At 41.0% G+C, this 283,763-nt stretch overlaps 7 protein-coding genes and 3 long non-coding RNA genes across 12 annotated transcripts in view; 6 read left to right on the top strand and 4 right to left on the bottom strand.

Moving 5' to 3' along the window:
- Positions 1–21,150: 21,150 nt before the first annotated feature.
- Positions 21,151–21,860, bottom strand: LOC118493823. Its single transcript, XR_004895846.1, has 2 exons — positions 21,737–21,860; positions 21,151–21,533 (listed from the first exon to the last, which is right to left on the bottom strand). It is a non-coding gene; the product is annotated as an uncharacterized LOC118493823 (long non-coding RNA).
- A 16,669-nt stretch (positions 21,861–38,529) lies between these two features.
- frk (fyn-related Src family tyrosine kinase) lies at positions 38,530–59,174 on the bottom strand. The gene is made up of 8 exons (XM_031285668.2): positions 58,575–59,174; positions 54,225–54,346; positions 49,634–49,797; positions 48,982–49,150; positions 47,440–47,598; positions 40,544–40,725; positions 39,093–39,258; positions 38,530–38,879 (listed from the first exon to the last, which is right to left on the bottom strand). The coding sequence occupies exons 1-8, from the start codon at positions 58,979–58,981 to the stop codon at positions 38,671–38,673; spliced, it is 1,578 nt and encodes a 525-aa protein (XP_031141528.1). The 5' UTR covers positions 58,982–59,174; the 3' UTR covers positions 38,530–38,670.
- On the top strand, positions 56,362–59,624 carry LOC116040367. Its single transcript, XR_004102649.2, has 3 exons — positions 56,362–56,373; positions 56,676–56,678; positions 59,336–59,624. It is a non-coding gene; the product is annotated as an uncharacterized LOC116040367 (long non-coding RNA).
- Positions 59,625–73,215: 13,591 nt separating this feature from the next.
- Positions 73,216–172,876, top strand: nt5dc1 (5'-nucleotidase domain containing 1). Of its 2 annotated transcripts, XM_035995120.1 has the most exons (13): positions 73,216–73,449; positions 73,500–73,603; positions 77,782–77,873; positions 81,175–81,246; positions 81,334–81,443; positions 81,577–81,656; positions 81,753–81,834; positions 126,548–126,722; positions 132,299–132,396; positions 137,456–137,577; positions 156,545–156,718; positions 167,709–167,874; positions 172,732–172,876. In XM_035995120.1, the coding sequence occupies exons 2-13, from the start codon at positions 73,511–73,513 to the stop codon at positions 172,842–172,844; spliced, it is 1,377 nt and encodes a 458-aa protein (XP_035851013.1). In that variant the 5' UTR covers positions 73,216–73,449; positions 73,500–73,510; the 3' UTR covers positions 172,845–172,876. The 2 variants fall into 2 exon arrangements, with proteins under 2 accessions (XP_035851013.1, XP_031141530.1); XM_031285670.2 differs by lacking the exons at positions 73,216–73,449; positions 73,500–73,603 and adding an exon at positions 76,339–76,374.
- Positions 81,970–88,584, bottom strand: col10a1b (collagen, type X, alpha 1b). Its single transcript, XM_031285667.2, has 3 exons — positions 88,407–88,584; positions 87,709–87,829; positions 81,970–84,450 (listed from the first exon to the last, which is right to left on the bottom strand). Exons 2-3 carry the CDS (start codon positions 87,812–87,814, stop codon positions 82,595–82,597), a joined length of 1,962 nt encoding a protein of 653 aa, XP_031141527.1. The 5' UTR covers positions 87,815–87,829; positions 88,407–88,584; the 3' UTR covers positions 81,970–82,594.
- Positions 172,877–181,577: 8,701 nt separating the features above from the next.
- Positions 181,578–211,264, top strand: dse (dermatan sulfate epimerase). Of its 2 annotated transcripts, XM_031285664.2 has the most exons (6): positions 181,578–181,830; positions 185,151–185,610; positions 193,889–194,142; positions 202,406–202,645; positions 206,587–206,794; positions 207,943–211,264. In XM_031285664.2, exons 2-6 carry the CDS (start codon positions 185,195–185,197, stop codon positions 209,690–209,692), a joined length of 2,868 nt encoding a protein of 955 aa, XP_031141524.1. In that variant the 5' UTR covers positions 181,578–181,830; positions 185,151–185,194; the 3' UTR covers positions 209,693–211,264. The 2 variants fall into 2 exon arrangements, with proteins under 2 accessions (XP_031141524.1, XP_031141525.1); XM_031285665.2 differs by lacking the exon at positions 181,578–181,830 and having other exon boundaries at positions 185,370–185,606.
- Positions 211,265–213,892: 2,628 nt separating this feature from the next.
- Positions 213,893–221,733, top strand: ndufaf4 (NADH:ubiquinone oxidoreductase complex assembly factor 4). Its single transcript, XM_031285676.2, has 3 exons — positions 213,893–214,115; positions 214,270–214,367; positions 220,992–221,733. The coding sequence occupies exons 1-3, from the start codon at positions 213,971–213,973 to the stop codon at positions 221,295–221,297; spliced, it is 549 nt and encodes a 182-aa protein (XP_031141536.2). The 5' UTR covers positions 213,893–213,970; the 3' UTR covers positions 221,298–221,733.
- Positions 221,734–233,855: 12,122 nt separating this feature from the next.
- Positions 233,856–241,742, top strand: gpr63 (G protein-coupled receptor 63). The gene is made up of 2 exons (XM_031285672.2): positions 233,856–234,361; positions 240,303–241,742. Exon 2 carries the CDS (start codon positions 240,418–240,420, stop codon positions 241,618–241,620), a length of 1,203 nt encoding a protein of 400 aa, XP_031141532.1. The 5' UTR covers positions 233,856–234,361; positions 240,303–240,417; the 3' UTR covers positions 241,621–241,742.
- A 2,912-nt stretch (positions 241,743–244,654) lies between these two features.
- On the top strand, positions 244,655–259,892 carry LOC118493822. Its single transcript, XR_004895845.1, has 3 exons — positions 244,655–245,011; positions 252,289–252,298; positions 259,882–259,892. It is a non-coding gene; the product is annotated as an uncharacterized LOC118493822 (long non-coding RNA).
- Positions 259,893–266,615: 6,723 nt separating this feature from the next.
- ufl1 (UFM1-specific ligase 1) overlaps positions 266,616–283,763 on the bottom strand; it is a 17,423-nt gene continuing 275 nt past the window's right edge. The window contains exons 3-20 of the mRNA XM_031285666.2: positions 282,459–282,604; positions 281,749–281,777; positions 281,528–281,625; positions 279,607–279,721; positions 278,693–278,823; positions 277,295–277,353; positions 277,062–277,208; positions 273,987–274,162; positions 273,706–273,885; positions 272,808–272,934; positions 272,404–272,526; positions 272,056–272,176; positions 271,808–271,974; positions 271,376–271,506; positions 270,411–270,491; positions 270,235–270,320; positions 268,719–268,899; positions 266,616–267,441 (exon numbers count right to left, since the gene is read on the bottom strand). Coding sequence (XP_031141526.2) covers positions 267,217–267,441; positions 268,719–268,899; positions 270,235–270,320; positions 270,411–270,491; positions 271,376–271,506; positions 271,808–271,974; positions 272,056–272,176; positions 272,404–272,526; positions 272,808–272,934; positions 273,706–273,885; positions 273,987–274,162; positions 277,062–277,208; positions 277,295–277,353; positions 278,693–278,823; positions 279,607–279,721; positions 281,528–281,625; positions 281,749–281,777; positions 282,459–282,604 — 2,323 coding nt within the window. The 3' untranslated portion in view covers positions 266,616–267,216. The remainder of the gene's footprint in view (positions 267,442–268,718; positions 268,900–270,234; positions 270,321–270,410; positions 270,492–271,375; positions 271,507–271,807; positions 271,975–272,055; positions 272,177–272,403; positions 272,527–272,807; positions 272,935–273,705; positions 273,886–273,986; positions 274,163–277,061; positions 277,209–277,294; positions 277,354–278,692; positions 278,824–279,606; positions 279,722–281,527; positions 281,626–281,748; positions 281,778–282,458; positions 282,605–283,763) is intronic.

Genomic DNA, 283,763 nt, shown 5'->3' on the forward strand with positions numbered 1-283,763 from the left:
GCATTTTTTTTTTTCTCTTTCGTATTAAGTTCCCATGTAGAAAGTAGAGAGCACCAGCCATCATGAGATGTGAAGCAGTTACCGTAGCTTAGCACAAAGACTGGAAACTACTAGCCAGGAGACTCCAAGAACTTACTGAGAAATAGTAGAATACTATAAGAAATAGTCCGACAAAAGTGTTGCTTTTACAGATTGAACTAGAGACCATCTTGTAATGGGATCACACCAGCCGCAACGTCCAATTGGGCCAGCGACGTAAGGCCCGGGGGGGGGGGAGAAGGCCCCTTCCCTACTTCTGGCACCAAACAACACCCATCTTTGAACTTGCCTTCATTTTGATCTCAATTACACACCTGTAAAGTTTGGTGAATGCATCTGGCAGGGTTGTGACTAGGGCTGGGTACCGATTTCAATACTTTTTAGGCACCGACCAAATTGCCTCCTTAAGTAACGAACATCGAAAAATGCCTCGTCATTCAATACCAAATTTCAATCACTTAGGAGTAAATCTAATCAGTGTCAGTGAGCCAATCAGCATGCAGCATGCTTCTACCAAGATCTAATAATGTTTGTGATTGGCTGTCTAACGTTACACGTCGTAGAGACACGCAGGAAAAACTCTACGTTACACAGAGACTGCTCACGTAGTAGGAGCTGGAAAATAAATGAAAACATTTGTGCCGTAATGTGTAATGTTGTAATTTCTTTTAACCAGCCCTAGTTGTGACACTATCGTAGTGACAAAATCAATCCGGAGACAGATAGAAACCTACTAAAAACTGCCTCTGTGGTTGTTCCTGCTACAGTAGGTGTCTCCAGGACCACATATTGCCATGATGGCACACACACAGACTCACAAGGTGATGTCAAGCTGGACAGTTTTAGGTCCTGCTGCAGTGTATTCAAGGTTGAGGGAGCGGGAAAAGAGAGAGCCTTTTTGCCAAGCTCGGTATAAACCAACGGGACGTTGAAGGTAATAAAGGCCTGGGAGCGTATGGCTGTGACTTGTAAATGGATAAGTGTGTGGGCAGCAATCCAAGGATAGATTTTTAGACAAAGTTATAACAGTGCGAAAGTCTACGTATGGATAATGATGATTTTGTTACCTCTGAAGTTGAAGGCTGTTTCCAGTTTGTGTGCTGTTTCCTAACCATCTGCTGGCTCCAGCTACGTATTTAGCATACAGACATCTCTTCTCAAATTCCTCTCAGCAAGAAAGTAAAAACTATTCTTTTAAAAACGACAACCAATACCTTCCTGTAAAATAAGAAAATGTGGCCAAACAATCCTAAAAACAAGCACAGGCTGCATCACATAGAGGCACATACTGTAAGCATTGAGTCAAACCATTTAACTTCAGTTATCTAATAAGTACTTTAAAGGAAACTTGTATGCATTTAACTACAGGCATTTAGTCATTCAGAGAGTGCCAGTCAGGTCTCTAAGTGCGGGAGTAACAAATGAATCAAGATGCAAAGGTTAGCCAATTGTTGCTTCCAAATCCATTAGCATTACTTTAGGTAATCAGGTTTCTCCCACTCTACTTGATGCATATTTCTAAAACGTAGCATTAATGAAGTGACCCACAGACCCACCACCTGCAACACTTGACACGTACCTCCATTTTATATATACAATAGGGGGGGATTTGAGAGTTCTTTGCCTGACATTTGTTTTACTTACAGTTCAGTCAATTCAGAGTTTGAGAAGCAGGTTGTATCTCACATTCTACACTTCCTGTTCTTGTCTGATCAAATTATTGTGTAACTTTAAGTTGAATTTAAGTTGAATGTCAGTTATTATGGCCAGCAAGGTCAGAAGACATTGAAATGACAGGTGTAAGTATGGCCATAGAGACACACACATTGCTATGTGTGCAGCTGGGTGATGTCTTCATTACAGTGCTGTCTGCCTCTGAATCCCCTCTCTGTCTCATTTCTTGATGGGGTCAGAAATGATTTCATGCTCATTTTGGCTAAGCCCCTGTTCCATCAATTATTTGAAATACATCAAGTTAAGCCTCTTCCAATAGGCAATAATGAAAAAAAACCTGTTACAAATTTTAAGCGGTTGTAACAAAAATAAATGAAGTTCATTAAAAATGGAAATCTTGCAGAGGATTAGTGAGGGAGAGCCGCTGGTGGGACTTCTCTGCTGCTCAGGATCAACACACAAAATGGTGTCAATGCTGTTAATTGCCCCCAAGTCCCTGTCCCACAGTGTGGCTCTCAGCTGCCTCGCAGCTCTGTCTGTCTAATCTGCACATGGTGTTAATCAATGCCACCGCGATTTCCATAACAAGGCAAACTCTGTAACTGTGTTTGCAAAGGATTTTATGTTTCCTCTATTCCTCCATACACTGGCTGACGCTGAAAATGTGCTGTAGCTTTAGAGGACCAGTTGTTCAGTTGCGTCAGTAAGAAACCTAAAGGGAGTAAATCCAGTGTTGATTTGGGACCACAGTTAAAGAAAATATAATATACTTTTACTGCGGAGTAAGAAACAGGTCTGTAATCCATTTTAGGTTCTCGATAATGTTTTACAGGAGCAGTTCTATATCTGTATGTACTTGTTGCTGGGTTTTCATCAGTCATTTCCATCTCTGTGCATCCAGTACACATATTTAGGATTTGTTAAGCCAAGATTAGAACACAGAGAAATGAATATGCCTTCCAAAAATATGACTCCAGAAGTATTGTCTGAGAATACATTAGTCACCAATACATCCAACCTGGATTCTGTACAGTTACAATGTTGCAGTATGCAAACCTCTATTGGCCAGGCTAACTACCTCTAAATCCACAATATCTCATTCTCATATTTCTACATGTATGAAACAAAAAACAAGATTATCATAGACGGCTTTGGCGTTCTTGGAGGACATATTGTTCAGCCTGTTCTCATGAACCATTCGTTCAAAAAGCTACGAAAAGTTAAGCACTGTAATTCGTAAGCATTCCAGTTTTTTGCTGTATTCAATACATTGACGGCCGATGTATAAGAACGCGGCTGGGGTGGATGGGTTGTTAACATACAGGACTTTCAAGCCAGAGAACGGAGATCGCTTCCCAGGGGAAACCAAAGCCTTTCACCCAGGAAAAGGTGTTCCTTAGGAGTATTTTAATCCAAACCACAATCTTTTTCCTAATCTTAACTAGTCGTTTTGGTGCCTAATCTTAATTTACGTCTCGGCAAAACGCTCATATTTTGTGGACTAAATTTAAGCGTAATATCAGCCAAAACAACGGTCAACTCGCGGTGCTCTGTACCCGGCTCACAATCAACAAAGCGTCCCAATGCTCTGTCGCGGCTTAAACATCTAGCAACTGCTGCTCGGTGTCATGGAGATCGTAGCCAGCCGGCATCACGTGATCACCTGGCGTCACATGAAAAGCCGGCGGTCTCCTAATTTCGTAGGATATCATATGTTTTGGTGTGCATACATTTCCATACAATATCATACGGACCTGTTCATGAGAATGCGTTGTATTGTTAGTGCTATGCTGGCAGTTCACTTGCTCAGTCTGCTAAGCTAGGCTTAAACAACATGGACCCAGAAAATTAGCCAATGCTAATTGCTCATTGTTACATTGTTATGTCAACATGTATTACACAAGATAGAAATTAAACTGAGGGCCTTTCACATCTGAGTCTGAACCAAGGTCCGAACTAAGAGTTGCATTTTTGTTACGGTGTATACATTTGATCTAATTAGTTTTGCTTTCACATTGCAATGATGTGAGCCATACTAATACACGACTTACTTCCATCATTCACAAGTTTACATTATTATTTATTTTATTGCACTCAGCATTCAGCATCCCACTTGACCCCCCCCCCCCAAGCATTTGGTTGGGACACAGAGACAATGATTCAGATATACAGATATGGAGAACTATGACTCTGGACATTCCTCAGGCTGACCTAGTACAACACTAAGGAGAATTGTTCAAAACTATTTGTTCGTTCATTTTCACCCATCACCTTTAACCATTCCTGCTTCAGCTTCCAGACCGTGGTGGGGAAGACTTTGTTTTGCCTCCAAGGGCCGTTGTTGATGCTAACTTCGGGGCTAACCACCTTCAACAGCTGAACAGCTGTCTGCTCTGAGCACATCCACCGTCACTTTCTTACTCTCTCCCTCTCTCTCTCTCTCTCTCTCTCTCTCTCTCTCTCTCTCTCTCTCTCTCTCGCACTCGAGACCACTCTCGCCATGCACAAACTGCATACTGAGCAATTGCTTAAAGGAGCTAACCTGCTCTTATTACACTGGGTTGCCAGAATTATCTGTAAATGATCCGAAAGTCTGAACCATCCAAAAAATGCTTTTGCGCTAGAAACAAAAACGGACCATGGTTTAATTTGATATGGACCGAGACCGCCTCTTTCCGTCGGAGCACCTTTAATTTTGGTTCACTTCAAACTGAAAAGTCGAGGAAGGTGTAAAAGAGCCCTGATGCCAGGAACACACAACGCAAAGCGTTCGTGCCCAATGAGGCACCTGGCTGTTCACACCAGACGTGCATTTCTACACACCGGTCACAAAGCTATCCTGCTCCTTTTGGAATTTGTTTTATTTTGTAGAAGTATCCGGCTGCACTGTGGCCTTCCTGTGTTTGATCACCTACCTAGCTTGACACATTCGCTTGCAGCTCGCAAAAGAAATGAGGAGACGCCAAAACGATTGCTGCAGCGTGCGGGGCGGCCTTCTGATCGCAGCTGGGTGTGAACTGACTGATTGGGTAAAATGTGTGCTGAAATGAAAATAGCTTCGCTGCACGGCACTTCGCGGTGCTTCGGCGGCCAGTGTGTTTTTGGCATAATGCTGGTTTTCCACAGGCCGCAACTGCATCTCTGCTGTATCGGTCACTCGCAGCGATTTCCATGCAGAATTGGGTATACGTTTTGCAGACAACTCGTTGTTGGTGTTGATTCGTTCTGAATCGTTCATATCATTCTATATATATATATATATATATATATATATATATATTCATATATATCATTCTATATATATATAGTTTAAATTGTGTGTATACACAGGAGAATATATAGGAGGCACGTTCCCAAGTCTGCCCTCTCATTGGCTACCGCTCTGCAAAAGTTTAGTCAGAGTCAACTTAGGGAGAGCGGTGAACTTCCGGGAACTTTCGCAGCAGTCAGCGTGACTGCTGTTCTCATAGGGAATGAATTGAATATGAGCTGCTGTTATTTCAGCTGCCAGTGGAAACCCAGTGTTAGACAGCTTGAGTTACGCAAGCAGTTTCTACCTGCTTTCAGTCCTTTTGCTAAGTTTGGAAATCAACAACACGGACAACTGCACTGGTCAACGTTATGTAACTGATACTGATCTTCTTATATGATTGTGAGTGAGAAACATTAGACTGGTTAAATTCAAGCTTTTTATTTCTTTCAACCATGAAAAATTGTTCTTTTCTCCTGCTCATTTTAAAATCAGCCTGTGGGTTTACCCATCATGTGCTGCAGCTAAGTGGTACAGGCCAGAGGAAAACAGATGTGCTTGTCACCATATTATCAAGCAGGAGAAAACGCATGACGAGGCCACTCGTCTGAAAGGAAGCCTCGGCTAAATTCCAAAAGTCAAATAATTCATCCGATCCGGCCCGGGCCATTTGTCTGTGTCAGAGTTTATACGATGCTCCCAAACACTTTGCCTAGCCCCCCCCCAACTCCCCTGTCTCCCATCCTTGAAAGCCAAATCAATCAAGCTTCCCCATGCAGGAAAGTGCCGAAATAAAGAGACAATGAAGTGGAATGAGTGAAAGCAGGATTGATAGCATTTGGAGGATTTGGGACAGCTTGTGAAGAATTTTCTGGGCTGCAGTTTTTTTGGGGTGAAGTAGCACACTCCAGTCCACACTGCTGAATAGGAGGTATGCAGATAAATGGAGTCAAAGCAATGGAATCATACATTCAAGCCCTGGGAAGCAGTCGCTGGCTCTGGTCTGATGGATGATTGCCTAACTTCATTTCTAGGAGCTAGAAAGACAAAGGTCCGCCGCATAACGTAATCGATCATTTTCCTCACTGCTTTCAGTCGAGGTGGAGGCCCTGACAAACTCCGAATACAGATTGTTGAATGTTTCTTTTTTTAATCATGCTCGTGGCGGAGATTACTTGAACTGACTTGTTCAATCTTTTCATATGCAGACAGAGACATACAAGATGGGATGTTGTCATAAATACGCTTTCATCTCGCCAATACTGTGTTATATCTCACTCAAAACACCAAACAAGTAACAAAGCTACAATATTTGATTTGATTTGATCTTTGATCAGGTCAGCCTTGAGTACTTACAGTGCGTGCATGATGTGGAAAATCTCCACTGTTTAATGACAAACAGATATTTTACATCAAAGCACAAACAGATGATTTGAAACAGTAGCAGGTCTGTTAAAAGCAGAAAGCAGTTATCCACCCCTGCTTCTGACAATGTCACGCTCTGCTCGTTCAAGCAGAAGGAAAGAGGACAGCTTAGTCGAAGGGCAAGTTCTTTTATATATTTACAAAGTCACAAAGACCCAGGGCAGATTAGAAAATCCGAGTGCTTTCTTGGCGCGCTTTGCCAATGGCCATGGCAGTTGGTGAACACTATTTTTGATAGACTTGGACATCTGGACCAATGTCAAAGAGTACTTGGCAAGACAGATACTTTATTATCCAGAGGTGAAAAGGGACATTTCTGGCTGTTGTTCAGGCATTTAATTTCTAGGAGAAACACAAGCATCTGTTGTCAAGTTCATTTTTCAAATTGGTAGGAGCTGATTAGCACTTTATAGAGAGCTGCAGTCAGAGCTCTATGGGGGATGCAGGGATGCAGGCTTTGAGTTTTCAGCCGAGATTTGTTTCAGTAATGTTAATAATTACTTTGATGGGAATCAGAAAGGGAGAGAGAAAGGATGTGACTTTGAAGTTGAAAGGTGGATAAGAAATAGAATTACTTTACACCATTTTCTCCACGTTACGCTCAATCTGAGCCTCTGACAAAACAAAGCTCCATCGCCCGTCTCTTTCTCAGCACTAATCGACTTTTATCTGCAGGACGTTTGCCTTTGATCTCAGACAGTTAGCAACAGACTGCTCCTCAACGTGAGCCTGATAAAATGGGCGAAGCATATGGTAACACAGTGGGATTCTGGGTAATTTAGCCCCCTTCACACAACGATCGCTCTGCAGGAGAATGGAGCCTTGACAGAAGAGTTGAGGAAACACTCAAACAGACCATCATTGAACACACAGCGAGCATGCATCTCATTGGCCTATAAGATCAATATTTTCCCATGTGGGTACCACTTTCATACTAATAAACACTCTTTGTCAAGGATTTATAAATTCTATCTAACGATAACATAATTATTTACAACATACAAACCATTTATTAACACTAATAAAGTGGTGGTAGGAATTGGGGTGTTGTACCAGAGGGTCGCCATTTCAAGTCCCCATACGGAGCAAAGTACGGAATGTGGAGGTGCCTGTTGTTCACCTCCTGAGCACTGCCAAGGTGCTCTTGAGCAAGGCACCGAACCCCCAACTGCTCGGTGCGCTCATCCATGTGCAGCCCCCTCAACCTGACATCTCTCCATCACTGCATGTAGAGGTCCTGTTTGTGCATGTGTGTAACTGCAACTGTACCAACAGAGTAAAAAATCGATGCCGTGAGTACGTACGTAGGTACGTGTAGACACAGACCCTACGCCGCAGCTTGACGTGCATGGCATAGGGCATAACAACTAAACAACAACACTGAGTAACTTGGGGATTGTGTGGAGGCTTAGTGGGCCGTGGATGGAGCAGGTGGCCACTGTCACACACGGAGCGAACAGCTTAACTCAGTTCTAAGGACCTGGGCAAGTGTCACCAGGTCTGGACAAATTCACCCTGTCCTATAGAACCATTTGTTAAAGCACAGGACTTTCAAGCCAGGGGCAGAGTTCGCTTCCCGGGAAAGAACAAAAGAATTTCACCCAGGAAATGTGTGTTCCTTGAGCGTGTTTTAATCCAAACCATGACCTTTTTACTAAACTTAACCAGTCGTTTTGGTGCCTACACTTAACTTTCGTCGCCGCTGTAGAGGAATTTTGTTCAAAATGAGGTCCTAAGGCCTGTCAAATCTGACTCCTATTAATACATTCCCTGCGCCTTCTTTAATGGGACTTAAGTTTACCAGAACACAAGAATCAATCTGAGACGAATAGTTCAGTTAAGCAAATTTACTGAGTCCAGCATAAGGGTTACAAACACAGCTGTGGGTTCACAAACAGCATCTTAATTTCCCTGGCAACAGATATTAAATCAGAGCTGTTCCATCAAGAGCTCGTCTGAAGTGAACCCTGATTTGAGTTTTTCCTGTGACTTTATTTTCTCCTCACAGGGGGGGTGTCTCCTAGTTTCTAGACAGAAACTGTTATCTTCACTAACACACATGCACATACACACACACATGCACACACACATAAGGTCGCGACCCTGTGGTGCAACTTCCTCGTCTGTTCTGCAACTTTATCTACCTTTGCTGTGTTTCTGCTTATCTGTCTGCATTCTTATGCCATAAAAGGCCTAAACTATTTTTATGACTTCAGCTTAACTTTCTGTGCATCAGGGACATTTCCTTGAACCACTTCCTCAATGACTAACAAAGCTCTTTTGCAACGAGCACATACGCCCATTTTGTGAATAAAATATAAAATATTCTACACCGCATAACGCTCTAACTTAACCGCAATGTCCACCGACTTTCATATGATATCTTACGTTTTGGTGTGCATTAATTTTCATACAATATAATACGGACCCGTTCATGAGAATGCGTTGCTGCCTTGACAAATTGCACTTCACTGTTCAGCCCCAATGTCATCGGCCCCCATTTCACCCGAGTGTCATCCAGACACATTTTCATCAAGATAAATCCTATTTTTAAATTATGGATGAAACTGTGATGACACAATGCATTAAATGGGCTAATATAATTCCAATTAAAATGCAAAGATTTTGATCTTTAACGGAAAAGGTGAGTGAAAGGAACAGATGCTCTAAATGTTTAAACAGAGAGGGATTGTGTAAAGGGGATTGTGGAATTGTGGAAAAAAATGAAATTATACTTTAGGCTTATTACGCCTTTATCTACATTGATCAATCAGAGCATGGATCTTTAAAGCTATGGATACATTATAAAGTATGGTTGTGCAACAGGAATACTGCAGAGGGAGTGTGTGTTTAGTGTTCAAAAGTGGGAAGTAATTAAATTGACTATGTAGGTAAAATTTTTAGGTAGCCTACTTTGACCTTTAATTGTCAATACTTTGACTCACTACATTTTTTGTATTTATCAGAATACAGCATAGAAAATCTGCTTACAAGTATAGGAAATGTTGGATAGGATAGAACATTACAATGTAACTCTGCTAAATAAAACATCACATGCATTATTAGTTTCACTTATTTCATTTGAAACAACTTGTATATCCGAATTTATACCATGGTCTGGGTGAATACTCAATTCTGATTGGCTGCAGGGTGTCCATAAAAAAGTGTTATAGGACACCTACTAAAGGAGTTCCGGTGAAACTGTTTACTGTTCTAAATTAATGCGCTACATTAAATCAAAAAGGAAATGTGGATCTGTTATTTCCAACTCGTCCTCTGAACACCACAGGAGGGCGCTAACACACAAGCTGCAAGAAGTAAATTATACTTCCCCTCTGGACTGACTTTGTTTCACAGAGAATAACGTTATGGTTATCTCCAAGGGGGTAAGCTTCACTTCAGAGCTCGAATCTCCTATGGCGCCATTTTAATGCTACAAAGCGATCACCCAACGTTAGCATTCCATAGACTGCCATTCATTCTGACGTCACTTTGACAGCGAATAACTTTACATCTGAAGCGTTTAAAGACTCTATTTGTCCATTGTTTATTTCTAAAGAAACACGACAATGTATAAAAGGCTCCATTACCTTGTACCTCACGTTATGGCTCCGTAGCAGACGTTTTTATAAAAATAGGCTAACGATTGGGTCATAACCACGCAACTTACTGTCTCATAGTAGAGGAATTACCGTATAGTACAGGAGAAGCTCTCAGGCAGTTTGGACTTCCATTAGCTGTTTAAGTTTAATTACTAATGTTAACGATCATTTTAGTGATCAATAATTAGCCTGTGTCTATGTTATCTCCTTACATATACCTACGCTCTCCGTCTCTGCTAGATTGGGAATGATTGAGATTTCTCTTGGCACAGCTACCAGAAGACTTCCAACTTTCAGACAGGTTGCTCACGTCACATTTACGTCGTCTCTCTCAGTTGCAGTAACGCTCAGCGCTCACCGGAAAAGTGCTTCTAACGGCTTTCACTGGTCTCCGTCCAGAGACACGGGATCTGTTGGTCCATTCTTATATACAGTCTATGGTTATCTCCCATCCCGTTCACTGTTCAGGTCACTACTTCAGGCTGCACCGCTGCGGCCGACAGTAACGTTACACATCGCGGATCAAATTGTTCATAAAAGTCGTTATAATGTTTTGGGGACCATGACATAGCTGATAGCTATCTTGTCTTGTTGTTCAACATACTGTCAAATTATTTTTACTGATTGCCAACTGTACACAATGTTATTGATTTTGGATCTTGCTTGCATAGCTTTCTGGCTCGTAGCTAAACTGAAGGGTTCTATCAGCTGAACGGACTAAAAATATCTCCCGTTGCTAAGGGAGTCAAGTCGTATCTAAGGTCCTTCCTATTTCCTGGGGGAGTGAACAACGTTTGCATTGCAGAAGAACCTGATGGATGGGAATGATTGTTCCAGGTATTAGTCAAACCGTCAGGCGTAACCAGGGAAACAGAGTTATTGTTTGGATAAACTTTAGATTTCGATTGTAAAACAAATTAATATATAAACTAATGTTTTAAAAATATGTTATTAAAATATATATGTTATGCTCGTCGGGCATTAACCCTTACACAATACACATTCTACAGGCTCAGTCTGCCACTTTTATAAAAAAAAAAAACAATTCCATTGATGGTTCCATGGTATCAGAATTGGAAACATGTCATGTGACAAGGGTTGGGAAGACATGGCAGCCAAGTGTCGGTACTCTGATCCAATGGAAATCAGTGCCACCCCATGCCCCCCCTATTTTAAAATAAATGGCACCATAATTTACAAAGCTTTAAGTTAAATTTGAAATTTAGGACTTTAACTTGGGTACTACTTTGACTTTAGTGGAGTTCTTCTTCCACCACTGACTGAACCCTTACATGAAATATGTATTTCTGTATGGTTCCAGACAAACCCCAGACAACACAGATGCTTAGCTTTTTTTGTACCTTTTGATTGTACCAGGCCCTGTACTGTCCTGTCCTGTCTTCCTGGTTTTACCTTAACAAAATGCAGCACATGCTTTAGCCAATTCTGCACCCCTACCGAGTGGAGATAATTAAATATAGAGGTATGAATGTCAGGTCAGAGCAATTGTGGCTTTGCTAATGAATTCCAGGTTTCTGCTAGAAAGGAGCCTGCACAGTTTTCCACGCTTATCTACCAGCAACCACAGTGAGGCATTTATCGCCGCTGCCAATCGATGCGTGATGAAGATGTTATGGTCCAGGCCTGGTAAGAAGGTGCTCAGGACTCCAGGTCTGGGTCATTCATCTCTGAGAAGATGCTCCCATACTGGCCCCTCTCCCTGGGCCATTAGAGTTTGAGGGATCAGTGGAAGCAGCCGTGGAGGAGTCCATCCATCATGTCACCCCACACAGCAGCATGCTCCAACCCCAATGGAGCTGGCTTCCTGAACCTCACCTAACCCCACACCACAAATCTAATTACACTCTGCTTCAGCCTCCATGCGCTAAACCGACCCTAAAGACATCCTCATCTCCCAGCCAGCAGGGATCCGAGCATGCTCACAGGTTGCCTCCGCAAGGACAAAGAAGGCGAGCTAAAGACTTGAAATGTTCTGCATACAATCGTCTCTACTGTATGTAATGGATTGTATTTATATAGCGCTTTTCTAGTTTTAACGACTACTCAAAGCGCTTTTACATAGTACAGGAACCATTTACACACGCTCACACACTGTGGCCGAGGCTGCCATACAAGGTGCCACCTGCTCTTCAGATAAACATTCACACACATTCAGGGTTCAGTGTCTTGCCTAAGGACACTTCGACATGGGACTGCATTACCAGGGATCACACTACTGACCTTCCAATTGGCAGGTGACCGCTCTACCAGCTGAGCCATAGCCGCCCCTGTATGCTAAAGCTCTTTCAGATTAGTGGTTCATAAGTGATTTTGTGTTTTCTGTGAATCCCCACAGCCCTGTCAGGTAAACTCAAGTACCCCTTCATCGACCAAAGGCTATTAAACACTACCAATTATATAAACGTGGATATTGTAAAAAATGTTGCCACACAATGGAACTGTTAATGTGTAGGTCAGTTTGGTCAAGTACATTCATACTACAACTGCAGAGCACAAACTGGACAATGTAACCTTTTATTTATTACTTGTAGCTATTTTTACCATTTATCTGTCCATTTAGTTCAGAGGCGCTCCATCTTTTTCCAGGCAAGGACTCATTACAAAATAGAGAATATACCGGGGACCTCCTCATTTATGCCCCTTGGAAAAATTGGACACCTATTTTTTTTGTCTATACTTCTATAGTCATAATTATGTGACACAACCACACAAGAGAAATGAATTAGGGAAGTATTAGACATGTTTGCATATTCTAAGAGTTATAGATTTATAATATTATAAAGTAATCTATCAACTTTTTGGGATTTAAAAATGGAAACATTTGTGGAACTATGAAGCCTTTGGTAAAAAAAAAAAAAAAAATATTGGATGAGCATTTTTCACGGACCCCACTTTGAGAATCACTGCCTTTACTGACTATTTCAACCGTTTGTTCACTACTTTTACTGTAGCTTTCTAATTCAATCATTAATCCATTACTTGAAGCTAACTGCTTAGACTTCTCTGCCTGCTGCTAGTGTTCAGGCATTACAGTTGACTAATTATGTAGAAAGTTTTTATTTATATCATACTGTAATTTCTATGTATTTTAATTAATGGAGCAACTCTACAATCTTTTCAAGTAGGCTACTTCCTGGCAGCTGCAGGACCCCTCGGAGTTCAAGTCATTGGGAATCTCTGCTTCAAACTGATATATACAAAATAATTCTCACGATCCAGGAGCTTTGATTGATTGTTCCCAGACTGTTCAGAGCCATCTCCAACTCAATCAAATACTGGATGTGCACATGTAGAGCAGAATATGTATTGGCCTGCACATTTGTTGAGTACACTCTCAGTAGGACAGCTCAGGACTGTGAAGCATGATGATGATGATGATGATGATGATGATGATGATGATGATGATGATGATAGATTTCCACTGCATGTCAACACCACCTGTGATTTCTACCAGAATGCAATGTAAGACATTACCAGATACACATACACACAGCATTCCTGTCTGTAAGGAGGCTGTCACATCACTCAAAATGCATTAAAGCTATATATCACAGCATATTCATTTTAAGATGCTACACTTAACACTTAGCATGAAAAATTAGCCTGTCTCTGCCTTTTTCCTTGCTAAGAAGGAAAGGCCAGGATTTGATTTCTTCTCTTCCTCAGATGCTTTCCCCTGCTTACAGTCTGTACAGCAACAACTGTGATTTTTTTATGTGCACACTCTGCTTTAGAATTGAGTGGACTAGAGTTTTGCTACTCAAATTTGGTATGTTGTGACAAAGTATTGGTTTTGGGATAAGTTACGGCTGGTTTGGGTTTGGTTATGTTTGAATTGAATTTATTCAGAAATGTCTCTGACTGAGCCAATTGACTGTTTTGATAAAAACTGGTTTATCAGTTCATCAAAAGATGAGCAACTGAGTTAAAAAATATATGGTTCTTTGATAAAAGGTCAAAAGCACAAATCTGCGTACATAGAAGTATAAGTAGTGAAGTTAATTATGACTACCATGGTGCATTTCAGTAAGAAGCATCCAATCATTCAGAGAATCATGTTACAGGCACCACACATGATGAGCGGTAGTTAAAGATTATGATATCTACATATATGCATAATACATTGTGGTATTTAGAGCCAAACTGAAAGAACATCATCTCAACTGATGGCAATAACATACAGTAAACCTAAAGTTTTGTTACATTATCCGGGAGCCTCCTGTGATTTAGACATATTGACTTCATTCACCAAAACCAGAGTTTTCTGCAGTGTTTTTATTGCCTTAGCCTGACCACAAATGTCCCCTAATTTTTGACCAGATGTCCGTCCCCTTCCTCTGTCTCTGTGTTGGCGTTCTAACCTCTGGTGGATTTCTGAGGACTATGGTTAACTGCTCCTCAGATCTCTGCAGGGTAAATCCAGACAGCTAGCTAGACTATGTGTCCAATCTGAGTTTTCTGTTGCACGACTAAAACTACTTTAAAAAGGGGACATGTTCCATCAAAACAAGTTCCTTCCCTAGGCTATTTTGCAGAGACACCTTGGCTCCATACGGCGCATAGAGCCGCCCATGACGATTGTGATTGGTTTAAACAAATGCGAAATGGAAATAATAATAATATATAATAATAATAATAATAATAATAATAATAATAATAATAATAATAATAAACTATATATATAATAAATACTATATAAAAAACTATATATATAAAAAACTATAATAAAAACTGCGCACAGTGGATATGACACATGCCTTTGGTGTGGGAGATCCAGGTTCGATTCCCACTGCGATACATCAACTAGTGTGTCCCTGAGCAAGACACTTAACCCCTAGTTGCTCCAGAGGTGTGCGACCTCTGATATACATAGCAACTGTAAGTCGCTTTGGATAAAAGCGTCAGCTAAATGACATGTAACGTAATGTAATGTAATATAATAATAACAGAAATGGCAATAAACCAGAGCACGTTTTTCTCCCTTCCAGGAATGCTGGGTGGACTAGCCAGACCCTCCTCCGCAGCGCTGTGGAGGAAGGTCTGGCAATGCAAGACTGGTGCTGAGATATTTGGGCACCCGCAATATCTTTTTTTTCAGTGAAGGTTCAGCTAAACTTAATGCATCCAGGACAAGTTTAAATACACCTTCACGAAGACAGGAACTTAGAAGAGTTGAGAAGGCATGACGCAATAACATGCGGTGGTTAAACTGCCTGCCTAAATTCTTTCCTCAATTGAGTGTTCATTAAATGCTTCTGTGTAATTCATCAAGGTCTCTCGAATCTTTTTTTCCTTAACACTAACAGAGAGCAGCTCTTTACAAATGGCAAACAAAAAAACAAGCAATCTGTCATGTTAATAACCCCAAAGCCCCATGGAAGAGATCTTATCTTCAATACAGTTTTATTGTCTTTCACATCGCATTTATGATATAAAGGCATTATAACGCTGACGCACAACATGCAAATCACACAGTTTGAATTAAACAGTGCTCCCAACACACCCAACATCCTCCATATATTCTGGGATTTAGTCACAGTCAATCAAACATTGATGCCTGTAGACATGAGGAAGAGGAGGAGAAGCACATCTGGAGTCTTGACATGTCTCTTTGAATAAGGGAATTAACTCTGTGCTCATAAATATGTTGGCTGCAAAAGGAATTAACCATCCCATTCTATGCAGCCCATCTTTTCAAAAATCCCCTTTTCTCTAGGTAAACAAGAGCAATTCATTTGAATAATTCTCTCTAAACCTGTCTCATCCACTTGTTTTCCCTTTGAGAGGCAATCACCCATTGTCTGCTTGTAATTTATGACCACGAGCAAATCTGCTGTGGTTTTACAGGGTTGCATTAGAACACTCTTGTTTTTGTGAAGCATTATGGTAAATGGGGAAAAATACACTTTTTAATGGAAACAGACAGGTGCTTTCCAAGGTGGAGCCTCAGCCTTATGCATTTCTGAGACACTTAAAGGAAGATGGATTAGTTTACATTGCTACATATTCATTATCCAAATTATGCAAATAGTTTATCACTGTGAGATGTTTAAAAAAAAGCTGTTGAGCATTCCAGCACAGCCTCTCCACTGAATTAAGATGCCGTCGGACTCATGTTTGTTGTACTGCGGCTCTCTAAATAACTTGATTATCAAGTTAGGAAGCTTAAAGTGCTGCATGTGGTTAAGTAAGGGTTAATGCCAGACGAGGAGTCCATTACCAGGAATTAATGGACAACGCGGAGGCCTCCGCCTGAGTTCAAGGCTGAAACTGTCACAATAACAACCTAATTAGACAGATTAACTGTGAAAACAAAAGCATGTTCCTCCTGCTCCTAATGGCATCTGCAAGTTTCCACCGCACCCGACGGTAAACAACCAATCAGAGCCAAGAAGTAGAAAATATGTATCTGAAAAGATTTGAGGAGAGAAATAGGCAATGCAGTAGAGGGTTAGGGTGGCACCCTGTCCTAATAATAAACAATAATAATGACTTTAATTATGACACCAGTGTTGTACTCCAGATCGGTCTTGGTCTCAAGACCACTTTTTGGAGGTCTCGTCTCGTCTCAGTCTTGTCTCGGAATGGACCACATTTTTACTCTGTCTCGTCTCGGTCTCGGATAAAGAGGACTGGGGATTTTATTTCAAGACCGGTCAAGACTACAACTGCAGGGATATCACTAAATTGCCTCTGCATTGTCTAATTGTATGCGTTAACATCATTACTGTGATTGGACGTCAAACTTTGCTGCTTCAAATGCAACGAATAACTTGACTCATTTCTAATTTGGAATTTCTTACTGTAAACCCCCCTCTCCCCGCCCCCCCTTAACACAAACTCTCAAGAAAGTGAATGCGTGAGACAGGAGAAGAAGCTCTGGCTGTCTGGCACTGGTCTGGTCTTGGTTCTTGGTCTTGGTCTTGTCTCGGTCTCAATACACTCTGGTCTTGGTGATGACTTGGTCTCGGTTTATGTTACCTCGACTACAACACTGCATGACACAATGCCAAAGTCCATAGTACTGTACAAAAAAAGACAATATATACAGAAATTTAGCAATAAATATACTGTATAGTACAATTCATATAAATTCACAACAAGGTAAGCCATCTTCACAGTCTTGATGTGAACCTGACAGAGCTAAGATCAGCCTGTATAATTCTGTTTTCTGAGACCATCATCTAAATTCAAAATGTCTGCCAGAAATGGCAGCAGCACTGTTGTTAGGTATGTATGGCAAAGACAATGAAGATATGGAACAACATGAACATCGTCGAAATATAATGATTGAAAAGCTACTGAAACCTAAATGACGATGCTTTAAAATTCCCGGACCATGCATTAATGGCTATACAGTATATCCACTGCCAGGACGATTCATTTTAAATTTGGTCAACGTGCTTCGTCCGACTCTGGAGAGGCCTGTAACAACCGCGGTATGTAATAATCTGCTGCATTTTTTTAGTCTGGCTATCACTAGAACAAGCTCAATCTTTTAAGATTGAACATTAGTCTGGGGAGTCTGCTCTGGATTTTCTACTGCACAAGAGGCGTGATCAACGGGCATAGTTCAAATGACTCTGTATGCAATTGGATAGTCCTTCTACCAATCACACCAACAATCTGGGTGACGTAGCAGCAACAGCAGCATCAACGGGTTGCTGCGCTTCGGTAGCCGCCATGTTGAATGTAAACAAGAAGCTGCTTGGTTGCTTCTCTATCGTCATCGTGTTAAACCCGCCAATTGCGCGCCAGGTGGATAAGCCAGTTTGTGATTGGTCCCCGCAAAATTGTAACGAAAGCAGGATAGATAAACGTACAGGTTTCCAGCCTGAGCATTTTGTAGTAAAAACCCTGAACGCAATATGTAATACATACTATCATCAAGAAAGAAAACGACAAAGAGGGGCTTTACACAAGCTTCTCTCAGGCCCTTCAAATAAGCCTAAATCAGATCCATTAAAATACCTGAATAAATACATTAGCATAATAATCATGTGGCAGTTAAAAGTAATCTTTATTCACCAAATAAAAAAGTATCCATTTTGAGAACACCCGATAAAATGTCTAATCTTTCCATTTAATCTGGCTCTGGACAGGGGGAGCAGCTAAATGCTTTTAGACAACTAAGAAAATCTATGTCAGTTTAAGTGTATATTTTCAATATTTTCACCGCTTTACCTTTTTTCTAGGTGGCTAAAATAGGTTTAGCTGCTGCCCCCGTCCACAGCAGGATATTGCTTAGCTTCCATGCCTCAAACAAGAAAAACAAAAACATTACAAAGACAGTGGTGCATTTCTGTAGTGCTTTTAAAAAAATTGTGTTGGATTAAATTTAAATGACACAACTACGGTATGTCTCAACTATCCGTATAATCTGAAATCCAGCTGTAAATTCAAGACTTGTTGATTTTGACCAAAACGATCAAATGTACAACACATGCCTATCTGTTTACAGCTGAAAGTTATCGACCAAGATATTCATGGGAAATATCCCTGCGTTCACAGCTTCCTGATTTCATGCTGCTCACGCTCACACACTGCTCTGTGATGGACAGACAGAGAGAGGGAGAGACAGGCTGGCAGGAATACAGATCAGAGGGACACACTGAAAATTGAACAGTTACGTTGGCAAAAAGGCTTGCAGGTTAAAGTGTCACAGATGACAGCTTTCAGTTGAGAGTGTAGATCAGATCAGGAGGAGTGTCAGCACCACTGTGTGGCCAAAGTCACAAATGACATGAAGGCATATTTTTATGTAACATCCGAGGCCCATCTTCAATACCTTGCTGGAATACGGGAACATTGTAGTATTTTATTTATACTTTGGGCATGTTTGCATTCATTTGACAGTCAGCGGTGTAGAGAGACAGGAAACATGCATGTGGAGAGAGAGAGATGGGCATGACATGCAACAAAGCTCCCCGGACACAACCCAACTGTGGACACTGCAACTATGGTATGCACCGTATCCATTAGACCAGAGACCTTCAAAAGGGGGTCCGTGACCCTTAGAGGGTCCTCAGAGTTAGTGCAGGGGGGCCGCCAAATTATGTTAAAAAATATTTTTTGAAAGTACATTTTTTCAACATTTTTTAAAAAAAAATATACATTAATTTGAATCCAACATATTAATAGCAAAGATAAATATGCCTATTTGTGAGAAAAAAAAATTTATTTATAAGCTTCCTATAGGTTACTATGGTAGCCATACAGTTAAGCTTAAGGAGTCACTGTGTCTTCCACATGTATGTTTAACATTAAAACATGATGTATAAATAATATCCATTTATTTTCATCCATTCGGCCCAGTTTAATATACAACTCAGTTGTATCCAATATATCTAATCTACTCTTAGCTGCGTGTTTTATCGCTTTACTTGTTTAATATGCTTGTTTTTATGTTTTGTGTTTTATTGCTTCACCTTCTTTGATTGTACTTACCATGGTTTTACTGTAAAGCACGTGTCAAACTCGAGGCCCGCGGGCCAAACCCGGCCCCTCACTGATTTTGATCCAGCCTGCATATCAATTTAGGTTCAAAATATATTTTGGCCCACCTGGTTTTTGTCGCTTTTTCCGAAGACTATACGAGACATGCAATAACACAGTCAAAGATATTTTACTTTTTCTATTAAATAAAAGCATGTTAATGAACTACACATCTGGCCCTGGATGTGATTCTTATTTTCCAGTGTGGCACTTAGTGAAACTGAGTTTGACACAGCTGCTGTAACGTGTCTTTGAGTACTTTGAAAAGCGCTATATATATATATATATATATATATATATATATATATATATATATATATATATATATGTAGGGGGTCCCTACTCAGTCTCTCTTTCAGCTAAGGGGTCCCTGGCCTAAAAAACGTTAAAGACCCCTGCACTAGACTACCACTGCACCCTGCAGCAGTATGTTCTATAGCCCACAACCATTCATTTATATAACATATACATATATAATGTGTTATATAACAGTCATTCCCAAACTGTGGTCCGCGGACCTCTAGTGGTCTGTGAGGGTACTGCAGGTGGTCCATGGAAAAGCAAAATAAAACATAAAATAATAGTTTTTAAACCTTCATTTTACCAGTAAATTCCCATAAAAATTAAGAATATGTTTTGAAATTTTGACTACATCCAAGTGTTCTAATTACAGTATAGATTTAATACTCCATTGCTATGGAAATAAGTTGTTGTTCAAATGAACCTGATTATGCCCTCGGGTGCTTGAGTAAATAAATAAATGAAATATGTGTCAGCCGTTGTGTGCAGTAAACTGTCTTTCAACAAGCCTGTTGTACTGATGCGATGACCAGTTAGAGTTTTAGTGCTAGTAGGCCTATTAAGAGGTGCAGATTAATTCAGGTAGGACTGTGGACATATTTTATTATGTGTATTATGAGATGGTCCACGAAAATTCTTGATTACAAATAGTGGTCCACACACACAAAAAGTTTGAAAACCCCTGTTATATAACATATTGTGGAGGTGGGCGTGGTCTGCAATCAGCTGCAGTGGAGAGAGGTGTGGGGATAGATCATGAGAGCAGTGCCAGGTGAGTTAATTGTCTCAGCTGACCGTTGTACTAATTAAACTTTATATATTATAATATATATTTATATTATGCAGTAGCGTGCTGGAGCTTCAGATGACTGCCTCACACCACAGAGACAAGACACTGAGCTGTTAGAGATAAGAGATTTTTGTTGGTTCTTTGTTTAAACCTTGTGAGCAACGGGCTGCGTGCCGGTGTTGTGTGCCTTCTGGTTGTTCCACCTACTGGTTTCCGAGCTGTTTCTGAGCCTGTCCAGATGCCGTGTATACCTATCAACAGCAACTGACAGCTACCCACGTCGACAGATTCGCTACATTTTCATAAACATTTTACTGGCCTTTACATGTCGCACCTCAATATAAACTGTACTGAACTGAACTGAACTGAATATCTGAGCTCTACATTACTACAACATTCTACAGCGGGAAAAATGTGTTTTAAAAGTAATTAGGATGATCCGTGTCACGCTGGATTCGAACCCTCCTCAGCAAAAATAACAACATGCACAACTGCTTCTCTCTCCACTACACTATGAATGGTCTCATGTCATGTCATTTCAGGACATGACATTGTTTTCTCTCAGTAGGCTATGAATCACTGTTTATCTGAGTACTCCGAAACAACTGGTTACCTTGATTTGGGCTTAAAAACATAACTATATCGTGCACTCTAACCTTCTGCTACACCTCTGCGCTATCCGTGTGCAAGGATTTGTCATAAATTCTACCAGACAGCACACGGATTCTGAAAGAATGTGTCTAAAACAACTGGTTACCCTGGCCTGGAAACACATGATCTCGAGGCTCTCAAACAGCTACAATAACAAGTTCCTTGGATTTATGAAAAGAAGCAATATTTCTATTGACAAGGCTCAAATGCCTACATCTACATTTCCAATAGCCTACAACGTTATGTTTACGCAGAAGACAACTAAGTATTTGAAACCCCTACAATGCTTTTCATTTTAAGACTTAGGCCAACCTCATTTCTCTCATCCCGTAAGCCTAGCTTAAGCACACTGAGCTTGTTCTAAATTGGGCTGAAACAACTGGTTACCATGGCCTCAATTACAGACATGATCCCTTAATACAAACAGCTGCTTGCACATAGATGCCAACAACATTGACAGGTTATAGCCTAGTTCATTCTTACACACACGTTTCCAAAGTTCTGTTTAAGAAATTTGAATAATCGTTTGCGCCCAACCTTTTGAATTGTTTTCATTGTAGCCTAGGCTATATTAGGTCACCTATGCACCTGGATATCAGAAAATCAGTTTTGAAATTGGTGTAAGATGAAAGGTGAACATTGTTTTCAACAAATTCATCTTAAGAGTGCACCTGATACTTCACACAGACAGAACCTTTTCCTTCAAGTAACCTTTGGACAAAAATGCAAACACAATGAAGTGAGATTACATTTTTTTTATTGTCAACGAGGTAGGCAAAACTGCACAAAAATAGGTTATGAAATACAAATACAACCGCGAAAATGCCCACAGATAACAATAATGAGCAAAGATAAGCCCCATGACACATATAAGGCAATGAAAAGCCTGGTAACTGGACAATGACTTTTAAAAATCAGTCACATTCAATAACAAATATAGTGTCTGTGTATTTTAACAGAGACTGTCTAATGAGTAGACACAGCACTCAAAGAATCCATAGAAATGCATGAGGTTAGTTTGTAACACCAGTAGCCACATATCCCGCCCTCTCCTGTATGCCTCCCCATTCACTTGAATAGGAAAATAGCTTCCCTAGTTGGAGAACTTGCATATAAGGACTAAAAAAAGAAACATAGAAAGTCCTATAAGACATATATGGGCAGAGAAAAGCTCCCCTTACACAAAAGGGCAAAGAAAAAATCATTTTGGCCTACATAAAAGGGCTAACGTAGGAAAGTCCCATACATGGGCAGATAAAAGCCTTACAAAAAGCCCTACATATGCAAAGGAAAGAATCACAAACTGCATGCAGCACAATAAAAATGTAGGTGTACTGGGGGTCGCCCAGCACAACCCCAGTGGAACCATAACATGCATGCTGAACACTCAATCTAAAGAGAAGCATGACCATTGATTAGTAATGGGCCTATACATTTGAATGCATAAAGGAACAGTTAATTCTTACCCAGTCATCCTCCTCCACATCCTCTCTCCCAGGCATTTATTCCCGCACAGTCTGCAGAGGTGTTCTAAATTTTCTAACAGATTATATTCAACATTATTCTCACATAGGCTACATCTCAAAGAGGAGGACACATACACACCTTAAAGAGGTGGACACACATACCTGATTCCTGATGCAATCTCCCAACTCAAATGTCTGATTGCCACCTGATCTGTGGCAAAATTCAGCACTTCACCTCTCAGGAGAAGCTGTGCAAACTACATACGGCAGAGTACAATCAGTAGAATCCATTCATTAGCTGTATCAGATAAAGTCAGATTCACTCATACCTTGCAGACAAATGCCCCACATGATGTAGCATCTGGCTGCCAGGGATGGTCAACTGTGCTACATACCCATCTCGAAAAGTGCAAGTTTCTATGCCTCATGAAATATCTGTAGAATAGAAAAGCATTGTTGCTATTTGGAACCAAAAATGGTCTATGCCATTATTATTAACCTCCCAACAGATAAAAGCATTCATCACCTGAAAGAACACGTGTGGAATTATGTTTTGGCATCAGCAATATGTAAGCATTCAAGGGGATTTGACACATGCATTTACCTCACTTTCAACCTCTTTTCCTGGGGGCAGATTGTTCAGATCCCTGGAAAATATTTTATAAGGCCCCACCTTGCTCCACAGCACGCCTTGCCGTTTCCCGGACCAGATCTCATCTATCACTGACATTTAATTCAATTAGAATACAACTAATACTTGCATTCCTCTGGGGAGACACTGAGGGCTGAGAGGAACTGAGGAACGGCAGATGGGGGGGGGTCATGGGGATGGGGTCAGGCTGAGGACTGGCAGACGGGAGGGACTGAGGACTAGTGGATGGAGGGATGGGGTCAGGCTGTGGACTGGCAGATGGGAGGGACTGAGGAATGGCAGATGGGGGGATGGGGTCAGGCTGAGGACTGGAGACCCACTTGCGGGGGATCTGTGGCTGGGGCTCAACAAACTTTTTCAGCTGGTCCAGATTGATTCTTTTTATTTCCTTCCCATTGGCGGCCAGCAGGGCAACACTTTTGCCCTCAATTCTTGTTACTGTGTACAGCCCCAGGAGCTCACTCTCCATCTTCCCTCCCTTCAGCTGCTCTTCTCTAATGTTCTTGCGGAGGACTTTGTCTCCAACCTCAAAATGGTCATCCATGCACAGAGACCATTTCCTCTTCCTCACTCTTTCTTGGGCAGCCTTCATGTTTTCCCTCACCTTGGGATACACCTCCCTTTGAACGGCTGAAATGTGAGGACAATGTTTCTCTGTAGCTGCTAATTCCTCCACTTTGTCGTGGCTTATCTGCAAAAGTATGAGAATAAGAGTGTGAAAAACAAACTGGTTACTGGTTGCCAAAGCTATTCCAAGTGCAAGAAAAAAAATGCTCCTACATGCTACTTGTCCGGTATCTCAGGAGGATAGCGGGCCTCCCTCCTGTAAAGCAAATAAAATGGAGAGTATTTTGTTGTGCACTGCTTTTTTGTGCGAAGACCAAAAACCGTCTGCTTGATGTACAGGTCCCAATTCTTTGGATGGTCCTTGACCATTTTCCTCAAGGCCCTGAAATAGAAAACAATCATTATAAAATGCACACACATTATATGACATGATATCAAATTAAGTAAGTCCATATTCACCCTTGAATGGTTCCATTCACCTTCTCCACCAAGGCATTGGTTTGTGGATGGTACGGTGAACACAGACTCCTTTTTAATCTCAAGCTGCTCACACAAGCTAAAGTTGATCTAGGAGCATGCATTGAATGAGGAAAAAGTAGTGTTTCTTCTGGAAAATGTGTGCTGGCCAAAATACAGTAATGCACAATGTTCACAGCTTCCTTTATTCACAAACTATTTCCCCCTGTCTGTGAGGATCCGTTTGGGTGCACCATGGCGGTAAAATAAATCCATAATGCACTCCGCCACCAGCTCAGCCTTTTTGGCCTGAATGGGGTACTTCTAATGCAAGAAGAAGAAAGTCCAGATCCACTCCTGCTGCTTTTTCGCACATCTCTCTAGATCATCTGGCAGGGTCAACAGCTCCGGGTCTTTGGCCTCTGCTCCAGGATGTAGGAAAGCAGCGTAATGCAGCCGTCGTTGGACTTGGTGTCTTTAAGCCTGAGCAGAGCTTGAACCCCTCTGCGTTTCCAAGTAGCTGCTGGGTAGACAACAAATGAACTGTTTCTACACAGACGTGTGGGTAGACTGTAGCCTCATGTTCCGAGGCAGCTAACGAGCTATCCTCCCCTACCTCCCCTACATGTGGTTGAGCCTCCAGTGTTACGGTTTAACTGGTTTTTGAATTAACTGGTGATAGAGGCAGATGTGTAGGCGTGGCCTTTCAGGACCCATTCCCGATTAACTAGGAAATAAACATGTTGATCGCTTTGCCTCCATTTCAAATTCATTTGTCGGTGTCTTGTGACACTTGACGATAGAAACGAGTTGCTGAGCATTAACTCTGGCCCCGACAGACATGCATGCAAACATTAGCCATTGTCGTTACGAAATATCATCCGTTGTCTGGTGAGCATGTCACTCAATGCAATCCACGGAGACACCCGATCGACTTGTGACATTACATTAGTAAACACTTCACCATTAAAACAACACTGTATCTAAAATTTAAGCAAACTGGGGTATATTATTATTATATTGTAGCAAAAATATACGTCTTAATGTAAGTAATTAGCTGGCGAAGTTTCATGTTGATATCTGTTATTTATTTTTACCCTATCACCTGTAATGTCTTGCAAAATGTGTAGGATTTTGTAATCTATATCTTTAAAGGCCGTTTTCTCGAAATGGGTTTTTCTCATACTGAGTCAGAAAACTCAACTTCAGTAGCACTTACATACACCAAACTTTCCAGTTTCACTCCTATCTACTTCTGAAGGCATTTACAGAGGGGTTTGTTCAGATACCATTCATAGCCTAATTTATGTAACATTTATTTATTTATTTTTTTTAGATCAATTTTTTGTGTTTTTGTTTTTTAATATTTAGAACATACAGAACATACAAATACAATTGAACAAGAACAAAAACCCTCTCCCACCCCCCACCCTCTGCGGTCTCAAGGAAAACAAAAACAAACAAATAAACAAAAACAGAAATCACACCTTGCCTAGTCGCCTTCTTTTAATTCTTGTGGCGCTGAGGTCATTAGGTCTACTTGTGCTGCTGCGTTTCTCCATAGGTCTGTAGTCGATGATTTAGCTTTGTTAATCCTTGCTGTAGAGAGCTCCAGCATAACTATGATAATAGGGTCATAGGCTAGCAAACACCTTTTTGGACACACACCTGCAAAGGCAAGGTCTTGCAGTCTTAGACTTCCATTGAGGTTTTGCTCTATTTCTCTCCATGGGACTGTAGATGAGGGGTCCATCCACACTCTGAGGGCCCGTAGCTGAAAGGCTCTGTGATACACTTCAAGGTTGGGGAGGGCCAAGCCTCCCGTGTTTGTGGTATGTTGCAGGGTAGAGTATTTTAGCCTAGGTTGTTTATTATTCCAAATATATTGCCGAATTAAGGTATCAAGTTTCTTCCAGAAATGTATTGGTGGGGGTAAGGGGATCATTGTACTTAAGAAATTCACACGAGGAACTATGTTCATTTTAACAACAGCAATCCGGGACCGTAGTGATGCCGGCCGCACAGACCAATTGGCCATATCCCTTTGAACACTACTTAATATAGTTTCATAGTTCTCCTGGACAACTCGCTGTAGGGATGCGTGTATGGTGATGCCCAAATATGTAATTTTGCTTTGGGTTGGTATTGCAAAACTAATGGTTGATGCCACATGCCTGTTGTTCAATAAAAGATTAGATTTATTACAGTTAATTTTATAGCCGGAGATTGAGCCAAATTAGTTGAAAATCTTAAGACTCTTTGGAATAGAGTCCTCAAGATCAGCAATGTATAACAAAATATTGTCTGCAAATAATGATATTGAGCTGCTACTGGATTTAATCTGGATATTGTAGATTTTATTTTATCTGTCGCGAGCCCCGCTCAATGGGAAACGGCTGAGAGTGCAATCCATTGGTTGAGACTATGGCCATGGGATTCGCATATAAAATATGCACCATGTCAATGAATTTGGCCCCCAAACCAAGCCTCTCCATTACTTGCCACAAGTAGTTCCACTCTAGGCGGTAGAAAGATAGATTTATAGATAGATAGATAGATTTGAGCCAAATGACATGCAGCTGGGTCATTCTGTGTCAAATCAGACAAAATCCAGGAAAACAGTTGCTGCACCCTCTGATATTTTGCTCAAAGTTTATGCTACCCTTAATGTCAGTCTTTTCACACTTTTTCCAAATCTAGGGCATGCCGTACATACTTGTAATGGCTCAGTCATATTGACATGTTTGTCTTCCACCCTACAAAGTTTGGGCTGCCTATGAATAATAATTTTCATTATATTAATGTCCAAATATTGCTTCCCAGATAATGTGATTTTCAGGCTGTAAAACTGAAGTAATTTCAAGGGCTGAAAATATGAAGACATAGGATTTGAACAGAAATATTTTACAGGCCTTGGTTTTGGGACACATTCTTGATATAGACATGGTTTGAACAAAATCTGAGACAGTGCAACAACAACCTGTAATTCCATTTTAACCCAGAAGACTGACTGACTTCAATATGTAATTGAAAAAAATGTATTTAATTGCCAAGACATATACATTTATCTACTGGAAAAGTGCAGTGTCAACGTTTCAGTAGGCTACTTGTATAACACTCCATCTGACACGATTTCTGTTCAGCAATCAACGATTGTTGCTATGCACTGTGCTAACGTTTGCAGGTTTTAATTTGCAGGTAGTTAACGTTACAGTTATTGTGATGTAACTTTGGCTATGTTCACTACATATTCCACAAATGAACGTGCCATAACGGACATGCAATACTAATGTAAGGTATTTTATTGTGTAACCTCTCAGTTGAGGCTTAAGAGGAAGTTACAGTAAACATAGAGCTTTTATTGTGACGGGAAAAACGGAAGTGGATAAAGTGTTGTATTTTCTGACGTTTGACTGTGTCGGGGTTGAATAAAGTGAGATGTGCAGTGCCGTCTTTGTTCCAGCATTGGAAGTCCGGGTCTATATTTTACAGCCAAACCTGAGACTAGACAGTATTACTTTTTCTTAAAATTTTTTTAAATTAAATAAAGCAAAAACTGAGGTGGTTGTTTTTGGAGCAAAAGAGGAACGATTGAAAGTTAGTGCTCAGCTTCAAACGGCAATGTTAAAAACAACAGACAAAGCCAGAAATCTTGGTGTAGTCATGGACTCAGACCTGAATTTCAACAGCCATATTAAGACAATAACAAAGTCAGCTTATTATTGCCTTAAGAATATATCAAGGGTCAAAGGACTCATGTCTCAGCAGGATTTGGAAAAACTTATCCATGCTTTTATCTTCAGTAGACTTTAAAGGTCTCCCTAAAAAAATCAGACAGCTGCAGCTGATTCAGCAATTCTCAACCCATTTCGTCATGTAATCAATCATTACACACATGTAGGTGTGTGTCCCCGGTTTGTGGCTACAAGCTTTCACAAGGTCCATACCCACAAGTTCAAATGGTTCAGAAACCTGAAATGTAAAAAAAAGCAGATCATTAATAACGTTTTATTTAATGGAAAATTGCTTAGGCCTATTGAAGTGGATGCAAGCATTCACCTCTATGGGATTATAATGGGTTTTGTCCTTAATGGTATAGGCCCTTTTCATCTGACAATCCTCACACTGGGCAATCTAACAAAGAAATTAAGTCAGCAGTCACGTATGATATGTTACATAATCAATAACATTCACAGACATCTGGACCAATAACACCCATTTGGAAATGTCCTCTTTAATGCCAGGCCACCAAAATCTCTGCAGGATTGCATGTAAAGTGCTGTCCACCCCACAGTGAGCCCCATGAGGACTGGCATGAAAATGAATAAATAGCCTGTTTGCCTCTTCTGGGCTGGAAACAACTTTGGCATAATGATGCTGCTGCTCATCTTGTTTCCTCCTACAAAAGTAATAGAGTTCCCCATCTAGGGGGTGCATTGCATTAACATTGGAAATAACTGACATAATGAAATAAAGTGCTGTTTGCCTTACCTCTTACTTCGTAGCTCTCCGCTCTCCGTTCTCTTCAGAACATATCGTTGTTCCTCGGTAAAACCAGGGGGGTATATATTCTTCAGCTTTAAGTTCAAAATTTCTTCAGCTTTTCGGGGGTCCATTTCTCAAACAATGTACAACTTCTCTGAATTTCTCTGAATAACCTTTGTCTCCCACTATCGCTACACATCTTTATGGTTTCTGGCCCCTTTTATACTTGCTGTCCTGTGCTATCCATAATGTATTAATTGACTGACGGATTGATAGATTGATATCCTGATAGACTGAACATCACGTTTCAAGACATTTGAATATACCTATAATGTTTTGTTCTTATAAGTTGTTTTAGATCAAGTCCAAAGTTGTTTCATACCAGCTCAATGCAAAATGTTATCAAGGCAGGGCAGAAAGTAAATCACAATAACACGTTTGGAGCGGTGTGTGTTTTTGCAAAACGTGCACTTTTACACATTTGTGTTAAGTGTAAAGGTAACTGGGTGTAGACATCTGAACCATTTAGCAATGTTCAGGTAATTTCATAAGATTTGATCATGGTTAGGCAATTGAGGCAAAGGTAACCAGTTGTTTCAGTCCAATTATATTTTTGCTTAGATAATAGTTTCAGAAGCGTGTCCAATCACCAGATGCAGGTTAGCACAAGTGGGCATATATGGAGCATCTGGACCACCTCGCATAATATAGGCTTAGCCATATTGCAGGGTGTTCATTTCTTATTCTCAAATATATCCATTTTTTTTTTTCTTTCAACTTGTCTTAGGCTATATTGTTAATATAACTTTAGAAACATGTGTAAGGTGTATGGTAAGGCGTAATGTCATAAAATGAAAAGCAGGGGTTTCAAATCCTTTATTGGTTAAATATTTTCCTCCACTTGTCTTCTGTCGTAAACATGGCGTTGTATAACTTTGGAAATGTAGATGTAGGCATTTTAATCAGGAGAGACTTCATTGCAGATATGCAAAGATTTATTGTACATAAGCATAATATGAAATGTACAGAGTCTTTGGGGATTAGACTCCATCGTTAAAAATATTTTAAAGGGGTAGAGAAGCCATGATATATTCCCCCCGATGGAGCCTAGACACTGGTGATGAAGGAACCCGGAGACCGAACGAAGGAGATGTCTGCCGGAAAGGGACTCAGGTTGCCGTGGTTGACGATGACCGGAGGTGAAACGGGAGGAGGAGGGTTGCACATTTGCCTGAAAAGACAGCTGAGAGCAAGGAGAGAAGACATTTAAAGCAGGATGTCATGCTGTGATTGGATCATAAATTTCGTGGCCAATTTTGGTTGGTATACTGAAAAGTGAATGCCTCTTAACAGCTGAATAGTTTCAGGAAGAGATAGTGGTGATTGAAGTTATTTAGAAGTCTTCCTGAAAGAATTTGCGCTGAGCTCCATTTGAGCCATGTCAACAGAAATATTGCTTCTTTTCATGAATCCAAGGAACTTGTTATTGTAGCTGTTTGAGAGCCTCGAGATCATGCTGTCAGGAGCTGCGTCGAAAGTAGGCAAGGTTGGAACCCAAATGCAGTTAAAGAGTTTTATTTTTGACAGGCAACACTTACTGGGAGCAATAATCCAGAAAACAAGGAAATCCACGACAGGGAACTCAAACAGAACAGAACGCACAGCAAAAATAACGAGACGATCCGACAAAAGACAAGGGGAAGACAAAGACTAAATACACAGGGTAACAAGGAAACAAGAGGCAGGTGACACAAGGGCTGGGAAACAGGTGGAAAACATCAGGTAATCACAAGAGCGGGAAAACAGATAGTAAAACAAGACAAGACAGAACAGATTATCAAAATAAAACAGGAAACAAGCAAAATACAGAACAGAAACAAACAGACTACCAAAATAAGACACACCAAAAACCCTGACGTTACCCCCCCCCAAGGGACAGATCCCAGATGTCCAAAAAACAAAAAACAGGCAGAAACAACCCAGGGAGGGCGGAGGGGGCCCGGAGGAGGGACGACCCCAGAAACAAAATAAGTCAACCCCGGAGGGACGAAAGAGAGCCCGGGGGAGGCAGAAAGCCACTGGGGACCAGGGAACAGAAAATCACTGAGGTACAGGGAACAGAGAGTCACTGGGGCAAAGGGAACAGAGAGACCTCGGCTACCGGGAACCATGGGCACTTGGGGCAGCAGGGAAGGCAGAACCCTTCAGGCGGCGAAGGCTGAATCCTTCAGACGGCCGAACAGGTCGGTGACGGTAGAGCCCCTCTGAAGGACGTCCGTGAAGGCGAAACCCCTCTGGAGGCTGTCTGCGAGGGCGAATCCCTTCTGAAGACCAGCGGCGAAGGCGAATCCCTTCTGAAGGCCGGCGGCGAAGGCGAATCCCCTCATAAGGCCGGAGGCAAAGGCGAAACCCCGCTGGAGGCCGTCCGCGAAGGCGAAACCCCTCTGGAGGCCGGCTGCGAAGGTGTAACCCATCAGCAGGCCATCCATGAAGGCGAGTCCCCTCAGGAGGCCGTCCGCGAAGGCGATACCCCTCCGGAGGCCGGTGGCGAAGGCAGCATCCCTCAGGCGGGCAAGCAGGACGGCTAAGGCTGAATCCCTCGGGAGACCTGGCAGGACGGCTAAGGCTGAATCTCTCGGGAGACCTGGCAGGCCAGCGAAGGCTAAACCCCTCTGTGGGCCGGGCAGGCGAAGGGTCAGCTGGGCTGGAGACAGGCGACGGGTCAGCTGGGCTGGAGTCAGATGGCCAGGCAACTGGGGCAGAGGTTGACTGGGGTGCCCACAGGACACGAGGGGCAGGAGTGGGCCTGACCACCGACAGAGCACGAGGGGCAGGAGTGGGTCTGACCGCTGACAGGACACGAGGGGCAGGAGTCGGCCTAACCGCTGACAGGACACGAGGGGCCGGAGTCGGCCTGACCGCCACAGGCAAAGTCTCATGGGGGCAGAACAAAGGCAAAGTCACTAGGGAGGTCTCTGGGACGCCGGAGACCGACAAGGCCTCAGGCGCAGTCACTGGGGAGGTCTCTGGGACGCCGGAGACCGGCAAGGCCTCAGGGACAGTCTCTGGGGCGCCGGTGACTGGCGAAGTCACTGGCTTACCCGTAGACGAACCCTCTGGGAGAGTGGTCGACGTAGACTCTGGGAGGTCTGTCGACGTAGACTCTGGGAGGTCTGTCGACGTAGACTCTGGGAGGGTGGTCCTCGAAGACTCTGGACGACTGGAAGACTCTAGCAGAGCGGTCATCGGAGACTCTGGACGACTGGAAGACTAGCAGAGCGGTCATCGGAGACTCTGGACGGCTGCACGTCAGCGGAGGTTCTGGACGGCTGCACGTCAGCGGAGGTTCTGGACGGCTGCACGTCAGCGGAGGTTCTGGGAGGCTGCACGTCAGCGGAGGTTCTGGGAGGCTGCTAGCCGGCTGAGGTTCTGGAGGGCTGCTAACCAGCCGGGGATCAAGGGAGCTGCTAGCCAGCCAGGGATCTGTGAGGCTGCTAGCCAGCCGGGAATCAGGGATGCTGCGAACCAGCTGGGGATCTAAGAGGCTGCTAGCCAGCCAGGGTTCAGAGAAGCTGCTAGCCAGCCGAAGCTCAGGGTGGCTGCTAACCAGCCGGGATTCTGGGAAGCTGCTAGCCAGCCGGGAATCTGGGATCAAGGACAATCTGGGGACACGAGGAAGCTCAGGAACACTAAGAAGCTTGGGGAAGCTAGGAAGCTCGGGGAAGCTGGGCAGTGCTGGGACACTGGGCAGCTTTGGGACACTAGGAGGGCTGCTAGCAAGCTTGGAATCTGGGAGAGTACTAACTAGCCTGGACTCAGGGAGGTTGCTAGCTAGCTGGGGCTCTGAGAGGCTGCCAGCTAGCCTTGTTTCAAGGGGGTTACTAGCTAGCCTGAATTTAGGGAGGTTGCTAGCTAGCCCAGGGTCAGGAGAGCTGCACGCCAGCCCGGAGTCTGGAGAGCTGCACGCCAACCCCGAGTCTGGGGAGCTGCACGCCAGCCCCGAGTCTGGAGAGCTGCACGCCAGCCCCGAGTCTGGAGAGCTGCACGCCAGCCCCGAGTCTGGAGAGCTGCACGCCAGCTCAGGAGAGCTGCACGTCAGCCCGGGGTCAGGAACAATGGTGAACTCGGACTTGGGAACACTGGTAGCCTCAGGAACAGTAACTCTGGTCCGCACGGACTCAGGACTGCTGGACAGCATGAGTTCAGGTCCGCTGGACAGCACGGGCTCTGGGCCAATGGACCGCACGGGCTCTGGGCCAATGGACCACACAGGCTCTGAACCGCTGCACAGCACGGGCTCAGGTCCGCTGCACAGCACTGGCTCAGGTCCGCTGCACGGCACACGCTCAGATCCGCTGCACAGCACGGGCTCGAGGCCGCTGGTCAGCACGGGCTCGAGGCCGCTGGTCAGCACGGGCTCAGGTCCGCTGAACAGCACAGGCTCGGGTCCCCTGCACAGTACCGGCTCGGGTCCGCTGCACAGCACGGGCTCGGGGCCGCTGGACAGCACGGGCTCAGGGCCACAAGACAGCACAGGAACACTGGAAAGCTCGGCAGCACAGGAAAGCTCAGGAACACTGGTTAGCTCAGGCTCAGAAACACAGGTCAGCTCAGGCTCAGGAACACAGGTCAGCTCAGGCTCAGGAACACAGGTCAGCTCAGGCTCAGAAACACAGGTCAGCTCAGGCTCAGAAACACAGGTCAGCTCAGGCTCAGAAACACAGGTCAGCTCAGGCTCAGGAACACGGGAAAGCTCAGGCTCAGGAACACAGGTCATCTGAGGCCCTGGAGGAAAAACAGGCCTGGTGACAGGGAGGCCGAATTCCCTCGCCGTAGCCTGCCAGCGCATATCCATGAGGTGCCTAGCGAAGACAGGATCCTCCTCATGCAGCCCATGAAAAAACTTCAACAAAAATTCTCCCACTGAGTCCATGGGGTGAAAAAGAGGCACAAACTCCATAACTGCTGGGTCCATATATACTGTACTGTACGTACTGTCAGGAGCTGCGTCGAAAGTAGGCAAGGTTGGAACCCAAATGCAGTTAAAGAGTTTTATTTTTGACAGGCAACACTTACTGGGAGCAATAATCCAGAAAACAAGGAAATCCACGACAGGGAACTCAAACAGAACAGAACGCACAGCAAAAATAACGAGACAATCCGACAAAAGACAAGGGGAAGACAAAGACTAAATACACAGGGTAACGAGGAAACAAGAGGCAGGTGACACAAGGGCTGGGAAACAGGTGGAAAACATCCGGTAATCACAAGAGCGGGAAAACAGATAGTAAAACAAGACAAGACAAGACAGAGAACAGATTATCAAAATAAAACAGGAAACAAGCAAAATACAGAACAGAAACAGACTACCAAAATAAGACACACCAAAAACCCTGACACATGCATTTCCAGGCCAGGTTAACCTGTTGTTTTAGACCCATTGTTTCAGAATCCGTGTGCTGTCTGGTAGAATTTGACAAATCCTTGCACACGGATAGCGCAGAGGTGTAGCAGAAGGTTAGAGTGCATGATATAGTTATGTTTTTAACCCTTGTGTTGTCTTCCTGTCAACCTTGAAAAAAACACCAAAACATTTTTGACGCCTTTTTTTCACAGTTTATGTTTGCTTTTTCCAACGTTTTAAATAGTTAAATTTTTCTTCTACACATTTTCAGCGCTTATTTCTACATCCCATATTTTGTGATATAAAACAAAAATTGAAAACGGGTCAATTTGACCTGAAGTCAACACAAGGGTTAAGCCTAAATCAAGGTAACCAAGGGTCTGTTTCAGGAAAGAGGTTTAACAAACTCTGAGTCTAACCCTGAATCTCTGAATTGATTTACCCTGAGATGGAAACTCTGAGTTTTCGGTTCCAGAACAGCTGATTTCAGTTGGTTCAATCAACTCAGAGTAGGTTGACTCAGAGCTAAGCGCGTGCACCACCACTATAAAAAAGGCAGCATGAATGGAGCCTTGATACTACGATTCACCATGGTAACAATCACAAACAAACTGGTCGGTGGAAATACTCATGCGCACATACAGCGAGTTTGAACGGTTTGAACCTGGTTTGAACATGTATTTCGTTAAAAATGCTGCAAAAGAGAGAGAATTTGCGTGGGACAAAAATTGCTGCTAAAGTAAATGCGTAATATCATATTTAATCATAAGTATAATATTACTGGTGAAATGGTATTGAACCTATAATCTATTTCTTTTAGGTGCAATCCTGTGGGCGAAAAAGTCCTAGTCCTATTCTGAGGCTGAAGCACCATCATTAACAGAATTATAATTCATAGTCTTTTATTTCAAGGGGTAAGGGTTACCCATGGATGTATTAAGGGTTTACATCATTCACCTGCATTACTGTGGAACTCCTTTTTAATGGCTCTTACTGGTTTGTCTCCAGGGAAGGCTACAAAAACATTTAAAAAACGTTTCAGAGCGAGTCACATTCTTCTGACGGCGCTTTGCTATACAGTGGCTTTAATATGCTCCGCATCACCAATGTTGTAAAGAAAACTGCCGTTTGCAAAAAAACGTAATGCAACACAAATAATCTGCGGGGATGTAGAGCATGAATGTATATGAATATGTAGACTACATAACTGATAGACTGGGAAGAAAAACGATACCTCTCAAATACAGTTGTGTTTAGAATAATAGCAGTGTGTTTAAAAATAAGTGAATAATGCTCAAAATCCTAGAATAGCTTTTAATTCCATAATATCTATGCATTGGGAACACTGCATATTCAATTCCAAATCAAAACATGACCAAAATTGATCAAGTTTGTGTTTTTTCTTTACAAACTCAACATTTACTGTATAAACTGAAAAATGTCTCAAGGGTTAGCTTTACTTTGAATCCCTGCACTAATATTTAGTTGCATAACCATTATTTCTGAGAACTGCTCCACATTTGTGTTGCATGGAGTCGACCAACTTCTGGCACCTGTGAACAGGTATTCCAGCCCAGGACCATTGAACTACATTCCACAATTCCTCTGCATTACTGGGTTTTTCCTCAGAAACAGCATTTTTGATGTCACGCCAAGTTTTCTATGGGATTGAGGTCTGGGGATTGGGCTGGCCACTCCATAACATCAATCTTGTTCATCTGGAACCAAGACTTTGCTCGCTTACTGGTGTGTTTTGGGTCGTTGTCCCATTTCAAAGGCATTTCCTCTTCAGCATAAGGCAACATGACCTCTTCAAGTATTTTGATGTATTGAAACTGATCCATGATCCCTGGTATGCGATAAATAGGCCCAACACCACAGTATGAGAAACATCCCCATAACATGATTTTTGCACCACCATGCTCTACTGTCTTCACAGTGTACTGTGGCTTGAATTCAGTGCGCCTTATACAGATTGAATGAATGAATGAATGAAGAAATGAAAGCGCTGTGTCAGGAGGAGACAGAGAAGAAAACCTGCTCCCGACCAGGTTAGGTTCACAGACTCCGTTACCATAGTAACTGACTGAGGTTAAGTTACCTCTCTTTCTGAAATGGGCTGGAGTTACCCCTCTCTCTCAGGTTTGATTAACCTTCCTTTCTGAAAGAGAAAACCCAGAGTTCCCCTCATGTCAGGGTTAACAAACTCAGTTTTCACTAAACCTGCTTTCTGAAACGGAGCCCAGTTTTTTCAGAGTACTCAGATAAACAGTGATTCATGGCCTACTGCCAGAAAACAAAGTCATGTCCTGAAAATCAACATGATCATTGAGTGTAGTGGAGAGAGAAGCAGTCTTGCATGTTGTTATCTTAGGTCACTTGAGCCTGCCCTGTCAAAGACAAATTAATGTCACTCGTGACAGATAATGTTCTTATCTTATGTCTCTGGGGGCTTTACAGTCTGTATCTATTTGGTGTACTTCGTTCAAAAAACAAGTTTTACAATTGCAGTTAAGCTCCAAATTAGAAAAAACAACCAAACCAAGATCATAGTAAATGTCATTTAATTATGCTATGTATAAAGGATTGTTAAAATACAGTAGGATTATATGAAACATTGCCATATTTATAATGTACAGTTAACAAGAGTTGGTTCATGACACTAAAGACAAAATCATCAGAGCATTATATAATCCACCAGGTGTCACTGATGGTCAGGAAGAATGTGGCCACAGATCTGAGAGCAGCTCTACAGCTTTCAACAACAAAACATTCAAAAGGAAGGATTACAGCATCGCATTGTTCAGTCATTGAGCAATCACACTGCAAGTCCAACAAAAAATACATTTGCCTACTGTAAGTGTGCCCCATTATGAAAGCAAATAGGGTTGAGTGTGCTGCAGATCTGTGGGTGTAGTGGCAGTGGAGCTACCAGGGGCGGACTACAGGATTTTGGAGGTCCTAGAAAAAGTACTGTGCCGCAGGTATGGAGTAGGGCTTCACAATTAATCGCAATTTTATCGAAATCGCAATATAAACTAGTGCAATAATCTAAATCGCAGAGGGGGGCGCAATGTTTGTTAAAGGCAACATGTGTCAAACCATCCTGAATGGTATGAAAGTATTGTGTTGCTGCATGGACATCTCTACAAATTGTATCCTAGACAAAAAAAATAAAAAAATCTTTCTTTGGTACAGAGTCTCGTAAAAATAACACAATCGTTTGAATTTTTTTAATTTAATGAAAATGAGAATAATGACACATAAATGATCATTCGCTCTAATATCGTGAATCATATCGCAATCACAATATCAGTCAAAATAACGGCAATTAGATATTTTCCCTTATCTTGCAGCCCTAGTATGAAGGAGAAATAACTAATTCCTGTGGCACCAAAAATAATCATTTGTGCTCTTGAATTACTTTATCTGTGCACACAAATGAACAGAACATAACATTAAATAATATTTAACACATGGTTAATGGATGTGAAAGATAACATCACTTTTAATGGGCAAACATCCAAACTGCATTAGCGATTCACTCATGGGGGGGAGGGGGGTTATTGATATTGTTCTTCAGTCCCTCTGGCTGCTGGAGCCAAAAACAGTCTCCTGTCGGTAACATTTTACTTGAAGGTATCTACATAAGAGTGACATGACACTGTCATGGCACATGAACCCTAACCATAACTTGTCATGACAAAAACCGAATGATACTTACTAAAAGAAGCGTTATGTCATAAACGTTTATGACTTGTTTATAATGTCTGACACGTTCATGACAGTGTCATGTCACTCTTATGTTGATACCTTCAAGTAAAGTGTAACCCTCCTATCTTTTGAATAATGGTTAAATCACTTTTGGTAGCAATTCGTATGACTCACTCAAGACACAAAGCCAAACAGGAACATGACTCATAATGACTCATCAATCCTGCCAGGTACCTTCCGGTTAAAGCTCTGCAGGTAGACAGTGGAGAGAATGCATCGCACACATTCCCGAAAGACAAGTTTGTCAAGATGGACAGATAGCAGCTTTCTGAAAGAGGACTCTTCGAGTCAAAGTGTGCTTTAAGAGTTAGTCAATCCACAAACAGCCGGTCTGAAAGTACAATCAGCTGTCAAACACAGGAGTGTCGCAACCACCTGGAGCTGTGGTAAAAGCCTCCTCACTGCATGTCAGATAAAGTCCAATCTTCCATCCCATGCATCATACATTTTAGATCCTTTTTGAATGCGTGGAATTTTGAATTACATTTGAATCCGTTTGATCATTCATCTATGTAGGTTTAGGTTTGGATTCAGGTGATTTGGATTTCACATCTGTGCAGAAAGAATAGCTTTGTTTTTTGCGTCTTTTCTTTGCACGTGTAGCAGCCTGATCGCTGTGCTAGTAGCGGCCAGCGTCGTCGTAGGAGGTGACGTCCAGGTCGAAGTAGTCCTCCAGCTTCCACTGCAGGGTCTCGAACGTGGGCCGGTCCTGCTCGTTCTCCTTCCAGCAGTCCATCATGATGTCGTGCATGACTTTGGGGCAGTTGGCGGGGCACGGCATCCTGTAGCCATGGGGAAGCTTCTGCACCACCTGGTAGTTCGTCATGGCTGTAGAAACCACAGAAAGGACATTAGAACTTACAGGAGACGATTACTTTTGCATTGAATGTTTACCTGGAACATCCAGATATGTTTTGAGAGCTACTTGAAATCATAGAATAATTTTTGACTTTTCAGAAAATTCTAAATACATCAGTCCTATTTTTTTTTTCCATAAATCTCTGTTCAGAGAATCATTTGTGTGTGTGATGAAAGTGTCACCTGGGTAAGGCATCTGTCCAAACGTCATGATCTCATACAGCAAAATTCCAAAAGACCAAACGTCCGATTTGATGCTGAACTTGTTTTCGTGGATGGCCTCTAGAGCGGTCCACTTCACAGGGAATTTTGTTCCCTCTCGGGCTTCATACACATTTTCATTCTCTTTCTGGAAACAAAACAAGGCACACATTATAGATTTTAACTGTCAGTCAGGAGTCAGCTGGATTTGGATTGATTCAACAAGTGTTTGACACATCACAAATCGCCTGATGGGACATTAACTGATGTGGGTTGTAGAGTATTATTAGCTTTCATAATGCGTGCCAGTCTGTACAAGTGGAGAATGTGGGCTGGCTTTAGTTTCATATCAGTAAAGTACACCGCAATTACAGTACTGGGCCAACAGCTACCAAGCTCCATTGTACAATAAGTTGATCAACAAGATCCTAAAATGTTCACTTTCTTTAGTTTACACATCACTTTTCTTTAGTGTACTTTTTATTTGTCATAAGTGAGAAGAACTTTGTTCCCCTTGTCCATCAAAGCCCTGAATGGCAAGCCAGCTGGACCCTAATCGCTGAAACGCTGCTTTTATCTCAAACACACGTGTGCAATTATACTTTTCTTTTTGTCACGTATAGTATTATGACCACTATTATGTGTTGTACAACAGGCAGTGTGCAATTTTGTTGGCTAGTGGCAGTCTATGCATGCCGAGTGATAACAGTCTGTGTGTGTGTGTGTGTGTGTGTGTGTGTGTGTGTGTGTGTGTGTGTGTGTGTGTGGTGGAAGAAGTATTCAGATCCTTTACTGCAGTAAAGGTACTAATACTACACTAAAAATACTGTTACAAGTAAAAGTCCTGCATTTAAAATGGTACTTAAGTAAAAGGTATGTACGTATTATCAGGAAAATGTAGTTAAAGTATTAAAAAGTACTCAATTCAGAACAATCCTCCCATAGTAGTGTGTGTAAAGGATCCAACCAGTTGTGTGTTTAATGGTCTAATCATCTCAGCTGGACTTGTAGCCGTTATATTGTTGGCTAGTTTACTTTAGAATAAAACATCAGATTTTATAAACTACATGTGTTTTGGTGCAGAAATCTTAATGTGTAAAGTAACTAGTAACTAAAGCTGTAACAGATGAATGTAGTGGAGTAAAAAGTACAATATTTCTCTCTGAAATGTAGCGGATTAGAAGTAGAAAGTGGCATGAAAAGAAAAGACTCAAGGAAAGTAGTACACATTTGTACTCAAGTACAGCACAGGAGTAAATGTACTTGGTTACATTCCCCCACTGTATGCATGTATGTACTATGTTGTGTTGAATTCTCCAAACAGCAGATAGTTTGTGTGTCCAAGACAAATTACCTTCAGGACAGAAAATCTAAATCTTATCTTAACTGACACTTTCTACATCCAGCACCACTTTAAAATCAGTCAGACCCACCATGAAGACCCTGGCGAGGCCGAAGTCCGCCACCTTGCAGATGTTGTTCTCTCCCACCAGGACGTTCCTGGCGGCCAGGTCTCTGTGGATGTAGTTCTGCAGCTCCAGGAAAGCCATGCCCGACGCCACCTGGGCCGCCATCTCGATCTGGTCAGAGATCCGCAGCGTGGCGCCCTTATCCTCTGCAATAAGGAGAGACACACCGAACCAATCCCACCATGTTAAAGGAACCATACAAAGAAATATGATAAAGAAGAAAATCATTCTGCCTATTGCTTTTAATCGGGAGAAATGTTATTTAACTGTAAAATAGTTGCATTATATGGCAGAGGTGTGGACTCGAGTCACATGACTTCAGAGTTGTAATACTTTGTTACTGTACTTAAGTAGAATTTTCACGTATCTATACTTTACTTTGTTATTTATATTTCTGGGAACTTGTACTTTTACTCCACTACATTTCCCCTAAGCGTCTTCGTTACTCCAAAATAAAATCAGAATAAATTTGTTACACTGCAATAAAGCAGGTTTGGCGAATCATTGCTCCTAGATTGTAAGATAATGCGCGCTCCATTCCAGTTGGTGACGTAATGCCTGTTTGTTGCCAAGCAGCAAAACTAAAGAAGAAGAGGAGGAAGCATAATAATGGATAGCGTCATGGAAGCATCTGCTGCACGCTCTGCCGCCATGGTAACAGACGACAAAGGTTTTGCTTTACTTTTACTTCTCATAAATTAAGATCAATTAATATCAGAAGATTTCCTTTGATGCTTAAGTACAGTACATATCAGATACTTTTACTGAAGTAATATTCCAAAACGTGACTTTAACTTCTCCAACAGTCATTTCTGGTAAGATACTTGTACTTTTACTCAAGTATTGCTTTCAAGTCCTTTATACAAGGCCCATGACATGGACTCAAGTCAGACACGAGTCACACATTTGATGACTTTAGACTCTACTCGAGAATTTCAGAAAAGACTTGCAACTTGATTTGGATACCGATGACAAGTGACTTCACTTGGACTTGATACCTTTCCCCAAACTCAAAGATTAAAAAGTGTTATTTAAAATGTGTTTTATAAATACATTAATTTCTGTTCATTTCCTGAATCAACTAACGCTGGTAATTCCCAGGCAAGTTGATACTTCATGAACGCATCAATTTTTTGTTTTATGCAAGCGGTCAGGATCTCTCTCACACACATGCAGATTATTCATCCATGAAATGAGATTTTTTTTTACTTTTACATTTGTCTTGTTCTTTATTTAGACATGAAACATTATGAAAGTGCAGTCCATGTTAAGTTCAGTAGCACTTGATACGTGTTTGACAAAATAAATACATTTAAAAAGGCATTCATGATTTGTGAAAATGTTGTCTACATTTGGTGAATATTGCATTATGACTTGTTTAGGACTTGAAACAAAGTTTAGGACTTTGGACTCCGGAGTTGTTAGTCTTCACTCGGGACTCAGTCTTGACTTTGGACTTGACTCGGGACTTCAGTGCAAAGACTTGAGACTTACCTGCGACTTGCAATGCTGGAGGCCAGCAGCATGTGACTCCTCTGCCCTTCGCCCCAAACATGTAACTTTGACAAATCCAATCAAGGCTAAACTATTCATCATTTTTTGAATTGGAAATCTAATTAAAAATAAATAGACAATTTTACTTTTAAAACAGCATGATAGGCAAGGTGAAAAACATTTCTACGACCATCAACTTTGTCAAATAAAATGACTACGCTACTGGCTCCGCTGTGGCACATTCACCATCATTGGGTTCTCTGGTGCTATAAAATGTGACTCTTGGCTCTCTTGGAAGTTTATCTCCTACGTACGAGATGTTATTTTAATGTTTAATTCCTACGTAGGAGTTATTATCGCGTACGTACACGGTACACTTTTAGGCTTATTTAGGCTGATAAAATGTAACTCCTGGCTGCTGCATGCTTACGGAAGCCCTGAAAGGGAAAAACAACGAAGTTTATCTCTTACGTAGGAGATCATATCTAAAAAGTTTATCTGCTACGTAAGAGATATTAACTCGTATAGAGATAAAACTCTGGGCTTAATGCACTTGAAAAGATATAATGGAATAAGGATATAATGCTCAGTTTTTGTTGAAAGAGGTTTTAGAGAGCTGCTGATTAAACTGTGTTCATTGTATTGTGTACATTGTATTGTGTGTCACACTGGCAGGTGTTTCAATTATTTTGCCCACCCCCATTTATAATGAGGGTAGACTAAATAACAGAAACACCTCTGTATAATGCAAAACAATTCAGGTTAAATCAACACCTCTGAAACCTTCATGAGGGCAGTTTGTGTTGCTAATAAACTATGTATCGAGTACTCTTTGGTATATCATACCTTATTGCAATTCAAATTGCAACATCGGCAAGAAAAATTGCAAAACAATGTTTATCTCAAATCACTCAGCCTCAAGTAAAAATGAACAGGGTAAAATGCTTCTTTTATCCATTGTTCATTTAAGTTTCAACTCCAAGCATTTTGGTAAATTAAGTATTATTGTTATGTAACTATGTGACATAGTTACGTGCGTAACTTAACACACAAGTTAATATGTATACGCAAGTATACGTTGAATTTGGGTTTTACATCGGTCTCCTGGGGAGGGGGGGGAAGTCCTGTGTTTGTTCAGTGTTTCCTCTATGTTGACTTGAAAATGGTGGCCCGCCATGGCAAAATTTCTGCCACCACGGTATCAGAAATAGGGCAGACGCACAATGTACAGTAGTCGCGTTGCTTTTTAAATGATCCTGCCTGTTGGAAAGCCTGTCCACCCCCCCCCGCCGCACAGGTGGACGGCGATACTGCAGTCTGATGTCGGTTTAGTGAGCGGCACTGCGCTCTGATGTCTGTTTAGAGAGGCAGCAGACTTTTTATTTATTCTTTTTTTTTCATTCTGTCTGGTTTGTGCGTTCGTGAGGAAAACGTGATATTATTGTGTAATATTGTACATGTGGAGTTTGTTGTGCGACACCATGCAGGACAAATATATAAATCTGTATAGTTTAACTATTTAGATCGAAGTTATGGCAGTAGTTGTCATGAAAGACTTATTTTCGGCACACTCGTTAGTCTATTTAGTTAATCATCGGCGTTAATATGTGATAACGCTGAGGGGGTGGGTTGTTGTTCGGACAGACCTGCCCCCACTGCTAAAAAAAAAAAAATCCTAAAAGGAAACACTGTTGTTTGACACATCAGACCTCTTCCATCTGTGGACTTTGGCGCTCTACACACTCGGTCCACCTGCATGTGTTTTTACTCTTCAAGATTGTCCGAGTGCGCACTCACTCAACATTGGCAGAAGTCTACTCATTCAGAATACCCGACACCTGTCAGGGGGGTTTGCAGGGCATCTGAACTTTAGGAAAGTCAAATCTGGACAGGGACCAACTCAAACTCACCTTTTACAGTCACGTTTTAAAGTAGTAGTAGGGTAGTAGGGTAGCAGTAGTAGGGTGTATAGTGAATTAAAGTTCATGTGGGTCAGCACACAGACTGTCTCTGGGCTGCAGACGTCAACTCCAAATGAGCGCTCCTCAGAGTGACACTACATCTCTCACACTACAGCACTACACATGTCCCAGCAAGTACAAGGTCCAAAGTAAAGCAAATCAAAAGGTCTTTTATCAAAATACTAAATCAGCATCATATGTTGTGTTTACGGCACATTGAAAAACCAGGTCTCATCCAGCGTTTAAAAACGCTACCACGGCCCTCAGTTTAAGTCCATCCATTCCTGATTGTATACTGCTGATGGAGAGACTTTAAAATGACAAAGATATATACTGTATGTATATAACTTGTTGTTATTATTATTATTATCTTGTATTTTGTACAGTGTCTAACAAGAGAGAGTGAGAAAATGAATGATCAAAAGACATCATTCATTTTCTCACTCTCTCTTGTTAGACACTGTACAAAATACAAGATAATAATAATAATAATAATAATAATAATAACAACAAGTTATATACATACAGTATATATCTTTGTCATTTTAAAGTCTCTCCATCAGCAGTATACAATCAGGAATGGATGGACTTAAACTGAGGGCCGTGGTAGCGTTTTTAAACGCTGGATGAGACCTGGTTTTTCAATGTGCCGTAAACACAACATATGATGCTGATTTAGTATTTTGATAAAAGACCTTTTGATTTGCTTTACTTTGGACCTTGTACTTGCTGGGACATGTGTAGTGCTGTAGTGTGAGAGATGTAGTGTCACTCTGAGGAGCGCTCATTTGGAGTTGACGTCTGCAGCCCAGAGACAGTCTGTGTGCTGACCCACATGAACTTTAATTCACTATACACCCTACTACTGCAACAACTCATAGCTAGGACATGTTCAAAGTAAAGATGTTCCGATACCAGTATCTAAAAGCCTCCGATACTGCCATAAAATGCTGGTATCGATGAGGGCTGCAGTTTATGCAACGATCAGATACCACGTAATTGTAGCCCAGAAGACAATCTACTTTTAAAGTAGTTTGTTTATGTTCTTTTTCCATTATGAATCACTGTCATACCAGATAGTAAAAAAAAAAAAAAAGTTCTACAGCGTTCATTGTTTGTTTGTTCATGTTCCACAAAGAGTTTAACCTGAGCCAGGCCATACAACAATGATAGGAATCATATTACATCCATACAAGGATAGTAGTATATAGCTGTTAAAACATAATAAGAGATATGTATTTTTTAACACACTGGTATCGGAACGGTACTCAGTAATTAGCATCGGTAAGAGAAAAATGGTATCGGAACATCTCTACTTCAAAGTCCCAAGAAGAAAGTATAACACATAATCTAGACTGTAGCTGCCATTAATCAGATTTGTGTAAGCATAGTGAATGTTTAAAACGTGACTGTAAAAGGTGAGTTTGAGTTGGTCCCTGTCCAGATTTGACTTTCCTAAAGTTCAGATGCCCTGCAAACCCCCCTGACAGGTGTCGGGTATTCTGAATGAGTAGACTTCTGCCAATGTTGAGTGAGTGCGCACTCGGACAATCTTGAAGAGTAAAAACACATGCAGGTGGCCCGAGTGTGTAGAGCGCCAAAGTCCACAGATGGAAGAGGTCTGATGTGTCAAACAACAGTGTTTCCTTTTAGGATTTTTTTTTTTTTAGCAGTGGGGGCAGGTCTGTCCGAACAACAACCCACCCCCTCAGCGTTATCACATATTAACGCCGATGATTAACTAAATAGACTAACGAGTGTGCCGAAAATAAGTCTTTCATGACAACTACTGCCATAACTTCGATCTAAATAGTTAAACTATACAGATTTATATATTTGTCCTGCATGGTGTCGCACAACAAACTCCACATGTACAATATTACACAATAATATCACGTTTTCCTCACGAACGCACAAACCAGACAGAATGAAAAAAAAAGAATAAATAAAAAGTCTGCTGCCTCTCTAAACAGACATCAGAGCGCAGTGCCGCTCACTAAACCGACATCAGACTGCAGTATCGCCGTCCACCTGTGCGGCGGGGGGGGGTGGACAGGCTTTCCAACAGGCAGGATCATTTAAAAAGCAACGCGACTACTGTACATTGTGCGTCTGCCCTATTTCTGATACCGTGGTGGCAGAAATTTTGCCATGGCGGGCCACCATTTTCAAGTCAACATAGAGGAAACACTGAACAAACACAGGACTTCCCCCCCCTCCCCAGGAGACCGATGTAAAACCCAAATTCAACGTATACTTGCGTATACATATTAACTTGTGTGTTAAGTTACGCACGTAACTATGTCACATAGTTACATAACAATAATACTTAATTTACCAAAATGCTTGGAGTTGAAACTTAAATGAACAATGGATAAAAGAAGCATTTTACCCTGTTCATTTTTACTTGAGGCTGAGTGATTTGAGATAAACATTGTTTTGCAATTTTTCTTGCCGATGTTGCAATTTGAATTGCAATAACAAGAGTTTAAGGTATGATATACCAAAGAGTACTCGATACATAGTTTATTAGCAACACAAACTGCCCTCATGAAGGTTTCAGAGGTGTTGATTTAACCTGAATTGTTTTGCATTATACAGAGGTGTTTCTGTTATTTAGTCTACCCTCATTATAAATGGGGGTGGGCAAAATAATTGAAACACCTGCCAGTGTGACACACAATACAATGTACACAATACAATGAACACAGTTTAATCAGCAGCTCTCTAAAACCTCTTTCAACAAAAACTGAGCATTATATCCTTATTCCATTATATCTTTTCAAGTGCATTAAGCCCAGAGTTCTCTCTATACGAGTTAATATCTCTTACGTAGCAGATAAACTTTTTAGATATGATCTCCTACGTAAGAGATAAACTTCGTTGTTTTTCCCTTTCAGGGCTTCCGTAAGCATGCAGCAGCCAGGAGTTACATTTTATCAGCCTAAATAAGCCTAAAAGTGTACCGTGTACGTACGCGATAATAACTCCTACGTAGGAATTAAACATTAAAATAACATCTCGTACGTAGGAGATAAACTTCCAAGAGAGCCAAGAGTCACATTTTATAGCACCAGAGTATGGCTATTATTTCATTGGACTATTTTAGCTACAAACCCAGTGGGAAAGTGGGCTTACCCGGAACTTGGAAGGGATTTTGTACACAAGGAAATTGGTTTATAGGCCACTGGACTGCCCCCTGGCCAAGACTAAATACAACTTATGATGTGAAAATATGTTCAGCTGGGTACAAAGTTTTGATCTATAAACTGGAGGATCTATATTAGTTTTGTTGCTCTGGGATACATCTCTACTGTAGCCTGCCCTATGCACACTCGCATTGGACTCTGATCTTGTCATAAAGTAGCAGTAGCTCATGATCACATGTAAGTCAGCTTGTCTTACTTTGTAGGTACTCCAGCAGGCTGCCATTCTTCATCAGCTCTGTGATGATGTAGATGGGCTCCTCCATGGTGCACACGGCATACAGCTGGATCAGCTTGGCATGCCGCAGCCTCTTCATGATCTGAGCCTCCCTCAGGAAGTCCTCAGTGTCCATGGTACCTGCCACAGGTGTTCAGGGATGCTACATTAGGAGTGCAACTTTGACATATAATCATTTTGTAGTGGTTAATAACATCTTTGGATGTTCTGTTGATTGTATGTTGTGATAAGTATTTTGTTTTGTTTTTTCTTGCTTGTGCTAAAATGTACATGTTCTTATTTATCTCTTTATATTTTAACCATGTTCAAAATAAACTAAACTACACTAAATCATGTCAGAATTGGTGTCAAAAGTTTTGGTCTGGTTAGCCATGGAGGCTAGCACTGCTAATGCTAACTACTTAGTTTGTTTTTCAAACAAGGAGCTTCTGAGCCCGCTTACAGTTGCAACTCCATAGCCAGATATACTTATAACAGAACTTACTTACATCTAGCCCATAACAATAATATGGTAGCATTTTACAACAAACATCATTAATACATGGTAAATTGATAGGTAATTAAACTTTAGTTAGATATTTTACTGTTAACAAATAATGAAATTATGATTTATGTTTACTCATTATTTGTAATGCTATAATGTATGTTATTGGATGATTAGTTTAGTGTAATATAAAATATTTAGTTCATACATTTTGATAGTTAATACATTGTTAATTGTAACTGTTTATTAAACCATCTACAAACATTATTTAGATGGCTATTATAATGTTGCAATTAATCCTTGTAATAATTAGTTAATGATTAATAAGTTGTTTATAAAGCATCAAGTAATATTAATTTGCAACAATAAACTGTCACTCTCAGTGATAACAGGAATTCTTAACTGAGGTCCCTCAGGGCTCTAACTTAGGTCCTATTTTTTCCTTTTAAAAAGCTCTCTCTTGGTAACAAAGTCACATCAGTTGTCCTTCCACTGAAATGCAACATTTCCAACAAATATTTGAAGGCAAATTCACAATTGTTATTTATGGTTCTTTCTGCACCATTTGGCAGCTTGAGATCTTTATGACCTCTGGAGTTTGGCTTCTTACACTGATGTGTGTACAGAAAACCAGGAGTGGCCTCTGTTAGCTAACTTGGGACAAATAGGTTGAGAGAATAGTACAGTCCTGCTTTATAAAACTCAAATCATTTAGAAAATTAGATTTTGATCTCTTACAGAAAGGTTTTGTCATTTTCCGTCGAGATCAAGTTCAACAAGTTTCTTTCACATCTCCATATTGTTTTGAATACTACAGCTATGATCTTAACTATAACCAGCAAGAGACAATACCATGTTAGTTGGATATGTAATTCATTTTCAGATTTCACTGATCCCATACTGTTGACATGATCAAATCAACTTGCACTTGCAACTTATATGCATTCATTCCTAAATACAGTAGTATGTGTAGTTGTGGTTTAACAGCTTCAGTGAGAGAAAAGGAGGCGTTAGTGTACCAGGTTTGAGGGTCTTCACTGCGACTGCTGTGGTTTCGTTCCACAGGCCCTCGAACACTTCTCCAAATTGACCGGCTCCGAGTTTCCTCAGCAATTTGATGGAGTTGCGGTCAATCTCCCATTGGTCCACAGTGTTGTAGGACAGGCCATGAGTCTGTGGAGCCTCCATCTACACAGACAGGAAGAGTCACCTTTTACTGGGATGACAATGTCACTTTAAACTGTATAGAAAAAGTTCATTTAAGGAATAGACCCAATGGGTAGAGCTGTAACAATTCCAAATGTTGCTGTACAATTAACTAAGAAATAATTGCGATTAACATAATGGTTTCTTTCAATCAAATTTAAAAATATTTATTTATGCATTACTATATACATATAAAGTTTTGAATGAAACCTAGGATACATCTATGGGTTATATATCAGTTATGTGACTCAGATAATGTAGTAACACAAGTACACAGCCTATGAAGTAAACAATGCCTCTTTAATATAAAACATTGATTTTTTTGCTAACATTTTTATAATCGACAATTGCCATTAACAGTTTTACCCCTTAGGACCTTAGCTTAATTGCGTTCAAAGAAACAGAAATTATGTAAAAAAAAAATTGCGATTAGACAATTATCTAATAATTCACAGTGGGTTTTACCTTTTTGCATGGTTCCCCCAGACGAACACAGAGGCCATCGGCCATTTTGGAGTAATGTTCCACCAACTCCTCCAGTGTTGCAAAGGATCTGATCCTCGACACATAGTAGTGACCATTCTCCAGTTTTTTCAGCTTGTAATGCTTCACCTTCCCATTGTCCAGCACTGAAAGACAGGTCAACATCAGTGATGTACTCAAGAGTCAAACACAAGGACGTAGCACAAAATTCTGGGTCCTGTAGAAAGGCACTCTATATGGGCCCCACCCCACACCCACAGCTATTCATTCTAGCATCTTTTTGGGCCCAACTCAGTGGCCCGCGCAGCACAAAACGCGTTTTGTCTGAAAGCCATATTAGTGTACAGTGTGTTTTTCCCTGAAAACAGCTGCTGGAACATAGCTGAAGAGGCTAAAATGCTCTGTGGCGCTAAAGAGTCCTGTAAATCTCTCTGTAGGTTCATAAAATTGATTGAAATTGATTGATGTAATAAAAGAACAATCCATGGCCATATTATTTAAACCTTGTAATGATGGGAGAAGTCATGAGGTCATGAAGTATATTGTTGCACATTGAACCTTCTAAAATAATATTAGGTTTCTAATTTAGGATGCATCAAAATATATTATGATCCCTGTAAATGTGCTTCAGTATGAAGAAAAAATTACTTTCCATAATCCTTAATTAATATCCAAACATGTCTCACCAACTTGCGTTTAATATTGAAAACATGCTATGTTACTAAAGTACTGTACATGTGTTACATCATGCAGAAATAGCAGATGGAGACAAATCTGTTTCAATGCTCAAAATCCTTTTTTTAAAATGCTGAACGTTGGTGCTGTAATGGAACAATGACTTTTCAGAACTTTCTGAGATCAGCTGTTCTCTATCAACGGTTATCGTGTGTTGACCACAGATATAGATTCAAAGGCTGCCGTTGGAACATTAATAATTGCTCCGTTTACACACATATCACGTATCATAAAAAAAGCAAATATTGACGCCATTTGTTCCTTTGATTCCATCTAATCAAATCAATATGTTTTCACGTGATCACACACAAACTGAGTGATGAACCTGGCTGTGAAATTAATTTTGTGAAATTTGGCTATATTGAATGAACATGGAAGGAATTTGGTCATAATGGAAAGAGCAAGGCCAGAGTGAAGACAGATTAGAGCGGAGAGAGATTAAGTTATCACATCACTGCATTATGGGAGCACAGACCTCTTGTTTATTTCACTGGATGACCGTGAAACCATTAATCATTCGAGTCAATTGAGGATAAGAGTGAGTCACTGAACAAAGCTCAGGCTGTTCGGAAGGGTGTGTTTTGTGGCAAAGAGGTACACAAAAACAGACTTCATCTGAGAAATATTATCTATTAGGTGGAATAATACAAGTACAATTTAAATGTGTTGGCAGTCGGTTTGCTTTTGCAATTCTAGAAGTATTGCGATTCAATAGTATTGAGTGTTGTGGTTTTCTTTTCCTTCTTTAACAAAAACAAAAAGTTGAATAGCACAATTCTAGAGACAATATATCATGAGACATTTCTAAAAACTGATAGTTTTCTAAGAAGAATGACATCATATGTCAGCCAGTCTGACATTTATTTACTTTGTAAAGAAGAAAATAAGATGGACTTTCTGCTTTCGTTCGGTTTTGCTAGAAACAGATGATGTAGTCACCATCGGCGGTACCGTAGAAACAAACTGTTTAGGTCAGTCATTGGGTTTAAAAAAAATAAAAATAAAATCACGATTCTAGGGAAAAGAATCAATTCTAAAATCGTCACCAAGAAAATAACAATACATACGATTTTTGATTTTTTTCCCCCACCACTAATGCATACAGTACATAAGCTACTTATAAGATACTACTCATACCAATAGCAGCAAAACCCCCTAAGTGTTTTGATTAATGGGCTGGGTTTAAAAAAAGAGTTTTTCCCCAGTTGTAATTAATCTGCATTTGACTTATACGATACTAATTCATTAAATTCAGAGACTGATCTTTTAAGAGGCTCCTGTTTTAAAGCTAGAGTGAAGATATTGGTATCATATGAAACTAGACAATCTAGCCATGTCATGCTAAATAACGCTCCAAAGGCAGGCGAAATTTGGGCGAAGGAAGCACTGCCATGGCCATTTTTACAGATGTATGGCATAAGGTATACCGGCTCTCTTTTTCTGGCCACTCAAAACTCCCTGCCTGTGGAGTCTGTAGAGTTGCACTTTGTTGTGTTGACTGCTGTAGTGTGTTCATGTTAAATACAAAGTACATTAATGTAGCTTCTTTGAGGTCAATTCTTAAAAAGGGCAATTTTGTTTTCTTCAACCTGGACCCCTCAAATGAATACAGGTGGCATTCGAATTATAATGACCTAATCCACATTGTTGAAATCATTTAAATATTGAGCCACGGCACTGAAAATCTTTTAGATAACAACACAAACCTATAATTAACGTAGCCTATACTTAGAAACAACAAACTCCTGTCTTTCTTCCGACTCGCGTTCCACACTCCACACTACTGTCACCTCTAAGATCGATAATGTTGTCAGTGACATTAAATAACAATCTGAGGTTCACATGTAATTCTATGACCATACAGTCCTTCTGTCATGTCTAGTATCACCTTCCTTACCTAATTCTCTCTTTAGGTGCTTTCCCAGTTTACACCTGCATACTCCAGGCATAGCTGGACTGTTCATGCTGCCCATATTTTGATACCGTATTTGTCCGGGTGTTCAGTATGTATTCATCCACAGTCACATCGGGGCCTGGATTGTTATGAGAGGGTAATCACTGGACCCACTTGTACCATACATCCTGTATCGCTGCAAGTTTGTCACGAAGTGTATGACAGTTGGAAACATGGAATGTCTCATATTGCCTTTGCTGCCGTTTCAACTTTTGACTTGGACACTCCTGCCAAAATGAGCAACCCAATGTAGGCTTGTAAGTGGGTCCCATCAATGTCTTTCCAAATGTCCCGATACAGTTCAAGTAGGGAGAGGGACAATGATAACATTCCATTTTTGGAAGGGTAACATGTCCACTGGAGGCTAAGAGAGAACAGAATCTGCTGGTGGTTGAGAGACAACAAGACGGTCAACCCCAATAGTCTCATTCTCATCAGAGGAAGATGCCTCATAACAATGATCCTCCTTAAACATTCCTCATTATCTGACGCATTCTCTTCTACCAAAGAGCTGCGATAAAACCTCATTGGTAAAAAAAAAAAAAAAAAAACTTTGCTTATGCCTACCAGACACTAGAAGACTTTGAACAGACTTTGAAAAGACTAAAGTCTGACACCATCTCACATCTAAAGACAATCATCTCACCTTGAACGTTAAAGTCATAATATGTAAAGACACACAAGACTACAACTAAATTTGTTTTGAAAGATTTAACCAAGCTAGATTTTCTGTTCTGCTGTATGTCTGCAGATGAATGTCTCCAGTACCTGGAGGTCTGCGTTTATCCGCCGGTAAAACTCCCGTTGGATGACACACTTCAAAAAGGGTTGAAAATCAGCAACTTTCCCTCTTTAGCGTTTAGCTTAGCGCAGCGCCATAGCAACCATAAACAACACTGTCCCTAGCCGTTTGCTGCTTCCTGTTTGGTGCTGGAGGGAGCGCATCCATTGGTTGTTGACAATGTTCACAAGATTAGACTTCACTGCCAAGACTTAAAACTTAGGATAATATCAAATACGTATGATTTTGTCGGAACGTCAAGATGGGAAAAAGACTGACTGGGACTGAGTTTTATGACCACCTTACACCGATCGATTGAGGCGACGGGAGCGCGCCCCAACTCTAGCAAGATTCTCAGGATTTCATTCCGATATTGGAAAATAGTCCATGGAATCGCTTGAAAAGTCGGTTGGTGTAAGGTCGCCATTATAGGTAATTTTCAATGGAGAGAGTATAAAGAGAGAGCCCACAGAGCACTGAGAGAAATGGTTTCAGGGCTGCAGTACCAACGGTTTTGTTTGTCCCTCCAGTGTGTAGTGTGAAGTATCGTTGTCCTCGCAGGAAACATTTTTCCCCTCCCTCCCTATGTGGGACACATCAGGGGTTCTCGCACTACTACAGGTATGGTTATGGCAGATTAGGGCCCTAAAGATTATAAATTTGCATGTGATGGTGACCTCAATATCAGCCAAAACAATCTAAACAAATGTGTGTAAATAATCATATTTGCTATTTGTTTTATACAGCTAAAATAGCTGGGGGGTCAAATTGACCCAAAGGGACACCGCTGGCTAAAAAATGCATACAGGACATTGAAAATACATCATGTTAATTACATGTTTGCCTAGTTGGGGTCATTTATTACATTAAATATATTACATATTGGACCTTTTAATACACAATTGACTCACTTCATTTTTTATGGAAATGTCCCCACAACAACTCCTAAAAAGAATGTATGTGTGTGTGCAAGCCATTTCACCTCTGACTGCTTTTTGAATGAGGGCCAGTACAAATTTGGGTAAAAGGTATGAAACTCACGCAGATGGTTTATGGTGTATTCAGAGCTCGAGCTGCTCCTGTATTATGTCATCTGAGCTCACCTGAGAGCGAGCGCTCCCCTGTCTGACTTTCACAGTTTCGGATGAGGAAGGCGCCCTGCTGGTTCCCTCCAGCCAACAGCAGCTTCTCTGCGTCCAGCCTCTTGGTGTCGGGGAAATACCATCTGCAAATCCGAATTTAAGCCAAGATTGAGAGCATTATCGAGCATTCATTGGCTTATTAATACTGTCTACACCATGAAAACACAAGAACACAACACTCATTTTTACTAAAATGTAAAATGTAAAATGTTTAAAATCTAGTTTTAAAGGAATAGTCTGGTGATATTCTACTTTTTTCTTTTAGACAATGAACCTGCTGGAAATCCCGAATAAATTGATCCCACTAACTAAGTGCTGTGTGTGTATCATGGCCTGATAAATGATAAAACATCACTGAGCCTCACTGCTGCACCGGCTGACATGTTATTTCATCACCCCCACACCCACACCCACACCCAGACACCCAGACACCCACACCCACACCCACACACCCACCCACACCCACACCCACACCCACACCCACTAGTCTGCACCAAATGTGTATAAATCCACTGCTGAAAATAGTCCCCTTATGTGCGTGATGCAACCTCATTTCAAAATCAGTTAAGATTTTAAATAGGGATGCACCAATCCCACTTTTTCGGTCCCAAGATCATTCTTTTATGTCTAAGGCAACACCAGGTGGGACTTAAACATCACTTTCCCAACTTTGTAAAACAAAACGTGACAAGTAAGTACATTCATTTACTGAATTGTTATTTATTATTAAAATAATAAATAGTGCACTAGTATATGTTACAGGGATTACAATTCCAGTGTAAACCTTTAAAATGCAGCAACAAATTGGTCTAAACTTAAACAGGAATAACTAATTATTATTCCATGTATGTATAGTATATAAACATAATGGAATAGATTGGCCACATTTTCACTGATACCTGATCCAGCTACTTGAGTCAGTATCGCCCTGAAATCAATATCATGTTGCAGCATCCCTAATTCTAAATCTCGTATAGTCCCGAGTCCAGCTTTAGCCTAAAAAAAAATAAGATAGTATATATTCATGACCCATTATTAAAGATTTACATCTCCAGTAGGAACCAGTGGGTAGGCCTGTAACAATGATTACATAATTTGCAATTCTTTTACATAATCGCCGTTTCTTTGTTTAACTGCAATTAAGTGCTAACATTAGCTAATGCCCTAATAGGTATGACTACTGATGGTAATTGTCAGTTTTATGTTAATTTAAGAAAAAAATACAATGTTTTCATGATAATAAAGAGGCGTGGCTTACTTCATAGGCTGTGTACTTGTGATACATTATCTGGGTCACATGACTGTGGTGATATAAACAAAAGATGTATCCTGGAATTCATTCAAAACTATATTTTTTTTGCAAAAGTAATACATAAATTAGGGATGTCCAGATCCGATCACATGATCGGAAATCGGACCCGATCACATGGTTTCAGACTCGATCGGAATCGGACGTTACCTCCCGATCAGGAATCGGATATATATGTATATATTTTCTCATTATTTTTTAACACATCTATAGCTTTGCGGTGGCACAGAGTTAGACCCTTTTGACTCCACACAGAAACAGCAACCCGTGCGACATGACATCACTTTGTTGCAGAGACGCTATTGGTTAAATGCCGGCAAAGTAGAACACGGAAGCAGCTTGAAGCGAAAAACGCGAGTAAGTCTGCGGTCTGGAGGTATTATAAAGTTGAATTATTATAGAAGTATCGGATCGGGACTCGGTATCGGTAGATACTCAAAATCAAATGACTCGGACTCGAGGGCAAAGAAACCTAATCGGGACATCCCTAATTTGACTGAAAGAGACAAGTATATTGTTAATTGCAATTATTTCTGAGACAAACAGAAAATGTTTGAATTGTTACAACACACACACACACACACACACACACACCTTTTCATTAGATTTGCTGACAATAAGAGATATAGAATGAAACCAGCCTTATCCCCTTAGACCTTTATGTAATTCCATCTATATTGATCTTAGATGATGCATTATCCTAAATTATTTCATGACCACAAACTACACACTAATACATAAGGAGGGCGTCAATAATGGGCCACAACCTTTTTTTTCTTTTTTTGTTGGTCATATTTTAATGTATTAGGTTCTTATTCTATTAAATTATATTGGCTGAACATGACCATGTTAGTCTAATATAACATTAAAATAATTAAAATTCAAAGTAGGAATGCTTACCAACACTTAATTAAAGAACACAAAACATTTCCTGCATCAACAAAATCCATAATGTCAGTCCTGTCACGCCTTGGTCATTCCTGTCACACCACATTATCATATAAAAATTGACTATTGAAGAAATTATTCATGAATGAATCTCTTTAAATGTATACATGAAGGCAGGGGTATATATCCACTGTTGCGTATTTGTAAAAATCTAGGATGTAAAGGTAGATTTTTTTACAATCTTATGAGTGCCTGGCTGTGCTTACCATCTACTACAATTCACCACAAAGTCAATTATATATTTCATTTAGGAGTTACACACCATGCTAGATACAATAAGGGACTTGTGATCAATAAGAAAATGCTATTTGTATTAAAGAAGGTCATTAGGAAACCTTTCTGACATTTACAAATATGTCTTTGACAGGGCCTGACAATTTAGGGGTGAATGGGTTTTATTCAGGCATAAAAACATGCTGAGATGGCTCCATATGTGTTTCTCATAGTTTACCATGTCCTTCATATGGCTTAATGTTCAGAGTTTAAAAAAAATACTCATTTTTTTAGAAGTGGACATGTACCTTTCTGGTAGAATGTCCCTTAATCTGGCCCTGATTAAACTGAGAATAACTAAAAGGAGCCTGACATTTAACCACACGTTTAGTCCACTAGTCCAGGATCTTGAACTTCACCTTTAACATTACACACACTCCGACTGAGTTTGCTTCTGTCCCCGGATATGTCTGAAACTAATTCCTCCTAGTCTCACACCACGCCTATCAGGTTTGTGCTTTAGTGAAACCATGACACAAATGCCGCCTAGACTGCTGCAGGGAATCACAACTACTTGTATCTCTGTGAAACAAAACAGGAAAAACCAGATAACAGCTGAGAAGAAACTAGCTTCACCGAGAAGGCAAATAGGCCGTTATTACATCACAAATATGGGTTGGACTTTTCTGGGACGTTATTCTCTCCAACAACAAAGAAAAAAGTACTCCTTTATTTTAATGAGTGAAGTTACCTCATACAATACTGTAGTATCTGACAGGATGTTTTGGTGGCATGCAGCCAAAACCTGGTACAGTATCATATGGCAATATCACTGTTGGTTAAACTTTAGCTACAATTATCCAGGAAATGCCAAGGCATTTTAATGCACTTGTGACATTCTTGTGTTTTTGAGTCTTGCCTTGATGGGAATAATTAACCTGTGGCCTGTACTTCCTGCTTATAGACAATCATTAACTAGTTCATCCCAAGACTTTAATTTGTAGCCATTATTCTGCACTAAAGACAGAAGAACATGTTGGTGATTTACCTCTGTGAAATGGCATACAAAGTCAGTTAGGGTTCTTAAAGGACTTTAGATCTCCAAATGTGTTATAGTCTTGGACAAATTGGAGAGAAAAAAAAAAAAATATATATATATATATATATAAAAAAAAATATATATTACAGTTTGGAATAGGCCTATGTTATGTTATGAAAAGGGGATCGCTATACATACATGAATTTATTTGGTATTTAAAGTATTTGTATACTTATGAGTGGTGGAATAAGTTTTCATATCCTTTACTTAAGTTAAAGTACTAATAGTACTAATACTAATACCCATAATACCCATAGTAGAAAGTGTAAAGGATCCAACCAGTTGTGTGTTTAATGGTCTAATCATCTCAGCTGGACTTGTAGCCGTTATATTGTTGACTAGTTTACTTTAGAATAAAACATCAGATTTTATAAACTACATGTGTTTTGTGTGCATAAATCTTAATGTGTAAAGTAACTAGTAACTAAAGCTGTCAGATGAATGTAGTGGAGTAAAAAGTTCAATATTTCTCTCTGAAATGTAGCGGAGTAGAAGTAGAAGGTGGCATGAAAAGAAAAGACTCAAGTACAAGTACCTCAATATCTGTACTAAAGTACAGTACTGGAGTGAATGTACTTAGTTACATTCCACCACTGCAATGCAAATAGGATAACAATATCAGAATATGTTATGAAAAGTGGATCGTCATTCAGAAAATAGGCCTACTACATGGACTTATGTAGGTATTTGAATTCGTGAATACTTTTATTATTCATATTAATATGACAGCAAGGACACTTACGGTTCTGCGTCAATACTCTCCACAGGTGCCACATAATTGGCCGGGATGTATCCCTGTTTGGTGGCCGAGACCCCGGTGAGGGCTCTCGCAAACCACCATTCCCCGGGACTTTTATCCAGAGCCTCTAACGTGTCCCCGGCGTTAAAGCTCAGGTCCTGCTCGGTGCGGGCCGAGTAGTCATACTGGGCGATATAAAGCCCCGCTGCTGCTTTCTCCGGGGGAGGCACTGCCGGTAAAGCTCTCTTTGAAATGAAGTCCACATTTGTGGTTTTATCATCGGGAACGGGATTAACAAAAACTATGTCCGTTTTGTCCCCGCGCCTGGGCTCATCTCCGGGCTGGTTGGGCTTTTTAAAACATGCCAGAAAACTCTGCCAACACGAAGAAAACCTCTTCTGGATCTCCATGGCGTGGCCGCGTCAATCACTGCGGTCATTCCGTGTCAGGAATCCTCTCGTCGCTCATGATCCACATCCCATAATAACAGAGTGATGGGGACAATCCCAGGAGCGGACAGCAGCACACACGCAGCTACTGCAACACAACACTGGGGCAAAGGGAGGTGAACAAGGGCCACTTAAGCGTCACGTTTCCTGGTAGAGTTCATGTGTTCATGTTCCAATCAGCTGCACCTGCTGACCGACAGACGAGCGGGTGGAGATGGCTGCTTCTGGAGGAAAGGAGCGTAGACGTTTGTCTGTTGATCGTGAGCTTCGGGCGGTTGGCAACAACTGGACTGTGAATGGTCAGGGGTTAGGAAGTGACGGATCAGGAAGTGTGAATGAGGAGATGGATGTTGGACGCGGGAATGTGGAAGAGTGGAAAGTAGTTAAAAAGAAACGCAAAACTAAAGACAGGGATAAGTCAGATGCTAGTGACAGTGATAAAGGAACAACTACGGTGAAAAGGAGTGAAGATGAGTTCAAGGTATTTATCAAACTGTTGCAAGAGGGGACTACTTTTGATAAGTGGAGTCCAATCCTACTAACCAAAGCTCTACATAAAGATATTGGGGAGGTAAGGAGTGCTAAAAAATTGAGGAATGGTTATTTACTGGTAATGTGTAGAACTGTGGATCAACAACAGAAAGCAATAAAGATAAATAAATGAAATGGACAGCGAGTGAAGTGTTCAATGGCGTTTGACAAGAAGCTAGTTAGGGGTGTAATCTCAGGGATTCCTCTAAGTGAGTCAGTGGATTCAGTGAAAGAAGGAATAAACAATGTTAAAGTCAGGGAAGCAAAACGACTAAAGACAAGATGGAATGGAAATATATGTGACAGTCTTTCAGTCTTGTTAAGTTTTGAGGAAGAGAAACTCCCAGAAAAAGTCTTAATTGGCTACATGAGTTATGGTGTCAGGGTTTACATCCCTCCACCACTGCTGTGTTTTAAATGCCAAAGATATGGGCATGTAGCTGCGATATGCAAGGGAAAACAAAGATGTAGCAAATGTAGTGGTGAACATGAATACGGAAAATGTGAAGAGGGGGCAAAACCAAAATGTTGTAATTGTGGAGGAGAACATAGTGCAGCATATGGTGGATGTGAGACTAATAAAAGAATGCAGGAGGTTCAGCGAGTTAAAGTAGTCCGAGGTGTTTCCTTTGCGGAGGCAACTAAGAAAGTCCCAAAAGGTGTGCCGGTAGAGGCAATAAAGACTAGGACTGAAGTTGTAGGGAAATGTGTAAAGTGTGATAAATTGAAAGAAGAGACATTGATTGTGAGTAAAGGTGATTTTGTGCTCTTCATGGCTGAGATAATCAATTGTTCGGCACAGACCAGTAGTAGAACTGAAAGAATTAAAATAATTGTTAAGTCTGCCGAAAAATACTTGGATGCAAAGGGAATGCCTTGGGAAAGAGTAAGAGACATTCTTAATGATGAAGCACAACAATCTCAGACATGGGTTGGGGATACATAATGGTTTTAGTTATACTCCAGTGGAATGCTAGGAGTTTAATTGCAAACGGTCAAGAATTCAAGACATATGTCGACAGTTTTAAAGACAAACCTAATATAATTTGTGTACAGGAAACTTGGCTAGTACCTAGGTTGGATTTTGTAATAAGGGGTATAATTCTATAAGAAGGGATAGGAAAATAGGTAAAGGAGGAGGAGTTGTAATGTTTATACAAAGAGGGCTTCAATATAGGGAGATAAAGACCGGGAATGACTTGGAGTACATAGTTGCAGAAGTAAGGATGAGCGAGGAGAAGGTGACAATTATAAACTTTTATAATCCATGCAGGAAAATGGAGATGAAACATCTGGAGGACATTTGGAAGGATTTGACAGGGAGAATTGTTTGGTGTGGGGATTTTAATGCACATAGTACATTATGGGGAGAGAGGGATGGTGTTAATGGAAATGTAATTGAAGAATTTATGGAAGAGAAAGAGTTGGTATGTCTGAATGATGGTTCTGGTACCAGAATAGATGTGGCAAGGGGTACAGAGACAGCAATAGATCTTACTATTGTCACAAAGACAGTTGCAGTTAAATGTACTTGGGAGGTATTGGGGGAAAATACAGTAGGAAGTGATCACTATCCTATTAGAATTCAGATAGGAGTGGAATTAAGAAAGGAACGTAACGTAAGAGAAGAGAGATGGATTTTAGATAAAGCAGATTGGGATAAATATAGAGAAGTTAGTGATGAATTATTGATATCTATTGATAATGATCATGATATTGAGAAATTATGTTGTGAAATTAGCAGTGGTATAATTGTTGCAGCAGGAGTTTCTATTCCAAAAACTAAGCCTAAGACATTAAATAAAATAGTACCATGGTGGTCGAAAGACTGTAAGGAAGTAATAAAAGATAGAAATAGAGCATTTAAAGAGTTAAAGAAAACACATAATTTGCAGAATTTAGTTCGATATAAAAGATCGCAGGCAATAGTCAGGAAAACAATAAGACAAGCAAAAAAAGATCACTGGAAACAGTTCTGTGATTCTATTGGTCGAACTACTCCAGTGGACAGAATTTGGAACATGATTAAAAAAATGAAAGGGAATGGAAGGGAATATGGATATCCAATGCTGATTGAGGGGCAAAGAACTATCACTAGTAGTAAAGAAAAAGCAGAGGTTATAGCAAAAACTTTAGCTAAAGTGCACAGCACAGGAAATTTAAGTCATGAAGAAAAGAGAGGTAGAGAAGAAACAGTTAAAACATACCAGTATGTGTTTGACGATGAGGATAGTGGAGGAGGTGTGTTGGATGTATTATTTACAAAGTCTGAACTCAATAAGGCATTGAGGAAATTAGGTAAGTCATCTCCAGGGAAAGATAAAATCTGTTATTCCATGTTGGAGAACTTAAGTGATAAGGGGAAGGATGTGTTGTTGAGTATGTATAATAAAGTATGGATAAATAGTTGCATTCCTAGAACCTGGAAGGAATCTATAATCATTCCTATTAGGAAACCTGGGAAAGATCCTCAAATAGCGAATAACTATAGGCCGATTGCTTTAACGTCTCAGATGGGGAAAACTATGGAGAGGATGATAAATGACAGGCTTACATATTGGATGGAACATAGAGGCTTAATGCAAAATTATCAAAGTGGTTTTAGGAAAGGTAGAGGTACCATGGATCCCATTGTATACCTAGAAGATACAGTAAGGAAGGCTCAGGTGAATAAAGAAACTGTAGTGGCAGTATTTTTTGATATTGAAAAGGCATATGATATGTTGTGGAAAGATGGTATGCTGATTAAGTTAAGAATATTGGGAATAAAGGGAAGGATGTTCCAGTGGATAAAAGGGTTTTTATCTGACAGAACTATTCAAGTTAAAATAAATGGGGAACTAAGTAAGAGATACAATGTGGACAATGGTGTCCCACAAGGGAGCATTATCAGTCCACTATTATTTTCAATAATGATTGATGATATTTTTAAGGATATACAAAATTCAGTTGGGGTAGCATTGTTTGCAGATGATGGAGCAATGTGGAAAAAGGGAAGAAATATAGATTTTGTAGTGGATAAGATGCAGCAGGCAGTAGACAAAGTCCAAGAATGGGCTGTTCAATGGGGATTTAGGTTCTCTATAGATAAAACTAAGACTTTGTTCTTCTCTAGGAAGAAAATACGTATGAATATGAAAATCAAATTATCTGGGACAGAGTTAGAACGAGTAGAATTCTTCAAATATTTGGGTATTTGGTTTGACAAAAAACTGACTTGGACAATGCATATTCAAAAAATTATAGATAAATGCAAGAGAGTGTTGAATGTGATGAGATGTTTGCGTGGAGTAGAATGGGGTGCAAGCAGACCTGCTTTGAAATCCATTTATACAGGGCTGATGAGATCGGTATTTGATTATGGGTGTATAGTGTATGGGTCAGCTGCTAAAACATCATTAAAGAAGTTGGATGTCATTCAAAATCAAGGTTTGAGGCTTTGTTGTGGGGCAATTAAGACCACTCCAGTGGCAGCAGTTCAGGTAGAGATGGGGGAGATGCCTCTCCATCTTAGAAGAGACCAGTTGTCTCTTGTGTACTGGGCGAATTTGAGAGGTCATGGTGACAAACATTTGAGTCAGTCAGTTCTATGGCATTGTCAAGAAAGAGAGAATGACCTAATTAAAAGTTTTGGATGGACAATAAGGCAGAAGGTAATAATGATGGGAATCAGTGCACTGAAAATAAGCCCTTCAGTTGTTTATCCAGTTGTTCCTCCTTGGCTTTTGTCAGAGGTTCCAGTGGACTTAGGCTTATTGGGGGAAAAGGAGGTTAATGAAGTGGATCATTACAGGGTACAGAGATACATTTCAAGGAAATATAAAGACGGAGTCATTATATACACTGATGCATCTAAGAAGACGGATACGAAAATGGGAATTGCTTATGTTATCCCTCAATTAAACATTGGATCTGCTAAAAGAATTAATGATGATTTAGCTGTATACACAGCAGAACTGTTAGCAGTATGGATGGCCTTGATGTGGGTAGAGAGCAATAGACCTAAGCAAGCTGTGATTGCCTCAGACTCCAGCTCAGCTTTGAAAAGCATCAAGTTTCTTCACTCTGAGTCTAGACAGGACATAGTGTATGAAATATTGCAACTAGCTAACAATCTGATTAAGTCCGGTATTAGTACTACATTTATATGGGTACCTGCCCATATAGGTGTAGGAGGTAATGAATTGGCAGATAAGTATGCAAAGAAAGCAGCAGAGCTGCCTGATATAGAGGTGGATATTAAATACAGTAAAGCTGAAGTCAAGAGTATAATTAAAGCTAAAACAAATAAAAAATGGCAGTTTTTGTGGGACACTGAACAATCTGGGAGACACCTGTATAGCATTCAAGAAAAAGTGGGGAAGAACAGGAATACATACAGAAGTAAGCAAGAAGAAGATGTGGTGTCCAGGATGAGGCTAGGGCATACAGGATTAAATAGAACATTATTTATAATGAAAAAGCATGTTGATGGAATGTGTGAATATTGCGATAGTCAAGAAACCATAGAACATGTAATTATGTATTGTCCTAAATACCATCAAGCCAGACAAAGATTGATTTCACAACTGGGTGAAAACCAGATGACATTAAATTTACATGATATACTGCAAAAAGGATCAGGTGAAATTTGTTTTTATTTTTTGTTTTCTTTTTTGAAGATAACTGGGTTATTAGAAAGGATTTAAGAAAATGTAGGTTGACCTCTTGATCCACACTCCAGTCCAGATGGTGGCGGTAATGCTCCAAAAAGCTGGTTGCCAACCGCCATTCAAAAACACAAGAAGAAGAAGAAGAAGAAGAAGAAGAAGCTGCACCTGCTGAGGAATGGGTGTGGCTCACCTTCAGTGACGTCATGTGCCCCCTGGCGGCCATATTGTAGGACAGCACAGGTAGGTTCAGGTAGGTTGAGTACTTATTTTTAGTTGTTTTTTTTTTAGAATTAAATTTACAGTCAGTCATCTCAGTTCATAAAGATACATTATGCATATACAAAAACAAATGACAATAAAAAGGTAAAATAAGCAAATAATAATTTCAACAAAATAAATGAATGAAAAGGTGACAGACTTCCGGGGGGTAAATGCTAGATCGGATCCGCTAGACGTGTCGACGTGGTTAGGTTCAAGTACATCTCGCTGCAGTCCAAGTCAGTCTTTTTTTTTTTTATTTACGTCATTCCCCATACGCTCTAACGGACCAAGACCGTTCTCTTAATACATCCATGACCAAGACAGCCTGGTAGAATTTTTTTACTATGAAGAAAATTATTTGGATAAATGACATGTTTTTTATTTTGAATCTTTTAATTTTATTTGAAAATTGTATATCTATAAATGTAAATGATCTGAAAGAAAACCGAAAAGGCTAGTCACCAATTTAAAAATGACATGAAATTATATTTTAAAACCTTATAAAAGGACTGACAAATAAGAAAGCCATCCGGACTCTGAACATTTACAATGCCTTACAACCTCTTTAATGTAAATTTAATGCACCCCTTTTTCGTGTATGTATGTATGCATTTAATGTTTTCAATGTGTTTATGGATCTGTACTTGAATAATAAAGTTTTTTGAAGAAAAAAAAAAAAAAAAAAGACAGCCTGGTAGCGAAGCTGATATAGCCTCTTGATTCACATTAGATAGAAACTGATGATTTAGGCTAAACAAACGATATTTCATGCAACAGTGAAGTTTTCATGTAGTTACTACTGATTTCTGATTTTGAAATGATATCCAAATTTGAAAAATGGGTCATTTTAAACCTTGTTAATATTGATGACAATGTGTTCAAACGGAAAACGAGCCATATTTCATTTAATTTAGCCCTCAAAAGTAGAATGGCGTGTTGTTTCATTATGGACTTTCATATTAACAGCAAGAATTCAGTCACAACCAAATGTACAAAGGGGCGATTTTGCTTTAACAATTAACAGGTGAACCAGAAGCATACAGGTGAAACTCGAAAAATTAGAATATTGTGCAAAAGTTCATTTATTTCAGTAATTCAATTTAAAAGGTAAAACTAATTATATAGACTTATTACATGCAAAGCGAGATATTTCAAGCCTGTATTTGTTATCATTTTGATGACTATGGCTTACAGTTTATGAAAACCCTCAGAAAATTTGAATATTGTGAAAAGGTTCAATATTTTAGGCTCAGTGTCCTACTTTAATCAGCTAATTAATCCAAAACATCTGCAAAAGGTTCCTGAGTCTTTAAATGGTCTCTCAGTCTGGTTCAGTAGAACTCACCATCATGCCAGATGCTCCTTGGATATTACCTGCACAGTAACACACCTAATCTAAGTATTTCAAAAGGTCGAACACACATACAGATGTCTAGATACAGTAAAATCGCTACGTGATTACCGTTATATCCGAGGGTTGAAGTTGCATTTTAACGGGGCAGTGCAAGTTGCTGCTGTGGTTTAGCTGAAGCTAACGCAGCCTGAGCTTTCACGTTACAATATAAAAGGTGCTGACCGTTGACTTAGCTAGCACGCAAACAGTTCATTTACATGTCTACGAGCATGTTAGCAAACTACACCAAGAGACAAATACTGAGGAATATTGATAGAAAGCAGGGGAAACTAGTAGGCTACTTCCATACTTTTTCGTTTCAAAGTCGGAAATCAAATGAACGAAAAAGTACACGGGCCCAATTACAGTTCACTGTTGTTGCATGAAATGTCGTTTGTGTTTAGCTTACATCAGTTTCTGTCATCTAATGTGAAACAAGAGGATATGAGGTTTGCTACCGTCTTGGTCCGTTCGAGCCATAGACTGTATGGGGAGACGACGTAGGTAAAAAAAAAAAAAAAAAAATGACTGACTTGGATGTGGGCGGGGCTTGATGTCAAGCCCCGCTTCCCGCAGACTGCAGCGAGATGCTCCTCGTTAGGTTTAACCTGGGGAGTGGGGATTGGTTAGGGTTAGGGTTAGGGTAGTCTCGCATTGCCAGACCTTCACAGCGTTGCGGAGGAAGGTCTGGCTAGTGTAACCACGCTCAGTCGCACTTCTATGACTGGCTGGTTTGAGCAACCCCTCAACTCTGCGTTGTGTGTAGAATGAGACTACTGGCTCTTTACGCCGCGATGGGCCCGTTTATTATCTGAATAGGAACAGAGTATGAACTGGTCAGTCATACAGTTGGCTCACAGTAGCTTACACCCAGCACACTTGGGCACATCTCTCATAACTGGCCATGAATGCACAACAGCCATACAACAATTACAACAAATACAATAATGTGAAAATATGTACCTGAATAGGAACAGAGTAGCCTATGTACTGGTAGTCAGTCATACAGTTGACTCACAGTAGCTTACACGCAGCACACTACAAAAGAATAGCATGTTATTTTAGCACAGAGGCTAGCTAGAAAGTGCATTATGCCGCTATTTTAACATTCTGGCACTTGAAAAGGGTACAACAATCCACTTGTAACTCTTATTATTAATATGTTCATAAATCACAGTGCACATATGTTCATACAATGAATATACGAACATAAATACACAATATTTGTACCCCATGCTGCACTCGGCAACTCACCTTGGGCACGTCTCTGAGATTCTTAGTCAATATTCTGAGTTACTATGTCAATGTACTGTATTGAGATACTAAGTCAATATTTTAAAGTGTCTCATTATTTTGACATTCTTAGTTTATATTCTGAGATACTAAGTCAATATATTGAGATTCTATTGAGAACTTGAAAATATTCACTTAATATCTCAAAATATTGATTTAGTATCTTAATATATTGACTTAGTATCTCAGAATATTGACTAAGAATCTCAAATTATTGAGAAACTTTAAAATATGGACTTAGTATCGCAAAATACTGGCAATGAATACACAACAGCCAGTGGCATTTAACTACTGCAGAGAGAGGGCGCCCCCTTGAGCCAATAATTCTACATTGATGTTAAATAACAATAATGGCAAGTGGAATGGCATAATATATAAACCCTGTTACACTAGTCCACACAGCATTCCTGGATGGGAGAAACGTGCTCTGGTTTGTTGGCATTTCTTTAAATCACAATTGTCTTGGGCGGAGCAACGGTGTCTCTGCAAAATAGTCTCTGGAAGGAACTTGTTTTGGTGGAACATGTGTACGTTCTAGGGGTGTGCAAAGCAGCTGGTATTTGTATCTGTATTTGTATTTGTTGAGGGGGGAAAAGTATTTGTATTTGTATTTGTATTCGCGTAAAATTCAAAATAGGCGTAAAATTTTTTTTGCATTACACTTCTAATTTACATTATAGTGTAAGTATTCTTTACGTTAACGTTACTCTGTCAACAGCCTATTGTCTAAATGACCGAGCTAACAGAGCTAGCTACGTAAACAGAGTGAACATGAGAGCACCTGACTACAGATGTCAATAATGCAGCATAATGGAATAATCTCCCGATCAAACTCCGCTTTCCGAAAGTTATAAACTGCCTCCGGAACCCAGGTAAGGTACAAAAAAATCTATTCAACAAAAATAGTGATGCAGTTAAGTGTTTTTTCGCTCAGCCGAGCCCTCTCTGTTGCTGTGTGGAGCAGCCTGGGTCAGTCACCTCTTTTACTCTTTTCCCCTCCCCCGACTCCTGAACGTCACTCACTCACTCATCCGGGCATGCACTGCAGTCTCATGAGGAAACACAGCTTTTTGATATAAAGTTTTTCTTGTTCCCGAATACAAATATTTTTTTAAGTATTTGTTCGAAATAAGTATTCGTAAAAACCACGTTATTTGTGCCTTTCCGAATACCGTATTCTGGCTCGGTACGTTCAAAAGTAGTTTTAGTCGTGCAACAGAAAACTCAGATTGGACAGATAGTCTAGCTAGCTGTCTGGATTTACCCTGCAGAGATCTGAGGAGCAGTTAACCATAGTCCTCACAAATCCACCAGAGGTTAGAACGCCAACACAAAGAGAGACGAAGGTAACGGACATCCGGCAGAAAAGTAGGGACATCCGACGGAACCTCCGGCGGCAACGAGCGATCCCACAGGTGGAACATCGTAGATATAGACTAGGGTTAGGGTAACAATACCAGGGTAAGCCAATCAGAGGCAGAATACGGCGGGCCACACGATGCACGTCCTTTGACGTCGACACGTCTAGCGGACGTACACACACACACACACACACACACACGCACAGGTGGTGGAACAGCTGGGAGAACAGCTGCTGATTACTCAGTCAGGTTTGGAAGAAATGCGTCACCCATACTTTTCCCTTATATCTTCTTTTTGTTTTTGTTCTCTGATTCAAAAAAACGATTTTTTTTTATTAAAAGCAGCAGAATCAATGGGTCTAAGTAAACAGTGTACACAAGACCACTATATGATATGGTTAGCTGTTAACTGGATAGTTTTCCTATGAGATGCTTTATAATAGACATCAAGGTCATGATTACAAGATGAATCCAAAAAAAGACAAAGTGTGCGCTCCAGAGAGAGAAACTGCATGGTGCTCAACCTAAGGCAATATTTTAAAATTTGTCATTACTTTGAGATTCTAAGTCATTATTTTGAGATTCTTAGTCAATATTCTGAGATATTAAGTCAATATATTGAGATACTAAGTCAATATTTTAACGTTTCTCATTACTTTGAGATTTTTTTGTCAATATTCTGAGAAACTAAGTCAAAACATTGCAATTCGATGTCAATATATTGAGATACTAAGTCAATGTTTTCAGATATTAAGTCAATAGTTTAAAGTTTATCATTCTTTTGAGATACTAAGTCAATATATTGAGATACTAAGTCAATATTTTGAGATGCTAAGTCAATATATTAAAGGAGAATTCCGGTCGATTTCAACCCGTAGCTCTGTTGTTTTGAAATTGTGCTGAGAGCTGTCAGTAGAGAGAAAAACAAAAACAATCGGTGCTGCCTACACCGTGTTATCCTGCTGCTACAGTTTGCACCCAGGAGGCTGAAACCGGGCAAGTTTTAAACGTGCTTTTAGCCTCTAACATGTTCAAAATGTCATTACAAGTGCCTACCCATGTGAAGTGATTCCTTCTGAGTGAACACAGTGAATCTGACTGCAGTAGATGTCAAAGAAATGCATAAAAGTTGTGCTAATTCAGCTCTGTTTAGTTCCGGTGTACCAGTTTAGCTGGTGATATTTGTATGAAATCAGTGAATATTCAACAAGGCCATGCCCTGCGTTCTGCCCTGCGTTCTGCTCTGCGCCCCTCGAGTGCCACAGGCTCACATTTTCATGAAGTGTTTGCAAGTGAGACAAAATAATGGATATTGCTGAAAACATCACCAGTTTATGTGTAATACATGTCCGTTTAAGCATTATCCACACTAATATGACACATACTGTATGAACGGAAAAAAATAAAACGAAACAACGCACTAGAGATGTAGCTGGGATTCCAACCTTGGATGTCATGGACAAAAACGTTGATGGACTAGCTTCTATGTCATCTATACCACTACACTACACATCACTGAAATAGTTTTGTGATTTCTATCTATATATTGGACTTTTAGTCTAAGTTAACACAGGTTAACATATGAGAGAAATCTACGCCCACGTTAACTGGTGATATCACAATTTAACATGGAAAACTGCAAGCCTGGAAACATTAAAGTAGGTTCATCTTTGTCTCACATACCAAAACCTAACTGATGTACAACAAACTGGCATGACCCCACTTAACACTTTATTGAGTTTTGCGCAAACGTGATCATTTCTCATTGTTGTTGTGGGCCATCTCATACGAAGAATGTGTAGGTCTATCTCAGCACAAACTCTTTCAACCTGTGCCACAAGTCAACTGATTAGAGTTGTGTTTAATTTCATTAGACCCATATTAGGAATCTGAAACAGCAACATATCTAATTGTTATCAAACTCTCTCAGTACATCGAAGTTTTGTAATCATATACCATAATGACCATTTTGTGTCGACGAAGTAGGCCAACAAATGATGTGTGGGATAAATAAAAGTCAAACTCTGAGAAAATAAGCTTCATATGTTCTTCACTTCAAATCACTAGACTTTTGCTGCAACTCACTTCATAACTTAGACTATATAATATAATAATATAACCAGACTAAGATAACACTAAGTCGCCCGAGAGAAAACGAGGATCAGCACTTTGCTGCAAAACATTCAATGGCCATATGGTCATAACAATAGTGTATCTATGGCTACCATAAGACAGAAATCGCGATTCTGGGTCGACACAGACATACTATGGGTCTAATGAAATTAAACACAACTATAATCAGTTGACTTGTGGCACAGGTTGAAAGAGTTTGTGCTGAGATAGGCCTACACATTCTTCGTATGAGATGGCCCACAACAACAATGAGAAATGATCACGTTTGCGCATGATTGACATGTTTCATTTTTACCCCCAAAACAGAATAAAGTGTTAAGTGGGGTCATGCCAGTTTGTTGTACATCAGTTAGGTTTTGGTATGCGAGGCAAAGATGAACCTACTTTAATGTTTCCAGGCTTGCAGTTTCCCATGTTAAATTGTGATATCACCAGTTAACGTGGGCGTATATTTCTCTCATATGTTAACCTGTGTTAACTTAGACTAAAAGTCCAATATATAGACAGAAATCACAAAATTATTTCAGTGATGTGTAGTGTAGTGGTATAGATGACATATAAGCTAGTCTGTCGATGTTTTCAGCAATATCCATTATTTTGTCTCACTTGCAAACACTTCATGAAAATGTGAGCCTGTGGCACTCGAGGGGCGGAGGCAGAGCAGAACGCAGGGCAGAACGCAGGGCAGGGCCTTGTTGAATATTCACTGATTTCATACAAATATCACCAGCTAAACTGGTACACCGGTGTTGAGACGGCAAGACGAGTGCTTAGGGACCGTCTACAAACTAGAACACCAAAAAGAGACACACAAATATTTTCAAAATAAGGCATATGCTTATTTTTAAAAAATAAGTGCTGTAGTACAACTAGCAGGAGACAAGTTAAAGTCTCTCATTATTTTGAGATTCTTAGTCAATATTCTTAGATACTGAGTCAATATTTTGCGATACTAAGTCCATATTTTAAAGTTTCTCAATAATTTGAGATTCTTAGTCAATATTCTGAGATACTAAGTCAATATATTAAGATACTAAATCAATATTCTGAGATACTAAGTCATTATATTTAGATACTAAGTCAATATTCTGAGATACTAAGTCAATATATTAAGATACTAAGTCAATATTTTGAGATACTAAGTCAATATATTAAGATACTAAATATTTTGAGATATTAAGTCAATATATTGAGACACTAAGTCAATATTTTGAGATAGGTGAATATTTTAAAGTTCTCAATAGAATCTCAAAATATTGACTTAGTATCTCAATACAGTATATTGACATAGTAACTCAGAATATTGACTAAGAATCTCAAAGTAATGAGAAACTTTAAAATATTGACTTAATATCTCAATATATTGACTTAGTATCTCAATATTCTAAGTCAATATTTTAAATGTTCTCATTACTTTGAGATTCGTCAATATTCTGAGATTCTAATTCAATATTTTGAGATATTAAGTCAATATATTGAGATTCGTAGTAAATATTCTGAGATATTAAGTCAATATATTAAGATACTAAGTCAATATTTTAAAGTTTCTCATTATATCGAGATACTAAGTCAATATATTGAGATACTAAGTCAATATTTTAAAGTTTCTCATTACATTGAGATTTTTAGTCAATATTCTGAGTTACTAAGTCAATATATTGAGATATTAAGTCAATATTTTGAGACATTAAGATTCTAGATAAGAGATAAGATAGAATTTTATTATCCTGAAGGAAATTTGTCTTGGACAAACCAGGATTGTCTGTTGATAAGGCAGCTTACCCTTACTGCACAAATTATGACGACTATTATGATGTGTTGTACAACATGAGCATGTCCATGCAGTGGGATGCAGCAGTCTGTGTACTTTATGTATGTATGTTTCTTGTTGTGTTGAATCATTTCAACAGCAGATATTGTTGATTTGTCCAAGACAAATTTCCTTCGGGATAATAGAAATCTCTTATCTTAACATTAAAAATAACTTAGAACTCAGATATCAAAGTCGCCAACATCAAAGTAGTCAGTGTCTGTGCAGCTTCTATCATTGATGTGCTTTGTGTAGAGGTCTTATTAGCCTATAAGTTAATTTTACATAGCAGATTTTACAGACAAACTCACAAAGCGCTTCACAAGATATATTTTTTTTCAAAAAAGACCCAATTACTAAAGAATAAAGTAACAACCAAAACAATAAAATCAACACTTAAAAAACAATCAACATCAGAATAAGAAAATGGTTTAAAAAGGTTTATTGCCACAATAAGTACACTTTCGTGGAATTTGCCTTGTCGAATGGTGCAAACATAAAGAAACAAACATATTAAACATTAATATCAAATAAACAATAAATACAGAAAACAAATATATATACATGCAAAATAAATATTGCATGAGAAAAAGAAGACAAAGGCATGTTTAATAGATCTAACTCTGAGCATGCGCGGTGTTAAATAGCAAGTTGCAATGCAAACACAATAAACCAATTCAACATTACAGTTCCATCCAGCCCTGCAGAATTGAATGCGCTTTCCAAATTCATGTTGCGCGCACACACTATGTGTTACGGTTTTCGTTCCACACCCGGAAGCACTACACGCTCCCGCACTCGCCTCTCTGCCGCCTTCTTCTGGCACACAGGAGTTTATCTCCTGTCTCCAAATGTTACCCGTTCAGTGACAAATCCATTCGGGGGTTTAGGAAAACGTCTTCGGTTAATTGTTTTTCGCGGTACCGTGAGCGAAGACCTCAGTAGCGCGTGTCCTGAGTCAGACCGTCAGTCAGTGACGTTGACACAGCAGTAACGTTAGCGGTGTTTAACGTGTGGACGGTCTCTCGCCTGCGGTTCCCCCCAGCGTCTGCCACAATGAGCGAATACTTCAGCCTGTCGGACAGTGACGTTATCGGCTTCGACCTGGACCACACGCTCTGCCGCTACCGCCTGAAGGAGACCTCCAGGGTGAGTGAGTGTGCGTGGAGTCCGTTCAGCCCCGATACACAACCATACGGTGACCGTGACGCTTCGGTCCGCAACACATCTGCGCCAATACGCTCCCACGGTCACTTGACAATTCTGTCTTGCTGTGCCGTTTTTTTCGAGTGCATGGTGAGTGTGGTTGCACGGAGAGATGTGATGCGATGCGAAATGCTCCATGGTGCTGCAGTCACTCTGCGTGACTCACAGGTTGAACGTCTGCGGTGATGATGATCATCATGTCTTTGACTCCTCTCTGAGGCCTATTGGCAGCATCTTCTCATATCATCATCCATGTGCTTTTATTAGAAGCTACAATCAGACGCACAGGGTACAGCTGGATGTCGTGACACCGAGTTACAAAACCTAAACCAGGGGTCTTCAACGTTTTTAAGCCAAGGACAGACCCCTTAACCAGTGGTGTAGTCTAATGTATTGTAGTGGGTATACTGTACTGTATATATATATATATATATATATATATCTTGACCTATATATATGGGACAGAATCTGCCTTTGGGGAAGGGGGGGCATATCATAGTGGGGGGTCTGGGTGTCCTCCCCCAGGGAAGTTTTGTGCGTCAGCAACTTCATTTTTGTTGCATTTGGATACGCTTTAATGCACCAATTTAAGGTGGAAATACCTTTTATGTAGCCTATGCGAAGAAAAATAACACAGATGACAATTCAAAATATATCAAAAATATAATGGAAAGTATGTTGTTGCGTGTCATTGGGCATTTTTAAGTGGTTATATGGAAATCCTGGAGCTTTCTTAGTGGGTATACTGCGTATACCTGCGTATCACATAGACTACACCACTGCCCTTAACTAAGAGAGAAGGATGATGGGGACCCCCTAATACTATGGGCTATTATACATTTAAGTTGCATATTAAACTGAGCCTACAATAACATGTGAGCAGCTTAAAGCCTTTATACATACCTTTTTTAGTGCATAGCATACTACGTGTTTTAAATTATAATTGTTAGCATGGTTTTATAAATCATGTTTTAATGTTTAACATAGAGATACATGTGTCACAGTGAGTCCTCAGGATGAACTGGATCTCTGGATGGCTACCTTAGAGACTATATTACCTATAGGCCAGTTAGCCTATCAAATGGCTGCTCTTGTGTGAAGTAAACGCAACATTTTTCAACTTTCTGCTAAGATATATGGGACTTTTTTGCAACAAAAATGCAGGGATTATGAAATCATGCAAGCCCCGCATATTTTTGCGCGGCGAAAGTGCGGCGTATTTGAAAAAATGCGGCCCCCGCATAAATATGCGGACTTTGGCTGATTATGCATTGAATTATGAGATCACATAATTGCATTTTTCTGGAGGGACTGCTTAATGACTGTTGAATCCCAGCCAATCATTACCAGAAACTGGATTTTGAAAAGTGGGGGGGACATGTCCGCACTGTCCCCACTGGAAATTAGGCCGCCAAAGTTCATCTAGGCTCTGTCTTGTCCCCATGCATGGGACAGGTATCAGGGTTTTCTCTGCCACTATAAGTCTTGGGTGCAGCACCTGAGCCGGTTTTTGCAGCATCTAAGCGGTACGAATGTAAAAAGTGCCAAAAACAGCGACAAAAGCATTAAGCCAACTAAACGACTTGTCTCAGATCTAATCATTGAAGTTGGACTTTTTGAGCAAGTTTTGTCTTTAAGTTTTTTGAGCGTTATCTATTATCTGCTCTAGCTTTACCAACGTTTTAGACACAGACATGGTGATAATCACTGTCTGAAATGAGGTCACATTTCATATTTCATCACATTTGAGGAAAGACCCCTAAACCCCCGCCAGATATGCACACCTAAGTCTTCCACAAACCTAGGGAAAACACTGGGTATGTCTACTGGTCCTGTCGGTGCAGTAGCCCAGCGTAGGGAACCCTAAAACGGTTGCCCAATAGAGAAATGCACCTCTGACTACCACTGATGAGATTTCTTTGACTAATTGTTTGATTTAATTGAAGCACATGTCCCTATGCAAAAGCAGTCGTGCAAAAGATGCCTCTTTAAATCCAGTGTTTATTAAAGACCAATGCATATTGCATGATGAGTATTATTGTCATCAGTGGTGGAATGTAACTATCAATCAATCAATCAAAATGTATTTATATAGCACTTTACAGAACCAGCAGGTATCCAAAGCGCTTAACATCAGAAACCAAGAGTAAAAACACATATCATACAATAGAAAGAATGAACATAGAAAACAGTAAAATCAGACATAGTTACAAAGAAACAGAAGAATGAAATTGTCACACCACTGCTATGTATTAAAAGCCAGACTAAACAGATACGTTTTAAGTTTGGACCTAAAAAGAGCTCCATCTGTAATAGTGTGAATATCAGGGGGTAACTTGTTCCAGAGTCTCGGGGCAGCAACTGCAAAAGCCTGATGATCACCCGCCCGTTTATACCTAGACCTTGGCACTTCTAAAACTCAATTTAGTATAATTTATAAATAATCTCAATCATTTTGACATTAACAAAGGATCAAATGACTGTGTGTAATGTAATGTCTCGTATTACATCCCTTATGACGAACCCACAGTTAATTAACACCCAATTCTGTAGTTACTCTCAGCCCCGTGGAGCTTTTTAGCTCATTGTTGAGGTTTTCCAGCCCTCAGTCTCATATGTGCCGTTTCCTCAGGCAGCAGTTTGTAGTGAAAAAGCTGTGATAAACCTAGTGTACGCTACCTTCCCAGCCCCTAATGCACAGCACACAGACAAAGGTAGCGGCTGTATTTTCTTAAGGAGTTGGAAAGGTTGAAACGTGTGTAGACGAACATGACTCCAAATTAATGTTTGTGTTGTAATCAAAATTGAATTGTGATTATGATTTTGGCTCCCAATGATCACAAAAACAGAATAATCAAGAAAAACAATAATTTAGCTCATTACGTTTTGCAAGTGAACTCTTATTTTCTCGTGTTCTGAATGAAAAAAATAAAGTTTAAATAGGACAAGTATTAAGGCAAATTTCACAGTTGTGTGTGTTTTATTTAACGTTTTTCACTGTTTTTTAAGTTCAATAATTGCAACATCTTTCCAGAAGTCAACGAGTAATCGTGTTAAATTATTGTGATTTTAATATTGACCGAAATAATCGTGATTATATTTTTTTCCATAATCGAGCAGCCCTACTTTGAACTGTTGAGTGTCAAAACATTAGTGAGCTGGAAGGGAAGTTTTCACTGATCATTAAAGGGTACCTACCATTTCTTCTTAACCTGGACCCTATGTTCCTATGTTTTTGTGTCTAAGTGACTGTTGGAGCAACAATCTTTGACATTGGTCCAGTATTAAGCATGAACGCTGCAGTCGGACGTCAACCTTTCTGTTAAAGAGTCAGATCCTTTTTTTAAACATAAAAACATCCGAGAAATTGCGTTCACTAAACCCACCAGACTCCATGTAATTTTTGCATCGTAAAGTACACTTCATTCAAAGTCGACAGAAACAAAGTAAAACTATGAAAAGCGTTTTGGGTCGTCTTTCCACTTTTCCAACCATCACAACTTTAGTTTTGGTTGAAATAAACACATAGTTTATAGATTTACATGTGAAAATATGTTGGCTCTATACACGCTAAAAGCATAGTTTTTTTAAATGGAGTCTGGTGGGTTTAGCCCTAGCGACCTCAGAGCTGTTTCTGGTACAATTTTCTCTGTAGGGATCCTTTCCAAAAAAACACTTAGAATAATAATTTGAGCCTTTTAGCGACAAAAACAGAACTTTTAGTGGATGCTAACTGACATGGAACATTTGCCCTGTAGGGTTACGTTGCAGCCCGGTCTGTGGCTGCTGGTTACAGCGTTCACGCTTAATACTGGACCAATGTCAAAGATTGTTGTTTCCATCAGTCACTTACACACAAAAACATAGGAACATAGGGTCCAATCCACAAAATTACCCTTTAAGTATTCAACCAGATAAATCACAGTGTTTAGTAAATAATTAATAAATAATAATATATACAATTAATTAGTTTTTTATTACATAATACTTTAATAAAAACCTGTATATTCTTGGCATTCAGTGGCACATATTTGCATTTCATTGTTGTCATTTGCATGATGACTGTGCTGCTCGTTTTCGTGATATTACATAGTGATGTTATTTCCTCCTTGTTTTTGCAGCTGATCTATGAGAGCTTTGCCAGGTATCTGGTGGAGCATAAAGGCTATGACAAGGACCTGCTGAACCTAACCCCTGCTACCTGGGATTTCTGGTGAGTCAGCAACAGCAGCAGTTTCCACAGTTTAAGCCTCAACTATGAGGTCATCAAGTAAAATGACTGTTCGTCTTTTAGGAGTGTTAAAGCTACTGTAGGGTGCGGAACTTTTACATAGCAAATATTGATCCGGCCCGCGTATCAATTTAGGTTCACAATAGATTTTGGCCTAACTAGTTGTGCGCCAAACCAAAAAGACAGGAAACTGTTTTACCAAATAGTAATCACTCAAAGCGACTTTGAGACATAGAAATTCCCAACAGGCTGTGAAACAGGTTGTTGTTAGTCGGGTAGCCTATTACAGATGTAACCAGAATACGTTGTCTTGCTTGATTTGCTAAATTCTATGATGGCTAAGAAACTTTTTTGCTATTTATTTAGGGCTTTATGTCGACCAAATAGGCAATATGAGACATATACAATACAGTCACACATTTTCTCCTTTCTCTTTGAAATAAAATCATGTCAGTAAACTAAACATGCCTGGCCCTTGATGTGATTCTAATTTTCCAGTGTGGCCCTTGGTGAAGATGAGTTTGACAAACAGCTACCACCACCCCACACTACACCAAATGTCGTTCTACACTTTAAAGTGTCAGATCAACTTCAACAACTCTTTATGCACATTGGCATGAATTGGATCCAACGCACAGCACTTATTGGGAAGAAAATATTTCACTTTTAACCCTTTGAACTCTGCAATAGAAAAGGTCTGCCAGTGCCTACATTGGTATGTTTGCTTATTGTGATGTCATTTCTTGGAGGATCTTCTAATCCTTCATATCCCTTAAATCAGTACAACCTGACTAAAAGGTTATTAAAGGCAATAAACAATAATAATTAATAAAAGTATTACAATTGTGTCATAAATGAGAAAAAGAAAATCGGACATGTGTTTCCATCACATTTGACTGAATAAACACACACAACATATTGATCCAAAAGATTTCTAAATGTAGAAACATGAAGAAAATATTCCTTAATATTTCAGAAGTTATTTGAAGTATGTACATTTTCTAGTTTTTGAGATATACTAATTTTTATGAGCAGACTGTAAAGGCATGTTGATAGTTTAATCTGCAATAGAAATGGTCCGCCTGCTGTTTAGCACGTCACATATGACGTGATGATGTCATCACACGCCACCACAAGTTATCAGCCGGTTTTCGACCGGACATCTCGTAACATGATGGCATCGTTGCGAGTGTATGCTGTAATGGCGCGAAGGAAAGAAGCCTTAGCTTTCTGTTGCAAAAAAATGAATGCTCTAACTGTTATAGTTTTAATTTAAGACTGATTTAAACAGTATCATGTAAGCAATGATCTCCAGCGGACCTCTAGCGGCAGCCCGCGGGAGTTCCCTTCTCTAAGGGTTAAAGCTGGTTCGCCTGTTACTCCTGTTATTTCCTTACAACCATTGTAGCATTTAAAAGGCTATTTTTTTTAACGAAATCCAGCGCTGTGCTCACTCCACACATAACGCTACATTACATCACTTCCAGCAAACTTTACGGAGAACAATGAGGGCAAAACAGTGTTTTAACCAGATAGTCTCTGGTCCAGCTCAACTAAAAACACAGCACAGAGTCCGTCAGCACAGAGGCTGTCAGAACGTTATCGTGTCGTTCATTACCGAACCTGTTTGTAACCGTTAGGCTACCGACAACGTTATCTTTTTCGCTTCAACTATTCAGCTGACTTTAGCAGTTTATGTAACACACTCGACTATCCTGCTGTTACTTACCTGACCTAACCACAGATAGTTGTCTCCTTCATGCACTCATGGCAATGCGTCACTGCCGTTCACTGCAGTGCGATGCTAAATGAAAATATGGGAAACACTATGGGTATTTGGTGTTATTTTTGGCGGGGTCCCCCGTTGCACAATGATAGGGGAAACACTGGTAAATGAACGTCCGTTGCATTCAAGCTCTTGCCAAAGAAGTTCACACCATGCTGATGAAGTCTATGACTGCCAGCGACAGCGCTCTGTATTTCTCAGTTTACCAGAGTTGTGGTGTCTGTGGTGACATTCCCGTGCTGGTGCACTGGAAGCATGCCGATACAGCTCATTTGTACTCAGAACAAGTAGTCAACAGTTTACTTAATTTAATATTGTATGTGGCGTTTTCTTTTGCGGGTACAAATGTTCTACCAAAATAAGTTCCACCTTCCCGAGACAGTTTTGCAGAGGCACCGTCACCGCGTCCGGAGCTTAGCGCCGCCCAAGACGATTGTAATTGGTTTAAAGAAATGCAAACAACCCAGAGAGTTTGTTTCTCCTATTCCAGAATGTATATGTTGCAGTAGCAAACCGTGACTCTAACTTTGGCCCTCTTACCAGTTCAGTTTCAGTTTCAGTTTAGTTTATTTATGGAAGGGGACAGCACAATTTAATAAAACACATGATTTCCCATGGGTTAAAACAGCCAGAATTAGCCAAAAGGCTATTTTTCATCTGTAGTCCCCTGCCTTCGATGTTAAAAAAAGGCTAAGACTTGGTGGGGGCGGGGAAGCAAACGACCAGCCTAGCGTATTGTGTCCCCTCCTATACTATTGCAAATGTTACTCATTATAATTCCAGCTCTGAAACAACAATTAAGACATTAGTCTAGCCTCAGCGATGCAACGAGCAAACGGCACAGGGAGAGTAAGAGTTATCACCAAAACAAAAAACAGCTGACTTCTAAAGCAAAATGCAAATCCTCCTTACAAATAATGGCATCATCACACGAGCTGTAGTGGAATATGGTGACCACGGATTGGGGACTTGCCTACTTTAGTTAAATCATCATAAAAAAAAGCCATGTCAATATAACGGCTTCAAGTTGTTTTGGAGGCTTTTAACTGAGCTACCTGTTGGAAAGCAGTTCACCCGTGCTTTCAAGTGGTTCCCAACCGTTTTGGCTTGTGATCCTTAAAAATTAAGCAATTTTAACTCGTGACCCTACCCTGACCACAGGTCATGGTCTTTGTGAGGACGAAAGCTATGAGAACATCAATCAAAGAATATGTTTTGCTTCTCTAATTGTTTCATCTGAAAGTTAAAGGCAAAATGGGAAAGCTATCTATTATTCACAACTAAAAGAAATTTGATAATTAAGAGTACTCGACTCCCGCCGGGCCCCTTTGTTGCATGTACCCTGAGTTATTATGTGGCTGTAGTGGCTCAGCAATCTGTTTTGCTGTCCTCTGGAATGGTATGCACCGAGTTGTCCATGCTGAGTACAGGACAGCAGTGATGATCTGGATTCCGGTCTTTATACTGTATTTCTAACATGCTGAATTTTGTGTCTAGTTTTAAAGGACTAGTAGTGGATCTGGAGGATGGAAACCTTGTGAAGCTGGCTGAAGATGGAACTGTCTTGCGGTATGTTGTTTTGTCAAAGTTGTTGTTGCTTTCACTGACCTTTTTAAAAGTGAGATAATAGAAAAGTTGTATTCCTTGATTGATTAGAGCGACCCATGGAAGCATTGACCTCAGCACAGAAGACCTCATCAAACATTATGGTCCAAAAAGGGAGTGGAAGCACTTCAACAGCCTCAATACTTCCTTCACAAGATCTGGTATGATATTTACATCCATCTTCATTACCTAATAGCTACATGCTGCACTCTTAAGTAGGTTGAAGTGCATTATCTGGAATTCTTTCACATCACTGTCACTGGATTTCTATGACTTTTGTTTTGGTCTTTGCAGCAAAATATTATTTCTATGACAACTACTTTGATTTGCCTGGGGCTCTCCTCTGTGGAAGAGTTGTGGACATGTTGCATAAGGTAATATTTGATAAGTTATGGTTTTAAATTAATGGTTGAGATTTAGATGTGGAAAAAGATGTAATGTAGATTGTAACTTTATGTTTTTGTGAACAGCGAGGAAATGAGGTGAATTCCGACTTTTGGAAAGACATGGTTGCTGCCATCGACCACAATTACAACACATCTGCATTCAAAGGTAGGCCTTTTATTCCAAAGCAGCACACATTTATTTTATTGCTTATTTCTAATGTCTTCTTGTTAAGGACCCATAATGTAAATTAGAACAACACACACACACACACACACACACACACACACACACTACACAGGATATTTTCCTTTTTCAAACTAGAACTTTTATTCTGTGTTTTGGTCAGTAAGTGGTACATAACTTAACACATCCATGGGACATAGGCCTAGTTATTTTGAAAAAAAAAAATGCTGTTTGAATTTCTCATTCTGTGTTGTTTTGCTGATCACAGTGCTTATGAGAATGTGCTGATCTCTAATACATATAGTACAACAGTTTTGAGTGTCTTTTGTATGTATATTACAGGAAAATTCTTAAACAACAGACATAAAAACAAACACAAATAAAAGACGTGCTGTAAATGTTACAGGCAGTTGTAAAGCACCATTTAAGATATCTTCCAATATTGTTTAATATTTAAAAAAGAAATTGCAAAGGCACACACATGGTAGACTGGAGGAAAGGAATCAATCTGAACTATATGTTATACTTTTTTGCTCAGCATGAATACCTTTGTCAGCCGAATCGTTAGCAAATTAAAGACGTTTTATTGTTGTTGTAAGATTTGAATCTGACAGTTGAACTAGTTAAAATAACAAACATATATATTTATATATAATCTCAATTTGGAATTTCATAAACTGATCTATTTCTCTGAGTAGTTCAATGTTTTGTAAGGGTTTGAGGTTTATTTGGATTTGTGAAATCACGTTGAGGCAATCAAGAACCCAGAGAAAGAGCAGTGAACATTATCTGCTGCAAATATGCCGTTACTCTCCTCATCAGGGACCTGGACATAGACTCTGTCACCGGCATGCAGCATAAGGACAGTACTGCCTGACATCTGATCCAGGAAGCCTTTGTTGTACTCATCATAGGTGAAAATAACTGGCTCCTCATTTTTGTAGAGGGCCACCAATGCATTGGCACCATTGACATGCATATGATAGCTGAAATAGTAGAGGCCTGGGATCTGGCAGGTAAACACACCACTATGCTCATCATAATGTTGCTCCCCATTGTACAGAACCTGGTTGAACTGAATAGGGGTTGCAGCTGGGGGGTAGGCTCTGGTCAGCACAGCACTGAAGGCGGACATGGGGGCCTTCATCATCTCATGAGACATCACAACCTCGTGGGACTTGATTGGCATGCTCTTTTCATGATGGTAGACCACCTCTCCTGGTGGGCCAGGTTGACCAGGAGGACCGGCAGGGCCTGGTTGACCATCATGACCTCTGGCACCTGGAACTCCAGGTGGACCCTGAGGACCAGAAATTCCCTTAGCTGTTAAGCCAGCTGGGCCAGGTAGACCTGGAACACCTGGATGGCCCTTAAGTCCAGCAGGACCTGCTGGACCAGGTGGCCCAATTGGTCCCATGGGTCCTGGCATTCCGTTCTCACCACTTTTTCCATGTCCTCCTGGGGGGCCTGTGTGGCCTTTTGGTCCTGGGGCACCATTTGAACCTGGAAGTCCTGGGGTACCAGCATGACCTTGTGCACCCTTTTGACCCTGAGGACCATTATGCCCTGGAATTCCTGGAGGACCTACTGCCCCAGGGACACCTGGTTTTCCACTGAAACCCTGAGCTCCCTGTTCACCCTTGGTTCCCCTTGGGCCTGGTGCACCTACCATACCAGTGTCGCCTTTGGGTCCCTGTGGGCCTCCCTCACCCTGGAATCCTCTTGCACCCTGTGGACCAGCTGGGCCGATAGGACCAACAGCACCTGGCTGACCAGTATAACCAGTTGGGCCTGGCTCTCCTTTCTGACCAGTGGTTCCTGAAGTACCGGGGGCTCCTCTGCTACCTGGTATTCCAGGTTCGCCCGTTTTGCCAACACCTGGCATACCAGGGGAGCCTGGCTGACCAGCTGGACCCTGTGGACCTTTAGAACCCATAGGTCCAGGCATTCCTGGGGTACCATTCTGGCCTGGTTTCCCAGGTGCTCCTGTGCCTGGAGCCCCAGTGTGACCCTTTGGTCCTGGAATACCCATTGGCCCAGGAGCGCCATCTCTTCCTGGCACGCCACCCTTGCCAGGTTCTCCAGGATAGCCAGTGGCACCAGGTATGCCAGTTCCAGGTTTGCCAGGCATTCCAGATGGGCCCATTGGTCCGACTGCACCTGGTGGTCCCTGAACCCCAGGAACTCCAATGCCTCTCTCTCCTTTAGCGCCAGGAAGGCCAGGAATACCAGGATGTCCCTTCAAACCAGGCTCTCCTCTTGGTCCCATTTGCCCAGGGATGCCAGATGCTCCAGGTTTTCCAGGAGAAGAAAGTCCAGCAGGCCCAGGTGTTCCATGTGGACCAGGTGCACCTCTGGGACCCATTGCTCCAGTTGCACCAGGTGCACCTCTCTCACCAGGGGCTCCAGGGCTTCCTGGTTTTCCATGACCACCTGGGGCACCGGGTTTACCTGCTTGAGAGTAGCCGGGGGGTCCGGGGGATCCTGCTGGACCTGGTGGTCCAGTATGCCCTATGCCACTCTTTCCAGGAGGTCCAGATGGTCCCATTGGTCCTGGCTCACCTGGAGGACCTGGAGGACCTGGCTGGCCTGCAACAGCTGGGGAACACATAAAAAACATGCATTGTTATTATTCCGGTAATATGATCCACACATCATAATGTCTATATCTTACTTTGGTCAATTTGGTTCAGTTTGGTGTTTATAATTTGATTTAGTAAACTGTTGTACTGTTGTTGTACTGAATCATTGTCTTTGATGTAAAAAGGAAAATGCTGATGTTGATGATGTTGTTGGTGAATATATATATATATATATATATAAAATACACATACAAGTATACAACAAATGATATGGACATAAAAAGCACCCTTAGTTTCCCCAAGGAAATAAAAAATTAAATAGCGCATATGATCAAGAAATGGCTTCATTTTCAAGCATCTTGTGCCTTTTCAATGCATTACGTAAGATGCTTTCTTGGTCGTTGAATGACCCTAGGTTTGGCATTCTACTCCATAAGACTGTAACCTGACTTGAATCACTGCTCCCTATGATTGTAGGGTGGGTTGGGAGGACAGCACTCCTTTTTCTCAGGATAGTGTTCACAGCACCACTGGTCTGAGGTGATGTCCTCACCATGTGTCTGCTGGCATGGGACCCAACACACCAGATCCTGTGCATTGCAGTTCAACTTGCCCACACTATACTGCACCCCTTAATTTCCTGCACTGTCCATGGCCGTGGATGTATAGTTAGTGGTCTGCAACTTGTCAACATCACCTTGATGCATTTCCTGCCACATAATGTATAGTTTAAGGGCAAGGTCAAATGAGTGCATATATATATATATATATATATATATATATATATATATATATATATATATATATATATATATATATATATATATAAATATAAATAAAGTTTACAACATCTGATTGTTGTTTTACTGCAGGTTATTGCTCACTAATGTATATTGGGCACGTCAACATAAGAATAACCCTATGCACCCTGTAATGAGGCATGGGAGATGTTTTTTCTCTCTTGTTTGAATTTTTTTGTTTTATTTGACAGTAAACAGAGAGATGACATGAAATGAGGGGACAGAGAGATCAGGAATAACATGCAAAGTTTCCTGGTCAGACTCCAGTGAACTCCTGGTGCCTTAACCCCTGGGCCAACAGGGCACCTAGTTGTTTTCTCTCTTAACTTGTTCCTCAAGATTTGATTTTATCTTACTTTATTTGTGAGGAACGGCTAACAAAATGAGACATAAATGTTGACATCTGATGTATTGTTCTAGTTAGCTAGTTAGTTTACTTAGCACAAATGTGACATTAAATATGTCTTTTATTTCTGTTTAAAGTCACAAAGGAAATCTTATATATACACACACCTATCTATCTATCTATCTATCTATCTATCTATCTATCTTTCATCTACTAGGGCTTTACCTTTTAAAAAGGCATGAACAATAGAGTCCAGGAACTATGCACAAAGAGCATCTCTGATACAGTTATCACACTGCATTCCTTTATACACCATAATTCTAGATGTATCATTCATTGCCTGCCAAAGAAGCAGATCCACTAGTGTTAGTCTTTCTTTTGAAATGGTATTTTTTTAAAAGAATGCTTTGACAGGGCTGTTATTTCAAGCCATATAAGGCCGTGCCTGAAACCCCACAGAGGATATTTGTGCCAGAAGTGGACTTTTTGGCAGCCAGAAACACCACAAACTAAAGGTGATGATACTGGCCACAGTAGCTGAACCATGTACGGCCTGTTAACACTGCAAAGTACTACTATGCTTACATTCAGCGTAGCACCTATATCCACTTTGGATTTGGTTGCCTTCAATAAACATCTTAGTCAGAGTTTTATTATGTAATTCTTCTCTCACTCATTGTCCTTTGTTGTGGTTCGTTTGTTAGATTTACAGTTTGAACTTGTGAGCATTTCTGTTTTCTTTTTCTTTCTTTCTAATTATGTGGCGTGGATTTAATACCACAAAGTAGCTTGTTAGGGTGTGCCTGCAACGTGGTCATAACATCTGTTTTGGAGATTTGTCAAATTTGTGCTCTTTTTGTCCTTTTTCTATTCTATTTTTGTATTGAGGCACACAGTCAAACCACATCAGAACCTGATAAAAAACAAAACTGGATAAATAAATTCTAACTTGTGAGCTCAGAATTTAAATCATTGTTTAGCTGGGATATAAAATATAGTGTTATACATCATCCTGGCAGTTACATCATTACCACTGCTTTGGGTTTTTTATGACACATGCAAAAGCAACTGTTTTCCTCTTTAATCTTTATTTATCCAGAGCACAAGTGCTCTTTTAAGCTATACCCCACCTCAGCTATATAAAGTTATACACATTCACAGCAGTTCAGCCAGTTCAACCACAGCCTTCTCCTCTCAGCCAATGAGCCATTCGTGCTAGACCTGCTGGGTGTGCACCTTAATGAGTTAATGAAGGCAGTCTCATTAACTGTATGAGCCAACAGTTTGCCAGGTTGCACAAGAGAGGATCTTACTGAAAGGTCAAAGTAGTGGTGATGATAATGATTAGGATTAGGATAATGACTTGAATCTGCAGGCAATTAAGAAATGTGTCAACATTTGGTTCTGTAACTGCTGCAGTGAGATGCAATATGTCCAGGGTTCACGTTATCGTCATTTTCAGATCAGTGGTTAAAGTTATGGCCGTATTTGGATACAAGTTCAAAGAAGGTAAAGTCTTATTGCTCCGGAAAAACATTGAAACGCTGTGTGCCATATTTGCACTATTAAAGTTTTTAACTTTTTGCACCAGCAACTACATGGATGTGCGCAACATGTTTTGACCTAATTGGATTGGATTTTGGATTGGATAATTGGATTTTCAAAAAGTGGCGTTACATGCAATTGTAGGCTGTAACTCTGTATATTTCATCTGTGGATTGCTTTTACACATCTCTGACGTATGCCTGCTCCCCTTTTTTCAGCATCACAAGTTATAATTAAAATTCTCTAAGCATATGTCTTTTAAATTCTTCCAGAAGTGTCACTTGAAGTGTCATCTGGTGCTATATTGCAAGTTGAATAGAAATACAGCTGATACAGTCCCTAGGCAGTCTCACTGCAGCCTGCGGTGATGTGAAATGAACAATGGGCTTGGCTGGAGTTTAATTATTATACTAAACATAAGTAGATGCTATTCCTGCTTATTTCCCCCCCAGTTGATTTGGAACCCTCTGTTTTTGTGTGAATTTCGGCATATCCCTTTAACACTAGTTTGTCATGATTGTTGTTTTAGTAAAATTGTGTTCAAATGAAGAACCGTGGTGAGAAAAAGACCTATGTGACTCACCATGACTCTTGACGGGGTAGGGAGTCTTGCTGACTTTTTGATAGTGAGGGGTCGCCTCAGCCAGAGCTAGGAGGACGAGGAGAACGCTTGTTACCCTCAGGTCCATCTTGGGAAGCTAAACCTGCAAAGACAGAAACCATTCATGTGAAGAGGAAACATTTCTTTGTCTCTTATGACAATCAAAACCCCCCCAAAAAACATGTAAGATCATCTCAGAGTGGCACGGAACCTGCGTTATGACAATCGACAGTGATTCGTGAAGTGCAGTGTGGTTGGTGCATCAGGTAATTTAACAGTCAGAATGAGATTGTATATGAATATGAAGCACTGTGCTACATTTACATGTATGAAATGTGATAAATAAAGTCTGATTGATTGAGAAAGCTGCAAATAAATGTCAGAATGTTTTCATTTCTAAATCGACCAGACTTTTTAAATGTTTTTACTCTCCTGAAGTGAACAGCTACTGTAAAAAGTATGCACTTTTAACACATTTATGTTTACCATGTGATCAAAACTTGCATCACAGGAACAAAATCTCTGTGTAAACCCAGCCATACAGTAGCATGGCTCATTACACTAATGTAATGTAATGGCATCAGAGCTCTACCAGCGACCCTCCCCTCAGTGAGAGCCAGGTTGCAGTTGGGTAAATCCCCCGTGCACTAACCTGAAATCAAGAAAAAAAGCCACCTTACCTTAAGGTTTATGCTCCAGAGAAACAGTGGGGGGGTCAGGAGGCTGCTGTCCCGGGACTGCGCTGTTATATCCTTAGTTGTGGAGTCTGTCTAAGCGGCAGCTGCTCTTCCCAGGGCACTGGGCTCAGGGTATTTATACCGAGCCTGGTCTCCAGCATCGTGGATGATCTACCTTGCATGGAAGGCCCTCCCTGCTCTGATGTCATCTTTAATGATGGGTTCCGTGTCCTGAGAGGGAGGACCGTCACTTGCCTCTCCTCCCTGAGACTCTCTCTTTATCTGGTGCTCTCTGTCTGCACCGAGCAGCAGAGATTCAGGGGATTCCTGTCTAATTTCCCTTTGGGTGACATTTTCATAACTCAGTCTCTTGATTTATCTCGCTTGGGTGACTTGCAGTTTCTGTAAATTTGTGGCACCCGGTTGTGCAGATCTTAAAGTTAACATCCTTTATTCAGTCATACATGGAGCTGCAAAGATTGATCGATTAGTTGTCAACTATTAAATTAATCGGCAACTATTTAAAAAATCGATTAATCACTTTGAGTAATTTTTTTAAATGAAATAAGTAAACATTCTCTGATTTCAGCTTCTTAAATGTGAATATTTTATCTAAATCTAAAATGACACCCAGGTTTTAAGGGCTGCTGTGGAATTCCATTTTTATCTGACATTTCTGTGTTTGACAGATAGCAGGTCTGGTGTTCACTAATTTAGATTTAGTTAAAATTTAAATTTCACATACACCCTAAGAAATGAATCCATAAAATAACAGAAAAAGTTCTGGCAGCTCATCACCCGGACTTTGTCCCATAATTTTAAAACAGAAATTATGTTTTAGCGACAGTTAAAGTACAGAACATTTTATTTTAGGCCAAAGTGTACAATTCTCTCAGTTAGTAAACCTCTGAAAACTTCTAAAGAAATTGACAAAAACATCTGAATCAAAGAGGTCGAAAAAAACGACTGAAACGTTGCAAAAAAAGGCCCAAAATGTCTCTTTTTTCTGTTTTCTTTAATCTCTCAACACCAACCTCTGCGGCCAACAAAAGTTGTCGGAGCACAAATTTTGCAATTTGAAACACACATAAACAGAAATACAACTGTGAATCTTCGTTCTGTGGACATTGTCTGTTAAAATATACAGACATACAACTGTTAATACAAAGATATTTCTTAGAGTGTAGTGCAGCCTATCATGATGCTGGCAGGTTTCTGTCTGTCTATCCTCTCTGTGATTTGGTGTGTGGTTTGCTGCAGGGATCTGCAGTGCAGCTTTAAGACACCAGGAGGCAGCAGTGGCTACCTGCTCCATCCTGTGAGCTCCGATTCACTGAGCTGCAGCAGTGGAGGAACCGTTGCAACAGTTGTGAATGCGTGCATACATGTCATCCTCTGATCCAGGGGTGTCAAAACTCCACTTCACTAAGGGCCGCACTGGAAAATAAGAATCCCATCAAGGGCCAAACATGTCTCATATAGCCTTCTCAGTTACAGTTTGGTCGACATAAAGCCCCCAAAAAGTAACTTAGCCAGCAAAGAATAAAGTGTCAAAACATTGAAAAAGCCACAAAAACTAGGTGGACCAAAAGTGATGCACCTAAAACGATATGTGGGCTGGATCGAAATCTTTTGTCCACAACTCAAAGAAATTCAGTTTCCAGTCACAGAGGAGTGAAGAAACTAGAAAAGATCCACATTTAACAAGCTGGAATCAGAAAATGTTTACCAAAACTCAAATTGATGAATTAATAATCAAAAAAGTTGGCGATTAGTTTAATTGATTTATCTTTGCAGCTCTACTGCATTGTTTCCATTGTTCATGCTAGCAGTTTTCCTTCTCCTTGGCCGTGATGGCGTTTTTTTGATTTTAACAATTCTGATTCAAACTTTGATTCTTCCTTTTGATTCTGGTTCTTATCGATTCTCGATTCTGATTCTTTGAGCGGTGGAGTTGAAATGGGTCACATGCTTATTTCACAGATAAGAGGAACATTTTATTTTGAATCAGTGGTGATTTACAGTTTTACCGGGCTTTTTCAGCCACACTTTAGACACCGCTTACTGTGTTCCATGGCTGCAACACAACAAGCTCCTGTTTCTTGGCACGTTATCACAACCAACTGTCGATCAGAGGAATAGCATGAAACCGATGGCAGGACTGTGTATTTCTTATCTCACATGCACTGAGTACATGGCCGTAGCCAGCAGCTGTTCATGTTAGCTTAGCACAAAGACTGGAAAGAGTGGAAAACAGCTACAATGTCATTGCAGGGAGCAGTGACTTCCTGAGATCTCTGCTGGTTGCCTGGGAGTCTTTGCACAAAGTCTATATTAACCCTTGTGTTGTCCTCCGTATGTTTGCCCATTTATAAAACATAAAGTATAAATTATCACCCAATTCTGCATTACATCTTCTTAGCCAACTTCTTTCTAACTTGTTACCACGAGTTTTACACTTCTTTTTGGAATTCATGGTCAACAAATCTAATTAATATGAAATTATACCTAATTTCTGAGTTAGAAAAAGCAGAAATTATGATTATTTTGATTTAATTGTTAAGATCAGAGGATAACTACACACTGGTATATGTCAAAGTTTAGTCAGTATACTGTTTTGAAACCATTAAATGTTTTGGCAAATGCTATAAAATGGTAGCCTGGTCCTACCAGACTCTGGTCCATTTCATCGGTCCAGAGAGTCTGGCCACTCTCCATTGACAAGTGTTAACTTCCTTGAAGGCGGGTATGCTGTTGAAGTTTAAAACTATTGGATCTGCCCAGAGCCACTCTGGTAGCCTGGCTCCGCTTTCCTACGTACTGTCTGGTAGGACCAGGCTAACAAGAGGGGAGACGACAACAACTATCGGCTTAGCATCGCTAGCGTTAGTCTTAGCCAACTCCTTCACCACTAACGGAGCAAGCTGGAAAATCTAACATTTCCCGAACCCCGTGGGGAGGAGGGCCACAACATCATGGCCCCCAACACAACTCAGCAAAGACTGTTCTTGCTCAGGCTTTAACTTCTGGATATTTGGCAGCTTTGCCACAACGGACCGCATCTTTTTCTGCCGCCATTACGGAACTCGCCGAAGGTTACCGAACCTCAACGTCATCGTTCTCACTCCACTCCCTCTGTTCGCTGATTGGACCTATTAAAATTTGATCGGAGAAAACCCAAGAATATACCGCCAACCCAGAAAATGAAAATTGAGTACGTAGGAGGGCGGAGCCAGGCTAATAAAATTGAATAAAACACCTCAAATTCAATGAAAGTAGTGAACTGATCCTTCATATTACTTGCGAAGAGCGTTGTATAGAACCATTCATGTTGTCAGTGTTGTAGTTGAGGTAACATAAACCAAGACCAAGTCATCACCAAGACCAGCGTGTATTGCGACCGAGTCAAGAACAAGACCAGATTTGTGTTAGACAGCCAGAGCTTCTTCTCCTGTCTCCCGCATTCACTTTCTTGGGAGTGTAAAGGGGGCAGGGAGAGGGGGGTTTACAGTAACAACTTTCAAATTAGATATAAGTCAAGTCATTGGTTGCATTTGCAAGTTTTAACACATAGACATAAATCAGACAATGCACAGGCAATTAAGCAAAATCCCTGCAGTTGTGGTCTTGACCGGTCTTGAAATAAAATCCCCAGTCCTCTTTATCCGAGACCGAGACAAGACCGAGTAAAAATGCGCTCGATTCTGAGACGAGACCGAGACCTTCAAAAATTGGTCTTGAGACCAAGACCAATCTCGAGTACTACAACATGTTATATTTGGGCACTTTAAGAAGCCCAACTTTATAATATAGAAACTTGGAAAACGGGTTCAATTTGACCCAAGGACAAGAGCAGGGTTAATGCCTATTATATTTATATATATATATATATATATATATATATATATATATATATATATATATATATAGCTTTGTGTACATTTACTGTTGTGAATTGTTTTGAGTTTCCAATGTTCAACCCAAGATGTAAGAAGTACAAATGTGTCAAATATTAGCCAGTCACAGCTACTCTTTGAATAGTGACATGAACCTGATCATTTGGTTGCAAGACCCACATTTAGTCAAACAAATCTCCAGCTCAACTTCTTTATTTTAGTTTTATTTAATCTACCAATATTCTACAGTTCTTCCCATTTAAATAATTGAAGTGGCATTTGAAAGTTTTCTTGAATAATGTCTTGGTAGCGGAATGTGAGATCAAACCTTTTTGCATCCCAAAAATGTATATCATTTTTACCCTTATCAACCTTACGACAGTCCTGATTGGTCAGGCCACTGTGTAATCTTTGGGTTTTAGAAAAGCCTTTCTTCTTCCTTTTGCTCGTATCATTTAAACTGCCAGTGTCTCAGCGGCCACAGATATGGCTCAGTGAGCCGTGGGCATCTTTGGTAAGCTCTGAGAATGAAATGACAGTGTGTGTGTGTGTGTGTGTGTGGGGGGGGGGGGGGGGGGTGGAGTCAACATTTAACAACTTTCTAAGCTGCAGATATGCCACTGCATCTCATCATGAAAGTGGCTGTGACCACAGTGAGCCATGGCTGCTTTTTTTATTTCATTCACATTTTTCTTTTTTTTGGTGTGTCAGAATTAATGCCTCCCTATCTAAATCCGGCCACTGTGAGGTTTAATGTAGATGGCTACTTAGATTCCTTAGGTTTCTGGGTAAGCTTGTGCTGTGTATGGTAAAAGGCAGTCACAGTACATAAACATGTAATTAGGATGGGAGATGTACTGAATGGAAAGCAGTAGAGACAGAGCATGATATGGAGTGCTTTCAGACACCTTCTGACAGGAGGGTGGGTGGTATATCTGGGAAGGGTCTGCTGTAACCATTGTTTTGCCCCTCCGAACATCTTAGCATGCTGCTGCACTCCAGACATGACTTAATGCTTCTTCAGTGGCTCTAATTAACTCCGCTGATGACAGGGGTTGCCTCCCAACATGCACAGCCTCTGTTTTCCATATGCATATACACTCTAAGAAATAAATCCGTAAAATAACTGAAAAAAGTTCTGGCAGCTCATTACCCAGACTTTGTCCCGTAATTGAAAACAGAAATGATGTGTGCAGCTTCAGTTAGAATACAGAACATTTTCTTTTATTCAAAATTCTCTCACACGAAGCTGCTCAGTTAGTAAGCTTCTGAAAACGTTGAAAAAAACTTCAAAAACAGTGGAAAAACAAGTTCCTAAAAAGCAAAAAAAAATCAATAAAAGTTTCACAAAGGTCTAAAAAAATGACAGCCGTCGGAATTAACGCCCAAAACGTAGAAAAAAGTGACAAAAGAATTGGAAAAACACCCAAAATGTTGAACAAAAAGTGACGTGGACTTTTTTAATCTCTTAAAACCAACCTCCGCGGTCGACAAAGGTTGTCGGAGCACTAGTCTATATCCACGACGTTCCACTTCCGGGATTGTGATGTTGGCACCGGAAATTCCGCCGGATGTCTCTCATTTTCGGCCAGATGTCCGTCCCCTTCCTCTTCCTTAATGTTGGCATTCTAACCTCTGGTGGATTTGTGAGGACTATGGTTAACTGCTCCTCAGATCTCTGCAGGGTAAATCCAGACAGCTAGCTAGACTATCTGTCCAATCTGAGTTTTCTGTTGCACGACTAAAACTACTTTTGAACAAAGTTTCTTCCCGAGGATATTTTGCAGCAGCACCTAGCACCGCCCAAGAAGAGTGTGATTGGTTTAAAGAAATGATAATAAATCCGAGTATGTTTCTCTCCCATCCCAGTGTGCTGTGTGGACTAGTCAGACCTTCCTCCGCATTAATGTGGAGGAAAGTGGGGTACGTGGGGTAAAAACTTTTAGAACCACTGGGCTAAACTTTGCAAATGCTAAATCTAGAGACAAACTGATAGTGGATTATTGAGGCCAAACATTTGAGACTTTTTATTGTATCAGAACTATATTCCTTTTTTCAACAGAAAACACCTGAGGGATGTAAGTCCAATATTCATTGGGATTTTTTTTAGCTCTTTTTTTGGCAAACTCCTGAGAATAATATCTGGCTCTTTCGCTGCTAAATGTTCCACTATATTCACCAGCTAGTTGCTAACTTTGTCTGCTGTTTGTTGCTGGGCAGATAGTGTACAGTGGGCTTATCAAAGTCTTTTGACTGGAAACAGCTGTCTGCCGCTTCTGGAAACAAGATTGAGGAGAACAATTAGCTGAACGATTTCAAAATGCTCCATCGAGCTGAGGGGATCTAAAGAATTGTTGGTAATTATTTTCACTAAGAGCAATACCTACCTTTCTGAAACTTCAAATTTGGTTATTATGGAAATTTGACCAAGATATATACTGAGCAGGACATATTACATTTTGTCAACTAGAGAACACTGTTTCTAAATCACCTTAAATTGGTCACATACAATGTGACAGTACAATGTAGTAAAATTCAATTACTGCCCTTAACCCATCCTAAAGCGGGATTCATGGACCTGCGGAGGCTTCACTCAGAGCTTTCGCTGTAGCCTACGTAAGTGGCCTGAAGTTTAAAATTGTGCGTTGGTGGGTGCGTCGAGCGGCATATGTGTGTGCATGGGGAGTGTGTGTAGAGCGAGTGAGAGAGTGACAGGGATTAGCTTTGGAGAAAGCACTGACTCTAGAGGCGTAGATGGAGAAACAAAGTCTCCCCTGTTCTTTCTGACCACGGTGGGAAATCTGGAGCAGGAGAAGTTATCCCTCTCCTTGATTTCATGTTGTTTATGGAGAAGGAGAACCAGGAAATGAGTCGGGGGGGGGGGGGGAATGAAACACCACCAAGCCACAACCAAGCAGACCAATCACAGTTGTTGCGGTCTGCGTAGTTACATTTTTTGAGAGGTGCACATCAGGCTACATTGTAGGGTCCTTATCTACATGTACCTACGTGAATTAATAATACTGGTTATTTTGCACTCACATGGAAAACGGCAACTTTATTGTCATGTAATAGACACGTTGTCCCTGTGACGATGTTATAGGTCAACATTGACATAATTCTGATACAAAATGAATGTTGTTCCCTAACCCCTGAAAGATTCACAGTATATCTTCTATCCAAATTCACTAGTATGTTTTCAATATAGTTATTAATAGTTATATTTATATAATTTGTGTATGTATTTGTTATGCCTTGCTTTGTATTTTTCAAGTTTTTTGACTGGAATGTCCCCATTTGGTCCCAGAGATTTGAGGATGCCGGGGTGCCTGAGAGAAACAAGAATGTAATTGCAGGTTGATGTGCCTATGCAAGCAGCAAAGAGTGGAAAGTAGGAGCTAAAGATAGAGTGTTTGAGCTGGGAGTGGGTGATGGTGGTTCAGCTTTAATGTTTTAATATCCAAATGCCACTAAGAGGCACATAGAGATTTATGAATGGAAGGAGTGAAGCTGGACCTCCTGGCTGAGTGTTGGCTGCAATTACAGAGACCCAAAGACAAAAATCCTGGTTGGAAGTTTGACCAACCTGAGGTTTACTGGATATTCTACTTTTTTTTTTTTTTTTATCTTGATATAATCTTGCCCACGTCATTATGAAATTATGGAAAGGTTGGGCTCACGAGAAAGAGGAATTAAAGCCAGAGACACTGACTTTCTTGGTTACCTAAACAGATTATGCTCTCATTTTAGGATTTATTTTAGGAGAAGGTAATGGGTTACTGTAAAGCCAGTTATATATGTGCTATAATGACAAGCACTTTTCATTTGCACTGTGCCTCCCACACCAGCTCATAATCAGCAGTTTTTACAGGGCTGGTGTTGCAATCTGTCTATTCAGCAGCTGAAGAAGATCTCTAATTGTCTAACACAATCCCACATCTTGGTCTTTAAATAGTTATATGTTGCACATAGGGGTGGAACGGTACACTGAAGTCACGGTTCGGTTCATACCTCGGTTCAGACATCACAGTTCGGTTCAGTACAATGGAGGGAAAAGCATAACAAAAATGCAGAAGGCAATTTTTTTTATTGTGCATGTCTCAGGCTGTACCACCTAGTGTCATCCAGTCTGTCCCCTGAGCTAGCTGCAACAGCCTGAAGCGTATAAAGTAAGATGTAAACAGTAAACAATAAGTAGGCTACCCCACATCATCTCCAGAATCCATCTGGAACTTGTAAACTAACTAAAAAAATAAGACAATCAGCTACTAGTGTGATATGGGAGACAAGCGCTGCTCTCATATTTGAATGCACAGAGCAGGGCTGTTAAAAGAGCAGCTTCGATAACACAGAGCAGTTGGCGAATTGTGGTGTTAGCGTCACACGCTAACAGCGGAGCTAGCAGCTAACAGCGAAGCTAACAGCGAAGCAAACGGGCCTGGAAGCCATTTGTGGTCGAGGCGAGAAGGGAGCTCGGGAGCTTCAGAGCTAAGGCAGGGCTACAGATTAGGTGTCCCTAAGAAACGCTTATGTAACAGTAGTTCCGCATTACATTAATTCATTTGCACGCAAGTTTTATTTATTTTTATACCGTGTATTCTCCGTGTAAATTCATGGACCGAACCGAGACGCCCGTACCGTTTCGGTTCAATACCAATACATGTACCGTTCCACCCCTAGTTGCACATATATTTAATTTTGTCTGTGGGTGGATAGTGTGGGGGCCCAAAACTGACAAAAGGCAGTAAAAGATTATCAGATGAGTCAAACATAGAACTAATTATATCAATACATGTGCTGGAGTAGTTTCCTTTCCCTCCAGCAGGAGGCGTTGTAGTTGTTACTGGCGTTATGTTTAACCTTTATTAGCATGGGAGTTAGAAACACAGTACATGTGGAAATATGGCTGACAGCGGAATCCACTTCTGACGCTATCTACATCCATCCTTCTTTGTTGTCTTACAGAAAGCATTGCTTGTGAGTATTTTATGTTCAATATGAGTCTTGAAGACAATATTCGTGAACATTACGTTAAACAAGATTATATTTGATAGTTTTAGTTTTGATGAATGTTAGCCAGACTTTGCATAGTTATATGTGAACATACATTAAAATATAGTTTACATGTTGTTTATTTGTTTCTTTTTGTAGTTTCACTCTGTCGATAATCGAAGGATATGTCAATAAAAAGACATCACACCTGTCAATTGTCGAGGAGTTTATCTATCTGCATAGCTGTGTCTGGGTCTAACAGTGAGGGCAGAATAATACATTTAAATATAAGTTATAATAATTGCAAACATTTGCATGTGGGAAGGCGAGCCCTGGCATTAAAATTGTTAAATCCTTCATAAAGAATACATCATTTACATATTCTTTGTAAATCTTCACAACCACTCATCGAAGGAACCAAGCAGGCCTGCCTAATTGCATGATCCAAATCTTCATCAAACTTGCCATTTTCAGCGTGTAGCTTGGAGATTGTGGTTGTTTCTTGTAGCGAAGGATTTTGAAAACGGTAACACGCTCGTAGTGGTAGAGGAAGAATGCTTTATGAAATATGCGGCCAATGACAGGCATATTCCACAGTCTACATCCAGTGTGCCAAATTGAAGGAGTTTCAAAATAAAATGAGAGATAAATAGCTATGATAAAAAGGGGTGGGACAAAATATCGATACGGCAATATATCGTTGTCCTTCGTGCAGTTCGAGAATTGATACGCTGAATATTGATATTCTAATTAATAAAATAAGCCACTCTAAATAGATTTCCCTGCTCCTACTTTGGTTTTGCAGTAAAGCACTAAAATTTGCATTTGTATGCGCCCTTTATTAAGAAATGTTAAAAAAAAAAGATTTTTCATAGTTACTCTATAGTTGTGTAATTTTAATTTACTTAACCTCTTCTTGGGCATTTTGTATTCATAGTTAAAACGATATCGAGATGTATCATTATAGGATTGTCTAGCAATATATATTGATTTTCACAGAATTGCTGTAATTTCAGACCTTTTACTACATTTGGGAGTTTTCCGGCTCCACAGCACAGTAGCCTACACCTGCTTGTGTATTCTGATGATTGGCACATTTCTTATCTGACATTCTTGCAGTGTTACAATGAGAAGTGACGTGCTTGCAAACTGATGGGTTGTTGACCGCTGCATGCTGTTGGCCCGCTCCGGGATCGGAAACAAGTCTATGTTACAATGTGTGTATTCTACATGCTGTATCCCACGGCTTGCATTAAATGTGCAGTAGGTAAGCCTTATAAAACTAACTTTCTGTCATATTTGCTGAAACTGACCCTATGTTCCAGTAGAACTACATGAAGCAGGTCATTTAAAAAAAGATCCAGCTCCTCTGGCCCCACCTACAGCCTGTAGTGAGATTTACAAAAATCCACCGCTACCTGTTCAGATGCACCAATCAGGCCCAGGGGGGGGTGTCAAACTGCCTGTCAGTCAGTGCTCATGCACACGCATTCATTCTCCCTTGTGGGGGGAGGGGCTTAGGAGACCGTTTTGGGCTTTAGCAGAAAGGGGGGAGGGACTGAGAAGTTGTCGATATTAAAATTTTTTGGCTAAGTCCTGGATCTTCGCAATCCTACCTACAGCACCTTTAACGGTCACCATAACGCCTTTACCATCTGCTTCTATGGTTTCTACACTGGGAACTTATCCAATGTACAGGATTTCATAGTCCTCTAATGCTCAGTGAGAGAATGTCACTTTTTACTGCTGCAGAGATTCAGCCATTGCTCTTCGACTCCTGTTGTGTCTGTTGCATCAGACATTTGTAGTTGTCATGTTATATCCCTTCCCATGGTCCTCCAACGTCTCTGGGTAGCACAGAGGACTCTGAGGCCTGCTGACTGACTGTGGAGCTGGTGTTAGTGGTGAGAAAAGGTGTTGGAGGCCAAACCCAACGTCTTAAACAGCTCCAACGCTATTATGTTTCTGTTTTTCTGGATAGAGCGCCGGTGTTTACCAAATTACGCAGAGATCAAAATAATTATGGTGCACGAAGACAAAAATAGAAAGAGGGGTGCTGGCAGCTCCTGCACACAGCATAGGCAAACATATTTAGGACTCATCTGTACTACTGTTTTTATTGATTTTGAAACACTATGAAAACTTTAAGTGAGACACAGAAGAGCATGTGATGGGAGCCAATCTCTGGTGGAGCCATACTGACCCATCACTGAAGAGAGTTATTTGACAGTGCTATTGTTGTTTTCGAATTCCTTTTGCATTCCTTTCACGCTCCTCCTTGATTCTATCGACTGAATCTAAGGCGACAACTCCAAAACATGTCAGTTAAACAGTTCACTGTCTCCAGACCTTTCTCTGAATTCAAATGAACACTCAATTGGTGAAGACAAATGGATCATCAGCCCTGTACCACAAATATATAATCCTCATTGAAATCAATGAAAAATAAATGTAGTCATACAAGTACACCATTCACAATGTACTGCATGTTTAAATGCCTCACAACTAAAATCTCAGATCTCACAGCAAAGTTGTATTCATTACAGCAATAATTCACAAATGCAGGACAAAGTTAGTTCAAAAGTGAATTGAATTTGATTTTCACTTCACAAACATCTTTGTTGAATTCCTGCAGGTAATAGTCATTAAACCAGTTTTTAAAACGTAGACAGTGAAGAGCTGTGTCTCAAATCGGGCACTTCTGTAGTTACACTAGCTAGTTTGAGTACATAGTGCATCCACACTGACGAAGTGTGGCCAACTGCAGGGCACTACGAGTACCCGGATTCTGCACTCAAAGTGGTCAACACGTTTAGTGTGGATCCCATTTTCAAATGTGTGAAAGTGGCGGCGAGGAAGCTGCAGCGGTTGCTATTGAAACGGTGAAACACGAGCTATACAAATGTAATATATACCTTCTTTTTTTATACGTACCACTATAGTGCCGTCAGTTGGCCGTGCGCGATTTCAGACAACACTACCCTGTCGAAACATGTAAGTGTACTCACAGAAGTATCCAAATTGAGACACACTAAAGGTTAAGTGAAAACCTAACCCAAACCCTAATCCTTTTGTAGAGGAAATCTGTACTTTTCAAACTTGAAAGCAGGTGTAGTAGTCGACACGAATCGTGCATTCACGCACACATTGACATTTGAACTAGGCTTTTGTGGTCCACAATGTTCTTTAATGTGTCTGAGTGAAGCCTACATTGGATAAAATCTGAGTGGGGAAAGTGAAAGAGCAGCGCTTGTCCCTCTGTCATTACCACCACTGAGGTGCCCTTGAGCAAGGCCCTTAACCCCAACCGCTCCAGTGGAGCTGCTCAGTGGCCAGCAGATCAGACTGTGGTAGTACTGGGCAGCTTCAGGTATGAATGTGATCAGACTGTGGTAGTACTGGGCAGCTTCCAGGTATGAATGTGATCAGATCAGACTGTGGTTGTATTGGACAGCTTCTAGGTATGAATGTGGAACTGTGGGAATGTGACAGGTCGTCGTTGCAAATGAGAATATAATTCTTAAATTGACTTACCTGGATAAATAAAGGTTAAATACATTTTTTTTAAATGATTGCAGCAGGCCAAAACAACCAACCACTGCTGTATGGATCCTCAAATAGCACTATAATACACATTTTGAAACTTCCAGGCCAATAGTACAATAGGTCAATAGTGTTGTGATGAGCGAGGAAAAGTGGACCCAAATGCAGAGTGAGAGGCAGGCAGGCAGGAGAAAGGGTTGAGCTCGAGGATTGACAGAACAAAAAACGGCAGCACGGGGCCTGGAAAAACCACAGCAAAAAGAAGCACTCGGCTGAAACAAACAGGCAGAGAAAAAACTAGCAAAACGAGGAATACAAACTCACGGGGTAAAGAAACAAACGGCACAGGCTGACGGCACGAGGATACAAGACGATCTGACAAGAGGGAAAGGGAACACAGAGGTTAAATACACGAGGTAATGAACAAATGAGGGACAGGTGATACAACAGGTGAAACACATCAGGGCGGGGCAGGACAATCAACAAAGGCGTAGAGAGAGAGAGTAGAACTAGACATGACAAGACAAGACAGAAAACAGACTATCAAAATAAAACAGGAAACAGAACATAAACAGGGAAATGCACAACAGGAAAATACACAACAAAATATACACTGACCACAATACACAAAACGGGATACACCAACACAACAGGAACAGAAATATACAGAATAAATATACAAACACAAGAAACATACAGAAATCAATAATACAGGTAATAGAAATGGAACAAAATACAAAGCAAAACACCGAAACCATAACAAATAGCCTATTACTAAAATAGGCCAAACTAGCTAAAAAAGAACTCTCAGTAAATGTTTGTTGATTTTTGTATTGGGAGCATTTATTTAATATTTATGCATTTATGCAAAATGCATTTATGCAAAATGCATTTATGCAATATTTAATATTTAATACTATTAATAATATTGATAATTGCTGTGCAGTTGCATTACTGTGCAATACCTGTATAATGTGCAATATCATTACTCTCATTGTCCAATATCTATTTGATCATTGAATATGATCACCATTATTGGGCAATATTCAAATAATGTGCAATAACCCACACTGCATTGTACATGTGTGTAGTGAAAATAAAAGGCATTAAATTGTATTCTATTCTATTTGTCATTTCAGAAAGAATGAGAAACATTTTGATCAAAGCAGAATGAACAGACAGGAACAGACTTGTTCAGCAATCCTTGACCATTTTCAGGGATAGGATGCCATGAACTTCACGATTTTCCAAAAACCACAATCTCAAACCTAGTGATTACCTGTTGGCCATGCTGATTGTCCTTTCTGCTCAGAGAAGTTCTGAGTGTTGGTTCTGCTGTGTGTGTTTTTCCAATTTGCAATTGCTTCATTCAGAAACAGGTAGACACTGTTGTGAGGGAGTTTTTCCTCGCCACTGTCGCACTAAATGCATGCTCTTGGGGGAATTACTAGAATAGTTGGGGCTTTTGTAAACTATAGAGTGTGGTCTAGACCTACTCTATCTGTAAAGTGTCTCGAGATAACTCTTGTTATGATTTGATACTATAAATAAAATTGAATTGAATTGATTGACAGTATGGTAAAACAGTGACAGCTAAGCATTCATAATTATGATGCTTTAAACAGACCAAGTGACCTAGTGACAGATAGACACATCTACCCATGCCATGTTTATCAGCTTTACTCTACATTAGTCTCGCATTGCCAGACTTATCTCCTAGGGCTGGGTGATATGGAGAAAATCTAATATCTTGATATTTTTGACCAAATACCTCGATATCGATATTGTATGGTGGACAGTTGGTGCTTTCACAAAATGTTTACATAATGAGATTTGTGTTAAATCATCCGTAATGTGGATACAATGACTAAGTGGGTAAAGGGCAAATAATAGTACTGTGAGAACGGTCTGGAAAGTTCAGAAAATGACATCACTTTACTGTAATGCAGCCTTTAAAAACCAGGAAAAGGGAACACTTATTTCATATCACAATATTATGATATCCAAAATCTAAGACGATATCTAGTTTCATATCACAATATCGATTTGTATTGATTTATTGCCCAACCCTACTATTTCCATAGCATTGTGTCAATCTGGAGTATGGTCTGGCTAAATCGCTTGTCCATTCTGGTATCTGTGAAAAATGCTCTGAATTGTTTGTATTCCCTTTAAACCAATCAAAATCCTTCCTGGGTGGTGCTAAGGCCCGGATGCAGCAATGGTGCCCTATAAAAATAGATAGCGGAGAGAGCGGAAGGGGAGGGACATCAGATGTAAGGCTTTCTCCCAGCAACCTACGTCCGTTGAGCCAGACTAACTACATAAACATGTTCATATTTATTAATATTAATATTAATATAACTTTATAATATAAAGTTTGTGCTAAGATCATTGGTCAAACTGTTGCAAACTCCTTTCATACACACCACAAGAAGAGCATGCTCAGACTTGCTAACAGCATCTCTTCTGACTCCATGCATGTTTTAAATTATGAATACCAACTTTTGCATTTTAGCGATTTAGAGTCCCTTCATTTAGACACAACAGGCTTAAGGACTCATCAGTCTATCCTGTTGCTGAACCAAAATCATTGTGCTGCCGATTAAGATCTGGACCCGAGGACATCATGTAACATGTTTCTTTGTCATGGCTGTTGATTTGTCTTCATCTTTGTACTATATGTGTAATTGTTGTCTAACTCTGTGTGTGTGTATCTATTATTATTTCTTCTTTTTGAGCGGAGCTGCTCGGGAACGCAAAATTAATTTCAGTGTAAACTGACAATAAAGTTGTATCGTATTATCATTTTTTAAATAAAATGATTTTCTTTTATGAAAACAAGATTTGGTTTTAAAAAATCAATCTTGAAAAAGAGCGGGTGGTCTTATAATCAGGGTCGTCTTATATTCTGGTCAATGAATTAAATCCAGAGGAGTTTCTGATGATGAAGTGGTCCGGATAGAATCAGGGCTTGACAGGATTTTTTATGTCGAGTTCTTCCTTATCCGGATTGAGGGTCTAGGGTTGAGAGATGAGGGTGTCATATATTGTGTAGCCTAAAGCCCTCTGAGACTAATCTGTGATTTTGATGAATAAAATTGACTTGACTTTTATATTAATATGTATTGTGGCTGCAAGGAATCTTTTTAATATATGACTGAACCTTCTCATAGCCATAAATAGTCTCACCCTAACCCTTCACCTGTTGGATGTTTATTTTTAATTAACGTACTACCAATGAACTCAGGTCCTGGCATTGGAGTATGTGCTTTAAGAGGTCTTTATGGCATTGTAAACCCAGTGCTTATCAGCCCCGGTGGCCCGTGTCCTAAATATACTGGAATCTGTGTGGATTTTCCTCCTAGCTCAGGTCTGTTGTTGTTTTTGTCGGTTTAGATTTTATTTTAGGTGTTGGGAAGGATCCCTGAGAACCATTCTTAGTACGGTGGGAAGAATGCGTAAGAAAGGTCAGAAGCCCGTGGCTCTTTTTTTCCCCCTCCAATCCAGAGAAACCCTGCATCCCTCAGTGGAAATGAATAAGGAGCAAGTCACGAATAGCATTTATCTCACGAGCTGTATAAATATCTTTGGTTTGATTTTTACCACAGCTGATGAATAGATAGGGCAAATGAACATGCATTTAGATGTAGAAAAATCTATTATACCCATGAAAGTGGTTTAAATAAGACTTAATTTGTACTCCCAGAGTAAATATTCTTAGTGCGAAATTAGCTGAATAGTGTTTTTCTTTATGTTTAAGGTCGGTCGTGCATGACAGAAAAGGCAACATCTGGATTTAGATCAGCATCTAAATGGATTTACGCATTGTTGTGTAATATTTCAAATAGTTCCATACTTCCTCTGTAGCTTTTGGCTGCAGTCATTTAAACTGTTAAAAAATGAAAAAAAAACATTAAAGTGTGTGTTGTTTATAGGTAGACTTGAGAAAGTACACAGTGAGGCTGTGGAGGAATGACACAAAGCGCAAGCACCGCAGTCTTCCAGCTGTTCTGAGGCATGCAAACACAGTCTGAATGTTTCCGCTCTCCCAAAAATGGGAATGCATATTTCCAAAAGTTGCTGCCAAGTTACCGAAAGTTTTATGGCCTTGAATGTGACGCTGTTGACACCAACTGAGTGGTGTAATTTACAGGGTATTGTGTCTAAATCCACATATTCTCTATGTGCTACACTTTTGTGGAAAACAGTGGAAAGGGAACAAAGATGAAATGTGCTAAAATTGATTGATTAAGAAAATTAAAAAACAGCGGACTCTTCTGAATGGCTACATTTCAAGATGTGGCCAGGTGATAGCTTTTTTCTGGCTCTGTCTTTTCAAGAGGTCTCCAAGAACTCTATCATATGCATGTCTTTGATATTATGTCACTCTCAAAACAATTAATTTTACAGGCACAAACTCTTAGGTACTCTTCAAAGGCATTCACGGCTTTGTACTTAGAAAAATGATGGAAGTAGTTGAAAGCTGCTTGAGTGCACTAAATCAAAGTACAACTGACTAGCTTGCTTGCTGGCAGTTAGCAAGACAGCTAGCTGGGGGAAGTATTGTGACTAGTTGGTGCTAGAATGTTACCAGCTAGCTAGTCTCGCATTGCCAGACCTTCCCCCACAGCCCTGCGGAAGGTCTGGCCCTTCCATACAACATTCCAGGATAGAAGAAAAACATGCATTGATTTATTAGCATTTCTTTAAACTAACCACAATGGTCTTGGGTCGCGCTTAGTGTCGGACACAGCAACGGTGTCTCTGCAAAATACCTTGGGATAAAACTTGTTTTGGAGGAACATGTGTACGTTCAAAAGTTGTTTTAGTCGTGCAGGTGACGGACATCCGGCCGAAATGAGGGAAATCCGGCGGAACTTCCAGCGGCACCTGAACAATCCTGGAAATGAAATGTCGTCAATATAGACTACCAGTTAGCTAGCATGTTATCACTGAAGCTTGCAAACTAGCCCACACAGTCATTACGTCACAAATCGTTAAGCTAAAGCTTCTTTGCAGGACATGCAGGTGAATGACAACAGTTGTCAGTCTTTGAAACTTTCTTCAGTTGATGTGGAGGTCATTCAACTACCACCTATGCAACATTATTCCTGCATCATTTGGAAAATAGCAGATCAATCCCATGGAGGATTTGACTCAGTCCCATGCATCATATCATAGGGGGCTGCCTGCACAGCTGTAATGACCACTGGTTAGTTGCCCTCAACCACCCCTCCTCTACACTATAATTACTGGGAGGACATTTCTCTTTTGGGTCATTGGCTTTGTGTATGTGGACAACACACATTTTACGCTTGAAGCAAAAGACGAACTAGCTGCTGTTTGGAGTGATAGGGAGTAGTTAAAGGCACAGATTTTTATAATGAACATTTAATTTAAACCACTGGATTTGGTTTTGATGCAAAAATGAAAGTTTAAAAGCATTTTATTTGCTAATAAAATGCGTTTATACTTTTCAGTTTTTGTTCAGCGCTGTATCTCCCAGTATAGGTGGAGCCACTAAAGAAAAGTAATGCCTAATTTTCTCAGTAAACCGGAGGACAGCTTTGGTAAAGGGACATGTGCACTGGTTTTTATGGTAATCCAAAATTAGACAGCCTTAAAGTCAGCAGTTTCATTTAAACATGGTATTAAGCTGCAAAAATACCAAAATGCTCTCATCAACTCCACCACGTCTCCGACCACTCATTCCCCTCAGTGTCCACTGCTAAATTGACTGCTGAATTTGTTTAGCTCCGCGGAGAGTAATTGTTTTCAGCTTCCTGTCTGATAGCCTGGCTGCTTTCTGGATGCACTGAAGTCTCCTTTAACTACAGAGCTGTGGTTTGTTGTTTGATTCTCCTCTTGCACAGGAAAATCCCTTTTGCAATTTTGCAACGTCTTTCCCAAAATCCCTGTCTTAAGACAACCTGCTTACCAACCAGCATTCTGCACTGTTCTATACCCTCACAGTCCATTATTGAAACCAGTCACGCATTTTCAAATTCATTACTTTAAAACTCTCCATGGTGATTCTTGTTTTGTCACAGTCAATGCTTTTCTCTACATTAAACCTGCAGTTGTCTTAAATGACCTTGTCAAGAAGGGACCATGTACATGTGCCACTAGTTTGTTGACATAGCAACTGTAGCCATGTTTTTACAGCTTCATAAAGATTTAAGTAAGACGATGAAGTCATCCATGCCACAAGCCTTTGACCTAAGATAGTCTGGAAAGTGGCAAGTTGAGTTAATTTAATGTCTTTGTTTGCATTGTAAATGTACTGTAATCAGATGAACATTCTCGTCATGAGGAACAGGTATAGGGGGATGAACAATCGACGTATATAAGTGATATCTGAAATATTTGGTCACCTTCCAATTTCTCTGTGTCACGTTCTCTTCCATGTACTGCATTTCATTACCATAGTTGTTATTCAGTTGTTTAGCAGTGAGTAAGTAAAAATATTCCAGAGGAATTCACTTAAATTACAGAAAGGACAACAAAACTGACATCTGTCCATGCAGATTCTTTGTTTTTATCCGTCCATGTTTTGAGCTATCTGTGTCAGAGAGTTCTGCCCCTACCCCGATGCAATGAAGGTGCTGGGATTTTAATTTGTTATGCTCACAGCAATGACAAATTAATTGTTTAGTAGTCCACCCAGAAGCTTATTTACACTGGGTTGCACTAGCTATGTATTCAAACGTAGACTACTAAGTAAGTTCTGACTTCGGATGAAGTTTACGTACTACTGCATTTGAAGGGTTGCACCAGTTAAAATAGTTCTAATGTAGGCATAAGCCTTACCACTTAAATCTTACCCCTCGCCCTTAGTACGTGTAAAGTCCTTGTCATGGCACATCATTTGACAGATGGGATAACTTCTAGAATGAGGCTGTTTTGCGTTGGCAACCAGTCTCCGCGATAGATTACACCCCTTGGATATCTATGATGATTTTGATTATTACTCACGCTTTCATATTCCACGAGTGGAGATCATTTATATAGACCTTATAGTGGTCCCCTAATACTGTATCTGAAGTCTCTTTTATATAGACCTTATAGTGGTCCCCTAATACTGTATCTGAAGTCTCTTTTATATACAGTCATGTGAAAAAATTAGGACACCCATGCTAAAGTTGACTAAAAAGAGGAATAAAAAAATCATCTTTTGGAAATTGATCTTAATGCCTTAATTAAAAAAATGAGGAGAAAATCCAGTCTTTAAGGACACCAATTTTCTTTGTGAATGAATAATGTATCGTAAATAAATAAATGTTTTTCCTTAAAATACAGGGGGCATAAGTAGGTACACCCCTATGTTAAATTCCCATAGAGGCAGGCAGATTTTTATTTTTAAAGGACCTTAGTGGTCCCCTAATACTGTATCTGAAGTCTCTTTTATATAGACCTTAGTGGTCCCCTAATACTGTATCTGAAGTCTCTTTTATATAGGCCTTAGTGGTCCCCTAATACTGTATCTGAAGTCTCTTTTATATAGACCTTAGTGGTCCCCTAATACTGTATCTGAAGTCTCTTTTATATAGGCCTTAGTGGTCCTCTAATACTGTATCTGAAGTCTCTTTTATATAGGCCTTAGTGGTCCCCTAATACTGTATCTGAAGTCTCTTTTATATAGACCTTAGTGGTCCTCTAATACTGTATCTGAAGTCTCTTTTATATAGGCCTTAGTGGTCCTCTAATACTGTATCTGAAGTCTCTTTTATATAGGCCTTAGTGGTCCTCTAATACTGTATCTGAAGTCTCTTTTATATAGGCCTTAGTGGTCCCCTAATACTGTATCTGAAGTCTCTTTTATATAGACCTTAGTGGTCCTCTAATACTGTATCTGAAGTCTCTTTCCTTAAATTCAGCCTTGGTGCAGAATTCCAGCCACTAGAGCCAGTCCCACAATGAGCTTTCCTTAGGATGTGCAATTTCTGTGTCTGTAGCTTTAAATGCTATTGAGGAGGAGAGAGAGGGGGAGCAAGGTGGAGGGTGGGGGTGTGGCCTTGACCAACTGCCATGCTTGGCTTGTTTTCAAGCCATGATGTCTCTCTCTCATGGGTTGGCCAAATTCTCTGGGCAGGCAAAGCAGAGAAAGGGGAGGTAACCTTTCCCCTTATGACCTCATAAGGAGCAGATTCCAGATCGGCCCATCTGAGCTTTCATTTTCTCAAAGGCAGAGCAGGATACCCAGGACTCGGTTTACACTTATCGCCATTTCTAGCCACTGGGGGACCATAGGCAGGCTGGGGGAACTCATATTAATGTTAAAAAACCTCATAAAGTGACATTTTCATGCCATGGGACCTTAAAAAAAAACGATTTACTTAGTAGTTACTTTTCCCATGTGATTGCAGTAGACATACAATAAAAAAATAAAAAAATAAATAAATAAATTGATTTTTGGAATTCTATGAATCGATTTTGAATCGGTTAGAGCTTGAATCGCGATTCAAATCTGAATTGTTTTTTTTTTTGCACACCCCTATTGTATAGCGCTGCATACATTGTCCGAACAGCTTTAACTATACGGAATGATGATGCCACCCACTTTATCCCCAAGACTCTACCTATCCTTCTCAGACAACTGCCTACTTCAGTTATAGCAGTCTCAAGTTCTCTTACATTCTTTGGTGATTGGAGGGCTTGACACTGAAGGATCTTACGCGCCTCTCAATATTTACCGACGTTTGCCTCCCTGCCGCCCAGCTTCGGGTTCCGCTTTCACGCGCTCCCCGGGGCGTCGGGGGCGACTGGCATCGGAGGCTTGGGCCCCGTGATAACTGCTTGCAGTTCTAGTTAACATTGACATTAAGCATTCTTCCTTTTGTAATTCCCCTCATACAGTGGGGCAAAAAGGTATTTAGTCAGCCACCAATTGTGCAAGTTCTCCCACTTAAAAAGATGAGAGAGGCCTGTAATTTTCATCATAGGTACACTTCAACTATGAGGTTCTACAGCCCTGCTGTGCGAATGGCATAGCTTTGCTATTGCCCGTTCTTGCAGACTCGGGCTTGGAACCCTAATGATAATGCTTAACTCATGCCAGTATAACAAACCTAGAAGCAGATCATATCTTAGTCATCTTAACTTTAACATTAATAGAATGTTGATATCAATTAAATCATCTGGTAAATCTACTGAGTACATTACTGTAAAGTCTGCTGCCAACATGTTACAGAGCTAGTCATGCTGGAATATCAGCCCACCTTTTGAAGAAATCAGTCAGTTTCCTCTTCTTGGGTGGATATGCTCCACTCATTTCAATTTATCTCTGAAAGTTGGAACTTAAATCAACCATTTATTCATTAACCACAGATATTACCCCCCTCCCCCCACAGCCTACTTTGCTTCATATTATGCATTAAGGACCATTAGATGCTAGCTAGCTAGCTAGCTGGCGTCATTTCACATTCATCAATTTATGCACAAGTCACAAAAACAAAATCAATCTATCCTTGTGGAAAGGTTGCTTGGTAGCTCAAAGTAGGTCTAGCAAGTCTGATATTTCTATAATTCACACAGATCAAACACAAATATGCTGACTGAATAGATTGCTAGTTTATTTTGAGTAGGCAGCTAGCAGTTCTCATGGCAGTTTGCTGATAATCCGGTGTCTGAAGTAAAATGCTCAAAACATCTCCTGAGAAAAATCCCACGGTCAACCTAGTCTTGGTTATTTAATTGAGATTTAGTCTTATTTTCGTTACCTTGTCATTCAAGGCCAGGGCAATTTTTGTACGACCAACGTGCTCTCAGATGAACTTGACAAAGTCAATCTGCTGCAGCAGCGGCAGCCCGCAGCTCGGGAGATTTTTTTTTTCAAGGCAGTAGAAGGTCTTCTCGAACTTTCGCGCGCTTCCACATCCCGCACAACTTAGGATCTCCGAGGAACATTCATAAAAAAATATAGCCTAAGCCTACCTAGATGCGCATGCACGAGCGGTGCGCGATGGTCGACTGACAACGAGATTAAGCAGCTGAACAAGAATACGGCCGTGTTCCGATTGTTCCCATCAGCTCCACTGAGACAAAATAGACATGCCATTTCAAAAATCTTTCATTTATTGTCAGAAATATCATTTTTTTAAAAGCATCACTTTCATCAAATTTTATGTGACATATTTCCAGTAGGCAACTGACTGCAAGCAGGCACATCCGGACACAAACGAGCAGGCTTATGTGCCGGGGGTGAGCCCCGGAGAGCCCCGGCCCAATTTAGCCACTGTCAATAAACCAGAGCACGTTTTTCTCCCATCCCAGAATGCTGTGTAGACTAGCCAGACCTTCCTCTGCAGAGCTGTGGAGGAAGGTCTGGCAAAGCGAGACTACCCTCTAATGAACAACTTCTAATTTATAACAGCATGCCAGTGTAGCAGATCATTGTTTGTCGTAATGTTACAACTTCATCTGCCCAACAATAATTGGTTACCGTTATATTACCCTATGTTGTAGATGACGTGTCACCACTCAGTGTCACTGGTGTTAATTTGCACTAGCTGTAGGTTAAGGCTGTATAGTCTTCATTTAATCATAATGCTTTGTCCTGGTTTATGTAGATTTCAGGGGTTTTTGGTGATGAATGTAACAAGCTTCAGCTATTTTTAGCCATTAGCTTCTTTGCTTACGCAAAGTGTTCAAAGACAACTGGGCATGAGAGACAAAACAGTAATACAAATATAATAATAATAATAATTTCATTTGATTTGATTTGATTTGACCACTTATTATATAATTATGCATCAAGAATAGTGCTTTTTACTGATTGGCCATGGGAAGTGAAACGTCATTTTCTAAGACAATATCGTTAGTCTGAAACTGAGATTAACTTTACTTCTCTGTGGTGCAAGCAGACATCGACACAACTTTAGTATCTAACTAGTTTCAATGTATCTTTTAGTGTGGACTTTAGAGAAAATGAACAAACAGCTGATTGGAAAATCCACAGACCTCACTGTGATCAGTTTTCATTGGGACTATTTGTTTAGTTCAAAGTTGCCGACAGTGAGGTTTGTGGATTATCCAGAGTAACATGGACACTGTTGCTGTTGAATGTTTTGAGCACCACAAATGAAAATCTATTCACCTACCATTGTATTATGATGGGGACAAGAATGATAAAGACATATATCTTAACACCTGGGCAATTTAAACTTCCAATCTTCTTCACTAGATACCAGAAGTAAGTGGGAAACATTTTTTTAAACTTTGGGTGAATCAACCCTTTAAGGCCTTAGACAAGTGAGACGTGTAAAACAAAAGCAGTGCAACGTAATATCAGGCCAGCTTTGCACACCATCCATCTGTTTGATGAATGGTGAGACATGACGGAGCTAGATGTTTTTCTGTTTACAATATGTGTGTTCAGGAAAGGCAACATTTACCTTCACCCCTCCTGTCTCTGCCTTCTGTCTCGGAGGACAGGGCTACATGTAAACACCACAAATCCACAAGTGAGATTTAAATGGCACGTCTCCTTTGTTAGGATCACTGTCAACCTATTTTCATGTATCAAATGATCTGTTTGGTAATCAAGTCCCTTTGTCATTCTTTTACAGCTTTGTAACAAATGTATACATATGTTCTTAAGACGTCACCCATCAGGGTGGGGATGTACACTGTTATGTCTGACTTGCTAAATTACGTCTCGGCAACGCTCATGCTTTGATCTGGCCTATGTTTGCTCTCAGATAAGCTAAATTTCAGTTTTGCATGCAACAATAACAGTTGGAGCACATTCTGTAAAGTATCAAAAAACAAACACTCCACACTAATGAACTGGTGCGTTGGTTGCATCAGATTTGCCCTGTGGAGTATGGGTGGTAGTGTTGTATCACACACAAGGATACACCGATGCAACCATAATCAGTCACACGATTAGATGTTATAGATGATGTATTGGTAGATCTCAGTCTTTATGACTAAGAAACAATAATAATAATAATAATAATAAGTTTTATTTGGCGGATGCCTTACTGGATACACAAGGACATCTTACAGGTTTATGAGGGCATACAACAAGAAAATACAATAGAATACATTTAGCTTCATAGAAATACTCACTGTACTTAAAATAAATGTCATGTGGTAACATGAGGATGGTGTAAGAACTATAGGGCTAATAGATCTGATGGGGGGACTGACTAAAGAGAGGGAATCTCTCTCCCTGTTAGAGAGTCATCATCATGTCTAAGACTGGAGTGTGCAGTAGCACTTGGAGCCTGATGAAAGCTGGTAACACCAAAGACCACATTTAATGTGCCTATATTCTGAGACAACAATGGTTGCAGTCAGTTTGAATAGTCTTTAATAGTCCACCTCACTGTATTGTGGTTGTGAACAACTTGTAAATTTGCGCGGTAGTTGCCATATTGAACCAGATCCAGGCAACATGAAAAAACATTGCATTGTACTGTAAGGATGCACATGTATTCATGCCAACATGAGGGCAAGTTAATAATTTCTAAGAACTCAAAGCACAAGGCAGTATTCTTCTCGTCTTCTTTCCTCCTTCCACTTGTGGCACTAAAGGCTCGTCACACCAGATTCAGACATTTCAGACTGAAATCAATTCATTTCAGTGGAATTGCGTCGATCAGTGGCTCGCTTGTGTCGTTGACCAATTGCAAGTCGTCTTGACGTTTACTTTTATTGTCAAACGGGACAGTTTGTATATTTTTTACAGACTCCTGATTAAATTGACCTCCTTGGTTGTGATTCTAGCTGGTTGTGGTAGGACAACACAACAACACAGAGGAGGCCAGTTTTACGACAGGGAATACACTACTGAGATGGTTTTTATTCCAGGTTTGTCTCTTTGCACCCCGGGGCTGAGTCGGCTAATTGGACAGCTGTGCAGCTAACCGAGCTAACTAGCTAATGGCAGCTAACTACAGTTAGTGGTTACGTAAGCAACAAGTAACGTTAGCCTATAGCTAAAGTTATCTGTTCAAAACTCATTAAATCACCTCGGTACTGCATTCACTGTCATCAAAACTGGTCTTTTAACTGTTATGACATCTTAATGTCTAAAAGTGTCATAATTTACTGAATGACACTTATTGACAACAGTAATAGTTATGACGGTCTCATGTCAGTCTAATGCACACCCTTTCAAATAAAGTGTTACCAATATGTCTTCATTTTAGATCGACAAGGTCAGTTTAAATGATTTTCGAGTTTTCGAGAGCCAGCGAGCCGAGCAAGACGCCCCTGATTTCCATAAAGTAGCCTGGACCTCAACTTTATGCAAATGAGGAGCGGGTCACCGCAGCACTACCAGAATGCATTGCCCAGCTGCTTACATAGACAATGAATGGGAAGCGTGGAAATGACGCTGTCTGTGGACACATACTTTTTTTAATTTATTTTTTTTAAGATTATTTTTTGGGCATTTTAGGCCTTTAATTGACAGGACAGCTGAAGACATGAAAGGGGAGAGAGAGGGGGGAATGACATGCAGCAAAGGGCCGCAGGTCGGAGTCGAACCCTGGTCCGCTGCGTCGAGGAGTAAACCTCTATACATGGGCGCCTGCTCTACCAACTGAGCTATCTGGGCGCCTGACATACTTTTTTAGCTCTTCTTTCTCTTTTCTACTAGCAAAGCTGGCGCTGACCATCATTTTCACTGATTAAAATGTAACCAGTTGAAATTAAACTTGGTTGTTGTCGGGTTTGTGTGCTCCCTAGTCTCACTTTGCCAGACCTTCCTCCACAGTGTTGCAGAGGAAGGTCAGTGCCTCTGCGAAATAGCTTCTGGAAGGAACTTGTTTTGGTGGAACGTGTACGTTCAAAAGTAGTTTTAGTCGTGCAACAGAAAACTCAGATTGGACAGATAGTCTAGCTAGCTGTCTGGATTTACCCTGCAGAGATCTGAGGAGCAGTTAACCATAGTCCTCACAAATCCACCAGAGGTTAGAACGCCAACACAGAGAAAGTCCGAAAATGAGGGATATCCTGCAGATCTTCTGGCAGCACCTGAGATATCCCCTAAGTGAATCGTTGATATAGACTAGTGTGCTTGTTTCCCACATGTTGTCTGCCAAGACTCCTGTATCAAGATGACTCCCAGCATGCCCCTGGTGGCCTGCAGCTATTGTTTATGGAGATTGCACCTTGAGATGGGAGGATCATTCATCACTGAAGTGCCATAAACCCCCTATGATTAAAGGGAACCTGGCTGGACTTGTTCAGGGTTTTCCACTTTCCACTTTTTGCTTTTCGTGCTTTTTTATTGTTTTTCTGTGAGTCAGCAAGATTCAGCCCAGATACATACAGTGTACTTAAAAATATATAAGGTAGAGGGTAATTGAACCTTATTTTTGAACTGCATTTAACTTTTGTTTCAAGTGTGCAGGGATATCTTTCTATCAGTGATTTCTTTCGTGTGTATTTTGGATGCAAACTTTCAAGTTGTGATCCTCCTAAGATCAGACCTTGAGGTATAAATCCTCACAGTTTTCTTAAGATAGCTCTGGCTAAATATAGCTCTGGTTTGGTGTAATGACAGATTGCACTTTCCCTCAGAGTGACTGTGCTACTGGCGTCACTGTCCCCCACAGTGATCTGCACACGGATGTCCAAAAACCACCGTCCCTTTTTTTCTCAGCTGCCTTTGTTGTTTGTGTCGCCTTTTCACTCTGCTTCAGTAGTATTTCTTCACATGGAAGGAAGCCTTTCTAAATAGAAATCATTTAGGCAAAACTTGCGATCAGTGAACTAATTTTAAGAGTCACACTCGCTTATGGAGGTGGTGCTCAGTAGGCTTGGGCCGTTGTAAAAACAAACCGGTTTGATACCAAGCCATAGACCGTAGCAGATCAGTACATCAAGTTTTACCACTACGTGTCGCACTTGTCTCAGCCGTTCCAGAGTCGGATTGATGAGAGAGCCCATAATGACAGTCACGACTTCAGACCACTTGATGGCGGTAAGGCAGCTCTTAAGTCAAAACCGTGAGGTAGGGCGCAGAGCAAAGAGGCAAAGAGCAGCACAGGAACGTTCAGGAATTGGTTGCGCCTTGAAAGGTCAGCGGCAACTAGGTCAAAGTTGAAGTAATTTGTACTTTGAGCACAGTGCACGGCGGCAATTCTGAGCGGTGCGAGGCGCCAAGGGTAGCACTGCGCCTAGTTGGGCGGCACCCCTCTTCTTGTAGGGAAACAATGGAACGGCCAGCGCAGAGCGGTTTTACCGCGGATCATGTGTAGGCGACTTAAGCCATGACTTTTTTCCTAAGAGGATAGGTGTTTACACTTTCCTGCGTAGAGAAAGATTTGGCACTCCTACATTTTTTAACTTAGGAGAAAAATGTGCTCCTTGGGAGAAAAGTCACCATCAAGCCCTGTTCACAGGCTACTTATCAAATGAACTAGCCTAGAAATCTAGACGCACCCTAGTAGCAGCAAATGTAATTGCCAGGGTCATCTAGCAACTCTCCGTTGGCTTGCGAGCTGGAAAAGCCAAACTCTGGTCAGGCCAATCACATCGTGTATAGAGTCGGTGGGCGGGCTTAACATAATGATGGCAGAGTTATGACGGATTCACGTGAATTCCCTGCTACTTGAAAACAAAGAAGATGGCTGCTGCTGCTGGCGAACAGCGGTCTTTGGAATCGGCTTTGGCCACGACTCTGGAAGACTTGGAGTTCAGCTTTTCTTTGAGAAAAGAACAAAGAACGGCACTGAAGTCAAAAAATGAAGATGCGTTCGGAGTTTTGCTGACCGGATACGGCAACAGTTTAATCTATCAACTAGCGCAGGATAGCGCTACAACCAACCAGAGCAACTCTGGTTGGTTGTAGCGCTATCCTATTTCGTGCAGAGGGAATTTGAAAGACAACTGTTTATCCCGCCCCTCGGATTGAGCCCTGCAGTGAGGAGTTCCCAGACCCAACATCTGGATGTGGGTCTGGCTTGTCAGGCTACAAATGAACTGGACTTTGTGGTCAAGTGTAGTCAGATGCGAAAGCCCCCTTCCCTAACTGCATTAGGCCTATATTCCATTATATTTTGAATTGTTACCTGCCACCAGAATTTTGTATTTTCCTTGACATAAATTAAGACGTTTTCACCATAAATTTGTTCCTGAAAATGTATCAGAATGCAGGAAGTAAAGTCTTTGACGCTCAAAATACCAGACTGCACCGGTGAAACTGGCAATCTACCCAACTCAGTTAGTACCACGTCATCAAGATGAGACTCCCAACACATTCAGACAACAACAGCTCAGACAGAGACCACATTTTTAGTTCATTTGGTGAAGATGTTAGCTTGGATCCAGAAATCTGAATTGATGCCTACATGCCAGATTTAATTTAGATTAAAATCAATATATAAAGTGGTAAATAATATTTCTTATGATCTTAATATTAATCAAAACAATCTTGATTATATATTTGGCTATAATTGTGACACATAATCTACAACACAGCTCACTTCTGATTGGTTAGGGCCTAAACAAAAATACCTGCACTGACCATGATGTCAACATTTGTCTGAATTTAGCTCTAAACATTTGATATTGTAGTTTAATATACTTATGTACTGTTTAAGAGAAAGATGCCAAATCTACTGTGTATCTCACACACACACACACACACACACACACACACACACACACACATGAAAATGTCATACTCTGTATATATTATATAATAGGACGACAATTTCATAGACTTAGAACGCTCCCTTTGGCCAGGGTTATTATTTAGTTTTATTGCATTTTTGTTATCATTTCAAGATTCTCCTCCTCAGTCACAGGCCAAAGACATAGAATAACTGTGTCCACCACGAGGGACATAATGCAGCAATTTGCGGTCAGTCTGCTAAAAATGGAAAGTCCACAGACATTATGGCCCGGCCACTGTTTTCCACGTAGTTCCAACAGGTGATGGGAAACACAACTCGTCTGGATGCCTTTTTTTAACAGAAAACTTGAGATTATAGCTTCCTTTCAGAGATCATCTGCATGTGCTTTATATGTACGGAGCTTGATGCTCATTAACTATAATGAGGAAATGGATAAACGTAGCTTTTTTCATATTTGTTTTGATAGCCTTTACCTTCCTTGCCCATTAACTAGGCCTCCAGATTCCGTCCCCTCATCACTTTTGGTGTGGCTGTTTGTGAAACGCTCTCGTGCTCGGCCCTAATTGGCACTGCAACTGTTGATTTGCGTATCCTGTTCAGCCCCCTTTGATGTGTGCGAGAGATTGAGCTGCTGCCGGTTGTGGTTCTCTCTGTGACGCTGGGCAGCTCTCCAGCCGTCCAGGCCCGGTGGCCAGCCACAGGCCTGCGGGCGCTCAGGGCACTTCAGTCCTACATTCACAGCCAGAGCCTTGCAGAGTCACATTTTACTCCACATGCTGTAGTAAGCTGGCACTGGTGATGGTGGCTGAGGCAGAGTTTTAAATATGCTTTTCTTTGCGGGACTTATAGTGTAATCAAGTTTCTCTCCCCCAAAATGCACCACAGTATTAACCTGAGCCTAATGCTAGACAGAGAAGACCGGACAGGATTTATGCAAGTAGGAAGTTGTTATTTGGGAGGTTCCAGTGAGTGCCAAGCCTGGAGTTACCCGACCAACAAACTGAAGCTGTTTAGGGTTAGGATTAGGGTAAGAACGGTTAAAGGACAGTTTCAACAGAAGTCAAATGTGGTAACAGCTGGAACTTCTAGTTAGAATCATTTTTCATAGGTGTTGGACAATTATGCAGGAGGTAATGGATCATAGAAGAACCAGAGGGACCCGTCTCAAGTTACTGGATCCAGAAAATCTGAATTCAGTCCTGATGTCACTTCCTGTCTAAACTTGTTGACTGCATTTAAACATTCACCTAAAGCAAGTATATTTGTCAGTTCCAATGTTGATAAGAGCTTTGAAAACTTAAAAAAAACAACAACATTAAAATACAGTACAGTTAGAACAGATAAAAAATGTGCGATTAATCACGAGTCAACTTTGGACAATCATACGATTAATCGAATATTTTAATCGATTGACAGCCCTATTAAAAAAACACAGAACAGAACCTTTAACACAAACCTATAACAGATATTTAACATAATAATCAATGTGTTAGCATTGACAACATTACAGTTTTCATTTACAGATTGCATTCCTCCATTTTGGCTCTGAAAGCCCACCGGAATGATAAAAACAGGGTGGACAAGTCCATTTTCATGCTTCTGTCAAGTTGTTCACATTTACCCATGAAGGTCTGGGGCTTGTGGGAAATGGTGTTTTGGTAAAGTCAAGCCTCAAATTCAAAAAATGCAACAGAGGCGTAGGGTGTTTAACATGCATGAGGTACGAGGCGTGGCCTCGTGGCTCCGTATTGTTTGAGGACGTGGGCGGTGAGGGGACACTGACTGACCACGGCTCAGTGGATGCATAGTGACTATAATAGAGGCAGCTATGAACAGCTACTGTCAGACTCTGTGTCTCCACTGGACAGACAGGGAGTCTATGGAGCTTTGGTCATCACTAGAAGGACGTCCCTTCTAAAGAATGGCTGTCTGGTACAGTAGGAGTCGGGCGAACATTTTTAACGCGAACATTTTTAAAACTAGTTCTTCTCCCTAAAATCGATACTTATTTATTTTAACCAATGATGACACCTTAATATTTTCTGTTTATATGGTACCGCCGACGGCGACTACATCATATCGTTTCCAGCTAAAGACGGAAAGCAGAAAAGGCAGAAAATTCATTTAATGTACTTTTTTATACAAACGCAATAAAGGTCTGACTGACTGACTGACGTGATGTGCATTCTTTTTAGAAAACAATTTGTTTTTAGAAATGTCTCATGATATAATATACCATGATATAATATAACATGTATTATTCTTTTGTGTAACTTTTGTTTTTGTTAAAGGTGCTGTAGGTAGGATTGTGAAGATCTAGGACTTAGCCAAAAAATTTGAACATCAACAACTTCTCAGTCCCTCCCCCCTTTCTGCTAAAGCCCAAAACAGTGTCCTCAGCCCCTCCCCCACAAGGGAGAATGAATGCGTGTGCATGAGCAGTGATTGATTATTGCTCATTACAGGCTGTAGGTGGTGACAGAGGAGCTGGATCTTTTTTTAAATGACCTGCTTCATGTAGTTCTACTGGAACATAGGGTCAATTTCAGCAAATATGACACAAAGTTAGTTTTATAAGTCTTACCTACTGAAACTAAAAGAAGAAAAAGAAAATCGCAATTATCAATACTATCGAAACGCAATAAATGAAAATGGCAATATGAATCAAATCCCATCGGCACCCATGTATCGTGAAAGAATCAAATCGGGACAAAAGCACATCGTCCCAGCCCTATTGTGTGGGTACCTGTGGTGTTGCTGAGCTAGCAGCTCTACAATGAGAGGCTCCCCCAATGAGTGTGTGGTTAACAAGTTAACATTACTGTTCGACTGGACTGAATATCTAAGATAGCCCAGTTGTCCTCAGGCCCATGTGTTGTGTTTCCTGGAACAGAAGAGAAATCTTCTGTCCAATCTGACAATGTCTCTCCACCTGTGTGACATGAAGGATACAATAACTAGCCCGCTAATTCATTAGCTTAGTAACAGAGGCCTCCATCCACAGTTCAAAGCCACAGTTCTAACAATGCTAAAGCCACTCCAAATTGATGTTGAAGTGATTGCCTCGTCTGAAATCATTCTGAGCATTTCACTTTTCTTCACTGATGACGTGTCGTAGGACGATTGACAAACATTTAGAAATCAACATATTTTGCTCGTTTCATCCTTTAGGTGGGGCATTGATACTTTGAGGTAAATACATATGCCAGCACATACCAATGTGATTAACCGTCTGAAATGACCAGTATTGTTTTATTCTAATTTGCTGCTAAAGAAAGATGCTCTTTAAAGGCCAGTCAATACAGAAATATAGAAAAAAATGACATTGTGTTGGTTTGTTTTTAACTGCTGAGAGACATGTCCATCAGCCGTACATGATTAAAAACATACTTCAGAGTGTCCTAAAGAACATTGGTTCCCAAACTGAGGTACGTGTTCCACTAGGGGTACGCAAAGTGAAGTAGTGGGTATGCGAGGAAAACAAAATCATATTAATCCTATAGAAGTGCAGGGGTGGGGGGTACATAGCTGGAGGTTAAACCCTCTTTGGTCCAAGGGTGTGTTTCATATTAAAATGTCCATAACAAACTCAGATGTATGTATAGTGAGGCCCAGATTTGTCATAGAGCAATGTGTAAAAAGATAATTTCGCCCTAAAGCTGAAAAGTAGAAGTTTGCTTTTTGAAATTCTTAAAATCTTTTGTGAAAACAAACCTACACTTACAATGTGAATGAAATTGTTTTGGTGCTTGAAAGGAGTTTACCAAAGTCTTGGCTTCATGAAACGGACGACGGACATGTGAGTCCACCAGTTATACACAGACAGGCCGATGGCAAGTCACAAGCTATCTTTCCTGTCTCCTAATTCACCGTGTGAGTGACGTATGATCTTGCAATAAAAGGGACGCGGAAGCAGAGAGTCTGCTGATTCCAACAATAGCCAACCATATTTCTGCACTGTATTATGACTGTAATATTAATAGAGACATTGAAAGAACATCGTTTAGACGGGCCCAGGCGTCAGAGGGTTACAGTCTGAAGGGGTGCAGGACTGTAAAAGTTTGGAAAACACTGATCTAGAAGGTACTGTATCCCAGGTAACCACAGCCGGTTTCAAGTCAGGCCAAAGACTGAAGTTGCAAAAATCTCCCTATCTTCTCCTCATGTTTCTTATCCATCTTTACAGTCCTGTATCCTACCTGTAGATAAAAGCAAATGCCCTCAAAATACTTTTCTGTAACCCTTAATTTACAGGATTATATAATAATTACCACCAAGACACAAATCAGAATTCAAAATGTACACGTACTAAGGGAAGGAAGATAGGAATTTTAGGGAAGGTGTTTTAAAAACCAATGAGGTCTTATCAAAATGAGAAGTGGATGCAGATTAAAAGAAATCTCATCACAGCCTTGCAATTTGGAGGATATCATTCTTGTGTTCATTTATTGTCAATTTTGGTGTCCTGCTTGGACATGACATGGGTGGACCCTTTCCCGGGACCTTGTTTCAGCTGTGTACTTGGGTGGTACATTTCAGGTCCCAGTGGAATAAAACAGCTTCTGCACCGTATCTCTGCAGCATGGTATATGATCAAATAACACAAAAGGTGGTGGCGAGGTCAGTTGTTTACCCCTGGCTGTGGGTAATGAGGCAGGACAGGATTTTCTGCAGGGTCCCAGAGGAGGAACAGCCCCACTCACTGAGGGCAAAAACCTTGATGTGCCAACCCGCCTTTTCTGTTTAACTGAAGGTGTAATGGTCTGTGGATACAATGAATACTTCTGAAGTAATTCGGTGAAAATCAGAATCAAATGTTTACATCTGAGACATTTTCAAAGGTGTGAATTTTGGGCTCCTGATAAGGATCTTAGCTTTAGCTCGTTTGTGTTTGTCGTCATCTTCCCTTGTTAGAGCCCTCTACTGCTGTCGAAACCTAAAAGAGCCTTTTCCTCCTTCAAGCTAGCCCCGTGTTCCACCACAGGAGGGCAGCATGTCCAAACATTTCAATCTCTCCCTGCAAGATTTTCATGAGCTCTGTAAATCCAACATCCACATTTTAGGCTCATGCACAACAGAGTGGTTGTTATTAAGCAATTTCAAAACGGACACAAGTTGGTGCCAGTTATTTCTGATGTCAGAGGATTTGAGGGATTTGTGCTCAGCTCCAGAAAGTAGGAAAAAGACACAATCAGTGTCTGTTCTGTTTCTCTGTGCTGGGTTAACAACGCAGAGCTTTTTACTTCACAATCAAAAGGGTCACCAAAAACACTGAAAGCTTATTAACCAGAGGTGCCAAAAAATACATTCCCACTAATGGACATACAGACTTCACAGAAATCTCAAAATGTATAGAATTCTACTTGAAAAGGCCCAACCTCAAGACCCAAAGTCTCTTCAAGTTCAAGTTTTCCCACATGAACTCAGGGCCGAATGGTTAATCTCATGTCTTCACTTGTGTAACAAACTTGGAGAAACATGGTCTCTTTAGGAAGATTTGAAGGTTTAAAGATAAATCATGTTTTAGCTTGATTGATAGGCTTCAACAGGCCCCCTTAGAATCTACAGGTGTCATCATAGATGCTATGTGCATACTGTATTTTTCTACAAGTTCAGGATGTTGCCCACATCCTATGCCCATATGAGCTGACAGCAAGGTTGATAAAGCATGTTGTGTGTTAATTAGCAAATAATGAATTCATCCGTGCCATGTTAACAGAATGGGAAGTAAGGGAAGACCTCCTATTCTTATGACTTGGGAGTGTTGGTCCGATAGAAGCTCTTGACTTGGAATTACAGCCAGGAGGCCATTTTCTCCCTCTGCTTGTAATCATCATCTGTACCATATAATATGAACAACGGATATGTTAATGTACTGTAGGCTCTAATGTTGTGCCGTGCTGGCAGTAGGGCCGAGGGATGGCAACAATATTGTTAACTCTGTTCACACAGTAAGATATCTCCACGAATTTTAACCAATTAATGCTATCAGTTAAACAGTTAAAAACAGTATTATTAAAAAAGAAAATTGAGCTAGCTAACTGCTAGTGAATTTGCTGGTGCAAACTTTGCACTTTGCAAAACTGTGGCTGCGCAACCGGTACAAGTCCAATGTGCAAAATATGTCCGAGCTTCCCGGGTAGGTGAACTGAGACACAATCTTGTCTACCCGAAAAAAAAAATCTAAATTAGCATTCCCAGTTGGAGGGGCTGCTATGAATTGTGGTATGAATGTTCATGGTCTCCAGTGGATGTTTTCTAATGATTTTGGTGATCTCCTGACCTTTTGTCGAGTAGATTGTTCACTGTCTTGGCTCCCAAATGGTGGAACGAGCTCCCCATCGATATCAGGATGGCCGAAAGCCTACACATCTTCCGCCGAAGGCTAAAAACACATCTCTTCCGACTACACCTCGGATAAAAAAAAAAAAAATTCTTGAACCTGCACTTTCATATGTCTCTTTGTAGCTTTGCTTATTTAAAGCTAATATACTTACACTTACTACTTGTTGTCTGGAGTTTGAACCTTCACAGTTGAAAGCACTTAATTGTAAGTCGCTTTGGATAAAAGCGTCAGCTAAATGACATGTAATGTAATGTAATGCTACCATCGGATCAAAAAGAAGCAATATCAAAAGTGAGTGAGATTTGCCGTGCACATTGATGCTCCCATGAGGATTAACCCTTACATCATGAGTGTTGCTTTTGCACCACTCTTAGGTCAAAACGTGAACAGTGCATTATATTCTATCTTCTAGAAGTCCTCTTAGAATACAGCTAGACTATCTGTCCAATCTGAGTTTTCTGTTGCACGACTAAAACTACTTTTGAACAAGCACCTTCCACCAAAACAAGTTCCTTCCTGAGACTGTTTTGCAGAGGCACCGTTGCTCCATTCAGCGCTTAGCGCTGTCCAAGACGATTGTGATTGGTTTAAAGAAATGCCAATAAACCAGATCACGTTTCTCTCCCGTCCCGGAATGCTGTGTGGACTAGCCAGACCTTCCTCCAAAGCGCTGTGGAGGAATGTCTGGCAATGTGAGACTAGGCCCTTAGCAAAGCTTCAGATCTGTGTTGTTGGTTGGCTACATAAATGTAACTCCATGGAGCTTTTTGATATTCACGCTGATACGAAAACAACAGAACTGTGTCATGTGTGAGGCAAAAAAAAACTGAGTCAGGACACTTTGGAGTGTCTGACTGTGTCTGAGGGCGCAGTGATGCTCCTGAGAGGCTGCCCCTCTCTGCCAGGGTAAACACCTAAGCTCATGAATACACAGCACTCATCCACGCCCTGCCCTGTTTTCCTAAGCCCTCTTTTCTCCTGCTTGTGAAAGAAGCGACGCCACTTCTCACTTATTGGTTACCCTCTTAAGCTCGAGAGCAAATACCATGTACAGGTCGTCTCCGTTTTCTGTTTTGATAAGGTTGCACATGTCTCATTGAATTCATTTTTTTGTTCTGTGCTCCACGTCATTAGATCATGCCATTCACAAGTAGTTGCATAACAGAGAAGAGGGAAGTGCTTTTCTCTGGAACTCATCAGGATTGCAAAAGTCTTATTTCCTGTAATTCCAATCCGTCAAGATAACTTTTTATCACATTTCCTCCCGTTTCCAAGAAAAGCTGCACTTGTACATTCCGTAACCTACAGTAGTCTTCACACATGGACGTATCGTTATATGTTGCCAATCGGCATCAAGTACCTCTTTTCCTTAAATGTTATGTTTTGTTCATGGATTTTTAGATTGATGTGGCTTTGTTGAGAACATTAGGTCAGGAGTTTTATTCTGTGATGTCTGGGATTGTGTAACACAGATCAGAGCGCTGCTATATTTAGCTCTGTACAGTATGCTGACAGGATGTACTGAAGGGCAGCTGGGGGGCTTCAAAGTGAGGAAAGCCCATTGACAGTGCCTTAGAAGTGGGGAGCATGACCCTGAGCCCCCCTTTACCTCTGTGAATATGAATCTGTGGAGCATTAAGCAGAACAAAACATTAGCTATGAACCAGTTTCTCACTTGTTGAGACACAACAGAAAGTTTAAACCATGGTTTAAATTTACTGTGAATGTTGCCCATGTAGACCTCAATATATTTTGTGATTTGTAAGCAGAATCCATCCACTCAGGCCTGTTCGGCATATAAACCCAGCAGCTCATGTATAAAGCCTTTAGCCATGGTTCACCAGCGGCTCAATCTGTAAACATTTAGTTTTAATAGTGAGAAATGGAAGCATGTGTCCTTTGATGTCTGTCTCCTAAAAAACACTCATCAGTTTTATAGGATTCTGTTATTGGTTTGTTTCACCCATCTAAAGACTCTTAAGCTCCTGAATGTGCATTTGTTAAAGATGGCAATATCAAAATGGTTGTGGTGCTTCAACATTTTCCATGCAGCACTTTATTTTTGTGTTTAGATTTTTCTCTTGACTTCCTGAGTGTCATTATTTGACAAAGTTTATTGATATATTTTTTTAAGATTATTTTTTTGGGGCTTTTCCCTTTATTATATAGTGACAGTGGATAGACATGAAAGGGGGAGAGAGATGGGGGATGACATGCAGCAAAGGGCAGCAGGTCGGATTCAAACCCGCGCTGCTGCAGGACTCATCCAACATGTGGCGAACGCTCTTACTGGATGAGCTAGAGGCCGCCTCTGACAAAGTTTATTTTAAATGCAACTTAATGCTCTACAAACTAAATTTTCCCTCAACTCTTAAATCTCTCAATTCTATTAACCTATGTCAAATTACAATTTAAAAATCCCTTCTACTCAATAATGTGTTAATGTCCCCTTGATGTCTGATCTTGACTACACTGACTTGTATCTGTGCACAGCTTGTTTGGAGATGTAGAAATGTAATTGTACGGTAAAGCATTGTAGCATCAGTTCAGAACAGCATTCTCTCAAAAGATATTCCTTCATTTGGTGTTTTGAGGATGGCGTTGGAGAGTGTTGTCACACATTGGTCCAAAATCTCCCATAGTTCAACTGGGCTGAGATCCGGTGACTCCCAAGACCTTAGCATATGATTAATTTCTATAAATGTTCCATCTGTACTGTGTCTTTAAGACCAGAGCTGGTTGTCTGACTATGTTTGTGTCTGTGAACAGAGGATGCAGGGACGTACTTCCCCAGTGTGAAGAGGGACCCGGGCCGGTACCTGCAGCCCTGCTCCGACTCGGTCAAGACCTGGCTGCGCAGCATGAAGAGTGCCGGGAAGGTCCTCCTCCTCATCACCAGCTCCCACAGCGACTACTGCAGGCTTATCTGTGAACACATCCTGGGGTAAGGAGGCTTTCACACCTGCCTTTTGTTAAAGTGCTCATATTATGCTTTTTGGCTTTTTCCCTTTCCTTTATTGTGTTATATATCTTATATATGAGCAACTGGCTAGTAGTCCTTACCTAGCTACTGTCAGGGCACACCCTCATACTCTGCTTCTGACTGGCTAGTAGTCCTTACCTAGGTACTGTCAGGGCACGCCCTCATACTCTGCTTCTGACTGGCTAGTAGTCCTTACCTAGGTACTGTCAGGGCACGCCCTCATACTCTGTTTCTGACTGGCTAGTAGTCCTTACCTAGGTACTGTCAGGGCACGCCCTCATACTCTGCTTCTGACTGGCTAGTAGTCCTTACCTAGGTACTGTCAGGGCACGCCCTCATACTCTGCTTCTGACTGGCTAGTAGTCCTTACCTAGGTACTGTCAGGGCACGCCCTCATACTCTGCTTCTGACTGGCTAGTAGTCCTTACCTAGGTACTGTCAGGGCATGCCCTCATTCTCTGCTTCTGACTGGCTAGTAGTCCTTACCTAGGTACTGTCAGGGCACGCCCTCATACTCTGCTTCTGACTGGCTAGTAGTCCTTACCTAGGGACTGTCAGGGCACGCCCTCATACTCTGCTTCTGACTGGCTAGTAGTCCTTACCTAGGTACTGTCAGGGCACGCCCTCATACTCTGCTTCTGACTGGCTAGTAGTCCTTACCTAGCTACTGTCAGGGCACGCCCTCATTCTCTGCTTCTGACTGGCTAGTAGTCCTTACCTAGGTACTGTCAGGGCATGCCCTCATACTCTGCTTCTGACTGGCTAGTAGTCCTTACCTAGGTACTGTCAGGGCACGCCCTCATACTCTGCTTCTGACTGGCTAGTAGTCCTTACCTAGGTACTGTCAGGGCACGCCCTCATACTCTGCTTCTGACTGGCTAGTAGTCCTTACCTAGCTACTGAGCATGTGCGACTGACAACAAAGATGTTACAGCAGTGAGAGGTCTCACTCTGTAGCTAAAACAGAGACCTGAACACAGGGTGAAAAGAGGAGCTGCAGCAATGTGCAGTACAACAAAAATATGGTGTTTTTTGAAAATTAAACCATGTAAACCTGTTCTGGTACAACCTCTAAATACAATTATGAACCTGAAAATGAGCATAATATGAGTACATGAGTACACAAGCAGCACAACTCATTTCACACAGGTGAAGAATATTGGGGGAGACTTTGACGAAGTAGACGTGATAAACGTGATCATATGTTAGGTGATGTCTTTACAGCTTGTTCTGTGGCCAAACAATCATTCAAATTCCCTTTTTTGGTTTTCTGTTTTACTAAAATGCCATTTGTAAAGGCAGTGGGATTTTACCCAACAGTAGCTCCACACAAAATTGAGTGAGTTAATTCTTGACTTTGGAAATAGGAGTTTGACAAAATATTCTTTGTCACTTCCTAGCTGACTAGCTAAGTGGATTATAGCTTTTAAATTAGCTAGCTTTAAAGTTCAGAACAAAGCTACTACAGTAAATGAAGAAATAGAAAGGACACAACCAACAACCTGTGGCTCTCCCAATTAAATACACTTCAGTCAAATGTCCTTTTTTTTTGGCAAGGCCCATGATCACTGAGGCCTGTATGCTCACAGTTTCACAGTTTCTCACCAGCCCACAATTAACACCCAGCACTTGATTTTATGATTGTAGGCGTTCATCGAAAGGGATTATTGTTTAGCAAGCTGTTTGGAGTCTAACGCTGGCTTTGTGCTTTACCGGCCTCGCTCTTGGGGTGTTTGCCCTGCACACAGCGTGCCACAGGCGTATTTTTGCAGCCTAAGCCCTGTTATACACTCCATCAAGCAGCAAGAGAGCCCTAAAAAAACACAATGTCCATGTTGCTGCTGTGCTTTAATAGAATAGAACAGAATGCCTTTATTGTCATTGCATGTTCACATACGTTATTTTCCTGTCTCTCATAGAAGAAAAACTGTTCCCATTCACACATCATGATACAAAAATAGCTGTTACGATTAGATAAAGTGCTGGCTGATAAAGTGCTTTAGGTTGGATAAAGTGCATATGCAGTTATTCACATAAGCCCAACAATCATAAGCCCTTCTTGTTTGTTGTAAGGTGTTGTTATCTTACGCTGCACTCGCCTTGCATCGGTGGTCTGCTTTTTCACTTTTCATGCTCAGAGCTGATTGTTCTCTGTGGTCCAGCAGAGGCAAAAAGCCTGTCGAGGTAAAGCAGTTTTCTTTTGCTCTGGATCTCACGGGTTCCCCCCCACCCCCCTCTCACCATTTCCTGTAGAGCAGCAAGCGGCGGGGTCATTCCTGTTGTTCCTCACCCCTTTCCCTTGCTCCCCTGCTGTTTCACTGGCGCTTCCCCCCCCCGCCCTCCTGTGTCTGTGACCTCCTGCACCATGCAGCATGTGTCGCCTCCCGAGTCAGAGCAGTCAGAGCCCCAGCTGTGAATGAGTGTGTGTGCTAAAATCATGTTCAAGTCATTGCTTTACAAGGATCAGGGGGATGCAGATTTATGTTGTGATTGTTACAAGAGGAAGTTAGGCCAGAGGTTGTTATCAGGGGGTTAAAGTGGGCGTTCCGGCACCTTTGAATAATAAGTAAATTAACCTAATTGGCAGTTTCATATATCAGTGTGTCCTGTTTGTTTAAAATAAGGCCAAATATGCATTCCAGTGTTTCCCCTATTCATTCTCAGCAGCGCACACCGTGAGTTCATGCACAAGGCAAGTGTCTGTGGTGAGTTCACATGTCTATAATAATAGCAGGACAGTCGCGTACTAACTGCTAAAGTCAGTTGAACAGGTGAAGATCACGTTGTCGGTAGCCTGCCGGTTACAAACGACACGGTAACGTGCTGCAGATATGGTGTTTTCAGCTGAGCTAGACGAAGAGTATTTGGTAGGAACAGATCGGTGATGCTGTTTTTCCTTAATAGGTATACGTGAAGTTAGCTAGAAGCAAAGATAGGGTTTAATGTGGAGTGTCTGTGTCAGACTCTCTTTATACAGGCTATGGTCCCATATATGGTATTAATGAAAACTCAACTCCTGCCAATTGCTCCTGCTGTTCTTTACGTCTGTTTGGGATCTTAGGGTCCCTCCCACCTGCCAGATCCCACTTTAACCCCTGGTTGTTGTTGAAGAAGTGGGCTTTGTTTACACATTTGGTTGCCGTGCTTTAAGATCCTTCCTGTTTTTCCTACACCTAAAGTTTGTTTAGATACCTCTTCTTCAGGCAGCACAGGACCAAAGACTTTTCTCCCCTGGTAAGAAAGCACTTTGTTGTGAAAGGTGCTCTCTCTCTTGCGTCACTACCCACTATCTCCTTGTTCTAGAAAACCCACCAGCAGCCTCCAGCTGCTGTAGTGTGCTGCGCCGGCTGGAGGCCTGTGACAGTCAGCTGTCAGAAGTAGCACAAGGAGGCCAGAGCTGTCTGACACCAGGCTCCTGGCCAATACCACAGAGGCTGCTGCTGTTTGGCACCACTAGATGAAGGCATTTATTGCTGGAATGCTGCATACTTTAATGATTTGTTAGTTGTTGTTAAGTCCTCTGGTGTGTTGAACTTGTGATACCAGTCCAGACAGAGCCAAGGACCTTCTCCCACTGTGTAAAATCTCAACAGTAAGACTGATTGATCTATACTTTCAACACATTTTTACTTGTTAATACCTTAAATCTATTGATGTCACAAATATTTTTATAATTAGTATTATATTATTACTCCTTCAAGATAAGCCTAATTAAAATGGACTTTAGACTCTAATAACTCAAGTTCAATATATATTTACTTCAGTTGTGACTCATCATAACCAACTTCAAGATATCCTCAACTGCATTTTGACAGGTGCCCACTTTTGGGGGTGGGGGTGGTTACAGTAGTTGTGCTCTCCTTAATGATGCAGATTTGATAAGTTTTTTATTTAATATTTTTGCACATGAGTTGCTGCTCATTACATAACTTAATATGCAACATTTAACAATTGTAATAATGTATTACTTTTTGTTTAATCCAAGTCAAGGTTGAATACAAGAAAAGACAAGTTCATGGCAAATAACATGTGTCATACAAGTCATATTTTGAATAAACTGTGATATCAGTCTATATAAGGTAGTCTGAGTCAGTATGGCAAGCTGTTTCATCATATGAAAAAATATATATGATAAATGATGATGACTACAACATATCTGTTTCCAGCAACACAGAGCGAAAGCAGAAAAGCAGAAAGTCCATCTTATGTTCTTCTTTACAAAGTAAATAAATGTCAGACTGACTTACTGAACGACACGTGATGTCGTTCTTCTTAGAAAACTATCAGTTTTTAGAAATGTCTCATGATATTTTGTCTCTTAAAGTGTGTTATTCAACTTTTGTGTTCGTTAAAAAATGAAATGAAAATCGCAATACTCAATACAATCAGATCGCAATACTTCTAGAATCACAATACAAATCCAATCGTCACCCATGTATTGTGAAAAATCAAATCGGGACAAAGGCACATCGTCCCAGCCCTTGTGCACATACAGTATCTCACAAAAGTGAGTACACTCCTCACATTTTAGTAAATATTTCATTATATCTTTTAATGGGACAACACTGAAGAAATTACACTTTGCTACAATGTAAAGTATTAAGTGTACAGCTTGTATAACAGTGTAAATGTGCTGTCCCCTCAAAATAACTCAACACACAGCCATGGTTTGGCATGGTTTTATTTCAGTTAGCCTAATAGCTGGTTTGATTTGTATTGAGAGATGATCTTATGGAAAGTACCCCATGCCAATCTTTAGGTACGGTGAAGGGTATGTGATGATGTGGGGGTATGGTGAAGGGTATGTGATGATGTGGGGGTATGGTGAAGGGTATGTGATGATGTGGGGACCAAGGGAACTTTATCAGGATGCATAGTATCCTGGATCCATGAAATAACTGGCCTTTCAAAATAAAAATCTGCCTACCTCTATGGGAATTGAACATAGGGGTGTACTCACTTTTGTTGCCAGCGGTTTAGACATTAATGGCTGTGTGTTGAGTTAATTTGAGGGGACAGCACATTTACACTGTTATACAAGCTGTACACTTACTACTTTACATTGTAGCAAAGTGTAATTTCTTCAGTGTTGTCCCATTAAAAGATATAATGAAACATTTACTAAAATGTGAGGGGTGTACTCACTTTTGTGAGATACTGTATGTACTTTAATGCATCAAACTGATTGTTTTTATGTCTTTAAATTCCCAGTAAGAAGGCCCTCCTGTTTCAGAAGGCTTTCTCACCTTATATGGAAGATTGTATAGATGTACATGCACTGTATATTCTGCACATAAACAAACAGTATTGATGACTGTAGCTCTGTGGGAGTGTAAGTGTTTACTTTATTATTCGGAGTATTCCCTGTATGTGTACACTCTTTATTGCTCCATGTTTCCCATCATCTGTACAGGTTGTGTAGCTTTGCTGAGCTATTTGTGTTTGTGTAACCCAAGTGTGTTTGGATGCTGTCCAGGCATTGTCCTTCACACAGCGGCCTGTCACAGAGGTGAACGTTGTTTCTCCGTCTGTTGCAGGAAGGATTTTGAAGAGCTATTTGACGTCATCATCACAAACGCCCTGAAGCCCGGTTTCTTCTCCTTGGTGCCCCAGCAGAGGCCCTTCAGGACCCTTGGTGAGTACTGGCTTGCTGCTCTCACGGCCCAATGTACTTTACTAGCATTTCTTAAATCATGTAGTCTCTAAAATGTCAACAAATAGCTAAAACACACCCATCACAAGTTCCCAGAGCCCAAGCAGACATCTTCAAATCACTTATGTCAAACCAACGGTATAACTTATTTCTTAATAATTATTTCTTTTAAAGGCCATTTAACACTTTCAGCCGCACAAACTAAATTCCATTCACCTCCATTGTATTGAGATATTTTAACCCTTGTGTTGTCCTTCGGTCAAAGTTGACCTGTTTTCAAAGTTTTTTATATCATAAATATGGGTTTCTTTCAACCAAATTGGCCAAAAATAACATGGATGCATAAATGAACGTTGTATGGATACAACGTTAACCCATGCACCCATGTTATTTTTGGGCAGGTAAAATGAATGATTACTTTCATTGAATTTTGGGTGTTTTATTCAATTTATACCATTTAAAACAAATGTTTAAATGGTTTCACAACAGCATCCTGACTAAGCTTTGACAAAAACATCCTCTAATCTTAACCATTAGTCAAAATAATTAGTAATTTCTGCTTTTTATTACTCCAAAATTAGCTATAATGTCATATAAATTAGGTTTATTGACCATGAATAAAAAAAGCGTGACAAACACAAGGGTCAAAACCTGAAATCAAAACTATCTGCATAGCTAGATACCACTTTAGGTATGTAATACAATGTATTTTCCCTGTAATATTGGTGAACAGACCCTTTTGAAAGCAGTGCTTTTTAGACATTTGCAATATCGCACATCCATTATTTTAGGAATATATTGTATAGGTCAGTCCAGCTGTAATCTCGTAAGACTCTTATATTTAATGTGAGGGTTTTAAACAGCTGTTAGCTGTGTTAGTGAGATTATTATCAGTTGCCAACATTTCATTGGCTCAGTCCACACAGCATTCCTGGATGTGAGAAAAACGTGCTCTGGTTGATTGGCATTTCTTTAAACCAATCACAATCATCTTGGACGGCGCTAAGCTCCGGACGGAGCCACGGTGCCTCTGCTAAATAGTCTCAGGAAGGAACTTGTTTTGGTGGAGCGTATGTACGTTCAACAGTAGTTTTAGTCGTGCAACAGAAAACTCAGATTGGACAGATAGTCTAGCTAGCTGTCTGGATTTACCCTGCAGAGATCTGAGGAGCAGTTAACCATAGTCCTCACAAATCCACCAGAGGTTAGAACGCCAACACTAAGGAAGAGGAAGGGGACGGACATTCGGCCAAAAAGAGGAGTGGAATTTCCGGCAGCACCTGAACAATCCTGGAAATGAAACGTGGTTGATATAGACTAGCCAGGTCACATGACTCCTAGCTTCCTGGGCTGTCGTCCCTCTCATTAGCCCTGCCCAGGCATCAGATCCTGATGCTCATTTTGGAGGTGTGCACTGGCAGGAGCAGCCTGTTGGAATGCTCCCCTCATCTGGATTGTCTTCCTGCCAGCAATAACACTGGGGATACATTATGTGTGAAGACAGGATGATCCACTGAGTGAAATATTTCTCTCTCTCTCTCTCTCTCTCTCCCTCTCGCTCTTCCTGAGTTTTGCCACGTGGGCAGAAAACACATGAGCATCCACTCTTCCTCTGGCCTCCACACGTACTGGCTGCTCCTTTTTCAGTCGAGAACTAATAGCTAATACATTGGCAGTATATGCAGCCAATAATCAGCTCATACATTATTTATTTGCTTCCACTTACATTAATTGAATCTTCCAGGAGCCTTGTCTGTGTGGAGTGTACATGTTCTGCCCGTGCTCGTGTGGGTTTCACTGCCCCACCAAGCTGTCTGTTCTTACACAGTAGTTTACAGTGATCTTTAGCTGCAAGTACAAACATCGCCAGCAGATTGGATCAGCTGTAGCTAGCTGCTCCTTTGCGTCGAAAGGAGCCAGTTGAGGTGGTTCAGGCATCTGGTAAGGATGCCCCCTGGGCGCCTCCCTAGGGAGGTGGTCCAGGCACGTCCAGCTGGGAGGAGGCCTCGGGGAAGACCCAGGTCTAGGTGGAGGGATTATATCTCCACCCCAGATAAGCGGACGAAGATGGATGGATGGGCGTGTTAGCCAGCCGGCTCATTTTCAACTGCAGTCCTAGTTACCTAGCATGCACGTCTTTATGTAATAAATGCATATAATGCTAACGGACTGCCGCTGAAACAGAGCTCCCGACTAACTTTCCCACTCAGTTGGTTGCACCGTTTTCTTGGTCCAGCATGGTAATAATCAATGACCATGCATGCTAATGAATAGTTGTCTTCATTTGCATACCCTAGATTTGCATTGATGTAAAGATTGACAGTGACTTGTCAAACATTTTAATCTGAATTTCATTTGAATGGAGGGTCCCTGAAGGTTTTGTCTTTCTTACTGTTGGATGCAACTTCAACTTAAACTGCGTTGCCCCGGTAACAGGTTTTTGAGTTGCCTGCCAACCCACACTGCCTACAACACACATGGTTAAATGAAGTTGTATGAATCCAGGGAATAACTGAAACAACTAAATGTTTCTTATGGAATTAAATCTTTACAAATTGTGTGTTGTGAAAACGTATCCCTGGGTTTAATATATGTTAGTCATGGCTTAATAAATACAAATGTGAAACAAGGTTAAACTAGCCTTGGGCGTACTTTATCGCCGTGTTTTGGCGATAAAGTTTTTCCACAGCTATATTTCTTACCCTTAGACTAATCTAAGGGTAAGAAATATAGCTGTGGAAAAACTTTTAAAATGTGTAATGTTGTAATCACCGGATAAAATGTCAGAGAAAGGCGTTACATAAATGACCTGATAATGTCATGCTCTATGAGGTACTTTTCTTTTTTTTCAGTGAAAATGCCATAGCACGTCTTCAAATCTGCTGCTCACCTCTGAGCTGCAGACCACATACCACTCATTCCTCTTTCTCTCCAAGTCAGTGTACTCAAAGCTGTTACTGTGTGTGTGCGTGCGTGCGTGCGTGCGTGTCCCACATGTGTAGGTGCTCATCCCTGTTCTTTCTCTCTCTCCTGTCACAATATTTCCAGCAAATGTAACCCGAGTGTGAACCTGTGCTGGCCTGTCCACGGTTGTTGTCAGTGAGAGTGACGACTCAAACAGCAGTCAGACCCAGAGGAGCAATTATCTACTTCAAAGACGCTGGTCCATTGATCCCCAGATAACAGCCAAGGACAGCACACCACATTTAAAAGGCTATCTATCAGTTTAATTAAAGAGGCTTCACAGCACTTGCTGACATTATGAATAAGTCATATGTGATTGTATTAGGCTGCAACTAACGAGCATTTTCATCCTCGATTCATCTGTCCATTATTTTCTGGATGAATGAATCAGTTGTTTTGGTCTCTAACATGGGGAAAATGTGATGGCCTCTGGCCCTCACAGACTTTTTCCCATAGACTTACATGGTGAAAGACACGCCTGTAAATCAGTGGATACATTTTTTGGACCGTCACACATCCCCCGTGAAATGACTCCCTATCAGGATTTGATCGATTCGGTCCGATAACATTTGGAAAGTCTAGAAGAGCCGCATGATAATAATAATTGAATCCCCATTCAAATGTCGTACGTTTGTTTCGTAAATGAGCGCCATTTTTGGAAGTGATTCTTCAGCAAAGTCAGAAATTGAATTCTGCCAACAGTTTCCGTTGTAATAATTACGGTGATTGCATGTGTAATTGCGTCACAGATTTCACTGTGTATGTGTCTGGTCTCATCTCAGTTTTCTCTGACATGCCCTTTGAAACAAGCTGTAGTTATTTAGAAAGCAGCAGACATGTCTGTGCCAGCCTCATAACTCAGAGCTCATTCATGTTACTGGGTGTCATCACTTCACTGACATCCAGTTAAAACAAAGCATTGAGTTAATAACCATAACATGTTTCAACAGTTGCAGCCACAAGTGACTTATAGTGCCATTATAATTATGTGATTAGATGTAATGATCTGTTTAAAATTGGTAAAGCACTTGCTTTATCATCATCTCATGTACAGAATATTGGAGTATCCCATACATAACCTGAGTATGTTGAAACAGCCTTATGTAAGCCTGGTGTTACTCCACAGATGCATCCAGGCAGATTTAAATTATCCAGTAATTTACAAAAAGAAGCAAAGTCCCTTTTGCCACATTCTTGTTAAATCTTGTTGTTAATCTCACAACTGCTTTCTTTTTAAAGAGGCCCTAGTCTAGATCAACAGAAGTACATTTCCAGGATAAAGACAGACATCCGGCGCGTGATGTCAGGCTTTGCCCCTCCACTTTCGCTCTCTGGTGTTACCGTTTTCAAAATCCCTTTGCTACGGGAAACGACAACAGCAACCTTTGAGCTAGCAAGCTACACACAATTTGGATGGTGCAACAAGTCAGACCTGCTTGGTTCTTTCAGAGAATGATTGTAAAGATTTACAAAGAATATGTTTAGGGAATTTCCTCTCTAACTGGGAGGTTTTGGGACCGATTGGTGGGATTGCTGTGGACGAAGTACACACGGAGATACACTGGTAAGAGATAATGAGGTTTAACCATGTATCAGCTCATTTAAATAGCTCACGTTACTGTGTTGTGCCAACAGTTAACTTAATTTGATATTGTATGAGGTGTTTTCTTTTGCGGGGTGCAAATGTTCCACCAAAACAAGTTCCTTCCTGAGAATATTTAGCAGAGCCACCGTCCGGAGCTTTGCGCCGCCCAAGATGATTATGATTGGTTTAAAGAAATGCAAACAACCCAGGGCCTTTTTTATCTACTATCCCAAAATATATCTGTGGTGAAGCCAGACCTTACTCCACAGCGCTGTATAGATAGGTCTGGCATTGCGAGACTAGAGAGGCCCTGACCCCCCTTTGGGAAGCCCTGCTGGAGTATTGGGAGCAGTCTCACAGTCCGTATAATTCACACTGTGCCAAAGCTGTTCTGTGTGGTTGTGGGCCCGCTGGTGAGTGCTGTGGTGAGGTTTGGCTGAGGCTGTGCAGCCACAGAGCAGCTGGTGTCTGATTCTGTTTCCCGTCCTGCAGTGAACGACGTGGAGGAGAGCGAGGGGCTGCCGGCGCTGGACAAACCCGGCTGGTACTCCCAGGGCAACTGGCCACACCTCCACGAGCTGATCAAGACCATGACGGGGAAACCAGAGCCCAAGGTAGGCTGGCCACCCCGTCCTGTATGTCAGTGATTCCCAACCAGGGGTATGTGTACCCCAGAGGGTACTTCTGCAGTTGCCACTTATTTGGAAAAAATAGAAATGATGATTTGACATGGAAGAATATATCCACATACTAACATGAAGTCAACTGTAACACCTGAACACTATGTTACAGTTGTGTGTAAGATAAAACTAGTCAGCAAGCGAGCACAGACGTTTAGCTAAAAGTAATGAATAAATGGTAGAAATAAATACACTATTTAAAGGAATGACTAAACAGTTTGAATGCTTATAAGCTTATAAGCTTTTTTTTAACTTTTTTCACTCCAACCCAACGCGTGTTTTGTCCCATAGATGATCAGCAGTTGGATTGAGGTTGGGTTATTTTTTAACCCAGCAGTATTAAGAGTGCAAAGTTGAAATAGTTAGCTAAAAGTAATGGCTAAAAGTAACGTTGGTGGATAAATGGTTGAAACATTCAGCTTCACTCCAAATAGTTGTAGCCTAGAAGGCTAGTAGTAGTAGGATTGCTCACCAAACCAACCTTAATATTGATGGCTCAATTGTATGAAATAGGATAATTAACAACATCCACTTTTATATAATGAATAGTGTTATACATTTAAAACATACATTGGGAATTGATGAAGGGGTACATCTGACAGAGCTGTGGGGGGGGCTCAGACCAAAAAGGTTGCGAACCACTGCTGTATGTACAGGAGTCAGCTGTCAGACCTCTGGCTGGCTCGCTTTCAGGTTAACTCCAACTCTTGGTTTTTGGCAGAGACTGAAAGAGATGAGGGCTTCACGATAAATCAGCTCAGGGAGATTCACACTGGTGTGATGGAGAGGAGGAGCGTGGCCCTTGGCATGACTGTCGACAGGGCCGCTGGGTGCCAGCATGTTGGGAGTCCTCTGATGAAACAGCCAACTGCCCTCATACTTCTCATTTACAATGCAGCCCATTGTTAGGGACAGTTTCATACTGATCAGATGGCTCTGCTTTACCTCAGGTATGGCAGAAAATGGAGCCTAATAAAAAGCTTTTTAAAATTTACATTAAATGTCAATGTTAATTTGTAAAGCACCTTTCATTACAGGTAAACCCAAAGTGCTTTACATTAAAATATAATATAGCATACACATTAAAGCAAAGCATGAACAGAAATAGGAATACACAACATTACAATCAACAAAATCAAACAAGACATACAGGTGTGACCATTCAAATTCACACACACACACACACACACACACACACACACACACACACACACACACACACCACCCACTAATAAATCCAATCAGTGCACTTTTCTCTGAAGCTAAAAACAGGCCTTCTTACTTAATCTTGTTAGTTGTCACCATGCACAGCGTTGCAGGGAAAGATGTGACATGAAGCGCACAATCACATCAGCCTCAAAATAGCCGCTCATAAGCCTGCTGGAAATGGCTGGTAAAGGAGGAAATCTGACATTTGTTAGTTGGCTTGAGCGGGATTACAGTAATAGGTTAGACATGATGCTCACAACTGCATCTCACAATAATGTACAATCTATATTTACTGCAAACACACACACACACACACACACACTATATAATTAAACCAATTCCTGAGAAAATAAAAAGGGTTTGAGTTTGATTTGGAATGTGGACACAGTTGTGATGGACCTTACCTTACTGCAAAGTCAAGGCACAGTCATGTTATGGTGTAAAAATTATTAATGGGCTAAAAGCAGAATTAATCAGACATTTTCCTAACAAATAACAATAAAACCCTTTCAGGAACAATCCAGTTTTGATTATACAGTAAGAGAATCATGCATGTGAATTGCCACACAGACTGGGTTTTTGACCAGGATTAAAAGGCACAAAGAAGCCGTGTAGAGCAAAGCAGGAAGAGCGACCATGTCTTTACTAACATGTTTTCAGGCATACAGGTGTTCATGTGCATGGCAGTCAGTAGAACAAGAAGATTCAACACTTTACTGCCACACCAACAGTTCCTAAGCATGTGTTGTAGTGTGCTTATGGACACATTAAATCAACTATTCAGGCACAGACTGACACATAGTGAATAGACTTTACAAATTGCTGAGTCATATGAGCCCTCGGCAGTCTGAATGTGAGCCAGCAACAAAAAGCGCACATTAGACAGTGTAGTGAAAGCTACTTGGCTTCTGGCTTTCTGCAGGGAGAGGAAGCTTGCTGTCCTTCATCTGTAGGGAAGATCTATTAAACGGTGCACTGGTCCAGAGAAATGTACTGTATGTTAATGTGTGTGAAAAATTCACTACGAAGTGGTGTCACAGTTTCCAAAAGTTTTGGAACCAAATTTTAAAATGAGAGGGAACAATTGTGTCCGTCAGATGACACAAATATGAGAATCTCATGTGACAGCCCTAAAAATAAAAGTGTCTACTGATTTGGAATACTGTTTACTCGTGCCCACAGTCTTCTCCATAACCCCGAGGAATGACATCATGCCTGACTTACCAACACGGTCTCACGGCAGTTCGTGAAATGGTCACGTCATTTTTAATCTATTGATTCGTGTACACGGACACGTTTATCTCGTTTTTTTTGTGGTGGTCAGCACGTAATGGGAAGCATCTATACGGAGGTTGGGTTTAGGAAAAGAAGAACGGGGAAAGGAAAGGTCACACGCGGGAGACGGCCGCGGTCTCTGGGGGATGCGGGACAACAACGGGACGGTTGAGTTTAGGAAAAGAACAACGGGGGAGGTTAACGTCACACGCGGGACATGATCCCCGGTCTCCAGGGTGAAAGTCCTGAGTTGTTTGACCCATCCACCACCCCAACCAACCTCCCTGCTCGGATTTTCGGCCTTTCATACTACTCGCTACCGTAGTCGTGCTGTGATCATGAAAGATGCTTCCCATTGAAATACATTAGTTTAAAAAACGTGCTGACCGCCATGAAATAAACAACATTAATGTGTCTGTGTACACGAATCAATAGATTAAATAACGTGACCATTTTATGAAATGCCGTGAGACTGGGTTGGACTTATAGGGCATAAAGGTCAGCCATCAATCAGTGATACAAATTAATTAGTTAGTTCATTTCATAGGCACAAAGTCCATTTATCAACACAAAACTGAGTAAGGGCACGGTTAACCAGCATTAATTACAGCAATTTTCTTTTTCTTCTGGTTATTATTTTGGGAGGGATTTATATCGGGGTTTCCACGGGGGTAACTTATTTTGCAGCCAATCTAGACACCAGTCCTATAATATAATGCCAATGAGGAAATGAAAGCGCGCTGTGTCAGAGGGAGGAGACTGAGAAAAACTTGAGGTTTCTTGAAGATCTGAGAATTCCGGCCAATTTTAACGTTAATCTTGATCGCTATAAATATGCGTGTACTTTCGATTGAAAAAAACCCGACCCGAATCAGTGCAGGCAACACGGAGAAGCTTCCACTGAGCTAAAACGGCAGTTGTTGGGGCAAGTCTTAGAGTGCCTTTGTTCCTCTTAACAGACATAAAATGCAATTAATATATCTATGCCACATGAACAGGGCCCTTACGTGACAACAAGATGCGTTTTCAACTCAGACATTGTTTAAATTCACCTACCCTGGTCCCTGTCTCGATCCTGCCGGTAGCTGCTAGCTGCCCTCCGGTGAGTGTGTACAGCCAGGCTTCTGTGATAATCATCCCGACAACAATCCACGGAGTGGCAGTGGTGTGGCTATGTTCTCCAGAGTACAGGTCATGCCTTCCCAACTACAACTTGAAGTTTATTCCCCCTCAAAAATAGGTAATTGAGCACTGTAGTGGTTATGACCATATCAGTGACTATGTAACTACATGGAAACGGTGTGCAGATCGCTCCGCACTACCGTTTTTTTTAGGGGGAAATAAACTTCAACACGTGATATGACCTGTCCTCTGGAGGACATAGCCACACCACCGCCGCTCAGTGGATTGTTGTCGGGATGATTATCACAGAAGCCTGGCTAAACACACTCACCGGACGGCAGCTAGCAGCTAGCAGCTACTGGCTACCGGCAGGATCGAGACAGGGACCAGGGTAGGTGAATTTAAACAATGTCTGAGTTGAAAACGCATCTTGTTGACACGTAAGGGCCCCGTTCATGTTACACAGACATTTTAATTGCATTTTATGTCTGTTAAGAGGCACAAAGGCACTCTAAAACTTGCCCCGACAACTGCCGTTTTAGCTAAGTGGAAGCTCATACGCGTAGCTGCAGCTACTCCGTGTTGCCTGCACTGATTCGGGTCGGGGTTTTTTCAGTCGAAAGTACACGCATATTTATAGCAATCAAGATTAACGTAAACATTGGCCGGAATTCTCCTTTAAGTCTAAGCAGGACCCGAGGATATGGCTAAGATGAGTATGACTTTCTCCGCAGTCGTGCCAACATTTAGTTGTTCCTGATGACTATTTTATTTCCTGGTATAATGAAATAATGCTTCTGAATTTTTACATATGTATTCTCTACAAAAATTAGAAGTGGTAGTTCATACATACCTATATTAATTCCCTACCACTCTTCATTTGAAAAATGCTCATTCACACATTCAGTTCCCCCCTTCTTTTCCTTCACTAAATATTCTATAATGAGGCTGGAATGTTACCGTTGGCTTGACAGCCACTGTAGCTTATCAACTATCCCCCGTAAGGGATCGCTACCAAGCTTCCAGCACCACCAATTTGCGCAAATGTCAGTGAACGTTGCTTCACTTTGGTCCAGCGACAAACCACCCCAGGCTTAAAGGCGGTAACACGAAGACGCTACAGATCAGGCACAGGCAGAGCTGCATCAGCCCAACCGAGGTTCACCCAGCAGTTCTTGTCATCGTCCACATCCCCCCCAGCCCTCTTCTCAATGCCCTCTCTGTTCCCCAGCCACGTGGAGAAAGCTCTTGTGGAATTCAGTGTCAACCTGCACTTATAGCTGCTTTAAACACTCCTCCGGGGTGACCTGAGGCACTCTGTGTTTTAAGTTCTCTCCACTTTCACCTGACAGGACTTAGTGCAGGTGGGCTGAATAGAGGCATTCAGGGAAGATTACAATCCCCTCTAAGCACAGAGCTGAACCTGACGGGACACATGGAGACCTGAGTACAGGTCATTCTGAGGTGTCTGTGCTGTCTTTATTAGTTACAGATGAGTTTGGATTCAGTACCATCTCAGTTGATGACAGAAAATGTTTACAAACCCAATGAAAAAGCGGGTGATGCTTTGTTGAAAAGGTTGATGATTTTCCTAATAATTAAGCATAGGATATTGCACAGTCCCATTGAGTCATAGTTATGACAACATTTAAATAACTATTCGGTCATTTTCTTAAAACCTCCAGGTAGATCTGCCTTATTCTGTTTGGTGTCAACTGCACTAAAAACATGCAATGATCTCATTCTGTTGGCAGAATCTTTTAAAACATAAGAGGAATGTAATATGAGAATGATGCCGCTTTTCCACTGTATGGCTCGGCCTGACTGGCTCTTTTTAGTTTTCCGTTGGCTAGTACCTGATACCTGGATCTTTTTTGTACCACCTAGGTCAAGGTTTATTGGCATTTCTTTAAACCAATCACAATCGTCATGGGCGGCGCTAAGCGCCGGACGGAGCCACAGTGCCGCTGCTAAATAGTCTCGGGAAGGAACTTGTTTTGGTGGAGCGTATGTACGTTCAAAAGTAGTTTTAGTCGTGCAACAGAAAACTCAGATTGGACAGATAGTCTAGCTAGCTGTCTGGATTTACCCTGCAGAGATCTGAGGAGCAGTTAACCATAGTCCTCACAAATCCACCAGAGGTTAGAACGCCAACACAAAGAAAGAGGAAGGGGACGGACATCCGGCCGAAAGGAGTGACACCCTGCAGAATGTCCAGCGGCACCGGAGCAATCCTGGAAATGAAACGTTGTGGATATAGACTTGTACCATAGTGTGGAAACATGGCATAAATGAAAGAAGAAAAAAAAATAATAATTGAAAAGGTTTTGCCCTGCTGTCTTGTTGGCCCCCTCCTCTTGCCGTGCCCCGGGCCCCACACAGTCCGCAGCACAATGGGCTCATTAAGGCGCCTCTGCATGCCTGCAGCTCAGTTTATGTTGGGCCTGGCTTTAGCTTTAACTGCGCCTCTGAGTGATGAGCTGATAAGCTGTTTCTGATAGCAAGAGGATAACTCTTGACTCTGAAACACACTCAGGGCAGAGAGCCTTGAACTATATCACCACTATGACGTACATCAGACACAGTCAGTGCGTTTACATGCAGTTTAAAATACTATTATATTCGGGTTACGGCAATACTCTGATTTCTCAAACGCCATGTAAACACCTTACCTCGGTTAAAATCGGAGTTCTCATAACCCGGTTAGCAGACCTAGAGAACCCATACAGTAAGAGTGTGTGAATGAAACATTAAGTTGTAGTTATCGGTGATCGGTCAGTGTAATTTTGACATAGTCAACCAGAAGAAAAAGCCAGTTTTGCATTGGCAGAGCGCTACCTGCTGTACTGGAGGTAGAGTTACTCCCGTCGTCTTCCCAGTCTTCCCCATTCACGTATACGGGGGGAACTGGCATAACCTGGCTATTCACTTAACTCCAGGGTGTGACCCCGGTTCCTGCTGTGCATGTAAACACACTGACTGAGACACAGGGGCGTCTCTCTGGAGTTCTGTCTCCGACCTGTTAACTGTATAATGAAACAATAATTCCTTGTTTGGCTTTACAGATGTTGGACCGTCTTTACCATCCAGTCGTTTCTATCAGATCTTCTTCATCATCGTTTCACTGGGGAATTAGTGACACCCTTTGTTTTTTAAAAGGATCCCCATTAGCTGATGCCCCAGCAGTCAGCCACTCTTCCTGGGGTCCAAACTGGACACACAATACATACCATTACATTAAAGACCTTCCATTACAATAATAAATGTAAAATCGAATTAAAATGCAATACACTTATCCACGGCCTCATACATATACATGCTTGTATACGCAAACATACACACAAACATTTCCCATAAACAAGATATCAAGCTAACAGTCACACCAGTAACTATAACATTATAAATAACCCACAATCTAAAACCTGTTTGCACAGAACACATATTTTCATAGGACAACAATTAAAAATAGGGATATTTTAAGACTTATACAGTTATGTTCCAGTATTCACTATATTTCCTCTGCATGCCAGATAGATGCCTCTGCATATACTTTTTGAAAAAATGATTTATCTTTAAAATAAATCATGACTCAAACCTACCGACTGTGTTCAGGCCGACATTAGCACCGTGTAATAACACACAACCCTCTTCTTTATTCAATGATTGCATTGTTACACACAACACAAGAGCTGATGCAGGACCACAGTGTAACTTCATCCTGGTTGATTAGTGTCTAACACCGTTTGTCTGCTGTTTACTTGATGATTGTGATGGGATACAATTATTTTTGTCATGATGATCCTCATAGTTTCCTAAACCCCTGTGCAGCATTTTAGAGTCTGATAAGCCTTAAAACTCAGATATATCACTCAAAATGAATTTCTCTTTAGGGACAATAAAAACTATCCATCCATCCATCCATGTGATCACATGTGCAAAATAACATGTAAGGATGCATCCATGCCTTCCTCTAATTACCTGAAATAACACGCCCACACCAATTCTACTTTAACGCAATCCTGTTTTAACTCTGAGAACCCAGTAACAAACTAAAACAATTAGCTGAAAGCGACATCGTTGATCCTAATTGGCATCATTTGCAGCAGAAAGCCTTTTAGATAGAGTCATGATGGTGTGTAATACAGTTTTGACATATTCAATGTAGTATTGAGCAGAGCTCTTTTTAAAACATTTGGGAAAGCCATTGTCAATTCTCAAGTTATTAAGAATTATTAAGAATTGCTTTGAATCCATTCACCAAATGGCCATGCGTGACACTTTGGGGCTGCTCAGGAAAGATAACATGAAATGTAGTTTGTGTCAGTAGAAGCTGCACTGTGGCAGAGTGACTCATGCTCAGGGTTAAGGATAAAAGCCAACCGCTAAAGGCTACAACCAATGAACAGTGTCATGCTGTGTGGATGTGTTTGGAGGAGAAGCGTCAACAGCCTGCAGTGGGATTCACTTCATGGTGCTTTCCTTCATGCAGAGCTCAGTGTTGTTCAGGCTGAAGGAACTGTATCTGTACTAGGGATCGACCGATACTGGTATTTCAACGCCGATTATTAGTAGTTAATAAAACCGATAACCGATATTTGGAACCGATATATATATATTATAAGATTAAGATAAGAATAAGATTATATTAAAGATTTTCATTTTCACTGTATATATATATATATATACACACAACACAAAACTTTGTTTAAATGCTTTAAGCAATTATTTAATAAATTAGAAATGTATCAACATAATCCCCAGTAAGAGTCAGATAGTGTTGTGGGGGGGGCATTAAGTCAGACTCAGTGGGTAGTGAAACCGAAGCAGAGGGACAGACACAGAGCTGTAGCCGAGCCAAAGTACAACACTTTTTAATTCATTAACTTTATCGGTTATAAAACACTGAGACCGATAATCTGCAAACTGCCAAAAAACGGCCTGATAATCGGTCTATCCCTAATCTGTACAAAATGAATCTCTTCTGTGATATGTTGCCTCTGTGCTGCAATCCTTGGAATCTGTAAATATTTATCATAGTGATCCCATGACTCTGGCAGCGGCACTGCAGAGCCATGAGACATGCAGGGCTTTTTGGGGGTACGAAGTCCAGCTGTGGGTGTTCTGGAAAACTCTGGCGGAAATGTGACTCCTGCAGCCCCCTCCCCACAGGCCCGGCCCGCAGCAGCCCCGATTAGCTGAGTGAGTCTGTTTGTTTACATGTCGAAGGGCCGGCCTCAGACACAGCACAGCTCTGTGGGAGGGGGGGGAGAGAGAGAATGCCTTAAAACCTCTTTATGGCCTTCTGACTCCTGTAGAAAGGTTTGATTTAGTTAAAGTGCTCATATTATGACTTTTGGCTTTTTCCCTTTCCTTTATTGTGTCATATATCTTTTTAGTGCATGTTATAGGTTTACAAAGTGAAAAAGCCCAAAGTCCACCCCAAAGGGACTTACCATCTCCAACAGAAAACACTGTTCACAAACTGCTCCAAACAGCTCTATTGTAGTCCAGCCTTTACTTCAGAGACAAACGTGGTCACTTTGGAACACACGTTATAATGCTCACCTAGCTGCTAGATGGCACGCCCTCATACTCTGCTTCTGACTGGCTAGTAGTCCTTACCTAGGTACTGTCAGGACACGCCCTCATACTCTGCTTCTGACTGGCTAGTAGTCCTTACCTAGGTACTGTCAGGGCACGCCCTCATACTCTGCTTCTGACTGGCTAGTAGTCCTTACCTAGGTACTGTCAGGGCACGCCCTCATACTCTGCTTCTGACTGGCTAGTAGTCCTTACCTAGGTACTGTCAGGGCACGCCCTCATACTCTGCTTCTGACTGGCTAGTAGTCCTTACTTAGGTACTGTCAGGGCACGCCCTCATACTCTGCTTCTGACTGGCTAGTAGTCCTTACTTAGGTACTGTCAGGGCACGCCCTCATACTCTGCTTCTGACTGGCTAGTAGTCCTTACCTAGGTACTGTCAGGGCACGCCCTCATACTCTGCTTCTGACTGGCTAGTAGTCCTTACCTAGCTACTGTCAGGGCACGCCCTCATACTCTGCTTCTGACTGGCTAGTAGTCCTTACCTAGCTACTGTCAGGGCACGCCCTCATACTCTGCTTCTGACTGGCTAGTAGTCCTTACCTAGGTACTGAGCATGTGCGACTCAGAAGTGAGATGTCTCACTCTGTAGCTAAAACAGAGAGCTCAACACACAGGGTGAAAAGAGGAGCTGCAGCAATGTGCAGTACAACAAAAATATGGTGTTTTTTTTTTTTTAATTAAACCACATAAACCTATTCTGATATAACCTCTAAATACAATTATTATTATGCACTTTAAATCTCTCACACACATACACACACAAACAGGCATCATCCCTATTTGTGATGGCTAGGAAGGGTTTACATCACGTGTGTCAAACCCGGCCCCTCGCAGATTTTGATCTGGCCAGCATATCTATTTAGGTTCACAATGAATTTTGGCCTACCTATTTTTTTGTCGCATTTTCCGATGCTTTTTCAAAGTTTTTTTGCCCCTTGTTTTTTTTTTTTTTTCTTTTAAAGATAATTTTTTGGGGCATTTTTAGGTCTTTATTTTCACAGGACAGATGAAGACATGAAAAGGGAGAGAGGGGGAATGACATGCAGCAAAGAGCCCGCAGGTCGCTACGTCAAGGAGTAAACCTGGCCACAAGTTTTGGCCACTTGTTCCAACTTTTTTGGAGCTATTTTTTTTGACAATTTGGTCGTTTTTTCCAGCGTTTTTGTTGCTTTCATCCACATTTCGGGGCTTTTTTCCCCCAACATTTTAGTGAATTTTTTCCTAAGATGGATGGGTAACTTTTTTTGCTGACTTCTTGCTTATTTTTAATAAAAGCATGTCAATAAAATATACATGTCTGGCCCTTGTTGTGATTCTCATTTTCCAGTCCGGCCCTTATATTAATAAAGTTGAGTTTGACACCCCCGGTTTACATGATGCAGCTTGTATAAAACCTTTAGTGTTTCTGTGTTATCAAATTCATCCTAAAGATTTCAGGTGATGGTGAAGAGCATGATTTTCATTGGATGGTCCCCCCACACAGCTAGGTTTCACACACATTAGTGAGCCCAAATGCAAGGTTCAGGTTATCAGATTTCATTACATGGGATATTGACTTTGGTTGGGGAACAAAGACAGAAGTATTAAAATGTTTTGCCTCGAGCTACTACCTGAATATGAGTTCCAGGCATGAAGGCCTTATTTTAGGAATGGGGGGGGTGCTTTTAAACATGCAATTCTTCATATATTTGAACTTCAAATTTCTTTTTCTTTATTTTTTCACTTGTCAAATTTCTTTTTTAGTACCATGGTCTCATATGGCTGTGTGTGATGTCAGTCACTTATAGTGATATAGCCACAGAGAACTTTACAGTTCCTCTCAGCTTCACCGAGCGTCGTTACTTTGGTTTTCTAGCCCACAAACTCCGAAAAACATGCTATAAAAATGTATCTTGAATAATAAATAATATCAAATAATTGTGCAGAAAGTTGAGGGATGTTCAAACTTCTTAAAGGACCATCCCATTGACTTTCCAGATTTATTATAAATCATATAATCCCTTAAATCATGCTGTCTTGTTTTTAGAATTTACCGTTCCAGGCCTCCATTGGTTTCCGTTCATTTCCGTCCCACACACCATCAACACCAACACCGGGGTGCGGGATTGCGGTTGCGTAGATTGATTTTGTGAGTGCAGCTGAAGGTGGGCACCAGGGCGGTCACTTCTTCCCAAAATATAGTTTGAACGAATCCAACGTAAAAGACAATTTGTTTAAACTAATTCAAACTTTCACGTAATCCGAATCCTCTATTACAGAGAGGAGAGACAGATAGGCCTATACAGAGCTGGAGCAAGGTTCCTGACAGGCGTGGGCTAGAAGGGGGGGGATGGGGTGGAACTGGTCCCCCCCTGAAATATGATTTCCCCCCCCAATCCATTGAGCTAGAGTACTGTCACTTGGCTGCCTGTTCTGCCAATCTCCCCAGCCCTTGTCACATGACCAATTAATGTTCTTCTTTTTTTTAAAGTGAAAACTGATCCTGTAGAAATTGTGAATTGTATTCAGATATACAATATAAAGTGAAACTAATAATGAATGTGAAGAATTACATTGTGTTGTTCTATCCTATCCAATATTTCCTTTATTTCTAAGCAGATTTGTTATGCTGTATTCTGATGAAATGTCACCCCCCCCTGACTGATTATTGGTCCCCCCCCACCCCCTCCCCCCACACCCCTGTACCACCCCACTGAAAAAATCCTGGAATCACCCCTGGTTCCTGAATATTAATTATCAATATTGAATTTGAACGCATCATTAGAGTTCTATCAGTTAAGATTGTAGTTAAGATTGTACTTATTTGAAACAGAGTACAGTTTATAACGTCTTGTTAATGTACTGTAAAATAAAGTATGATTGCATTCTGCATAAACTGCGTCTTCAGTCTTCAGTCCTGTCCACTGGTCTTTCACTTCTCACTATAAAGCCCTTTTTTCCTGTGTTCAGAATGTCAACCGGCTTCTGTGTCTTTTTAATCTCCCAGCGCTCTCCACTGCTCACTCCATTTCCTCTCCTATTTAAAAGAGAATAGAAATAAACGGCTGTTGAAATGGAATTTAAAGCTCTGGGCCGGTGTGCGCCTGCACTTCAGATTTGGTCTGCATGTGTCCCAGTAAAGCCCGCCTCAGCTTGCTTTTCTTTCCAGATGTGAAGGACAAAAGAGGTGTGACGGTCAAAGAGGTTGTGATGAGTTTTGCAGACTGGTCATGTCTGGTCTGGTTCACCCTGGGGGGGCCGTAAGACGTATGCCAGCTGAGAGAAGAATTCAGTTCTAAAGTGCACTAAACAAGTTGTCCCCTCTGTAGGCCTGTAACAGTTATTACATAATTGTCTAATTGTCAATTTCTTTGAGCGCAATTAATTGCTAACATTGGCTAAAGTCTTAAGGTGTATGACTGACTTTATTTTGATTAGATATGCCAAATTGTAATTATATATACTGTATATAAGCTGGGCTTTAAATGAACTTTTTTGATCACTAGCCAACACGGCTAGTAGATTTTTAAAGTTACCAGCCAATCAGATTTTCCAGTAGCCACGTTTGTTTGTTTTCCTACTAACTTTCCGTCTTAATTTCAGCTCCTCTGGTTTGTTTGTATAGTAGGCAAGGCAGCTTTATTTGTAGAGCACATTTCAGCAACAGGGCAATTCAAAGTGCTTTACATGAAAACAGATTAAAACATTTAAAACAGATAAAATACAAGAATAAAAGTTACAGTGCAGTATAAGAAATGAAACATTGAAGAGCAATTAAAACAGTTAAATATATAAAAGCAGATAAAATAGGAATTGCATCAAAACTGTTGTTTAGTGACAAGAAAAGGTTCAGTTGTTGAGAAACCGTTTTTTCAATGATTTTACTTAAAAATGGAAGGTTTGATATCGGCCTATAGTTGCTCATTAGTGACGTGTCTAGATTGTTCTTTTTTAAAAGTGGCTTAATGACTGCAGTTTTCAGGGCCTGTGGGAAGATACCTGAGAGAAGAGACGTAGCATGCTATTGCCTAGTATCTGCAAGAGCTCTTACAAGTCACTTCAGAGGTATTGTCAAGTCACAAGAACAATATTTTTGGATTTATAAGTATTTATTTCTCGATACGGGCAACAAAATGAGGAAAAAATGCCAAACATATCAGATATATACAGAAATACAACGTCCTGAAGCGTTTCCGCCATCTTGAATGATTTTCTTCGACTCGAACAACCAACGTACATACGTCTCTTCCCGATTTGCGTTCGCTTTGTTGCATCGCTCAGCATTTATATGAAATAGACAAGATAATAAACTTCTTGTCGCTGGCAAACGGCCACACCCATTTAAAATGAATGGCAGCCTGCCGCTTTGTCACTGTCTCTTGTTACCGTCTGGCTCAAGGCCGGCAACAAAAGGGAGGTCACACACAGATAAGTTAATCAAAAAGTAGTTTATTTAACTAAATATACTAATAACACAAATTAACTCAACATAAATACACTAGTGGGGTGTGTAAATGTAGGAGACATCAGTCGTGTTTGCCATGTGTGGATGAGTGAATGAATGATGTGATGTGTGTTGTAAGGTGCAACAAACCAAACAAAGAACAAAATGGTGGATGAATGCAGTAGGACCAGCTGAGAGAGAGTGAGACTCCCAAGAGGGCAGTCTTTTATGCCTTCTGTAAGCCACGCCCAGATGGCCAGGTACAGACAACCCTCCCAGCTCCCCCTGCCCGCCCACTCCCAGTACCTGCAGACAAAAGGAGCAAACATAACAGGCAGGCAAATTGGGAAGGGTCGTCACACCCCCACCCTTAAGATGGGAGTCCTCACTATTTGAACATGTAACTCCAGCTCTCCCAAGGACATTATAATAAAAAAAAAACAACTCAAAATTCAAATTTCAAATCTTCAACAATATGACCCTGGAACATCACTTTCAACCTGTGTATGTCAATACAACCTGCAGACGCTCTCATAGCTTACCCATCAAGGTCAGCCCTCCGAGCAATCTTGGTACCTGGAGGAAGCAATTTAAGAGAGACTACCACCAAACGAATAGAAAAAGATACTACATGAAGCAAACCCAAGTCACTTAAATGGTCATAGCTCTGGACATGGCATCAGCCACCGTATTTTCAGCTCCTTTTACATGTCGTACGTCTAAATGAAATGGTTGGAGGAAAAGACACCAACGCATAAGCCGCTGATTTGGATTTTGGAGTGAGTGGAGAAAAGTTAGAGGATTATGATCGGTATAAACCACCACCGGACTCACTCCACCCCCCACATAAACCTCAAAGTGCTGCAATGCCCAGATGAGAGCCAGTGCCTCTTTTTCAATGATCGAATAATTCAGCTGATGTGAGTTAAATTTTTTAGAAAAGAAACTCACCGGACAGCCGACACCATTTTCATTAGTCTGCATAAGTACAGCACCAGCTCCCACCTTACTAGCATCCACATACAGCGAAAAAGGCTGGTCCATCTGTGGGGCTGCTAGGACAGGGGCAGAACACAATAACGACTTCACAGACTCAAAGGCATCTTGACATGGAAGCGACCATACAAACTTCACCTTTGGACTTAGTAAAGAAGTGAGAGGAGCGGCTACTGTGGAGAAATCTTTACAAAACCCACGATAGTAACCCACCATACCCAAGAAACGAGAGAGTTCTTTCTTGGTAGTCGGAACAGGAAACTGATCAATAGCTAACACCTTTGCTCTTACTGGACAAACCTGCCCTTGACCAACCACCTTACCCAGGTAGGTGACTGTCGCCTTAGCAAACTCACATTTTGCCAAATTGATGGTCAAACCAGCCCAGGCCAACCGATCAAACAGGGACTGGATGCGCTGAAGATGATCCTCCCAAGAGTCGCTGTATATCACAACATCATCTAAATAGACAGCACAACCCACCAGTCCTGACACAACCTTATTCATGAGACGTTGGAAGGTGGCTGGGGCGTTACGTAACCCAAATGGCATCACTGAATAGGAGTACAAACCACTGGGTGTAATGAAGGACGCAATCTCTCTAGCTCTAGGACTCAGAGGAACCTGCCAGTAACCTTTAAGTAGGTCAAACTTAGTGACAAACTTAGCAGAGCCAACTTGGTCCACACAGTCCTCCATACGTGGAAGTGGAAAAGAGTCAGGCTTCGTCACTTGGTTCACTTTACGAAGATCAGTACATGGCCTAAACGTACCATCAGGCTTCTTTACAAGCAAACATGGAGAGGACCAACTAGATGCACATGGCTCAGCAATGTTATTTTCCAACATATAACTGACCTCGGCTTCCAACTGCTCTCGTTTATTCGGAGACATGCGATAAAAACGTTGTCGGACTGGCTTAGCATCTCCCACCTCAATGTCGTGTTCAATAAGATGAGTACGAGACGGAACATCAGCAAATAAACACGGATATGTTCTTATCAATTTCACCAACTGTGCACACTTTGGTTCAGGTAAATGTTTTAACACTCCCTCCAGTTCAGCAAGTGACTCAGAGTTCTTAAGACGCCCTCTTAACACACCATCATCGGGTGTAATCAACTCCTCCTCATTCTCCACTGTTGGATCCACAGATGGAGGTGAATGCTCTACTGTAACTGCTACAGCACCTGAGGAAACCGTAGACCCGGGACCTGGCATAGCAGAGCGAGCATAATAGGGTTTTAACAAATTAATATGGCACAACTGTACAGACTTCCTTCGATTTGGAGTTGAGACAAAATAGTTCAGGTCTGACATTTTTCGGGCCACTGTATAGGGGCCACAGAACTTTGCCTGAAAAGGAGAGCCAACCAACGGCAGAAGTGCCAAAACCTGATCACCTGGACTAAATTCACGGCGTTCTCCCCGCCGATCATACAGCGTTTTCATTTTTTTCTGAGCTCCCTGAAGGTTATCTCTTGCCAACTTATTTGCATGGTACAACCGCTGTCTGAAACCATTTACATAATCTATCAAATTGGTTGGAGCCTCCTCAGCTTTCCAGTCACCATGTAGTGAGGCTAAAGGGCCTCTAACTTTGTGACCAAAGACCAGGTCATTAGGACTAAAGCCCAAACTCTCTTGGGACACCTCTCTGGCAGCTAACATTAACCACGGTAACCCTTCCTCCCAGTCACGGTCCAACTCAGAGCAGTAAGCACGGAGAAGAGACTTCAGGGTTTGATGAAACCTTTCTAGAGCTCCTTGGCTCTGAGCATGGTAAGCGCTGGACTGAGAATGTTTGACATTTAACTGCTTTAACACCTCTGCAAACAACTTTGAACAGAAGTTAGAACCCTGATCAGACTGAATAACCTTTGGAATACCAAAAATAGATAGGAACTGTGTAAGAGCTTTCACAACTGACTTAGTGGTGATGTTTCTGAGGGGATAAGCAGCAGGATAACGTGTAGCCCGACACATTACTGTAAGCAAAAAGGTATTTCCAGCTTTTGAGCGTGGCAAAGGACCAACACAATCAATGATCAAATTCTCAAACGGATGTTCAGCAACTGGAATAGGATACAGATGGGCAGGTTTAATTACCTGATTTGGTTTACCAGTTAACTGACATGTATGGCAAGTTTTAATAAAAGCAGAAATGTCTCCCTTTAAAAGAGGCCAATAAAAATGTTGCAAAACTCGATCATAGGTTTTCCTTACCCCTAAATGACCTGCCATACCAAACTTATAATGTCCAACCTATAGCGCTCCATTTCTACCTGTTGTCTCGCCTGATCATGGGCAAGTTCAGCTTCCCGAAGACGAACATCTTGTCGTGCCTTTTCTAACTCCATAGCGTTCTGCAATTGTAGCAAAAGTAGCTGTTTTTGCTCTTCAAATGACAAACCAGGCAGCACAGGAGCCATGTTAGACACTTTAACATCCCCATTTACATCAGATAAACTAGTCACTACCACAGGCACACTAGCAGACTCCACTAGGACAGGCAAAACATCCTGCTCCACTAATTTGGCCTTTAAAGTGTCCAGCAACTCATCTTTGTTTAACTTCTTGGGGAGATCTACGCTGTAATGGTCAGCCACTCTAAATAGCTGCTCTTTTTTGTAAGAATTAAGCAACTCTTCACTTGGACACCGAACAAACTCCTCAATTGAAGCCATTTTTCCCAGCAAGAAATAATGTATTAACACACTACAGGTAGGCAAAAACACCACCAAAACAAGTTTTCACCACCACCAGACAAAGATGACAGGCTGTTTTAGTTATGGAACCTCATTCCTCTGGCTAACTGCCTAACCAATACTACCTCTCTCACTCAACCCTAGTCTTCATGCAGGCTAGCAGCGGGATAAATTAAGCACAAACCCAGTAACCCGGTTAACTTTCAGCATGCTGAAAATCACCTAGACAGCCATGGAGTGCACCCGAGCAGCTCCTGGAACTGCTCTAACCACCTGCTGCACAAAAATAACAAACTAAAACAAAAAAAGGTCAATGGGAACAACGAGTGCCCCTCATTGCTTATGCCTGTCAGGAATAAAGGTTCCAAAAGACTCACCAGCCTTCAACTCTGCCCAGCAGTACAGGAAAACATGTCAACATTAACAATTACCAGAAAGCGAGAAAAAAAAATCTGTGTGAAACACTCCCAATTTTTTTCCTTTACCAGTTTCCCAGTACTAAAGATCCCCATTTGTTACCGTCTGGCTCAAGGCCGGCAACAAAAGGGAGGTCACACACAGATAAGTTAATCAAAAAGTAGTTTATTTAACTAAATATACTAATAACACAAATTAACTCAACATAAATACACTAGTGGGGTGTGTAAATGTAGGAGACATCAGTCGTGTTTGCCATGTGTGGATGAGTGAATGAATGATGTGATGTGTGTTGTAAGGTGCAACAAACCAAACAAAGAACAAAATGGTGGATGAATGCAGTAGGACCAGCTGAGAGAGAGTGAGACTCCCAAGAGGGCAGTCTTTTATGCCTTCTGTAAGCCACGCCCAGATGGCCAGGTACAGACAACCCTCCCAGCTCCCCCTGCCCGCCCACTCCCAGTACCTGCAGACAAAGGAGCAAACATAACAGGCAGGCAAATTGGGAAGGGTCGTCACACTCTTGTAGCTAATGTGACTGTAGGGGTTAGTGTTCATGGGAAATGTAGGATAAGTGCTACAAGCAGTGTTGCCAGATAAAGATTACGTTTCCAAGCCAAAGACAAACAAAACTGCACAAATTTCTTGGCAGAAAACAGACCAATGACACCGACTTGTCACATTGTTTCTGCTGCCGGCCGATTCAAACAGACGCTTCGCTTCATTCATCTCGGCCAAATTGGCTGGGAGCTTTAAGATGTTACCCGCCAAAGTTCATTTTTACCCACATTTGGGTTGGTGGGTGTGAATTTAAAGCCCTGGTTATGAGTGATTGGTGACTATTATTTTTATTATTATTTAAATTGTTGGTGGTTGTCACTTGACCCTATACACGTTTGTGTTATTACATTATCTGGGTCACATGACAGGAATATGACAAAAGATGTATCCTGGGATTCATTCAAAACTTTAATTTGTTTAAAAAAGTAATAAATAAATACATACTTTTAAATTTGACTGAAAGAGACAATTATATTGTTTATCGTAATTATTTCTGAGACAATTAATTGCACAGAAACAATTGGAAATGGTACAGCTCTTACCCTCACCCTTCACCGACCCCCTCTTGTTTCCCCCCTCCCTGCAGGTTGTGTATTTTGGAGATAGCATGAGGTCGGACATGTTCCCTGCCAGCACCTTTGGGAAGTGGGAGACAGTGATGATCGTGGAGGAAATGGAGGGGGAGGGCGTCCCCAAGAGTGATGCAGCAATGTCCAATGAGGCCCAAGTGGAGCCGCTGGAGAAAAAGGGAAAGTTTGAGGTGAGTTCACTGAAGCAGCTTTTTCCGTTTAGCTTTCCAGACCTCTGCAGCCCGCTCTCCGTCTCTGCTGGAGGCCACAGGCTCTGGGCTACATCAGCCGCTAACACACCCTGGGGGGGGGGAATAGACCAGTTAGGGGTGGACATCACAGTTACGTCACTGCAGTCGCATTGTGGTGGCAGAAAGACAGCCGAAACAATGATGAATATACTGTTTATCACAACACATCCATCGTTTTTCAGGGATGACTTTCTTATAATACATCCATGGGGATAGCTGGCTAGTTTCTTAGCTAGCTTGATTATTCCACCATGTTTTAAAGTTATAATGGTTAAAGGTACTCTAAGCGATGTCAGGCTACAACATTTTTTTGTCACATCCAGCAAACATCTCCTCACTATCCGCAAGCTGCCTGTCCCCTGAACACACTGTAAAAAACCGCGGTCTCTGTAGACAGCCTAGGGTCCACACACGCCAACAAAAACAAAGTGGTCCAACCAGAGGCCTGTACTATGAATCAAGATCAGTATGTCCTGGATTTCTTTCAGTTATCCGGCTTCACCTAACCTAACAACCGCAGTCCCGCATAAGCTGTGTCACGACGCTGGTTATCAACTAGTTCAATCAACCCAGGGTTTCCCAATCCAGCGGCACGCGTTCACATAAAAGAGGCGGGGTTTGCGCAGCACGACCAATCGCAAACATCTACCAGAGCGGCACATTTTACATAAGAAGAGCAAACTATAATTCTACATAAATATGAAGAACACAGACACGGTTTTACAGGTAAAATGCAGGAAGTAAAGCTGGCATAAAAAGCCAATGCTGTTTTGCGTAAATCACAACGCTTATCCTATCAATATCACTTCCAGTGATGTAGTCTACGTGATAGTAAGCTCCAGGATGTCTATATACCCACTTAAAAATGCCCAATGACACGTAACATACTTTCGATTATATTTTTGATAGATTTTGAATTGTTATCCGTGCTTTTTTCTAAGGTAGCCTATTATATATACAGTACAGTACACCCACTATAATAGCCTACATTAGACTACACTGGTCACTTTCCCATCAGTCAGGCACAAGATCTGACCATAATTACACTTTTGCTTTCCGTCGTTGTTTTAGCCTTTTATTTCAGTTGCAACCCTGGCAGTGGTACGCTGTGAGAGAAAATAAAAAAATATCAAAACATAATTCTAACCGATGTGCGTATTGGCAACACATGGCTGAAGAAGCCGACAAATAGCCTATATGTAATTCCCTCCGCTGAAAATCTATATCTTTCATAAAGATACCCATCAGGGAATGTTAACGGGGTTGTCGGTCTCTAAATGTTTTAACTTTTATGAGCGCACCTCTCTCTCTCTCTCTCTCTCTCTCTCTCTCTCTCTCTCTCTCTCCAAGCTCCAGCTGATCTTCTAAGAACGGTGACGCCGTTATCAGTCGAGTATTGATTGGTCGGTAGGCGGTGCTTTAACACCGGTTGATCTCTAATCTCCAACATAAACTGCTCCCGACCAGGTTAGGCATTCAGCATAAGTTACCACGGCGATTGAACCCGATAACAACTAATCCACCTTCGTAGTACAGAAAACCCTGGGTTGAACCTGAAGTTAGCTCGTTAACACCAAATCTCGCTTCGTAGTACAGGGCCCTGGACCATGCAAACATACACAAACCGTGTTCCAGTGTTCAGCCAATAACGGACAAGAAGGATTTTGGGGGGGGGGGGGGTGTTAGTGCGCTGAAGCACAGAAGGGAGGGGACGGGATGAGGAGGAGGGAGGAGCGAGCTAGTCTTCATTTTGTTTGAAAATACTTTGAACGTCAACAAGATGTAACGTCACCCAACATCCAGCCCAACAGCCGTGGCCCGCTTGCCTGGTCCTCCGGTAACATTAGCAGTTAGCAGGGTTAGCATGGCGGCGTTAGCCAGGACCAGTCGGGATCACTTTACTGGCTGTGTCGCAATTGTTTTTGCGAGTAACCAACTCGGGTACTTTAGCTATATAATTCAATGTGAGTACATGAATGTTAAAATGACATAAAATGCCCGTCCCTTGTAGCCATGATAAATTAGCATGAAGCTAATGCTTACCTGTTCAGGAGGAAATTAGCCAACTCAGCATCCTTTTGGGCTCTAAGCTGTCTCCATCTTTCAAATACATCTCCAATATTTACCCGGGGTTTGTTACGTCTCTGGTCACGCAACTTTTAGAAACACGCCGTTTTTTTATGTCGGGTAGAATCTATCTCCGTTGATCCTGTTTGATTGTTTGCTGCTTTCATGGCTGTACTAACGTTCCAGCTGTAGCGCGCTGGGTTTACGTTTCTACAGGTATATCTGGCAACCCGGCCCGACTGTTAAACTGGGCCGTTGATAACAACACACAGGCCAAAACACACACAGACATTACGTCACGGAACGGAAATTTCAAAAGGAGAATATATTTGCATTAGCATTGTTGTCAGAAAAGATAGTATTTCAACTTAGCATGTTTCCTAAATATCTGATGACGCATTGGGGTCATTTTTGGATTTATTACAGTAAATATATTACATATTGCACCTTTAAATTTGGAACCGATTATCGGATTCAAAACCAAATTTTTCAAACAATTCCAATAAAAAAAACCATTCCACTGGAAATTGTAATTTTTGAAACGATTCCAAGTTGGAACCGGTTCTCGATGCCCAATCCCAGGTGGGAATTGGGAAACACCAGAGGCCCCACAATGCAATATTATCACCATACTTATGTCACAATACGGTATTATTATGATATTAAACATATTGCGATATTGTGCAATTTATTAGGTTTTTTTCCAACTTCAAATGATGTCCCCAAAGGAAAACTTTGTCAACATCTGCTTTATCTTAAAAGTTCCATTATCCTGTTGATTCATCTCACGCTCTCGCTGTGCCTCACAGAGCAGATGAGGACTTTAACCAGCAGGATGTGACCCTGACAGTCAAAAAGTGACGAGTCAGCCCATCTTCTGGCAAGTAACACCAGCACCAGTATCAGACCTTTTTACAAAATAGAGAGGGCTGTCCAAGGAAGAGCAAAGAATGCTCACCCCAGATGTAGTTACATAAGCCCTCTGTATTGAAATCTTTATGTACCAAAACAGAGTACCATTATTCCAATATTTTAATTTCCCTGCATTCAGTAATAGCTGTACAGTGCATACTTTAAGTACATTAGTAAAGGTAACTAATTAGGAAACTATAAGGGCTCTCAGAGAGCGCAGACCTCCGCTAAGGCAATGCTCTATCTCGCAATGTTAACAAAAGTAAAAAAATAATTGGTGCATCCGCCAACAATTACTTTATCTAATGTGCACTCGGTGAATAATACAATGGATGAGTTGACAGCAAAGGTCTTTATGTGTCTACATGTGTTTTTAAGGGGTATTGACTGTGTTGTTTTTTGCCTTGCATATTAGTTGCATGGCAGTAAAGTATAGAATCTTGAACTGTGTGGGCCAGACAGGCATGGGACAGTCTTAATTTTATGATTGGTTGGGAGAACACAAAACAAATTCAGAATAACTAAATAATGTGGACATTTCTACCCTCACTCTTTGTTCCTCTTTGCAGCCAGCCTTGTCTGTAAGAAATCATCCAACGCTCCCACTCCTGTTGCTGACAGTGTTATGGCTTTGTCTGAGACCCAGAACACAGAGGCACACAAACACGAACTCAAGTGGAGAGTTTATAGAGTCTTTAATCTGAGATAACAGGATAACAAAGGAAGGTCAGCTAGCTGGGCTGGCGATGAGGTCTGGATAGCAGCGGACGAAGAAGGATGTCATGTCCGAATGCTCACAGGGATCCAGGCTGAGGGTAGCACTGCAGAGGGGCGAGGAGCTGTAGCAGGCTCACGGGAATCCAGGAGAATGGTGGCACTGCTGCGAGGCGAGGGCTGCGGCAAACGGCGAGCAGGAGTTGCTGCAATCACTTTGGTAAACGAAACGATCTGGCGCCGAATGCAGATTCCAACCGGAATAAAAAGCTGCAGCCGCAATCAAGTGAATCCGTCACAGCTGAGCGGCGGCGATGGAGAACAGCCAGCAGCCGTGCAGGTAGGTCGCTCCCCCGGCCACGCCCCTTGACCCAGATTCCGCTCCTCATCCAGACAGACACTCAAACAGAGAAAAAACAAGAAGGGGAGAGGGAAAAACAGACAAAACAAACACTCCCAGGACAGCTGTCCATGACAGTACCCCCCCCTCAATGGTCGCCACCCGGCGTCCCACTAGGCCTATCAGGGTGGTCACTGTGGAAGTCTCTGATCAATTGAGGGTCCAGAATAAAATGTTTGGGAACCCAAGTTCTCTCCTCGGGCCCATACCCCTCCCAATCCACCAAGTACTGCAGACCCCTTCCCCGCCGACGAACATCCATGAGTCGCCGTACCGTGTAGGCAGGATGGTCATCAATAAGGCGAGCAGGAGGCGGGGGATCCGCTGGTGGACACAGAGGGCTGGTGGAAACGGGCTTCAACTGGGAAACATGGAAGGTTGGGTGTATCCTCATAGCCGCAGGCAATGTCAACCGAACCGCGGAAGGGTTCACTATGGCCTCAATCTCAAAAAAATCGAGGCGCCAACTTACGGGACTCAGTCCGGAGAGGGACATTCTTAGAAGAGAGCCAAACTTTCTGCCCAGATTGGAAAAGGGGCGCAGGGGTCCTGTGCCTATCTGCGACCATCTTGTTCCGTTCGGTGGTCCGCAGTAGGGCTTTCCGGGCATCACTCCAAACCTTACGGCAACGACGAAGATTCTCCTGAACAGAAGGGACCGCCAACTCTCTCTCTTGAGCAGGAAACAGGGGGGGCTGGAAGCCCAGGGCTACCTCGAAAGGAGAGAGGCCAGTGGCTGAGGTGGTGAGGGAGTTGTGAGCGTATTCTATCCAGGGAAGGTGTTTGGCCCATGAAGTCGGATGTTGGGCCGCCACACAACGAAGAGACGCCTCCAAATCCTGATTAGCTCGCTCCGTCTGTCCATTGGATTGTGGATGAAAACCTGATGAGAGACTAACAGACGCACCCAGAGCAGCACAGAACGTTTTCCATACACGAGAGATAAACTGTGGGCCTCTATCTGAAACGATGTCCACAGGTATTCCATGGAGACGGAATACATGTTGGACTAAGAGGTCCGTAGTCTCACTGGCAGACGGTAATTTAGGTAATGCTATATAGTGAACAGATTTAGAGAATCTGTCCACGATGGTCAATATAGTGTCATTACCTTCAGATTTAGGCAGACCGGTCACAAAATCCAGAGCTATGTGGGACCAGGGACGACTGGGAACCGGAAGAGGCTGAAGAAGACCCGAGGGAGGCTGATGGGATACTTTGCCCCGAGCGCAGGTTGAACATGCCGAAACGTACGCCCGGACATCTGATTCCATCACAGGCCACCAGAAGTGTCTTTTTAACAGAGTCAAAGTTCGTTGCATACCTGGGTGACAGGCGAAGCGAGAGGTGTGGATCCAGTGCAGTACCTGAGCTCGAACCGCCTCTGGGACAAACAGCTGATCCGGGGGTCCATCTCCGGGTCCAGGGTCCGAGGCTTGAGCTGCTCGGACGAGGGACTCGATCTCCCACTGGACCGCTGCCACCACGCAGGAGGGGGGCAGAACAGTTCCTGGTTCACCAGTCTCCTCAGAGGTCGAGAACTGGCGGGACAGAGAGTCAGGTTTAATATTACGGGACCCTGGTCTAAAAGTCAGAGTGAAGTTAAATCTGCTAAAAAACAGGGCCCATCGGGCTTGGCGGGAGTTGAGTCTTTTGGTGGATTGGATGAATTCCAGGTTTTTATGGTCCGTCCAGACCACAAACGGCTGCTCCGCCCCATCCAGCCAGTGCCGCCACTCCTTTAGTGCCAGCTTCACTGCCAGGAGCTCGCGATTACCCACATCATAATTCTTCTCGGCTGGTGACAGCTTCTTAGAGAAGAAAGCGCATGGGTGAAGCTTCTGATCTGAAGGGGAGCGTTGGGAGAGGACGGCTCCCACCCCAGAGTCTGAAGCGTCCACCTCCAAAATGAACTGCAATGCAGGGTCAGGGTTAATAAGCACAGGCGAGGAGGAAAAAAGTTTCTTTAACATACCCATAGCTTGCTCGGCCTCAGTGGACCACAGAAAAGGCACCTTGGGGGAGGTGAGCCTTGAGAGAGGAGCGACCACCCGACTGAAATCTTTAATGAACCTCCTGTAAAAGTTGGCAAAACCCAGAAAACGTTGGAGTTGCTTACGGGTTGATGGTGTGGGCCATTCTGTCACCGCCTTGACTTTTTCGGGGTCCGCCTTGACTTGTCCTTTCTCTATGATGAATCCCAAAAATGGAACAGACTGCTTATGGAACTCACACTTCTCGGCCTTCACGTACAGTTTATTCTCCAGGAGGCGCTGGAGAACCTGCCGCACGTGAGTCACGTGCTCTTCTGGAGACTTGGAAAAAATGAGAATATCATCCAAATACACAAAAACAAAACGGTCCAAAAAATCCCTCAAAACATCATTCACTAATGCTTGGAAAACTGCGGGAGCATTGGTAAGTCCAAACGGCATGACGAGATATTCGAAATGGCCCAGATGCGTGTTGAACGCAGTCTTCCACTCGTCTCCCTGGCGTATCCTAACGAGGTGATAGGCATTGCGAAGGTCCAGTTTGGAGAAAATAGTGGCACCCTGAAGGGGTTCAAACGCCGAGTTTATCAGCGGCAGGGGATATTTATTTTTCACTGTTATTTTATTCAACCCCCGGAAATCGATACAGGGACGCAGAGTCTTGTCCTTTTTATCCACAAAAAAGAACCCTGCTCCCAAAGGGGACGAAGAAGGGCGGATAATGCCGGCCGCTAATGAGTCACCTATGTATTTCTCCATAGCCTCTTTCTCAGAACGGGACAGATTATACAGACGGCTAGATGGAAAAGGGGCTCCAGAAAGCAGCTCGATGGCGCAATCGTAAGGCCTATGGGGAGGTAACGAGAGCGCCTTGTCCTTACTAAAAACCTCTACCAGGTCATGGTAATCTACGGGAACTGAAGAAAGATCGGTGGGGTCTATCAGGCGCACAGGGTTATCCGGATTGGGAGGCACAGCTGAGCCCAAACACTCAGAATGACAGTGGCCACTCCAACCATGAATGGCGTGACGGGTCCAATCGATTTTAGGATTGTGTTGACTAAGCCAAGGGTAACCGAGGATGATTGGTGTGGTAGAGGAGGTCATAATCTTTAACCTAATTTGCTCATGGTGGTTGCCCGACAAGATTAACGTAACGGGTACCGTTTGATGAGTGACTTTGGCTAGGAGGCGTCCGTCTAGGGACGTGACTCGAAGGGGTCTTGGGAGTGGCTCAATAGGAATAGCGGTCTGGTTAACTAACTCTTGGCTAATAAAATTGTCCTCAGCACCGGAGTCAATAAGGATAGACAGTGGAAGAGACAAGGATTGGTATTGGAGAGTGGTTGGGATTTGAAGTCTGGGGCTAGTGGGTTCAGGATCTGATTCTGGGCTCGCTAGTTGACCCACATTCACTAGCGAGCCTGATCTTTTGGTTTCCTAGGACATTTAGCCAGAAAGTGGGAAGTGTCCCCGCAGTACAAACACTCACCAGCCTGGAGGCGATGCAACCGCTCAGAAGAGGTAAGCCGAGCACGACCCAGTTGCATGGGCTCTTCCCGGGGCTTGGTGAGGGGGTCTGGTGACGAGGTGGGGCGTCCACGGGGCGGTGAGGTCCGGGAGGTAGGAGGTGTAAAGGCTCGTCCAGCATTGTGTGATCGGCTGTTTCTCTCCCGGCGCCTCTCCCGTAACCTATTGTCTATTTTAATGGCCAAGGAAACAAGACAAAACAGGTCACTAGGTTCATCTCTAGAAGATAGTTCATCTTTGACTGATTCACTTAAACCGTTGACAAAAACTCCTCGTAGCGCCTCCTCGTTCCACTTGGAGTCAGCGGCTAGGGTCCAAAACTCCACAGAATACTCCGCCACACTGCCCGTGCCCTGTCTCAGATTCAACAGTCTTTTAGATGCATTACCAGCATGATCAGGGTGGTCAAAAATGATTCTCAACTGAGAAGAAAAATCAGCAAAAGATAATCCCTCTAGCTGTTGATTTGCGCAAACCGCCTCTGCCCAAGCCAGCGCTCTCCCTCTCAGCAACCTCAGTGTATAATGTACCTTGGAGGATTCAGTAGTGAACGACAGAGGTCTTTGCTGGAAAATCAGTCCGCACTGAAGCAAAAATCCCCGGCACTTATCCAGTTCTCCAGTGAAAGGCTCGGGCGATGTTACAGGGGGTTCCCGATGAGGCAGGCTCGTCATCATATCAGCGGAGACTGCCGAAGGGCTGGGAGGCTGAGGAGAGGGGAGAGGTAGATTACAGGCAGACAGGTTAGCTACTTCAGCGGTTAACTTGGAGACTTGATTCAGTAATTGCTGGTTATTGTCTAGGAGTGAACGGATTAACTGATCATGCTGTCCTAATAGAGTTCCCTGGGACTGGATGGCGCGCTGGACGCCATCTCCTTTAACCGTGCGTGATGCCTCTGTAGGGTCCATGGCCAGATCGTTCTGTTATGGCTTTGTCTGAGACCCAGAACACAGAGGCACACAAACACGAACTCAAGTGGAAAGTTTATAGAGTCTTTAATCTGAGATAACAGGATAACAAAGGAAGGTCAGCTAGCTGGGCTGGCGATGAGGTCTGGATAGCAGCGGACGAAGAAGGATGTCGTGTCCGAATGCTCACAGGGATCCAGGCTGAGGGTAGCACTGCAGAGGGGCGAGGAGCTGTAGCAGGCTCACGGGAATCCAGGAGAATGGTGGCACTGCTGCGAGGCGAGGGCTGCGGCAAACGGCGAGCAGGAGTTGCTGCAATCACTTTGGTAAACGAAACGATCTGGCGCCGAATGCAGATTCCAACCGGAATAAAAAGCTGCAGCCGCAATCAAGTGAATCCGTCACAGCTGAGCGGCGGCGATGGAGAACAGCCAGCAGCCGTGCAGGTAGGTCGCTCGCCCGGCCACGCCCCTTGACCCAGATTCCGCTCCTCATCCAGACAGACACACAAACAGAGAAAAAACAAGAAGGGGAGAGGGAAAAACAGACAAAACAAACACTCCCAGGACAGCTGTCCATGACAGACAGACTGTATCAGCTGGAGCTAGCTATATTAGTTAGTTGAAAACACTTTCTACTGAGCTAAATTTGAATGTTTTTCAGCTGACTCATTAAAAGAAGAAACATGTAAAAAGGGTCTAATATGCACTTGATGGCTACATATATGACTACTCACCACGTGCAACTTCTTCTAGCCACATTTTGCATTCTTTTATTTGTGCAATTCCCTTTGTATGCGTAATTTATTTTATAATGGGGCCCGTCACATGCAATACTCTACTATATCAGGGCCTGTGCAATATCCTCTCAACTAGTGGATGATCTCTATTTATTTTTCTTGTCCTAAAGTACATTGTTGTTCTATATTGTCTACAAACTGAATGATTGATAATTAATGCATGTGTTTGTATGCAGCGGTTGTCAGCGCTTCTTGCCCAAGATAAATTTCCTACAGGAAAATAAAGTTTACCTTACCTGATCTTAATATGCTAAGAACTGAGGCTGCATGTCCACTGAGGGACCTGAGGCTGAGGCTAGAAGTTTGTGATGTGGCTACATGTCCCAGGCAAAGGGACATGTCCCAGAAGACATGGGAATGAAGAAACCGCAGTGTTGTTGTGTTGCAGTTTAGAGCTAGTTAGTCCTGGTAGGGTACGTGTTATAGGGACAGATGTCAGATCAGATATTACCGTGTTTGGCTGCTGTTTGTATTTGTTTAAACAGTACGTTTTCACTTTTAATATTACCAGATACACAGCTACACACGTGCGTTCACATGTGAAACATATAAAGTAGCCAGCTATCTTGAGAAAGCCTTGGAGAAGACAAATAAAAGCTCTTTAATAAATGGTAATTTTTTCATATGGGTCAAATTTGACCATAACACAATATAAGGGTTCAAGTAATTTCCACTGTTTTAACAAAGCAAAAGGGTCATCTCTAAAGGTTTTATAAAATAAGGTGAAGAATGAGAATTTTGATAAAGCAGATGTTTGTGTCAAATATGCTTTCATCAGCTCCTGATAGCGATCTTGCAGATCAGCGCCCTGAATGAGGACCTTCTGTTAGCAGATGGAGCCGGATGAGAACATTACTGACACAGATTAAATCTTGATGGTGATGAGATCACACACTTCCTCTTCCTGCGGCCCTCTTTTCATGTATTAGCACGATCTCAAATCTGATGGTACATGGCAATAACACCGCAGTGCTCTAATTGCCACGCATGCACTTACTGTACTAGTGCAGAGGAGGCAGAGGAGGCAGAGGAGGCAGAGGAGCAGGTAGACACATACGCAGGATATTTAGTGTTTCCTCTGGGTTGAATTAGGTCAGAGGTTTCTGCTTCAGCATGCATCTTCAGAAATACATTTAGGCCATCCTATTTTGGTTCCTTCTCAAATATTATATTTAGAAATATTTGGCACCAATCTCCATGACAACGTGATGCATGTTTTTTTAATCCTTTCTGAATATTATGAAACAGTTCCTGATGACATTAGCTGATATTGTGCAAAGCACAACATTTCTCATTTTGGTTTGTGAGGTTTGGATCTCACTACATTCTTCTTTGAACACCACATCCTGTTGCCACGACGATCGCAGCTCATCAGCCCTGATAATATGTCTTGATGTTGTGTGAGTGATTATGAGTAACAGAGCGGGGCATTTCATGGAAATAATGATCAAAACAACCCAGAAAAGTGGCTTTGCTTAAAGCCAGTTTGAAGTCTTGCTGTGTTCCCGTGGAGTGGAACTCCCACCTCCTTTTAATCAGGTCTGCACATGTCTGAGAATGAATGAGTTACATAGTTTGGTTTGTGTGTGGACTGTCTCAACAGGATCAGGGCATGAAGTCCCCCTCTGACGTGTCCAAGCAGTGGGGCTCCTACTTCGTGGACGTACATGGAAGCGGAGGGGACGAGGAGAGCCAGAAACTGACCTGGTGCTGCCACTGCATTCACAAATACAGCACCATGGCCATCCCCAGTGTGGAGCACATAGCAGGTATGTGGCAGGAGTCCCATAGGCATAATTTACAACCCCCACCAATAATCAAAACTGGCCAGTGCAACCTCCCCCCCGCCCCTTGAGATAACAAGATAAAGCAATTACATTTACATTTATAATCATAATAGACTTTAAAGAGCACTTCTCTAAACAAATTATATAAAGTGCTTTACAACCTAGTCTCGCATTGCCAGACCCTCCTCCACAGCACTGTGGAGGAGGGTCTGGCTAGTCCACACAGAATTCTGGATAAGAGAAAAACGTGCTCTGGTTTATTGGCATTTCTTTAAACCAATCACAATCGTCTTGGGCGGTGCTAAGCTCCGGACGGAGCCACGGTGCCTCTGCTGAATATCCTCTGGAAGGAACTTGTTTTGGTGGAACGTGTACGTTCAAAAGTAGTTTTAGTCGTGCAACAGAAAACTCAGATTGGACAGATAGTCTAGCTAGCTGTCTGGATTTACCCTGCAGAGATCTGAGGAGCAGTTAACCATAGTCCTCACAAATCCACCAGAGTTTAGAACACCAACACAAAGAGAGAGGAAGAGACGGACATCGGACGAAAATTAGGGACGTCCAGCGGATCTTCTGGCGGCACCGGAGCAATCCCCTTAATGAATAATCGTCAATACAGACTATTTACAACTTAAAAACAGAGTCTACAGTAAATGTATAAATACAGAATAAAAATGGGACTGATTAAATCAAGGCAAGGGACATGTTTAATATTTACAAAATGACAAATTATAAAATAGGAGAAAGTAGAATCCACCTAAATCAGGGTAAACTATGTAATATAAGTGGACACTGACTGCTCAGCATATCTTGTTAGACAGAGGCTTCCGGAGTTTTCAGGGCCCTGAGAGAAGGTTGGCTTCTGGTCCTTAGCTTGACTCTTGGGTGGCCAAGAGGCCGCTGCTCCAGGATCTGAGACTGTGTGAAGGCTCAGACCGATTTCACACTTCAGCTGTGTCAGATCATTAAAAGCTTCAACAGTGAGCAATAACATTTTTTTATTGAAAAGTTGCAAATGAATGTTTATAGCTGCAAGGTTAATGTTAATGTTGCAAGATAAAAAATCCTGGAGGAGATTCAGAAATAGGCCGAAGGTCAGTAATAAAAATGTATGTCTTGAGTTTAAATGAAGAAAAGCATTTGTCATGGCACAGCAAATAAAACCCAGAGCAGATCAGAAACATAAAGGCGTCCTACTACAATTTGACCAAATATTACGGTGGGCCGAAAGTGCAAACCACGACAGCAATTCACCACAACACGACAGCATTGGTGAGACTGAAATGTAAAGGTTAGGTACGTATTGGTAGTATATTTTGGGGTATTTAACACTGTCATCTTATATATATTTTTGTATATTTGCAAAAATGACACATTAAGGCACAAGATCATCCATTGGTGTAAACTGTTGGTGTGTTGTCTTTTTCAGTTGGTCCAATGTGTGAATGAAGACCAGCCAACAGCGTTTTTTAATGATTTGTTTTAGGTGGGTGAATGTCACCGAAGCACCTTTATGTGTTTTAGTAATTTAATTTATATAATAATTTAAATTAGTAAATATACAAAATTAAATAATACATCAAATTAAAAATAACTGTGTGAAATACCTCAAAATATACTGCCAGTACCACACAACCAATCAGGACAAGGATCCGTGTCCAGTACGTACCTACCGTTTCCATTTCAGTGTCACCAATCCTGTCGTGTTGTTGCATTTGTTCCCGTGGTTTGCACTTCAGGGCCAGCGTAGAATATACTTATAAAACAAAGATTTTGCTCTCCCATATGCCTGTGGTTTCAAACGCAGTTCAGTAAATAAAGGAGCATTTACACTACACTGATGTTCCTCAGCTTATAAACATTGTGACAAAAACAAAACTCATATTCTATTTTCTAGTGAATATGTTTGCCAGTGTATTTGGATGGAATGCACCCATATGGTGCACAGAACATGCCTGAGAATCAAACTCATGCTGTAAAAACGGGGAAAAACACTCTGGTATTACACTTTTAGTGGTTAAAAATCCCTATTCCCACATCAAACATTCTTCCCACCATTTCAAGACACAAACATTCCCAGGAATCAGAAGAGGACTGAGCAAATGCAGATGTGGAGCCAGAGTTTGAGTGTCAGTCTGCTGTTACCTTTGTGTGCTGTTGTTGCAATCCGTCTGCCTGCTGCTTTCCTCAGAGGGCAGGTGTTTATAACGGTTGCCAGGAAACCTCCATTTTAATATCTTGGATTTCTTGGTAACAGTGATGTTATCATGATGTGTGTACAGAGTGCAGATGGCATTGAGTACACACAAACCACAGCACAGTTGACTGGAGCTCATGTCAGACAGCTTTAAGGGTTCAGTGTTCTTTAGTCTGTATTGTTTCCGGGATTGCTCCGGTGCCGCCAAAAATTCTGCCGGATGTCCATCCCCTTCCTTGTGTTGGCGTTCTAACCTCTGGTGGATTTGTGAGGACTATGGTTAACTGCTCCTCAGATCTCTGCAGGGTAAATCCAGACAGCTGCACTCCTTCCTCTGTCTGGATGGTGTGTCCAGTGTGTGCTGCATTAAACGGATGGGGTTAAGGCCAGAGTATTCCAGAAACTAACTAGTGCGTACTAAGGCTGGGCAATATATCAATATTATATCGATATTGTGATATGAGACTAGATATGGTCATAGATTTTGGATATCGTAATATCGTAATATGACACAAGTGTTCATGGTTTTATAAGCTGCATTACAGTAAAATGATGTCATGTTCTGAACTTACCAGACTGTTCTAGTTTTTCTATTGTTGCCTTTACCCACTTAGTCATTAAATCCACGTTACTGATGATTATATATCAAATATCTAATTGTAAATATATTTTGTGAAAGCACCAAATGTCAACCCTACAATATCGCCGCAATATCGATATCGTAGTATTGGGTCAACAATATCGTGATATTTGATTTTCTCCATATCGCCCAGCCATACAACATGTCCAACCAAGTCTGAAGGCAAAAGGGTTTGTTGTTGTTCCAAACAGCCACTACTAAAGGCAGGGCGAATAGCCTGCCTTTACAGAGAGGAGCAAGACACGCTAGTCGTTAGGATTGGGCATTGAGAACTTTGAAAGAAATTTTGGTTTAGAATCTGATCGTCGGTTCCAAATATAACACAAGTAACTAACTTAGTTTTGGTTTCCGTAGCGGTCGTCGTACTTCCAGGCCCTTGTTGTGTTGCAGCGATGGAGGAGCTCAGTAAGCAGTTCTCTAAAGTCTGGCTTTATTTTATGTTGAAAAAGCCCAGTAAAACTATGAATCCCTGTCGACTCAAAATAAAATGTTCCTCTTATCTGTGAAATAAACATGTGACACGTTTCAACTCCACCCCTCAAAGAATCGATAAGAACTGAAATCAAAAGGAAGAATCAGAATTGTTAAAATCAAAACGATGCCCAGCCCTACTAGTCGTTGAAATATGGAGAATGTGGCACACACTTGATGACAATCTTCCCTTGAAGGCATTGATGGTGTTGGACTCGTTTATACACACATACACACATACATACAGTGACTGAAGTAGTTTGTGTGTGTGTGTGTGTGTGTGTGTGTGTGTGTGTGAATAAAACAGCTTGAAGGAGAACTTCAAATTGTGCATGCTTACTGCACACCTGGCCAGTCACTGCGTAGAGTGGGTGATCCCAGGTTTGGAAAGATACAAAAAAGGCCAGATGCCAAGTCAGAAAGATTTTCTTTTTGGGGCTTTTTGGCATTTAATGGATAGGACAGCTGAAGACAGGAAACGTGGGAGAGAGAGGGGGGGTGACGCCGGGTTGGATTTGAACCCAGGCCACTGCAGTAGGGACTGAGCCTTAGTACGCGGGGCGAACGCTCAACCAGGTGAGCTACCAGGGCGCCCCAGAAAGCACTTCTTTTGAAGCATATGGCCCATTTTACACTGCCAGCCTTCCTGTACTGCAACAGGGACCAGTGGTTGGAACGAGACACACAGCTGGAAAGCGACAATGTGGACTTTAAATCCTGGACAAGGCCAAAAGACAGAAGAAATGACGTACTCTTACACAATTATTAATAACTCTGTCTGACTGCTCACGAGGGTGGACTGTCATGTTCTTTAAAACTTTAGTAAGATCCCCACAGCAGCTGCCACAGCTCAACAACTTTTAATCTCAGAGGGAACCAGAAAGCTTCATCTACATGTTGAAATAACTAGGGGAGGAGGGGTTCCGTTTCAGAACTGGCACTTTTTTGCAGGCCTTATTTATTCATGATTATTTAATGCTAGAGAGGTTCCGATACCAATACCAGTATCTGAAAAGCCTAAAATGCTGGTATCAGTATCGCATATCAGACTGTTAAAATGGATAATAAAAGAAAGCTCTGTGGCGTTCATTTTTTGTTTGTTCATGTTTCAAAAAGAGTTTAACCTGAGCCCGACGATACAACAATGATAGCAATCATATCACATCCATACAGGGATAGTAGTATACAGCTGTTAAAACATAATAAAAAATGTACACACTGGTATCGGATCAGTATCGGCCAATACGCAAGTCCAGGTATCTGAATCGGTATCAGGAAGAGAAAAATGAAATCGGACCATCTCTATTTTATGCCAGAGTTGTCTCTTTGGAGGCAAAAGATCAAAGCCGACTGTGTCCAACCTTCTCTGGTCTCAGTGATTACTACCTGCTGTTTACAACAGAGTGTGCTTTTCCACTGAATAATGCATCAATACTGTTGAACATTTGCTGTTGCTTTTCAGCAGCAGTGGTGCATTAAACGTCCAGATGGCCTGCAGTTGACTTTCTTGTTTGATTTGATTTCTTTCTAGATCTCCCTCTGGATTACAAGTTCCCCAGGTTTTCTCCGGACAAGCCCTGCACCACAGGCTACTACCCCAGGCCCCCGGATTCTTTGTTGAAGAGGTGCGAGAGTCTGTCGTAAAAAAAAAAAAGAGAGAGAGAGGAAAAAGTTTTAAAAAAAGAAAGAAAAATAAAGTCCTCCCTTACCCCTCTGCCTCAGGAGAGGAATGTGCCTCCATTTTTGCCTGTAGTTTCCCACCTGACCCCGCCAGCGTTTTTATGGATCCAACTGCAGTTCTAGGCAAGACCCGCCCTACGAAGCAGCCCGATTGGTTGAAGTTAAGTCCAGTTCAGACCAAAGATTTGCGACGAGAGGAAACCGTTTAGAACGTCGCAGAGAAAGGTTTCAGCGGTCTGAACCGGCCCGTCACAGCTCGACTCTAACCAGCTGATGATGTCGCTGCTTCTCAGCTGGTGGAGTCTCCAGAGGCTGGTTTTAGAACGTAAGAGACGTCTCCTGTTTCTACAGCCAATAGAGAAGTCAGCTGGTGGAGTCTCCAGAGGCTGGTTTTAGAACGTAAGAGACGTCTCATGTTTCTACAGCCAACAGTCATCTTATTAAGTCAGCTACAATATAATGATCCATATTACTGTTAACGGAGGCTCAATGTGCACCCGCAAGCACGTACGGTGGAGCGAGCTAGAGAGTGACTGAAGAGAGGGAGCGCCTCGGACGCGTTACAAGAAGTTGCAAGTTTTAACTCGTCTCGTCGCGAATCTTTGGTCTGAACTGGGCTAAAGGCGCTGACCTTGAGTAGTTAAGGTTAGGATAGCCGATTGGTCAGGGGATAGGACCTGAACAAATCGGTTTCAGTTACCTCGCGCGAGCATGGACGCCTGGCCAATCGTAGCGCGCAAAAGCTATTGAAGGGCGGGTCTTGCCTAGAACTGCAGTCGCAGAGCCATAATAACGCAACCCGCCGCCATCTGTGGAGCACAGGACACAGACACTCCTCACCCATTCAGAGAAACCATGTGAATGTAAGCCACAGTATCTCTCTGTAATAACGCCTACATTTGAACGTTGTTTCGTGGTTTAGTGTACCGTACACAAAATAAGTGTGCGTGTGTGTGTGTGTGTGTGTGTGTGTGTGTGTGTGTGTGTGTGTGTGTGTGTGTGTGTGTGTGTGCGCGTGCGTGCGTGCGTGCGTGCGTGCGTGTGTGCGTGCGTGTGTCTGCATACAGTAATAATAACAAATGTAGTGTTTTTATTGTTTCATGTGTGCGACCCTTATTATTTTCTATGGTAGATTGATTCAAATCTGAATTCTTCAAACTTTTCCAAAAGAAAGTGAACATTTTACTGTTTCTTATTACCTCAACGTTATCTACTGTACACAGTACCCAGATGGTCACAGTGTGTTTGTCCCTAAAGACCCTTTGCAGTCATTGTGTCAGTATTTCTGTACAACACTGTTGTTGTGAAGTCCTCTTTTTTAATATAGTTTTACTGTATGCATTTTAGTAACCTTAACATTAGGTTTAAGGTCCAATGATTCTCCTGTGTCAGTTTCGTAGAAGGTGTTAATCTTCCGGTCATTGTTCTAAAGAAGTGGCACCATGGTGTCCTTTGTGTTGGCTGTCTCAAAAAACACAACTTTGCGAAACACCTAATAATAATAATAATAATAATAATAATGGATGATGAAGACTATGCTAGGTGTTCTCTGTATTATTTTTGTGCTCTTTGGGTGATTGTGTAAAAACGTGGACTACTTGTGCTTCATTCATATGCAGTACCAGATTGAGAAATGCTTTACAGACTTCTGAATGGTTATTTTGTCGCTGTGCCATAATATTTAAGAAACTCAGTTTGGGAAAAAAAATCTGTGAAAGTTTGCTTGTATCTCTCACATCACCAAATATTGATTTCACATTTATCTCTGTTCAGGGAAGTGTTTAGCTTAGCTTAGCACTAAGACTGGACCACTGTTAGCCTCAGTCCAACATGGAAAGATACAACGTGCAACAACTCTTAAATGTTTCTTCTTGATAGTACTTGCAAGTACTTTTCTGACCTATTGCCGACCCTCGTTAACCAATCATTAGTCTCGCATTGCCAGACCTACCTCCACTGTGGAGGAAAGTCTGGCTAGTCCACAAAACGTGCTCTGGTTTATTAGCATTTCTTCCAACCAATCACAATTGCCAGACACAATGGCGGTGCCTCTGCTAAACAGCCTCTGGAAGGAACTTGTTTTGGTGGAACATGTGTACGTTCAAAAGTAGTTTTAGTCGTGCAACAGAAAACTCAGATTGGACAGATAGTCTAGCTAGCTGTCTGGATTTACCCTGCAGAGATCTGATGAGCAGTTAACCATAGTCCTCACAAATCCACCGGAGGTTAGAACGCCAAAACAGAGACAGAGGAAGGGGACGGACATCTGGCCGAAAATGAGGGACATCCGGCGGAACCTCCGGCAGCACCGGAGCAATTCCGGAAATTAAACGTCGTCTATATAGAGTACTCAGATGACTTGGTGTCATCAGTTCAGCACAAAGCTAGTTTACTAAATTTTGCGTTAGCGAAGGAACAACAGTAGGCTAGTTTGCTAAGAGGTAGGCAATAGAACATCTTACAAATGCCTCCCATTGGAGTGCAAGGTAGGCCTGCTGCACCTATGCACTGTGAGTTTGTTACCACACACGTCCGTTTATTCCATGTCTGAACTGTAGATTGAATTTTGAAAAAGGGCAACTCTACAGCGTACAGTCACTGCACGTACTGTAGCTGTTGCTCACAAATGAGCTAATTCTAAGTTAATAAACCACAACGGCAAAATAAATCAAGATTGTTTTATATAAACAAGCACCAACTAGAAAAATACTTTTTTAAAAGTACTTTTGATGGAGCCAGACTAGCTTCTTGGCTAGCTGCATTCTTTTAGCCTTTGTGCTAAGCTAGGCTAAGCATCCTGGAGCAATGAGCACACGGACATGATACTGGTGAGTAAGTCATCAAACAAGAAGATTTCCCAAATGTACTTTTGGATGGCCATCATCTGACAAATGAAGAGAGAATATTTTGACAATAACCAGCAAATAGCTGTCAGCATGTATGTGAGATTGGTTATCCAAAGTGAATTATTACTTTTGCTGCGTGTGCAAGTGTTTTATGCATACAGCTGTGGTGATTGTACTTTTCTTTTCTCATCTGACCTGGAACATTTGACATGCACATTTGCCTTATGTTGGAATCATTTGTGGTCTTGAAAACACAGGGAAAGTTCAATTCTGTGTTCAAGTGTTAAAGTACTGTCAATGAAATAAAATGTTCTACAATTTTCTTACTTAAGGTTCTTTCTGAGTTTTCTTTGCAAACATAAGCAAACAAAGACCCTGTCCTACACACACACACACACACACACACACACACACACACACACACACTGAAAATACAGTTAGGTTCCACAGGTTTAAAGAGTTTAAAGGTTTAAAGTCGGAGACATGAGCTAGTTTACTCCCATTCATGGCTACAGCTAATTTGTTTACATGGGAAAAGAAGCAACAATGTATTTTATTTCATCTTTCCATGTGTCCAAAGCAGATCTGAAACACACTAAACAGCTCTAAAGCAGTGGTGGAATGTAACTAAGTACAGTTACTCAAGTACTGTACTTAACATACTGTATGTTGAGGTACTTGTACTTTACTTGAGTCTTTTCTTTTCATGCCACTTTCTACTTCTACTCCGCTACATTTCAGAGAGAAATATTGGACTTTTTACTCCATTACATTCATCTGACAGCTTTAGTTACTAGTTACTTTACACATTAAGATTTCTGAGGTGAGAGCCACTGGCTCATGCTAGTACCATAGTTATATGTACTGATACTGTTATACTGTGTATATATAGTCAGTACTAGTTACTTTACACATTAAGATTCCTACACACAAAACACATGTAGTTTATAAAATCTGATGTTTTATTCTAAAGTAAACTAGCCAACAATATAACGGCTACAAGTCCAGCTGAGATGATCAGACCATTAAACACACAACTGGTTGGATCCTTTACACTTTCTACTATGGGAGGATTTTTATTTACTACTACTCTAGAAACAAATATATACAAAATAGCTGTTTATAAGAGAAAGGAGGCTGAATGGGTTTAGTGCAGAATGCAAAGAAATATTTAGTATGTGCAATGGGCAGATGTCTAGTCCAGGATGAAGGTTAGTGCAAAGTTTTTAAAGTTTAGATTCAAGGGGCCCCTTAACAGAATGAGGGGTTCATGAGTGTTAGGTCCATAGTTGTCAGGTTCCATTTTCAGGATCTAATTTTGTATTTATTTCACATTCCGCAATGTCTTTGGTTAAACATACACTGTTAGAAAAGTCTGTAGAAATATGGGCTAATATACTGTGTTATTAATATGAAGGTATTTTCTGTAATGATCTTTCACAGGTGTTCTTCGTATTTTTTTTTTGCGATCAATTTTTTATTAGCACCTTCAGACATACAAGACAAATTCCACAATGTGTAACAGGTAATATCAGATGGTGCACAGAACAAAGAAACACAAACTGAACAAGAACAAAAACCCTCCCCCACCCTCTGCGGTCTTGAGGAAAACAAAGAAAACAAAAACAGAAATCACACCTTCCCTAGTCACTCTCTTCTAGTTCTTGTGGCGCTGAGGTCATTAGGGCTGATACCTGTGCTGCTGCGGTTTTCCATAGGTTGATAGTTGATGATTTAGCTTTGCTAATCCTTGCTGTAGAGAGCTCCAGCATAACTATGTCTAGAAGATACTATGTCTGTTTTATACAAAGCGAGTGAGGGGGGAGCTAGCACTGAGCTATCATTTTCTTGGTTGTGGTTGAGCCGGCTAGCCAAACTTTCCTCTGTCTCCCAAGCAGGTGTAATTTAGAGTCATCGTTAAGTAACAAAACAATCGGGTCAGTAGGAACTCAACATCCAACATCAGATATTATTGATGTTGTTTTATTCCAGAACTCATGCACTTGTTCACACTTCCAGACCATATGTAGGAAAGTTCCAGTTTGTTCAGGTTGACAGAACGTGCAATTGGGAGTGGGAATGACTTTAGAGACGTATCTCTTCTGAGGAGTCCAATATGTCCTGTGACATATGTTGAAGTGGATCTGCTGGTGATTTGGGTTCTTGGAGCAATGGAAAATGTCCCAAGCTGTCTCCCAATTAATTACGTTCCCCTCCGGGCTCAGCTCTCGCTCCCATTTCCTTGCTATTGGCAGTTCTCCTATAGATACTTGCATCAGTTTAGCATAAATCCTGGACACTAATCCTCTCAAAATCAACAAACCATTTAATGACTGGGTGCGCCTCAAGACAGTTTCCCCATGGCACTCCATAACATTTTAGGGCTGACCTTAAGCGAAGATAAAAGAAGAAGGATGTCCTGGGGACCTCAAAACTAGCTCTTAGGTCTTCAAAACTCAACATACCTTTCTCATTGAATAACTGGTTTACAGTATAAATACCTCTGTCACTCCACTGCTTACAAGCAAATGGTTTGTTACCAGACATTAAGTGTGTATTGTGTCATATTGGGGGATTCAAATGCCACTTATTGGTGTAGCGTAGTTGCTCCACCTGTTTAAAGTTGGTCAATGTGTTGGTGATAATAGGGTCATAGGCTAGCAAACACCTGCAAAGGCAAGGTCTTGCAGTCTTAGACTTCCAGTGAGGTTTTGCTCTATTTCTCTCCATGGGACTGTAGATGAGGGGTCCATCCACACTCTGAGGGCCCGTAGCTGAAAGGCTCTGTGGTACACTTTAAGGTTGGGGAGGGCCAAGCCTCCCGTGTTTGTGGTACTGATGGGGCTGAAATTTGAGCAATCCGTAGGATCTTTGCCCTTTTTGGGTATAACAGAAATTAGTGCAGCTTTGGTTTGTTGGTGGAAAGTACCCTTCTCTATGGCTGAAGTTAAAGCTTGTAAAATGGTAGGTCCTAATATGTCAAAATACTGTAGAAGAACTTCTGATGGAATTCCATCCAGCCCTGGCGTCTTCCCTTTTTAAACTGTTTTTAATGCTGATTTAAGTTCCTCTAAGGATATCGGTTGACCCAGTTCTTCTGCCTCTTCTGGGTCAAGAAGGGGCAGGTTTAGTTCTTTTAGGAACTGTTGGCCCTGTGTCGGATCTGGGTTGCAGGAGGACTCATACAGCTTTGAGTAGAAGGATTGAAAAGTGGCGCTGATATCTTTTGGATTTGTTGAGATACCTCGGTCTGTGTGGATGCTGTTGATAGTAGCTCTGGATTCTCTTTGTTTTAATTTCAGAGCAAGAAATTTGCTTGGTTTACAGCCATTAAAATAATAATTTTGCCTCACTCTGTCCATTATGACCTCAGCTCTCCATCTTAGCAGATCATTTAGCTCTGCTCGACGAGAAGAGTTATGTGTAGATTTAGAAAAACAAGTCTTAAGAGATTGCTCTAAAGATTTACAGCATTGTTCCAACTCGGCTATCCTTGCCTCTCTTTTCCTCTTCAAGTTGACCGCGAAGGAAGATTCTCTAATAATTGGTCTTTTTCACCCGCGAGCGTATTTGTGTAAACAGGGCCTTAGACACATCCCATGATTCCATCTACATATCTAGAAACCCCACATTGGGTCCAGACCCCAGGCTCGAGAAACTTGAGTGGAGTGAGCCATATTTTGTCGATTGTCTACCATTCTCCTACAGTGCAGCCCTCAGAAGCCTTGATCTGCTTGGCATTTTCAGACTTGGGGGGTATGATCTGAACCTGGAAGAGGATGAAGAACTCTAGAAGTGCTAGATGTCATTTTCTGAACTTACCAGACTGTTCTTATTTGCCTTTACCCACTTAGTCATTGTATCCACATTGTTGGTGATTATTTATCAAAACTCTTATTGTGTAAATATTTTTGTGAAAGCACCAATAGTCAACACTACAATATCGCCACAATGTTAGCATCAATGTATTTGGTCAAAATATTGTGATATTTGATTTTCTACATATTGCCCAGCTCTAATTTCAAATGTGAAAAATAATGAGGTACATACTAGAGCAAGCAAATAGCCGTTACTCAAGCTACATAGCTATATGATGCTATATTAATGTATTGTATTAAATACAAGTGAGCAGACCAGCAGCCCAGAGCTCTTTTTTTTTAGGCCAATTGGCCCCTTAGCTGAAAGAGAGACAGAGCAGTTTTAAACAATATGCACTACATATTGTTTAAAATTGAGTTGCATAATGGCTTACAATAATGTGTAGGGCGGCCTAAAGCCTTTACACCTTTTTATGGTACATACAATACTAAGGTATTAGAATAATATTTTTTTGACATATTCATATATTTATACATAATTTTTTTAATGTTAAACATACATGTAGCACAGTGAATCCTTAAGCGTAACTGTATCTGTGGATGGCTAACATTACCTTGGCTACCTTCCCTACAGGCCAGTAGCCAGACCCATCGCCAGACCTCAGTCTTAAGGGGGGCATATGAAATGCATGGGAGGGCACAATTATTATTAGCCTACAGTATGTATATTTATAATAATCGTATACTCTATTCGCGCAGCACGTAATCATCACGTTAAACATAACCAACAGCAATATGACCAGCTAGCCTATAGCCTACACATTACATAGAAGCAATGTAAAACACGTGACTATACAACATATTAGATGTAACACCAGAAGCATCTCTCAAACATTGCATTTTAAAGCAGTCAACAGAGGGATATGCATTGCCATACACACGCACAGAGACTTTGAACCTACCAGTACTTTGAGTGGAGGCAGCGCTGTCCTCTCTCCAGTCCCTCCTGTCAGTTGAAACTGCATGCTTATTTAAGCCCTTGCATGTTTCCAATCATTAAATCTCTTAATGGAGAAGGTCACGTCCGATGATACAGATTTGAATTTCCTGCAGGCATAACAAAATGTGGAGTCCTTTTCCACCGAGTACTCAAGCCAGTCCTTGTTCAAATACCAGCTAGAGGAAAATGATCGTTTTTTTTTAACTAAACATTTTGACTGGATATTTCCTCAACACAACCTGTTTGGGTTTGTCCGTGCCGAGGTCACTCACACCCACTGATTCAACAGGCAGTGGCCCAAATGCTTCCCCAGTCGCGGTTGCACTTGCACCTGCCAGGCCCAGGGTCGGGCTCCACGGAGCTACTAGAATCAGGCTCAGTTGACCAGGGTCTCCTTCTCCAACTACAACATCAGGAGGCGTCGGTGTCGTATCCAATTTGGCAGAGGAGACTGTTGGTGGGCTTTTCAACCACTAACGGATATCCATGACGAACTGAAGCGAGTAAGCCGGCGAAAACTCATCCAGCTTTCAAAAATGCGCGGTAACTGTTGAGCGGCTACACTGATGTAGGCTATGTCACGTACGTAGCCTAACTTTCTTTTTAGTAAGGCCGTGATAGGCTGTTGCAGTGTATATTCCCATCAATCAAACAAAATCACACCATTGTTTCTTTATGTTTTTTATGCTTTAATGATAAAGAATGCAACATTAATGCAACACAAAAGTAGCAACTATGATAATATAAAATTAAAATTAAAGTAATTTTTTTAAGAGATCTGTGCCTCAAGTGGGGGGGCAGTAGCCTGTCATCAATGTTGTTTAAATTTAAAAAAAAAAAAAATCACAAATAGGCCTAGTATTTATTTTTGCTAATAAGCTGTTGGACTCGTTTTTATGTATATTTTTAGACATAACTTTTTAAATGATTAACTTGGGGCCCCACCTGCAGTTACTCTAAAGACCCCCTGTTGAAGATATCTGCACTAGCCTACCTGTTAGCTAGCTGTTAGCGCTACCTGTTAGCTAGCTAGTTAGCTGTTAGCGGGCCGAGGGAGCCACTTCACTCATTAGGGCTCCTTTAAGCCTCTCTCCCCCCGCTGCCCCTCCTCATTCTCTGCATGACGCTCCCTCCGCTCTCCCTCCCCTCTTTCTAACTTTGTTTCGTCCCTAAAACAAACGTCTCAACAACCATATTGATAATCTTTCTAAAATCACTGCTGTGACGAGAAAGAAATGAGCGTTGTGCCGACGGGAATACGTTATTGTGAGCAGCGCTTCTGACAGGTAGGTCGGCTAACGTTCTCGGCTTTTCCTCCGCTGCTCCGGCTCTTTCTGTGGTCGACACACGAACAAGGCTGCTTTGTGCGGATAGGATATTTGGATTATCAATAGCATCGATAACTGATATTACTGTAGCTACAGTTCACTGTTTGGTGGACAGTCATTCATAAAACTAAAATAACCTCCAGTTGTATGACAGCAGACTTTTTAAATAAAACTGAAAGACTTGTTGGAGGAAAAGTTCGCATAAAGTTTGAAAAAGTACCCTAAATGTAGGTTTATTCCCATGAAACAGAAGAGGCATCAGTGTCTGCGGAGGGACTGGGCGGCGGGCTTTTTATGGGTATAATAACTATAATTCCTGGTGTTTGACAGTTTACCTTCTTACAACTGTGGAACAATTGGGTGGCAGATATTAATCCGTCATTACTGTATTTGAATAGTACTAAAATGACTGGCTACAGGCCTGAGGCAAGGTTCAAATCTGAGTTCAGTTTGCATTGCTTTTAGCTTACTGGTTTTACAGTGGCAACACAACTGCATGTTGTTATCTTTTTGCTGTGTCTAATTATTCCCTAATTAATTAAAGAATAGAATACAATTACTATCACTACATAAAATGACTCAAAGTACCATAATGTGAGTAATGTCTGTAACACTGTAAGCAGGGCCGCAGCTAACATGAGGACCCTGAGGTCTATGGCATGTAGTTTGTACGTATTGGGCCGTGTTACCAACAGTAGAGGAGTTTATATTTTACAATTTAAATCATACGCCGCAGGTATTTTCCTGGCTGTTTCTGGTTTGTACTTGGTATACTTCATTTTTTTATTGCTTTTAGACAAAAAATAGATGAATAAACAACTAGGGATAAGTATTAGGGATCGACCGGATCAAGGCCGATACCGATTATTAGTAGTTGTGAAACCGATAACCAATATTTGGAACCGATATGCATTTACAGTAAAAATGAAAATCTTTAAGTCAAAATTAGGATTTTGGAATGTTAGAAACTCCAACACAAAACTTTTGTTTAAATGATTTAAGTAATTATTTAATAAATGAGAAACTTTCAACATAATCCCCAGTAACAGAGAGTCAGATAGTGTTGTGTGGGGGGGGCATGAAGTCAGACTCAGTGGGGAGTGAAACCGAAGCAGAGGGACAGACACAGAGCTGTAGCCGAGCCAAAGTACAACACTTTTTAATTCATTAACTTTATCAGTTATCCGGCAAATAAAACACTGAGACAGATCATCTGCAAACTGTCAAAGATTGCCCCGATAATCGGTCAGGCCGATAATTGGTCGATTCCTAATATAAATGCTGTGGTGAACATGAGGAGGGTGGACTTATAGCCAAGACGAAAAAAAGGTAGGTATTAACTAATCAGTCTCCCTGCTATACCTCTATACTTGACACTGTCCGACTTGGATCCTCTGTGCTACAGACACATGAACATATTACTCAGCCCTATAAAGGACTTATTATAGCATTCTGGGGATGGCTTGGAAACAACAGTACATTTTGAGAAATATCATTTTAGAGCTGCTACAACTAAAAATCGTTTTCTTTATCCACTCATCTATTGGGCCTCATTGTTTTTCTGATTAATGAAACAATCTCTGTCTATAAAATGTTAGGAGAAATAATCGTTAGTTGCAGCCCTAGCACAGACCCACTACCGGTCCCTACCAAAATATTATCAGTTGAATTTAGTGAAATAGCCCAAAGCAGGTAAGTTTGAGATCAGTCTTATTCCAGCGTCTGCAGTAAGAATAGATCCTTGGCTCCTGACAGTCTCACTTTCACAGCTTTAGTGTGAGAAGTAGACAGTGAGAGTCTTTCGTCTTGGCTACAAGTCCACCATCCTCATGTTCACCACGGCATTTTTTTAATAGGGATCGAGCAATTATGGGCCTGGCTGGTTATCAGGGCCGATATTTAGCAATTTGCTGATTATCTGTATCATTTCTTAAGTTAATTTATTAAAAAAGTGTGTTACCTTGGCTCCGCCACAGCTCTGTAGGCAGTCTGCAACACTTGCAAACAAACTGTTAGCACGTCAAAACTCCAGGAAGCTTTTTTAGTTTTGATTTATTAATTTTTTTGACTGTGTATTATGTTTAAAGTTTCAGTTTGATTAAATAATTACTTAATATGTGTGACATGCACCTACAACACCAAAACAAATTCCTTGTATGTATAAAAACCGTACTTGGCAATAAAGTTTTTCTGATTCTGATTCTGATTCTGAATAGCATTTAAATAAACTTTTGTGTTGGAGTTTGTAACATTCCATAATTTTAATTTTGACTAAAAGATTTTAATTTTTCACTGTAAATGCATATCGGTTGTAAATATCAGTTATCTGTTTCATCAACTAGTAATAATCGTTATCAGCCCGGAAAAACCAGTATGGGTCGACCCCTCATTTTTATAGACCACCTTGACCGTTCCTTGTTAATCAAACACAACACATAAGACAGCTCGGTGCATTAGGATGGAGCCCAGTCTAGACGCTGCTGAAATCACTACCAAAGGGTTTTCCAGCCGGCCTTTGCCAAGTGCTCCACAAAGGTCATGGAATTTACTCTCATGTTCAGAGCAGAGATGCTGGGCCAACTCTTGTCCTTCCGTAAAGCACAGCACTTTGGTTTTAGACGTGGTTTTAGCAGACCAGAGTAATGTTACTGCAGTAATGGGCCATTTATGACCTCCAGGCCTGCTCGGCTGGCCGTCTGGGTGTGCATGGCTCGACTCGTCTGCGCGGTTCAAAATTAACTTTATTTTGTCCACCAGCCAAATAGCTAGTTCATGTTCAAATTTTCCCAGCCACTCAATAGATTACCATTGTCTTTTATTTTTGGCTGGTGAGTGAAGCAAATCTACCAGCCACTTGCATATTTTACCAGCATTTGGCTGGTGGATGGGGCTAATTTTGAACCCTGGTTGTCTGACGGTACCAACTCAGAAATAAATCTTGGGAAGTGCATATTAGGTAACACAGTGTGCAGTCGCGTGGCTATAGTAAGTGCAGACTTTATAGCAGAAGGGTATCATTGCATTCTTGTGAACTATAAAGAAATTAGATTTGGAGCAAGTTTAAACGACAATGACTCCTACATTATGGCATAGTAGTGTGATTGGTTCTTAACTGTGCCTCTCTATAATGGTCTACATTACTATGGAAAACCTGCATCATCGGGACTACAGCTGTATCTAATTATTCGAGGAATGCAGGACTTTTTGTAAGAAAAGGCTGTGCAGAATATGGGCTGGCTTTCTCAAATCCTTCTCTTCCCTCCACTGTTCCCTCTCAGCTGTGCTCCTTCGGCAATGCCACAGTCCCCTCTCTGATGAGACGATGAGAACCCACACCCGTGGGGCCCCCACAGTCTTCTTCATAAGTCTGCTGTGGCCCCTGCTTGCCCCGGCGGCGGAAGTGGACCCCAGTGGAGGAATCCCCTTCATGGGAGGCAACTACAATGGCCATCCCATGCTGTACTTCAATCGGGGCGATGTGGAGGAGCTGCAGTACGCAGCCACCGGCACTCATCGGGACATGGCGAGGAGGATCCGCGAGGCTGGGGAAAGCATGCTGGAGCATCCCGAGATGTACCTGCCCCCCTGGAGCCCCGCAGAGTTCAGCGCCCGCTGGAACGAGGTGTACGGAAACAATCTGGGCGTGCTGTCCATGTTCTGCGTGCTGTACCCACACAGGGCCGGGGCCCTCGACCTGGTCAAGGACTACATGGAGAGGATGGCGGCTCAGCCTAGTTGGTAGATTTTCTGTCTTTTTTATTATTTCATCTCTTTAGTTTTGACACAATGATTTGAAGCCATGTGCAACAGTCTATTCACTGTGAAATATTCTACGTAAGAAATTCAAACCACCTTTTTACTTTTTAACGAGACAAACAGAAAATCTGGTCAGAGTTTACAGATTGATATCTGGCTGGGTATTAATGCTAAATCCTCCCCTCAGAGGTTTTCTAGTCCGCCCCATCTCCGGAGCGCTCTCACTTTCCTCCGTGGGCAGAGCTCTGGTAAAGATGCATTGTAGTCCGATAAGTCTGTGGTCCAGGAAATATGTTTAGCAGCTGTTTGCTGAACATAAAAGGAAATTAAATGTTCAGATGTGAGCTGAATAGCCCAGTGCAGGGGCCCCGAAGCTCAGGGTCCAGGTGACCAGACAGGGTTCAGGTTCCCACAGATCCCTTTTTAAAAAATGGATTGTTGTCCAAAAAAGTCTGGATTTTTTTGGAGGAAGACATTAGATTTAAAATAAAATGAGCTGAAATGATCCAGTAATTTAAAAGGAAAGAGCCAAGACGTTGCCCTTTGAACCACTGGTTTACAGTTTTGCTACGATGGAATATTAAATGGCCCTAGGATTGCTGAGTTCATAGATTGAAAACAAATTAATTTAAAAAGAGTGCACAATGTAAACACAAAATTAGCTAAAATAATGAAAATCTAAAGCTAGATACTCAACATCAGGTAATGAAGCAGGGCCCAGTTTGGTCCTTATCATCTCCTTTGATATTGTGTTGTAGTAGTGAATATTCCCAATCAAAGGTACTGTTGATCACATTAGCACTAACCCTAAGATCTCCTTCTGTGACGTACGTAAATAACGTAGTTAACAGGAAAGAATATTGTGTGTCGAGATTTATTGTATTTTCCTCTAATGCTCTAAATAATACACAGTTCCATAGATTTTAATCACAGATACATATGTACAAAAAATACTAGTGCTGGGACGATATGCTTTTGTCCCCGATTCGATTCTTTAACGATACCTGGGTGCCGATTGGATTTGTATTGCCATTTTCATTTATTTAGAAGCATTGCGATTCGATAGTATTGAGTATTGCGATTTTCTTTTACTTTCTTTAACAAAAACTAAAGTTGAATAATGAGACATTTAAAAAAAACTGTTTTCTAACGTATAAAAAATATATAAATGAAAAATATATAAATAAAAAATATCGATTCTAGCATAAAGAATCGCTTTAAAAAATCGTCGCAAAAAATAAATCGCGATAAATACAATTTTTGATTTTTAAGATTGTGAAATAAGATTGTGTAGGAATCAGTAAACAATCCTTGACATACTTCACACTGTGAGAATCAGCTGAATCCATCCATTCAGCCCATTTTTGGACAATCTTCTGGCTTTACAGAGTCAGCCATGGCTGAACACCATGCAGGCATCAGCCTTCAACGGTGCTTCCGTGTTTCCCTAAGATTGTAATTAAATTAGTGAAGTTAGTTCAGCCTGCAAGGTCAAAGTGGCTGAGAAGAACAGCCATTCACTACGTCCTACAGCTTTCATTTCAACGACTAAAGGAAGGAAGGTCTCAGATAACGATGCTTGGAGAAGGTGTTGGGGACCATGGTAACCTTCTCCTGTTCATTCACATATATTCACATCCTCTCACACAATTAGTGCTCACTAGCTACCTATGGGGATTTGTTAACATTAACCATCTTTCTTTTAGTTCAAATGTATATGTAAAAGCATGTACATGTATCCATAAACCAAAGTCATCCAATGCCAAAATGTAGACACACTTTACCTTGTTCTACACAAAAAAAAGGGAGTTTTTCCTTGCCACTGTCGCAATAGCTACTGCTAATGCTTGCTCTTGAGGCAACCACTGTAATAGTTGGGGCTTCGTAAAGTACAGAGTTTGGTCTAGACCTACTCTATCTGTAAAGTGTCTCGAGATAACTCTTGTTATGATTTGATACTATAAATAAAATTGAATTGAATTGAATTGAATTCTAATGTTTACTTACAAAACATTACACTGCATTAATATATATGTATTATTTTTATTGCAGTGTGGTGGGATCTCTAGACATAAGACACCAACAGTCCACAGAGGCAGAGCAAGTGTACGCCAGCTGTCCATTAAAAACATAAACCTTAACTCTACCTTCATATTGAGTATTGTGGCTGCAACAACTCTAAAGTTAAAGAGACTAAAGTTTCTCTTCCAAAGGGGATGACATCATATGTTCATAATGCTACAGAGACATCAGGGCCAGCGGTTGATTACCAAAGGGCTTGCCTAGATACAACTGTTCAAAACCAAATTTTCAAACAGGAATGATTTCAATGAATCAGCCACATATTCTAAAGGTTTATTTTCTCTCCTGAAAACATGGCCACACTTAATAAACGTATAGAAATGATTAAAAAAAAGACACGCACATCCCTAGTTCCCAAATGGGATAGATGATGGATCCAAACACTTCATTATTTAACAATAACAGTTGTTGGACAAATATTAAAACAGTTATGGGATGCCTGGGTAGCTCACCTGGTTGAATGTGAGCCCCATTTACAAACCTGTCAATAAAGGCCTAAAAATGCCCAATATGAAAACAGTATGAGCCTGGCTGTAATTCTCCACCATTGCCGATGATCGATGCAAAATTAATTCTGGCATACTTAGCTACCCCTTCCACACAAGTCAGCTCCCCAAGTATCCTGAATAAAACAGGCAGAGCAAGAACACTTCCAGTCATTTGGACTGTACTTATGTAGACTTTGAATTGCAACAGTAGTTGCGCTGTGACTGATGACTGATGTCCACGAGAACACAGTCCAGACAAGAGTGCAGATTGAGAAAGGAAGGACTTTAATTAAGACATAGAACATAGTCTTCATCTCACAAAGGCAAAGTTTAATTTGTAGGCAGTAAAACACTGCTTGTTCTCTGGTATGACCAGTAGCTCATAGTGGCTGGTGTTAATGTGCTAATGTCAGACAGTCACACTTTAGATACATATTGCTCTATCAGTCTGTTCTTTGCCTTTACAAATCTTCTCTACTTGCGCTATTTTACATTTGTTACATACATTTTAGCATTCACCATTACCCTGGTTTTGTTTTAATAACAACATATCCACATTTGATTACATGCAGATATCCACTGACTACATACATTATTTGTAGTGTGACTACTTTAGTCTATTCTGACCATTCCTTTCCTTGACCCAACATTTTTACTCCCTAAATCCTGATTACAAGATTTCTTTTTTTTGTCATCGAAGGTTCTATAGTTTAGTATTTTGTAAGATTCGATCAACTCAGCATAATTTTCAGTTATTGCTCAAGCAGCTCAATCCGTCTCATTTGGCTGCATGGCTGCTGTGTTGCCTCCAGCCGTTGAACAGGTGGGAGGGAGTTTACACAGCTTGGTATTAATGCAATTTGCAGGACATTTTTCACAATTTCAGTATGTGTGCCACAGAGCAGAAGCAAGAAGCCACTGAGCACGTGTTTTCAAATCCTAACAACACACTGTGAGTTTTCTCCTTGGCCACACTTTTATTATGGTCACTGAACCTCTGAAGGCTTGTGCAGAGTGGCTCCAGGAGTTAGTCAGCTGTGGTATTCACATCCTTCAATTAAGTCTCCGTCAACTCCAGGAACCATGTTCCGACGGGGAACTTCTACTTTGTGGCATACTGGTGCCTGCTTCATTTTTTTTCTTTTTACACAGTCTGTGCAAACATACAGAAGGGAGATTCTGTGTGCTTTGGCATAATTCAATATACAGCCCAACTGTGACTTGGCATACATTTTATTATAGTCTTCCCTTTTGCTATATGGGCAAATTGCAACATAAAGATGACAGGAAGTCATTTAAAAAAAAAATGACTTCAGCTCCCACTTAACATGTGGAAACCATGTATTACCAACACCAAATGTTTTTTTTTTGTGCCATTTCATGCTTTATTTCCAACACACTTTAAGGGCACTTTCACACCGATAGTGTGAAGTTGGATTTTGCATTTGGTTCTGTTTGCGCTGCACTTTGTCAAACGGCAGACTGTGTAAATGGACTGTATTTATATAGCGCTTTTCTAGTCTTAACGACTACTCAAAGTACTTTTAAATAGTACAGGCACAATTCACACACGCATTCATACGCTGGTGGCCGAGGCTGCCATACAAGGTACCACCTGCTCATCAGATTAACATTCGCGCACATTTACACTCTGATGGCGCAGCATCGGGAGCAATTCTGGGTTCAGTGTCTTGCCCAAGGACACTGCGACATGGGACTGCAGGACCAGGGAGCCAACCACCAAACTTATGATTGGTAGGCGACCGCTCTACTGAGCCACAGCTCTAAACAAATGTCACACGGTCAAAATGATCGTTTGTTTATTGGACTGAATATTCGAGTGAAACTCGCCGACACTTTTGGTCTCAAATTTATAACGTCTTGGGTTTTCTGGTTCTGTTTAGTGTTTCTTATATTTTAGAAGAAGGCGAACTATGTGAGCAGCTGACAGACAGCAAGTGAAGGAGTGAAAGAGAGATTATGATGTGTTGTCACACAGATCACCAGCGATGTGTGCTCAGAATAACTTATGGATCTGAAAGTTAGGGCTGCACGATCACGATTATTTTGATCAATATATTGATCACGATTAATTATCACGATTATTTGTTGATTTTAACCAAAACAAATTTTATTGTCACATAGGCTAATTATAACTGCTTTCACATCCATATTGTGCTACATTCCTCTTTTGTTGAAGGATACTATGAAGGAGCCATTTCAGCTGTTGTGCGACCGCTTTCCAAACATGCGCATTTGCCGTGAAAAGATACAGGCAACGCAATTTTCTGTTCACGTTAACGGCGCATGTTATCTACCGGACGAAATAGCAACGCAGATTACGGTGCCACTTAAATGTCTGCGTTTCGCTCTGATGCTCCAAAACAGACGTTAGAGGCAACAGAAACATCGCTGCACGTCACGCTAGTAAACACTAATAACACGTTACACAGCAGCTAACGTTAGCCTACCATTAGCTAGTAAACACTAATAACACGTTACACAGCAGCTAACGTTAGCCTACCATTAGCTAGTAAACACTAATAACACATTACACAGCAGCTAACGTTAGCCTACCGTTAGCTAGTGAACACTAATAACACGTTACACAGCAGCTAACGTTAGCCTACCGTTAGCTAGTAAACACTAATAACACGTTACACAGCAGCTAACGTTAGCCTACCGTTAGCTAGTAAACACTAATAACACGTTACACAGCAGCTAACGTTAGCCTACCGTTAGCTACAGTAGTAACTGAATTAAACACAGCTAAAATGCTGACAGCTAAACGGTGTAGAGTGACTGTATTTCACTGTAGAGTGATTTACGGAGCTTTGAAAAAAAAAAAAAACGTTGATACAGAGCGTTCTATGAACGGAATGAAGCATTTTAAATATCGCTCGATCAAGTGAATTTGATCGTGGGAAGCCAAAATCGTGATCGTGATTAAAATTTGATTAATTGTGCAGCCCTACTGAAGTTATCATTCCTTAAATCAGATTTTGCATGCTAGTAAATGCACTTTTCTTACCTAAAGTGAACTGAAATCTAGTGCACTTGGAAGCAAACTGAGACCCCCGTTTTCAAGCGTCTGAGCCCCGAGGGCAGGGGGAGAGGTAAGACCGAGCCGAGATGCTACTTTCAAATCTTGCTAGCTTTTCAACCTTACCAACCCTGCCTTCAACGGATGTCAAAGAAAAACACAGCGTTGTTCAACAAGTCTAATTCAAATCATATATATGTATCCCCGCCCAAAATAAAACTAAGCTGTAGTAATCCAAATGGCTCTCTGAAGCCGGTTTCTTATATGAACTCCGGACAATATCCGAGGAATCAGCAACGGTAGATTTTCCGTGTCAGACGTGTTCTGACTTCCTGGAAATCCTCCGTTTGGTTTAGACATTAGGACATGATATGGATTACACCGCGGCCACAGAACCATTAATAATTTGGTAATAAACAACCGAGTCTCCTGTCTGATGATTTTGGCGTCAGCCCTTACAGATAGAAGTTCCTGAATCTCGTCGTCTCTCCAGTTAGACATTTTCCTTGTGCGTCTTCGTGTAAATCACCCGTTTTCTTTTTCGGATGTTTGCTTAATCCCCGTTCTTACAGCCGCACGTCCAACGTCATCAACACGGCCACCCGCTCGCTTTCAATTCTCACACTCGATATGACATTACACAGACTTTGTCCTCGGGGGCTGGAAGGGTAAAGACCGTTTAATGTCCAGTCCAACTGATTGGGCCATTTGCGTTCTCACATCACAACTCTTGTGTCTAGACATATTCAGGGTTGCAGTGCATGTGTGAAAGGGGCTTTAGATCAGCTCTTTGGTCTAACAGGTGTCACTGTTCATTTTGCACTGCATTAACGTTAACAGTTAGAGAGGAACAACCTGTCAGCGGCAGGTTAACAGCTGTGTTTTGTTATTGAAAAGCCGAAAAGTACTGAATTCATTCCCTTATAGTAATATATTCAGACACAAGACACCACTGTGTAGACTAATGCAGTGCAAAATAAAGAGTCCGGGTTGTCAGGCCATGGATAATGAAAACGAATGCACGATGGCGCTACCCATGTACCGTAACATAACTGACTGATTAGTAGTGAACCTGGGTCCACTGAAGGGCCTCCGATAAGAACCAACCAATTGTGACTGCTTAATTATCCACAGTATGTGGATGCATGGATGGATGTAGTTCCAAAATGATTTAAGTACTAGGAAATACATGCTGTCAGGGTCCAAAATTAACTTTTTTCTGGGTCCTCCAGCCAAATGGCTAGTGAATGCTCCTCAAAAGATAACCATTGTTTTTTGGCTGGTGGGTGAAGAAAATCTACCAGCCACGTGCATGTTTTACCAGCATTTGGCTAGTAGACGGTGCAAATTCTGGACACCGCATGCTGTATAACTAAGTTACAAATAAACGATAAACATTAAATCCCAAATTAAATAGACAGCATTCAGTGTATCTGTCTCCATATCCTTTATTATTTTTGGCAAATGGGCTAACAGTTAACAAAGAAAACGAATCAGACATGCTCTGTAAACAGATGTATAACCATGGCTATAAACTGCCGCCTGCTCACAGAGCTGCTTAGATTGTATGTAATTTTGTTTTGATTGTTTCACTGTTAAATAAACTTATTTGAATGAAAGCGTCAATGAACGTGGCCAGACATCATGGCGTCTGTGCTCTGTTAGATTTCAACAGAATCCTTGTGTATATTTCAGCGTGATTTATTGAGTCAGTTTAGCACGTAGTTTCATCACCACATCTGAAGTTACCTTCTCTTTAACTACAGTGAGCAGAATGATTGCAGAACACCTTTCTCTCTTTTACAACGTCAACACTCAGAAGTCAGCATTCTCAGATCCTAGTGCCGGTTAACCAGGAGACAATTTGCAAACACTACACTTTTACTGTCTCTTTATTGGTAAGCAATGGTGCAGCAGTTGTGGTGTAAAATGCTACTTAGCATCTTTATTTTTGCTTTCAAAGTAAATCACTGTTTTACAGCTGTGGTGGGGATAATTAAAAGGCTTCTTGTTCATGACAAACATTTTCCAGGGCTTCATTTAAAGAGTGAACATTTCACACCTGATTACCATCCAGCGTTTATTTTCCACCTGCTCTGCATTAGAGCCCGACCGATAAAGGATTTTTAAGGCCGAAAATCTGATATTCCAATATATCGGCCAATATATATTTAAAAAAAAAAAAAAAGATTTCCCTAACATTAGTTATTTGTAATTGTAATAGTGAGTCCTCACTAATATAATATGATAATGCAGTTTAAAAATAAACTTGTTTGTTTTTATTGTCACAACAGAACAGAGGAACATCAAAATATATTAAAGTTCTGATAAATAATAAAAATACAAACTGAAGATATGAAACTTAAAGGGTTAAACACGAGTGTAGCCAACAGGACGTTGTAGAGCGCCCTCTGGTGGACAAACTATGCAACGCCAACACTCAGAACATGGTTGAAGGGGGTTTCGTCCATTTATATTTTATTTTTTAAATATTCATTTATCTGCCATTATAAATGCCGATACCGATAGTTTGGAAAATGCCTAATATCGGCCGATAATATCACCCTGCCGATGTATCGGTCGGGCTCTACTCTGCATATGTCTCGACGCCTCGCCTTTAGCCTATGTGTTGGTATTTGTGTTGCAGGTTGGTTAAAGATGCCCCCTGGGATGAAGTTCCTTTGGCGCACTCTTTGGTCGGGTTCGCCACCGCTTACGACTTCCTGTACGAGTACTTGAACAAGGGCCAGCAGGAGCGATTCCTCCAGGTGATCGGCAACGCGTCCCGCCTGATGTACGAGAAGTCCTACGTCCGAGGCTGGGGGTTCCAGTACCTGCACAACCACCAGCCCACCAACTGTGTGGCGCTGCTCACAGGAAGCTTGGTGTACATGACCCAAGGTTAGCGATCAGGAGTCATGTCTTTGTAATGTGTTTTTAGAGCAGGGCCGGAGCCAGACGATGTAAACATCCGGGGTTGAGCCCAAACCTAGGGGTCCGGGGGGCATGCTCCATTTACGGCAGCTATATGCATTATTTTTCAAGCCATTTGATTATAGAAAGCCTAAAAATCTGAAAATCATTTGGGCAAAGCATAGACAGTAGTTGCCAAGGAAAGAATCATCCTGTAGAGCTACATCCTGTTTTTTAGGATGTAGCTCTACATCCTTCCGAAACCAGAACACAGCCAATGTTGAGGATGACTTTTTTTCATTCCTGCCACCTAAAAAGAGGCAAGAATTGTCTGATGTTATTATTTTACAGTTACATAAGACTGGTAGGGTTAGAATTTGGTGTAAACTGCATTACTAATCTTGAAACGAAGGCAATATTTCCCCAGTAATGGCTCCATTGATTTGACGTCCAGTCTGAGGGGAAATGACACAAAGTGGAAATTAAAGTTAAAGTTAAAAACCTCAAAGATTCGGGCTTTTGAGTAAACGTTGTGGAGCCCCAGGAGCTCCGGCCCTGGCCCAGAGCCTAAAGATGAACATGTTGGTCAGTTTGTACTGTGTGTCAACACTTTGGTCCAGAGCAGGAAACCTTTACAACCAGTGGCTAAGATTGGGGTGAGATTTGCTAGAGAGATATTCACATCCACCAAAGGAGGATTGGGGAGTATGAATATCCTCTTGTATTTCCTTTATATCTTCAATCAAAAACTGTTAATCATCGGCTCTGACATGAAACGACAGATGATTTCCTCCTTCTCTCAGCCAGCCAACTCGTTGCAGCTCTGTGTGCAGCTTTAGAAACCTGCTTTGCTTTGCTCAGCATTGACAAGCTTCAACTCAACTAAAGGAATTTCATTAGTCTGGGTTTAGTCTCACATGGTCTCAAGGCTGATTCAGAGGATTTACACCCGACTAAGGTACTGTTGTAAAGGGATTACAGTTAAAAATGTCATTTTTGACATAGCAAAATGAAAATATTAAATATTAGGGCTGGGATGATATACTTTTATCCCGATTGGATTCTTTCCCGATACATGGGTGCTGATTGGATTTGTATTGTGATTTTCATTTATTGTGATTCTAGGAGTATTGCGATTCTCTTTTCCTTCTCGAACAAAAACAAAAGTTGAATAATACACTTCTAGAGACAGTATATCATGAGACATTTCTAAAAACTGATAGTTTTCTAAGAAGAATGACATCACATGTCAGTCAGTCAGTCTGATGTTTATTTCATTTATAAAGAACATCATAAGATGGATTTTCTGCTTTTCTGCTTCACTCTGTTTTACTAGAAACAGATATGATGTCAGCGGTACCGTGTAAACAGGAAATATTTAGTTGAAGTTCAGTTTAGTTCATTATTGGTAAAAAAAAAAAGTATTCTAGGGAAAATAATCTATTTAAAAAAACAATTTTCCCCACCCCTATGAAATATTGGTTTAGAACAGTAGCTCACAGTAGTAACTGTAGCTTTATTTAAAAAAAAATACTCATTCCCATCTGTACTTCCAGATACTTTATCAGCATGTTTTGCTCATCCTGCAGCAACTCTTTAAAGAGGCTTGGTGGCAGATGTAGCAACCTTTTGGGACCACATTAGAAGAGTGGTCGCTACGGTACCTTGGTAGTGGCTGATGGGGATCCAAATAAATATGAAATGAGCCTCCCTTGAAGAGAGTTGCTCAGTGAATGTGAAGTCATGTTGGCTCACTGTGGCTCTCTGAGGCTTTTTTTAACAGTTTAATATGAATGTTGAACATTTATTTCTGCCTTGATTTACTATGTTACTTACAAGAGTTTCCAGGAATCAGTGTCTCCTGGTGAGTGGGTCCCCTGGGTTTGAGTTGATTGGGTTTCAAAGTTCACACAACGTACAGGAAGATTTAGATAGATTAGCAGGTTCAATAGATAGTTATAGAGTTAGTTGGGCTGCAACTAACAATTATTGTCATGTTGTCTTCACATCTGAGAAGCTGGAACTTGAAAACTGACTATGACTCATTGTTTATCATATGAATAGTTGTTGATTCATTTTCCATCGATCATCTAATGCAGGGATCTTCAACAGGGGGTCCGGGACCCTTAAGTGGTCCTTAAGGGGGGCCTCCAAAGGCCTCCAAATTATTGATAAGTTTTTTCAAAAATTAAAAAGTTTTAACATAAACCCAACATATTATTAGCAAATATAAATCCCCACTGATGATAGGCTTACTGGCTTATAGGTAAGGTAGTCACTAAGATAGCCATCTACAGATCCAGTATATGCTGAAGATTCACTGTGTCACATGTATGTTTTAAAATTAAAACATGATTTATCAAATCATGCCAACAATTATAAGGCTATTTTACAAGCTTAGTATTGTATGCCAAAAAAGTTATGTATAAAGGCTTTAGGCCGCACCACACGTAATTGTAGGCCCAGTTTAATATACAACTTCATTTAATATCTCTAGTATGGGTCCCTGCTCCGTCTCTCTTTCAGTCCTTGGCTGAAAAAACCCCTGATCTAATGAATTAACTCATTATTTCCGCTCTAAAGGTTACTTTAACTTCATTTTGTTAAAGTAATGTCAGTATATACAGTATGTACTGTATATACACAAACATGAATAAAATGGTTCATTGTTTATCATATGAATAGTTTTCATAGATTCATTTTCTATCCATCATACTAATCCTTTGTAACGGTTCTGCAGATGAGCTTTTCCACATTGTGCGTTCAGGTCCGGGCCTTATTCTCTGCAGCATTTCCTTTGTGAGATCCGACATGATTGTGTCTTTTTGCACCAATGTCATGTACTACATATTGAAAGTGGCAGCAGAGAAAGGTCTTCAGAAGGTAAATGCCTGCAGTGCAGCTCGCTTTGCATACAGGGATCTTGATTTCTGGCAGATCCAGCCCTGATGTGAACTAAATGACGGCTGGCTTACAGAGAGCCGCTGTGGTCTCGGTGGTTTGATCTGAGGCTTTTTGTAGAGGGCAACAACAGGCGCAACGCTCTGTGGACACTCAGGAGAGTTATGACCTGATTAGTCTCGCAATGCCAGACCTTCCTCCACAGCACTGCTAAGGAGGGTCTGGTGAGTCCATACAGCATTCTGGGATGGGAGAATAACGTGCTCTGGTTTATTGGCATTTCTTTAAACCAATCACAATCGTCTTGGGCGGCGCTATATAACTTGTTTTGGTGGAACATGTGTACGTTCAAAAGTAGTTTTAGTTGTGCAACAGAAAACTCAGATTGGACAGATAGTCTAGCTAGCTGTCTGGATTTACCCTGCAGAGATCTGAGGAGCAGTTAACCATAGTCCTCACAAATCCACCAGAGGTTAGAACGCCAACACAGAGAAAGAGGAAGGGGACGGACATCCGGCCGGAAATGAGGGAGATCCGACGCAATTTCCGGCGGCACCTGAACAAACCCAGAACATATCCGAAACGTCGTGGATATAGACTATGGCCTGATGGGATGGACCTGTTTTGGCTTCATTCATTTTGTGTTGAGCTCAGGAAAAAGTGAGTTTGCTGCAGCTCAGCCTGTCTGTTACCTGCTCTGTTTTTACAACGGTTTGATTTGTTAACAGTGTTCGTCACAGCAGCCCTCATGTGGAGATGATAGTTAATACCTAGCAGGGGTAAGAACACTATCTTCTTAGAAGATTGCTCACACATATTGTATTTGCAATACTCTCATTTAACTGCTTCATATAGCAGTCTCACTCAAGTGACTGGCCCAACACTGTGCAGAGGCCTGACTGCATTCCATTTTCGTATATGTATCATTTATTTCCTGTGCAAAGGGATGACATTACGTCCAAATATTATTCTGCCAAGATGCCTGTGTATAAATGGAAAGTTTCCAGTAAGCACTACCAGAAGGAATAACTAGCTCTGTCTTCTTCTTTATTGGTTATCTGACACAAGCTTTAGGCCTCATTGCTGACTTTTTAGACAAGGTGTTATTATTGTGCCCTAAAATAACATGCTATTACAATGAGCAATTCATGTGCCACTCACTGAAATTAGAAATATGCACGCTGTCTGTGAGAGCAGTGACAGACTTTGGTGTAGATAAGCACACAGGAAGGAGCAGCACATTCCAGATACGGGTGTTTGCTTGTTGGTGCATGAAGCTGAAAGTTCAATTGGACAGCGCTGTGCAGTTTACCCACAGTTCATAGTAAACCCCACCTCCCCTGTCTGTCACGTCCTTCCCACTGGCCAGCCACAGAGTCATGCTTAAGCGGCCTACACATGATCCGCGGTAAAACCGCTCTGCGCTGGCTGTTCCATTGTTACAAATGTAGCATTTAGCTTCAGTAGCTACTCCCCAAAACTCCTGGCTCCTCTCCTTTCCTCTGTCACTGCTTTTCATTTGAAGTGCGAACCTATACCACATCACATGAATACACCTCCCCCACAATTGAGCAGTCAGACTGAAACATAGTATTTCATTATTGACTCGGTCCTGCCCCTGATATAAAACAGATGAGAAAACAAATGGCCAGCACCGTGGTCAGTTCAACACAAGATGCTTGCCACGTGCTCTGATGTGCAGACAAACTAAAGGCGGAGCAGAGAATAAGTCAGTGAGCGTTGTTGGAAACAACAAATGCCCTTGACCCAGAGGGAGGGATGTGGGTGTCTAGAGCCAGCACCCTGGCTAACAGCATGGGAGACAGTCGGGTCTGACAGCAGCATTATCCCCTCTGCTAGTCATTAGGCAAGCTAGCCACATCATTAGACTGGGGGAAAATTAGAGCTGAGAGTTACTGTACACTAACTGCATGTATGATGGAGTTTGTCTGGTATGTGTTTTTCCTTTTAATGTGGTGATGATTCTCTCTTTTTATTTCTCCTTTCTTGTTAACGTGTTTGGTGTTTCAGTAATTGTAATTGTATGTTCAGCACTGTGTCATCATTTTCTTTGGATTTTCAGTACATGGTACTTCCTTTTTTTTTGTTCTGGTGACTGGCATTGCTCCTGCTAACCGGCCACTTTCAATTCTGTTTTTTTTATTTTTATTTAAATAAGCTGCTAATGCTACTGCTGAAAATCTAAAATGCATAGTCTATAGTTGTGTTTTCGTGCACCTATTTTTGGTGCATTTTGAAGCATTGCGTTAGAAAAACTGGATGGAAACGGCAACATTTTGATAAAACTTCCTCAAAACTTCCAAAACATTTTCCCGCTCTCTTGAGGTGGTTTTTATCTTTGTGGAAAAAGAGTTGATGCTCTAAAAGCATCAACGGAGAACCCAAAACGTAAAAGAATAGGAAGGGCGTTCCACAGAGTCAGAGCAACCACTTCAAAGGAACAGGTACTTTTTAGTTTTTAATCGAGTGCGAGGGACAACCAGTAACCCTGGTCAAAAGATCTGAGTGACCTACTGGTAATGTAAGGATGGAGCAGGTCAGAGATGTACACATGGTGCCTGACTATGCAGGGCTCTATATGTCAGAACAAGAACCTTAAAATGAATCCAGAACCTGATAAGAAGCCACTGTAAAGAGGGTGAGATAGGAGTGATGGGAGTCGTCCTGCTGGACCTGGTCAACAGCCGTGCGACAGTAATCTGGATAGGATTGGGCATCGAGAACCTGTTCCAACTTGGAATCATTGCAAAAATTACGTGTCAAATATGGAACCGATGATCGGATTAAAAACCAAATTTTCCAAACGATTCTGATGAAAAAACAATTCCATTGGAATCGTTTGGAAAATTTGGTTTGACCCGGGTTGTGACCCGTTTCAACTCCACCCCTTAAAGAATCATAAACAAGAATTGATCAAATCCAGAATCGAAAGGAAGAATCGGAATTGGAATCAGAATTGTTGAAATCAAAACGGTGCACAACCCTAAAACTGGACTAGTTGTAGATGGTACAGAGTTCAATTAACTTGAACCCGATTGTTTCTCAGGAGGTGGTAGTCCAGGGCACTGACAAGTTGCCTGTATTTTTCCCAGAAAGCTTTTAATAAGAATGAAATATGTTTTTACTTTTGCGGAAGATACTGAAGAGTCTGAAAGTGCGGACCTGGACTGTGTGAAGCTCTGTTTGTGCGAATATGGTTTTTGTGTGTGCCAAGAGTTCCTGTTTGATGGTAAATACCTGCTCTGTGTAGACCAGCCCCAAAACCAAACAGTGTTGGGGACGACTCCAGTGGGCGGGGGCTGGCCAGTTACCGACGATGGCCCCAGGATTTCTCAACCAACTGTAGCTGGAGTGTTTATGTGGTCACTCGTTCTCATAGTAAAGGCTATGTGTGTGATCTGGTGTGTGTCAGAGAGCATACACGGTGTGGTGTGCCATAGCGGAGTCATGCTTTCCATCCCCACAGCTAAACGGTGTGTGTGGAAGGTTTCTCCAGGTAACAGACTAAGACGTTGTTGGCTGGAATGCTGTGTTTCATTCATTCCATTAGTGACATAACACACACACACACACACACACACACACACTCTAAAATACTATAAAACACAGGGCCCGAGTCACTTTGTAATGCAAGATCTCTCATTTTAAGTCCTGTTGCAAATATATTCTCAATAAGTGAAGCACTTTCATGGAAAAGAGGATTACTGCACAGTAGAAATCTATTGTTGGCCCGATATGTTGTAATACGTGTCTGCAGTGATTGTAGGCCAGGGCACTTTTAATGAAGTTTTTTGTGAGAAAATAGTTTAATATGTATGTAAAAACAGCTCTTTTAATCTGATTAAATTTATCCACATAGAAACAATGTAGTTCCCCTTTTGTGCCAAAAATGTAATTCTCCTTTCCCAAAGGGACAATACAGAAGTGTTCTGTCTAAAGATAGCTGAACTTAAAGTGTTTGGGGCATTTCCCATCCTCCTGCTCTTATAGTGCAACAATAAGCATGTATAGATAACTAAAGTTCTCAAACAGTTAACCTCTTGCTGTCATTGGAGCAGTCATGGGTAACATTGTCTTATTTAGCCTACATTATAAATTACATTTATTATATACTGCTTGACACTTTTTAAAGAATGTGGTTGTGTTTAGTTAGTGTGATTCCTGGCACAGATTAACAGTTTTAGATAGAAACTGCATTTGCTTTTTCTGCTCTTGCCTTTTATTGTTATAGTAGTCACAGTTTGTAAAGTTACCAAAGGTTTATCTGGAGCAAATGATGTGCAAATGTGGATCTTGAATAACTGTGTAAAATTTCACAGGAATGTGCCATCATTAACTAAAGACTGCTAAAAACGAAAACACTGCGGTATGTGCAGCATATGGGCAAAAACTGAACAAAAACAGAAATACAGAAATGTTGGTGCAACCCTTTAATTGATTTTTACAATCAATTATTTTCCCTAGAATCGATATGTTTTATTTATTTATTTTTTACCAATGATTGAGCTAAATATTTCCTGTTTATATGGTACCACCGACGGCGACTACATCATATCTGTTTCCAGCAACACAGAGAAAGCAGAAAGTCCATCTTATGTTCTTCTTTACAAAGTAAATAAATGTCAGACTGACTGACTGACATGTGATGTTCATTCTTCTTATAAAACTATCAGTTTTTAGAAATGTCTCATGTCTCTAGAAGTGTATTATTCAACCTTTGTTTTTGTTCAAGAAGGAAAAGTAAATTGCAATACTTAACTATCGAATCACAATACTTGTGGGGTCCTATTTTAACGATCTAAGCGCACGGCATGAAGCGTTACTGACTTTAGACCAGGTTTTTGTTGGTCAATGGCGCGATCACTTTCCGCTGCCTCAAGATAGCAATACGCCCAGAATGCACCTGAACACACCTCCCTGTAAGACCAGCACGCCCATGGGCCACAGAGGGGCGCAGGTGCATTTGCTATTTAAATGACGTGGGCGCTGGACGGGAAACTGACAACTACGTCGGTTTTAAACTAGCAAAGACACTTACGTCGGGCTTTACTTTGTGCTGTGCTGTGCTGTGCTGCGCTGCGCTGCGCTGTGCCGGGTGCAAGATAGAGCCCGTGATGTGCATTCTTTTTAGAAAACAGTCAATTTTTAGAAATGTCTCATGATATACTGTCTTTAGAAGTGTATTTTTCAACTTTTGTTTTTGTTAAAGGAGGAAAAGAAAATCGCATTTCAAATCCAATCGGCACCCATGTTTCGAATCGGGACAAAAGCATATGGTGCCAGCCCGAGTATTTACCCTGTGAAACCATCTCCACTTCCTGTGTTCCAGGTTACCTCCAGGAGGCCTACCTGTGGACCAAGCAGGTCCTGTCCATCATGGAGAAGTCCATGGTCCTTCTGCAGGATGTGACGGATGGCTCCCTGTATGAAGGAGTGGCCTACGGGACTTACACCACCCGCTCTCTGTTCCAGTACATGTTCCTGGTGCAGCGCCACTTTGCCATCAGCCACTTCGACCACCCCTGGCTGCTGAAACACTTCGCCTTCCTGTACAGGACCATCCTGCCAGGTAACTGTCACTTCACCTGTCATAGCCATATGTATGTGATACCATTTTCACTGCAATGGATGTATTAAGCCCATGGTTCCCATTAGGGCTGCACGATTATGGCCAAAATGATAATCATGATTATCAGGCAACGCAATTTTCTGTTCACGTTAACGGCGCATGTGGTGCCGACTATCTACCGGACGAAATAGCAACGCAGATTTCAGTGCCTCATTACAGTGCCACTTAATATAATATAGTAGTATAAAGCCACTCGGGCTGCATGATATGAGGAAAATGTGCGATAATGTTGAATATCACGAAAACAATATTACTTGCGATAAATAAACAGATACTAAAATGTACTCATTTCTCCATTTCTGCTGCTTTCAGTAGTCTGATAAAATACAATTGTTGATTTTAAAACAAATTAAAGGAAATAATTTCCAACATTCCTTTATTGAACAAATTGAATATTGATTTGAATATGAAAGGTACCACTAAAAAAAGAATGAGAGACAGATTTTAAAATGCAGTTTTCTACTGATATTTACTTCCAAATAACACAAAAAATCTCTGAGTGTCTTTCACTATATGTATATTGTGCCAGTTAATATTGTGATGATGATAAAAAAATCAATATAGTGTGCAGCCCTAAAAGCCACCCAAATATAGAGCAGGTCAACAATCTGTGAGTAAGGGCTGTCTTAGCTACGAGTGGCTGACACATCAGGTTAGTCCTTATGAGAATACTCTGTTCCAAAAGTTGGATATATTAGATTAGACTGAAAATAACGTTGGAGAGTAGCTTCTCCTCTGAGCCAATACGGGGTATGCATGCATGTAGTTATTACCTTCCTGGATGCCTTTCAAAGCTGAGCGGAGATCTGCAGGGATATGTGGTGTCCTAGAAGTTTGGTCTGCAGGTCACGGGGAGGGCAGCAGCCGAGGAGTTGGGCCCCTAGATCAGCCTCGGACATTTCACAGCCCCCTGCCAACAGTTTGTGTGTTGTGGCTGAGCAGCACTGCTGCACTCAGAAAGCACCTCTAATTACATCAGCCAGGAGAGTCTTGGATCTGGATCCACAGTAGCAGCATGAGTGAGCTGAGAGAGGCTAAAGACTTGAGTGTAAGCATTACTAGGTGCGTTTACAGCCATCTGTTTTCATGCACATTTTTAATTTGTGCATATAACTTTGAAAAAGGCTTGACATTTTTGCAAAAAAGTGTTTTTACGCTTGGCTGAGGTGGAAAAGTTTGTTTCGATAAAAGCAAAATGCAATGGAAACAGATTTAGCGAATAAATGATGACGTACATGAAGTATATGCAGTGTTTCCCACAGAATTAGACACACGGACATCAGCCCCCTTCTAGCAATCACAAACCTGCTGACCCCCTGGATCTGTTCGGAGTAAGGGTCTGGCCTCCCCTCCACAAAAAAAACACTGAGGTTGTTTGAATTTCTTTAAACTAATCACAATCGTCTTGGGTGGCACTAAACTCCGGTAGCAGCGACGGTGTATCTGCAAATTGGTCTCGGGAAGGAACTTAATTTGGTGGGACCTTTGTACCCCGCAAAAGAAAACACCACATACATATTTTTTTTTATTATGAATTTAACTGTTGTCACAATACAGTAACATGAGCTATTTAAATTAGCTGATACATGGTTAAACCTCTGTGTGTACTTCGTCCATAATAATCCCACCAATCAGTCCCAAAACGTCCCAGTTAGAGAGGAAAATCTAAACATATTCTTTGTAAATCTTTACAATCATTCCCTGAAAAAACCAAGCAGGCCTGCCTTGTTGCTCCATCCAAATATTTTTCAAAAGTTGTTCCGGCGATTATCCGGTAAATAAATTGTCGTCGAGCCACACTAGGGTTTTAAATTTTAATTTAACCTTTATTTTTCCTCGTAAGTCGATTGAGAACAAATTCTCATTTGCAACGATGACCTGTCACATTCACACAGGTCCACATTCATACCTGAAACTGCCCAGTACTACCACAGTCTGATCTGATCACATTCATACCTGGAAGCTGCCCAGTACTACCACAGTCTGATCTGATCACATTCATACTGGAAGCTGCCCAGTACTACCACAGTCTGATCTGATCACATTCATACCTGGAAGCTGCCCAGTACTACCACAATCTGATCTGATCACATTCATACTGGAAGCTGCCCAGTACTACCACAGTCTGATCTGATCACATTCATACTGGAAGCTGCCCAGTACTACCACAGTCTGATCTGATCACATTCATACTGGAAGCTGCCCAGTACTGCCACAGTCTGGTCTGATCACATTCATACTGGAAGCTGCCCAGTACTACCACAGTCTGATCTGACCACATTCATACCTGAAGCTGCCCAGTACAACCACAGTCTGATCTGATCACATTCATACCTGGAAGCTGCCCAGTACAACCACAGTCTGATCTGATCACATTCATACCTGAAGCTGCCCAGTACAACCACAGTCTGATCTGATCACATTCATACCTGGAAGCTGCCCAGTACAACCACAGTCTGATCTGCTGGCCACTGAGCAGCTCCACTGGTGCTCTTTAGTTACGTCATCTTGTTGCGCCCTCTTATTCTGCAGTGGTATAATGGTTTTCTGACTGGAGAATCGGCGCCACCCAATGCTTATCGTGGTGAACCAACTCTTAATATTAGCATAACAATAGTGGATGGAAACAAGAATTCAGTCGCATTTTCTTTTGCCAATTTCCTTATAATTGCGATACATTTCGGTGAAAACCTGACAACAGAAAAGAGTTAAAATATCAGTCAAACAGAGCGCCTTGGTAGCCGAAAGGCTACAGCGCATGCTCTCTCTCTCTCCCCCCGTTTCCTATCTGCCTCTTCACGCAAAACTTTTCAATAAAAATGCCAAAAACAACACATATCAGTCAGTGTCAAGGCCTGAAAGGAGTCAAAGTGTCAGCTGTATGATATAGTAGTGGAACTGAAAAATCAGATGATGTTCAAGCACAGAAAAGAGATGAAACTCCAGTTGTGAGGGACAAAAGGAGTAATAAGTGGGAACTAAACGACTGTCAGGTCAAGTGTCAGTTGACGTGAAAGCAGTGTCTCTTTAACTTTAAGCACTGAAAGGAGCTGAAGTGTCAGTTGGATGATTGCTCCCCTATCGCTGTCCATGTGTGTTAGCATGAAGAGTGGTACTTACATAGTTAAAGAGCCCTGAAAGGAGCTGAAGTGTCAGTTGAATTCTAAGCAGTGAGTGGAAAGTGTCAGTTGGTCGCTGTCCTCTCACTGCATGTGTCTGTGTTTGTGTTAACATCATAGATCCAAGACAGTATTAAACGTTAGCATTTCTCTTCATTCCGACTTGATCATTGCAAATAATCCATGCCTAACCTGCAATCGCATTAGCTGAATTCCTGTAATTAATATCTTGAAGAATTTGTTTATTGTTTAGCCATGCTTATATTATATTATATTACTTGACCAAGTGTTTCTGTTTCTGCAATTTTTGTTTACGATTGTTGTTGGTTGACAAATGACTGACTGTGATTACATGCTGTAGTTACGATAGCTGGTTTCTAACAACCCTCTGACCGCCAGAGTGCAAGGCTTGCCTTACGTAATTATAGACAACAAAACAGTATGAACCATTTGTGCTTGGTTTGGGACTGAGCTGGGTCACAGCAGACAGGACTGAGGTTCACGCTGGGTGGGCACTTTTGTTTCAGATCCGTTATCACAGGCCAAATATTTTGTACTGAGCTGTGTGCGGTAGTGTGCTGGAATTTACAAAGAACCAACATATCGTTTGAAGTGATATTTTCATGCATTGTTGGCACTATAAACTTCAACATCAGTCAATGTCAGTATTTTATTTGTCATGTTTGCCCTAGATTTATGATACTTAAATATTTCTGCATGACACCACTGAAGTTGTCCTCTGTGTCTTCACCGTCTCATCAGGATTTCAGCGGACTGTAGCCATTGCAGATTCCAACTACAACTGGTTCTACGGGCCGGAGAGCCAGCTGGTCTTCTTGGACCGCTATGTGTTACGTAATGGCAGTGGAAACTGGCTGGCAGATCTGATTCATCAAAACAGGGTGATGGAGGGGCCAGGGCAGGCTGGGAAAGGCCAGCGGTGGTGTACTCTCCACACAGAGTTCATCTGGTGAGCTGCTGAATTTTTATAATACAAAGGAAAGGTTTTTTTCTGTTTAGAGCAACTGTCTTATTAAAGGGGAAATTCATTTAAAAAACCCTCTATCTAAAGTAAAGTACCTTGTATTTTTTGCATACATACTTCGCATTTTGTGTAACATTTCTTATATCTGATGACTTACCTTGGTCGAGATATTTGAATCTAGGGCTGCACCTAATGATTATTGTATGATTGATTAATTCATTGAATGGTACATTCTTTTTTAATTAGTCATTTAAAATCTAGAAAATGTCAGAAAAAAGAAAAGAAAAATAGCGATCACAATTTTCCGGACCCCAGCCTGATGTGAACGGTCAAAAACAACCCCAAAGATATTATGATAGAAAACAAAGAAAAAGCAGCAAATGTAACCTCTGTAATTGAAATGACATCATCGATTCTCGACAAATTGATTACCTGACTAATTGTTTCAGCTGTATTTGAATCCTCTGAAGACTGGAAGCAAAAGAAAACGGCTTGCCTGGCTCTGTTCAAAGTCTAAGGAATCCTCCTACCAACACATCTAAGGCTTACTACCTAACACTTACTACCTAACCTTTGTTTAATACGTACAAAAACCAAAATGTAACAACTACAAATTACCACAATGTTGTGGTACTACAGGGCGTGGCGTAGTGGAACTTTTTCTTCCAGCATCCAGCTGATCTTCCAGCACTGAATTCCCTGTAAAACTACAATTTGGTGTTTTTACGTTTTGGTTTTATACAGACAAAACAGACTAGCTGCTTCCAGTCCGTAGGTTAAGCTATGCTAATCGCCTGCTGACTCTAGCGTATTGTTTAGCCGACAGACATGAGAGTGGTATTGGTCTTGATATGTACTAATGATCTGAACTGTTCCTTGAAAGCAGCAACGTCACAGCTGTCCCTTAGGGTTGCCAAAACGCATTATGGGAAAACAAAGGGAATCACATATGTACGGTACATGTAAATAAAGCAGATTGATAAAAAGTGGGTACACCAAAAGTGTAAATTGCAATATGTCATCACAAAATAACCCCTGGGAAACTGATAGGAATTTCTATCAGTGGTTGCTTTTGATTATTGATGCCCATATTGGTATCCATCTGATATCCCTCCTCTCATGGTATTCTGCAGGTATGACCCAGGACTGTTTCCAAAGCCTCCGTCAGATTTCGGAACGTCCCAACTCCACTACTTTGAGGACTGGGGCGTGGTGACGTACGGCAGCGCTTTGCCCGCAGACACCAACCGCACCTTCCTCTCCTTCAAGTCAGGGAAGCTGGGGGGGCGCGCCATCTTCGACATCGTTCACAGGAACAAGTACAAGGAGTGGATCAAAGGGTGGAGGAACTTTAACGCCGGCCACGAGCACCCAGATCAGAACACTTTCACCTTTGCGCCCAATGGTGTCTCATTCATCACAGAGGCGCTGTACGGACCCAAGTACACTCTGTTGAACAATGCGGTGTTGTTTCGCTCCTCCGGCTCAGGGAGTTGCTTTAAGCCGTGGGCTGGACAGGTTACGGAAGCCTGCGATTCCAAGTGGCTGAAGTACAAGGTGGGGCTGGCGGCGGACGCCCAGGGCAGAGTGGAAGCCGCCATGGAGAGACAGGGAATGGTCTTCATCCGTGGTGAAGGACGTTCGGCTTATAATCCAGAGCTGAAGATCAGAAACTTCCAGAGAAACCTGCTCCTTCTTCACCCACAGCTCCTGCTCCTCGTGGACCACATCCACCTGGATCCAGACAGCCCAACCAGAGCCATGACAGCCTTCTTCCACAACACGGAACTCCCATTCCAGGCTACAAAGGTGGACGGTGTTCATGGAGCGTTTGTATCACACGGTGAGGCTCAATATAAGATGTTCTGGATGGATGACACAGGCTACAGTAGCAAAGGAGTGGTAGGTTATTGGAATTACCCTCGAGGGTACCCGTACAATGGCTCCAACTATGTGAACGTCACAATGCCATTGAGGTACCCGCACACCAGGGTGGCCTACATTTTCTTTGGACCAGGCGTGGACGTGCAGAGCTTCAGCTTGCGTGGCGACGACCAGAGAGTGGATATTTACCTGGCCACCAAGGATCACACCTACACTATCTACCTGCTGACTGGAGAGGTCAGCAGCAAGCCTCTGTTCGCCATGGTGCTGCTGGACAACAAAAAGATTGTGTTCGAGAAGGGGGCGGCGACGGCGGACGACAGCTCGCCTGAGGAGGTAGAGGAATACGTCAACGTGATGGAGGACAACCTCCAGCACGTCAAGCCCGTCTTCCAGCAGATGGAGAGACACATCCTCGGGCGGGTTCTCAACACCGCCAGCTTCCGTAAGACTGCGGAGCGCCTCCTCCAGTTCTCCGACAAGAAGAAGACGGAGGAGGTCATCGAGAAGATGTTCGCCATGTCCAAGAAACAGGGCAAGGGTAAAGGGGGGAAGAGAGTGAACCTTGGGGAGAAGCTTTCGGAGAGTCTACCTGACATTTTTGCACAGATTGAGGTGAATGAGAAAAAGGTAAGACAGAGGACTTCAAAGCGTTCATATGAGGACAGTCCAGAGGAGGGAGAGGGAGAGTCGCGGGCCTTTATGGATTATACAGACGGCCGCAAAAACAGAAAGGGGGCCTTTGTCAAAGGCCGCAAATTCAACGAGGTTCACATGGTGGCCACGGCGGGCAGCGAGGGTCTCAACAGCACCGCCTCCTACATCCGACTCTTCCTGCTCCTGAACACCGCCACCTTCTTCCTGCTGCTGGCCATCTTACTGACCCGCTTCCAGAGAGGTCGGAGTTTGCACACGCAGAGATGTTTCTACACCATCCTCCTGATCGACTGCTTCATCTTGCTGTACCTGTACTCCTCCTGCTCTCACACACAGTGTTAACGCCAGGAGCAAGCGAGGGGGCGTCCAACTGCAGGTGGGGCTGGGTACCAAAGGCAGTATTTTTTAGGTAGCGACCAAATTGCCTCCTTAGTATCGAGTATCGAAAAATGCCTCGTCATTCAATACCCAATTACAACACCTATGGAGTAAATCTCGTCATAGTCAGGGAGCCAATAAGCACGCAGCATGCTTCTACCAAGATCTAATAACGCTTATGATTGGCTGTCTTACATTACACGTCGAAGAGACGTTACACAGAGACGGCTGACGTAGTAGGAGCTGGAACATATATAAAAAGGTTTGTGCCGTAATGTGTAATTGTGTGTAAATATGTAAATTTGGTAACAAAAAAAGTATTGTTTAGGAACCGGTACCAAAGTCACAGTATTGGTATTGGTACCAGTATTGAATAGTTTTGAACGCTACCCAGCCCTAACTACAGATCCAATGAGCTGTTCTGCACCCCCACACCTCAGTCTGAGCCAGCTCTTAGGACAAGGTATTAGGAACACTTTTAGAAAATAAAAAAATATCGGAGATTTCCAGGATAAAAAATACAATTTTGAGAAAGAAGTTAGTAGAAGCAATATTTCAACAATGGAACTAAGTCATAATGTTATGAGTTCTTTTTTAAATCCGTATATGTGCTTGTGTCGTAGTCTGGCGCAGTCTGTCAGACGAGGGATGGGAATGTTATCAAGTTATTGGTTTATATCTTTAAGCGTAGATTTTAGGATGAAAATGAAATGAAAACAATGTAGCAGGATGTTACATTTTTGATTGTAAAATGACAATCTTATCTCCTAATATGACCTTTTCTAGAAATGAGGACTTCTCTGATGATTCTCCTAATATTATGACTTCTTCCCCCCCAAAACTACTTACATAGATTAGATTTGTATTTCCTCAATATGAATGTTCTTCTCGTAATACAATATTATGATTTTTATTCCCTGAATTTTGACTTTTTTTTATTATGAGTTCATTTTCACAATATTATGAATTTTGTTCTCATAATATTTTTTTCTAGAGATTGCAACTTTACTCTCCTAATATGACTTCTTCTATTTTATTTATATAGCCCAAAATCATACATTTGCCTTAGGGGGCTTCAGGATAGTATTGTCTGTAAACTTTATTCTCATAATATTATGACTTTTTCTAGAAATTTCTACCGTATTCTCATAAAATTCTGAGTTTTTTTCCCCCCCAGAATATTATGAGTGTATTCTTGAAACTCTGATTATTTATTTATTTTATAACTGTGGCCCAAATACTTGTAAGATTGACCTAATGGGTGTTCAGGAAAACCAAACAACTGATTCCAAATAGGAATTGATGCAACCAGACCCCCCCGATGTGAAAAGCTTCTGTGGAGCTTTGGAAGTCTGCGTCTGTGTGAAGTTCAGAGGTCCCGTCCCGTCTCCACTCTAGCCACTATGATCCAGTCAGACAGCTGTCCTGTCTACACTTCATAGGAAATACATTTCAATGTATATATGTGAAAGCAAGATATATTTTTATGGTGTTTTGTTTTTTTACCATTTGTAAATAAAATTACTACATGCATAAGTATGCATTCATCGTGTGTTGTGTCAAGTGAACGTGTGAACTCCAATATGGGGGTAAAAGTTCTACAGTATGTTATACATAGAGCTGGAACAATTCCAAATGTTGCTGTACGATTAAAGGTGCACTGTGAGTTCCTGCATGGTTTCAGTGCAATTTCATTTTTATCTCAAATCATAGGCATCTCTCCTTGATACGCTAGCTGCCTGCCCCCCCGAACATATATACATATATATATATATATATATATTTGAAGCGGCACCGTGGCTCCGTCCGGAGCTTAGTCCCGCCCAACACGATTGTGATTGGTTTAAAGAAATGCCAATAAACCAGAGCAGGTTTTTCTCCCGTCCAGAATGCTGTGTGGACTAGTCAGACCCTCCTCTGCAGCGCTGTGGAGGAAGGTCTGACAGACTACGCTACCTCTAATGCTCATTGAAATGTTCCCGCAGCGCTGTAGAATGTTTGTTTTAATAATTCCATGGTGTTGTAGTTCTTTCTGTCGCTAGTTCAAATATTATTCGCTGTATTGCGACTACAAATGAGACCAACATGCAACTTATTTTGCAGTCAATCCAGACACCAGTCCTAAAATATAATGCCAATCAGGAAATCTGAGAATTGTTTGAGATGATGTTTCCAGGCTCTTACATCTGACTTTGTTTTTGATGTTGTGATAAAGGTCTTAGATTTCATTCATAATGGTCTTAAAAAGGTCTTAAAAAGGTCTTAAATTTGACTTTCTGAAACCTGTAGAAACCCTGAAAAACACTCAAAGCAAGCAAAGAACCCATCAGGGGTCAGTACTGTATCTTATCATCAATCGAATAAATTCATTGTCACAGCATTTCATTATTATTATTATTTTGTGTGAGCGTGAGCCACTGATGTGTCTTCTGGGTCAGTGTTTTTGAGTGAGCGAGTCCTGCTGTTCCTGAGTTCCTCATTGGCTGAGATCCTCTGGCCTTTCATTGACTCTCGTCAGCTCCTTTAACTCGGGAGCCGCTCACCGGTTAGTGAGTGAAATGAAAAGAATGTATTTCCATTCTTCTGCAGTGGGGCTGTTTTGTTATGACTGAGCAGAGAATGGCTTCCAGATGTGCTCCATATGGCTTCCCTTATATAAAAAGTGACCTCTGTCTCTGCCTGGCCCGGTCAGAACATCGGGGGATGGGAGTGAAAACGGATTTATTAACTTCTCACAACAAATGAAAGCTCAGTCAAACAGGCAGACGTTGGGTTTACATCTGAAACCGGCCCTGATGAACCATGGCCCTCACATTGATGATGATGATGATGATGATGATGATGATGATGATTGTTACGTGTCAGGATGTGTGATGCTGCCATCTGCTGGCCATGTTTCGGCTCATCTCCTTTTAACCCTCAGGTTGTCGGCAACTTTTTGATTTTTCTGGGTCAAAATTTAAAATGAAAACTTTTTTTTCAACCTTTTGTTGTTCTTGTTCGACGTTTTTCTCGATTTTTTTCCAGGTTTGTTGTCACTATTTGACATTTTTGTAAAAAAAAATGTAAGCGATTTTTTTGATGTTTTTGTTGATTTTTTTCCCAGGTTTTTTGTCACCTTTTTCCAACTTTTTTTGCAGATTTTTTTTTCAGCGGTTTTTTGAAATGTTTTTGTCGATTCCCCCCCCCCCCTGCGTTTTTGAAGCTTTTACCAACATTTTTGTCATTTTTTTTTCAACGTTCTTTTGTCATTTTTTCTATCAAAAATAACTTGGACTCACGACCTTCGCAGGTAAAATGAATGATTTCTTCCATTGAATTTGGGAATTTTATTCAATTATATAGCATACAAATAAAGCGACAAAAGCATCAGAAAAGGCGCCAAAAAAAGTTCATTTTCAATTTGGACCTGGAAGGAAGACGAGTTGATGGTGGATGGGAAGACAACACAGAGGTTAGACTAGAAGAACCAAGAATCCTGTTCCACAGATCAAGGTCTGAATGTCAACATTTAACTTAGTAGCCTGTCTTAAGTCATTTCCTTTCAAAATCCTGAAGGAAATACATCTTAATAACACGCAATTCAGAATCAGAAAAGGCTTTATTATCAAGTAAGTTCAAGTCCAAGTCGATGTAACATCAATCAAGTCGATTCAACAAGTTCTAGACACTGAAAGTGTGCCATGGTTAGTTATTTCACTACATCGCTGACTCAAAGTTCACTTCCAGATAATCACAGTAAGTTCTTATAGGAGGAGAGGATGTCACATGATCATTGGGTTTTGTGTCTCTTACATCCCAGACATATTGATCTAAATATATATCTATATTCATTTGTATGTTAGCACTTAAATAGCATTTTCCCGGTTGGAATCTCAGTCTCATATATATATATATATAAAATTTGGCCTAAATAGTTACTAGTTAGGCCTAATATCTGAAAACGATGTCTCTTCTCATATATGTGACTAATTCCCTCAAATGTTTAATTTATGATGACGTGCATGTTTTGACTTAGTACCTTCAAGTTTTGATTTTCTTTGTTTTCTTCCCTGTCTAAATGTGTTTCAATAACAGATAAATAGACATGTTTTGAACATAAAGAATGGAGAAATAACTGTCCATTCCAACCACACGGCGTCGCTGCTCAGCTCTGTGTTCGCCTTTCCAGTGGGAACTGAGCCTGCTCGCTCACCGTCGACAGTTTGAAGAAACTTTATTGGTAGCGGTCCTTGGCGTAACATGTCAAACATGGGGGCACGGGTAGCACGTATGTTCAGAAATTTCAACCTAGAAAACCGGGTACACCGAGAAATCTCCAAGGAAAAGCCGCGAGTAGCACCCCGACACGGGACCAGCCTCCCGCCCTCCGCCGCCAGCTCTGACGGTGAGTTCTGTATAAGGTTAATGCCCCGGCCGCTGACCTAACTTAACGGTTTAAGGTGTGGAATGAAGTGTCCCTGTTGGATAAAAGCGTCAGCTAAATGACAAGTAATGTAATGTAATGTAATGTAATGTAACGAGCGTGTTGTGTGTTTCAGTCGTGGAGACAGCGGAGACCGTGGACCGGAGGAACGAGCGTCTGCTGACCCTGCTCAGGGCCGTGTATGTGGAGTCTACAGACCCGGCAGCAGCAGAGGTCAGGCCGGGGGACTCGCTGTCTATTTGACGGCGCTCAAGTTGGCTTCCGATTCGGCGGTTAAGGGGAAATTTAAGGGAAACTTAAAGCTGAAGTTAGCTTTCACAGTTTTTTCCAGGTCCAGATCCAAAACCCCTACACCTAGTGAAACGGTATGACCTCCCACGATTTAACTGGTTGAGGCGGAAGATATGGACTTGACTCCGGTCAAAGAATCAGGCTCCAGAGGATGTATGTCTGGTTAACAGAGCTTTATTTTGAGTTGCATTGGTTTGAGTTGTGGTCTACAAGAAACAACGATACATACAATAAGGATATCAATTTAAGCTGTAGTATAACTAATATCAATGATAAAGGAGCTATACTAATATTTATGAATGGTATAGAATCAACAGTGGTTACTATAGTTACTAACTGAACAAAAGGCAGCAGCTTTAAACTTAAAATACAAAAATATTAGCTGTAGCTGTTACCAATGTCATAAATAGGCCACAGACGTGGAGCGTTGAATAAATCACTAGGTAATTAAATGCACATAGCCTACAGAGCACAGCAACTGAAATTCACTTCACAGTAACCTCCTCCACTAAATTATAGAAGTTAACTTAACATAAAAACACTCAAAGCACACACAAAGCATGATATAAACCGGCGTTATCACATATTAACGGCGATAATTAGCTAGTTAGACTCTCACGAGTGTGCTGTGGAGAAAGGAAAATAAAGCTTACATGACAACTCCTGCCATAACTTTGATCTAAATAGTTAAACTATACAGTTAAACTAGCACATATATAGTACCTGCAGGTGGTCACACAACAAACTCCACATGTACAATACTCAGGTTTTCCTCACGAACGCACAAACCAGACAGAATAAGGAAAAGACCGCTGGCTCTCTAAACAGACATCAAAGCGCAGTGCCGCTCACTCAACCGACATCAGACTGTAGTATCGCCTGCAGGGGGTGTGGACAGGCTTTCCAACACCTAGACTTGTCAAATCTGGACCAAATGATCCCAGAGAGGCTAAAGATTCTAAAAAACAGTTTCAGATTAGTGAAAGCCTTATTCTATTTGATTAGGCTTTCACAGGATTTCCCTGTTCTTGTTCATATGTAGACCACATCAGACACACACACACACATATATATATATATATAAAGCTTTCACTAATCTGAAACTGTTTTTAAGAATCTTTAGCCTCTCTATGATCATTTGGTCCAGATTTGACAAGTCTAGGTGTGGGGGTTTTGGAATCTGGACCTGGAAAAAACTGTGAAAGCTAACTTCAGCTTTAAGTTTCCCTTAAATTTCCCCTTAACCCGCCGAATCGGAAGCCAACTTGAGCGTCGTGTCTATTTGTGAGACTCTAATGATGGATGATAGGAGTGGGGAAAAAATTGGATATATCGTGATTTCTTTTCTTGCGACAATTCTTAAAATCTTAAATATTTTTTATTTTTTTACCAATTATTTACCTAAATATTTCTGTTTATATGGTACCGCTGTCGGCAACTACATCATACCCATTTCCAGTAAAACGGACGGAAAGCAGAAAGTCCATCTTATGTTCATCTTTACAAAGTAAATAAATGTCAGACTGACTGACTGACATGTGATGTCATTCTTCTTATAAAACTATTAGTTTTTAGAAATGTCTCATGATATATTTTCTCTAAGTGTATTATTCATCTTTTGTGTTCGTCAAAGAAGGAAAAGAAAAATTGCAATACTCAATATCGATAATAGTACTTCTAGAATTGCAATAAATAAAAATAGCAATATAAATCCAATCAGCACCCATGTATCTCTATTGTATAGAGCTGGTTACTTCAGTTAAAGGGAAGAAGACACCTGATCAAAGAGGGTCTTCTCAGGCTAACGTTCAGTTATGAGAAGCCGCCTAGGCCAAAACTGAATACTTAACTTGCACATACTGTACATATATACTTCACTTGCACATACATACTGTATATACTGGTACTAATCACTTGGACGCACATGGATACTTCACTTGCGCATACATACAGTATATACTTCACTTGCACATACTTTTGCACACATACATACTCACATCTTATGCATGCGCAAGTGAAGCATATACAGTGGGGCAAAAAAGGTATTTAGTCAGCCACCAATTGTGCAAGTTTTCCCACTTAAAAAGATGAGAGGCCTGTAATTTTCATCATAGGTACACATCAACTATGAGAGACAAAATGAGAAAACAAAATCCAGAAAAATCACATTGTAGGATTTTTAGTGAATTTATTGGTAAATTATGGTGGAAAATAAGTATTTCGTCAATAACAAAAGTTCATCTCAATACTTTGTTATATACCCTTTGTTGGCAATGACAGAGGTCAAACGTTTTCTGTCAGTCTTCACAAGGTTTTCACACACTGTTGCTGGTATTTTGGCCCATTCCTCCATGCAGATCTCCTCTAGAGCAGTGATGTTTTGGGGCTGTCGCTGGGCAACACGGACTTTCAGCTCCCTCCAAAGATTTTCTATGGGGTTGAGATCTGGAGACTGGCTAGGCCACTCCAGGACCTTGAAATGCTTCTTACGAAGCCACTCCTTCGTTGCCCGGGCGGTGTGTTTGGGATCATTGTCATGCTGACAGACCCAGCCACGTTTCATCTTCAATGCCCTTGCTGATGGAAGGAGGTTTTCACTCAAAATCTCACGATACATGGCCCCATTCATGCTTTCCTTTACACGGATCAGTCGTCCTGGTCCCTTTGCAGAGAAACAGCCCCAAAGCATGATGTTTCCACCCCCATGCTTCACAGTAGGTATGGTGTTCTTTGGATGCAACTCAGCATTCTTTCTCCTCCAAACACGACGAGTTGAGTTTTTACCAAAAAGTTCTATTTTGGTTTCATCTGACCATATGACATTATCCCAATCCTCTTCTGGATCATCCAAATGCTCTCTAGCAAACCTCAGACGGGCCTGGACATGTACTGGCTTAAGCAGGGGCACACATCTGGCACTGCAGGATTTGTCTTCCATTTTCTTATAATTTCTCCCACAGTTGATTTCTTCACACCAAGCTGCTTACCTATTGCAGATTCAGTCTTCCCAGCCTGGTGCAGGTCTGCAATTTAGTTTCTGGTGTCCTTTGACAGCTCTTTGGTCTTGGCCATAGTGGAGTTTGGAGTGTGACTGCTTGAGGTTGTGGACAGGTGTCTTTTATACTGATAACAAGTTCAAACAGGTGCCATGAATACAGGTAACGAGTGGAGGACAGAGGAGCCTCTTAAAGAAGTTGTTACAGGTCTGTGAGAGACAGAAATCTTGCTTGTTTGTAGGTGACCAAATACTTATTTTACCGAGGAATTTACCAATAAATTCACTAAAAATCCTACAATGTGATTTTCTGGATTTTGTTTTCTCATTTTATCTCTCATAGTTGAAGTGTACCTATGATGAAAATTACAGGCCTCTCTCATCTTTTTAAGTGGGAGAACTTGCACAATTGGTGGCTGACTAAATACTTTTTGCCCCACTGTACAAACATTAGTTCCAATGCCATACATGCTTACTTCACTGGAGCATACATACTAACCCCAGTTCCAATGAAGTTGGGACGTTGTGTAAAATGTAAATAAAAACAGAATACAATGATTTGCAAATCCTTTTCAGCCTATATTGCATTGAATACACTACAAAGACAAGATATTTAAGGTTCAAACTGATCAACTTCATTGTTTTTTTTTTGTTGCAAATATTCCAGACTGATCTCATCAAGTGGCGTATGTATGACACGCCAATTGGTATGCCATTATTGGCATGTTATAAAGACGCATACTCGCTTTTTACCGTGTTTATCAACGCCGTTTGGCCTCCTTTGAGTTACATTACCTTGCGATTACGTGTGAATTGACGCCGTAGTGAGTAGTATGAAAGGGCGAAACTCCGCGTAGGGAGGTTAGTCGGGGGGGAGGATGGGTCAAACACAGGACTTTCACCTAGGAAACCGGGGATCGGGTCCCGCGTGTGACTATTCCTTCGTGTCCCGCATGTCACGTTTCCTAAACCCAACCGTAGCCTCGCGATAACACGCCATGTGGCTTTAGAAAGTGGCGTTTGTGTTTAGGCTGTGACGTTGCAGACTGCCGTCCGCTGTATACAGCGTAGACATACACGTGGATAGCTCAAAATGCGTACAGATAACACGCCACTTGGCTTTAGGAAAGTGGCGTGTATGTTGACGCGAAGTCATGATGTCATGTTGAATATTCACTCATTTTGAATTTCAACACGTTCCAAAAAAGCTGGGACAGGGGCATGTTTACCACTGTGTTACATCACCTTTCCTTTAAACACCACTCAATAAACGTTAAGCGGAACTGACACTAACTGTTGAAGCTTTGTAGGTGGAATTCTTTCCCATTCTCGCCTGATGTACGACTTGAGTTGCTCAACAGTCCGGGGGCTCCGTTGTCGTATTTTGCGCTTCATAATGCTCTAGGGCTGACTCAAAATATATCGATATCGTGATATGAGACTAGATATCGTCTTAGATTTTGGATATCGTAATATCGTGATATGACATAAGTGTTCCCTTTTACTGGTTTTAAAGGCTGCATTACAGTAAAGTGATGTACTTTTCTGAACTTACCAGACTGTTCTAGCTGTTCTATTATTTGCCTTTTCCCCACTTAGACATTATGTCCACATTACTGATGATGATTTATCTAAAATCTAAGTGTGAAGATATTTTGTTAAAGTACCAATTGTCAACCCTAGCGCCATATCAATATCGAGGTATTTGGTCAAGAATATCATATCTGATTTTCTCCCTATCGCCCAGCCCTATAATGCGCCACACATTTTCAATAGGAGACAGGTCTGGACTGGACTACGAAGCCACGCTGTTGTAACACGTGCAGAATCTGGTTTAGCATGGAAAAGATTTGCCAATAATTGTATTCTGTTTTTATTTACGTTTTACACAACGTCCCAACTTCATTGGAATTGGGGTTAGTATGCATGGGGAAGTGAAGTATCGGGCTGGGTGATATGGAGAAAATCAGATATCACGTTATTCTTGACCACATACATCGCTATCGATACTGCGACGATATTGTAGGGTTGACTATTGGTGCTTTCACAAAATATTAACACAATAAGATTTTAGATAAATAATCATCAATTTGGTAAACAGTTTCAAGTGAAATTATAGAGAAAAAAATGTTTTCTCAGCTATAAACTGACTGTTGACATGTATGCACAAAAATAGTGTGATGTTAAAAAAAATCTGCAATTCTTCAAATGATAATCCATCCAAATGTTTCATAACAGATTTTCTGAATAAATTGAGTTAGTATGTTCTTGTTATTATCAGTTTAGACAACGTAATTCAGTGGTTCCCAACCTGGGGTCCAGGGACCCCTCAGGGGGGTGGCAAAGATCACAGACAGAAAGATATTGACAGACAATAAATTATCATTTTGAATTATTTCCCAGCCCTAAGTATATATGTATGTGCAAGTGAAGTATGCATGTATGTGCGAGTGTTCAGTACCAGTAATAATGTATGTGCATGTGCAAATGAAGTATTCAATTTGGCCTAGGCAGCTTCTCATATTCAATGGTTACTTTTGATGATAGAAAGTGATCCCCCCGTAAAAAGTAGGGGCCATCATGTTTGTTAATAAAAAATGTACTTTAACGTTTAAATGTTTTTAAAAGCTGCTTTAACTATTTTGGCCACTTGCGGAAAACACTCAACAACAAGCTTAAAAACTCATTTGACATCATGGCCTCGAAAATTGATACAGCTAGCATGCTAACCAACAGCTGCTATCTGATATCTCAAATGTAATTACAAATAGCAGCGTGGTTCGATTAAATGTTCAAATGTCTTGCCATGAGGGTGTATTTTGCCAACCCGTATTTTAGGCTCATTTCCTTCTGCTTAAAGTGCCCATATTATGAAAAAATCACTTTTTCTGGGATTTGGGGTGTTATGTTGTGTCTCTGGTGCTTCCACACACATACAAACTTTGAAAAAAATCCATCCATGCTGTTTAGAGTGAGATACAGTTTCTGAATGTGTCCTGCCTTCAGTCTCTGGGTGAGCTGTTCAAAATCTGCACGGCTTGTGACGTCACAAGCCGAAACGAGCAGGCTAACCGCAACCATTAGCTCGTTAGCATGCTAACGCTAATGCTAACGCTAGCATGCTACCTCGTTCTCAATAGCAAAGCACTGCTACAACACACACAAGTTCACCATAATCTACAAAAGAACTACTTCCATGTGCGCCCTCATTTAGAAGTCTCCCAGCTAATCCTGCCTTGTAACTGACCCAAGTTGTAGAAACAGCCTTTCTTTTACTGTCTATGGGGCTAGCTAGCTGACATGATCTACATCTGAGCTACTGGGCATGTGCAATCAAAGATAGTACAGAAGAAGAAAAGAGGTCTCACTCTGTAGCTAAAACAGAGACCAGCTGAAAAGAGGATCTGCAGCAGTGAGAGAGAGCGCTGCAGTACAACAAAAATATGGTGTTTTTTGAAAATTAAACCATGTAAACCTATTCTGGTACAACATTAAAATACAATTATGAACCTGAAAATGAGCATAATATGGCTGCTTTAATCTTCTCACAGGCGCCAAAGGAAGTGGCGGCGGAAAAAGCGGCGGAGCGGCGGCCGCTGAGGTTCAGTTTACCGGGGGACGTGTACGGCCTGGTGGAGCTCCCAGATGTTCCTAAAGGCAAACTGACCATCGCTGAGGCTCTGAAGGCCCTGAGCAGCCACCACCGTCAGCCCCAGACATGGACGCCGGGAAAGATCGCTCAGGAATATTCTCTGGACTTGAAGGACACAAAAGCTCTTCTAGAGTTCTTCATCCCCTTCCAGGTTCAGATCATACCCCCCAAGTCTGAAAATGCCAAGCAGATCAAGGCTTCTTAGGACTGCATTGTAGGAGAATGGTAGACAATCGACAAAATATGGCTCACTCCACTTATTTATGTACATAAATTCATTGCATTGGGAGAGTCACTCAAGTTTCTCGAGCCTGGGGTCTGGACCCAATGCGGGATTTCTAAATACGTAGATGGAATCATGGGATGGGTCTAAGTTGTATTGATATATAGCCAATCTCTGAACCCGTCAGCTATCGGTCAAATGATGATTCAGCCTCTGGGGGCAACAGCCAATATTTCTGGTGTTGCGGTGCAGCCAGCGGATACCCGGGCCCAGCTAGAGCTACAGCTGGGCCATATGGAGAAAATCAAATATCACAATATGTTTGACCAAACACATCAATGTCAATATTGCGGCGATATTGTAGGGTTGACTATAAGTGCTTTCACAAGATATTAACACAATAAGAGTTTTGATAAATAATCATCAATAATGTGGATACAATGACTAAGTGGGTAAAGGCAAATAATAGAACAGCTAGAACAGTCTGGTAAGTTCATAATATTCATCACTTTACTGTAAAGCAGCCTTTAAAACCAGGAAAAGACAACACGTGTCATATACCGATATTACGATATCCAAAATGTAAGACTATATCTAGCCTCACGTATCGATGTCGATATAATATTGATATATTTCCCAGCCCTAGTTGAAATTGAGAGACGATGTCTCTATAAACGGATATCTGCATTTTAAATATATTAAAAAGCCAAATCCTAGCTGATGGGTTCCCAGATTGCATTTCAACAGATGCGTTCCTCCTCCTTTGCTCTCCACGTGGATGGTATACCTGTATGCAACCAAAGCCCGCTCAACGGGATTGGTCACTACTACTCGGGCTCCAAGCCCAAACTAGAACACTTCCAATACCAAAATCTTGTCCCGTTGCCTTCAGGTGCAGATGTGTTTGTAGAGATGAATATTAATAGAGCAAATGAAAATAAATAAAGAAGTGCAAATATTTCATCTTCATCATTGTGTCTTTATAATCCTTTCGACGATTCTTCTAGTACAATACAAAAGTATTCATGCACAATTTCTGCTGACTTTTGGAACCCTGGTTCCTCCGCTGAGAGGAGAAGGACCTCTCATGTCTGTGCTGGAGGCAGGATGTTCTTAGCCTAGCTTAGCATAAAGATGGATCGGAAAAAAAATCCTTCCAGCACATAACTTCCTCTTAAACTAAAAATGATTGTTTTTACATTTCTCTTTGTAAGCAGATCAAACAAATGAGCTCCCATGTTAATCAGTGAGCTTTGTGGTGTGTGTCCATTGTCAGCTTCCCATTCATCTCTATGGGAGCAGCTGTGCAATGCATTCTGGTAGCGTCGTGGGGACTTTGGAGAAGTGGAGGGGCGAGTCACCCGTCCCCTTAATTTGCATAAAGTTGAATCTAGCCAACTTTATGCCAATGAGGCTCGCCGCCTCTGAAAATCTGACAAAAATCTTTTAAACTGACCTTTGTTGATCTGAAATGAAGACTGCACTTCAAATGTTTTCAGAAACATGTTTCGGTGAACTATTTTCGTAAAATACAGGATTGTATTCCGAACGAGCCGCCATTATGGTCGGTTTTGAAATCCCGAAGCAGACAGACCCACGAGAAAAACTGGTGGCGAGCCCACTAGCGTGCAATTGTGGTCGTGTGATCCCGTCCGTGAAAACCAGGCGTATATGGACACCCACCGTTAGGGGTGTTGTTAAGTGTGTTTATTTACTTTGGACCATAGACTGTATATATTAATGGACAGAGCATGTGTGACGTCACCCATTGGTTTGTGGAGATCAGTTATCCGCATTGACATATATAAAATGGACCAACAGACCCCGTGTCTCTGGACGGAGACCAGTGAAGGATATTAGAAGCACTTTTCCGGTGATGGCTGAGCGTTACTGAGCAGCCTCCAACTGAGCTTGAAGACGTAAATGTGACGTGAGCAACCTGTCTGAAAGTTGGAAGTCTTCTGGTAGCTGTGCCAAGAGAAATCTCAATCATTCCCAATCTAGCAGAGACGGAGAGCGTAGGTATATGTAAGGAGATAACATAGACACAGGCTAATTATTGATCACTAAAATGATAGTTAATAATAGTAATTACACTTAAACAGCTAATGGAAGTCAAAACTGCCTGAGAGCTCCTGTACTATACGGTAATTCCTCTACTATGAGACAGTAAGTCTCGTGGTTATGACACAATCGTTAGCCTATTTTTATAAAAACGTCTGCTACGGAGCCATAACGTGAGCTACAAGATAATGGAGCCTTTTATACATTGTCGTGTTTCTTTAGAAATAAACAATGGACAAATAGTCTTTAAACTCTTCAGATGTAAAGTTATTCGCTGTCAAAGTGACGCCAAAATGAATGGCAGTCAATGGGATGCTAACGGGAGGTGATGGCTTGGTAGCATCAAAATGGCGCCATAGGAGGTTCGCGGTCCGAGGAGAAGCTTAACCCCCTTGAGGTTATCCGTCGTCGAGTTTGCGTTTATGGGCGCAGCCATCGTGGTTGCGGATGTGACGTTTTTAGACGAGAGGGAGGAGTGAGGGAGGAGCAACGCTGTCCAACCAGTGTTGCCAAGTCCGCTTATTATAAGCGACTTTGGCTTGTTTTTCTGTAAAGTCGCTTACAAATATTGGTAGTCACGGGTCGTGTTTTTTTTGGGCTTGTTTCTAAAGTGTAGTTGCTTATTTGGGCTTGTTCCTAGCTCCATAATAAGTTGTCAAGCAGATATTTTCTAAACGGAGGAGTTTGCCTTACCTGTTCCTTCTGTCCCTCCCCTTTCCCCATACACACAGGAGACAGCAAAGTTTTTTTCCCACCCACATCCTGCTTCTAATTGGCCCTGACCCAGATGGCAACGAGTACTAGCCAATCAGAGGCAGAGCAGGGCAATCGGTTTTTTCTGTTTAGGAAAATGTCAGTGAGTGATGAGAAAGATAATGGTGGTGTTATTCTTCATATATATGAGGCTAAAGTGTTAAGAGTCTTAAGAAAAATGTTTTAGACCAAGCCTCATCCTCACCTGTTTAAATGGTTTTGACTGGAATTGTTTTTAAACCAGTTTAGTTTAAGTCTTTTCTAACTCATTTGTTTATCAGAGCAGGAGCCACTTTATTGCTGCACACTAAGATTGTTAATAATTTCTCCTGTTTCTGGGTTATAGTTATTTAAAAATGGGATCTTCTGCAGTCCCTGCAATAAATAACGAATTTGTGAGTTCAGGATGATATTTATTTGTGTGTGCAAATTTTAATTAGGCTATCAGAGGTTTACTCTGTATATAATGTACTTGGTACATCAGTCTATATTTGATATCCCATCAGTTTTCTAATGTTAAATAATGTTAAAAAATGTTAAAAGGTGGTTTAACTAACTCTTGTGATCATTGTCCTGAAGCTCGGGGGAGAAAAATAAATAAACTACCGTGTGTACAGTTTTGCAAAATTGCACACAGTTTACCAATCTGTCCACATGGATGTAAATTGACAATCTGTACCCACAGTTTAAAATCCGTCCCCACGGATTGTAAAACCGTGCACACAGTTTATTTATTTTTCTCTTCCCGGAACCTAGGGGGGCTCCGTAGAAAAAGTCGCTTGTTTTGGGCTTGTTTTCACAGGCCGGGGGCCTGTTTCACAAAACCAAGATAAGGGATTAAGCCGGGATTTCCCCGTTATCCTGGATGATTTAAGCCTTGACTCTGTTTCATGAAAGCGGAGGCACATAAATCAGAGATTTATTCTGTGCAGCTAGCCTGCTCCCGACCAGGCTAACAGCCAGGCTAACAGCTAGGATTTATTAATCCTGGAGCCTTTTCTGATCACCCAGCAGTGGTTTTACCCTATTCTTATCAGCCTGGATTAAAATACAACAGGTGCATATTGCTGTTCATTTAAGTACTGTTATTATTTAAAGTTGGGACCATAATTGTTTTTAATAATTATTCATGTGACAGTCATTGTTACTGTTATATTGCTGTATGAAGACTGCTGTTCATATTGTTGTTAGAAGTTTGATGAATATATTATGGCAGTTGTTGAGATAATTAGAAAAGGCTGATAACATTTCAAATGTGTTTTAAATGAGGTCTGTTACTAAGGGCAACACATACAATGCTGTACATTTCTATAGTTGACCAATGCACCTCGAATTATTTTAGTTGATTCATTTTTTTTTATTCTTTAACAATAAGGATCATGTTTGTTCCTCTTCCATGTGCATTGTATTTGGCATTATTAGCACACAATGTGTGTTGACCAGTAAACTGGGACTATAATTTGGGAGGATTGTACAATTTAAAGAACATATCCTAATTGTACAATCCTCCCAAATGATAGTCTTAGTTCACTGGACCAGTAACTATCTAGTGATGGAGGCTACTGTACATTCATGTAATAACAGGGAGAGGACACCCCAATGGTTTTTGACCTTATATTTTGCTGGGGGGGGGAAATAACTGATGAATATACTCCATTCCTGTTTACAGTGTGCATGGAATTTATCACTTAATTATCTTTATAGTTTCTAGATTTGAGAGTCCAATTTCTTCAGTGTCTTTATTTTCTATGTCCACAAGGGAGCAAGGCATATAATATGTAGAGAAGGAAACTTGTCCTCTATAAAAAAATAAAAATAAAAAAACACGAGAAAAAGCATGGCAGATAATAGCAGACAGACTGAATGATAGTCTAAAAATATACATTTATGAACTACTGCTCTTAACTGAAACCATTCAATGAGTCACTGTCATTTGCAAAAACGAACAGTTGTACACTTTGCATTAAAAGCGAGCAGTGGAAGTTAATATGACTTAGGAAATTCATATTTTAGCCCATGAGAGAGAGGGAGGAACAGAGTGAAAGAGATATTTATGCATCATATTCTAGTGTTGTAGAAAATTGATCTTCATGGTAAATTTCCTGAGTGACATTATCTTCTGCTTACTTTTAAGGCAAAGAGTAGCCTACAACTGTTAATTTGTGCAAATGCTTAGTAGCCTAATCCTTGAATGGAATGATTATGACGGTTTCAGTTCAGAGCAGTGGTCAGTTAATGTATATTTTTAGGCTGCTTACACATTCAGTCGGTCCGTGATCGTCTGCTACGCTTTCTCTCACTGTTTCACTACAGCAGCCGTGTTTCTTTTCTTTTATACAAATAATGTGTTTCACGTCATCATACTTCCACAAGAAGCTGCTGCTCACTCTGTATAAAGTATGTACAATGCGTATTCTCCATTTTGGCATCAGGAAATCTGTGATCGACCTCGCGGTCTTTTGAGGAAAGCCGTGGACGCGCATCTATCTGAATTACTTCAGCCTGGCTCAACCTAGTCTCTCCTCCTCAGCCTGGCTCAACCTAGTCTCTCCTCCTCAGCCTGGCTCGACCTAGTCTCTCCTCCTCAGCCTGGCTCAACCTAGTCTCTCCTCTTCATCCTGGCTTGGCCTTCGTGAAACGCAGCAAGCCAGGATGCTCAGATTAGACTAGGTCAAGTCTCGCTTTATCAGTTATCCTGGATTTATATATTCTGCTTTTGTGAAACAGGCCCATGGTTGCTTATTTGTCTCGCAAGATCTGGCAACACTGTGTTCAACACGTTCACTGGTAATCTGGATGCAACTGCTGCTGAAAGCTAGCCTACGTAATTCGAGGTAAGATATAGCTTCGCTAGGTTTTAAATATATCTTTGTCCAATAGTTATATTACATATAAGAGGAGTCACATTGTAAAGTAAATGTATCTGAAGTTACCATGTAAACTGTCTGTAACGTATGGAGGAAATATTTATTCGTATATATAATATATATATAAGCATTGACAATCCCCGTTTTGCATTTCGCTGACACTACGTTTAAATTAGGACAACGTAAACTTCGATTTGCAGAAAATTAACGTTAGCATGTTTTACCAGTGGATAGCTAACGTTACTATGGAGGAAATATTTATTCATAATTCAAATTGAAAGTCCAAAGAGAAAACTAAGCAAGATCAAATTAAAAATATTTTTTTTTTTTTAATTTTCCATTTGGCTTTTCCATTTGGATTTAATATTTGGCTTTTGAATTTAAATTTAACATTGGCTTTTAATTTGGACTTGACACATGTCAATGTAAATGAGGAGGCGTGGCCCAAAGGCTGGTGGGGGGGTCTGAAACGAAAGGGGTGCAGAGGCACCTTATGACCAGCAGGGGGAGCTGACTGCTGGGGAGCTCACTGTTGAGGAGCATCTGTCTGCAGCTTGGCCACCAGGCTGGCTTATCCTCTTATTTCACATGATAGAAACTGATGATGTAGGCTAAACACAAACCACATTTCATGCAACAACAGTGAAGTTTTCATGTAGATACTATAATTGGGCCCGTGTTAGTGAGGACTAGATTAGGACTGGATTTAAAGCTGATTCTGGTTTCCAACTTCGCCCCAGGTGTGTCTGTTTAAAACACGGACGGAGACAACTTCTCTCTTCTGATGTTTTATTTAATTAAGAACAGTACAAACATGGGTGTGGGTAGCTCTGCTACGTGTGTTTGTGTGTTGTCAGATCTCGAGGACACACACACACACACACACACACACACACATTTTAGTAATAAACAGAATTTGTAACTATAGATTGTAACATGCATGTGACTCATCTTAAAACAGACTAATGTGCTGACAGAAGGTCTTCAAATAGATTAGCAGACACAACTACAGTAAGTGGAAGAAAGACATCAGTGTAACAGCATCAACAACAGTGGTTAATAACTCCTGCAACAGCATGCTTGTTAGGTACATTAACGGTCTGAAATAATGTATTTAGAATTTTGAGAAAAGATTTTTTGAGTATATTGAACCTGGTGCTTTATACAATACATTTGGCTGTAGAACTGAAGATTTTTCAAAATAGAACACTTACGTAACTTTACAGTAATATATATATTTTTTTTTCATGTGCGACATTTTATCGCAAAAACGGATATTCTGGCCCACTGCCCCGTCCGTCGACGCGCTCCAGCGCAGCTTTGTCCGAGGTGAGGGTGACGCTGTGTGGGTGTCTGTGCCTGTCCTTCGGGCGCCTCCGGGTAACGTTGCCCAACTCTCGGGCGGGGTACATATATTTCAGTATATTCAAGGAAAAGCAGTCTCCGCTTGTCCCGTGCGAATGCCGCACACGAAACTCAGATGTGAGGGGGTACTTCCTAAATCACACGCGGTCCCAAAATGATTCTAATCCCGTACGAATAGGATTTATATGAATTTGCACGATAACGTTAGCTATATCAGGCTTTGACTTTAAGCTAACATTACCATTATATGCGGATCGATTAGCAGTAACATCACATATGGTTAAAAACAGATCACCGGCGAGACCGTTGTGCATACCTACTGTATACGGCTGTAACGTTAAATATATATATTTTAATCCGTTTATACGGTCTGGTCTGCATAACGTTATTAGTTAGCCCGCTAGCTTGGTTAGCAAGGTGCAATCTAGCTAGCTAACTGATATTAATTGGGATGCTAACATTGGCTAATGAAAAACAGTATTAAAACAAAATGTAACGTTACTTACCGGAAAAACTGAACTGCCGACTCCTTTGAGTGTCTTGTCGTACAACCGAACGATGAACAAGACATTATTAGGCGACCAACTGTCAGAGTCACGAAGACGAAAGCACGTGTCGCCTCCTGCTGGAATTCAGACAGAATGCAGGTTTAAGGCACTTCCGCATTTGCTGCATTTTGCTGAACCGGATACGCTGTCCACTAATATATACAGTCTATGCTTTGGACAGAACCAGACTAGCTGTTTCCCCCTGCTTCCAGTCTTCATGCTAAGCTAGACTAACCAGGTCCCAAACCCAGCGCTGGACAGTCGTACTCACAGCTCACTCTCTCAAAGAAAGCAAATCAGCACAAGCTACTTCCTAAACTGTTGAACTTTTGCCTAATTGTGTAGACCAGTGTTTCTCAAATGGGGGTCCGTGTCCCCCTAGGGGTACTCTGGAGGACTCCAGGGGGTACGTGACATTTTTTGAAAAATGTTTTTCAGTTCCAAGAGTCACTGCCCGATGTGAGTCGCACATGTGTCACTTTGCAACAAGTAGCCTACAAGATGCTAACGGCTTTTTGAGCTAAAGCACAGTCTATGAGCTAACGTTAGCAATCAAACAATCATAGATAGCTAAAACGTTTTTGAAATGACTGCTGCTGCTGGCTACAAGTTAGCAATCAAACACAATAAAGGCTGTCACTTAATGGCGTTTTGAGCTAACGTTAGCAATCAAACAGTCATAGATAGCCAAAACGTTTTTGAAATGACTGCTAGCTAACGTTAGCAACCAAACAGTCATAGATAGCTACAACGTTTTTGAAATGATTACCATCTTCTGTTATTGTATGTAAAGAGAAACGTTTATTATTTTATAGATTTCACAAATTTCAGTATGACACGTTATGCCGTAAACAGTTTAAATCTGAGCATGCGCGACTCACATCTGCACTCAACTCACATCGGGCAGTGACACCAAGGCTGTAGTTACTTCTACTGTCGCTGTTTTTGAAGTTTGTCACCATTTTTTTGAAGGTGTTGTCGTTTGTTTTGACCTATTCTTGCCTTTCTTCCTTACTTTTTTTCTACTGTCTTTTTTTCTTCAACGTTTTGTTTGTTTGTCGCTTATTTAAATTTGTTGTCACTTGTGTCGCACTAGTGTTGCCTTCCTTCTTTCTACTGTGTTCTTTTCAGAGTTTTTATTACTATTTTCGACTTCCTTCTGTCTACCATCTTTTTCCAAGGCTTTGTCATTTCTTTAAAAAATGTTGTCTCCTTTTTCTCATCAGCATCTAAATGTTTTCCAGGTCCAAGGCTGTTGTTTAATAAATCTATTGCTGACATCGCTGTATTGTTATATGGCTTAAAAAATCTGTTCAAAGGGGGAACGTTATTGAAGCTTGAGAGCCAGTGGTATAGAAGACTGTAGACTATATAGCACGCACATCTGTCCAGCAAAAACAATATAGCATAATATATAGCTTTTTATTTCAATATGACATGTAAAAGACTCTTTGTTTGAAGCATGTTTGTTTTATCAGTTATTAATTTGTCTTGTTGCTAAAGAGGTTTATGATCTAATCCATTTTAATATTTGGGTGTTTGCCAATACAGAATGTGAGTATATGTCTGTGAGCCTCTAAATGGAGCTCCTGTAGCCTACAACTAGGATTGGGCATGGAGAACCAGTTCCAACTTGGAATCTTTAAAAAAAAATTACGATTCCAATGGAATCGTTCGGAAAATTTGGATTAGAATACAATCATTTGTTCCAAATTGAACACAAGTAATTAACTAACTGTAGTGTTGCAGCCATGGAGCAGTAGTGTGGCTTTATTGATGTTAACGGTAAAACTGTAAATCACCATTGAATAAAAATACAATTTTCCTCTTATCCACTTACCTGTGAAATAAGCACGTGACCCGTTTCAACTCCACCCCTCAAAGAATTGGAATCGAAAGTAAGAATTGGAATCAGAATTGTTCTATCAAAACTATGCCAAACCCTACTTCCAAGGTAATAATATTTTATAATTCTTCAGAGGGAAGGTTTTGTGTCCATCCGTCTTTTACAGGCTAACACAGACGTTGGGTTCCAATGGCACATGGCCAGTACGTCATAGAGCTCAACAGTCCCGTCCACAGCGGGTTCCGGAAGTAAAAATACAATGCAATTTCTCCATTGACATTTGCAGTATAAGCCATAAAATTGTAACCGTCGATGGTAGACTTAAAATCAGCTTGCCTACATGACTAAGCGATTGTATATGCTCATATAGACGCCAAAAATCATGGGGCACTAACCTTGTTTAGAGATAAATGTCTTTTTTATACTCCATTACCCACAATCCTGAACAATCCCACAATCCCACAGTGATGACTCTGATTGGTGGAACTCATGCTGGTGAGGAGGGGGGGTGTCAGTACCCGATCTCTGCTGCCTGCACGATCCGTCACGAGGATTTATGACACTGCACGAATCATGGTCTGTGTGTCACGCTTCTGACGTTAGCCTCTGCCGGGAAGCTAACGTTAAACGTTAATTTAGCTAACAGCTAATTCAGCTAACAGCTAGCTGACAGCTTGATTCAGTCTAAAATAACATTAACTCAAACGTATCACTGGGTAAAGCCGTCTACAGCTGACGTAACAGCCGTTATATATATTAACGGTTATTTTCAGGTTTATTTTGAGGGTCTTTTAAAGTTATTACATGCTGTCTCAGCTAGCGGTTAGCCGAATTAGCTGTTAGCTAAACTAATGTTAGCTTCCTTTGTTCAGTGGTGCGCGGTGGTTTATGGGATGAGATGAGTAGTTCCTTCGCTCTGAGATGAGATGAGATGAGTCTTGTACTTTTGACTTTTTGGGGATTTTCTGTTCATTATTTTACTCGAAATGATAGGTTGTATGCTTATGAGTCACGTACCATCTGGTTAGCCTAAGGCATGGTCTAAAAGTCTTTATATACAGATTTTCCCAGACGTTAATGGGAGAAATGAAGGGGAAATTTACTTCCGGAACCCAAGGTCTCTCAGAGGAGGGGCGGGACTGTTGAGCTCTATTTGGACTGGCTTTTGGATAAAGAAATAAAATGAAGTCGGTAGCTAACAAAGACTGATAGCTTTTCCACTAAGTGGTAGGCAAACAGTGGGCCATACGCGGCCTGCCAGCAAACATTCAGCTGAAATTTTCACTTTCGGTTTACATCAAACCATGTACAGGGTTGTGCTCAGCACATCATGGTCACAACTAATTAAAAAAAAACAGCTGATAAATCTTCAAACGATTTTGTAAACTAATATTAAAAGTCCATTGGCCGTTGTTAAAAATGTTCCCAGTTGACATATTAACCGTTGTAATTTATGTTGAACAAATGTGCCAAACACAGACCCTCTATTTCTGCATGAATTGAAAAGCTTGGTAAAAAAAAAATAGTAAATCTGGCAAAGGAGCCTAGCTCATCCAGTGCTCCTCCAAAGTTACAACTGCAAGTTAATTAGACTGGGAATGCAGGAATACAGGAACCTTGGTCAGACGCAGCCGGGCTCGGACAGAAAAATGCGGCCCGATCACCACTCTAGCGTGGACTAGCCAGACCTTCCTGTGCAGCGCTGTGGAGGAAGGTCTGGCACAGCGAGACTAGACTTGATCAAAGACCAGTTTATGCTTAACCGATGATCATTCAGTTTTGAATTTAAATATAATTTTCTTCAAATTATCTGGGAGCTGTTTTTACAAACCGTTGACAGAAAGAAACTGAAGAATGAACTCGGGACTTGCAGCGATTCGCTGCACATTCGCACACTTTTTGAAAATAAGATTCTTTTGTTTGTTATTTTAAGTGTTGCATCCCTAATTTAAAGTTGTCTTATGGGTTGTGGGAATTAGCAATATGTTTCACCTTCAACTCAGGTCAACAGGTCCCACGTGTTTCTGCACTGTAACCAGTAACAACCAGTGTTGTGTTGAAATCATTTTAAAATAATGTGCATAGCTCAACCACACAGTAAACAACATTGTGCTAGCACTGAGCTTACTTTTGTAGTCCGGTCCATTTGTCGTCTTTCCCACCACACACCCGCACGTGCCCAAAAAAGGCCTTCCTCCAACTAAGCCACGCCCATTTGGACAGTTTGTCGTTTCTATTGGACGGGGCTGAAAATGGGGCGTAAACCGTGAAAAGTCTTCTTCTGCCCATGCAACTGGCTGCTGCTGGTGTCAGTCATCACTGAATACAAAGCTGCGTCAAACTCGCTGAGGGGGCGCGACTGCTGCCCGACGCTTTGCTGTTCTGCCTTCAAAATAAGAGTTAAGCAAACTATTTAAAAAAAAAAAAAGAAGCTTCTCTGGAAAATGAAATTAATATAAACATGCTGAGGGGAATCATGGTACTTAGTACAAAATGAAGCTGCAGCTAGGCTATATTAAAAAAAATGATATGGTGGTATATGTGACTCAAAAATGATGTAAGTCATTTCAATTGAAGCACTTGCTGATATACATCTTGTTTTTTACTGCGTTATAACCTGAGTTAATGTACTTTAACTTTAACAGATATGACAAAACATTGTGGTCTACTAGTCTTCACTTGTATTGCACAGAAGTATTCTACATTCTTGCTACACTGACCTTTTCATGCTAATTATGCAACTGTCTGATGGGCTATTGTACTTTAACTAAACTTAATAAATATAAATATATTTGCCTAAAACAGTCAAATTTTAATATAAATAGTCAATATCAGAATGAGCTGGCAAAGTCCAACATTTGTAACTGTAGAATTAAAATAAGTAGGCCTACCTGTGTCATTAAAAGCCAAACTTTTCAGTAATATTACTCAGGATATGACTGAATTCTCGGTAGCTATTGTCCTGACCCAGAAATGTCCCGTTTGTGTTTCTGCAATCTTAAATGGACTTATGTAGCTCATAGACTGAATAGATGGGGTCGTCTGATTCTACTCCTCCTTATTTTGAAAGTCCAGACAGGAAGTGCTGTTTGTTTAGGCTCGTTGCCTTGCCGGACTAGGCGATATTTGGGAGTGTAGTTTGTAACAGTGTACTGATAATTTGGGCTACATAGGCTGATACACTCGGTGATGGATGAGGGGCCGCCTACATCTCACATCTGTATGAAGGAAAATGATGAAAAGAAGCATAATATTTACTCGCTTTAGAATCAAACGTGGATAATCAGCGCTGCCTCGCTCCTACTCCCCTGGAAACAAAGCGAGACTAACCAAATGCGGATTTGACTTTAACTACGACTTCAGTTGTGTGTGTAACGTTATAGTGGCATCGCCGGGCGGCTGTCGCACTGTTAAAACTACACAGCTCCAGGGCCTAACGTTACATATTGAAAAGGCCTGCTCGTTTGGTAGAACAACTGTTTGAGGTCTTGACTACAACGAGGAGGAGACAGCAGTTTTTTTGGCGAGCAGATGTACCATATGGAGGACTGAGCTCGAGCACTTCGCCCGCTCCTGAGCGACCGACATGGGAGAACGAAGCAGGTAATATCCGTTTGAACCCAACCAGGGTCTGTCGACACGATAAAAAAAAATATTGTTTCTCAAATATGGTGGTTAAATACCGAAAATGAAGACGCAAAATGTACGTTAGGCTCTCTGTTGCAAACAGCCGCTGCTCTCGGGAGGTAAAACTCTCCGCGGACTCTCCACCAATCTCTTGTTTGTCATCTCAACCATTTTGGTGGCAACAACGACGCAGTCGAGGCTGCAACGTTCCAAACACCTCCTTGGTTTCTAAAGAAGCTCCTACCAGCCAGGCTGTCAGAGGCAAGAACTGCTGGGGCTGGCCTCAATTGATTTTATTGGTTGTCGATAGGTGGAAGCGCGGTGGGAATAAGGTGTAATTTCTATTGACTTTGGATTTTCCCGACATTTGAGTCAATTACCCAGACACCTGAGCTCTGTCTCTCCCAGATTTAGCACCGCCACCAGTTGTTGAAAGGCTCGGATGTGATTTGCCTTGTGAATGTAGTTTAAATCCGATCTCTTCTCTCCTCCAGGGACACCAGCGTTGTGCGTCTACAAATATACAAACTTATACTAAAAGTGAACACAACTGGCCTTGTTGTTCAAGCAAAGACATCCTTTTAATCTTTACACTGTACGAATCCTATGAGCATCTGAGTACCTAATTGTGAAATTATATCACTGCTGAATAATAGATGTTGAATTTTAAATGCTACTGAAATATGATTTAAATGTTTAAATCTTTCTAAGTGTATATGGTTTGAATTAGAGCTGCGAAAGATTAATCGATTAGTTGAAAACTATTAAATTAATCCCCAACTATTTTGACAATCGGTTTGAGCCATTTTATATGAAAAAAACTGTAAATAATCTATGAATCTAGCTTGTTAAATGTGAATATTTTCTAGTTTCTCCTCTGGGACAGGAAACTGAATATCTTTGACATTTGAGGACGTCATCTTGGGCTTTTTGGGAAACACTGTTCCACATTTTTCACCGTTTTCATTTTTAACATTTTATAGATCAAACAACTATTTGATTAATCGACAATGAAAATAACGCTAGGTGCAGCCCAAGTTTGAATTCTGCTCTAAGTTTTGCACATTCAAAAACAAAGTATATCAGAATAGGGTCCAGATATGACATACTTACCTTTTGGGTGTGTGGTATGGAGAAAGAACATCTACAGTATGTATCGGTCGCTCAAATTCATCTGGTGGTGATTGGATCTAAAAGTCACGGACGTGGAGAAATCAAGTGATATTGGATTTATTAAATTTTGACCGCTAAATTGAACAGTCTTAAATTCAAACAAATCCCCATTTTTAGAATATTACATTATTTTCTTTTTGTGCAGTATTTGAAATTGTGAATAAAAATGGACATTGCTCCAATTAGGTATTCAGTTGTTTATAGAAAATGTATTTCTTATGGCCTTTCTTTCCTTCTATATGTCGACCAAACTGTAAGTGAGAAGACTATATGAAACATGCAATAATACAGTCAAAGATATTTGACTTTTCCCATGACATAAAAGCAATAAACTACATGTCTGGCCCTTGATGTGATTCTCATTTTCTAGTGTGGCCCTTAGAAGTTGAGTTTGACACCCCTGCCCTAAAGGAAAGGAAAGAGATGTAGTATTACCTTCCACGAAGAGTTAGACTGCTGCACAGTATGGTCAGTGCTGTAATTAGGATTGGGCATCAAGAACCGGTTCCAAGTTGGAATCGTTTCGAAAATTACGCTTCCAATGGTTTTCGACTCAGATCATTGGTTCCAAATTGAACACGTGCAGGTTTTGGTTTCTGTAGCGGCCGCTGTACTTCCAGGCTCTTGTTGTGTTGCAGCGATGGAGCACAGTAAGCGGCGCTCTAAAGTCTGGCTTTATTTTACATTGAAAAAACCCAGTAAAACTGTGAATCACCATTGAATCAAAATGTTCCTCTTATCTGTGAAATAAGCATGTGACCCGTTTCAACTCCACCCTTCAAAGAATCAGAATCAAGCATCGATAAGAACCAGAATCAAAAGGAAGAATCAGAATTGGAATCAGAATTGTTCCAATCCAAATGGAGGTGAATAGAGCAGGAAGTAGGCCGACATTAAACCAGTATGTGATGGAGCAGTGGGTAACTGCAGCAGATAAATGGCTCGTCATCGTCGTATGAATAAAGCAAAGGTTCCGCTCCTCCCAGCTGCCAGCCGGTTTATCTCCTTACTACAGCCTTTTCTCTCTGCGCTGGCTTTGTGACACGAGATAAGGCTATCTGTTGAATGGATACATATCAAAGCAGAATCCAACCTGTGTTTTAACACCACATAAAGGGCTGACGTGCACTCTTCTCATAATAATTGCCTATCATTGTATATGCTTGATTTTTAAACCCACACAGGACTACAAATTATGGAAGAAAACTTCACGTATGTGCAAATGAAAATGAACTCTTTTCAGCAGCACGTTTATTATTTGGGATTTGCTGCTCAGCCATTGTAAATGATGCCAGGCAGCCTGAAATAACAGCGTCCAGTGTTTATACAAGTGATAAGGCTTTTTATTGTCCCCAGTTGGACACTGGCTGTTGGTTACTGGCAGCGGTTAGGAAACGCACTTTAACGTTTCAGGCAAACACAAGAGAGGTTTTATTTCTTTTCCTTTATAATATACTTCAACATTTTGGGAAATACACTTTCCTCTGAGATGAAATGAGAAGATTAATAGCACTGAGAGTCTGTGTGTTAAGTAGAGCTGCTCCATTATGGAAATAAATCGTAATTACGATTATTTTGGTCAACATTAAAATCACGATTATTTAACATGATTACGCGGTGACTTTTGCAAAGATGTTTATGTATTTAATAGAGGTGGGAATCACCAGAGGCCTCACGATACGATATTGTCACGATACGATATTATTGCAATTTTAAACATATTGCAATATTCTGCGATATATTGCAATTGATTACCTTTTTTCCAACTTCAAATTTTTCCCAATTTCAAATTATGTCCCCAAAGGAAAATTTTGTCAACATCTGTTTTATCTAAAAAGATACATCTCTCTGTTTGTTCATCTCACTTCAATGTTATTGCTGCAAAATGGGATTATCAAGCAGACAAATTGACCAACACATATATCATAAAAGATCGATACTTGGCGTCTGTGTATCGATACAGTATTGCCACGAAAAATATCGCGATACTATGCTGTATTGATTTTTTCGCACACTCCTAGTATTTAACCTAAACGGTGAAACCGTTAAACAAATCAACAGTGAAAGCAGCTTGAGCTGTGACATTTCCACTTATGCTTTTGCTGTTTTTAACTTTTTTTATTTTCATTCACAATAGGGCTGGGCAATATTTCAATATTATATCGATATCGTGATATGAGACTAGATATCGTCTTAGATTTTGAAGAATTGTAATATCGTTACATGGTAAGTTTTGTCTTCTCCTGGTTTTAAAGGCTGCATTACAGTAAAGTGATGTCATTTTCTGAACTTACCAGACTGTTGTAGCTGTTCTATCATTTGCCCTTTACCCACTTAGACATTATATCCACATTATGATGGTTATTTATCTAAAATCTAAATGTGGAAGATATTTTGTGAAAGCACCAATTGTCAACCCTACAATATCGTTGCAATATCGACATCGAGGTGTTTGGTCAAAAATATCGTGATATTTGATTTTCTCCATATCGCCCAGCCCTAATTCACAATATTAATCTGTTTTTGTGATCATTAGGAGCTTAGCATAAAGACAGGAAGGGAAAAAAAGAAACAGCTAGCCTGACTCTGTCCACAGTTCAAACACCTCTAAAGATCAATAAATACCAAGATGTATCTTGTTTGTTTAATTCATATACAAACAGAAATGTAAAAGTGACCATTTGTATTTTCAGAGGCAGTTGTGCAGAGTAACCTTTTTTTTTGATGAACAGCAGTGTATTCATCTTCTAGTGGTTTTCCAGAGACAGGAAGTGAGCACAGGTTTTAGCTCTGGCGTCTGTACAGGCTTGATGGTACAAACCTGGCAACCTCGCTGTGACCACAACCCTCTTAACCCCTAAATCCCGGGAGGGATTTAGGCCACGGCCATTGGAGCGATCGTGATTTCACCAGACGTGACGCAGCACGTTTCAGAAGCAGAAAATACGCACTAGGTAGAGTTTAGACAGAGCTTCACAGGCAGGACAGGAAGTAGAACGGCAAGAACATCCGGTCAATTTTCAAAATAAACACCCTGCACAGGGTGTAAGCAAAACAAACAAATACTCTAGTCCAAAAGGGAGTAGGATGAAGCAAGATGCTTTTCTTGTCCTACCCTTTTTGAAATGTCCATACCTTTTACATCTTTAATTACAAAATGATCATTTTTATCATTATTATATTGGATGATTTGAACCTGGGGCACTGCCAGAGACTCTGCCTACATGGGCCTAACTGTACTGGTTGAGCTAGAGGTCCCCCCTAAACGTTCTTTATTTGAACAACTGAAACAGCCATACATCTTTGATCCATGTCGTTCATAACTGCACTAAATGGAAGAAACCATTCAACTGCAAAGACTTACTTACCTTAATGGTAGAAGCAGAAATATCCAGGAGAAAGAACCCAGTCTGTAAGTCGGGCAGGCAGAACACTGCGCTTCTGAAACGCTCCCCGTGTGGAAAGAAAACCCAGGCACGACCAGAACACGGTGCATCTGCGCCTGGTGGAATCCCAGCCTAAGAAGTGCCAAGATACAGTTCCTGTCCACACCTCCCTCGTAACATGACAAATTGTGGTTCTTCTAGATTAAACAACTGAGTTGCAAAGCTCTACTTAACACATAGACATGGGATTGGTTCTAGATCTTTTCATCTATCTCACTCACTTTCAAAGTGAATATGTGTGTTTCCCAAAATGTTGAACTGTTACTTCAAATGTGTATCGCATTCAGATTAATGTCAAATTCTGAATGAATTTGCCTGAAGGTCATCAAACTCTTTCAGCTTACCCTACACACATTTTCTTATGTACTCAGTTGTAAAAAAGACTACAAAAACCAAGGGAAGACTTCAGTGTGCCAAGTTCCACGGTTCATTTTAGCTTTAGTCGTCACGACACTGTAATTGAGTTTGTCGTGCTTTGATACGGACAGGACAGGAAGTAGTCAGCATATACATCAGTTGGAAATGGCTGTAAAGCAAATTCAAACACTTTGAAGTAGAGATGGTCCGATACCATTTTTTGCTTCCCGATACCAATTCTGATACCTGAACTTGCGTATCGGCCGATACCGAGTACTGATCCGATACCAGTGTGTCATATTTTTATTATGTTTTAACATCTGTATACTGCTATCCCTGTATGGATGTGATATGGTGTATAACAGCTGTATACTACTATCCCTGTATGGATGTGATATAATTTCTATATCTTTGTTGTCAGTCTGGCTCAGGTTAAACTCTTTGTGGAACATGAACAAACTCAAACAATGAACGCCCCAGAGCTTTCTGTTATTCTGCAGTTTGACAGTCAGTTATAACGGAAAAAGAACATAAATAAACTACTTTAACGTAGATTTTCTTTAGGGCTTTATTACATGGTATCTGATCGGTGCATAAACTCCAGTACTTCCCGATACCGATACCAGCGTTTTAGGCAGTATCGGAGGCGATGCTGGTATCGGTATCGGAACATCTCTACTTTGAAGCTATATTTAGCATCTAAACACTGCTTTCAGTGTCAAAAACTAATAATTAGACATATTCTGGTAGACTCTGCAGGTTTGAGAGAGATGGCCGTGTGAATTAATGGGGGAGATGCAGACATATAACCCTGACTGGATTACAGACTCACTGTCATTACAACTCCAAGGGAATTTGAATTAAAATAATGCTAGCGTGTCATGTGGTTTCACTGTGCTCTTTTTCGTTTCCTTGGCATTGACTACAGTTTTGTGTCGTAGGGTCTCACAGCCATGAAGACGCCGCCATGTTGCCTTGAGCTGGGAATACCTGCACCTATGGCATCATGGTCAGCGTGAGCTCAGCAGCAACGATGCCGGTTCACCCTGGAGAAGAATGGTTCACTCCACTACTGTTCCCCTTCCAGAGGCAGGGGACACAAACGCCAGTCTCTGCCGCCTCGTTACGGGACTGCTGAACCTTTCCGAGAGGCCGCCGATGGAGAACGTCTCCATGGGCTCCCGGTCACCCCCGACAACGGAGGCCCCGGCGAGCCTGCGAGGCGTCGGCCTACCGCTGCAGGTCTTCTTCTGCTTCGCCATGGTCGCCATCCTGCTTCTGGCCCTGTTGGGAAACATGGTGGTGTGCTTGATGGTGTACCAGAGATCGGCCATGCGCTCGGCCATCAACATCCTCTTGGCGAGCCTGGCGTTTGCAGACATGATGCTGGCCATCCTGAACATGCCCTTCGCCCTGGTCACCGTCATGACCACCCAGTGGATTTTCGGAGACGTTTTCTGTCGAGTTTCGGCCATGCTCTTTTGGTTCTTTGTGATGGAGGGCGTGGCCATACTGCTTATAATAAGCATAGACCGTTTTCTTATTATTGTCCAGAAGCAAGATAAGCTGAGCCCACAGAGAGCTAAGGTGCTCATAGTGGTCACATGGGGACTCTCTTTGGTTTTCTGTTTCCCGCTGGCTGTTGGCTCCCCTCCCCTACAGATCCCTCCCAGGGCCCCTCAGTGTGTGTTTGGCTACAGCGTTGAGCCTGGTTACCACACTTACGTATTGATCCTACTGCTAGTCTTCTTCTTCCTACCTTTCATGGTCATGCTGTACACGTTTATGGGGATCCTGAACACCATCCGCCACAACGCCATCCGCATCCACAGCCACACGGACAGCATCTGTCTGAGCCAGGCCAGCAAACTGGGCCTGCTGAGCCTCCAGAGGCCCTTCCAAATGAACATCGACATGAGCTTCAAGACCCGTGCCTTCACCACCATCCTCATCCTCTTCTCCGTGTTTACAGTGTGCTGGGCGCCTTTCACTGCCTACAGTCTGGTAGCTACCTTCAGTGACGGCTTCTACCACAAAGACAGCTTTTTCCAAATCAGCACATGGGTCCTGTGGTTGTGCTACCTCAAGTCAGCCCTCAACCCTCTCATTTACTACTGGCGGATCAAGAAGTTCCGCGATGCCTGCCTCGACCTGATGCCCAAGTACTTCAAGTTTCTTCCTCAGCTGCCGGGCAACACGAAGAGGCGCATCCAGCCGAGCGCCGTGTACGTGTGCGGGGAGCATCGCTCGGTGGTCTGAAGGAAAAATCCACCCTCAACACTTCAACACTGTCAAAACGCATCTTTACATAATGTACCATGCAGTTCCGGGCCTGTTTTGTTGTTTGGTGGTATACTTCTCTTGGTGTGTGTTCAGAACCAGAAAAAACAGCACTGCGTTACAAAATAGGCTAGGGGCTGCTGCTGCTCCAGGTACCAGCGAGAGAATGAAATGCATCGGGGAGTCAGATACTGAAACACCTGTGCACCATGGTTTATAATGTTATTTGATTTTAATACCTCTGTATTGTTTGAATTTTTTATTTTAAAGATTATTTTTTGGGCTTTTCCGCCTTTTTAATGGACAGGTGAGAAAAGGGAGGGGGGGGGAGAGACCTGCAGGAAATCGTCACAGGTCAGAGTCGAAGCCTGGAGTCGAAACAGTACATTCTTGACCCCTTACTTTAGGAACATAAACATTCTTTTCTACAAAATCCTTATTAAATTTTTTTTTTTTAACAAAAGAAGCCAAACATGCCAAGTGTTAAATCTAAGCAGCGACACAAGAACTTTGCCTTAATAAAAATACAGCTTAAAATTGGAAAGATGTTAATGTAAATCGGGATACTATATGTCTGTGATAAAATAATCTAAACTCAAGTTTCACTTAGTAGACGCACTTATTAGACATTCGATATCAGCTTTGTGTACTTGATAAAAAGGAAAGTCCTGCACTCTGCTCTCGCTTATAGCATCACCATTTATTAAAGAGATCCAATGTTTCGGTGGTTTAATAAATAGTAAATGCTATAAGCAAGAGCAGAGTGCAGGATTTACCTTTTTTCCAAGTTTGTGATATTTTCCAACCTGCGCAGGAGAACTGTTGGATGTGTGAAATGTTTCTTCCAAAAGCTTTTGGTACTTGACAGAAAGGTACTCCAGATACAGTGTGCTAAAAGGCAGTTTATTCATCATCATATTCAGTCTTGACAGCTGTGAGGTCAATGGTAGAGTTAGACTGCATGGATTTGACCAAATACAGTACATGGATGTCGACATTGCGGCGATATTGTAGGGTTTCCTATTGGTGCTTTCACAAAATATTAACATTATGAGATTTTTGATAAATAATCATTAATAATGTGGATACAATGACTAAGTGGGTAAAGACAAATAATTGAACAGCTAGAACAGTCTGGTAAGTTCATAATATTCATCACTTTACTGTAATGCAGCCTTTAAAACCAGGAGAAGACAACACGAGTCATATTATGATTTCCAAAATTTAAGACGATATCTAGCCTCATATATCAATATATTCAGACTTTTTCCTGGCTTAGAATGGGCCTTTAGGGATACACATATGAAGGGGGGGGGGGGGGGGTGGGGGTCCTCCCCCAGGACATTTTGAGTGTCAGACTTTATTTCCTGCATTCTGATACATTTTCAGCCACAACTTTATGGTGAAAACATCTTAATTTATGTCAAGGAAAACACAAAATTCAAAATAAATAAAATATGAAATATAAATTTTGCGCTTGCTAAAACCTTTTTGAGGGGGGGGGGGGCATCAAAACGTTCCCTATGCAGTAAGAACCCTGATGTTGCTCAGCCCTGGTGTGCTCTTTTGATTTGCCAGTTCACTCCACTGCCAGATGGCATTTCAAGAGTTGAGTCAGGGTCAGTCTGTAGTGTTTTTAAGCAGACGGCCTTGTGTTTCCTTGCTGGTGCTCTGTGCAGTGACACCCCTGCAGTGTTGATGGCGATCTGACTTACTGTTGCGCTCTGAGGTTCAACAACAATCAGGGTGTGTGTGTGTGAAGATTCTCAATCGGCCATGGGATGTCAGATTGGTCAAGGCTGCTGGACTCACCATGTGGAAGACGTTTTTTTTTTGTTGCATCTAACCAAAGAGGCTTCATCGCTGCTGAAACCTCCAGCTTTAATTTCTCTCATTGTGGCCAAGTTTAAAAGGCATTTGATTCCCATACTGAAAAGGGAAAACATGGTGGCTGTACTGAAAGTAGTTTCAGTGCTGTGCTTAGTTTTCTGTAATATTCCGGAGTTACAATGGGAGCAGGTCATTTAGAAAGACTCCACCAACAGCAGATGGGAGTTGATATTTTTGAGACTTGAATCCTGATGCAACATATTTGCTTGTCTTGTACACTGGAAGTCCAGTTGCCCTAAAGTGTGTGCAGATTCTTTGATTCAGTTTATTGTATTTCACGAAGTACCAACTGAGGCAGCTGGCTGTTTAGTCTCTGTCTCAAAGTAATTGTAGATAAACAACCATATATCTCCTTTGAGTCCAGTTCAGACCAAAGGTTAGCGACGAGAGGAAACCGTTTTAGAACGTCACAGAGAAAAGTTTCAGCGGTCTGAACCGGCCCGTCTCAGCTCGACTCTAACCAGCTGATGATGTCGCTGCTTCTCAGCTGGTGGAGTCTCCAGAGGCTGGTTTTAGAACGTAAGAGACGTCTCCTGTTTCTACAGCCAATAGAGAAGTCATCTTGTAAAGCCAGCTACAATAAAATGATCCATAATCCGTTTTATTTCTGTTACAAACTGTTAACGGAGGCTCAACGTGCGCCAACAAGCACGTACGGTGGAGCGAGCTAGAGAGAGGGGGAGCGCCTAGGACAAATCAGGGAATCACAGAACTAAAACGTGTTTTCGCCGATTCATCACTAGGGTTGGGTATCGTTTGGATTTTTATGATTCCGATTCTAAACCGATCCTTGAAAAACTGATAAATGACATCAAAGATGTAATATGTTTACTAGCGATCACGTGCAGTGAATGGTTAATATGCTTTTACGTCCGTGTTGGTGAGCCCAGAGGGAAGATATGGCATTTTAAAAGTAGCCTACATTAATGGTAGCTAGCCAACGGTAGGCTACAGAGAAAGGGGGATATTTTTACGTTCGTTTCGGAGCGACAGAGGGAAAATATTTCAGTCGACACATGATGAGGAACCAAAATTTGCGTTCTAATCCGGTCCGATTCCTACCGGTTGCGTAGGAACCGGTTCCATAGTGGAACCGGGTTTCAGTACCCAACCCTAGTCATCACTAGGGATGTAACTGTAGCAAGCATCTCACTATCACTAACGTTATCCACATTCCCATTTAGACGCAACAAATGATATATTTAGCTACAAAAAGTTGGGTAAGTACAAGGAGTCGTTGCTCTGGAGAGGATACACCGTCTGGTCTGGTCACGGTTCACAACGCTGCAGACCCACGAGATGCAAGGAGCTGCACCTTTTAACTCGTGAATCTTTGGTCTGAACTGGTCTTAATAGACTTGGTACCATTACAGAATGTTTTTTTTTTTTTTCCCAATACCAACACTCTCAAGTTGCATGTTGTCTAAACACAAGCAACCGCACAAGATTTTTGCCTAAATACAGTGAAAAACTGTCAGGAGTTATCAAGAATACAAAACTACCTGATGACCTTTTGATACTTGACAGTTTTTAGTTTTTGGTTCTACCGACTGATTTCGGTGTCAAATGTATTTAAATTTGATACCCAGCTCTACTTGGTAGACCAGAATGCAGTGCAGCAGCGAGACATTTCCAGCTCGGAATACAACCGTGGGTGAACTTGCTGTGTCGAACTCAGACTAAATACATTTCCTTCGAAACCTAGTTAAGAATGCAGTTTAGTTGTATGGGAACATCAATTTTATTAGACAGGGCTGGCTATCGCTGTAGCTATAGCTATGGCTCTTTCTCCACCTGCTCAACCCAAAATAGTGACTTCTTCTCTGAGGGTGATGCATTCTCATTCTGGGTAATAAAGGAAACATTTGAAGTGTAGTAGTTGACTGAAGGAAACTATAAAAGCAAACAAAGGCTTTTATAACTCCTGGAATGCACTGAATGGCACATACTGTGTGAGAGTATAAACGGGTGAGTTTTTTTCCTTTCATATTGTGTTTGTTGAAGACAGGCGCTGCTGGGTTTGACTTGACCATACGTCTGTCCTTGGGGAAAGGACGGTGTGTTTTAGCGGTGTAGGATTTGTTTTAATGAGGCATGTAAATTAATAGCTTAAATGGAATTTGAATAGGGTCAGAAAGTGGCCCTGACACATCTGTACGCGTGTATTTCTATTTAAATGTTTTGGATGTGCCTATTGATTAGTCCATTTGCCAGTCAGAATGCTGCTATATCTGGTGAAAATGTGCAATTTCAGTGTACTGTACTGTTGAATGTAATAAAGAAATAGGAATTTCTTACCTTGGTAAACGGTCTTAAGTGGGTTTTTCTGTTAGTGTTTCTGTTGTGGATCACTCACTCACATGTGTCCCGGGAGACTCTGCAAGGCCTGATGGGTAGGCTGCCATTCCACTAGCATCTGTCACTCTCAGGGGTTCTCTCCTTCATTATTTTTGTATGACACATTTCCCTGTGGTTTACTGTCCATATTCTCAGATAAATTAATATCTACAACAGCTATTGGAATTTAAAAACGTCGGAATTTTAACAGAGTTAAACAATTAAGATTAAGATATTGACTTAGCATACAGATATCGACATTTCTGATTGTTGAGACAGAGAAAGAAGGCCGTTCAACTTCAAGTCCAAAGAAAAAGACACAAAAAACTAAACAAACTGAAGAAGGGCAAATAAGGAAGGAAAAAAAAGCAAGTGCAAGCGTGGAATTTCCATTTTAGATTTATGCTACGCAGCTGAGGGCTGCCAGTCACTGACGTCGTACTGTCAGTTTGTTTTCGAAAGGAACTCTGGGAGATGCGGTCCCAGAGGCGCCAAAGTTGCCGCTAGAAACAACCTAACTTAATATGACGCATAACCACTTAAAAACCTGCACACATAAAACTATTTGCAGTTATATACCACTGGACGTCAGTGAGAAAGGGTTTAAAAAAAAAAAAACATTTAGCAAACGGAGGCTTTCAGGTATTTAATTCACTAAATTAGTCAAACACAGACGTTGCCATTTTGAAAATCCATGTTTCACTAATAACTTTAACGATGGCTAATTCAGGTGTCCCAGTGAGCCATGAGGACCCTGAAACTGAAGCAGCTAAATGGAATTCAGCCATCATTCATTTGATTATTTAAGAAGGAGACATTGTGACGTGACATTAAACATCGGGGACATTGAACAGCTCGTTGTGTTAAAGACAAAGCTTCTTTTGAAGCTTGCTAGAATGTTGAGTTCTAATACTAAGTTTGGCTGTAGTGCTCTCAGAGCTGTTTTACTCTTTTACTCTGTGTAGGGATCCATTCCATCATGTTGTCCGACACTTAATAATAATAATAATAATAATAATGTCCTGTTGTATGCACCATCTGACACTGACTGTCATAAATTGTGGAGTTTGTTCTGTATGTCTGAATGATACAGTAAATGGTGCTAATAAAAAGTTGATCTAAAAAAATTAAAATAATAATGAATAATAATCTGAGCCTGTCAGTGGTAAAAACAGCATGCACGATGCACATTTGTCCTATATCAGGGATCTTCAACAGGGGGTCCGTGACCCCTAGGGGGTCCTCAGAGTCAATGCAGGGGGGCCTCCAAATTATGGTTACATTTAAGTTTATTTCAAAAATTAGAGAAGTCCTAAATTTAATCTGACATATTGCTAGCAAATATAAATGCCCACTGATGATAGGCTTACTGGCCTATAGGTAATGTAGTCTCTAACATCATCTACAGATCCAGTTCATCTTAAGGATTCACTGTGACACATGCATTAACATTAAAACATGATTTATAAAATCATTCCAACAACTATTTTAATAGCTTAGTATTCTATGCAAAAAAGGTATGTATAAAGGTTTTGGGCCCAGTTTAATATGCAACATGTTATATAATATATGTAGTAGGGGGTCTCTGCTCCATCTCTCTTCCAGTTAAGGGGTCCTTAGCTTAAAAAATGTTGAAGACCCCTGATCTATATGATTACATTCCAGCCCGGTTCACGGCTGCTCCTTACAGCGTTCTTGCTCAATACTGGATCAATTTGAAATATTTTTGTTAGTGTTAGTCATTTAATCACTAGTCTCGCATTGCCATATCTTCCTCCACAGCACTGTGAAGGAAGGTCTGCCTAGTCCACACAGCATTCCTGGATAGGAGAAAAACTTGCTCTGGTTTATTGGTATTTCTTTAAACCAATCACAAACGTCATGGGCGGAGCTAAGCACCAGACGGAGCCACGGTGCCTCTGCAAAATAGCCTCGTGAAGGAACTTGTTTTGGTGGAACATGTGTACGTTCAAAAGTAGTTTTAGTCGTGCAACAGAAAACTCAGATTGGACAGATAGTCTAGCTAGCTGTCTGGATTTACCCTGCAGAGATCTGAGGAGCAGTTAACCATAGTCCTCACAAATCCACCAGAGGTTAGAACGCCAACACAAAGAAAGAGGAAGGGGACGGACATCCAGCTGAAAAGAAGAACATCCGGAGGAATTTCCGGCGGCACCGGAACGATCCTGGAAGTGAAACGTAGTGCATATAGACTACCCCGGGGGCAGTTGCTCGCCTAGCCTGGCTGAAAATATATAATACACATTCACTTTTATCCACTTCTAAGCGACTGAATTTAGCCCCATCCACCAGCCAAATGCTGGTAAAATATGCAAGTGGCTGGTAGGTTTGCTTCACTCACCAGCCGAAAACAACAATGTTGATTTAGAGCGGCTGGTAAAATGTGAACATTCACTAGCCGTTTGGCTGATGGACAAAAAGTGAATTTTGAACCCTGCTTTCTAACTCTGTGGTGCAAACAGAAATGTGAGCTGACGCTTTCGGCAACAACAAACTGAAGTGTGAGACTGGGAACAGACTCGAGGCGGGTTGTCAGGCACGGCCGCTAATACAGTTTCCTGGCATTTTACATTATCAGCTGCATGGCACAACACGCTGTCCACTCGACTGTGAAGCGTATGACTGGCAGGCCTGGTCCAAATAAAAGCAGGTTTGGGGAAAATCACTGTATGGAGGAGCAATGCATGAATGCACAGCGGGCGTATGTCACCCTTGCAGAGCACTCCGCTGAGACTGTGACAGGAAGCAGAGTCCCTGGGTGGTAAGAACAGACACAGGTGACACACTGGAAGGATGGTAATTAACGCAGAGCTTACACGGAAGCATCACATAAACACACCTGGCTCCCAGACGTAACACCTTACATATCTATGTATTTACACACACAGAGCTATGCATATGCTATCATACCCACACATTTGATTGGGAGTGGATGAATTACACTGGATACACTTGGCATTTAGTCTCTAAAGATGACTTTACTCATCATACATAAAGATTTAAGGGTATGGGACTCCACAGTCCTATGTCCTACTGTGATTACATTTTAGTGCCTCATGCTAACGTTGAAACACAAATATGATCCATATTTAAACAGTGTTTACATGCTTCAGAATCGCAGCTTGTAGGAGCATGAGTTTAGACACATATTTACGTATCCAGAATAACGAGATATTAAAGAGTAATTTTGTTTTGTTTTTCAACCTGGACCCTATTTTTAGAGTATATATATATATATATATATATATTTTATAAATAATATAACAATTAATTTAAAATATAATAACTCAATTAAATATATATATATATAATATATAAAATGCTGCACAATATATAATTTTTTGTTGTCATTGCGATATCAACTGGCCCAATAAACACATCGCCACATTTGTTTTTGCTTTGAAAGATAATACCAGTAGAAAACTTTTTTAGTGCTGCCTTTTATATTCAAATCAATGTTCACTTTGTTCAACAAAAGAAAGTTGGAAATGATTTCCTTTTATTTGATTTAAATTTGACAAGTAATTTGTTGTATTTTAGCAGAATACTGAAAGCAGCAGAAATGCAGAACTGAGAACACTTTAATATCTGTTTATTAAATACCCTCAGTTAACTCAGCTGAGTTAGGGTTATATATACTGTATTATACAAATGTACATGTACCGCAGTCTAATGCTACCTACTGCCTGCCCATGTTGTGTTGCTTGTGTAATGAATATGGCTGTAAGTTAACATTTCATTTGAAAGAGAAGGCTTTTGAAAGCAGCCCACCTTTAACGTCAGCCCAAAAGACACATCAAAGAGAAGCTAATCTGTGGGGACTGTGAGACATGAAAGCGGAGCAAATGAGGCTGCTGGCAGCTTGTAGCATCACGTGGAAAATGCCGGCGTCCAGGAAAGGTCAGCAGGTTGTTTTTAACAAACTGGCGAGACCTCCACTGAACTGTGAGCCTCTGCAGCGTGGTCAGGTACAGGCACTTCCACCGAGTACTGAGACCAGTTGAGTTTGATTCGCTCCACACTTGTTATTATAAAGGATGGTGTTCTTAATCAGCATCCTTCCTGGGATTCATTATGCAGCCTGCAGTGAGTAATAAGCGTGCCCAGAGCTTTGAAGCACACTTTAATCATAGCACTGAAGACTATTACTAAGCAACAGGAACTTGCAGATGTCTCAGAAGGATGCGTGGTGACAGTGGGTGGAGTGATGTTCACCTAAGGAGACGAGATAAAGTCAAAAAGGCACTTGTGGTTATCCAACTGTGTGTACCAGCCTGGCGTTGTTACTATTCTTTGGGTATCACTTGGTTTCATGGTCCATGATTGTTGTTCATTGTTTTGGAGCGTGAACAAATTCCCCCCAAAGACAGAAACCAAAAAAAACAAACTCAAACCAGTGATCATTACTTATGCAGGCCAACAAATTGAAAGAAAAAAAAACGTTTGACTGACATGTACAGTTGTGTGTTTCTGAACCCAAACATAAAAGCCTGGTATTACCTTAATAACGGGTGGTGGGGGGGTGTAGGTGTAGTACTGTCATGGTTGTGGTTTCCAGTTGGGGTTTTTCACCTGTTCAGCCCTCATGTCACCTGTCCCTCGTTATCTCATGTATTTAGTTTTTTTGCTTTCTTTGTCTGTTGTCAGATCATTGTGTTGGTTACTTCCTATGTCTCGCAGTTGCTAGTATTTCTGATTCCCAACTTTAGTTTTCGGAGCGTTTTGGAACTCCTTTTGCCTGCCTGCCTGCCTTAGGACTTCCTTTGTTGTAAGCCGTCTTAATTAATAAATCTTCTAAATCTTCCACTGCCTCCTCGTCTCTGCACTTTGGGTCCAAGCCTGCATCCCTAGACATGACAGACACCTTTTGATCCACATATCCATATCCAGTTTATGGCAAGCTCTGCTGAAACGTCTGCATGGTAAAAACATGGTAAGTGCGACCCAGAAGGTGTTTGGAGGGGTCTACGAGGTAAGCCTTGTTTACCTAAGCAACTTTTTCCTTAGATGGCTAAGCTCTCACATGGGCCAGACTGTGTTTCAAAGATGGGTACCATTGATTTCGTTGCTCAGCGCTGGGACTCCATTGGTATCAGCACAATGGCTGAAAACTTTTGTTAAAGATGTCTTGTGTGTGACAACACAACGTGGGTAAGTCACGCAACAAAACACAATCAGCAGTCCCAGTTTGTAACAACCCATTCCAGCATGTTAGACTTTATTGAGTTAACCCCAGCTAGAGGATATAAGTATTGTCTAGTTGTAGTTGATTTATTTTCAAAATGGATTGAAGCCTTTCCATGTAAACATGCAGATGCAAAATCAGCTGCTAAACATCTACTGCCCGATGTAATTTCCAGATGGGGAATTTCACAAATTGTCCTCAGATAACGGGCCTCATTTTGTTAACACCACCATCTGATTTTTGGCAGAGAAAACGGGTATTGACCTGAGACGGCACTGCACGTAGAAAGAGCTAATTGGGTTTTGGACAACAACCTTACCAAAATGATGGAAGACCCAATTAGATTGGGTCTCTTGTCTCCCCCTTGTGATGATGTATATGAGGGGCAGACATCACTCAACCATAGGCCTCTCGCTGGATGAAGTTTTGACATGTGTATGGGCCAAGATGTGTATAAAGGAAAGCCCACAGATCAGATCCTGGTAGATGAGGCCATGGTGGCCTATTGTAGGGAGCTAACCCGTATTGTGAGTTCTATCTCGGCCCAGGTGAAAGCAGCCCTCCCGATGCCTTTGAAAGGGGGAGAGAGGACACATCTGTTCCAGCCAGGAGACTGGGACCTTGTTCACGCTGGAGAGGCCCCTATCAGGTGCTACTCACTACACGCGACAGCGGTAAAAGTGAAGGAGAGAACAACTTGGGTCCACGCGTTCCACTGTAAGAAAGAACCAATATCGTGAGAAGAAAAATTAACAGAACGGAGTTTGTGATGCTATGTTGATGTGTTCACTAGTGTTTGAGTTGGTGATGCCAACACAGGATGAAAACATCACATTGGCCGACTCTTCGGGAAGAGCTAAGAGGCGAATATTGATTGAACCACAAATAACAGGTGATATAAGTGAAACAAGTGAATGACGATGATTATCTGCAGCCAACAGCGGCGATGGGTAACACATGTAACACACATGGTGTGCAATGATATCCTCCATGGTAAAACATACACATCCTGATCAGCAACGGTTATTGGCAATAGTTGTACCAAACTGTGACAGCGTAGATACTTGTTTATATCCTGCTGGGAGACCACTTAAAGAGGATGAGATGCCAGGGGTTTTGTGTAATATGCTGAGCAAATTGTAATACAAATGATGATTGATTCACTTTTTACTCTACGTAAGGAACAGACCTTATAATGAAGCCAGCACCTACAGTATGGTTCAAGTACGGCTGCTTGAAAAACTATCTTACTGTTTTTGTGTGCAGGATGGAAATCCCCCCATTATGCAACTGGCGAATCAAAGATAACAACATTAATGGGTGTGGCTGAGTGTGCGACATACGGAGGACAGTATCCTGGCACTCACACATTTCAAGGGAATGCGACAACTGTGGAAATAGCATCAAGTCCAACAGTGGGATATTTTGCGACAAGTACTTTGGTTGATCTTGTTTTCATGTGTGGTGGGGTGGAAACAATTAATATCATTACATGTTGAGATATTGGTCACAATGTTGTCATTAGCTAGCCAATAAATCTGATTTGAATGCCAGATCAACTAGAGGACACTCCCCGACTAAAGCGACTGGTATGACTGACACTGTTGTTAGAAAGTCCAGATCCATTCCTGCAGAGTTTGTATCTTCCATACTGGTGGGTCTGTCCACAACTGGGAGTGACTACACTAGCTTTACATGTAGCTTCGCACTATGTGGGTATTTGCAAATGCAATCATGAAAGGTTTTTCACTAGTCAAAGAGACTTTAAAGTCACATAGACTAACCTTGTTAAAACACCAACAAGCCCTAGATCTTTTGTTAGCCAAAACTAGAGGTCTATGTGTAACTTTAAACTTGACGGGTGGTGCATGCATGACTTTAATTCCAGATACTATGGATAATTTGACTGACGTTATCTCTCCGTTAAATCACTTCAAATCTGCTCTGCTTCCCAGGTCCAGCCATGATGATCCTTCCGGGGATTGGCTGACCAGTGTTTTCGGATCATTGGGGGAAGGAATACTACAGCTTTTATTACCAATCATCAGGACCATATTGTTTTTGATAATTATGTGTCTTATGACATGCACTAAGGCTATGCTACGTACATTTATCGCCACTTCTCTGACTGGGGTTATAATGCAAACTGATGTGAATGCTACAGGTATTTGTGAGAATATGGAAGAAAATCCTTTTCAACAGCTGCAGCTTTTTCTGGAGGAAAATGGTGTTTAAATGACTCCTGTGTCTTGTGTTGTCTTTGATTATATATAGCACAAATGATATTTCCTTCAAGTTTAATATCTAAAATATGTGTAGAAAAGGAATAGAATGTTTGCCATACAGAGCGATTTTTTTTCCCTCCTTAAAGCATCAAAGTTTTTTTTTTTTATCCTTTCTGTTTTGGTTTAGCATGTTAGGTGTACGTTATGGTTTTTAGTCACTTCCCCTGCTAAATTAGGGGTGAGATGTTTATCAGGTCGTACACAGAGGGTGATCACAGGCCCTTTCCTCTGGATGAGACCCATGATTTTTATGGTCATTCGTCATTGCCATTCAATTCAGTTCAGTTTTATGTATAGTATCAAATCATAACAATAGTTATCTCGAGACACTTTACAGATAGTGTACGTCTAGACCACACTCTATAATTTATAAAGTCCTAACAATTCTAGTAATTCCAGTAATTCCCCCAGTTCTAGGAACTACACGGTGCCAGACCCCCCCCAGCCTATTCAACGGCCACGTCTGGCCCATGTATTTGAAACACAAGAACATCATGGAGTCAACAGATGTTGATGTCTTGCAGCTAGATGGAACCAAGTCAAAAGGAACAACTGTTCAACTTTGTCTACGGCGACATCCTGAATAATATCCAGAAATCATTGTCATCGGCATTGTCAAAGACAGGGAAATAAAATAAAATTGCTTCCCTGCCATCGCCCTAAGAGAAGAAAAGCTATAAATAATGTTTGTTTTTGCCCAAAGAAATAAGGGCAGTATAGTCTATTATATACTATTGAGTATTTAACCACATTGGAGTTTTTTTATTAACTCTACATATGAGGGGTAAAAATGTTCAAATGATAAAAGGGTGAAATGTTAAGAAATTATTATTCCTAGAGTTTTATTATCATGTATCATTTCCTATATACATTTTGTGTTCATTACTGCCTCAAACTGTGTTCTCCTCAGCTGTAATCTTGAACAGCAACAATGAGGCCTATTTAGGAGGTTTGCTTACTGTGATAGGAAGCAGGCACAATCCTCGAAGCATAAACCGAAATACCATGTTTGGGAAATATATGTGAACTGTAGAGACATACATTAAAGCCTGGCTTTGGTTACTGAGATGAGGAAAACTGTTTTTCTATAGGACTCAGGGGATTGTTGCCCTGCTACGCCCTGTAGCGCCCTGCAGTACCCTGCAACACCATGAACTACTACAACTACTATTTCTAGTCATTATCTTTATTGTGATTATTATTGCCATTGTCCATCACACCCCCAACCAGCACCATCAGACACCGCCTACCAAGAGCCTGGGTCTGTCCCAGGTTTCTTCCTAAAGGGAGTTTTTCCTCGCCACTGTCACATTTACGCACTTATGCTTGCTCTTGGGGGAATCACTGGAATTGTTGGGTCTTTGTAAATTATAGAGTGTGGTCTAGACCTACTCTATCTGTAAAGTGTCCTGAGATAACTCCTGTTATGATTTGATACTATAAATAAAATTGAATTGAATTGTTGCTTGAAGACTTTTGTAGTCCAGTAATAAAAGGGAATCTTTTCCATAGGATACAGAGAGTCATGTTTGGGCTGTATTACAGTCAGAAAAGACTTCTTTGTTCTGTGACAGTATAAAATCATTGTGTACAACTGTTCTGGGGAGTTGCTGGGGAAAACTGATCTGGTCAAACTGTGTTACTTTTTTTCTGTAACTTCCCTGTAATTAATTACATAAACATTTCCAATATATCACTTTAACAATCTCCATGTTCTCTGTGCTTCTGTGTTTATTGAGTTCTCAAGTGTATCACTGGAGAGGTGCAGAAGTTCTCCAGAACAATAGCATGTCAAAAATAGTGATATAAAGTCATAGTATAGCATGTCGAAAAAAGTGAAAAATAGTAATAGTATAGCATGTATAAAAGTCTTAGTGTAGTATGTTGAATAAAAGGGATAAAAAACTCATAATAGCATGTAGAAAATATTTATATAAAAAGTCATAGCATAGTATGTTGCAAAAAGTAATCAAAAAGTCATGGTATGTTGAACAAATTCATAGTATAGTATATCAGAGAAAGTCATAGTATTCAATGTCGAAAAAGGTGATAAGTCATAGTATAGTATGTCGAAAAAATGTATAAAAAAGTCATAACATAGTATGTTGCAAAAAGTCATAAAAAAGTCATGGTATTTCGAAATAAGTCATAGTATAGAATTATGAAAATAGTCATTGTATTTGATGTAAAAAAAAGTCATAAAAAGTCATAGTATAGTATGTGGAAAAATGGAGGTAAGGAGGTCTACAGAAAGGCAATGATCAGATTTCAACCCTTATAAACATCCCTTTTCAACTACAGGCAGGAACATTACCTTTAGACTACCAGTCCCATGAACACGTCAAGCCTCTCTATTTGAATGCTTCATTCCTGGAAAGTAGGTCTCAAAACGTTTTGCACACCATGAGGTTTCATAAGTGAAAAATAGTCATACATGCATGTCGAAACAAGTCATGGTATAGTATGTCGAAAAAAGGGATAAAAAGGTCATATTATAGTATGTCGAAAATAATCATAGTATAGTATGTCAAAAATAATCATAGTATAGTACGTCGAAAAAAATTATAAAAAAGTCATAGTAATGTATGCCAAAAAAAGTGATAAAAAAGTCATAGTATAGTATCTTGAATAAAGTGAAAAATAGTCATAGTAATGTATGCCAAAAAAGTGATAAAAAAGTCATAGTATAATATGTTGAAAAAAGGTAAAAAAAAGTCATAGTACGTCAGAAAGAGTCATAGTATAGTATGTCTAAAAAAATAAAGAATGTCATAGTATAGTATGTTGAAAAAAATAATAAAAAGTCATAGTATAGTACGTCGAAAAAAGTGATATAAAATGTCATAGTATAGTATGTTGAAAAAAGGTAAAAAAAAAAAGTCATAGTACGTCGGAAACAGTCATAGTATAGTATGTCGAAAAAAATGGAAAAATGTTATAGTGTAGTATGTTGAAAAAAGTAATAAAAAGTCATAGTATAGTATGTCGAAAAAAGTAAAAAAAGTCATAGTATAGCACATTGAAAAAAGTGATATAAAAAGTCATAGTACGTCAGAAAAAGTCATAGTATAGTATGTTGAAAAAAGTGATAGTATAATATGTCGAAATAAGTCATAGTATAATATGTCGAAAAAAGTCGAAAAAAAAGTCATAGTATAGTATGTCGAGAAAAGTCTTAATATAGTATGTCAAAAAAAGTCAAAAAAAGTCATAGTATAGCATGTCGAAAAAAGTCGAAAAATGTCTTTATGACTTTTTTCGACATACTATACTATGACTTTTTTTCGACATACTATACTATGAATTATTTTACTTTTTTTGACATACTATACTATTTTTTTAATGACTTTTTTCGACATAATATACGGTGACTTTTTTTTACTTTTGTCGACATACTATACTATGACTTTTTTCGACTTTTGTCGACATACTATGCTATGACTTTTTTTCCCCTTTTTCGACATACTATACTATGACTTTCTATAATTTTTTCCGACATACTATACTATGACTTTTTATGACTTTCTTTGACATACTATGACTTTTTTCTACTTTTTTCGACATACTATACTATGACTTTTTATGACTTTTTTCGACATACTATACTATGACTTTTTATGACTTTTTTCGACATACTATACTATGACTTTTTATGACTTTTTTCGACATACTATACTATGGCTTTTTTCGACATACTATCATATTTTTTTATGACTTTTTTGACATACTATACTGTGACTTTTTTATCACATTTTTCAACATACTATACTATGACTTTTTTCAACATACTATACTATGACTTTTTTCAACATACTATACTGTGACTTTTTTTGACTTCTGTCTGCATATTATACTATGATTTTTTATGACTTTTTCGACATGCTATACTATGACTATTTTCGACATAATATACTGTGACTTTTTTCTACTTTTTTGACATACTATACTATTTCTTTTTCATGACTTTATTCGACATAATATACTGTGACTTTTTATGACTTTTTTCGACATACTATACTATGATTTTTTATGACTTTTTTTGACATACTATGCTATGACTTTTTTTGACTTTTTTCGACATGCTATACTATGACTTTATCATAATATGACTATTTGGACTTTTTTCAACATACTATACTATTTCTTTTTTATGACTTTTTTCGACATAATATACTGTGACTTTTTATGACTTTTTTCGACATACTATACTATGACTTTTTTTGACATACCATACTATGACTTTTCATGACTTTTTTCAACATACTATACTTGACTTTTTTCAACATACTATACTATTTCTTTTTTATGACTTTTTTCGACATAATATACAATGACTTTTTCGACATGCTATATTATGACTATTTGGACTTTTTTCGACATACTATACTGTGACATTTTTTTCCACTTTTTTTGACATACTATACTATAATTTTTTTTTTTACTTTTTTCGACATACTATACTACGAATTCTTTTCAACATACTATACTATTTCTTTTTTATGAATTTTTTCGACATAATATACAATGACTTTTTCGACATGCTATATTATGACTATTTGGACTTTTTTTGACATACTATACTGTGACATTTTTTTCCACTTTTTTCGACATACTATACTATGATTTTTTTTACTTTTTTCGACATACTATACTATGAATTATTTTACTTTTTTCGACATACTATACTATTTTTTTTAATGACTTTTTTCGACATAATATACTGTGACTTTTTTAAAACTTTTTTCGACATACTATACTATGACTTTTTTTCGACTTTTGTCGACATGCTATACTATGACTTTCTATAATTCTTTCCGACATACTATGACTTTTTATGACTTTCTTCAACATACTATGACTTTTTTTCTACTTTTTTCGACATACTATACTATGACTTTTTAATAACTTTTTTCGACATACTATACTATGAATTTTTTTACTTTTTTCGACATACTATACTATTTCTTTTTTATGACTTTTTTCGACATAATATACAATGACTTTTTCGACATGCTATATGACTATTTGGACTTTTTTTGACATACTATACTGTGACATTTTTTTCCACTTTTTTCGACATACTATACTATGATTTTTTTCGACTTTTGTCGACATGCTATACTATGACTTTTTTCAACATATACTATGACTTTCTATAATTCTTTCCGACATACTATGACTTTTTATGACTTTCTTCGACATACTATGACTTTTTTTCTACTTTTTTCGACATACTATACTATGAATCTTTTTACTTTTTTCGACATACTATACTATGAATTATTTTACTTTTTTCGACATACTATACTATTTTTTTAATAACTTTTTTCGACATAATATACTGTGACTTTCTTTTTACTTTTTTCGACATACTATACTATGACTTTTTTCGACTTTTGTCGACATACTATGCTATGACTTTTTTTCCCCTTTTTCGACATACTATACTATGACTCTATAATTTTTTCCGACATACTATACTATGACTTTTTATGACTTTCTTCGACATACTATGACTTTTTTCTACTTTTTTCGACATACAATACTATGACTTTTTTCGACATACTATACTATGACTTTTTATGACTTTTTTCGACATACTATACTATGGCTTTTTTCGACATACTATCGTATTTTTTTAAGACTTTTTTGACATACTATTTTTACTATTTTTACATACTATTTTTTTTTGACATACTATACTATGACTTTTTTTGACTTTTATCAACGTACTATACTATGACTTTTTCGACATACTATACTATGACTATTTGGACTTTTTTCAACATACTATACTATTTCTTTTTTATGACTTTTTTCGACATAATATACTGTGACTTTTATGACTTTTTTCGACATACTATACTATGACTTTTTTCGACTTTTGTCGACATGCTATACTATGACTTTTTTCAACATATACTATGACTTTCTATAATTCTTTCCGACATACTATGACTTTTTATGACTTTCTTCGACATACTATGACTTTTTTTCTACTTTTTTCGACATACTATACTATGAATCTTTTTACTTTTTTCGACATACTATACTATGAATTATTTTACTTTTTTCGACATACTATACTATTTTTTTAATAACTTTTTTCGACATAATATACTGTGACTTTCTTTTTACTTTTTTCGACATACTATACTATGACTTTTTTCGACTTTTGTCGACATACTATGCTATGACTTTTTTTCCCCTTTTTCGACATACTATACTATGACTTTCTATAATTTTTTCCGACATACTATACTATGACTTTTTATGACTTTCTTCGACATACTATGACTTTTTTCTACTTTTTTCGACATACAATACTATGACTTTTTTCGACATACTATACTATGACTTTTTTCGACATACTATACTATGGCTTTTTTCGACGAGAGAGAGAGAGAGAGAGAGAGAGAGAGAGAGAGAGAAAGAGAGAGAGAGAGACACACACACACAGATAGACAGAAAGAGAAAGAGAGAGACAGAGAGAGACAGAGAGAGACAGAGAGATGCTATGAGTTCAGGAGTTAAGCCTGGTTCAGGTTAAATCCTCTGTGTGTGAGGAATGAATAAATACAGCAAAAGAAAAACATTAAACTTTCTTTTATTGTCTAGTTTGATAGTCAGCCACAACTGAAAAATAACAGATATAAATCTAGGAATGAATAACAATTCATTTAAAAAGCCACAGTGAGTGTTTTCACACATAGGCCTACTGGTAGTATACAGTGGTATGTTGGTTTTTTCACTCTGGTCCAAACGCCAGGGCCAGAGTGATAGAGATGTTTCCATGACGACTGACCAGAAAAGACGCACGTGATGTGCGTTGCTATGGTACTGATAAACAAACCTTCTAATGCTAATTGGTTAGCTAGCAACAGACACCGAACTATTGACATTATGCCGCTATATCACATTTAACCGACCTGACATGTCAACGTCCTGGGCAACTTTTCTCCATGCAGCAGCCTCTCTGTTTATATCTGTATAAGAGAGGTCAGAGAGAATCGGACATTCAGACACTTATCACTCGTTCTAGTCTCTCTGCCATTTTTGTGAGTCGCTTCCGAAGCTTTTCAACGGTGTAGTACGACGTCCGCTGGGGGCGTATTGCGTATTACGGAGCTGATTTCAACTGCCAGGGTGAAGGCGGCGTTATTATAGGTGTACACGTGATTCAGGTACTCACCGATATGGTTTGTGAGACACAGCTTTGGAGCAACTTAGTTGATTCACAACACTACATAACGGGTTCTCACTCTGCGTGTGTTTCGCGCTGGATGACGGTCGTGCTGAGCGGTGCAGGTACAGAGGAGAAGTAGAAGAAGAGAAGAGGATGATACCATTTGCTAAGTGGGGATGTTTTCATTTTCATCCTTAACGCATACATTTTAAACCACAAAAAACGGAGTATGTTTTGGACATTATTTAACCTTGTCAAAGACGAACAAAAATGTTAGAATAACAACATTTCTTACTCCAAGTTTTAGGGGTGCTGAGCCTCGCCCTTGGTGTACAGGGTGAAGAGAAGAGGAGCCAGCACTGTGCCCTGGGGGGCTCCAGTGCTGCTTGCCACAGTGTCAGACGTGGTGTCCTTCAGCCTGACGTACTGTGGCCTGTCAGTGAGGTAGTCCTTGATCCAGTCTACCAGATAGGGGTCCACTCCCATCCTGTTCAGTTTGTCCTGAAGTATAGGGGGCCGGATGGTATTGAAGGCACTGGAAAAGTCCAAGAAAAGGATCCTCACTGTGCCGCTTCCCTTATCCAGATGGGAGTGGACTCGGTGTAGCATGTAGAGGATGGCATCCTCCACACCAACATTTGGCTGGTACGCAAACTGCAGCCGGTCCTGGGCGTGTTGTACCTGAGGTCTGAGGAGACTGAGGAAGAGCTGCTCCAACGTCTTCATCAGCTGTGAAGTGAGTGCCACCGGTTGGAAGTTGTTCAGCTCGCTGGGCCTGTTCTTCTTGGGAACTGGAACGATGCAGGATGTCTTCCAGAGGGTGGGCACTCTCCCTAGCTGTAGGCAGTAGGTTGAAGATCCGTTGTAGTGGTTCCCCCAGTTCTGCAGCGCAGGTCTTTAGTAGTCTCGGACACACTTTATCCGGGCCTGCTGCTTTCCTGGGCCGGAGCTTCCTCAGCTCTCCTCTGACCTGGTCTGTGGTGATGTGAGGCAAGGATTGTGTTGAGGTGGGGGAGGAGGAGGGGGGGATTGTGGTGTCAGGGGGGAGGTGTGTAAAGGGAAGGAGAGATGGCTGCGGTGAGGGTGAGTGTGTTGAAAAAGGCTGAAAAAAGTCATAGTATAGCATATAAATGGGCCACAAACATGATGAAGTAACAAAGAAGTAATGTGTAGTTTACAATGATTACAACACTACAATTCTACAATTGTTTTGAAGAACATCATTAATAAATTAGAAATCATGATGATTTAAATACCTTCATTGATGCATTAAATAACATATTGTTCCTGCATTAAGTCATGCATGAGATTAATCCTTGTACATAACTGATACATGAATGAATTCATGCCTTTTTCATGCATGAAGTCATGATAATTCATGTACCATTGTTATAAAGTGTTACCAGTTACATAGTGATTATTTAGGTTCAAGGATAAGACAAATCTTTGCATAATATAGTTTCTGCTGTCATTCAGCGTATATATTTACATTTTAGTATTTCCTCAAATGTGATCCCTTTGACCATGGGATAATATGCTTTCAATATTGTTGTCATACTGTGTTAACTGCATCCAGAACAGGAAAATGCACACTAATTATGTAAAAAGAAATTCTGGCAGACAGTGAGGCATTCAAAGGGAATTTATAACATGGACATGAAACTGAGTGCGTGACTGCACTGTTGGGAGTTTGAGCCTAACAGCCATGTTTCTTTTTGCTCTCATCGTACATCCACTCTATCCACTCTTCCATGAGGTGGAACTGCAGGCTGCTGAGGCTGTGATGTTGATTGTTGCTTTCACACCTACCGTGTTGTGAAGCTGGTGTTCTATGAATCCTAATGGGAACAAGCCCTGCGATGTCAGGGTAACCTTGAGCATATCTTCTGGGAATCTTAAATCCTCTGAGTGGGTTCATGTCCTTACTGTATAAAAAGGAGATGCCTTGGAATATGTTTTTCAGTTTAGACAGTCATCGTCTTGTTGCCTGTAGTGACAGTCAATGCGATACTTAAAATTATCCTGCAAGGGCAGAACTGAAAGAGGAAGAAAATGTAAGATTGCACTGCTTGAACAGCGGTCTATAAGCTGCTGAATCTATTTAAGGGCTGTGATTGCTCAGGCTAAATCAGGATCATAGAAATGCTTGTACACATAATGTTGTTGTTGCTATGCACTGCCAAAGGAACCACAGTCAGTCATTAGTACATGGTGTATAAAGGTGAATTTAGAAGGGGCTTTTAGGGTTTACATAAACAACATCAATTGTATTGACTGGATAAACATGGATTCTACTGACTGTATGAGCTGATTCCATGGTGCTGTATAATCCACTGGGGACTGCTATGGTTAATGGCTCATTCCCTCTGGGACCAAATGGGATTCAAAAGGTCCCATCCTAACATGTGTTTACTAAAATATCCAGCAACTCTATACAGAGGTGACTAATGAATATACTCATAACATGATGTGTATTTACAATTTGGGAAAAATGCTGGTGTTATTCTATATTTTTCTTTTTGTCAACAAATTTCATTAAAAGACCAAAAGCAACATTCTGTCTGCCTGTCTGTGTGTCTGTCTGTATCTGTGTGTCTGTCTGTCTGCGTGTCTGTCTGTCTGTCTGTCTCTGTGTCTGTGTCTGTCTGCCTGTCTGTGTGTCTGTCTGTATCTGTGTGTCTGTCTGTCTGCGTGTCTGTCTGTCTGTTTGTCTCTGTGTCTGTCTGTCTGTGTCTGTGTGTCTGTGTGTCTGTGTGTCTGTCTGTGTGTCTGTCTGTGTGTCTGTGTGTGTGTGTGTCTGTGTGTGTGTCTGTCTGTCTGTCTGTGTGTCTGTGTGTCTGTGTGTGTGTCTGTCTGTCTGTCTGTGTGTGTGTCTGTCTGTCTGTCTGTCTGTGTGTCTGTCTGTCTGTGTGTCTGTCTGTGTGTCTGTGTGTCTGTCTGTCTGTGTGTCTGTCTGTGTGTGTGTCTGTCTGTCTGTGTGTCTGTCTGTGTGTGTGTGTGTCTGTCTGTCTGTGTGTCTGTCTGTCTGTCTGTCTGTGTGTCTGTGTGTGTGTCTGTCTGTCTGTCTGTCTGTCTGTGTGTCTGTGTGTCTGTCTGTCTGTGTGTCTGTCTGTGTGTGTGTCTGTCTGTCTGTGTGTGTGTCTGTCTGTCTGTGTGTCTGTCTGTGTGTGTGTCTGTCTGTCTGTCTGTGTGTCTGTCTGTGTGTGTCTGTCTGTCTGTGTGTCTGTCTGTCTGTCTGTGTGTCTGTTTGTGTGTCTGTGTGTCTGTGTGTGTGTGTGTCTGTCTGTCTGTCTGTGTTTGTCTGAACATCTGCCTAAAGCCTATACACATACCTTTTTAGTGCATCAAATACTAGCTATTAAAAATAATTGTGGTTATATTAGTTTGGCAGTTGAGTTTAACTATCAACAATCTTTGTGCAGCATCGCTTACTGCACCTTTAACACTTTTTTTTAAATGGTATACAAAACACACCATTTACAACATGAACACCCCCCCCCCTGAACACCCCCCTTCATCACTAACACTTCCACAAAGAAAAATGAAGACTAGCTAACTTAACAACCATAGTTATTAGTTATTCAATACAGTGCAATACAATAACAAAATAAACAGCTGTAAACAGACTAAACACATATATATATATATATATATATATATATATATATATATATATATATATATATATATATATATACTACTATTGTAGACATTCAATCTGGCAAACCGTTTATATGACTTATTATATGTTATATGACTTATTTCAAACGCCGCCACTCAAGCCCTCTCACAAACCCACTCCTGGACTGACGCCTTCATTCCTCCGTCCTCTTAAAAGAAAATTCCTGGTCTGGTTTTAAACTAAATGGAAAGCTTGAAACTGAAAATATGTCTTTTCATGAAGTAGCAGTACTCTTATGTTTGGAGCATTTAATGAAATACAGATACTTTATCCACATGTATGTGTATATGCTATTTTGGAAAAAGAAAATGCAAATGTGTATGTTATCCATGAGTCTATTTTTCTATAGTCTAAAGGGATCAATGTGGTTTCAATTTTGCATCAGATTTGGTATGAATCATATTCAGAGAGTAGGAGGCTCTGTTTTTGAATCTCTCATTTTAGAATGAAATTCCTCATTTGACTTCTCTCGCTTGCCAAAGCTGGAGGCCTGGGTGGTAAAAACAGCAAGCGAAAAGAAAGCAAAAGAATCGGTCCTCCGTGAAGAGATGCTTGTTTCCATGGCGACGTGGAGCATGTGCTTGTGTGTATGATGACCTCACACATATTTATATTCTCCCGAGCAGCCTCTTCCTCTGCCAGGAGGCAGACAGGCTGTCGGCCTCCACTTGATTATGTGTTCAACTTCAGAACATGAGAAATCCCCAGCTCAAGTTTATTTAGGGAGGATATTTTGAATTCCCAGTGCTGCTCATTGGATTTCATAGAAATGTAGACATAGCAAAAGGGGAGGCTGATCAATTCTCATCAGGGAATTTGGCATTTTTTTTAAAGCATAAAGGAAATATCTCCACAATATATTACTGACCTGCTTTGGAACAGCCTCCCATCCCACATTAAGGCCTGTTCTTTAATCCTATTTAATAATCCTTTTTTCACTTGCTTTTAGCTTTTTACCGCTTGACTTCTCTTTTATTTTCCTCTACTGCTCTTTAATCTGTTGATTTAATCCCCACTCCTCACGTCCTTCTTCTCTACTTGACTTTGGCGTCTTCATGTCAGTTGTTTCGTATTACATTTTGTATTGTTTGCTATTTAGGCTGCACGATATGAAGAAAATATGCAATAACGTTGAATATTGCGATAACAATATTACTTGTGATACTAAACAGATACTAAAATGTACTCAGTTCTGCTGCTTTCAGTATTCTGCTTAAATACAACAAACTGCTTGTTGAATTTAAAACAAATGAAAGAAAATCGTTCTTGTATTGAACAAATAGAACACTGAACTGAACATAAAAGGCAGCACTAAAAAAAGAATGACAGTTACATTTTAGAGTGCAGTGTTTTACTGTTATGTTCTCTCAACTAACAAAAAAAATCTCTTTTCGTGATATTTTGCGCCAGTTGATATTGCGATGACAACAGAAAACGTTACTTTGCCATGCCACTTTGCCAGCCCTATTTGCCATGTACTCTGTATCTATGTCTTTGGAGGCAGATTTCAGACCATCTGCCTTGGTTGTAAAGCACTCTGGATCACCTTATGTTGTCCTACATGTGCTATATAAATAAAGTTGACTTGACTTCAAATCAAGCACGTGTTTTTTTGATCACTGTGTCTTGAGCCAGATCGTTTCCCTCTCCCGACACACAGAGCAACATTATCGTTCATTTAGAGTCCTGTATGTGGCCACCTCACAAGTGCTAGTCCAATATTTGTTCTCCTTTTAGCGGTTTGAGGTCTCCTGAGAAAAAGCTGCCAAATGCTCCACTATGTTGACAAGCTCGTTTACATGTGTCAAACTCAAGGCTCTAGTCCTGCCCCTTGAAATTTTGATCCGGCCCGCATCAATTGAGGTTCATAACACATTTTGGCCTCCCTAGATGTGCGCCAAACCAAAAAAATGAGAAACTGTTCTTCAAACTGCAATTACGCGACACTCAAAGCAGAGTTTGGCAGATATGCCGACTTTGACACTCAAATTCCCACACAGCCGGTCAGTTTGCAAATTCAGGCCTATGAAACAGTTTAGCTTGATTCGCTAAACTCTCTGATGGCTAAGGAACTCTTCTACTGACCAAAACTGTAGGTGAGAAGGCTATTAGATACAAGCAATAATACAAAGATATTTGACTTTTTTGGTTAAATAAACTCTACATGGTGGCCCTTTGATGTGATTCTCATTTTCCAGTGTGGCCCTTAGTGAAGTTGAGTTTGACCCCCCTGAGCTAGTTGCTAACTTTGTCTGTCTGCATCTGATAAACCCACTGGCAGCACCGGAGCGTGTCTGCCTGCTGCTGATGAAACCAGGTTGAGGAAAACATTCAGGTTTCTCATCCGATAACTCGTCCACCTTAATGAACAAATAAATACCTCAAACACATGAGGAAGAGAAGAGCTTTAATGAACGCATGAAAATCAGAACCTCATTGAGGACTTTCATGTTAATTGGGTTTACAGGGAGACATCCCACACAGGAATTTCCTTTAATAATTTAGAACGATGTCCACATGGTTACATCACAGTATTGCCAGCTGATCTAGCAGGGTTAGAAGTATTCATCTGAACATGTAAGACCATACAAAGATTGTGGATGGTGGCCCACCGGGCCTAAGCTGCCCCCCACCGGGCCTAAGCCACTGGGAATTATTCATGTATTTTTAAGACATTTTTTAAACTACAGTTACAGAAGGGCGGGCTCGGTTGTAAACTTAGACGTAGTCATATTTTTTCAAACCTACAGTTAGCTTTAAGCACTGACTTAATGTAGAGCCCTATGGAATCTGTCTTATAGCTTTCTAAATTCTTAATTTTGCGATTCTGTTATCACAGAAACTATTGGGCTCTATGTTAATGCTGCCATCAGTCTGGGCCCTCATCAAAAAAAGACACTTGCAACCGGGGCCTACCGACTTTTCTGGGGGAAACCCTGTTAATCATCCATCAGTTCCAACATTCATTCCTCTAATCTTTGAAATGGGTTCAGTCCTCTGTGACAGACGTCTTCTTCTGGGACAGTATCAGGTCCTTGACCTGTGGAGTCAGGGCCGTGAGCTGTGTGCGGATGCTCTGCGCCTCGTCGTCCTGCTCTGCCTCGCCCTCGCCCTCCGCCTCGCCCTCCGCCTCCACCTGCTTCCTGCTCTGACTCTGGCTCACCAGCTGCTTCACCACCAGGCTCTGGTACGCAGACAGCAGCTGCTGCTGCTCCTGCAACGACAGGCAGCGACGCACGCAAATATTTCAGCACCTTAGCATTTAACCCTTTAACTCACCACACAAACAGACACGGCAGCAGATGGTTACCGACAGCTGCTGAGTCGGAAGACTGGATGTAAACAATCCTGAGACGAAGCAGTGTGTTGCCAACATTTGCTGAAGCATTTAGACCACACTGAAGCACAAATAAACATGTCTCTTAGAACTGAGCTAGAGCTGCACTGTTGGAGGTCTTTATGGAAATTCACACCTGTCTCTAAGGTCAAAGTATGTAGTACCTATACATACTCCCAACTGAGATGTGTGCATTACACCTTATTTGCCTAAATTAGTTGGATGTTTTCTGCATCTGAAAAATCTTCCCTCTGAACTGGGATGAAGTGTTGAAATGGATCAAAAAAAAGACCATATTACAGTTGGGAGTGGCTGACTGGGTTGTTGATCAGTAACTTAATAAAATAATAATTTATACTTTTTATTGATCCCCATTGGGGAAATTTAATTCAATGTATTCACTCTGTTGTTCAAACACACTACACACAGGAAATAAAAAATACACACACATGTTCAGGACCTATACATGCACAAATGGACAGATGTCAGAGTGAGCAGTTGGGGGGGCATTTGTAGTCCTAATGCAGCGAATTATATTTGGAGTAGCGAAAAAAAGAACTACAACACCACAGAATAACTGCTGCGGGAGCATTTCAATGAGATAATTAAATAAAATTAAAATAAAAACTATTTAAGACCTACAACACCATTCTTCAGGAATTTAAGACTTTTTAAGTCCTAAAATTTAGATTTTTAAATTTTAAGACTTTTTAAGACCCCGCGGAAACCCTGCATGGTAACAGGATCTGGATCGATACATCCATTCAAAGATCAACGATCCAATATTATCAATGCAAAGTGAAAATATCGATACATATGATCTGTAAGATGCCCCTTTATTTTAGATTCCCACTTTATATTTATTCTTTTTATTAAAAAGAACAGTTTGTTTTTAATTTATATGTCTGGAAGAGCTCAGTAATACTGTCAAATCATATTTTACTTGCATTTTTTGAGTTGCTATAAATGTTAGTGTGAATCAATTGAACGATTGAAACGATACGATTGAATCAAAATCGTAACGTGACAGAGGTTAAGAAATTAGCAAGTAACGTATCGTTGTCCAAAGAATCTTTATAATATTGTGTGGCACCCCTAACATTGATCAGCAAACAGAGCTTTTAGCCACATTACTGAGTGAGTGTCAGACATACTGTGGGTATTCGGCCAGTGAGGGTGCCGATGATCTGAGGCACGCAGCGCCCCGGAGCGTGCAGCATGCTGTGGGTGCTGCCCTGAAACAGCAGCACGCTGGCCAGGTGGAGCACCAGAGCAGGGTCCTCGGTCTCCTTCAGCTGCTCACTGAGAGCCTGGCGGTGCACAAACAGGGCCTGTCTGGACCAAGCCCAATCACAAAGGAGTTTATTGCTACAGTACGTGACATTTGCCTTGGTGATCGGTGCATACATACACAAACAAACATATTAAACATTAATGAAAAATAAACAATGAATACAGAAACAGAAACAAATATATAGAAAAAAGCTGTAGAAAGAAAAGAGGCTGAATGGGTTTAGTGCAGAATGCAAAGAAATATATAGTATGTACGATGGGCAGATGAAGTCCAGGATGAAGGTTGTCTGGAATGTCTGGAAGAGCTTAATAATGAAATTGTCAAATCATATTTCCGTTGCTTTTTGTGAGTTGATGCAAATATAACTGACTGTGTTAAATGGGCTTATGTATCGGTCACAGGCCGCTGAATTGAATTGAATCAACATCGTATGGTGGCATCAGTAAATATTGTAGCGGTGTCCAAATAATCAATATAATATTGTATCGTGTGATTTACAGCCCTACTGATTAAATACAAAGGGTCCTATCCTGTACTGGGCGCAGCACAAAGCCCGACCCAAGTGTCTTTGCTAGTTTCAGACCGACCCAGTTGTCAGTTTCCCGTCCAGCGCCCGCGTTGTTTAAATAGGAAATGCACCTGCACCCATCTGTGGCCCATGGGCGTGCTGGTCTTACAGGGAGGTGTGTTCAGGTGCATTCTGGGCGTGCTGGTCTTACAGGGAGGTGTGTTCAGGTGCATTCTGGGCGTGCTGGTCTTACAGGGAGGTGTGTTCAGGTGCATTCTGGGAGTGTTGCTATCTTGAGGCAGCGGGAAGTGATCACGCCATTGACCAACAAAAACCTGGTCTAAAGTCAATAACGCAGCATTTCATTGTTATTTTAACAGAGCATTAGTAAAATGCTCCTAGACTCGTGCACAGTGTGCACACACTATGCTTGTTACACACACAGGGACGCACAGCAGCACACACACATGCAGAAGATTACAAATAAAAATATTACAATGTGAAATAGTATTATGATATGATCGCAAGAGCAGATCACTTTCTTCTCCTGAACATCTGTCCTTCCTGCTCAGCAAATCCTCCATCATAACAGCAATGCTCCAAGGTCCAAACGCGCCTGGCTTTAAAAGGGAATGGGAGATGATCTCTGATTGGTTTATTGCATGTTACGCCCAAAACACACCTATGATTAATGAAGACACTAAGTACAACCCTTTAGAACCATGCGCCCGGTGCACGGACCCTTTTTTCCGCCGTCAAACTAGCAAAAGTGGATTTGGACACACCCTAAACACACCTACTGTAGATTGTTAAAATAGCGCCCTCAAAGTAAAAAGAAAACGTCCACAAGAAAATGAACTTCCATTACCTCTCCTTTTTCTTGTCTGCCTTCTTCAGCATGAAGCCACACACCTCTGCACAGATCTCTATGTTGGTCAGGAAGTCTTCAATAGTCTGGGAACAAGGCGCCACCACTCTATTTCAGTTTGATCCTTCCAGTTAAAGCGACCAGCTGATGATGTAACCGACAGGAAACATACTCACTTTGCCGTTCAGGCAGTTGTGCAGCTTCATGAGAGGCCCTTTAGTCTCCTCCGACAGTTTGCCCAAAATCTTCACTCTGACCTGAGGCAACACATCAGAGACACTCACGATCAAGTCCAAACTCTAACAAGTCGTACGGTGCATTTCAAACAGACTGCACACGTTCCTAGTTAACTCCATTTGAATGGGATCTCAGCTCTTGGTCTCTGCAGCTGAATCCCATAATGTAAGGCTACTGAGAGAAGCTATGTTTTCATCCGCTTATAGAATTATCGGAAGTTCCCTAAAAAAATGAATGCGAACAAAGCCTCAGGTGAAAGTGTGTTTCCATCAAACTCAAAAAGAGCCTGAAAAAGGTTGCCTCTAACGTCCGTTTCGGAGCATCAGAGAGAAGTGCAGGCATTTAAGAGGCACCGAAATCCGCGTTGCAATTCGGTCCGGTAGATACCGGTTGTTAAGGCACCGGTGCCGTATTAGCATTCACATTAAACTAACATTGTAGGCTAACAACACAATTCACTGATCTCAGCTGACAAGCCGACAAGCTTGCTTTCCATTATAACGTTAAACATGTTAAAAACAACGTTAGCGAAAACACTTATATTGTTAGCAGTTAACAGCACTTACCTCAAAACTAATGTCAGGGATTGGGATTGGTCAAATGACTGGCGTGGCGTATCACCAAAGATGTTTTATTGTGAAGAAGACCGCAGTAGGTTCTTGAAACTCACGTTTATGGGAAATTGCACACCCCCCCTCCCCCCAAATAAAAACTCTTCGGATCTACACGACTCACGTGGATGACATTTTCCCATTGAAAACGGCGATTTTCGCCAAAAAGCGTCTAGTTTGCAGGTATGATAAGACAACAACGCTATCAAAACATCGCTATGATGATGCAGATGCACGTAAATGCCAGACATTCGATATTATTAATTTGCATAAAGACAGGAAGTGTTTGTGACCTCGTTGGTGATGGTGCTGGGGTTCTCCACTGACATCATCAGGTCAGCAGCCAGGAAGTTGACCAGGATGTTGGTGACATCTGAGCACAGGGTCTTCAGGATGTGCTTGGCAATGTGCACCTGGGTATCATCTGCGGGATTAAATAATGGCCATATAGTAAGGTGGTGTTATGTTCCATGTTCTACCACACCAGGGCGGTGGGTAATACAAAAAAAGATGCCTCCTCGTTAATTCTGTCTGCTAGCAAACAACAGAAAAATGCCTAAAAGCTTCTGAGTGGTGATATTCTCCACCAACAATGTAAAGAACCCAGAACCCCAAAAACGATTCCATTGGAAATCGTAATTTTTTAAACGATTCTCGATGCCCAATCCTACTATATATGTATTGCGTAGCGATCATTTGTGATGAGTGACCTGAGCAGGATTTACCAGAGAAGAACTTGCAGCCCTTTTCAAAGAGTCGGATGTTGTTGTACAGGCTGGAGATCTCCTCCTGTAGATCCTTCATGCTCTTCTTCTTGTTGGCCCTTGATGGAGAGCTGGTGGAGGACATGAACACTGTCCGCAGCACCTCCTGGTAGGCGTTATTAAGAGGCCTGCAGAGTGACAGAACCGACTTATTGTTGCCAAGTGTGAGCAGAGAAAACTAAGACTTCAGACAAAAACCTGTGCGTTACCTCACTAAATGCTCGGCCAGCTCTGAGAGGATTTCTTCGGGGCAGTCGCTCACTCTCTCCTCTAAAACGGCTACGATCTCTTCCTGGGCCATGAAAGGGGCTGCAGTCTGTTTACTGCGATCTTGGCAAAGGTAAAACACATGCTAATTAGTCTCACAGGGATACTACGGTTACCTTTGTCTTCCATAAAAAAATAAAATACAGCTTAACAACCCAGGGGAGGGATTTCTTGCCAACCAGCCATAACGCTCCTGTTAAGAGTAAAATGCCTCACTGAACAGGGCTAATGTGCATATGGAGACATGACGTCCCAGTGAAGATAGAAGAGCTCGGTGGCTGTGACTGTACTTTGCTGTGACGGTCCGGTTTCCTCATCGCTGTCCTCATCTTTCCTCCCTTTCTTCTTGGTTTTACGAATCCGGATCTCTCGGGCGTTGCCTCCTCCACCTGATTTCACACTGCCACTGCCCTCTGGGAGACAAGCAGTTAACAGATATCTAATCAAACAACAAATACACTTCTTCACATATCACAGATGAGCTGAAGGTATGCATCCTTTCAAAAATAATCTAAGGACTGTCTGCTGAAATGGTGCAGGGATTGAACACCACTGAAACATTTTAAACAATGCAGGTTTAGTTTACATCTCTGTTAAAGTTGTTATTTTGGCATTACTGCCCTCTACTGTTAATCGTGCACGTGACTCAGACGAGGTGCCCCGACACGCTTATTCCACTTGCAGAAATGCCAACCTGTAGCCTTCTTCCTGCGCTCTGCTTCTCTCTTTTCCTTTTTAGAAGTTGCTGAGCTCTCCGTCAGCATGGATGCTTGCTTCAGGTCGTCTTCAGTTATGAGAAACACTGGATTGTTCTTGACTTCCTGAGAGCCACAGAAAATAAAAAAACACTGTACTTTCAAAGTGTTTTAGACTTCATTCTTACTAATGGACTCCACACAGGAGGTTTCTCTGGAGATGTGATGTGTGACAAAGGAGGCTGTACAAAGGTGGTGCTGCCTGGGTCTGCCTGAGGTTTCTGCCTGTTTAAAGGAAGTTTTTCTCGCCACTGTCGCACCAAATGCTTGCTCTTAGCGGGGAACTGTTGGGTCTTTGTAAATTATAGAGTGTGATCTAGACCAGGGGTTCCCAACCTTTTTGATGCCAGGGACCGGTTGTCAATTTGAATGCCTCAATGTCAAGTTGCATCGTTTTTTTGTTAACATTGACTGTTACTGTTTACACAGTGCTTAATCTACAGTACTGCCCCTTCACGTGCAGCGCACCGCGGTCCGGTCAGACTCATACGTCCAGAACCAAAGAGCCGCTAAGCAATCACAACGCTGCCGCTCAAAGAAAGACGTTTTGATCTATCTAGGCTATTTATTATTTATGTTTTGGATAAAAAAAACACGACTGTTTTAGCACTTAAAGCATTTTAAAAAGACAATTACCATAGGAAAAGAAACCTAAAACCTTAAAAAAGACCATTATTCTGGAAATATTTCAAGGCCCGGTACTAACGGGTGCACGGACGGGCACCAGTCCGGGGACCGGGGATTGGGAATCGCTGGTCTAGACCTACTCTATCTGTGTGTCCTGAGATAACTCCTGTTATAATTTGACACTATAAATAAAATTGAAGTGAATTGTACCTTCTGAGCTTTCTGCTGCATGGCGTCGTCAAACAAAGAGAGGCAGTTGCTGAGGAACTTCTCGCTGACGACGACCGTGTCTCCCAGCACTCTGGCGGAGGACTGGACGTTGGTGTTCCTCATAGCCTGGCTGATCAGCATCCCGATGTCTTCCATTGACAGGCAGCTGGGCAGAATGGGCTAAAAACAGCCAGAGTGAAAAACAGAAGTAATATATATATATATATGTAACATTTTCCCCATTTATAGTGCCTCAGGTCAAGGCAGAGCTGTGCGAGCACCTGAATGTCGGTCCATGTGGCGGAGTTGACAGCTTCCTCGACAGAGGCCTCCACCTGGTCCACCAGAGCCTGACCCACGCAGGCGGCTCGGAGGAACAGCAGCTTGTTGGACTTGAAGCGCTTCTTGATGTAGCTGGAGGGGTCTGGGATCCCCAGTCTGACCAACGCATCAAACTCTGTGGAAGCAAGACGTCATTACTTTCATTTAGACTGCAATGCATACACATCCCCCTGCTACTCCAACCCCCAGGTGCACACACAGAGACTCAGACAATAAAGCCTCCACATAACGTTCTGCTGCCTCCCCGTGATTTAAGACTCAGAAGTCTCCCTGAACTAGGCCTATACCCATTTCTATTGAGGTTTTCCAAAGAAGCTTTGAATGTTTGTGGTCATCTTTTTTTTTCTTTTTTTTTATAAAAACAGATATTTATATTTTAATATATTTACAATATATTTAATATATTTATATTTCAATATATTTACAATATATTTAATATATTTATATTTCAAAATTCTCTAACAAAATCCTCAATTTGAATATTTTTTTGGGATCAAATGAGTTGTAAACTGTAAAAGTTTAAGAGCTGAAATAGATGTGTTATATTGTGTGGTTGTAGAAATGTCATTTACGGTGCTCTTGGTCAACACTGGTGGGGCCTCTCTTTATGTGGCAGCGGGAGAGCAGTGAACATTTCGTTTTTCAAAGGCTAAACGCCAACAACTATGGATTGAGGCAGAATTTGTCGTTAGATAAAAAAGCATGTTGTGAATTTGGGAAATGATTTTCTTCTCTAAATAAATCCTGACTTTTGGACTTTTCAACACTCTAAATCAGGGGTCTTCAACGTTTTTTTAAGCCAAGGACCCTTAACAGAAAGAGAGACAGAGCAGGGACCCCCCTACTACATATATTATATAAAATGAAGTTGCATATTAAACTGAGCCTACAATAACATGTAGGGCTCCTAAAGTATTTATACATACATTTTTTGCATATAATACTAAACTATTCAAATACATAATAATTGTTGGCATGATTTAATAAATCCTGTTTTAATGTTAAACATACCTGTGCCACAGTGAACCCTTAGGATGAACTGGATCTGTGTGTGGCCTTAGTGACTACCTTACCTATAGGCCAGTAAGCAGTGGGGATTTATATTTGCTAATATAGTGGTGCTCATAAGTTTACACACCCATGCTAAAGATTACTAAAAAGAGGAATAAAAAAAACATCTTTTGATAAAATTGATCTTAATCCCTTAATTAAAAAAATTAGGGAAAATCCAACCTTTTGGACACCAATTTTCTTTGTTAATGAATGATGTATCGTAAATAAATAAATGTTCTTCCTTAAAATACAGGGGGCATAAGTGAGTACACCCCTATGTTAAATTCCCATAGAGGCAGGCAGATTTTTACTTTTAAACGCCAGTTATTTTATGGATCCAGGATACTATGCATCCTGATAAAGTTCCCTTGGCCCCCACATCATCACATACCCTTCACCATACCCCCACATCATCACATACCCTTCACCATACCCCACATCATCACATACCCTTCACCATAACCCACATCATCACATACCCTTCACCATACCCCACATCATCACATACCCTTCACCATAACCCACATCATCACATACCCTTCACCATACCCCACATCATCACATACCCTTCACCATACCTAGAGATTGGCATGGGGTACTTTCCATAAAATCATCTCTAAATACAAATCAAACCAGCTATTAGGCTAACTGAAATAAAACCATGTCAATCTCTAGGTATGGTGAAGGGTATGTGATGATGTGGGGGTATGGTGAAGGGTATGTGATGATGTGGGGTATGGTGAAGGGTATGTGATGATGTGGGGGTATGGTGAAGGGTATGTGATGATGTGGGGGTATGGTGAAGGGTATGTGATGATGTGGGGTATGGTGAAGGGTATGTGATGATGTGGGGGTATGGTGAAGGGTATGTGATGATGTGGGGTATGGTGAAGGGTATGTGATGATGTGGGACCAAGGGAACTTTATCAGGATGCATAGTATCCTGGATCCATGAAATAACTGGCCTTTCAAAATAAAAATCTGCCTGCCTCTATTTACTTATGCACCATATTTTAACATTTATTTATTTACTATACATTATTCATTCACAAAGAGAATTAGTGTCCTTAAAGGTTGGATTTTTCCTATTTTTTTTAATTAAGGCATTAAGATCAATTTCCAAAAGATGTTTTTTTTATTCCTCTTTTTAGTCAACTTTAGCATGGGTATGTAAACTTATGAGCACCACTGTATGTTGGATTCATGTTAAGACCTTTTAATGTTTTTAAAAACTTTCAAAAATTAACTAGAATTTAGAGGCCCCCCCTGCATTGACTCTGAGGACCCCCTAGGGATCCCGGACTCCCTGTTGAACATCACTGCTCTAGAGTCTCTAGAGTCTAATTGGAAATGTTTGTATCACACAAGTTGGAAACAATCCTACGCAGCCGCCGCTGGAATCCTACTCTACATGTTGATTTAAAATTCAAGTGTCAACGTTATGAATGAAAAATAAGTGTTGAAAATAAATGAATTCAAAAAAGAAAACTCACTTTCCACTGCTCATGGAAAAACATTCACATGCTCACCGCTCGTGCTCAACATCTCACTTGTTTTCCTCCAGGTTACCATTAAAGAGTGTAGAAACATGCTTGTTATCCATAATCACATTTAAATTCATTAAAAGATCTTCTAATTTTATAAAGAATCTTAAAACTGTCTGCTGAAATGGTGCAGGGATTGAACACCACTGACATCTTTTAAACAATGCAGGTTTAGTGTTGTTATTTTGTCGTTACTGCCCTCTACTGTTCATCTTTTATATTGAGAGATTAAAACAGTGTAGGGATATCCCTTTATTCAGAGCTGTGGGGAGAAACATTTTGTATTGTGATGGGATTGTAAAAGTGCCTACACAGTCAGAGGTTTAAAGCTGAAACAAGAAAACAGGATGCATCAGAAATATGCAAATAATAATAATAGTAATAATAATAATAATAATAATAATTTGAAACCCCTACCTAGATATCCGTTCTGCTGGAGGAAAGAGTCCACCCAGGCATTCTGCGTTTTGGCATAAATATCGGGGATGTAGACGGCTTTGTCCTGCCGCCCTCCAACCACGCTTCCCTTCAGGCGTCCAGTATTCACCAACTCCTCCAGGACGGCTGGCAACGACAAAAGCCATCACGATATCAACACAGAGGCACGCCTCAACCAATCGAATAAACAACTGTCATACGTCTCTCCTTACAGTACAGAAGATGCTCCTGAAATCCAAATGTTCCAATCATGCTGCTGACAGGTGTCGGCCTGCACAAGAAAGTAAACACGAGGGCATTTAGTGTCAAATACAACACAATACAATTAAGAAGGACATCAGGCCTCATTTTCATTTTCTTATACATCCATCCATCCATCCATCCATCCATATATCTATCTATATACACACAGGAACTATTTAAAGTTGAATGAGGGGTGGGAAAATAACAAGCTCCTCCTCCTTTTCGGACAGATTGAACATATTGTTTGTAACACTTTATAGTTATTGTTTTTCCTTTTGGTGTGTTGCTACGCACTTATTGTGTTCTTATATTTTATTTTATTGTTTTTTTTGTGCGAAAAACTAAAGAAATAGAAAATAGAAATAGAAATGGGGCGACAAGCATAATTTTAAATTTAATTTTATTCCCAGAAATGTAACCAAGAATAAAAAGAAGAATGTCCCACTGCTGAGCTTTGGGTCCTGGGCTCAGAAAAAAACAGTCAAGTTAGTGTTAGTATTCAAATTAGAAAATATTAATACAGGTGTTGACCACATACAGTATTATTCTTTTTTAGTGGTCATTTTAGGCCTTTATTAGACAGGGCAGCCTGAGACATGGAACAGAAGAGAGAGGGGGAGTGAAATGGAGCAAAGGGCCGCGGGTAGGAACCAAACCCACCCAAAATAAACATTAAAGTACTATTCAGTAGGGCTGCACAATTAATCGCAATTTTATCGAAATCGCAATATGAAGTAGTGCAATATCCTAATCGGAGGGGGGCACAATATTTGTTAAAGGCAAAATATGTGTTAAACCATTCTAAAATAAGGTATTGTAGTGCTGTAGAGACATCCCGGCCTACAGATCCTATCCTACAGACTAAAGAAGAAATCTTTGTTTGGTACAGATCCTCGCAAAAAAAAAAAAAAAAAAAAAAAAAAAATCACATTATAAGCATTATTTTTTAAATATATTTTTCAATGAAAATGAGAATAACGATACAAAAATGCAATCGCAATCACAATATCAGTCAAAATAATCGCAATTATTGTGCAGCCCTACTATTCAGACAGATGTACATACTGATGCTATTCAGATTGGACGATTAAGATGACAAAATAATGACCTCACTGTTACACTGTACAATGAATGCTTGTAGTTGTTTCAGACTAACAGACTCTCATAAATAATATTCAAATACACCTGAGGAAGGCCAACTTGTAGGCCAAAACATTGTGTACCTTATTTGCACTATTAAAGCATTTTTCTGGAGCATTAAGCTGTTGTGCGAACTTTTCCTTCTAAAAACATATTGCCACAGATGTGTTTGTACGAGTGTTCTGTTGCATGAGGCCCAATGTGTTAAATATATGAGCAATGTTTACCTCGTGATGGCGCTGAAAAGCCCTCGTATCCTGGCTTTGTGACGGGCAACAAAAGCTGGAGTAAATATAACCCCCCTGTTGTACTGGTCCATTTCTCCTCGGATTAGCTTCCCAAAACGCTTGGTCAGCTCCTGAGAGATATTAGAATACACACATTTATCATCAATCCAAAAAAAATATGTATTCACTAAATAACAGACGTCTCTTTAGGCATGTAAGTCTATGGGGAAGCAATCTTTTCGGGCTCTGTGGCATCACGTAACAATTGTTTTCGGAATTGCAATTTGACTGTTTGGCCGCTATGGCACAGAGCCTGGGGGCCTGATCGCTGGCCTTGGCATGGGATGCACCATGTTTGTTGTCTACCAGCTCCATCTACATCATTTGCATAACTAGATCAAGTTACAATGCAGTGGGAAACAAGATTGCTTATCAATATCAGGTGTAATGCAAAACCCTGTGAACAGTAGCCATTATCCAGATACAGATCACATATTAATACCAGGTGAAGAAAATTATTCTTTCTATCGTATAAGAATCACCAAGATGCTAAATACACTATAACTTATTATTGTTGCCATCATATGTCTGATTTACATCATGGTTCCCAGCCTGATGTTAGTACTCTCAGTCTTTGCACCAGATGTTCATGCAGTATCTATCAAAGTCTCTCAAAGCCACCGGGACAAACATATGTTAACAGGTAGTGTCACCCGGCAATCACCAGCTTTAATTCCTTTGTGCAACTGAGTAACAAGTGATCATGTTTATCACAGTGAAGTCAGCAGCAACAACATATAAAAAGAAGTGGCGGCCGTTGAAGACTGCCAAGAGGAATCAACCAATCTAAATACAAACGTGAACCAATTTACTGCCTACTTTCTCGTGATAAACACACGCGGGTAAAGACTCACCTCAGATAAGAAATCTCCCGGGAGGTCGTAGTTCTTACACAGTTCTGCAATACTGATCAGGCCAGCTTCCTGCAGCTTGTCATTCACCTCCTCAGCCAAGCGGTCCAGGTACGTGCTACAGACAGGACAGAGTTCATCAACATTGTTCTCAGCATATGTTTTTAATTTAGCTTCTTGCCTTTTTATTTCAGAACTGGGTTTTAAACGTCAGTTTAGATCCGGATTGTTTCCCTGAAAAGGATTAAGTCGTTGATTTAGTATGTGCTGTAAAGCAGTGTTTCTCAAACTGTCTGCAAGTGACTCCAAAGCCTGATAGTAAGAAGCATAGATGACTTATTTTCAACTGATTATTATTTGAATTGGCTGTTCAGCAGTGAAGCCGACCATTTTTGCAATACGGCCTCCAATTTACATCACAAATGATCAGCCTGACATGTAAAAGAAATTCAGAAGGATTAACGTTTACAGTTATAAGCAACACCATTCCTCCCATTAATATGGCAAACATAGACAACGAGTGAGTAAGCTATTTGTATCTTTCATGATACATGGGTGCCGATTGGATATTTATCGCGATTCTAGAAGTATATTGATTCAATAGTAGGAGTATTGGGATTTTCTTCTCCGTCCAAAACAGAATTTAAATAATACACTTCTGGACACAATATATCCTGAGAGATTTTAAAAAACTAATTGTTTTCTAAGAAGAATGCACATTTAGCTGGAAACGGATATGATGTCATCGCCATCAGTGGTACAAGATAGAAAATATGTAGGTGAAAAATAAATAAATTAAAAATATCGATTCTAGTGAAAAGAATTGATTTAAAAAAAAAAAAAAACGTCGCAAAAATAATCACAATACATCCAATTTCCAATTTTTTCCCCCACCCCTAATGGATAAATCTATTAATTAACTGGAAACAGACCAAATGTTTTTTCATAGCAAGGCTCAACACTTCAGTGTCATCATAAAGAATTCATCTGAGCAGCCTGGACTGCTTTATGGACAGACTAGTCTATATCCACGACGTTCCACTTCCGGGATTGCTCAGGTGCCGCCGGATATTCCGTCGGATGTCCCTCATTTTCTGCCGGATGTCCGTCCCCTTCCTCTGTCTCTGTGTTGGCGTTCTAACCTCTGGTGGATTTGTGAGGACTATGGTTAACTGCTCCTCAGATCTCTGCAGGGTAAATCCAGACAGCTAGCTAGACTATCTGTCCAATCTGAGTTTTCTGTTGCACGACTAAAACTACTTTTGAACGTACACATGTTCCACCAACACAAGTTCCTTCCTGAGACTATTTAGCAGAGGCACCGTGGCTCCGTCCGGAGCTTAGCACCGCCCAAGACGATTGTGATTGGTTTAAAGAAATGCCAATTAGAGCTGCAAAGATTAATTGATTAATCAATTAGTTGTCAACTCTTAAATGAATCGCCAACTATTTTGATAATTGATTAGTCGGTTTGAGTCATTTTTTAAAGACAAAAGTACAAATTCTTTGATTCCAGCTTGTTAAATGTGAATATGTTCTAGTTTCTTCTCTCCTCTGTGACAGCAATCTGAATATCTTTGAGTTGAGGACTAAACAAGACATTTGAGGATGTCATCTTGGGCTTTGGGAAACACTGATCCACATGTTTCACCGTTTTCTAACATTTTAGAGACCAAACAACTAATCCATTAATCAAGAAAATAATCAACAGATTAATCGACTATGAAAATAATCGTTAGTTGCAGCCCTAATGCCAATAAACCAGAGCACGTTTTTCTCCCATCCCAGAATGCTGTGTGGACTAGCCAGACCCTCCTTGGCAGCTCTGTGGAGGAAGGTCTGGCAATGCAAGACTAAGGACGGACGGACTAACATTGCCTCGGGCTTCAGAACTAGTGTGGTAAAAGTGTCACCTAATACTCACTCATTAATAAGTTGTCCCAGAACAAGTTGAACCCCTTTATCAGATTTCGCAATGTCACTCGCTCTGTTTTCAACATGGACCCAATCCACGTTGAGAATCTGAAAGAAAGAAGATCGAGACATAATTCATAGGAAGTTTTCGTAAACCACAGATAACATGAATTCAGCGTTGTGGCTTTCTGTTGGCATTTGGTAGCATCATTTCAACTTGCTAATACACACCTGCTGGAGATCAACGATGTTGATTCGCCCTGTGAAACCCAATGACAGGATGTGATATCACGGTTATCATGTCTCATGACTGAATAATACTTTTGTAAAGTATGACAACATGGAGTAACGCTACTGAGAAAGTAATTTAACCCCATAGAAAGTATATGAATGTTTTACATGTGCAGTGGTGGAATGTAACTAAGTACATTTACTCCAGTACTGTACTTCAGTCCAAATGTTGAGGTATTTGTACTTTACTTGAGTCTTTTCTTTTCATGCCACTTTCTACTTCTAATCCGCTACATTTCAGAGAGAAATACTGTACTTTTTACTCCACTACATTCATCTGTTACATCTTTAGTTACTAGTTACTTTACACATTAAGATTCCTGCACACAAAACACATGTAGTTTATAAAATCTGATGTATTATTCTAAAGTAAACTAGCCAACAATATAACGGCTACAAGTCCAGCTGAGATGATTAGACCATTAAACACACAACTGGTTGGATCCTTTATACTTTCTTTACTTTTAATACTTTAACTACATTTTCCTTTACTTAAGTAACATGCAACAATGCAGCACTTTTACTATAAGAGAGTAGTTTTTACAGTGTGGTATTCAGTAAAGGATCTGAATACTTCTTCCACCGCTGAATATGCGTCTTTCTTAGCTTGCTCAGGCGGACCTGTGTCTGATGTTGGTTGTTGAACTGACCTCCATGGACGTAGAGCTCATCTCGGATCTCCCTGCTGATCTGGGCCGGCGTTATGTACTCCTTTCCGTCCAGTGTGTGCACCACATCCAGCTTCTTGTCTTGGACCAGTTTGGCAATAATTTCAATGCAATTCCTCTCAGACAGCCTGATAAAAAAAAGGTTCAATGTTACAAGAGTGACGTTTTCCCCTACTAATTTCATTTGTTGATCTATTTTACCCTGATAATATCCACCAGGTGACACCAGTGATACCAAATACTGAAAACTCCCTAGCTCCCATTAGAGTTAGGCCCAGAGTTCTTGAACTTTTATACAGGTGTTGTTGACAAGTAAAGCATGTCCTTCAGAACCTCCACTGGCTCCCTGTTTCCCAACACATCCAGTTTAAAGTCCTCCTCCTCACCCACAAAGCCCTCCATAACCAGGCTCCTTCCTACCTCACAGACCTCCCCACCACTCAGGACCACGCACCGTACCTGGGGTGACAGAGCTTTCACCATCGCAGCCCCCTCCCTCTGGAACTCCCTACCCATACACATCCGTGACTGTACTCGCTTGGACACATTCAGAACACACCTCTTCAGATTACCTTTCCACATACATCAGTCTTACATTTCTCACCTGATAGTTACTGCTTTTATTGTTTTTAATTGCTTTTAATATGTTTGTTTTGTTTTATGTGCTGGTTATATTGCATCATCTGTTTTTTAATGTGCTATATGTGCTGGTTTAACTGTAAAGTGTCTTTGAGTACCACGTAAAGCACTATATAAATAAAATGTATTATTATTAGTTACTATTTTTCAAATATGAGGCTCTTTGGACGAGGACCAAAAAACCTATTTTGACCCATGTTTGAACTGCTGTAGTGTAGGTTGTGTTTTGATCACATGCTATATAAGCTCATTTTCCGAAACTAAAATAATTTCAAAATAAGCTTCATACATGCATTTTGGCCTTACAGTTCTTCTGTTATACTGTACTGTGTAAGTCTTTCCATGTAGGTATGGCAAATAGACGAAAATCTAACTAAATTGCACAATGCTAATTTCCATCTGCTGTCCCTGGGCGTGTATGATAATGCACATATAACAACACGAAAATGTTAATTTCACATAACGTTAACATTCATATCATAAGTATACATGTATACAACCAAAGAGAATACAGTTTAACTGTAAGCTAACGACAGCTGTTAACAGAAAGGAGAACATTATCAACTAAAGTTAGCTTAGCAGCGTTAATTGTAAATGACAGTTTAATGCTAGCTAACATTAGCGTCGCTGCTAACAGCTGCTTGTAGC

The sequence above is a fragment of the Sander lucioperca genome, chromosome 19 (genome assembly GCF_008315115.2).
Source record: "Sander lucioperca isolate FBNREF2018 chromosome 19, SLUC_FBN_1.2, whole genome shotgun sequence".
In the NCBI taxonomy this organism is placed as follows: domain Eukaryota; kingdom Metazoa; phylum Chordata; class Actinopteri; order Perciformes; family Percidae; genus Sander; species Sander lucioperca.

Coding starts and splice junctions, on each gene's coding strand:
- frk (XM_031285668.2), bottom strand. CDS start 58,981: ATGGAGATCCAGAAGAGGTTTTCTTCGTGTTGGCAGAGTTTTCTGGCA. Junction 47,599..48,981: donor AGTGAAGACCCTCAAACCTG/GTACACTAACGC, acceptor CACCTGTGGCAG/GTACCATGGACACTGAGGAC. Junction 40,726..47,439: donor CCTGCTGGAGTACCTACAAA/GTAAGACAAGCT, acceptor TCCTTATTGCAG/AGGATAAGGGCGCCACGCTG.
- nt5dc1 (XM_035995120.1), top strand. CDS start 73,511: ATGAGCGAATACTTCAGCCTGTCGGACAGTGACGTTATCGGCTTCGAC. Junction 77,874..81,174: donor CCTGCTACCTGGGATTTCTG/GTGAGTCAGCAA, acceptor TTTTGTGTCTAG/TTTTAAAGGACTAGTAGTGG. Junction 137,578..156,544: donor CGGGGAAACCAGAGCCCAAG/GTAGGCTGGCCA, acceptor CCCTCCCTGCAG/GTTGTGTATTTTGGAGATAG.
- col10a1b (XM_031285667.2), bottom strand. CDS start 87,814: ATGGACCTGAGGGTAACAAGCGTTCTCCTCGTCCTCCTAGCTCTGGCT. Junction 84,451..87,708: donor CTACCCCGTCAAGAGTCATG/GTGAGTCACATA, acceptor TGTGTTCCCCAG/CTGTTGCAGGCCAGCCAGGT.
- dse (XM_031285664.2), top strand. CDS start 185,195: ATGAGAACCCACACCCGTGGGGCCCCCACAGTCTTCTTCATAAGTCTG. Junction 194,143..202,405: donor CTTGGTGTACATGACCCAAG/GTTAGCGATCAG, acceptor CCTGTGTTCCAG/GTTACCTCCAGGAGGCCTAC. Junction 206,795..207,942: donor CTCCACACAGAGTTCATCTG/GTGAGCTGCTGA, acceptor GGTATTCTGCAG/GTATGACCCAGGACTGTTTC.
- ndufaf4 (XM_031285676.2), top strand. CDS start 213,971: ATGTCAAACATGGGGGCACGGGTAGCACGTATGTTCAGAAATTTCAAC. Junction 214,116..214,269: donor CTCCGCCGCCAGCTCTGACG/GTGAGTTCTGTA, acceptor TGTGTGTTTCAG/TCGTGGAGACAGCGGAGACC. Junction 214,368..220,991: donor CAGACCCGGCAGCAGCAGAG/GTCAGGCCGGGG, acceptor ATCTTCTCACAG/GCGCCAAAGGAAGTGGCGGC.
- gpr63 (XM_031285672.2), top strand. CDS start 240,418: ATGGTTCACTCCACTACTGTTCCCCTTCCAGAGGCAGGGGACACAAAC.